We start from the raw sequence: 288358 nt of genomic DNA, 5'->3' as shown, positions 1-288358 counted from the left end.
GTTTACTACTCATAAGTCTCCTCCAAAATAAATATGTCCTCTTCAAAGGTGAAGACCATGGAGATCCAACATGACTGCTCCCATACAACTCCGGGGCTAACCCTGGTACGCCTGGTGATCTTCTTCGGTATGGTCACCGAAGTCTTCAACGTAGCCAGCCTCCGGATAGTAGTATGAGGTATCCGGGTCCGCCTCAGGGAATGTACCATCAGAGTAATCACCTGTAGAGTAGCCTAACAAAATATTGCAACAGAAAATGAATGAGTTCAAAAGAACTCAGCAAGGAAGTTATTCCACCACACATAAATCACAAGATAATCATAACATGATGCAGATGATATGAGGCATATAATGCAATATGATTCTATTCTAAGTATGCTGGTCATCTATGGTAGACATGCTTTAAGTCATAGCACCATACTTCTTTAGGTAGTCTCAGTCACTCATCACCGGGGGGAATTGGGTCCTGCATCCCTCTCGGACAAATCCATGGTTAGGGGTTTCGGTCACCACTCTCTCACATCATCGTTTGGTCTAAGTATTGGCGCATGTCAAGGTATAACCTAGCCCAATGCAAGTCATCTACTTAATCATACCATGTCAGTTCCAGATACGTCCATTCCTCCCCTCTCGGGATCCTTTTCGGTATCCTTCACACTAGAGTCACGGATATTACTCACCGGACTCATCAACCCTATTGGTCATCCACAAATGGTAAACGGGAAGCTCTCATGTCCCTCTCACGGATCATTTCACCGGTCTTGAGTGCCCATGAGCCCAAGTCTAGCCATTTGCAACCCTACCAATAAATGGCCCCTTTCGGGTAACCGTAATGCAATTTATGTCCTCTCACGGAGTGGATACCGGTCTTGAGCGCCCACAAATCCACACTACTACCACGGGTTGTTCGGTCTCAATACCCTTCCGAATCGGGTCTGATATGATAGGGACATCCTAGCCATACATCTAGACAAGTCCTGTATGTCATCCAATAACCCGGGGAAGCGTCGATGGACACCTTCGGAGAACATCCCATACTATTCCCTCCGATGTCCAAGGACAGAAGCACTAGTAGGGTACCCCTCAATCCCAAGTTATACTTAAGCAATCACATGCCCAAGTTCATCATATCAGTTCACAAGATACAACATCATAATAAACATTCAATTCATGACATTGACATAAGTCATCATATATTGAAATTGACAACCGTGACAAGACATTGAAATAACATAATGTAAACACCAAGCTACTGTTAAAAGACATATGTAGCAAGTCTAACATGATAAGAATATGAAATAGAAACTATTTTTACTAGGTTAGGAATATCAAGTCAAGATTCCATATGTCACGCCCTCCCAGCCGGTACCCTATCTGGCATACCCGAGAGTGTGATCCACAGCCCGAAGATCAGGTATCGAGTGATCAACCTCCCACATAAACAATAACATAATCATGAACAACCATAACAAGAGTGCGGAAGATAAATCATAGATCCAATAATGAAAGAATGAATCATAAACGAAACGGAATAATAGATATAATCAGAGTGTCAAACAGATAAGTAAAGTGAAGCAAAAATCCCACTTTACATCCAGCGGAAAAGTAGCTCGAAAGAATAAACTAGATAAAAGCTAATCCCAGTAGCAAGTACATTGGGTAACTAAATTATTCTCCACTTTGTAGACGACATCCTTGTAGGTGTAGATCTCATAAATAGCACAAGGACGCTTCCACTCAATGGTCGGACTAAGCATCGTACGGAGCATAACCACCCGTGGAATCTTCAGAGTAATTGTGGTAACCGCAATCACCTTCCTGGAGATATGCCTCTTCGCCTTGCGCTTCCTCATAGGGACCGTCATAGTATTCCGTACTGCAGGATAGTCTAACAACATTGTACAATAAAGGAATGAGTTTCAAAGAAACTCGGTAAAGCGATTAAAATCCATAATAACATAAATGGCAGAATTCCAGAACAAACATAAATGCAATATGATATGAGACAAACAATGAATGAATGATTCTAACTCTATGTATGCTGGTCTCTATTGGCAGACATGCTTTAAGTCATAGCACCGTACTTCTTTAGGAAAGTCCACTCACATCCTCAACCATTTAAGATATCTTGGATTCCCTCCAACCATTTAAGATATCTCGGGCGACCGATTGGTAATGGGTCCTTCATCCCTCGGGACAAACCTTGGCAGGGGGTTAAGTCAACACACTCTCTCACAACCATTTGGTATAAGTACTGGCGCATGTCAGGGTAATACCTAGCCAAATGCAAGTCTTCTACTTGGTTACATCAAGTCAGATCCAGATACTTCCATTCCTCGTCCCCGACGATCCTTTCCGGTATCCTTCACACTAGAGTCCTCATAGTCCCCGACTACGGACTCACCAACCCTATTGATCATCCACATATGGTAAACGGGAAGCTCTCACGTCCTCTCACGGGTTGGTTACCGGTCTTAAGCGCCCGTGAGCCCAAGTCTAACCATATGCAACCCTACCAATAAATGGCCCCCACAATGTGATTCCTGTCCTCTCACGGGTTGGTTACCGGTCTTGAGCGCCCATGAATCCCCATTGCTACCACGGGTCGTTCGGTCTCAATACCCCTCCGATTAGGGTCCGACATAACAGGACATCCTAGCCAAACACTACTAGACAATCCTATATATGTCATCCAACAGTTTAGGAAGGTGTCCAGAGGGCATCTCCGGAAACATCCCATAATATTCCCGTAGTAGTCCAAGGACAGAAATGTCAAAAGGACACCTCTCCTTTCCAAACCATACGTAAGCATACACATGCATCAATTCATATCATCACATATATGGTAACTCCATATATGGAAAGAAATCAATATTTACAATCATTTGTATAACATTGGTAAGTAAATCATACATGAATCAATTCAATATAAATAAGTAATGCTACTGTAATCAAAGTTATGCAACAGTAGAATATCATTGTAAGAATCTAATTTAGGAAACATATTAATGATATTCAAATATAGAAACTAGATTCATGCTATCTATGTAATTAAGGAAATAACCATCCTTACCTTTTATAACTCGCAAAGAATCCTAAGAAATCAAGTAAGATCTTGGCAAACTTGAGAAGAAGGTCCTAAACAAGTATATACAACATATTAGGAAAGATCCCTAACAGAAAATATAGCAAAACATCCGAAACGGACCAATTCTGGAGTTGCTTTGTACTCATTGGTCGAGTGGATTGGTCGACTGGCCCAATCGACCAATCAATCGACCAATGCAGACGATAGCTTAGAAAATCGAGTTTTGAGATATGAAATCCGAATTTGGTGGTTCAAAAGGGTACTAATCAAGGGGTAGACTACATCAGAAGTATTCTAGCATATAGGGGACCTCAAAACACTAATCAAATCAAGGTATCAAGATCCAAATTAGGAAACAAAAAGTTACCATAAATAAATCAAACATGGATCTTGATGAATTTTGAAATAGAAAACAAGGACAAGAACAATAGGAGGATGGATCATTGCTTTCGGTAATGAAAACATGAAAACATGCATAGGTCTTCATAGAATAAGGCTTAGAAGCATAAATCTAAATAAGGAAATAAAACCTACCATATATGTACTATCATGCATCATGAAGAACACATAGTAAGGTAGAAGAGAACAACTAGAATTCTATGGATTATGGATCATAGAAAGAAAACACAACCATTAACCACTAACATGATCAATGAAAGAAGATCCAAAGAGATCAGAATTCAGATTAGGAAATTAACAGAGATTAAATCATGGTTTGATCATGAATCCTTCAAAAGCTTGCAATGATCATGGTTAAGATCATTGTTCTAGCCTTAAATCCTTAGGATGATCATGAGAACATGTTCAGAGATGTTTGCAACAGAGGATGCAGCATCTCTTCTACTGTCTCAACTCAAAAAGGAAAGAAAAACAAAGATGTAGGAGAAGAAGAGAGAGTAGACATACCTTTTGATGCAAAAAGAAGAGTTCCGACGAAGATCCGCCAAGAAAACTCCAAGGATGCAAGAGAGATGACTTGCAGAGGTCTTTGGTTCGTTCCAGAGGGTTTGGAGGCAGCAAATACGAAGTGGACTCGAGGTTAGACTTAAATAGAGCAAGAATCAACCTAATTGCCAAAGACAGCACCCATTGGTCGAGTGGATTGGTCGACTGGCCCAGTCGACCAATCAGTCGACCAATGCAGAAAGCAAGGCCAAAACAGGGAATTGAAGGCCCAGATCAAATCCAAACCTAAAGGGGTTTTGCACACAAGTCAAGTGACTTACCTAGTAGGTAGAAATGCCTTCAAACCAAGATAGAGAGCACTCCAAGTCCATCAACTAATTAGATCTTCATCAGGATTCTGTTTCCATAAATAGAACCTCATCATCAACCTTCATGGATTCAAAGCCAGACACCAAGTCCTCTACTGGGATGGCCCAAAGCTGACTTCTTACTTTACTTCGGGTCATCGGACCTACAAATAACAAGGTTTCCGGGTCAAGGTTAGGGCTGGGTTTCACACCATATCCTAGGTAATTATATCGATAACTATCCTTACCTTGAATCGGAGAAGAGAATGGTCCAAGATCACAAGCAAGTGGCCCAAATAGCCTTAAAGTCCTAAACAAGCATATATGAAAGGTTAGAGAAGAAATCAGAACAATCGGAGATCAAACGAATCAGAACTAGGCAAAAGTTGCTGACAGCAACTCTATTGGTCGATAGTATCGACCAATAGTATCGACCAAATCAATTCCAGGACAGCAAGCTGGCTTTTTGGATTCTTGCCCAGATTTGGTCTTCCGGGTCTCGGATTGACACGAAACTTGGAGGATAGTCTAAGCACAACATGGGGACACTAATTATCAAGAAACTTTCATAATCCAATGGTCCATTTGGAAATCCCCAAATTGACATATCAAGGTTATTAGTTGTAGATCATGGTATTGGCTACATCTTAAGGCAAATTGGGGGAAAACATGGGGGATTAGGTAGGGAATCATTTAGAAGTAACATGGAACACATATGCAAGGTATAGATTAGGTTAATCATGAGCTTCATCTCAGTTTTGGTAAATAAAGCAAGTTGGTAAGCAATAAATCATGGAAATGTGTAGTCAATGATCATGAGGTGAATCAATCATAGTCATATTGGTGAAAACATCATTGTATGGGGTTTAGAAGGTTCATGGCAAGGTGTATGCAAGGTTGCAACACCTTGGCCATGGTCCCAACAGTAAAATAGAGAAAAGATGAGTGAGAAAGTGATTAGGAGAGAGAGTCATACCTTTAGAGTGGAACAAGAAAGTAGGAATGAGTGGTTGGCAATGATTGATGAAGAAGATGCTTCACCACTACCAAGGAGGAGTTCTTGAGAGGCTCTCCCACGTTCCCAGATGTTAAAAACTCGAGAATAGGGCTCCAGTCTCGAGGAATAAATAAATAGAAAATAATATTCCAAGAATCTTTAAATCTGGGTTCAGTAAACCTGTTGGCCGATACCTTTGGTCGATAGTATCGACCAATAGTATCGACGAAAACATGTTTCTGCAGAATTTTACAGAATAGTTCAGCAACTTTAGGTGTGGACTTGGAGGGCTATACAAGGTCAAATTGCATGGGGTTTTCTCCTATAGTTCCATCAAGAGGTCTACTTTTAGGGAGTACCTTCAGATTATGCACAGGAGTCCGTTTGATATCTCAACTGTCTCACTCTTCATCAGTGCACAGATTCTAACTTAACACTGACAATGTGCTCAAGGAAGGAGCAGCATCGTCAATGTCCATAAACTGGAGTTCCGACATTACGTCATCAACCAGTAGGGCCCATAAGTCCTTTCTACCACCACTTCGGGTCTTCGGACCTACAAACACAACAATGACCGGGTCGGGTCAAGGTTAGGTAAAAGCTGGATTTTACAGTTAGGGGTTTATTTGCTAAGTTTGGAGCCTCTCTCTTTGATCTTTGGATTATCTTCGGCGATAATCAAGGTAAGGACAGTTGTTTCATAATAATATAGATCGCATACTCTCTGGTTTCTACTTTTTGAAACTATGAGTTTGCTTACTGTTCTTGTACTTTATACTTCTGATGTACTACTGTAAGTAAAGTAGCACTTGTTTATGTATTCTTTTCATTATTCAATTATATGAGATGTTATACTGCTTGATCGGATTATGCTTTTACATTCTCCTTTATATGATGAATTGTTGGTTGTGTATGTCATGACTGATCTGAGAATGTGTTTGATTAAGTTTGGTTTGGGATTGGGAAGTGTCCTTTTGCCGCTTCTGTCCTTGGACATCGAAGGGAATAGTATGGGATGTTCTCCGAAGATGCCCATCGACGCTTTCCCGAATCATTGATTGTCATACCTAGGGTTGTCTAGCAGTGTTTGGCTAGGATGTCCCCGTTATATCAGACCCGATTCGGAAGGGCATTGAGACCGAACGACCTGTGGTAGCAATGGGGATTCACGGGCGCTCAAGATCGGTAACCAACCCGTGAGAGGACGAGAATCACATTGTGGGGGCCATTTATTGGAGGGTTGCATATGGCTAGACTTGGGCTCATGGGCGCTCAAGACCGGTGAAATGATCAGTGAGGGGACATGAGAGCTTCCCGTTTACCATATGTGGATAACCAATAGGGTTGATGTGTAACACCCCCCATATTTTTAACCCGAGATCTGTATTTCAGGTCCGAGAACCCGAAGGTCTAGTCAGGTAAACTTGTGGAGTATCCAGATTGAAGCCCATGATCCATACCCAGGACCCATGGATCTGGATCCTTTATCTGAAGAGCCTACCTTGGTTGGATTTTGGAATTCTGGAAGTCAGGTGTTGTTCAGAGAGGTCCGGATTAAAGGTAAGATCTCCCCCATCTCTTATTTAGGGCTAGGTTGGCCTTGGGTATCAACCCCCTAGTAAAAGCACCCTTGTATGGCAAATTACATGGGGGCGGTTACTAGTGGCGGTCGCTCAGCCTAAGCTACCGGCCCAAGCGACCGCCCGGTCTGTTTTCGGGGATTTTGCCCTATTTTGCCCCCTGACTTCTATAAAAGGCAACCTCCGTCTAATTAACGATTACTTTATTCGTGGTTGCTTATTTGGGAGGTTAGATGGTTGCGGGGAAGATCCGAAAGAGTCTCTGGAGTACTGACAGTGACTTGGAATATCAGTTCTTTCCTTCTCTGACTCTCTGGCGTGAGGTATTGAATTAATCCTTCGTTCTTTACATTCTTTGTCCATTAAATTAGTATTAACTGTGAAACCCAGCCCTAACCTTGACCTAGAAAAACCCTGTTGTTTGTAGGACCGACAACTCGAAGTAAAGCAAGAAGTCAGCTTTGGGCCATCCCAGTGGAGGACTTGGTGTCAGGCTTTGAATCCATAAGTGTTAATAACAATGTTCTATTTATGGAAACTGAATCTTGATGAATATCGGATTAGTTGATGGACTTGGAGTGTTCTCTATCATGGTTTGAAGGCATTTCTACCTATTAGGCAAGTCACTTGGTGTGTGTGCAAAACCCCTTTATGTTTGGTTTTGATCTGAGCCTTCAATTCCCTGTTTTGAACTTGCTGAACTAATTGGTCGATTCATTGGTCGACTGGACCAGTCGACCAATCCAATCGACCAATGGATTCTGTCTTTGGTAATTAGGTCTTGCTTGCTCTATTTAAGTCCAATCTCGAGTCTACTTCGGATTTTCTGCCTCCAAACTCTTTGGAACGAACCAAAGACCTCTACAAGTCATCTCCCTTGCACTCTTGGTGTTTATCTTGACGGATCTTCGTCAAAACTCGTGTTCTTATACAAAAAGGTATGTTTACACTCTCTTCTTCTTCTTCATCCTTATTTTCTTTCCTTTTTGAGTTGAGACAGTAGAGGAAATGCTTCATTCTCTGTTGCAAACATCTCTGAACTTATCTCTCATGATCTTCCTAAGGATTAATGGCTAAAGCAATGTCCGTAATCATGATCATTGCAAGCTTTTGAAGGAATCATGATCTAAATCATGATCTTGTCTTCGTTTGTCTTTGATTTAAATTCTGATCTTCTTAGATCTATTTTACTGATCATATTAGTAGTCAATCGCTGTGTTTTCCTTACATGATCCATGATCTATCAATCTCTAGTTGTTTCTCCTCTATCATACCATGCTTTCTTCAAGTATCATGACTGATACATCTATGGTAAGTTTTGTTTCCTTATTTAGATTCAGGTTCTTAGATCTATTTCTTGAAGATCTATGTATGCCTTCTATGATATCTTTATCAAAATCAATGATTCATTCTCCTATTGTTCTTGTCTATGATTTGTATTTTTAATTCTTCAAGAACCATGATTAATCTAATTATGGTAACTTTTATTTCCTAATTTGTGACTCTAAAACTTGATTCGATTGATGTTTTGAAGTCCTCTTTATGTTAGGATACTACCAATGTAGTTTACCCCTTGTTTAGTACCCTTTTGAACCACCAAATTCGGTTCTTTATTCTTAAAACTCTGATTTTGTAGGCCATTGTCTTTGTTGGTCGACTGGGACAGTAGACCAATCCAATTGACCAATGAGTACAGCAACTCCAGATTTGGTCTGTTTTGGATGTTTTGATATCTTTTCTTTTAGGGATCTTTCCTAATATGTTGTATACACTTGTCTAGGACCTTCTTCTCAAGTTTGTCAAGGTCTTACTTGAATTCTTAAGATTCCTTTGCAAGTTATAAAAGGTAAGGATGGTTACTTCCTTAACAACATAAATTGTATATCTTAGTTTCTATATTTGAATCTTGTTAGTTTATTCCCTTAATTAGATTCTTACAATGTTATACTACTGTTGTACTGTTTTGATATCAGTAGCATTACTTGTTTATATTAAATAGACTGATGTATGATTTACTTACCAATTTTATACAAGTTGAATGTTATTGTTGATTTCTTTCCATATATGAAGTTACCATATATGTGAGGTTATGGATTGATGCTTATGTATGCTTAAGTATGGTTTGGAAAGGGGAGGTGTCCTCTTGACACTTCTGTCCTAGGACTACTACGGGAATATTATGGGATGTTTCCGGAGATGCCCTTTGGACACCTTCCTAAACTGTTGGATGACATATTTAGGACTATCTAGTGGTGTTTGGTTAGGATGTCCCGTTATGTCAAACCCTAATCGGAGGGGTATTGAGACCGAACGACCCGTGGTAGCAATGGGGATTCATGGGCGCTCAAGACCGGTAACCAACCCGTGAAAGGACAGGAATCACATTGTGGGGGCCATTTATAGGTAGGATTGCATATGGATAGACTTGGGCTCACGGGCGCTTAAGACCGGTAACCAACCCGTGAGAGGACGTGAGAGCTTCCCTTTTACCATATGTGGATGACCTATAGGGTTGATGAGTCCGTAGTCAGGGATTATGAGGACTCTAGTTTGAAGGATACCAGAAAGGATCGCCAGGGGTGAGGAATGGATGTATGTGGATCTGACTTGATGTAACTGAGTAGGAGACTTGCATTTGGCTAGGCTTGACCCTGACATGCGCTAGTACTTAGACCAATGGTGATGTGAGAGAGCGGTGACTTAACTCCTAGCCATGGAATGTCCCGAGGGATGCTAGATCCACTACCAAAAGGCGTTGTGTGATGAGACCTTCCCAAAGAAGTATGGTGCTATGACTTAAAGCATGTCTGCCAATAGAGACCAGCATACATAGAGTTAGATTCATACATTCATTGTTTGTCTCATACCATATTGCATTTATGTTTGTTTTGAAATCCTGCCATTTATGTTATTACGGTTTAACTGCCTTACTGAGTTTCTTTGAAACTCATTCCTTTTGTACAATGTTTTGTTAGATTACTCTACAGGTTTTGAATATCATGACTGCTCGTATGAAGAAGCACAAGGAGAAGAGGCATATATCCAGGAAGGTGATTGCGGTTACGACAATTACACTGAAGATTCCGCGGGTGCTTATGCTCCGTACGATGCTTAGTCCGACCATAGAGTGGAAGCGCCCTTGTGCCATTTTTGAGATTTATACTTATAGAGACGTTGTCTATAAGATTGAGAACAATTTAGTTACCTATTGTACCTGCTACTGGGATTAGATTTTATCTTGTTCCTTTTCTTTTAGAACTACTTTTCCGCTGGTTGTAGAGTGGGATTCTGCCTCACTTTACTTATTGATTTAGACATTCTGATTATCTTTCGTACTCTGATCATATACATGGTGTATTCTTTCCTTATTTGGATATTTGGTTTATCTGTTGCACATCGATTATTATTTTTCATGATTATGTTATTGTTTATGTGGGAGGTTGATTACTCGATACCTGATCTTCGGGGCTGTGGATCACACTCTCGGGTATGCCAGTTAGGGTACCGGCTGGGAGGATGTGACAGATTGGTATCAGAGCCCAAGGTTCGAGGAAATCCTAACCACAGAAGACAATAACGGAACATTCCTGGGTCATAAATCTGAAATGACTCCTCTACTCTTAGAAGTAAATAATAGGACATTTGGTTTAGAAACTTAACAAATGAAGCATAACAGAACATTTCTGAATAACATACCATAATTATACGTGAACAAATGTCATTAATACAATAAAAGAAAAGTGCATAATATACAATAATTAAGTGAAACAAAATGAACTTCATTAACTTCAAAAGCTTTTACAACGATTACATCTGAAATGCATAAATGAAAATCCTAAGGTACAGTCTATCTAGGTGATCTCCTCTGATCTCTGTATGCTCTGAACTCGCTCCGCTAAGCCGAGTCACCTGATGCTCTATCCTATCCTGTCGTGACTCCATCCTCCCATACATCTGCTCCTGTCTGACCTCCATCCTCTCTAGCATGGAAGTCATCGATCTCATTTGTGCCCCAAGATCTGAAGCCTTTGGAATTGCATGAGAGGGGCCACCTGCCTCGAAGTGCGATGAAGGAAACTCGTGATGCACTGGCTCAGCCTCGTGCATCTCTGTATCGTCTCCGGCCTGATCATCACTATCAGGACTGATATCCTCTCCTCCATCCTCTGACTCCTCATCCTCTGTCTCCTCATCATCCTCACCCTTTGGACCAGGAGATCTCACAGTCTGCTGCAGTCTCATCTGACGAATGGTCCAAGTCCCGATCGTATATCCCTGTGAACCAGTGTCCACTGGTGTATCCTCGAAACTCACCCCGAAATGCCTGAAGATCAAGGTCAGTAGCCTCCCATAGCAAAGGTTATGCATGCTAGGCCGCAGAACCAAGTCCAGCATAACTTGCTGAATGATGTAGGAGAGATCGATCTCGAAGCCCATGTAGATGCGGTAGATGACTAAGGCTTCCATCACTGTGACCCGATGTTGATGTCCAACTTTCGGCATAATGTTTCGGCCGACTATGTGACCGATAATTCGTGATGAATTTGTCATTTGTCCGCTGGTCCACGGAGTGAAGCAGCGGCAACTATCCCATAGTGTGGAGCATATCTAGCGCAGCTCATATGGCATCAGGTAGCTGTCTATATCTGCTCCCGCAGGTATCCATACACACTGCCGTGGGTAATAAGGAACCCGCAAAATCTCAGCTAGTGATCGGGTGGAAAAGCGAATCTGAGTCTGGAAGACCCTGCTCCTGAGGACAAGTCTAAGCGGATGTCCTAGACCTCGAGCCTCCTCAATGTAAGTAAGGTTGCTGAAGAACAACCTCACTAGCTCCGGGTATACCGGCAGATCCTCAGTGAAGAGATGTGTCCACTGCAACGTGTCGAATCTTTGCCAAATCCTAAAGACTCTGAGCTGGCGTAGGTGAAGCAGACGTCCCAGCTCGATGTTGCAGTAACTGAAGTAGGCCTCGTTCAAAAACTCGGCCTGTGGTGTGTCGAACATGTCTGGTCTCCGAACCTCCTATCTAGGCTCTGAAGGAACCTGACCTCTGCCCCTGAGTGCCCCTACAATACGACCATGACCTCTACCTCGTCCTCGCCCTCCCCTCTGCATAGTGTGTGTCTGTGAAAGAGACAAGAGACATTTCCAGTTAGTGCTATTTTATGATTTTAGCCAAAAGGGTAATCTTGTAATTTTTCGGAAAATTTCAAATTTGGGGAAAATTGGATTTGAACATACTAGCATGTGCACAATACTTGGAATTTCATGTCTATGAAGTTTGTTTGAAGAAAATCGATCGAAAACTTGGGTAAAAGTGGAAAATTCAGCAAGAAGGAAAATTTGGGGATTTTGCAATTTAGGTCAAAATGGAATTTTTGAAAAGTTAAAATTGGTTAAATCAAACTATTTGGACATATCTACAATATCATCTTGAGCATGTAGCATTTGATTTCGTGCGAAAACTCCAAGCGGTTTGTGAGAAATCAAAATTTTTCTAAAGTTAACGATTTCCGTACGAAAACGTTGCGAGATGGGCAACAATGTGTTAGAACTTGTTGTCTATGCATGACATTGTGTCTAAAACCTAGGGAATATGTTTCTAAGTATTCCTAAGCATGACTTCTAGCATTGGATACAAGTGAAACATGTTTTTGTTGAAATGCAAGCATGAGAAGATGAAGATGGAAGAAGGAATGAAAGGTTTACCTTGTATGTGATGATTGTGTGTTGGTGTGTTGTTGTTGAAGCACCAAAACACCTAAAGAACACTTGGAAGAACCTTTGGAGACTTTCCCCAGAGCTTTCTCACCTTTGGAAGAGGTTAAAATGAAGTTGGAATGTGGAAATGGGGCTTATAATGCGAATTTTCGTATTCTGTCTTGATTGGTCGACTCATTGGTCGACTGGGCCAGTCGACCAATCAATCGACCAATGGACACAGAGACCTCATTTTCTGCTGAATTTTTGGAAATTGTGATTTTTGTCTTATGAATTATTGTTTGATGGCTACATGGATATATTTATGTATGATTTAAGTTTTCAAATCATTTGGACTTGTGGATTATGTTGAAACTTCGAAATTTGTTATTTTGATGTTCTCAATTTTTGCGGAATGGTTACTCTGAGAAGTGGGCGTGGTGAATCCAGTGGTCATGGAGGTGGTGAAATACCTCATGGAGGTGGTGAGATACCTAATGATGGTCATGATCAGCAGACCAATAATGATGATCAGGGTACCCATGAGATACTCGGTGCCCCGAATGTTGGAAGCTTTCATGATATTGCCAATATTATGGGCAATATGATGCAGCAGCAAGCAGCTCAGTTCAACCAGATGTTGGTGGGTTTCATGACTCTGCATAATGAGACTCGAACTGGTGCTAATGTGAATCCTCATGCCGCAGTCCTGAATGTGGGAGGTTTAGCTGGAACTCCTCATACTCGCCTGATGGAGAGTTTTCTGAAGATGCGAGTGCCCACTTTCACTGGAGTTACCAAGGACCCCTTGTTTCCTAACAAGTCGCTTCGTGAGTTGGAGAAGGCTTTCCGACATCTGCAATGCTCGGAAGCTCAGAAGATTCTGTTTGCTGAACAAAAGTTGCAACAAGAAGCTGATGCATGGTGGACCTCCACTCGGCCTGTTTTGGAAGGTTTGCATGCGGGAGTTGTAACTTGGGAGTTGTTCAAGGAAGCTTTTTGCATGAATTATTTCCCTGAGGCGGTGAAAGATGCGAAGGAAGCTGAGTTTATGGTTCTCGGGCAAGGATCTTTGTCTGTGTTGGAGTACCAACAGAAGTTTGAGGAACTTCATTTCTTTGCTCCTGATTCTCTAAAGGTCGATCTAGCGAAGAAGTTCTTCAAAGGACTGTGCCCTGCCATTAAAGCTTACCTCACAGTCTAGCCTACTGTGAGCTATGCCTAAGTGGTGCAGAACTCGAAGAAGTTGGAAGAAACGGAGAAGGAGAATGCACGTATGCAAAGGCCCTGACAGCCTGGTTTGGTGGAACGTAATGATCGGTGTTTTGTGAGACCTACACCCTACCCCACTCCTACTTTTCAGCCTAGGAGTGTAGGTCAGAACCTTGGTTTCCAGCAGCCCGGCCAGTTTAGACAGTATGGCGGAAACCGACCACCAGTGAGTGCAAGTGCTAGGCCTGTGAATGCGAATCCTAGGCCTTTTGTTCAGAAGCCCCCTGTTGCAGCTACCCCGGCTTGGACCCCAAGCAATCCTGTTTGCTTTTTCTGTAAGCAAACCGGTCATTTCGCTCGTGCCTGTCCGAAGCGGCCTGCCCAGTAGCCTGCTCCAGTGGTGAAGAATACTCCTACTCCTCCCTCTGGTAGAGTGTTCAGTATTTCTAGTGCTGAGCAGGATCCAAGCCATGAAGTGATTATAGGTACATTGTTAGTCGCTTCTATTCCTGCATTTGTCTTATTTGATACGGGTGCATCTCATTCATTCATGTCATCTACATTCATCAAGAAGACTGATCTAATCCCTAAGAAATTGTCTAGTTGTTTGTTGATTAGTACACCTACTGGTCCTGTTGTGAAACTAGATAAGGGTTTAGTTAAATGTCCTGTTTTGATTGGTGAGAAGAACTTGGAAGCCAATTTTGTACTTCTTGATATGAAGGACTTCGATATTATTTTGGGAATTGATTGGTTAACAACCCACAAAGCTGTGTTTCTTTGTTCCTCAAGGAAGATTTAGTTCCATATTTGTGGAAGTCCACTCTTTGAATTTCAAGGTGAGAAAAGAAGGGTTTGTAAGAAGGTGCTGTCTGCACTGATGCAAGTCTATGCCCTAGAGGATGATGCTTCATCTGAAGACAAGGGTAAGGTGGAGAAAAGAGTTGATGAAGTCAGGATTGTCTGTGACTTTGTTGATGTCTTCCCTGACGATCTATCAGGAGTGCCTCTAGATAGGGATGTTGAGTTTTCTATTGATCTCGTCCCTGGTGCCGCTCCGGTATCTAAGGCTCCGTATAGGATGGCTCCTACTGAGTTGAAAGAGTTGCAAAACCAGTTGAACGAGCTCATTGATAGAGGTTTCGTACAACCTAGTGTATCACCTTGGGGAGCTCCGGTCTTGTTTGTCAAGAAGAAAGATGGTAGTATGCGTCTGTGCATCGACTACCATAAGTTGAATAAGCTGACTATCAAGAATAGATACCTGCTGCCCAGAATTGATGATCTCTTCGATCAGTTGAAAGGTGTAGCTGTGTTCTCAAAGATTGACTTGAGATCTGGATATCACCAATTGAAAGTGAAGTCTAGTGATATCTTCAAGACAGCTTTCCGAACACGGTATGGCCACTATGAGTTTAGAGTCATGCCTTTCGGAATGACTAATGCTCCTGCAGTGTTCATGGACCTCATGAACTGAGTTTTTCACGATGTGCTTGATAAGTTTGTGATTGTTTTCATTGACGACATCTTAATCTACTCAAAGAATGAGGAAGAGCATGCGAGCCATCTAAGTTTCACTTTGCAAAGATTGTGAGAAAAGAAGTTGTACGCCAAGTTTAGCAAGTGTGACTTCTGGCTTAAGAGAGTAGAATTCCTCGGCCATGTGGTTTCAGCTGAAGGGATTCGTGTCGATCCTGAAAAAGTCCAAGCTGTGGCTGATTGGAAAAGACCGAAGTCGGTAACGGAAATAAGAAGTTTTCTTGGATTGGCGGGTTACTACAGAAGATTTATTGAGAACTTTTCTCGGTTGGCTGCTCCTATGACTAAGTTGACCAGGAAAGAAGAGAAGTTTGTTTGGTCTGACGCCTGTGAGAAGAATTTCCAAGAGTTGAAAGATAGATTGACAAGCGCCCCGGTTTTGACTATACCTGATAGTTTCGGTGGTATGACAGTTTATACCGATGCGTCAAAGATTGGTTTGGGTTGTGTACTGATGCAACATGGCAAGGTCGTAGCCTATGCTTCTTGGCAATTGAAAGATTATGAGCGGAATTACCCCACTCACGATCTAGAACTTGCCACTGTTGTCTTCGCTTTGAAGATTTGGAGACATTACCTCTACGGTGAGAAGATTTCCATTTTCACGGATCATAAGAGTTTGAAATACTTCTTTACCCAAAAGGAGTTGAATATGAGAAAAAGGAGATGGTTGGAACTAGTCTCTGATTATGATTGTGATATTCAGTATCACCCTGAGAAGGCAAACGTTGTTGCTGATGCTCTTAGTAGGAAGAGCCAGAAGAAGACTTTGGATTTGAATGCTTTGAATCTACCATTGTGGTATTTTATTGAGAGCTTTGATTTGGAAGTTGTCCCAGAGAATTCTGTTTCTGTTCTTTCTGCCATGACGGCAAGATCTGGCCTTAGAGATAAGATTGTTGCTCTGCAAAGTTCTGATCAAGAACTTATGGTCAAAGTTGAGAAGATTTCTTCGAATCCTGAGTCGGACCCCGACTTTGGTATATCCATGGATGGTGCCTTATTGTTTAGAGGTAGACTGTGCGTGCTGGCAAATGAAGAAGTTAAAAAGGAAATATTGAAGGAAGCACACCAGTCAGTCTTTACTATACACCCGGGAAGCACCAAGATGTACAAGGACTTGAAGGAACATTTTTGGTGGATTGGTTTGAAGGCTGATGTTGATAATTTTGTTGCCAAGTGTGAGACTTGCCAACGTGTGAAAGCCGTTCGTCAACCCCCATCTGGATTACTTCAACCCCTTCCTATTCCTAGTTGGAAGTGGGAGGATATCTCTATGGATTTTGTAACTAGCTTGCCTCGGACAAGTAAAGGCAATGACACGGTGTGGGTGATTGTTGATAGGTTGACCAAATCAGCCCACTTCATTCCTATGAAGATCACTCATACTCTGGATAAGTTAGCTAAGCTTTATGTGGACAATGTGGTTCGTCTGCATGGTGTGCCGATGAGTATTGTTTCTGATCGCGATCCTAGGTTCACCTCAAGGTTTTGGAATAGTTTGCAGAAAGCCTTGGGAACCCAATTAAATTTGAGTACAGCTCATCACCCGCAATCGGATGGACAATTTGAGCGAACAATTCAGACGTTGGAAGACATGGTCAGATCTTGTGTAGTGGATATGGGTGGTAATTGGGATGAACACTAGCTTTGGTTGAGTTTGCCTATAACAACAGTTATCAAGCAACAATAGGCATGGCTCCATTTAAGGCTTTGTATGGAAATACTTGTAGGACACCTTTGTACTGGACTGAGACGGGGGAAAGAAAAGTCTTAGGTCCTAAGATGATTGAGGCTACGAGTGCTATGGTTGATTTGATAAGAGAAACGATTAAGTCTGCCCAGTCAAGACAGAATCTTATGCTGACAAGAGAAGGACCGATTTAGAATTTCAAGTGGGAGAGAAAGTTTTCTTGAAGGTTTCACCAATGAAGGGTGTGATGAGATTTAATGTTAAGGGAAAGCTTAGCCCTCGTTTCATTGGACCTTTTGAGATTTTGGAAAAGGTTGGACCTGTTGCGTATCGATTAGCATTACCTCCGCCTCTTGCTGGTGTTCATAATGTGTTTCATATTTCGATGCTTCGGAAATACATAGAGAATCCGGAACACATTTTACAACAAGCGCCTGAAGGACTTAGTGCTGATTTGACCTACGATGAAGAACCGGCCGAAATCCTGGATAAGAAGGACAAGCAGCTGCGGAATCGCACCATCCCTTTGGTGAAGATTCGGTGGAAGAACCATACCCCTGAAAAGCTTTTTGGGAGAAGGAAGAAGATATGAAGGAGAAGTTTCCTCACCTCTTTGGAAGCACAGGTACACTTTCAATTTCGAGGACGAAATTTCTTTAAGGGGGGGGGAGAATGTGAAACCCAGCCTTAACCTTGACCCGGAAAAACCCTGTTGTTTGTAGGACCGACAACTCGAAGTAAAGCAAGAAGTCAGCTTTCGGCCATCCCAGTGGAGGACTTGGTGTCTGGCTTTGAATCCATTAGTGTTGATGACAATGTTCTATTTATGGAAACTGAATCTTGATGAAGATCGGATTAGTTGATGGACTTGGAGTGTTCTCTATCATGGTTTGAAGGCATTTCTACCTATTAGGTAAGTCACTTGGTGTGTGTGCAAAACCCCTTTATGTTTGGTTTTGATCTGAGCCTTCAATTCCCTGTTTTGAACTTGCTGAACTAATTGGTCGACTCATTGGTCGACTGGACCAGTCGACCAATCCAATCGACCAATGGGTTCTGTCTTTGGTAATTAGGTCTTGCTTGCTCTATTTAAGTCCAATCTCGAGTCTACTTCGTATTTTCTGCCTCCAAACTCTTTGGAATGAACCAAAGACCTCTACAAGTCATCTCCCTTGCGCTCTTGCTGTTTATCTTGACGGATCTTCGTCAAAACTCATGTTCTTATACAAAAAGGTATGTTTACACTCTCTTCTTCTTCTTCATCCTTGTTTTCTTTCCTTTTTGACTTGAGACAGTAGAGGAGATGCTGCATTCTCTGTTGCAAACATCTCTGAACTTATCTCTCATGATCATCCTAAGGATTAATGGCTAAAGCAATGTCCGTAATCATGATCATTGCAAGCTTTTGAAGGAATCATGATCTTGTCTTCGTTTGTCTTCGATTTAAATTCTGATCTTCTTAGATCTATTTTACTGATCATATTAGTAGTCAATCGCTATGTTTTCCTTACATGATCCATGATCTATCAATCTATAGTTGTTTCTCCTCTATCATACCATGCTTTCTTCAAGTATCATGACTGATACATCTATGGTAAGTTTTGTTTCCTTATTTAGATTCAGGTTCTTAGATCTATTTCTTGAAGATCTATGTATGCCTTCTATGATATCTTTATCAAAATCAATGATTCATTCTCCTATTGTTCTTGTCTATGATTTGTATTTTTAATTCTTCAAGAACCATGATTAATCTAATTATGGTAACTTTTATTTCCTAATTTATAACTCTAAAACTTGATTCGATTGATGTTTTGAAGTCCTCTTTATGTTAGGATACTACCAATGTAGTTTACCCCATGTTTAGTACCCTTTTGAACCACCAAATTCGGTTCTTTATTCTTAAAACTCTAATTTTGTAGGCCATTATCTCTGTTGGTCGACTGATTGGTTGACTGGGACAGTAGACCAATCCAATCGACCAATGAGTACAGCAACTCCAGATTTGGTCTGTTTTGGATGTTTTGATATCTTTTCTTTTAGGGGTCCTTCCTAATATGTTGTATACACTTGTCTAGGACCTTCTTCTCAAGTTTGTCAAGGTCTTACTTGAATTCTTAAGATTCCTTTGCAAGTTATAAAAGGTAAGGATGGTTACTTCCTTAACAACATAAATTGTATATCTTAGTTTCTATATTTGAATCTTGTTAGTTTATTTCCTTAATTAGATTCTTACAATGTTATACTACTGTTGTACTGTCTTGATATCAGTAGCATTACTTGTTTATATTAAATAGACTGATGTATGATTTACTTACTAGTTTTATACAAGTTGAATGTTATTGTTGATTTCTTTCCATATATGAAGTTACCATATATGTGAGTTTATGGATTGATGCTTGTGTATGCTTAAGTATGGTTTGGAAAGGGGAGGTGTCCTCTTGACACTTCTGTCCTAGGACTACTACGAGAATATTATGGGATGTTTCCGGAGATGCCCTTTGGACACCTTCCTAAACTGTTGGATGACATATTTAGGATTGTCTAGTGGTGTTTGGTTAGGATTTCCCATTATGTCAAACCCTAATCGGAGGGGTATTGAGACCGAACGACCCGTGGCGCTCAAGACCGGTAACCAACCCGTGAGAGGACAGGAATCACATTGTGGAGGCCATTTATAGGTAGGATTGCATATGGATAGACTTGGGCTCACGGGCGCTTAAGACCGGTAACCAACCCGTGAGAGGACGTGAGAGCTTCCCGTTTACCATATGTGGATGACCTATAGGGTTGATGAGGCTGTAGTCAGGGACTATGAGGACTCTAGTGTGAAGGATACCAGAAAGGATCGCCAGGGGCGAGGAATGGACGTATCTGGATCTGACTTGATGTAACTGAGTAGGAGACTTGCATTTGGCTAGGCTTGACCCTGACATGCGCCAGTACTTAGACCAATGGTGATGTGAGAGAGCGGTGACTTAACCCCCAGCCATGGAATGTCCCGAGGGATGCCGGACCCACTACCAAAAGGCGTTGTGTGATGAGACCTTCCCAAAGAAGTATGGTGCTATGACTTAAAGCATGTCTGCCAATAGAGACCAGCATACATAGAGTTAGATTCATACATTCATTGTTTGTCTCATACCATATTGCATTTACGTTTGTTTTGAAATCCTGCCATTTATGTTATTACGGTTTAACTGCCTTACTGAGTTTCTTTGAAACTCATTCCTTTTGTACAATGTTTTGTTAGATTACTCTACAGGTTCTGAATATCTTGACTGCTCGTATGAAGAAGCGCAAGGAGAAGAGGCATATCTCCAGGAAGGTGATTGCGGTTACGACAATTACACTGAAGATTCCGCTGGTGGTTATGCTCCGTACGATGCTTAGTCCGACCATAGAGTGGAAGCGCCCTTGTGCCATTTTTGAGATTTATACTTATAGAGACGTTGTCTATAAGATTGAGAACAATTTAGTTACCTATTGTACCTGCTATTGGGATTATATTTTATCTTGTTCCTTTTCTTTTAGAACTACTTTTCCGCTGGTTGTAGAGTGGGATTCCGCCTCACTTTACTTATTGATTTAGACATTCTGATTATCTTTCGTACTCTGATCATATACATGGTGTATTCTTTCCTTATTTGGATATTTGGTTTATCTGTTGCACATCGATTATTATTGTTCATGATTATGTTATTGTTTATGTGGGAGGTTGATTACTCGATACCTGATCTTCGGGGCTATGGATCACACTCTTGGGTATGCCAGTTAGGGTACCGGCTGGGAGGATGTGACATTAACCCTTTTCCCCTCATCTTTGTGATTACCCCCTTGGATATTTTAACTCTCTTTTTAATCTACTTGAGATGGAATAACCGTAAACGAAACCCTGTTTCCATGAGATGGTTAATCCAGTCAAGGGGAGGGTTATGGGTAATCTATTGATGGTAATGGTTAGTTTTTCCTCACCCTTTTGGCTTAGGGAGTGTTTGATTCGAGACTTAGGTCAAGATTACTCGAAATCCGGATTGAAATTGAGTAATCAGAAGCCTGAGTTTTGGATTGAAACTCGCTGTTTTTGGGGCGGTCACTAGTGGCGGTCGCTCAACCTAAGCGACCGGCCCAAGCGACCGGCTGGTTAACAGTGACCAATTGACATTTGGTTCTGATTCAAATTGATTCATGTGACTTATATATTTTAATAACCCTGTGTTTAGGTGTTTACTGTTTGAAAGAAAAGTCTTCTAATAGTTACTGGATTCCATTTTACGGACATTCTAGTTATATGCAAGTAAGGACAATCTATCTTATCTATCTACATATACTTGAACATGTTAATCTGATAGTTGTTAGTCTTAATTTCTATTATTATATGCTGCTGTAGTTGTATTTAATTTTGATATACTACTGCTGTTTGCCTTGATTTCATAATTACCTGGTGAATTGTGAATGTTATATGATTATGGTAATTGGTATATGGTTATGATAGTTGGGGTATTCCTTTTGGGACATCTTGGCTGGTGATATCAGAAGGTTGTGGAATGGGACACATGCCTGCCGATGCCTTCAACACTATCATGATTAATTGATGACATTATTAGGATGAGTCTAGATTGCATGGCTAGGTACCCCACATGCTACTACCCTTTCGGTAGGGGGATTGAAACCGAGTGACCCGTGATGACAGTGATGTGACTTGGTGGTCCACTGTTAGTCATATAAATGGTAGGGTTGCATATGTTAGGGTTGGGCTCATGGATGTCCAAGGACAGGACCGGGTGTCGTGAGGAATCATGAGAGCATTCGCCCCAATAATATGTGGATGACCATAGGGTTAAAGAGTGGAGTCCAACAGAGGTAGCCAGTCCGTGAGGATTCTTACTCCTAGGTTGCGAAGGATACTGAACCGAGTTGGTTGGTGCCATAGGGGATGTATCTGGACTTCATGTAGACATGTAACCATTATGACCTTGCATCGGATTAGAAACCTCGACATGCGCCAGTAATCATTACCAATGGTCGTGGTGAGAGAATGTTGACTTAACCCCTAACCATGGTTTGTGAGCCAGGTGTGGACTTTCCCTTTTTCCCTGGATCCCTACAGAGGTAACCAGTCCTTGCCAGATCAGAGTGATGAGACTTACCCAGAGGAGGGCTGGTGTTTATCTTAAAGCATGTCAACTGTTAGAGACTTGCATAGTTAGAAATCATAGCATCATTCATATTTTGCATTCATTCATATTACTTTTCTATCATGGCATTATTGGATGATGGATGAGATTTATGATTGTTTCTTACTGAGTTCTTTAGAACTCATTCCTTTATTCTTTGTATGTTTATAGCCTGCACAGAAGAAGGAATTATATCTGAATATGGGTTGGTTTCCTATGAAGGAACCATCCCGTATGAAGAGGATGTGGCACCGCCAGTGGGAGATGGAAATAGCATGTGCGGGAGTTCCTGCGGGTGCATGGAGTGCGCTTATCGCATCTGTTGATGGTCAGAGGCGAAAGGTGGTCAGGCAGTTCGCACAGAGACTGGAGAAGAATTGGAGGACCCCTCACCTTATTAAACTTGAGTCTAAGTTCATTGACTTAGAAAAGTAAACTGGAAAGAAATTGATATAAACACTTTTGAATTATTCCACTGCCCTCATTTTTGTTTTATTCTATATACTTTATTTTTTTCCTTTGATATTGGAGTATTTTGGACTCCTGTGATTCATTTAATTCAGTTATTGAATATTCTTTGCTCTTGATTATCTTTATTTGTCTTAAATATTGTTGATAGACTAAAACCTTGGATCTTGTGACGGATCGCACCCATGGGTTGTCGGGCGGGTAACCAAGACCGACGGGTGGGGTGTGAGAGAGTGGTATCAGAGCTTTGGTTTTACGAAGTCAATAATATTTAATACAAGTGTTAGATGAGCAATCTGAGTCATAGATCCAGAAGTGACTCAAAAGAATTAGAATAAATAATAGAACATCTTCGTTAGAAACAAACTGAGAAAGTAAGTGAATGATCTTTTAAATAACTTACAATAAGTCAAGTGAAATACATTCTCACATTGTAATTATCAAGAAAGTGCATAAGAGACAATAACACAAGTGAAATAAACATAATTGTATTTCATTAATAAGATAAAGCTTTACATAACTTGGAGCGTACTTTACGCTTTACAAAATGTTAGGAAATGAACATGTGCTGAATAAAAACTACAATAAACATATCTAAACCCTAAAGTCAGTACTGAATTAAAGTGAATCAAAACCTAAACCTATCTACTGCATTGGTGGTGGTGGTGGAGCTAGTCTCATCTGGCGGAGTATGTCAAGGCACTCTGCTATCTGGCCCCTCATCTCTACCCCCTGCTCGAACTGGTCCATCCGAGTGAACAGACCTTTAGCCCAAGGTGGTGCGACCTCCGAAGTATCCTGAGTCCCGGATGTACCTCTTGTCTCGAACTGGGAAGGTGGTGGCAAGTCTGCATGATCCCCATCATCAGCCTCTACATCCATGTCCTCCTGCTCGGCTGGCATCTCTGGTGAGTTTGGTCTGCCCAGTAAGTGCATCTGAGCGACCAATCTGTGACCTATTGTACAGCCATGCCCAACTGGGACAGCCTCCTCTCCCTCGAAGTCGACCCCGAAGTGCTCGAAGATCCGCGTCAGAAGTCGCCCGTATCCAAGGTTTGCTCCCCTTGGATGTGTCACTCGATAGATCATGGCATTTTGGATTATGTAAGCTAAGTCTATCTGGTAGCGGGTGTACACTGAGAAGGTCATCATAGCTTGCATGAGTGAAATCTCACTCTGATGACCTGCCTTAGGCAGCAAGTTATGTGCTATGATCCTGGAGATGATCCTGCATGAGGGATACAGCTCGGTCACTGACTCTACCCCACTGCACTCCTGTGGGCAAATGCTCAAGAAGACAAGAGCTCTCTGCTCCCAGTGAATGACATCCTCTGACTCAGGCCCCGGCTCGAACCATCTCCTGTCGCTATGGATGTATGGCACGTCTAGGATGTGAGCCAGCTCCTCTGGGGTGAAGTGTATGTCTGTAGTCTTCACCCGGCTCTCTATCACTAGCCTAGTGTCGTGCTCTCCATCCATCTCTCTGTGAAAGGTCAGGTTGCTGTAGAATAACCTGACTAGCTTGGGATAGGCATCCTCGTTCAAAAACAAGGTACTTCTCCAGCCCACAACCGCAAATCTACTCTCGATCTGGAACTGTGCTACCTCTGAAGTCACTACTAGTTGACCATGCTCGATTGTACAATGAATGAAGTGGCCAAAGTACAGCTCCTGTGCCTCCAGTGATCTAAAGTAGTCTGGATGGACTGGGTCATGTGCGTCACCTCTACCTCGACCACGACCTCGGCAGCGAATGGGTACTCTGCTACCTCCGCGGGCAGCCATCTAGTGAGAAAATCTGTTTTTAGGCGAAAAAGATGCAAAATGAGAAGCCATGAGATGTCTAATAATTACCTATTTGTATAAAAATGCATAGTGAACAGTAGATCTATGCCTAGACATGTTATGTGAAGTAAAAGGAACATTTTTGCACAAAAGAAAACCTAAAATTAGTTACACATTGTATTTATATCATGCAAACCATAGAAATGAAGGGTTTTATGAGAAGATTACCTGTGTAGCGTGTATGCGTCGCGTGGGAAGTAGATCCAAAGCCAACGGAGTCTCCAAAATACCTTCCTAACCCTTTGCACGAAATCCCCAGAGCCCAAAATGTGTTTTGAGAAGTGTAGAAATGAAATGAGACCCAAAAACTGTATTTGAAGCGTTGCTGTCGCGCGAATTCTGGGGCGGTCGCTACTGGCGGTCGATTGATTTGAGCGACCTGCTCAAGTGACCGGTCCAGTTACTGTTGCACAGATTTTTGGATTTTGGCTTTGTTTTGTTGATTTTTGGAATTTGTGCTTGTTGCTACTTTTGTTTGTGAATGTTGGCCATGTTGTGGAATTATTTTGACTTGTGAAATCTTTTCCGGACTTGATCATTGAGTGTTGCTAATCTCTGGAATTCTTTGGCAGAATGGTTCAGTTAAGGAATCGTGTTGTTAATGGTCAAGATGGAGAAGAAGGTGGTGAGAATCAGAACCGTGTTGAGATACCTACAGTAAACACTGGAACTGAGCCTCCCCGAGTTGAAATTCCTACCATTGGTGGAAATCCTCCGCTGGCACCGCAAGTAGTCTCTATTCAGGATGTGATGAACATTCTGGGAAATATGATGCATCTGCAGCAGAATCAATTTACTACTATGATGCAAGGTTTTGCAACTACTCAGCAAAATGCCTAGGCAGCTCTTAATCCTAATGGAGCTGCTACTTCTGCAGTTGGTACTTTTGTGGACGGTTTTGCCCCTAGTCCGCATGCAAGGTTGATGGAGCATTTCTTGAAGCTTAAGATCCCTGCTTTTACAGGTATTTCGTCGAATACATTGTTCCCTAACAAGTGGATCCGAGAGATGGAAAAAGTTTTTCGCAACCTCCGTTGCAATGAAGCTTAGAAGATTCTTTGGGCAGGGCAGAGACTGCAGCATGAAGCAGATGCGTGGTGGAATGCTACCAGACCTATTTTGGAAGCTTCGCACACGGTTCTTACTTGGGAAATTTTCAAGGATGCATTTTGCAAGAATTACTTTCCTGAGTCTGTGAGAGATGCTAAGGAAGTTGAGTTCATGGCACTCATGCAAGGACCTAGTACTATTCTGGAATACCAGAAGAAGTTTGAAGAATTGTTCTACTTTGCCCCTGATGCTTTCAAAGGTGACCGTGAGAAGGCAAAGAAGTTCTTCAAAGGTTTGTGGCCGTCACTGAAGACTTCCCTGGCAATTCATCCTATTGTGGATTATGATAAGCTGGTACATAATGCAAAGAAGGTAGAAGATAATGAGAGAGAGAATTATCTGCTCCAGCGTTCTATTTCGAACAGGAATCATTTGGGTTACCATAATCGGAGATTCTCTAGGCCTGCTCCTTATACTGCCCCTTCGTTTCAACCTAGAGGAGCTAGTTCCAGTTTCAGCTCTGCTTCGAGCTATGGTTCTAGTGGTGCACCGGTGCGTCCTGTTGCAGGTAGTCAGGGTACTGGACCGATCTATGCTAACCCTCGTCCAGTGGTTAATAACCAGAGACCTACATATCCTTCTCTAGCAACTCCTGTGAGTGGTAGGGATTTGATCTGCTTTAACTGTGGGAAGCAGGGTCATTATTCTCGTAACTGCACTCAGAAGCCGAATTCTCAGGTGTCAGCTTTGAAGCCTGTTTCGAGTGTTCCCACTAGTAAAGTGTTCAGTGTTGTTGGTTCAGAATTTGAGACAGATCAAGATGTTGTGACAGGTATCATTTTAGTATCATCTACCTCTCTGCTTTCGTATTATTTGATACTGGTGCATCGCATTCATTCATAGCATCTTCATTTGTGAGTCGTATTCCTGTTACACTTACGAAGTTGGAAAGATGACTAGTAATTAGTTCTCCTACCGGATCTATTGTTAGATTAGATGAAGTGGTTGAATCTTGTCCCGTTGTCATTACTGGTAGAACCCTTGCGTTTGATCAAGTTGGACATGTCTGATTTTGATGTGATATTTGGAATGGATTGGTTATCTAAGTATGGCGCAGTTATCCTTTGCTCTAAAAGGAAGGTACTGTTTCATCCTATGGATGATAATCCGTTTGAGTATCAAAGTAGTCAAGAGAAGTTGAGCAAGAAGATAGTGGCTGCGACTGTGAAAGTCAGGCAGTGGACTAAGAATGTTGGACTTCTTTCCTCTTCTGTGGATGTCTCGGAAGGTGTGAAACGGTTGTCTGATATAGAAGTTGTCAGGGACTTTCCTGATGTTTTCCCTGATGATTTGTTTGGTTTGCCTCCAGAGAGGGAGTTAGAGTTTTCAATTGATCTAATTCCTGGAGCAGCTCCTGTGTCGAAAGCTCCGTATCAGATGGCTCCGACTGAGTTGAAGGAACTTCAGACTCAATTAAATGATTTGTCAAGCAAAGGGTTTATCCAACCCAGTGTTTCGCCGTGGGGAGCCCCGGTGTTGTTTGTGAAGAAGAAGGACAGTAGTATGCGAATGTGCATAGACTATCAGGAATTGAACAAGTTGACGATTAAAAATAAATATCCTCTCCCTAGGATCGACGACTTGTTTGATCAGTTGAAAGGTGCCTCTGTGTTCTCGAAGATCGATCTGAGATATGGGTATCATCAGTTAAGAGTGAAGTCCAGTGATGTCTGCAGGGTTGCATTTAGGACTAGATATGGGCATTATGAATTCCGAGTTATGCCTTTTGGTCTTACTAATGCTCCGGCAGCATTCATGGTTCTGATGAACTGAGTATTTCAGGATGTCTTAGATAAATTTATCATTGTATTTATTGATGACATTCTGATTTATTCAAAGAGCGAAGAAGAACATGTTGGGCATTTGAGTTTTGCCTTGCAGCATTTGAGAGAGAAAAAGTTGTTTGCCAAGTTCAGCAAATGTGACTTTTGGTTACCTAAAGTTATGTTCTTAGGTCACATTGTTTCTGCTGACGGAATTAAAGTTGACCCTGCAAAGGTTCAAGCTGTGGCTGATTGGGACCAACCTATGTCAGTCACTGAGATTCGAAGTTTTCTTGGTATTGCGGGTTATTATAGGCGCTTCATTGAGAATTTCTCCAAAATCTCAGCACCTATGACAAAGCTTACCAGAAAAGGAGTCAAGTTTGAGTGGAAGGAAGCCTGTGAAGAGAGTTTCCAAGAACTCAAGAAAAGGTTAACTAACGCTCCTGTGTTGACTATACCAGATGACTCTGGAGGTTTGACAGTGTATACCGATGCCTCTAAAGTTGGTTTGGGTTGCTTTTTGATGCAGCATGGGAAGGTGGTAGCTTATGCTTCTAGGCAGTTGAAGAACTACGAGCATAATTATCCTACTCATGACTTGGAATTGGCAGCTGTGGTTTTTGCTCTGAAGATTTGGCGTCACTATCTTTATGGTGAAAAGATATCGATTTTCACTGACCACAAGGGTCTCAAGTATTTCTTTACTCAGAAGGAGTTGAATATGAGACAGAGAAGATGGCTAGAACTGGTGAAGGACTATGATTGTGATATTCAGTATCATCCAAGAAAAGCTAATGTGGTTGCTGATGCCTTAAGTAGAAAGAGTAATCGAGGAAGTGAGGTTTTGACGTGTCTCAGTAAGCCCTTATTGTTCTCCGTCGTAAGATTTGGACTTGAGATTTTGTTAGAAAGTTCTGGTGCTATTTTGGCAGCTGTGTCAGTTCGACCAAGTTTGAGGGACCGAATTGTTGCTCTACAGTCGACTGATCCAGAATTGAAGAAGAAGATTGACTTGATCACTTCAAAGACTAAAGACGAGGAAGATTTCTCCCTAGCCTTTGATGGTGCTCTTGTTTTTAGAGGAAGAGTTTGTGTTCCTGCTGTGGAAGACCTCAGAAGCAAAATCTTGATTGATGCTCATCAGTCCATCTTTACTATTCATCCCGGAAACGTGAAGATGTACCATGATATAAAAGGGTATTTTTGGTGGTCTAGCATGAAGAATGATGTGGAAGATTTCATTGCTAAGTGTGGGACTTGTCAATGTGTGAAAGCTGTCCGGCAGCCTTCGTCTAGCCTTCTGCAACCTCTTCCAGTACCTAGTTGGAAGTGGGAAGACATTGCTATGGATTTTGTCACTGTAAAACCCAGCCCTAACCTTGACCCGGAAACCTTGTTATTTGTAGGTCCGATGACCCGAAGTAAAGTAAGAAGTCAGCTTTGGGCCATCCCAGTAGAGGACTTGGTGTCTGGCTTTGAATCCATGAAAGTTGATGATGAGGTTCTATTTATGGAAACTGAATCCTGATGAAGATCTGATTAGTTGATGGACTTGGAGTGCTCTCTATCTCGGTTTGAAGGCATTTCTACCTATTAGGTAAGTCACTTGACTTGTGTGCAAAACCCCTTTAGGATTGGATTTGATCTGGACCTTCAATTCCCTGTTTTGGTCTTGCTGTCAGCATTGGTCGACTGATTGGTCGATCGGGGGCGATCGACCAATCCACTCGACCAATGAGTGTTGTCTTTGGCAATTAGGTTGTTCTTGCTCTATTTAAGTCCAATCTCGAGTCCACTTCGTATTTGCTGCCTCCAAACTCTCTGGAACGAACCAAAGACCTCTGCAAGTCATCTCTCTTGCATCCTTGGTGTTTTCTTGACGGATCTTCGTCGAAACTCTTCTTTTTGCATCAAAAGGTATGTCTACTCTCTCTTCTTCTCCTCCATCTTTGTTTTTCTTTCCTTTTTGAGTTGAGACAGTAGAAGAGATGCTGCATTCTCTGTTGCAAACATCTCTGAACATGTTCTCATGATCATCCTAAGGATTTGAGGCTAGAACAATGATCTTAACCAAGATCATTGCAAGCTTTTGAAGGAATCATGATCAAACCATGATCTAATCTTTGTTAAACTTCTAATCTGAATTCTGATCTCTTTGGATCTTCTTTGATTGATCATGTTAGTAGTTAATTACTGTGTTTTCTTTCCATGATCCATAATCTATCAATTCCTAGTTGTTCTCTTCTACCTTACTATGTGTTCTTCATGATGCATGGTAGATACATATATGGTAGGTTTTATTTCCTTATTTAGATTTATGCTTCTAAGCCTTATTCCATGAAGATCTATCCATGTTTTCATGATACCATTACCTAAAGCAATGATCCATCCTCCTCTTGTTCTTGTCTTTGATTTCTATTTCGAATTCATCAAGATCCATGGTTGATTTAATTATGGTAACTTTTTGTTTCCTAATTTGGATCTTGATATCTTGATTTGATTGGTGTTTTGAGGTCCCCTATATGTTAGAATACTACCGATGTAGTCTACCCCTTGATTAGTACCCTTTTGAACCACCAAATTCGGATTTCATATCTTAAAACTCTGTTTTTTAGGCTACTGTTTGCATTGGTCGATTGATTGGTCGTTGGACCAGATCGACCAATCCACTCGACCAATGAGTACAAGCAACTCCAGAATTGGTCTATGTTGGATGTTTTGGTATCTTTTCTGTTAGGGATCTTTCCTAATATGTTGTATATACTTGTTTAGGACCTTCTTCTCAAGTTTGCCGAGATCTTACTTGATTTCTTAGGATTCCTTTGCGAGTTATAAAAGGTAAGGATGGTTATTTCCTTAATTACATAGATAGCATGAATCTAGTTTCTATATTTGAATATCATAGATATGATTCCTAAATTAGATTCTTATAATGATATACTACTGTTGCATAACTTTGATTACAGTAGCATTACTTATTCATATTAAATTGATTCATGTATGATTTACTTACCAATGTTATACAAGTGATTGTAATTATTGATTTCTTTCCATATATGAAGTTACCATATATGTGATGATATGAATTGATGCATGTGTATGCTTAAGTATGGTTTGGAAAGGAGAGGTGTCCTTTTGACACTTCTGTCCTTGGACTACTACGGGAATATTATGGGATGTTTCCGGAGATGCCCTCTGGACACCTTCCTAAACTGTTGGATGACATATCTAGGATTGTCTAGTAGTGTTTGGCTAGGATGTCCTGTTATGTCGGACCCTAATCGGAGGGGTATTGAGACCGAACGACCCGTGGTAGCAATGGGGATTCATGGGCGCTCAAGACCGGTAACCAACCCGTGAGAGGACAGGAATCACATTGTGAGGGCCATTTATTGGTAGGGTTGCATATGGTTAGACTTGGGCTCACGGGCGCTTAAGACCGGTAACCAACCCGTGAGAGGACGTGAGAGCTTCCCATTTACCATATGTGGATGATCAATAGGGTTGATGAGTCCGTAGTCCGAGTTGGTCGGTGCCATAGGATACGCTGACTTTAGTGTGAAGGATACCGGAAAGGATCGTCAGGGACGAGGAATGGAAGTATCTGGATCTGACTTGATGTAACTAAGTAGAAGACTTGCATTTGGCTAGGTTTTACCCTGACATGCGCCAGTACTTATACCAAATGGTTGTGAGAGAGTGTGTTGACTTAACCCCCTGCCAAGGTTTGTCCTGAGGGATGAAGGACCCATTACCAATCGGCTGCTCAAGACCGGTGAAATGATCCGTGAGAGAATCCAAGATATCTTAAATGGTTGAGGATGTGAGTGGACTTTCCTAAAGAAGTATGGTGCTATGACTTAAAGCATGTCTACCAATAGAGACCAGCATACATAGAGTTAGATTCATTCATTCATTACTTGTCTCATATCATATTGCATTTATGTTTGTTCTGGAATCCTGCCATTTATGTTATTATGGATTTTAATCGCCTTACCGAGTTTCTTTGAAACTCATTCCTTTATTGTACAATGTTGTTAGACTATCCTGCAGTACCGAGTACTATGACGGTCCCTATGAAGAAGCGCAAGGCGAAGAGGCATATCTCCAGGAAGGTGATTGCGGTTACCACAATTACTCTGAAGATCCCGCGAGTGGTTATGCTCCGTACGATGCTTAGTCCGACCATTGAGTGGAAGCGTCCTTGTGCCATTTATGAGATTTACACTTACAAGGATGTTGTCTATAAAGTGGAGAACAATTTAGTTACCCAATGTACTTGCTACTGGGATTAGGTTTTGTCTAGTTTATTCTTTAGAGCTACTTTTCCGTTGGTTGTAAAGTGGGATTTTTGCCTCATTTTACTTATCTGTTTGATACTCTGATTATATCTATTATTCTGATTCATTTATGATTCATTCTTTCTTTATTGGATCTATGATTTATCTTCCGCACTCTTGTTATGATTGTTCATGATTATGTTATTGTTTATGTGGGAGGTTGATCACTCGATACCTGATCTTCGGGCTGTGGATCACACTCTCGGGTATGCCAGATAGGGTACCGGCTGGGAGGGCGTGACAGTCACTGGTCTACCCCGGTCTGGAAAAGGGAATGACTCAGTGTGGGTGGTAGTGGACCGATTAACCAAATCGGCACACTTCATTTCAATGAAATTCTATGGATAAGTTGGCCTGACTCTATGTTGATAATGTGGTGAGACTGCATGGTGTTCCGGTTAGTATTGTGTCAGATAGAGACCCGAGGTTTACATCGCGTTTCTGGAATAGTCTGCAGAAAGCTCTGGGTACTCAGCTGAATTTGAGTACTGCTCATCATCCTCAGACCGATGGCCAATCGGAAAGGACCATACAGATTTTGGAAGATATGCTTAGAGCATGTGTTATAGATATGAGTGGTAACTGGGATGACCACCTAGCCTTGGTGGAGTTTCCTATAATAACAGTTATCAGTCTACTATTGAAATGGCCCCGTTTAAAGCCCTGTATGGAAAGACTTGTAGAACTCCTCTGTATTGGGATGAAGTTGGGGAAAGGCGTGTTCTTGGCCCTGATCTAATCGAAACCACTGGCACCATGGTGGATATGATTAGTGAAAGGATCAAAACTGCTCAGTCTCGACAGAAGTCCTATGCGGATAAAAGAAGGTCTGACCTTGAGTTTCAAGTTGGTGAGCGTGCATTTTTGAAAGTTTCGCTGATGAAAGGAGTCATGCGTTTCAATGTTAAAGGAAAGCTCAGCCCTAGGTATATTGGTCTCTTTGACATTATCGAAAAAGTTGGACCAGTAGCTTATCGGTTGGCTCTACCCCCATCTCTTGCTGATGTGCATGATGTATTCCATGTATCTATGCTAAGGCAATGCTTGGCAAGTGCAGAGCAGTTGCTCCAGCATGAACCGGAAGGTTTGAGTGCGGATTTGACGTATGATGAAGAACCGGCTGAGATTTTGGATCGGAAGGACAAGCAGTTGAGGAATCGGACAATACCTTTGGTGAAGATCAGATGGAAGAATCACTCCTTTGAGGAAGCATCTTGGGAGAAAGAAGATGAGATGCGGTCCAAGTATCCTCACCTTTTTGTTCCTTCAGGTACGTTGTAATTTCGGGGACGAAATTTCTTTTAAGGAGGGAGGAATGTAACACCCCCCATATTTCTAACTCGAGATCCGTATTTCAGGTCCGAGACCCCGAAGGTCTAGTCGGGTAAACTTGTGGAGTATCCAGATTGAAGCCCATGATCCATACCCAGGACCCATGGATCTGGATCCTTTATCTGAAGAGCCTGCCTTGGTTGGATTTTGGAATTCTGGAAGTCAGGTGTTGTTCAGAGAGGTCCGGATTAAAGGTAAGATCTCCCCCCATCTCTTATTTAGGGCTAGGTTGGCCTTGGGTATCAACCCCCTAGTAAAAGCACCCTTGTATGGCAAATTACATGGGGGCGGTTACTAGTGGCGGTCGCTCAACCTAAGCGACCGGCCCAAGTGACCGCCCGGTCTGTTTTCGGGGATTTTGCCCTATTTTGCCCCCTGACTTCTATAAAAGGCAACCTCCGTCTAATTAACGAATACTTTATTCGTAGTTGCTTATTTGGGAGGTTAGACGGCTGCGGGGAAGATCCGAAAGAGTCTCTGGAGTACTGACAGTGACTTGGAAGATCAGTTCTTTCCTTCTCGGACTCTCTGGTGTGAGGTATTGAATTAATCCTTCATTCTTTACTCTCTTTGTCCGTTAAATTAGTATTAACCCTTTTCCCCTTGTCTTTGTGATTACCCCCTTGGATATTTTAACTCTCTTTTTAATCTACTTGAGATGGAATAACCGTAAACGAAACCCTATTTCCGTGAGATGGTTAATCCAGTCAAGGGGAGGGTTATGGGTAATCTATTGATGGTAATGGTTAGTTTTCCCTCACCCTTTTGGCTTAGGGAGTGTTTGATTCGAGACTTAGGTCAAGATTACTCGAAATCCGGATTGAAATTGAGTAATCGAAGCCCTGAGTTTCGGATTGAAACTCACTATTTTTGGGGCGGTCACTAGTGGCGGTCGCTCAACCTAAGCGACCGGCTGGTAAACAGTGACCAATTGACATTTGGTTCTGATTCAAATTGATTCATGTGACTTATATATATTCTAATAACCCTGTGTTTAGGTGTTTACTGTTTGAAAGAAAAGTCTTCTAATAGTTACTGGATTCCATTTTACGGACATTCCAGTTATATGCAAGTAAGGGCAATCTATCTTATCTATCTACATATACTTGAACATGTTAATCTGATAGTTGTTAGTCTTAATTTCTATTATTATATGCTGCTGTAGTTGTATTTAATTCTGATATACTACTGCTGTTTGCCTTGATTTCATAATTACCTGGTGAATTGTGAATGTTATATGATTATGGTAATTGGTATATGGTTATGATAGTTGGGGTGTTCCTTTTGGGACATCTTGGCTGGTGATATCAGAAGGCTGTGGAATGGGACACATGCCTATTGATGCCTTCAGCACTATCATGATTAATTGATGACATTATTAGGATGAGTCTAGATTGCATGGCTAGGTACCCCACATGCTACTACCCTTTCGGTAGGGGGATTGAAACCGAGTGACCCGTGATGACAGTGATGTGACTTGGTGGTCTACTGTTAGTCATATAAATGGTAGGGTTGCATATGTTAGGGTTGGGCTCATGGATGTCCAAGGACCGGACCGGGTGTCGTGAGGAATCATGAGAGCATCCGCCCCAATAATATGTGGATGACCATAGGGTTAAAGAGTGGAGTCCAACAGAGGTAGCCAGTCCGTGAGGATTCTTACTCCTAGGTTGAGAAGGATACTGAACCGTGTTGGTTGGTGCCATAGGGGATGTATCTGGACTTCATGTAGACATGTAACCATTATGACCTTGCATCGGATTAGAAACCCTGACATGCGCCAGTACTCATTACCAATGGTCGTGGTGAGAGAGTGTTGACTTAACCCCTAACCATGGTTTGTGAGCAAGGTGTGGACTTTCCCTTTTTCCCTGGATCCCTATAGAGGTAACCAATCCTTGCCGGATCAGAGTGATGAGACTTACCCAGAGGAGGGCTGGTGTTTATCTTAAAGCATGTCAATTGTTAGAGACTTGCATAGTTAGAAATCAGAGCATCATTCATATTTTGCATTCATTCATATTACTTTTGTATCATGGCATTATTGGATGATGGATGAGATTTATGATTGTTTCTTACTGAGTTCTTTAGAACTAATTCCTTTATTCTTTGTATGTTTATAGCCTGCATAGAAGAAGGAATTATATCTGAAGATGGGCTGGTTTCCTATGAAGGAACCATCCCGTATGAAGAGGATGTGGCACTGCCACTGGGAGATGGAAATAGCATGTGCGGGAGTTCCTGCGGGTGCATGGAGTGCGCTTATCGCACCGTTTGATGGTCAAAGGCGAAAGGTGGTCAGGCAGTTCGCACAGAGACTGGAGAAGAATTGGAGGACCCCTCACCTTAATAAACTTGAGTCTAAGTTCATTGACTTAGAAAAGCAAACTGGAAAGAAACTGATATAAACACTTTTGAATTATTCCGCTCCCCTCATTTTTGTTTTATTCTTTATACTTTATTTCTTTCCTTTGATATTGGAGTATTTCGGACTCCTATAATTCATTTAATTCAGTTATTGAATATTCTTTGCTCTTTATTATATTTATTTGTCTTAAATATTGTTGATAGACTAAATCCTTGGATCTTGTGACGGATCGCACCCACGGGTTGTCTGGCGGGTAACCGAGATCGACGGGTGGGGTGTGACATGATGAGTCCGTAGTCCGGGACTATTAGGACTCTGGTGGAAAGGATACCGGAAAGGATCGCCTGGGGCAAAGAATGGAGGTATCTGGACCTAAGTTTATGTAACTGAGTAGATGACTTGCATTGGACTAGGCTTTACCTTGACATGCGCCGGTACTTATGCCAAATGGTTGTGAGAGAGAGTGTTGACTTAACCCCCTGCCATAGTTTGTCCTGAGGGATGCCAGACCCACTACCAACATGAGCCGTATGCGTGACCTACCCAAAGAAGTACGGTGCTATGACTTAAAGCATGTCTGCCATAGAGACCAGCATACATAGAGTTAGATGCATACATACATTATCTGTTTCATATTGTATTGCATCTTGTTATGTTCTGCCACATGTTATTTATGTTGTTATGAGTTAACTTGCCTTACTGAGTTTCTTTCGAAACTCATTCCTTTTTGTACAATCTGTTGTTAGACTTCTCTACAGGTTCGGATTTCTTTGACGGTCCATATAAGGAAGCGCAAGGTGAAGAAGATGAAGACTGAAGGAGAAGAAGAGCTGACTGAAGATGTGGAATAGTTTTCTCTACATTCTTCTAGACTTATCTTTTACTTTACTTGTATTAGCTTAGAGCTTTATTTAGATTTCGATCTACCTTCCGCATGTGTTTGTAGGGTATATTTCCACTATACTCTACAGTTGTCTTTTGATTTGGTATCTTGTTATTCCGCACTTTGATATTCTATAGTGATCCTTCTGAGATCCTTTCTTGACTTTTATTATAAATTACTTGAGCATTATGATTTGTTCTTGCTTTTGATTATGTTATTGTGCGAAATGGATATGATCGTTCCTAAACTTGATCTTTTGGGCTATGGATCACTCCCTCGGGTATGCCAGTTAGGGTACCGGCTGGGGGGATGTGACAGAATCTGTCAAAATCCTCTATCTAGGTCTTTTGGTGCTCTATATAATAGAAGTACGTGTTTTTTAGCCTCCTTTGTTTCTAAAACCCTTAGAGAACGTGGAGAACCCCTCTCAAAGCCTCTCTTGTGATTGAAGAAGATCTACTTGCATGTTTTTTAAGTTTTCATCGATTGTTCCTCAATCAAGGTTAGTAATCTCTCATACTTGTTGCTGATTTACTCTTGCATGATCTAATCTCTATACTATGATCATGAAGAAGGTATTGCATACTTGCAAACACCTCTTTTTACACTATTCAAGGTTGGGAATGAATCTCCATTCATTCCAATGATCATCATACTTGATCATAGCTAAGATTCTTATGATTTCTTCATAAAGCCATGATCATTCTTTCGATTCGATTTCTCTAGCATGTTAGATCTATTTTCATGTTAATTTCATTTATGATCTACTATTTATGTTCTACTAGAATGAGATCTTATCATCTCTAGTTCCTCTCTTGAGTTCATAGCTTGTTTTCAATGAAAACTATGATTTTTACCGAATTAGAAAGTCATGTTTCCAAATTAGTAAGTATTGTTTTTGACTATTGTTTGTGCCTAATCTATGCTAGGTAGTCTTAGATTACTATTCTTAATGATCCCTTAAAAATTCAGAGTGTTTTGAGTCCCGGAAGATGAGTTTCAGATCAAAATTCTGATTTATGCTGCGTACTATTCAGGTGGTCGATTGCTTGGTTGATTGGACCAAGCTACCACCCAATCAACCAAGGCTGACAATAGTTGTGTTCTTCGTCCGATTTGATTCGTTTAACCTCTGATCTTTTAGGCCTCTGTCTTAATGTTGTATCTATGCTTGTTTAGGGTTTATTTGCTAAGTTTGGAACCATTCTCTTTGATCTTCAGATTTTCATCGAAGCTATTTAAGGTAAGGACAGTTGTTTCCATATTAACATAGATTGTGTGAATCTTAGTTTCTATTTTAGGAATTTCTTAGATTCACTGCCATTCTTATACTTTCATAGTATGATGCTACTGTTGTAAGTACTTCAAGTATAGTAGTACCTTATTCATGTATTTCTTTATTACTTGAATCATATATGATTACTTATCCTTGTCATTTACATATGCAATTGATCATGTTTATACGTATCTTTCTATGTGATGAGATATTAGTTGTGTATGTTATGATTGAATTGGAATGTGATTGATTAGGTATGATTTGGGATTGGGGAATGTCCTTTTGACATTTCTATCCTTCGACATGGTGGGAATAGTATGGGATATTTTCGTTGGTGCCCTTGATGCTTTCTCGGATTATTGGTTGTCATACCTAGGGCTTGTCTAGAAGTGTTTGGCTAGGATGTCCCTATTATATCAAACCCGATTCGGAAGGGTATTGAGACCGAGTAACTTGTGGTAGTAATGGGGATTTATGGGCACTCGAGACCAGTGAGTATATCTATGAGAGGACATAACTCACATTGTGGGGACCATTCATTGGTAGGGTTGCAAATAGTAGACTTAGGCTCATGAGCGCTCGAGACCGGTGAGTATATCCGTGAGAGGACATGAGAGCTTATCGTCTATTATTTGTGGATGACCAATAGGGTTGATGAGTCCGTAGTCCGAGTTGGCTGTAGCCATAGGATACGCTGACTCTAGTGAGAAGGATACCGGAAAGGATCCCGAGAGGAGAGAAATGGAAGTATCTAACTCTTACTTGATATAACCAAGTAGATGACTTGCATTTGGCTAGGCTTTACCTTGACATGCGCCAATACTTAGACCAAACGGTGATATGAGAGAACGGTGACTTAAACCCCAGCCATGGAATGTTTGAGAGGGATCCAGGACCCATTACCAATCGAAAGAGAGTGATTTGGACCAGACCCAAAGAAGTATGGTGCTATGACTTAAAGCATGTCGACCTATAGAGACCAGCATACATAGAGTTAGATTCATACATGCATTGTCTGTCTCATATCATATTGCAACTGCTATGTTTTGCTATCTTGTTATTTATATTGCTATGGATATAACTTGCCTTGCTGGGTTCTTTTAAACTCACTCCTTTTTTTGCAAATATCTTTGTTAGATTATTCTATAGGTACTGACGAGTATGACGGCCAGTTCTATGGAGAGCAAGCCAATGATGCATACTACTCTCAAGGTGCTAGCGGTTACGAAGATTACGGTGAAGATCCCTCATGTGATCATGCTGTGTACCGGGATTAGCCCTACCTTGGAGTGGAAGCGACCGTGTTTAGTTTCTCTAGTTTATGTTTATGAAGATACACTTTATAAGACAGAAGAGACCCTAGTTTAGTTTGATTATTTCTTTTCTTTCTCTCTTTTGAGAATTAGTTGTAACCTTTCCATTTTAGTATCGAGCTACATTTCAGCTGTGATATGTGGAGTGATTTTCCACACACTCTACATTTTGATTATTATATATTGGTATCATTCTTTTCGCACTCTGATTATATTGTCATTCTTTACTTTTTCTCTTGATCTCTTGTTTATATTATTATACATTGATTATATCTTGTTATGATTATGTTATTGTGTATGTGGGAGGATGATTTCCCCGATACTTGTTCTTCGGGGCTGTGGATCACACACTCGGGTATGCCAGGTAGGAGGTACCGGCTGGGAAGATGTGACATGAAGGGTAAGGGCAAGGGGAATGTGTGGAGGGAGGGAAATGTGAACCCAAGACCTCCCTGGTCTTATTATCTTTACATAGTGATGTGTCCAAAATCTGCTCAGCCCTTAGATCTCCTCGTGATGACTTGCAAAATGAAAGCGTCAGATGTGGCCCGACCGCGGGGGTCGGGAGTCCACCTCCGAAGGCTAAGTCAGTTGATGAACTTAATCACAAACGGCTCTGCTAGAAGCACAGAGCTAAGGAATAAAGAACTGGGAAAGGTAATCTAGATCGTAAGCCTCTGATAGTTTACGTCTACCAGTATGTATTTGAATCTGAGTCCCTCACCTCGTATGGCAGTGAGGTTTATATAGAGTGTACCTTCGAATCTCCTTCGTTGGATGCACTTGAGCCTTCTTCGGGTAGTCGTTGGATCTTATCAAGTAGATCCGTTGAGCGATAGACTTTTACTAGTTTGGACTAGTAGAGGACTCCTGAGATAACCTTTAGGTTATGCGATGTTTATCCCTTCGATAATGATTAGCCGCAGCCGTCAATTCGAGTCTGCCATCATTAGGGTAATTAACCTAATCCATAAGTTGAATTAGGGCGTGCTTGTAGCTGAATAAGTTTTCTTCCTCAGCAAGCCACCTTACGGATTCGGTTCGCTTGGGAGCGAGTCGATTCCTTCTGTCTCGACCGGAGTCGAGGATCAAACCAGGTATGAACCCGGTTCGATCATATTTTCTCCATATCACGAGCCCCCCAGACCAAGCGTTCGGTCAATCCCAAGGGCTTGGTTTTTAACTGGGTTCTTCATCAGGCAATAGTCTCTACATGTTCCATTAAATGTCATATCACATTTAATGCGGTGGTCACTTTTCCTCGAGCGTTGTGATGGTAATGCCACGTGTCTTCTTGCAGTCAATCTGTCGTGGCTCACGTAATCCAAGCGACGGTTTCCGAAAGCCTGTTTCGGATTCGTGAGTTCAAACTTTCAAAACGTCTTCTAATCTCGATCGTTGATTTTGAATCAATCTCGATCGTTCAGATTCCCGAACACTCGTGCGGGTGCTTTTAAAAGCGGTTCGTTGTCTTCGTAGGTTTCATTCTTCCTGTCCGGAATTTGAACCTTTGTCGTCTGCTTCGCGCCTTCCTGCTCTCAAGCTTTTGCCTCACTGAATCAGTAAGTTTACTGGTCTTTTTCTTTTTGTACCTGACTGAAACAAGTAATGGCGGATAATAGGGTTTTCTCGGTATCCAGTGTTAGTAATAGTAGTGGTAATGAAGCTTTTGCTTCTCCTCCTTCTGAACAGTCGGATAGTGATAACAAAACCCTAACTGTCCTCTGGCGCGAGTTTGCTGAAGTTTCTCAAAAAGGTTTAGAGAGAAAAACCAAAACTCCTTCTGTCCTTCCTGAGTCTGGATCTTCCAAGACTTCTAGGGTAACTGCCAAGTCTTCTAGGCAGCCTCAAACTTCCAGGTCCGATGGCGGACCTAGCTCTGTTCCCTCCATTTTCAAGGAGGAAACCCTTCTTTCAGCAATCCAAGATTTTGATTTTCCTTCCTCTTATCAGTTAGGGCTCCCCATCCTGATGAGAGGGTTGATTCAACCCTTTCGAGTGAATTTTCTCTGTACATAGATGCACTGGAAAGCGGGGTTCGCTTTCCCTTTTTTAATCCTTTGTTCTCAGCCGTTCTGAATCATTGGGACATTTGTCCTAGAATGCTCCTTCCCAATAGTTGGCGTCTCATCGTCGGCTTCTTGGGTTTGTGTTTTGAACTCGGCATTACGCCATCTCTTTCTCTCTTTGTGCATTTTCATGTTCTTTCTATCTCCCATCCTCCCGGCTGGGTTTTTCTGTCCAAATGCAATAAGGCTGAACTTGATTGGAGGGGCAGCATCCTTGTCAAAGCAACTTGCCCTTCTAACCACAAAAGATGGCGCGAACCATCTCCTTTGTCTCATCTTCACAATCATAATCGGAGACTAGTTCCAACCATCTCCTTTGTCTCATGTTCAACTCCTTTTGGGTGAAGAAGTATTTCAAACTCTTATGATCCGTGAAAATGGCAATCTTCTCACCGTAGAGGTAATGTCTCCAAATCTTCAAAGCAAAGACAACAGCGGCAAGTTCTAGATCGTGAGTGGGGTAATTCCGCTCATAATCTTTCAATTGCCGAGAAGCATAGGCTACGACCTTGCCATGTTGCATCAGTACGCAACCCAATCCAATCTTTGACGCATCGGTATAAACTGTCATACCACTGGAACTATCAGGTATAGTCAAAACCGGGGCACTTGTCAATCTATCTTTCAACTCTTGGAAATTCTTCTCACAGGCGTCAGACCAAACAAACTTTTCTTCTTTCCTGGTCAACTTAGTCATAGGAGCAGCCAACCGAGAAAAGTTCTCAATAAACCTTCTATAGTAACCCGCCAATCCAAGAAAACTTCTTATTTCCGTTACCGACTTCAGTCTTTCCCAATCAGCCACTGCTTGAACTTTTTCAGGATCGACACGAATACCTTCGGCTGAAACCACATGGCCAAGGAATACTACTCTCTTAAGCCAGAAATCACACTTGCTAAACTTAGCGTACAACTTCTTTTCTCGCAACCTTTGCAAAGTGAAACTTAGATGGCTCGCATGCTCTTCTTCGCTCTTCGAATAGATCAAGATGTCGTCGATGAATACAATCACAAACTTATCAAGCACATCGTGAAATACTCGGTTCATGAGGTCCATGAACACCGCAGGAGCATTGGTCAATCCGAAGGGCATGACCCTAAACTCGTAGTGACCATACCGTGTTCGGAAAGCTGTCTTGAAGATATCACTAGACTTCACTTTCAATTGGTGATATCCGGATCTTAAGTCAATCTTTGAGAACACAACTGCACCCTTTAACTGATCGAAGAGATCATCTATTCTGGGCAGCGGGTATCTATTCTTGATAGTCAGCTTATTCAACTCACGGTAGTTGATGCACAGGCGCATACTACCGTCTTTCTTCTTGACAAACAAGACCGGAGCTCCCCAAGGTGATACACTAGGTTGTACGAAACCTCTATCAATGAGCTCATTCAACTGATTTTGCAACTCTTTCAACTCAGTAGGAGCCATCCTATACGGAGCTTTAGCTACCGGAGCGGCACCAGGGATGAGATCAATAGAAAACTCGACATCCCTGTCTGGAGGCACTCCCGATAGATCATCAGGGAAGACATCAACAAAGTCACAGACAACCCTGACTTCATCGACTCTTTTCTCCACTTTACCCTTGCCTTCAGATGAAGCATCATCCACTAGGGCATAGACTTGCATCGGTCTGAGACAACACCTTCTTACAAACCCTTCTCTTTTCACCATGAAATTCTAAGACCGGACTTCCACAAATATGGAACTGAATCTTCTTTGAGGAACAAAGAAACACAGCTTTGTGGGCTGTTAACCAATCAATTCCCAAAATAACATCGAAGTCCTTCATATCAAGAATTACAAAATTGGCTTCCAAGTTCTTCTCACCAATCAACACAGGACATTTAGATAACCCCTTATCTAGTTTCACAACAGGACCAGTAGGTGTACTAATCAATAAACAACTAGACAACTTCTCGGGGATTAGGTCGGTCTTCTTGATGAATGCGAGATGACATGAACGAATGAGATGCACCCGTATCAAATAAGACAAATGCAGAAATAGAAGCAACTAACAATGTACCTGTAATCACTTCATGGCTTGGATCCTGCTCAACACTGGAAATACTGAACACTCTACCAGAGGGAGGAGTAGGAGCACTCTTCACCACCGGAGCGAGGCTCTTGGACGGGCCACTTCGGACGAGCACGAGCGAAATGACCAGCTTGCTTGCGGTAAAAGCAAACAGGATTGCTTTGGGTCCAACTGGGGTAGCTGCAATAGAGGGCTTCTGAACAAAAGGCCTAGCACTTGCACTCACCGATGGTCGGTTTCCGCCATCTTGTCCTAAACTGGCCGGGCTGCTGAAAACCCGAGTTCTGACCTACACTCTTAGGATGAAAGGTAGGAGTGGGGTAGGGTGTAGGTCTCACAAAACGCCGATCATTACGATCCACCAACCCAGGGTTCCTTGGCTGCCAGGGCCTTTGCACACGTGCACTTTCCTTCTCTGTTTCTTCCAATTTCTTCGAGTTCTGCACCACTTGAGCATAGCTCACTATAGGCTGGACTGTGAGATAAGCTTTAATGGCGGGCGCGATCCTTTGAAGAACTTCTTCGCTTTGGCGAGATCGACCTTCGAGAGAATGCGGAGCAAAGAAATGAAGCTCCTCAAACTTCTGTTGGTACTCCAACACATACAAAGATCCTTGTGTGAGAACCATAAACTCAGCTTCCTTCGCATCCTTCACCGCCTCGGGGAAATAATTCATACAAAAAGCCTCTTTGAACAACTCCCAAGTTACAACTCCTGCATGCAAACCTTCCAAAACAGGCCGAGTGGAGGTCCACCATGCATCAGCTTCTTGTTGCAACTTCTGTTCAGCAAACAGAATCTTCTGAGCTTCCGAGCATTGCAGATGTCGGAAAGCCTTCTCCAACTCACGAAGCCACTTGTTAGGAAACAAGGGATCCTTGGTAACTCTAGTGAAAGTGGGTACTTGCATCTTCAGAAAACTCTCCATCAGGCGAGTATGAGGAGTTCCAGCTAAACCTCCCGCATTCAGGACTGCGGCATGAGGATTCACATTAGCACCAGTTCGAGTCTCATTATGCAGAGTCATGAAACCCACCAACATCTGGTTGAACTGAGCTGCTTGCTGATGCATCATATTGCCCATAATATTGGCAATATCATGGAAGCTTCCAACATTCGGGGCACCGGGTATCTCATGGGTACCCTGATCAACATTAGGTATCTCACCACCTCCATGGGGTATTTCACCACCTCCTTGACCACTGGATTCACCACGCCCACTTCAGTAACCATTCTGCAAAACTGAGAACATCAAAATACCGAATTTCGAAATTTCAACATAAACCACAAGTCCAAATGATTTGAAAACTTAAATCATGCTTAAATATATCCATATAGTCATCAAACAATAATCCATAAGGCAAAAATCACATTTTCCAAAAATTCAACAGCAAAAGAGGTCTCTGTGACCATTGGTCGAGTGATTGGTCGACTGACCCAGTCGACCAATGAGTCGACCAATCAAGATAGAATGCAAAAATTCGCATTATAAGCCTCATTTCCACATTCCAACTTCATTTTATCCTCTTTCAAAGGTGAGAGAGCTCTAGGGAAAGTCTCCAAAGGTTCTCACAAGTGTTCTTGAGGTGTTTTGGTGCTTCAACAACAACACATCAACACACAATCATCACAAACAAGGTAATGAGAATCATCACAAACAAGGTAAATCTCTCATTCTTTCTTCCATTTTCATCTTCTCATGCTTGCATTTCAATCAAAACCATGCTTTACTTGTATCCAATGCTAGAAATCATGCTTAGGAATACTTAGAAACATATTCCCTAGGTTTTAAACACAATGCCATGCATAGACAACAAGTTCTAACATATTGGTGTTCATCTCGCAACGTTTTCATACCGAAATCGTTATCTTTAGAAAATTTTCGTTTTCTCTCAAATCGCTAGAAATTTTCGCACGAAATCAAATGCTACATGCTCAAGATGATATTGTAGATAGGTCCATAAAATTTGATTTAACCAATTTCAACTTTTCAAAAATCCAATTTTGACCTAAATTGCAAAATCCCCAAATTTTCCTTCTTGCTGAATTTTTCGCTTTAATTCAAGTTTTCGATCGTTTTTCTTCAAACAAACTTCATAGACATGAAATTTCAAGTATTGCGCACATGCTAGTATGTTCAAACCAAATTTCCCCTAAATTTGAAATTTTCTGAAAAATTACGAAAATACCCTTTTGGCTCAAATCTTAAAGTAGCACTAACTGGGAATGTCTCTTGTCTCTTTCACAGATACACACTATGCAGAGGGGAGGGCGAGGACGAGGTAGAGGTCGTGGTCGCATTGTAGGGGCACTTAGGGGCAGAGGTCGGGTTCCTTCGAGCCTAGACGGGAGGTTCGGAGACCAGACATGTTCGACACACCTCAGGCCGAGTTTTTGTACGAGGCCTACTTCAGTTACTGTAACATCGAGTTGGGACGTTTACTTCACCTACGTCAGCTCAGAGTCTTTAGGATTCAGCAGAGATTCGACACGTTGCAGTGGACTCATCTCTTCACTGAGGATCTGCCTGTATACCCGGAGCTAGTGAGGTTGTTCTTCAGCAACCTTACCTACACGAGAGGAGGCTCGAGGTCAAGGACATCCACTTAGACTTGTCCTAAGGAGCGGGGTCTTCCGGACTCGGATTCGCTTTTCCACCCGAGCAACCGGCTGAGATCTTGCGGGTTCCTTACTATCCACGGCGGGTGCATGTGGATACCTGCAAGAGCAAATTTGGACAGCCATCTGATGCCGTACGAGCTACGCGAGATATGCTCTACGCTATGGGATAGTCATCGATGCTTCACTCCGTGGACCAGCGGACGGATGACGGATTCTGCACGGATTATCGGTCGTATAGTCGGCCGAAACATTATGCCGAAAGCCGGACATCACCATCGGGTCACAGTGATGGAGGCCTTAGTCATCTACCGCATCTACATGGGCTTCGAGATCGATCTCTCCTACATCATCCAGCAGGTCATGCTGGACTTGGTTCTGCGGCCTAGCATGCGGAACCTTTACTATGGGAGGCTACTGACCTTGATCTTCGGGCATTTCGGGGTGAGTTTCGAGGATACACCGGTGGACACCTGGTTCACGGGGATACGTCATCGGGACTCGGACCATTCGTCGGATGAGGCTGCGGCGGTGCGAGAGATCTCCTGGTCTTGAGGGTGAGGATGATGAGGAGTCAGAGGATGAGGATCAGGATTCAGAGGATGGAGGAGAGGATATCGGTCTTGATAGTGATGATCAGGCCGGAGACGATACGGAGATGCACGAGGCTGAGCCAGTGCATCACGAGTTTCCTTCATCACACTTCGAGGCAGGTGGCCCTTCACATGCGGTTCCGGAGACTTCGGATCTTGGGGCACGAGATGAGATCGATGACTTCCATGCTAGAGAGGATGGAGGTCGGACGAAGAGCAGATGTATGAGAGGATGGAGTCACGACGGGATAGGATAGAGCATCAAGTGACTCAGCTAGCGGAGGAGTTCGAGCATACGAGAGATCGGAGAAGATCACCTAGATAGATTTGTACCCTAGGATTTTCATTTATGCATTTCAGATGTAATCGTTGTAAAAGCTTTTGAAATTAATGAAGTTCATTTTGTTTCACTTAATTATTGTATATTATGCACCTTTCTTTTATTTGCATTAGTGACATTTGTTTAAGTATAGTTATGGTATGTTATTCGGAAATGTTCTGTTATGCTTCATAGGTTAAGTTTCTAATCCAAGTGTTCTATTATTCACTTCTAAGAGTAGAGGAGTCATTTCGGATCAATGACTCGGGAATGTTCGATTATTGTCTTTTGTGGTTAGGATTTCCTCGAACCTTGGGCTCGATACCAATCTGTCACATCCTCCCAGCCGGTACCCTATCTGGCATACCCGAGAGTGTGATCCACAGCCCGAAGATCAGGTATCGAGTAATCAACCTCCCACATAAACAATAACATAATCATGAAAAATAATAATAAAAGTGCGAAAGATAAACCATAGATCCAAATAAGGAAAGAATGAATCATATATAAATCAGAGTACTAGATATAATCAGAGTGTCTAAATCAGATAAGTAAAGTGAGGCGAAATCCCACTCTACAACCAGCAGAAAAGTAGTTCTAAAAGAGAATAAGCAAGATAAAATTTAATCCCAATAGCAGGTACAATAGGTAACTAAATTGTTCTCAACTTTATAGACAACATCCCTATAAGTATAAATCTCATAAACGGCACAAGGGCGCTTCCACTCTATAGTCGGACTAAGCATCGTACGGAGCATAACCACTCGCGGGATCTTCAGTGTAATTGTTGTAACCGCAATCACCTTCCTGGAGATATGCCTCTTCTCCTTGCGCTTCTTCATATGGGCCGTCATGATATTCGACACTGTAGAATAGTCTAACAAACATTGTACAATAAAGGAATGAGTTTCAAAGAAACTCAGTAAGGCAGTTAAATCCATAATAACATAAATGGCAGGATTTCAGAGCAAACATAAATGCAATATGGTATGAAACAAACAGTGAATGTATGAATCTAACTCTATGTATGCTGGTCTCTATTGGCAGACATGCTTTAAGTCATAGCACCGTACTTCTTTAGGAAGGTCTCAATCACTCATCATCAGTTGGTAATGGGTCCAGCATCCCTCGGGACATTCCATGGTTGGGGGTATAGGTCACCACTCTCTCACATAACCATTGGTCTAAGTACCGGCGCATGTCAGGGTAAAGCCTAGCCAAATGCAAGTCTTCTACTTAGTTACATCAAGTCAGATCCAGATACGTCCATTCCTCGCCCCTGGCGATCCTTTTCGGTATCCTTCACACTAGAGTCCTCATAGTCCCTGACTACGGACTCATCAACCCTACTGGTCATCCACATATGGTAAACGGGAAGCTCTCACGTCCCCTCACGGGTTGGTTACCGGTCTTGAGCGCTCGTGAGCCCAAGTCTATCCATATGCAACCCTCCAATAAATGGCCCCCACAATGTGATTCCTGTCCTCTCACGGGTTGGTTACCGGTCTTGAGCGCCCATGAATCCCCATTGCTACCACGGGTCGTTCGGTCTCAATACCCCTCCGATTAGGGTCTGACATAACGGGACATCCTAGCCAAGCACTACTAGACAGTCCTAAATATGTCATCCAACAGTTTAGGAAGGTGTCTAGAGGGCATCTCCGGAAACATCCCATAATATTCCCATAGTTGTCCAAGGACAGAAGTGTCAAAAGGACACCTCTCCTTTCCAAACCATACTTAAGCATACACAAGCATCAATTCATAACATCACATATATGGTAACTTCATATATGGAAAGAAATCAATAATTACAATCAATTTGTATATAACTGGTAAGTAAATCATACATGAGTCAATTCAATATAAATAAGTAATGCTACTGATATCAAGACAGTACCACAATAGTATAACATTATAAGAATCTAATTAAAGAAATAACTTAACAAGATTCAGATATAGAAACTAGGATATGCAATTTATGTTGTTAAAGAAGTAACCATCCTTACCTTTTATAACTCGCAAAGGAATCCTAAGAAATCAAGTAAGATCTTGACAAACTTGAGAAGAAGGTCCTAAACAAGTGTATACAACATATTAGGAAAGATCCCTAACAGAAAAAGATACCAAAACATCCAAAACAGACCAATTCTGGAGTTGTTGTACTCATTGGTCAAGTGGATTGGTCGACTGGTCCAGTCGACCAATGCCGACAGTAGCCTATAAAATCAGAGTTTTAAGATATAAAATCCGAATTTGGTGGTTCAAAAGGGTACTAATCAAGGGGTAAACTACATTAGTAGTATCCTAACATATAGGGGATCCCAAAACACTAATCAAATCAAGTCATCAAGATACAAATTAGGAAACAAAAAGTTACCATAATTAGATCAATCATGGATCTTGAAGAATTCAAGATAGAAATCAAAGACAAGAACAATAGGAGAATGGATCATTGATTCAGGTAAAGGTATCATGAAAAACATACTTAGATCTTCAAGAAAATAGACCTAAGAGCATAAATCTAAATAAGGAAACAAAACCTACCATATATGTAACTATCATGATTCATGAAGAAAACATGGTATGGTAGAAGAGAAACAACTAGAGATTGATAGATCATGGATCATGAAAAGAAAACACAGCAATTGACTACTAACATGATCAATATAGTAGATCCAAGGAGATCAGAATTCTAATCAAAAGATAAACAAAGACTAGATCATGATTTGATCATGATTTCTTCAAAAGCTTGCAATGATCATGGTTAAGATCATAGTTTTAGCCATTAATCCTTAGGATGATCATGAGAGACAAGTCCAGAGATGTTTGCAACAGAGAATGCAGCATCTCCTCTACTGTCTCAACTCAAAAAGGAAAGAAAAACAAAGATGGAGGAGAAGAAGAGAGTGTAGACATACCTTTGATGCAAAAGGAAGAGTTTCGATGAAGATCCGTCAAGAAAATCACCAAGGATGCAAGGGAGATGACTTGCAGAGGTCTTTGGTTCGTTCCAAAGAGTTTGGAGGCAGACATTTAAAGGCGGATATTGAAAGATTGATATCTCAAGGGCACTTGTCCAATTTCTTCAGAGGAAGATGAGCGGAACCGTGAGACACAGGTAACAAGAGGGAACGTTCGGTTAGCCCAGAACAACCGAGGGAGGCTCCTAAATCTAAGAAAGGTAAAGAAGTGATCGATGCCACTCGGTCACCCATACTAACGATACTTGGAGGTCCTGAACTTGAGTCGCTCTAGAAGCTGAAAGCTAAATCCAAGTTTGTTGGAACTAGAGAAACACAGAAGCGTAAGAGGCCGAATGGTGAGGGTTCGATCACTTTTGGCGAAGAAGATGAAAGAGGCGTCTATTTACCTCATGATGATGCCATAGTCATCAAGGTAAAAATCGCACGCCGAGAAGTGCATAGGGTGTTAGTTGACACCAGGTCTGCTGCAGACCTTTTATCTTATGCAGCTTATCAAAAGCTTAAAGTGGATGAAGACTTGATGGAGCCTTCATCCATTCATCTATATGGCTTTGTGGGATCGTCTGCAATAGCGGAAGGATCAGTATAGCTAGATTTGTCGATCGGAAGCTTCCCCAAAGAGGCTACCGTTCGGGTAAACTTCTTGGTGGTTCGAGAACTTCCGGCTTATAACGTCATCCTCGGAAGGCCATTCTTATCAAAGTTAGGTGCTATAGTTTCAACAAAGCACCTGAAAATAAAATTCCCGACAGAAATGGGAATTGGTCAGGTCTCATCTGACCAAAGAATCTCTCGACAATGTTACGTAGCATATTTAAAGGATAAGGAGGGCCCCCAGAAAGGTAACTGATTTTACCAATAGAAGAACGAGATGATCGGGACAGGACAGAGATGCAAAGGCCCGAGCCGGTAGAAAAGTTGGAACAAATTCAGCTGTATCCCGATGACGAAAAAAGGATTACTTATATCGGATCTGAGCAGATGGAAGAATTCAAGAAGGAGTTGAAGTCTTTTCTTCAACAAAACAGCGATGTGTTCGCATGGTCTGCAGACGATATGCCAAGAATTGATCGGCAAGTTGCAGAGCACAAACTTTGGATAGATCCGAAGGTGAAACCGGTAATTCAAAAGAGGAGAAATTTCTCCATAGAAAAGTACGAAGCCGTTCGGGGTGAGGTTGAAAATTTGAAGAACTCTAGTTTGATTGAACCCATTGAATGCCCGATCTAGTTGGCCAACGTGGTAATGGTCAAAAAGGCAAATGAAAAGTAGAGAATGTGTACAGATTACACAGATCTCAACAAGGCTTGCCCAAAATACTGTTATCCGTTGCCCAAAATTGATCTGTTGATAGATGCAACAGCAGAATATAAAACATTGAGTTTCATGGATGCATACTCAGGATACAACCAGATCCTCATGAACAAAGAGGATGAAAAGTGTACGGCTTTCATGACTGACCGTGAGAGTTTTTATTACAAAGTCATGCCGTTTGGCCTGAAAAATGCAAGGGCTACTTATCAAAGGGCCGTCAACAAAATTTTTAAATACTTGATCGGGAAGAACGTGGAAGCATATGTTGACGATATGCTAGTAAAGAGCACTGCGAGGACAAAGCACATTGAGGATTTAGCGGAGGTATTTTCGGTACTGCAGAAATATCAAATGAAGCTGAATCCGGAAAAGTGCGCCTTCGAAGTTTCGTCATGCAAGTTCTTGGGCTTTATGGTATCACAAAGAGGTATTGAGGCTAACCCGGCCAAAATACAAGCTTTGATTGATATGGAAGATGTCCCTGAAATATTAATCTCTCAATATCTGCTTTCAGATGACGACAGTCATTTGTATAATGACCATAGTCCTTGTGGAATCGGCAATACTTTTCTCGATCCTGCTGCTCTCCGGGTTTCAAAAGAATTTTAGGCGGCCACTTCAAAATATTTTTTCTTTTGAGGATATTTAAAATATCAGCCCGAGGAACATTCAATGGAGTGTACTCACTTTTACCGGGGGACCTTTGGCGCCAAGCCTGAGATTTTCCAACCCGATCACGAACATTTTTCTTTGGCTTCTGCTTCTGCTCGTCAGAGCCTTCAGTTCCTTATTGGAGACTTTATTATCTCCTTGGCGCTCATCTAGAATCTCCATGACTTCAGCCTGCTTCTGGCATATCTGTACCAACTCAGCATAAGTCGCAGGCATATCCTGTAGTAATAACTCCAGGAGTTTCCGATTAGTGAGTCCTGTGAATAGAGAAGTTTTGGCTACTTGCTCATCCAAATTTTCTATCTCCATCGTTACTTTGTTGAATCTTTTCAGAAACTCTCTGATTGATTCATTCTTTCCTTGTTTGACAGTAAACAAGGTTTCTTCCGTTTTCTTGACCTGTATTCCACTCTGGAATCGCCCTATGAATTGGCGCGCCAATTCGTCAAAGTTTACGATCCTTCCAAAGGGGAGGTTCGAAAACCACTTTTGTGCTGCTCCAGTGAGAGATGAACCAAAAACCCTGCATAAAATTTCATCAGAATTACCTGAAACTGCCATGGTCTATTGGTAATAGCCGATGTGAGCTGTTGGATCTCCGGAGCCATCGAATGTTGAAAAGGTAGGTAAACGGAAGTTACGGGGAAACTGATATCCCGCAATTGGCTCGGCAAAGGGAGTCTTCCGAATGACTGAGTAAATATCCTCAGTTATTATTCCCTTAGCCAACTGCCCTAATTTCTCATTGATGTTGGCCAATTCCTGACCAACTGGGTCGCGGTGATCTTCCACAATATGATCACGACCTTGATTAACACAATCATCCCGTGCTACTCGATCATCACGAATAGCCCGTCCTTCCCGAGCATTCCGCTCGTCGCGAACTGCTCGATCATCACGAACGGTTCTTCTGACAGTGGGTGACTGAGTTCTTACCCCTGTATCCAACCTTGTATTTGAATCAGTTGTACTCTCTTGCCGTCTGTCGAACCGTTCGTCTCGCCTAGGTTGATCATCAATCCTCCTAAGTCCTCGGTCTCCTTCCCGAAAATTCTGACCGATATTCCGGTCTTCAGCCAATCTCTGATCATGTGGCAATGCACGTCTCCCTGAATCGCGCTGATCAGGTTCTTGTGGTAAAACCACTCGTCTGGTGAGCATGCGGAGTGCTTGGCTCACCTCCAAGAGTTGAATCTTTACCTGATCCAATTGATCTTGGAGTGTATCAGGAGGATTACGTCCTCCTTGACCTTCATCTACCTCGATAGGATTTTGGCTTCCCTGAGGAATATCTGGATTATTCGCTCCAGGGATCTGAACACCGGAATTGCGTTGTGCAGCGGCTGCTGCGGCTGCTGATCTAGTCACCATGGCTTTTCAAGTCATTTCCCACAGACGGCGCCAAATGATGCGTCCAAAATCTGCTTAGCCCTTAGATCTCCTCGTGATGACCTGCAAAACGAAAGCGTCAGATGTGGCCCGACCGCTGGGGTCGGGAGTCCACCTCCGAAGGCTAAGTCAGTTGATGAACTTAATCACAAACGGCCCTGCTAGAAGCACAGAGCTAAGGAATGAAGAACTAGGAAAGGTGATCTAGATAGCAGAGCGCTGATAGTTTAAGTCTATCAGTATGTATCTGAACCTGAGTCTCAGATTGTGTGTTTTCGATCCCCTCACCTTGTATGGTAGTGAGGTTTATATAGAGTGTACCTTCGAATCTCCTTCGTTGGATGCACTTGAGCCTTCTTCGGGTAGTCGTTGGATCTTAACAGTTAGATCCGTTGAGCAATAGACTTCTACTAGTTTGGACTAGTAGAGGACTCCTGAGATAACCTTTAGGTTATGTGATGATTATCCCTTCGACAATGACTATCCGCAGCCGTTAATTCGAGTCTGCCATCATTAGGGTAATTACCCTAATCCTACTACGCTTGTAGCCGAATAAGCTTTCTTCTTCAGCAAGCCATCTTCTAGATCCGGTTCGCTCGGGAGCGAGTCGGTTCCCTCCGTCTTGACCGGGGTCGAGGGTCGGACCAGGTGTGAACCTGGTCTGATCATAATTTCTCCGTATCACGATCAAAGGGAATGTAAGGCACAAGGAGAAATCGTGGAGAGAATAGATCAGCTTTGGGGTAAACTTCTACCAAACGAAACTAGGCAATTCGTACAGCAGAGAATAAATCGAACAATGCATATGGTATGTATGCATTTGGTACAATAGCAAGGTTGGGAATAGGTGGGATCTCACAATCTCCCCCCCTTAAAATAATTTCGTCCCTGAAATTGAAAGCATACTTGGACTTCCACTAAGATGAGGAAACTTCTTCAGGGGTGTGATTCTTCCACCAAATTTTACCAGGGAATGGAAGTTACAACGAAAAATAGATATAATAGGTATAGAAAACAGGAGTCTTGGTTGACTCCTTAAACAGCTAAGAGGAATTCAAAACAATATTGACAAGCACTTCTAATCAAGACTAGTCAAACTCACATGGTAAGAATAAATCAAAACAATGCATATGGCCTATATGCAATGCATCAATAAGGAATAAATCAAGCAACGCATATGATATGTATGTAATGCACAAGTAAAGAATAAATCAGGGCAATGTATGTGGTATTCATACAATGCGCAATCAAAGATAAATCAGAGCAGTGCATTTGGTATGTATACAATGCATAAGTAAAGAATAGATCAATAGCAGAAGTTAAAGGATAAGAGCAACGTACCGCTTGCGAGATTTTGGTATGGTTCTAACTCGCTTCCAACTACGCTACACACTTTACAAGCAGAAGGGGCTTGAACTAACCTTGCAGCTAAAGCAGCTCGATGACTTGGTTTATGAGGGCAGAGACAGGCGAAATGTCCTATTTGACGGCAGTAAAAACAAACAAGTTCTTCATGTCCTATAGTTCACACTAGCTCTAGAGATCTTTGATTCACTGGCCTCGGGTCTGCAGCAATTTGATTGAGGTTTGCATTCCCAACACTTTGTCCCACAGTCCGGGGCTGATAAGTTGAGGTGGGGTACGGTGCAGGCATAGTGAACTTTCTACTGGGTCCTTTTAGCATAGTTAGAACTTCTACTGGGTAGGGACTTCTAGTGACAAAACTTCTTTCTTCCAACATCAGGCACAGTAGCGAGATTAGGGTTTGCCTGGGCAGCAACATGGGTCTCATTGTGCATAGCCATAATCCCAGTCAAGATTTGGTTGAACTGTGCACTCTGCTGTTGCAACATATCCCCCATAAGAGTAATGATTTCTTGGTAGTTGACCACTGGAGGAGCACCGGATGGGTTACCGGTCGCTTGACCTGTCAAAGGGTTCTGGGCTTCAACACTGTCAGAGGACACTCCAGCTCTAGGAACATCTCTCTTTCCATTCCGACTAGAGGAAACACCACGGTTCCTTCTTCCGGTCATTCTGACAAACCAATCGAAAGTCAAAAATCTACGAGAATATGTCCAAATTCAAAATCACACTTCCAACATGTCAAACATACTTGATTTCAACTGCACATGCCATTAAAATCCGAAAAATGCATCAAAATCAATATTTTCCAAAAACTGCCAAAACAGCAAAGTCTGCCCTGCTTGAAAAAACAACCTTAAAGGGACCACTTTCTCTATTTCAATTCCATTTCAAACACTTCCAACTTCAAGTTTGGTTCAGGGGAAAAGGTTATCTAGGGCTCCTAAGGTTCCAAGATTCTCAAGAGGCTTCAACGACAACTTACAACCTTCGTCGATCAACAACACAAGTAAGACCTTCTCTTTCTTCTCTTTTCTTTCAAACTTCATTTACCATCGGTATGTTTTTCTTCAAAACTGAGAAATACTTGAGGCTAAAGGTTAGGATGGTGCCTAGGGATGTTTAGAAACATGTTCCATTATTTTCCAAACAAAACCAAGCTTCAACCAAAAGATTTCCCACACTTTGGTTCAAAAACACTATTCACTTTACCAAATCCCAACTTTACAAAAGCTTGTCCCATTTTCAAGCCAAATTGAATTTTAACACCAAACTAATTCCCACAAGACTGATTTACTATGGGGAAGATGCTCCCACTCTTCGTTCGGTCAAAATCCAACTTTCCAAAAATCACAACACCTTGTCCATAAGAGGATTCCTTCTTCCAAAGTTGTTGAATTTTCATGTCCATAAAGCAAAATTGATGGGTTTTCTTCAAACAAACCATCCCAGCATGTTTATTATGAACACACTAGAATGTTCGAATCGAAGTTTTTCAAAAAAATTACGAAAATGCCCTTCTTGCAGAATTTTTCCAAACTCCAGGGGTTTCGATGGATCTTCTCCAAACAAATCTTCTTAGCATGTTAAACCAACTCTTATACACATGCTAACATGCTATCGCAGTTTCCATCAAAAAAAATTTTTCCAAATATTTACCAAAATGCCCCTCTTCACCAAATATTGCATTGCTTAACTTCCTTTACTCATGCAATGCAAAACTCAACTTGACTCTTCAAAGTCCCATCAACCACCACGAAGAAGACACTTAAGGATTAGGGGAGGTAGAGATGAGGATCAGAGTACTATTCCTATGCTATAAGTAAAAATAATACAAGGATAAGGAGGCAACAATCCAAACTTCAGGTGAGGTTCAAGATCAGGATGAAGATGATGATGAGGAGAATCAGGAAGTTCAATTAGACGAGGAGGGAACTATTCCAGCTTGACAATTTTGAGGATGGAGGCACACAAATACACTATAGAAGATCGATTGACTCGACTAAGATGAAAGTCTCAGGCTATGAGAGGTTAGCTCGATTCTCAGGAACAATTTCCTAAACAGATAGCACTAGAATTGTCATCAAGTCAACGGTTGGAGGCAGAGCGATCAGTTTCACTACCAGGGACATCATAGGGGCTTCGCGACATAGCTAGGTTAGAGGATGAGGGTGACATTGTCAAGGCTGATGACACAGAGGATAAGGGTGCCGACGACAGTGATGATGATGATGATGATGGGGATGAGCATAGAGACAATGATGATCATGATGGGGTTCCAATTCAGGATGAGGATGTTATTGATGATCAGGGAGATGAGGATCAAGATCAGGGTGAGATTCCGAGACACAAGGAGATTCCTATACCACACTTCCGTGAGATTGGAGGTCCATCACATACGACTTCTGAGGTTCCAAGTGTGGCTTCTCATTAGTCAACGATTTCTTCCACACATAAGAGGATAAAGGCTTGATAGGAGAGGATAGAGTCCAATATGTATACTTGGGGAGAGAAATTTGCACAACTGGAGAAGGATTTAAGATCTAGAGGGACCAGACAGATCACCGGAGTCGATCACCTAGATAGATAGTACTAGGAGTTTCCTTTTATGCTTTCATAGATGTAATTTCCTTTCAAACTTGTCAACCTAAGTGCTTAATGAAATTCAGTTTGTTTCACTTATGTTATTGTACATTATGCATCTCTTTTGTTGTATTAGTAGTTGTTAATGTTTAGTTATGACTTATAACTCATAACGACTACTCACGACCATCATTCCCAACGACAACTCCCGACTTAGACTCATACGACAATACATGACTACAACATGACGCAGACTCATATGACAACTTATGACGACAACACCTCACAATGACAACTTACTAACCAAAAACAACTCACCACGACAACTTTCAAAGCAAGACACAACTCACAACTCAACACACATACCCAATAACTTAAAACTGACAACTTAACTCTAACCATGACTACAACCCAAGTACAAGTCATAAACTTTAATTATTGTGTATTATTCAAGCTTGGTATATTATGCTTTGATTGTTCAAGTTTCAAATCCAAGTTTTCTATTATTCACTTCTAAGAAAATTTGAGTCACTTCTGAATCTATGACTCAAGGATGCTTTCATTACTGTGTTCTATGGTTATAATTGTCCAAAAACTTAGGCTCTGATACCATTCTGTCACATCCCCCCAGCCGGTACTCTAATTGGCATACCCGAGGGAGTGATCCACAGCCCAAAAGATCAAGTTTAGGAACGATCATATCCATTTTGCACAATAACATAATCAAAAGCAAGAACAAATCATAATGTTCAAGTAATTTATAATAAAAGTCAAGAAAGGATCTCAGAAGGATCACTATAGAATATCAGAGTGCGGAATAACAAGATACCAAATCAAAAGACAATTGTAGAGTATAGCGGAAATATACCCTACAAACACATGCGGAAGGTAGATCGAAATCTAAATAAAACTCTCAGCTAATACAAGTGAAGTAAAAGATAAGTCTAGAAGAATATAGAGAAAACTATTCCACATCTTCAGTCAGCTCTTCTTCTCCTTCAATCTTCATCTTCTTCTCCTTCAATCTTCATCTTCTTCACCTTGCGCTTCCTTTTATGGACCGTCAAAGAAATCCGAACCTGTAGAGAAGTCTAACAACAGATTGTACAAAAAGGAATGAGTTTCAAAAGAAACTCAGTAAGGCAAGTTAACTCATAACAACATAAATAACATGCGGCAGAACATAACAAGATGCAATGCAATATGAAACAGATAATGTATGTATGCATTTAACTCTATGTATGCTGGTCTCTATGGCAGACATGCTTTAAGTCATAGCACCGTACTTCATTGGGTAGGTCACGCATACGGCTCTTGTTGGTAGTGGGTCCGGCATCCCTTAGGACAAACCATGGCAGGGGGTTAAGTCAACACTCTCTCTTACAACCATTTGGCATAAGTACCAGCGCATGTCAGGGTAAAGCCTAGCCCAATGCAAGTCATCTACTCAGTTACATCAACTTAGGTCCAGATACCTCCATTCTTTGCCCTGGGCGATCCTTTCCGGTATCCTTTCCACTAGAGTCCTAATAGTCCTGGACTACGGGCTCATCAACCCTATTGGTTATCCACATATGGTAAACGGGAAGCTCTCATGTCCCCTCACCGATCATTTCACCGGTCTTGAGCGCCCATGAGCCCAAGTCTAGCCATATGCAACCCTCTAATAAATGGCCCCCACAATGTGATTCCCGTCCTCTCACGGGTTGGTTACCGGTCTTGAGCACCCGTGAATCCCCATTGCTGCCACGGGTCATTCGGTCTCAATGCCCTTCCGAATCGGGTCTGATATAATAGGGACATCCTAGCCAAACACTGCTAGACAGCCCTACGTATGACAATCAATGATTCGGGAAAGCGTCGATGGGCATCTTCGGAGAACATCCCATACTATTCCCTCCGATGTCCAAGGACAGAAGCGTCAAAAGAACACTTCCCAATCCCAAACCAAACTTAATCAAACACATTCTCAGATCAGTCATGACATACACAACCAACAATTCATCATATAAAGGAGAATGTAAAAGCATAATCCGATCAAGCAGTAATAACATCTCATATAATTGAATAATGAAAAGAATACATAAACAAGTGCTACTGTACTTACAGTAGTACATCAGAAGTATAAAGTACAAGAACAGTAAGCAAACTCATAGTTTCAAAAAGTAGAAACCAGAGAGTATGCGATCTATGTTATTATGAAACAACTGTCCTTACCTTGATTATCGCCGAAGATAATCCAAAGATCAAAGAGAGAGGCTCCAAACTTAGCAAATAAACCCCTAACAATCATAGATATAACATTAGGAAAGATGCCTAAAAGATTAGAGAGCAAATGAATCAAACTGAGTGAAAATTGAACCTACTGACTTCATTGGTCGATTGCCTTGGTATACTGAACCAGTCGACCAAGCAGTCGACCAATCGAGTCAGTATGGAATAGTGAAAACTGTCTTGGTCATAACTTCTTCGCTTGAAGTCGGATTGATCCGAAATTCGAAGGGGAACTTCCTAGGATGTATTAGAATCATATAGGAAGATAAAATCATCAAGTTATGGTCAAAATATGGGTTCTTGATTTGACCCAAGAAACTAGGGTTTCAACCTTTATGGCTCGCAGGAAAAGGTTATGATCACAGGAAGAAAGGGAATGATTGCAATCAAGAACATAATAAGAAAATCATAGAAAATCTTGTTTAGGTTAACAGAAACATTACCCATGAGGTTTTCCCTCGCATGGGAGGTCACCAAAGTTTTCCAAAAATCATACAAGGGTTAGGGTTTCAAGAAATTTATTTGGCTAGGGTTGAGATCATGATGATGATCATAGATCTCAAAGAATAGAAGGAGATCACGAAGGGATGGTTGCAAGATTGCAGCATCTTCTTCCTGATCTCAATCAAGAACAAGAACGAAGAAAGAATAATTAGAAATTCAGAAGGGATACTAACCTTGAATTGTCAGATCAGAGATGAGAGGCTTTAGATCTACAGAGGAGTCTTCGAAATCACCAGAGAGAGTTTCAAAAAGGTCTTCCCACGTTCAAAAAGTGTTTAGGAGGCTGCTGTGACTAACAAACTCGAAGTAGGGCTTAAATATAAGTGAAAAGCCCTAAAAATTAGTTTTTCTCGGATTTAACAATCCATTGGTTGAGTGCTTGGTCGAGTGGTCCAGTCGACTAAGCAGAACAACAAGGTTCAAACAGGGATTCCGAGGGTTATACAGGGTCAAATTGAGTGAGGTTTTCTTCTACAAGTCAATAAAGAAGTTTAGTTTCCAGAAATACTTTCAGATCAAGCATGTGAGTTCATTAGGTCCACCAACTAAGCTCACCTTCTTCGATGCGCAAGCAGGATTTGCCAGACATAGTTCAGCAACTTCGAACAGGGATTTGGAGGGTTATATGGGGTCAAATTGAGTGGGGTTTTCTCCTACAAGTCCATCAAGAAGTCTAGTTTCGGGAAATATATTTGGATTGAACACAGGAGTTTATTAAGTATTTCAACTAATTCACCCCTCTTCGGTGCGCAGATTCAAAACTAACTCTGACAATGCTCTCAAGTGAGGGGCATCATCGTCAATGTCCATGGGCTTGGGCTCCGACACCAAATCATCAACCAAAAGGGTCTACAAGTCTCTTATTCCCCCACTTTGGGTCTTCGGACCTACAAACATAACAGATTCCGAGCCGGGTCAAGGTTAGGATAAGGCCAGACATTACAGATCTACCCTAAGGGAAAGGTCTGGCATGACTTCCTAAGGCTTTCAAAGATAATAACACTGAAATCAAGGTCCAACTTTAAGGTCAAACATTTAAACTAACCCTTCTTTACCAAAATAGATAGGGTGTCCTGGCTAGGTTTGCGCTGGATTTCACAGATTCTGCCCCTGTTGGTCGATTGGCTGGTTGATTGGCTTAGTCGACCAAGCATGTTAGCAAGGCCTAAATAGGGAAAAGAGGGCCTAAACTTAAACCAAATCCAATGGGCTTCTCCCAACTCAACATATGGCTTACCTAGTATAGAGGGAATGCCTTCAAATCATGTCCAACTATGCTTTAAGTCCATCAACTAAACTCATTTTCATCAAGGTGCAGTTTCATTTCCAAATCTGTCAAAGCTTCCAAGTATGGAACACCATCATCAACTTCCATGGGTTCTGGGTCAAACACCATGTCTTCCACTGAGATGGCCCATTGTTGGCTTCTTCCTTTACTTCGGATCTTCGGACCTACAAACAACAGGGTTTCCGGGTCAAGGTTAGGGCTGGGTTTCACACTTCATGTTCTTTAGGCCTATGGAGTCAGAGATCTAATTAGAAGGTTCTTAATCCTATATCCAAATTAACAAATTAGGGACACATTAAACTCCAATGTAGGTACCAACCTTTTTAAGATACTACATCAAACCATTAACATCTCTTTTTTGATCAAGTATAGCAAAATGCACCAATATTATCTTGCAAGGATAGCCAAATTAAAAGATCTAGAATTACTATTTTTTTCTTGTAAAAAAAAGTAAAGCAAAGACCAGTTTCTAGTCTCCAAGGAGGAGGAATTGACAACTGTTAATCGTAGTGGGTGGGTCCCACTACAATTTGCGCCATAGGTGGCAGCAAGGCGGTTATGTAGTCTAGAATGACTACCCCTCTATTTAGTTAAGTCTAAGCAGGACTCTAATAATAATTTCCCTCACTTCGATGAGTCTAACTAAAACCCTAATTAAGGAATTAGGGTTGAGGGAGAATATTATAAATAGAGGGATGGAATACCAAATAAAGAATCGATAATAAGGTACTTTTCTATGCTTTGCAAATTCTCCAAGCTAATCTTGAACATCCATCACTGTGGTTCATCGATTTGGAAGCTTGGAAATAACCTATAGAGTACACAATCTGAAAGAAGGGAAAGGGAACACAAAGAGGCACCTCCATTGTCTAGATCCATTGCAGTCAAGATCATTAAAGTAAAAGACTTAGAATTCTTCATTTTATGATTTTAATTTACATTGGTATCAGAGCCAGGTTGGGGTTAGGGTCGTCAGCAATGGCTGATACCAAGGAGGAGAGATTGACAAGGAAGTGGAGACACCCACTACACTTTAGATAATTTTTGTTTATAATAATCTGAAGAAAGAAAAATCAACTTGTATTAATGTTTTATGAATCCATTTGAAATTGAAAGAGCCAGAAAAAAAAGTGCAAATTCCGAAAGTCACTATTGACTAGAGTTAATTAGTTCAGGTACGGATACGTAAGACAATTAATAAGTCGTATATCCTTTATACTTTACATGTATAATTGTATTTTAATACGATTGATTTGAATAAGTATAAGAGCAAAATATGGGGGAGGAGGAGGGGTTTTGTCTTTGTAATAGCAAATTGATTTTTTGCAATTAATTCAAATTTTTATGCTTCCATAAACAAAACACCAACATTCTATACACAAAAAAAAAAAAAAAAAAAAACACACATACCTATAACTATAGACAGACCTTATTTGAGAATCTTTTTCATTTTTCTAAATCTTTACATCTAAGATAAACAACGAAAATATATAAAAAACAATGTTGAAACATGAAAGCTAAAAAACATAAAAATAATTTGTCAGATAATTGCATAACCCTTTTTATCCACAAAACATTGTATCAAGAAAAAAAGAAATTTAACTATCTATGTTAGATGGAAAATCATATGTGAAAGGAGTCGGGGATAAAGGATTAGTTGACAAGAGAAAGAAGATAAGATCAAACGTTACACTAATATCAGGTTAAGTTTAGACTTGGCTAAATGTTGGCATGAATATTATCAAGAAAACAATGCATATAAATACAAGAACATGAAATAAACTATTGCTAAAGTAGTAGCTGGGGATGGAGGATTAGTTGCCATGAGAGAGAAGACAATATCGAACTTTAAGCTAATATCATGTTAAGTTTAGACTTGGGTAAATGTTAGCATGAATGTTACAAGAAAATAATGCATATAAATACAAGAACAGGAGATAAACTTTACTCTATAAGAAAAGAGACATACCCAAAATAGAAGATTTCAGTAAGTATTGCCAAATCAGTAAGAAAAGCTTTATCTAAATTGAAAATTTTCCTCTTAGAAATGAATTTCCAGCATGGTGAAATTTTTTCTATAAATAAAATATTCATCCCAAATTTAAATTATTCTTTTGGTGTGTCTTGAATGCAAGGTTACAAGTTAGTGCAATATTATCCTAGTGGACATCCAAACCTACTTGTGTCCTATTTGGTGATTGTGTAGAATCCGTACGGCATATTCTTATTGCTTGTGAATAGAGTAAGATGATATGGGTAGCAAAACCTTTGGGATTTAGAACCGAGTTTGTCACATGCAACTCATTGTTATTGGATTTGCCTGGCAACATGCGGACACAACCCACAATAACAAGATCAGACTACATCCACAATGATAAATATCGCACACAAATTCATAATCATGAGAAAAGATCATGTCTAAATTGAATTAACTAATAAATAAATATGAACTATCAACAAAACTGGAAAGAATAGGAAAAATGCGCGAAAACATTCAAAACTGATACGGATACATCTGTTCCAAATCAATAGCTCAAATATTTAATTATAATGGTAGTTTCTATTTCATAGTCCCATCGACAAACTAACAGAATCCTATCTTGGTTAATTGGCTCCATAAGAGCATTTCAAATAGTCACACGAATTGTCGTGCATTGCATAGTCAACTTCTACATGCGCCTCAAGTATACCATTTGTGGTATATTCCTCTAGGGTTGGTGTACCATCAAAACCTTCAAAGTAATCTAGAGAAAAACAAAGAATCCACAAGGGTGAGTTTCAAAGAACTTCATAAGGTAAACAATTCACATATACTAGGATGATATAGGATGCATAATGCAGTGATGCCCTAATTATGCAAGAGTCATAAAAGTCACATACTATATGTGGTCTAAATACCTTCCCTCATGCTTAGTGTCTTTTTGGTCCAATATCCTTCTCCATCTAGGAATATCAATTTTCGCGGGATCTCTATTGACTGTTGGATTAACACCCCCATAACCCTATGGTCATCTACATTTGATAAGGCGAATGCCTCTTCTGTTTCCTCATGAGATGGTTATTGATTATTGGACGCCCACAAGCCCAACCCTCAACATATGCAACCTTTTCATGAATGATACGACAGTAGGCCTGTGTCTCCTCACGGGATGGTTACCGACTGTTGGACGCCCACTAGTGCCCTGTTGCTATCACGGGTCACTCAGCTTCAATTTCCATGTTGAATGGGTAGTAGCATGTACAAGGGAAACCTAACCATGCATCTAGACCTCCTAATTATGCATAACAACAACTATATGCAATGCTAAAAGCATTAAGGGGAATAGGCTACGCCACAACCCCTGATGTATAGTGATAGGCATACAGGCTTATGCAATCCAAAAACCCAAAATCATGCATTCCATACATACAAAGTATATAAGTAATGGACAAAATTTAGTAATTATTCTTGTTGCTTTCCACATACTAAACACGCCTAAATAGAGTATTACAAAATAATCAAGCATAAGTGCATTGTTCCCTTACCTGATCATTGTTCAAAACCTTCTATAAGACTTGATTTCGCCCAAACCAATACTCTAACAAGTCACAACAGGTACTATTAACATGTTTATAAAGTTACACTTAAGGGCTGGAATCAATTCAGCCATTTGGAACATCAAAACCAAGATAGCGAGGGGGTCGGTTCGTTTCTTCTTTGATTTATTCTTTCTTCTATACTTCTGATTATTTGATTATAAGAAAGGTATTACACTACTGTAATGACCTCTTCTCTGATTCTTTTAGCCATAGAGTGAATCCCCCAATTCACTCTATGTTTTTTATGCCATATGGTGATGTTCTTGGTATATGATCTTACCTGAGATCTTGGTGACTCTTTCCATGATTTTCCTACCTATCTTTATGATTGTGGGGAAGGTCTCATACCATTACCATGACCTTCCCTTGTGTCCCCATGACTGTTATGATGATCCCCTTTTTCCCTTGTCCTCTGTGAACCTACATTGGGTTATTTTTGAGAGTTGATTTTGGGTAACCCTCATGAGAGGTAACAAAATTGGGAAACCCTAATCCTCTTTAATTTTTTGGATCCTTTCCCATACTTTCTGTGAAACCCAGCCCTGACCCTAATCCAGAAACTTTGTTATTTGTAGGTCCAGTGACCCGAAGTAAGGCAAGATGTCATCTTTGGGCCATTTCTGTTGAAGACTTGATGGCTGGATTGGAATCCATGAGTGTTGATGCCAGTGTTCCAATGGTGGAAACTGGACCCTAATGAAGATTGGATTAGTTGATGGTCTTGGAGTGGTCTCTGTATTGATTCAAAGGCATTTCTAACTCCTAGGTATGTCACTCTAGGTGTGTGCAAAACCCCTTGATGTTTGGACCTGATCTGAGCCTTCAAATCCACATTTTGAAGTTGCTGTCTTGATTGGTCGACTCATTTGTCGATTGGACCAATCGACCAATCAATCGACCAATTGGTTCTGAATTTACTAATTTGGTCCTGTCTCTTTTATTTAAGTCTAATCTCGGGAATACTTCGCCTCATCTGCCTCCTAAGCCTCTGGAACGAGTTAGAACCCTAATCTAATCCATTCCCTTGCATTCTTTGGTGATCTCTCACAAAGACTTGAAGAATTATTCATCCTCCTACAGCAATGGTATGATTTCACTCACTCTTTCTTCTATCTCTGATTTTCTTTCTTTAATTATGTTCTTCGTTGAGATCAGGAAGAAGATGATGCACTCTTGCAACCATCTATTCCATGATCTCATCATGTTCTTTAAGATCCATGATCATCATCATGATCTTAACCTCACCTGATGGAATCTTCGAAACCCTAACCCTAATCCTTTGAAACCCTAACCTGTGTGATCATCTGGAAAACTTTTGGTAACCTCCCTTGTGAAGGGAAACCTCTTGGGTGACATTGTGTTAACCTAAACTTAATCATCTATATTTTCCTGTTTTGATAGTTAACAATTTATCTCCTCTCATCCAGAGCTCTCAATTATTTTTCGGGGGAACCAAAAAGGGTGAAACCCTAATTTTCTGGGATCGAACCAAGAACCCCTATTTTGATCATGGTAACCCGATCAATGTGTTTTCCTTACTATATCTGTAATCTTCATATCCTAGTTCTTTTATCTTTGATTATAATATTTTTTCCCTCATAATCTATGTTTAACCTAGTAGGTTAACCTTTTTGTTCCTTGGTTACAACTTGGGGACTTGATTTGATTTATGAATTGATATCCTCTATACCCTAGAATACTACCATGATAATTTCCCTCTGATTTGTACCCTTTTGAACCATCAAATTCGGATTCTTGATTCTCAAAATTCGGATTCTTGTAGGCCACTGTCTCCATTGGTCGACTCATTGGTCGATGGTCCAAAGAGACCAATCAATCGACCAATGAGTACAACAACCTCATTCTTGGTCTGTTTCGATTGATTTATGATCTTTTCCTTTATGCATCTTTCCTAACATGTTGTATGCACTTGTTTAGGACTGTCTTCTCAGGTTTAGTCAAGATCATACTTGATTCTTTAAGTTTCTATCCAAGTTAGAAGGTAAGGACAGTTGATTCCTTAACTGCATTGATTGCTTGTTCTCTGGTTTCTACTTTATGAAACTATGAGATTACCTACTGTTGTTGTACTTTAATTCTGATCTCCTACTGTGGGAACAGTAGCACTTGTTTATATTGTCTTTTTATTATTCATGATATATGAATTACTTATTATTGCCTAATCTGATTTTTGCTTTTACATTCTCTTGTATATGATGAACTACTGGTTTTGTATGTCATGACTGTTCTGAGAATGTGTTTGCTTAAGTTTGGTTTGGGATTGGGGAGTATCCTTTTGATGCTTCTGTCCTTGGACATCGGAGGGAATAGTATGGGATGTTCTCCGAAGATGCCCATCGACGCTTTCCCGAATCATTGGTTGTCATACCTAGGGATGTCTAGCAGTGTTTGGCTAGGATATACCCCTGTTATATTAGACCCGATTCGGAAGGGTATTGAGACCGAACGACCCGTGGTAGCAATGGGGATTCACGGGTGCTCATGACAGGTGAGTTATATCCGTGAGAGGACGGGAATCACATTGTGGGGGCCATTTATTGGAAGGTTGCATATGGCTAGACTTGGGCTCATGGGCGCTCGAGACCGGTGAGTTATATCCGTGAGAGGACATGAGAGCTTCCCGTTTACCATATGTGGTTAACCAATAGGGTTGATGAGTCCGGTGAGTAATATCCGTGACTCTAGTGTGAAGGATACCGGAAAGGATCCTGAGAGGGGAGGAATGGAAGTATCTGGAACTGACTTGATGTAACTAACTAGATGACTTGCATTGGGCTAGGCTTTTCCCTGACATGCGCCGGTACTTATGCCAAATGGTTGTGAGAGAGTGTGTTGACTTAACCCCCTACCATGGTTTGTCCGAGAGGGATGCCCGGACCCACTACCAACCGGAGCCGTATGCGTGACCTACCCAAAGAAGTATGGTGCTATGACTTAAAGCATGTCTACCATAGAGACCAGCATACATAGAGTTTAGATGCATTCATACTTTATCTGTTTCATACTGCATTGCATCATGTTATGTTTTGCCACATGTTATCTATGATGTTATGGATTAACTACCTTACTGAGTTTCTTCGAAACTCATTCCTTTTGTATATTCTTTGTTTATATTATCCTGCAGGTACAGATTACTATGACGAGCAGTACAGTGAAGCGCAAGCCGATGAAGCGTATTACACGCAAGGTGCTGGCGATGATCAAGATTACTCTGATGATCCCCCGGTGGATCAAGCTGCGTACTACGTTTGAAGGCAGCATATAGTTAGAACAGATTCGTTGGATTGACGAAGTCCATACTTATGAAGACGTTATCTATAGACTAGAAGACGCTTGATCTTAGTTTATTTCTTAATACATTTGTTTCAGTTGTATTTCCTTTTAGACTTTCATACTGCATTCTGCTATATTGGTGGAGTGAGTTTCCGCCTCACTTTACTCCTTTTGATATCATTGGATATCTGGTATCTTTTCCGCACTCTGATTATACTGATTATTCATTATTGTTTTGAACCTTTGTTTATAATATTAAACCTTGATTATTTCCTGTTTATGATTATGTTATTGTATATGTGGGAGGATGATTTCCTCGATACTTGATCTTCGGGGCTGTGGATCACACTCTTGGGTATGCCAGTTAGGGTACCGGCTGGGAGGATGTGACATTTTCTTGATTGTAAATTCTTTGCTTCTCTTTGCCTAGGGTGAATCTTTATTCTCCATAGTCTTTCTGTGGGATACACGGATTCTAGTTGGTAAAACTCTAATTGTATGATTAGAATTTGTTTCCTTTGACTTTATGTGAAACCTTGTTTTCTTTCATTGTTAGACCCTACCAAATACCTTTCTTGGTTCTGAAATCCTATTCTTTCTTTCTTAGAGTGAATCCCCCAATTCACTCTATGTTCTTGAAGCCTTATGGCGATGATTCTTGAAATTGACTTCACCTATGATCTGGATCACTCCCTCATTATTTTTACTGATCTTGGTGATTGTGGGAATGGCCTCACAACAGTGTTACAATCTTTCCTTCTATCCTCATGATTGAGGGGTTGATCCCTAATTTTCATTTTACCATGGGAAACCAAAAGTAGGGTGATTTTGGGAGGAAACCTTTGGGTACCCCTCGGTATCCAAATTGGGGAATCCAAATCCACTTTTAATTCATTGGGTCCTCCCCAACACCTTTCTTGATTATGTATTTCTACTCTTCTTTCCCTAGGGTGAATCTTTATTCTCCCTAGCCTTTCCATGAGAGTTATGGACTATATATGATGAAACCCTAATGTTATGGCTCAATCAAGATCCTATCTTTTGACCATGATTTGATATGCTTTGACCTTCTTAGATAGTCTTAATATGTTCTAGGAAGCTCCCTTAGAATTTCGGAGCAATCAAACTTCAAACGAAGAAGTTATGACCAAATTGGGGTTTTATACCCCATTGGTCTATTGGTTGGTCTACTGACCTAATCGACCAACCAAGCTGCCAACCGTAACAGCAGCTTGTTTCTTCATATGATTCGATCTGTTTGACTTATTGTCACACCCCGCCCTAATCCACTCAAGGGGTACCCTATCTGGATTACTCAGGGAAGTGATCCACAGTCTCGTCAATCAAGTTTAGGAATGATCATAGTCACTTAGCACAATAATATAATCAAAAGCAAGAACAATTCTTTGTATTCAAATAATCTAATAATAAAAGTCAATAAAGGATCCAGAAGGATCACAAGAAATATCAGAGTGCGAAAATGATACAAATAGGACAAATAGTCAAAGTGTGAAAAGGAAGGGGGAAACCCATCCTATAATAATAGCGGAAAGTAGATCGACTAAAAATAAGGGTTACAACCGGTTCCCAAAATGACAAGGGAACAAACTAAACTATGGTCTTGACGAATCAAGTAAAAAAAGTTAAAAAGGGAATGAGACACTATCCCATCCCTAGCACTCAAGTGCAAAACTGGACTACTCCAGATAAGTCTCAGTCTAGGACTACTAGTCTTTATCAGCCTGTACACCGTGACTCGTGGGGTACAAGTCATCAACTTGGTCTTTAGAGTGTTGATTGTCAAAGTCGACAGTAGTAGTACCTGCAATAGAGTCTAACAAAAGATGTTGGAAAAAGGAGTGAGTTCAAAATAACTCAGCAAGGCAGTTATTCCATACAACATAAGCCATATGATACAAGCCAAAACATGATGCAATATGATATGAAACACATGATGCAAGTATGATTCTAACTCTATGAATGCTAGTCTCTAAGGTAGACATGCTTTAAGTCATAGCACCATACTTCTTTAGATAAGTCCCAGTCACTCAATCACCGGGGGGAATTGGGTCCTGCATCCTTCTCGGACAATCCATGGCTGGGGTTTCGGTCATTGCTCTCTCACATCACCATTTGGTCTAAGTATTGGCGCATGTCAAGGTAAAGCCTAGCCCAATGCAAGTCATCTACTTAGTCATATCATGTCAGATCCAGATACATCCATTCCTCCCATCCCGGGATCCTTTCCGGTATCCTTCACACTAGAGTCACGGATATTACCCACTGGACTCACCAACCCTATTGGTCATCCACAAATAGTAGACGGGAAGCTCTCACGGATATGACCCACCGATCCTCGAGCATCGGTGAGCCCAAGTTTATCCATTTGCAACCCTACCAATAAATGGCTCCCACAATGTGATTCATGACCTCTCACGGATCATCTCACCGGTCTTGAGTGCCCACAAATCCCCACTGCTACCATGGGTGGTTCGGTCTCAATGTCCTTCTGATTCGGGTCTGATACGACAGGGACATCCTAGCCAAACAACTAGACAATCCTATGTGTGTCATCCAATAACCCGGGAAAGTGTCGATAGGCATCTTCGGAGAACATCCCATACTATTCCCTCTGACGCCCAAGGACAGAAGCGTCAATAGGACACTCCCCAATCCCAAGTTATACTTAAGCAATCACATACTCAAGTCCATCATATCGCATACATTTGATACATCATCATGATAGAAGTTAAATTATAACATCGAATTGATCCATCATATATACAAGTAGCAAGAATAATAAATCATTATAACAAGAGTATATGAAATCACAATACTATTGTTCTAAAACATGTATAGCAGTCCTATGATATTCAAAAGCAAATAAGAGACTATATTCACTAGGTTAAGATCATCAAGACATAAGCACATAGCCTATGTATTTATGGCGATAACCATCCTTACCTTAATTTGAGTTGATGACGATCCAAGAGTCACAAAGGAATGATCCAATAATAGTGTTAAGACCCTAAACAAACATAAATAAGAAATTAGAGAAGAAATCGGGAAGATCGGAGGTCGAACGGTCAAAACGGAGCAAGGTTGTTGTCACCAGCATGTTTGGTCGATGCCCTTTGGTCGATGGGATCGACCAAGAAGGATCAACCAAAAGTGGTTTCGGACAGCAAGTTGGATTTTGGTGATTTGGTCTGAAATCAGTCTTCCGGGGCTCGGATCGATCCAAAACTTGGAGGGATGATTAATTACAATGTAAGAACACTACCTAGTAAGTATTATCACAATCCAATGGCCCAAATGAAAACCCCCAATTTGAGATCCTATGTTCTAAAGACAAGAATCCTAGCATTCATGAGAATTCTATGTAATTGAAAGGGAAGCTAGAGAATTAATTGGGGAATGGGTTAGGAACAAGGTTACAATCATTTGCAAGCCAGAAATTAGACTAATCATACTCCACATTTCAGTTTTGGTTAAGAAGTCAAGTTGATAGGCAATGAATCATGGCAATGCATAGGTGATGACCAAGATGCAAGTAAGGCATTGCAAGAATGAGGAAAAGAAAGTATAAATGGGAAGAGACATTCATGGCAAGGTGTTTCATGTTTGCAGCACCTTGGCCATGGTCTCATCAGTAAAAAGAAGAAAGGATGTGAGTAGGATATAGAGCAAGAGAGAGAATCATACCTTAGAAGATGATAATTAGAGAAGAGAGACAATGATTGGGGGCAAGAATCCTTCACAAATACCAAGAGAGTGCCTTGGGAAGCTCCACTCTCGTTCTCAGTGGTCTAAATGAGTGTAATAGGGCTCAAAACATGAGGCTAGTATATAGATGAGAGAATATTCCAAAAAGCATCTTTTATTCGAATCTGGGAAGCTTTGGTCGATGCTCCTTGGTCGATGGCATCGACCAAAGAGGATCGACCAAAGCCATCGACCAAGGAGCATCGACCAAACAAGTTTCAGCAGAAAAGTCAGCAATAGTTCAGCAACTTCGGACAGGGATTCAGAGGGCTATACGGGGTCAAATTGAGTGGGGTTTTCTCCTACAAGTCCATCAAGAAGTCTAGTTTCAGGAAATATCTTTGGATTGTGCATAGGAGTCCATTAGGTACCTCAAATAGTTCACCCTTCTTTGATGCGCAGGTTTTCACTAAACACTGACAATGTACTCAAGTAAGGGGTATCATCGTCAATGTCCATGGGTTTCGGGTCAAACTGTCACGTCCTCCCAGCCGGTACCCTATCTGGCATACCCGAGAGTGTGATCCACAGCCCGAAGATCAGGTATCGAGTGATCAACCTCCCACATAAACAATAACATAATCATGAACAATCATAATAAAAGTGCGGAAGATAAACCATAGATCCAATAAGGAAAGAATGAATCATAAATAACTTAGAATAATAGATATAATCAGAGTGTCAAACAGATAAGTAAAGTGAGGCAAAAATCCCACTCTACAACCAGCAGAAATGTAGCTCTAAAGAGAATAAACTAGACAAAAGCTAATCCCAGTAGCAAGTACAATGGGTAACTAAATTGTTCTCCACTTTATAGACAACATCCTTATAAGTGTAAATCTCATAAATGGCACAAGGACGCTTCCACTCAATGGTCGGACTAAGCATCGTACGAAGCATAACCACTCGCGGGATCTTCAGTGTAAACGTGGTAACCGCAATCACCTTCCTGGAGATATGCCTCTTCGCCTTGCGCTTCTTCATAGGGACCGTCATAGTATTCAGTACCTGCAGGATAGTCTAACAAACATTGTACAATAAAGGAATGAGTTTCAAAGAAACTCAGTAAGGCAGTTAAAATCCATAATAACATAAATGGCAGAATTTCAGAACAAACATAAATGCAATATGACATGAGACAAGCAATGAATGAATGAATCTAACTCTATGTATGCTGGTCTCTATTGGCAGACATGCTTTAAGTCATAGCACCGTACTTCTTTAGGAAAGTCCACTCACATCCTCAACCATTTAAGATATCTTGGATTCTCTCACGGATCATTTCACCGGTCTTGAGCAGCCGATTGGTAATGGGTCCTTCATCCCTCGGGACTAACCATGGCAGGGGGGTTAAGTCAACACACTCTCTCACAACCATTTGGCATAAGTACCGGCGCATGTCGGGGGTAAAACCTAGCCAAATGCAAGTCTTCTACTTAGTTACATCAAGTCGGATCCAGATACGTCCATTCCTCGTCCCTGACGATCCTTTCCGGTATCCTTCACACTAGAGTCCTCATAGTCCCTGACTACGGACTCATCAACCCTATCGATCATCCACATATGGTAAACGGGAAGCTCTCACGTCCTCTCACGGGTTGGTTACCGGTCTTAAGCGCCCGTGAGCCCAAGTCTAACCATATGCAACCCTACCAATAAATGGCCCCCACAATGTGATTCCTGTCCTCTCACGGGTTGGTTACCGGTCTTGAGCGCCCATGAATCCCCATTGCTACCACGGGTCGTTCGGTCTCAATACCCCTCCGATTAGGGTCTGACATAACAGGACATCCTAGCCAAACACTACTAGACAATCCTAGATATGTCATCCAACAGTTTAGGAAGGTGTCCAGAGGGCATCTCCGGAAACATCTCATAATATTCCCGTAGTAGTCCAAGGACAGAAGTGTCAAAAGGACACCTCTCCTTTCCAAACCATACTTAAGCATACACAAGCATCAATTCATATCATCACATATATGGTAACTTCATATATGGGAAGAAATCAATAATTACAATCACTTGTATACAATTGGTAAGTAAATCATACATGAATCAATTTAATATGATTAAGCAATGCTACTGTAATCAAAGTTATGCAACAGTAGTATATCATTGTAAGAATCTAATTTAGGAAACATATCAATGATATTCAAATATAGAAACTAGATTCATGCTATCTATGTAATTAAGGAAATAACCATCCTTACCTTTTATAACTCGCAAAGGAATCCTAAGAAATCAAGTAAGATCTTGGCAAACTTGAGAAGAAGGTCCTAAACAAGTGTATACAACATATTAGGAAAGATCCCTAACAGAAAAGATACCAAAACATCCAACACAGACCAATTCTGGAGTTGCTGTACTCGTTGGTCGAGTGGTCCAGTCGACCAATCAGTCGACCAATGCAGACAGTAGCCTAAAAAAACAGAGTTTTAAGATATGAAATCCGAATTTGGTGGTTCAAAAGGGTACTAATCAAGGGGTAAACTACATCAGTAGTATTCTAACATATAGGGGACCTCAAAACACTAATCCAAACAAGACATCAAGATCCAAATTAGGAAACAAAAAGTTACCATAATTAGATCAACCATGGATCTTGATGAATTCGAAATAGAAATCAAAGACAAGAACAATAGGAGGATGGATCATTGCTTCAGGTAAAGGTATCATGAAAACATACTTAGATCTTCAAGGAAATAGGCTTAAAAGCATAAATCTAAATAAGGAAATAAAACCTACCATATATGTAACTACCATGATTCATGAAGAACACATAGTATGGTAGAAGAGAACAACTAGAGATTGATAGATCATGGATCATGGAAAGAAAACACAGTAATTAACTACTAACATGATCAATAATGAAGATCCAAGGAGATCAGAATTCAAATCAGAAGTTTAACAAGATTAGATCATGGTTTGATCATGATTCCTTCAAAAGCTTGCAATGATCTTGGTTAAGATCATTGTTCTAGCCTCTAATCCTTAGGATGATCATGAGAACAAGTCCAGAGATGTTTGCAACAGAGAATGCAGCATCTCCTCTACTGTCTCAACTCAAAAAGGAAAGAAAATAAGAGATAGAGGAGAAGAAGAGAGTGTAGACATACCTTTTGATGCAAAAGGAAGAGTTTCGACGAAGATCCGTCAAGAAAATCACCAAGGATGCAAGGGAGATGACTTGCAGAGGTCTTTGGTTCGTTCCAAAGAGTTTGGAGGCAGCAAATACGAAGTGGACTCGAGATTGGACTTAAATAGAGCAAGAAAAACCTAATTGCCAAAGACAGCACTCATTGGTCGAGTGGATTGGTCGACTGGCCCGATCGACCAATCAGTCGACCAATGCTGACAGCAAATCCAAAACAGGGAATTGAAGACCCAGATCAAATCCAATCCTAAAGGGGTTTTGCACACATGTCAAATGACTTACCTAATAGGTAGAAATGCCTTCAAATTAAGATAGAGAGCATTCCAAGTCCATCAACTAATCCAATCTTCATCAAGATTCAGTTTCCATAAATAGAACTTCATCATCAACTTTCATGGATCCAAAGCCAGACACCAAGTCCTCTATTGGAATGGCCCAAAGCTGACTTCTTACTTTACTTTGGGTCATCGGACCTACAAATAACAAGGTTCCCGGGTCAAGGTTAGGGCTGGGTTTTACACAAACACCATGTCTTCCATAAAGAGGGACCACAAGGACTTCTTCCTTCACTTCGGGACATTGGGTCCACTCTAAGGAAAAGGTCGGACATAACCTCCTAAGGCTTTCAAAGATAAAAACACTAAAATCACAGTCTAACATCAAGGTCTAACATTGAACAAGCCTTTCTTTAACCCAAGACAAATAGGATGATTCCTGTTCGCAACAGAACACTGGAGCAGATAATTCTCTCTCTCATTATGTTCTACCTTCTTTGCATTCGTACCATCTCCAGCATAATCCACAATTGGATGAATCGCTAGGTAAGTCTTCAGTGACGGCCTCAAACCTTTGAAGAACTTCTTTGCCTTCTCACGATCACCTTTGAAAGCAGCAGGGGCAAAGTAGAACAATTCTTCAAACCTCTTCGGTACTCCAAAACCAGTACTAGGTCCTTGCGTGAGTGCCATAAACTCAGCTTCTTTAGCATCTCTCACAGACTCAAGAAAATAATTCTTGCAAAATGCATCCTTGAAAATTTCCCAAGTAAGAACTGGGTGCAAAGCTTCCAAGATAGGTCTGGTAGTATTCCACCACACATCAGCTTCATGCTGCAGTCTCTGTTTCGCACATAGAATCTTCTGAGCTTCACTGCAATGGAGGTTGTGAAAAGCTTTTTCCATCTCTCAAATCCACTTGTTAGGGAACAATGCATCCGACGAAATACCAGTAAAAGCAGGAATCTGAAGCTTCAAGAAATGCTCCATCAACCTTGCATGCGAACCAGGGGCAAAACCGTCCACAAAAGTACCAGTTGCTGAAGTACCAGCTCCATTAGGGTTAAGAGCTGCCTGGGTATTCTATTGAGTAGTCGTGAAACCTTGCATCATAGTAGTAAACTGATTCTGCTGCTGATGCATCATGTTTCCCAGAATGTTCATCACATCCTGTATAGAGACTACTTGCGGTGCATGCGGAGGATTTTCGCCAATGGGAGGATTTTCAACACGGCGAGGCTCAGTTCCAATGTTTACGACAGGTATCTCAACACAGTTCTGATCTTCTCCACCTTCTTCACCATTAACAGCACGATTTCTTAATTGAACCATTCTGCGAAAAGAATTCCAGAAATTAGCAACACTAAATGATCAAGTCTAGAAAAAGATTCCTCAAGTCAAAGTAACTCCACAACATGGTCAACATTCACAAACAGAAGCAACAACAAGCACAAAGTCCAAAAAGAATCAAAACAAAGCCAAAATCCAAAAATCTGTGCAACAGTAACTGGGCCGGTCACTTGAGCCGATTGCTTAAGTTAATCGACCGCCAGTAGCGATCGCCCCAAAATACGCGCAACAACAACTCTTCAAATACGGTTTTTGGGTCTCATTTCACTTCTACACTGTTCCAAACACATTTTGGGCTCTAGGGATTTCATGCTAAGGGTTAGGAAAGCATTTTGGAGACTCCGTTGGCTTCGGATCTACTTCCCACGCTACGCTTACACACTACACAGGTAATCTTCTCACAAAACCCTTCATTTCCATGGTTTGCATGTAAGAAACTACAATGTGTAACTATTTCTAGGTTTTCTTTGGTGCAAAATGTTTCTTTTACTTCCCATAACATGTCTAGGCATAGATCTAGTGTTACTATGCATTTTTACGCTAACAGGTAATTACTGGACATCTCATGGCTCTCATTTTACATCTTTTTCGCCTAAAAACAAATTTTCTCACTAGATGGCTGCACGCGGAGGTAGGAGAGTACCGATTCGCGGCCGAGGTCGTGGTCCAAGTAGAGGTGACGCACATGACCCATCTATCCAGACTACTTTAGGTCACCGGAGGCACAGGAGCTGTACTTTGGCCACTTCAGTCAGCGCCAGATCGAGTATGGTCGACCGGTAGTGACTTCAGAGGTCAAGCAGTTCCAGGTTGAGAGTAGATTCGCGGCAGTGGGCTGGAGAGGTACCTTGTTCTTGAGCGAGGATGCCTAGCCAAAGCTAGTCAGGTTATTCTATAGCAACCTGACCTTCCACAGAGAGAGAGTGGGAGAGCATGACACTAGGCTGGTGATAGAGAGTCGGGTGAAGACTACAGACATACGCTTCACTATAGAGGAGCTAGCTCACATCCTAGACGTGCCATACGTCCACAGCGACAGGAGATGGTTCAAGCCGAGGGCTAAGTCAAATGATGTCATCCACTGGGAGGAGAGAGCTCTCGTCTACTCGAGCATCTGCATACAGGAGTGCAGCAGGGTAGAGTCAGTGACCAAGCTGCTTCCTTCATGCAGGATCATCTCCCGGATCATAGCACGGAACCTGCTGCCTAAGGCAGGTCATCAGAGTGAGATTTCACTCATGCAGGCTATGATGACCTTCTCAGTGTACACTCGCTACCAGATAGACTTGGCTTACATAATCCAAAATGCCATGAACTATCGAGTGGCTTATCCGAGGGGAGCAAACCTTGGATAAGGGCGACTTCTGACACGGATCTTCGAGCACTTCGGGGTTGAACTAGAGGGAGAGGAGGCTATTCCGGTTGGGCATGGCTGCACGATAGGTCACAGATTGGTCGCTCAGATGCACTTATTGGGCGGACCAAACTCACCAGAGATGCCAACCGAGCCGGAAGACATGGATGTAGAGGCTGATGATGAGGATCATGCAGACTCGCCACCACCTTCTCAGTTCGAGACAGGGGGCACATCCGGGACTCAGGATACTTTGGAGATCGCACCACCTTGGGCTACACGTCTGTTCACTCGGATGGACCAGTTCAAGCAGGGGCAGGTAGAGATGAGGGGCCAGATAGCAGAGTGCCTTGACATACTCCGCCAGATGAGACTAGCACCACCCCTCTACCACAGCAGTAGATAGACTTAGACCTTGATCCATTTGATTTAGTACTGACTTTAGGGTTTAAATATGTTTATTGTAGTTTTTATTCAGCACATGTTCATTTCCTATCGTTTTGTAAAGCGTAGAGTACGCTCCAAATTATGTAAAGCTTTATCTTATTAATGAAGTACAATTATGTTTGTTGCATTTGTATTATTGTCTCTTATGCACTTTCTTGATAATTAAGATGTGAGAATATATTTCACTTGACTTATAGTAAATTATGCAAAAGAAAGGTTCACTTAATTTCTTAGTTTGTTTCTAACGAAAGATGTTCTATTATTCACTCTAGTTCTTTTGAGTCACTTCTGGATCTATGACTCAGATTGCTCATCTAACACTTGTATCAAATATTATTGACTTCGTAAAACCATGGCTCTGATACCACTCTGTCACACCCCACCCACCGGTCTCGGTTACCCGCCCGACAACTCGTGGGAGTGATCTGTCACAGGATCCACAATTTTAGTCTATCAACAATATTAAATACAAATAAAGATAATCAAGAGCAAAAATGTTCAATAATTGAATTAAAGAATTACAGGAGTCCAAATACTCCATAACAATAATAAATGAGAAAATAATGAATAAAACGAATACAAGTTCAGCGGAAGCAATCAAAAGAATTATATCAATTTCTTTCCAGTTTCCTTTTCTAAGGCTATAAATTTAGACTCAAGTTTAACAAGATGAGGAGTCCTCCAGTTCATCTCCATTCGTTGATAGAACTTTCTAACCACTTTCCGTCTCTGACCATCAATAGGTGCGATAAGCACACTCCATGCACCCGCAGGAGCTCCCGCACAGGCTATCTCCATTTCCCACTGACGGTGCCACATCCTCTTCATACGGGATGGTTCCTTCATAGGAAACCAGTCCATCTGCCTGTACAATTCCTTCTTCTGTGCAGGCTAATAAACATATACAAAATAAAGGAGTGAGTTCTAGAGAACTCAGTAAGAAACAATCAAAAATCCCATCAATTATCCAACAAAGCATAAATGCATAAATGATATGAATGAGTACAAAGTATGAATGATACTATGATTTCTAACTATGCAAGTCTCTAACAGCTGACATGCTTTAAGATATACACCAGCTCTCCTCCGGGGAAGTCTAGTCACACTGATCCGGCAAGGACTGGTTAACTCTGTAGGGATCCTGGGCAAAAAGGGAAAGTCCACACCTGGCTCTCAAACCATGGCTGGGGTTAAGTCAACACTCTCTCACCACGACCATTGGTAATGAGTATTGGCGCATGTCGGGGTTTCTAATCCAATGCAAGGTCATACTGGTAACATGTCTACATGAAGTCCAGATACATCCCCTATGGCACCAACCAACTCAATTTTGTATCCATCGCAACCTAGGAATGAAAATCCTCACAGACTGGCTATCGCTATTGGACTCCACTCCTTAACCCTATGGTCATCCACATATTATTGGGGCGGATGCTCTCATGACTCCTCACGACACTCGGTCCGTTCCTTGGACGTCCATGAGCCCAACCCTAACATATGCAACCCTACCATTTATATGACTAACAGTGGACCAATGTCACATCACTGTCATCACGGGTCACTCGGTTTCAATTCCCCTACCGAAAGGGTAGTAGCATGTGGGTACCTAACCATGCAATTCTAGACTCTACCTAATAATGTCATCAAACAGTCATGACAGTGCTGGAGACATCAGCAGGCATGTGTCCCATTCCACAGCCTTTTGATATCCCAAGCTAAGATATCCCAAAAGAATACCTCAACCATCAGAACCATATACTAACCATCATCAGTACATAACATTCAAAATCAACAAAGTATATATGTAAACAAGACAAACAGCAATAATATAACAAGATTAATATATAAGACATGACTACAGCAGCATATATAAAGAAATACTAATTCTAACAGACACTGGACTAGCATGTTCAAGTCTATTCAAAAGATAGGATTGAATGTCCTTACCTGCATATAAGTAAATTGTCCGTAAAAAGAGATCCGTTAACTATTACAAGACTTTCTTTTCAAACAGAGAATACCTAAACACAGTGTTACAATAATATATAAGTTAATTGAATTAAGGTGGATCAAAACCAAAAGTCACTTGGTCATTGTTTACCAGCCGGTTGCTCGGGCCGGTCGCTTAGGTTGAGCGACCGCCACTAGTGACCGCCCCAAAAACAAAGAGTTTCAATCCGAAACTTAGGCTTCTGATTACCCGTTTTCAAATCCGGATTTTGAGTGATCATGACCTAAATCTCGAATCTAACACTCCTATAGCCAAAGGGTGAAGGAATCCTAACAATTACCATCATTGGATTACCCAGAACTCTCCCCTTGATTGGATTATCCTTTTCAAGAAAGCAGGGTTTCGTTTTCGGATGAATCACCTCAAGTAGATTGGAAAGAGAGTCATAATTGAATCAAAAGGGTAACCACAATGATGAGGGGATGGGTTAACACGAAATTGAAAGACAAAGAAGATAAAGGATGAAGGGTGAATCCATTACCTCACTTTAAAACACCAGAAAAAGGGAAGGACTGATCTCCAGATCACTACCAGCACTTCAGATCCACTTTCGGCACTTCTCCGCAGCCGTCTAACCTCCAAAAAGGGTAACCACGAATAAAATATTCGTAACTTGGACGAGGGTTACCTTTTATAGAAGTCAGGGGGCAAAATAGGGCAAAACCCCGAAAACAGACCGGGCGGTCGCTCCAGGCAGTCACTTGGTTTGATCGACCGCCACTAGCAACCGCCCCCATGTAATTTGCCATACAAGGGTGCTTTTGCTAGGGGGTTGATATCCAAGTACAACCTAGCCCTAAAGAAGAGATGGGGGAGATCTTACCTTCATTCCAGACATCTCCGAACAACACTTGTCTTCCAGAAGACCAACTATCAAGCAAGGCAAGCTCTTTAGACAGGGGATCCAGATCCATGGGTTGAGGGTATGGATCATGGACTTCTATCTGGACACTCCACAACTTTACCCAACTAGACCTTCGGGTTCTCGGACCTGCGATCGGATCTCGAGTTAGAAATACGGGGGTTGTTACAATAACAACCCCCGTATTTCTAACCTGGGATCCGTATTGCAGGTCCGAGAACCCAAAGGTCTAGCCGGGTAAATATGTGGAGTGTCCGGATAGAAGTCCATGATCCATACCCTAAACCCATTGATTTGGATTCTCTTGATTGGAAGAGCCTGCCTTGCATGGTAATTGGACTTCTAAAAGGCAAGTGATGTCTAGAGATGTCTGGAATGTAGGTAAGACCTCCCCCATGTGTCCATTAGGGTTAGGTTGTACTTGGACATAAACCCCCTGAGCAAAGCACTTGTATAGCAATATACTTGGGGGCGGTTGCTAATGGCGGTTGATTAGACCAAGTGACTGCCTGGTTCTGGTTGCGGGGTTTTGCCCTATTTTGCCCCTAGACTCCTATAAATAGTAACCCTTGCCTATTTTATGAATATTATATTTGGGATTACTATTTTTGGAGGTTAGACGGCTGTGGAGACGTGCTAGAAGGTGATCTGAAGTACTGTCAGTGTTCCAAAAGGTTCTAGTGTCCTTCATAGCTGATCTGGTTGAGGTAAGTGATTCCCTGTTCACTCACACTTCACTTTAAGCTATGATAAAAGTAGATTAGTGTTCCTCTTTGGTTGTTCTTGATCCTTCTATCGCATTGTCTACCTTTTTGATGATCTCGATGAGATCAGACCCGAAAACGAAACCCTGCTTTCGTGAAAAGGGCTGATCTAATCAAGAGGGAGGATTCTGAATAACCAAATTGATGTCATTGGTTAGGTTTAGCATCACCCGTGGTTATGGGAGTGATAGATTTGAAATTCGGACTATGATCATTCAAAATTCGGATTGAAATCCGATGATCAGAAGCCTGAGTTTCGGATTGAAACTCTCTGTTTTTGGGGTGGTCACTAGTGGCAGTCGCTCAGTCCACAAGATCCAGTATCGAGAAAATCAACCTCCCACATTCACAATAATATAATCAAGAACAAGACTAAATCAAGGTTAACAATATTATTCAAATGAATCAAAGTAAAGTAACAAAATAATCATCAGAGTGCGGAAATGATACCAATAGATATATATATATATATATATATATATATATATATATATATATATATATATATATATATATATAATCAAAATGTAGAGTGAGGTGGAATCTCACTCCACGAGTACAGCGGAATGTAGATCGAAAGTCAAAGGAGATTACAACTGGTTCTAAAGACAAGAAAGAAAGATATAATAAAACTAAGCTAAAGTCTATTCTACTTTATAAAGAACGTCTTCATAAACATAGACTTCATCAATCACGCTCAGACGCTCCCACTCCATAGTAGGGCTAATCTTGGTAACAAGTAAGACCACTCGAGGAATCCTCAATGTAATCTTCATAGTTGCCAACACCTTGTGTGTTGTACGCTTCTTCATCTTGCGCTTCTTCATATTGGCCTTCATAGTCATCAATGCCTGCACAATAGTTTAACAAAAGATGTTGTACAAAAGGAGTGAGTTTCAAAAGAAACCCAGTAAGGCAAGTTATTCCATAATAGCATAAATAACATAGCATCACAAACAAAGCATAAGATGGTATGATATGAGGCAACAATGTATGTATGAGTCTAACTCTATGTATGTTGGTCTCTATAGGCAGACATGCTTTAAGTCATAGCACCATACTTCTTTAGGAAGGTCAATCACTCCCCCTCAGCCATCTTGGCATCTCGGGTCTGCCGGTGGTAGTTGGGTCTTGCATCCCTCTTGGACATTCCTTGGTTAGGGGTTTAGGTCACCTCTCTCTCACATCACCATTGGTCTAAGTATTGGCGATGTCAAGGTAAAGCCTAGCCCAATGCAAGTCTTCTACTTAGTCATATCAACTCAGATCCAGATACGTCCATTCCTCACCCCTGGCGATCCTTTCCGGTATGTCACATCCTCCCAGCCGGTACCCTAACTGGCATACCCGAGAGTGTGATCCACAACCCCGAAGATCAAGTATCGAGGAAATCATCCTCCCACATATACAATAACATAATCATAAACAGAAAATAATCAAGGTTTAATATTATAAATAAGGTTCAAAACAAGAAATGAATAAACAATATAATTAGAGTACGGAAAATGATACCAGATATCTGTAGATATCAAAAGAAGTAAAGTGAAGTGGAAACTCACTCCACAAAATACAACGGAACGCAGTATGTAAGTCTAAAAGAAATAACAACTAAATCAAAGGAAACTAAGAAAGATAACTAAACATCAGAGTTTTCTATTCTATAGATAACGTCTTCAAAATAGTAGACTTCATCAATCCATTTGAGACGTTCCACCTCCACGTTGTCTTTAATCATAGTACGCAACTTGATCAACTGAGGGATCATCATAGTAATCTTGATTGTTGCCAACACCTTGCGTGAAGTACGCTTCATCGGCTTGCGCTTCATCGTACTGTTCGCCATAGTAATCAATACCTGTAGAATAGTCTAACAAAAACAATGTACAAAAGGAATGAGTTTCGAAGAAACTCAGTAAGGTAGTTAATCCATAACAACATAAATAACATGGAATCAAACCATAATAAGATGCAATGCAATATGAAACAAATAATGTATGTATGCATCTATACTCTATGTATGTTGGTCTCTATGGCAGACATGCTTTAAGTCATAGCACCATACTTCCTTGGGTAGGTCACGCATACGGCTCTTGTTGGTAGTGGGTCCAGCATCCCTCAGGACAAACCATGGCAAGGGGTTAATTCAACACTCTCTCTCACAACCATTTGGCATAAGTACCGGCGCATGTCAGGGTAAAACCTAGCCCAATGCAAGTCATCTACTCAGTTACATCAAGTCAGGTCCAGATACTTCCATTCCTCCCCTCTCGGGATCCTTTCCGGTATCCTTTCCACTAGAGTCAGCGTATCCGACTCTCTCAAATACGGACTCATCAACCCTATTGGTTATCTACATATGGTAAACGGGAAGCTCTCATGTCCTCTCACGGATATAACTCACCGGTCTCGAGCACCCATGAGCCCAAGTCTAGCCATATGCAACCCTCCAATAAATGGCCCCACAATGTGATTCCCGTCCTCTGACGGATATAACTCACCGGTCTAGAGCGCCCGTGAATCCCCATTGCTGCCACGGGTCGTTCGGTCTCAATACCCTTCCGAATTGGGTCTGATATAATGGGGACATCCTAGCCAAACACTGCTAGACAACCCTAGGTATGACAATCAATAACTCGGGAAAGCGTCGATGGACAACCCCGGAAACATCCCATACTATTTCCGATAATGTCCAAGGACAGAATTGTCAAAAGGACACCTCTCAATCCCAAATCATACCTAATCAGATACAATCTCAGATCAATCATGACATACATAGTCAACAGTTCATCATATACCAAAGAGAATATAAAATCATGATCTAATCATTAACAAGATGATAATAACCAATTCATATAAGTATGAATAATGAAAAGATAACCTAAACAAGTGCTACTGTTCTCACAGTAATATATCAAAAGTAAAAGTATACAAACAGTAGTTAATCTCATAGTTTCATAAAGATAAAAACTAGAGAATATGTGATCTATGTAGTTAAGGAATTAACTGTCCTTACCTTCTAATTCGTAAAGGAACTTAGAGAATCAAGTTAAACCTTGACTAAACCTGAGAAAAGAGTCTTAAACAAGTGTATACAATAAGTTAGGAAAGATACATAGAAGGAAAGATCACAATTCAATCAAAACAGACCAAGAAAGGGGTTGCATTGGTCGACTGATTGGTCTACTGCCCCAGTCGACCAATGAGTCGACCAACAGAGACAGTTGCCTTCAAAAATCAGAATTTTTAGAATATGAATCCGAATTTGGTGGTTCAAAAGGGTACAAAATAAGGGGGAAACTCTAATGGAAGCATCTAAGTCTATAGAGGACATCAAACCATTAGTCAAATCAAGTTTCCAGGTTACAACTTAGGAACCAGAAAGTTAACCTAATTAGGTTAAACATAGATCATGAAGGGAAAAATATAGTATGATCAAGGGTAAGGAATTAAAGATTGATAGGCTACAATTCTAGTAAAGAAAATAAAGTGAGTGTCTTCTAACATGATCAAAATAGGGGTTCTTGATTTTACTCAAGAAACTAGGGTTCACCCTTTTTGGCTCCCATGAAAAAAGGTTGAGATCACAGTAGGGAGGGAATTAATGATAGGCCAATTACAACAAGAAGAATTAAAGATTATTGAATTTAGATCAACCTCCACATTACCCATGAGGTTTCCCTCACATGGAGGGTTTACCAAAAGGTTCTCCTGATGACCACACAAGGTTAGGGTTTCCAGGATTCAACTGGCAAGGGTTGAGATCATGATGATGATCATAGATCTCAAGAACATGATGAGATCATGGAATAGATGGTTGCAAGAATGCAGCATCATCTTCCTGATCTCAATCAAGAACAAAGAAAAGAAAAGAAAAATCAGAGATAGAGAGGAAAGAGATCATAAACATACCTTTGATGCAGGAGGATGAAGATTACTTGAGTTCTTGCGAGATATCAAACAATAATGCAAGGGAAACGATTAGAATAGGGTTCTAACTCGTTCCAGAGGCTTAGGAGGCAGATGAGGTGGAGTATTCCCGAGACTAGACTTAAATAGAGTAGCCACGACCTAACTTTCAAAAACAGAATCAATTGGTCGATTGATTGGTCGACTAGTCCAGTCGACCAATGAGTCGACCAATCGAACCAGCAACTTCAAAACAGGGAATTGAAGGCTTAGATCAAGTCCAAACATCAAGGGGTTTTGCACACACCTAAAGTGACATACCTAGTAGGTAGAAATGCCTTCGAATCAATACATAGGGCACTCCAAGTCCATCAACTAATCCAATCTTCATCAGTGTGCAGTTTCCATAGAAGGGACACTGACATCCACACTCAAGGATTCCACTCCAGCCATCAAGTCTTCTACTGAAATGGCCCAAAGCTGACTTCTTGTCTTACTTCGAGTTACTGGACCTACAAACAACAGGGTTTCCGGGTCAGGGTTGGGCTGGGTTTCACACGGTATCCTTCACACTAGAGTCAGCATAGTCCCAGACTACGGACTCATCAACCCTATAGGTCATCCACATATAGTAAACGGGAAGCTCTCATGTCCTCTCACGGGTTGGTTACCGGTGTTGAACGCCCATGAGCCCAAGTCTATCCATATGCAACTCTACCCATTAATGGCTCCCACAATGTGATTCATGTCCCCTCACGGGTTGGTTACCGGTCTTGAGCGCCCATGAATCCCCATTGTTACCACGGGTCGTTCGGTCTCAATACCCTTCCAGATCGAGTTTGATATAACAGGGAATATCCTAGCCAAACACCGCTAGACAAGTCCTAGGTATGACAACCAATAATCCGGGAAGGTGTCAAAGGGCAACATTGGAAATATCCCATACTATCCCCAATGATGTCCAAGGACAGAATGTCAAAAGGACATTCCCCAATCCCAAATCATACCTAAACAATCACAATCATAATTCAGTCATATCATCCACGACAGATATCTCATCATATGAAAGAGTATAATAAGACAATATCGAAATAATGAGCAACATACATGAATAAGTATTCATACATGATCCAAGTACATAAAGTAAATAAGGAAATAAGATCCTATTGTATTTATAGCATTCATATCATAATAGAAACTAACATAATAGTAGCAAATCTAAGTAGTTCCCAAATTAGAAACTAAATCTATGCAATCTATGTTAATATGGTAACAATTGTTCTTACCTTAAATAGATTCGAATATATTCCGGACAAACAAGAGGATGAATCCAAAGTTAGCAAACAAACCCTAGAATAACATCATACAGTCATTAGGAAGTAGTCCTAAAAGAATGAGCATCAATCGAATCGAAACGGACGAAGAAATCCAATTCTATCACTGCGGGTTGATTGGATGGGTTGATTGATTCAGTCGACCCAGTCAATCTGCCCAGGAGTAAATCCGAGTTCAAAAATAGAATCTTGATCCGAAACCTATGCTATACAATCTGGAATGCTACGAAACTTGGAGAGAATGTCTAACAGAGTAGTCTAAGACTAAAAAGCATAATTTAGACATCAAACAACGATTAAAACCATTACTTACTAATTTGAAATCATACCTTCTATTTTGGTAAAAATCATGGTTTTCACTGGAAACATGCTATGAATGAAAGAGATGAACTAGAGATGATGAGATCTCATTCTAGTACAAGAACACAGTAAATCAGAGGTATGAATAATCATGGAGAGGCATCTACAATGCTGGAATAAATCAAAATAAGAATATGATCATAGTTTAAGAAGAAATCATAAAAATCATATTAAGAATGAATAAGATGATCATGGCATAAGAGAATGAAAAGAGATTGTAAAGATATGACTACAAGGTTGCAGCATCTTCATCGTAATCTTAGTTCAGAGATGAGAGTGATCATGGAAAGAATGAATCAATAACACAAAAGATTGAATACTAACCTTTGATTGAAGAACAAGAGAGAGAACTTGCAAGTTTGCAAGGTTTGGTCTTCTTCAACAACTTTGGAGGCTTGGCGATGAGTTCCCTTCGTTCTCTAAGTGTTTTGGAGGCTAGGGATACCAAAATCACGAAGTCATGAGGTATATATAGCAATATAACCTAAACAAAATATTCTGCTCGAGTTCAGCATCTTTGGGTCGATTGGCTAGGTAGCCTGGCCCAGTCGACCCAAGCAGTCGACCCAGGCAAACAGCAAAGCCAAAGTCAGGGATTTGAGGCCTTCCACTACTCGGAATCAAACGAAACTTTAAACACATATACTATAACTTACCTAGCATGGAAAAATGGCTTTAAATCATATCCCACCAAGTTCTAAGGTCATCAACCAATCTTCTCTTCATCAAGGCGTAATCTCTTTTCTATATCCAACACTGTCTTCAAGTATGGGGCATCATCTTCAATCTCCATGGGTTCGGAGTCGAACACTATATCTTCTACTAATATGGCCCATACTTGACTTTCACTTCTACTTCGGGTCTTCGGACCTACAAACAAAAGAGTATCCAAGTCAAGGTTAGGGCCATGTTTCACATTCCCCCCTCCTTAAAAGAAATTTCATCCTCGAAATTGAAAGCATACCTGAACTTCCAAAAAGATGAGGAAACTTCTCCTTCATGTCTTCTTCCTTCTCCCAAGATGATTCTTCAGGGGTATGGTTCTTCCACTGAATCTTCACCAAAGGGATAGTTCGATTCCTTAACTGCTTGTCCTTTCTATCCAGGATTTTGGTCGGTTCTTCCTTATAAGATAGATCAGCACAAAGTCCTTCAGGTTCTTGCTGTAGTATGTGATCCGGGTTCTCAACATACTTCTGAAGCATCGAATCATGAAATACATTATGAGTTTCAACGAGTGACGGAGGTAAGGCCAAACGGTAAGCAACAGATCCAATCCTTTCAAGAATCTCATAAGGTCCAATGTAACGAGACCTTCCTCATAATCACAAAGATAGGTAGAAATAAAGGAGAGAGTAGATCTAGAGAGAGTGAGAGAGATTACTAACCTTGAAGAAGAAGATTTGACTGAAGAACTTTAGTGAATGCTTGAGGATCTTCCAAATCTTCGAAGAGAGTGCTAAGAGGTGCTTCCCACATTCTCTGATAGCTTTAGAACATTATGGGATGAATTAGAATAAAAAATATATTAAATAGAGCTTCGAAGTCCCAAAAATCCAAGTAGTGACCAAACTACCCCTGTCACCTTTGGTCGCTTGGTGGTTGGTCGCTTTAAGCGACCAAGGCTAAGTGACCAAAGTGGTCAGCAAGGCCAAAAAACAAGTTTTTGATCTCCGAAAGCCACAAGCTCCATTGGGTCTTTTTCCAACTTAACAAAGGGTCTTACCTAGCATTGTAGGACCTTCCAAAGAGTGTCAGACTAGGACTCAAATCCATCATACAAGCTCAACACCAACAAGCTGCAACTTCTTCTCAAAGTATGATAGGGTTTCCAAGAAGAAACTGCATCATCAGTCTTTATTAGTTCTAGGTGAGACTCAATGGGTTCAATTGAGATGTCCCACAACTGTCTTCTACCTTCACTTTGGATCTTCGGACCTACAATAAAGATTTTTGGATCAGTCTGAGCTGGATCTCACACGATGACCTCTCCTATGTCCCAATGAAGCACCTCTGTATCCTCAAGACTGACATAGAAGTGCTAGAAGATGAGTGTCAGTAGTCGACCAAATGCAAAGTTCCTAACCCCAGGACACTCAACTCGATTGATCATGACGTGATACATGATATAGGCTAGGTGTATGCGATGCCTCGTGTAGCTATTGTAGATGACGAGCGCCTCCATCACAGTGACCATACTATGATGACCACCCTTCAAAATGATATTTTGCCCGATGATGCGAGAAATGACTTAAGCCAAAGGAACCATCTCGACACCGCTCCTCAGAGTGTAGTAGTGATCATTGTCCCAAAGTGTGGCACAAATATCGTATAGCTCGTGTGAAACTTGTGTCTTCATGATGTCGATGCCTACTGGGATCCACTAGCAAGAACCAGGGAAGTGTGGTAGTCCAAGGATATGAGCTAGAACTCTTGTGGAAAATCTAATCTCTATCTCTTGGACCCGTGAATGGATGACAATCTCGTACCTCTGTGTGATAGGTCAGGTTACTGTAGAAATACCTAACAAGCTTTGGGTAGACTGGGTAGTCGGTAGTGTAGAGGTGTAACCAGTCCATCGCCTCTAACCTCTACTGTATACGGAATGTATGTAGATTGTCTATGATGACCAGCCGCCCGTACTCAATGGGAAGATCCTAGAAGTAATACTCGTAGAGGAACATTGCCTCTGGTGTGTCAAACAGATCCCCTCTGATGACCACTAGCTGAGAAGCATGTCCCCGACCTCTGTCTGCATGTATCCCACATTGTAGCATGGTGAATCTGTTAAGACAAGGCAAAGATTGCAATGGGTTAGTACAACAGGCTTGTTTTCGCTAAAGAATGGTATTTTGGTAATTTTTTATTTCGGTGAAAACAGCGAATCGGACATGTTAGAATGTGCATAATAGTTGGTTTAGCATGCTAAGAGAGTTTGTTTGGAGAAAATCCCTCAAAACCCTTGAATTAAAAAAAAAATCAGCAAGGGGAAAGAGTGAAAACCCGCATTTGGGTGAAGTTTTAAGATTTTTGAATTTTTGGAATTTGGTTGAAAGTGTGTGTACACCTCACCCATATTGAATCAGGTGTGTGGGAAGCGGTTTAACTTAAAAATTCCATTACATTTGAAAATGAGACAAAAATTTCAACAGAGGGCATATTATGTGATGAATAGTGAAAATGCAAGTGTTGTGTGTGAGATGTTGTTGTTAGTGCATGGTATTGAGTTTCTAACACTTGGAATACAAAGAAGGGAATTCTTAGACATGTTTGTAACCTAGAACAGCAAGTATTTCATGGATTGAGAAAAATCAAGAAGAGGGTTAAGCCATTTGAGAGTTTGAACATCACTTACTTTGTGTTGATGATCAAAGTGTTGAAGGATGTTGTTGTTGATGCCTCTTGAGAGCCTAGAAACCCTTGAATGACCCTAAGAACCTTTTCTCCAAAGTCCTAGCTTGAAGTTGGAAGAGTTGGAAATGAGTTTGAATGAGCCAAGTGGGCCTATTAAAATGAATTTTTCGCACGGAAGTCCTTTGGTCGATCACTTTGGTCGCTCCAATCGACCAAAGAGAGTCTGATTCCATTTTGAGTGAAATTTGTTTTTGATGATTATGTTTGGATTTTTAATGGCCTATACTGCTGAGACAAGCATGATTTGCATGTTTGGAACATGAGTTTGATTTTTGATAAATTTTCTTGGATTTTTGAATTCTTGTTGGATTAACAGAATGGTTAGTATAAGGAATCACAGTGCCTTTGCAAGTCGGAATGGAAATAGGACTATCCCTAACAGTGGTGCACTACTGATGGTGTTGATGGCCAGGTACCCCTAAATGGTCAAACTGTTGGAAATCTACTGGTGCTCCCACGATCTCAAACCTACAAGATATTGCTAATATCATGGGGAACATCATGCAACAACAGAGCATACAGTTCAATCAAATGTTGATAGGAATCATGGCTACGCACAATGAGACCGGGTGCTACGGCCCAATGAACCCTAACCCGGCTGCTGTGTCTAATGTTGAAAGGAATGCGGGTGCTCCTCATTCCAAGCTAATGGAAAGTTTTCTGAAACTTCAAGTGCTGAATTTCACCAATGTGACAAAGGATACTCTATTCCCTAACAAATGGCTGAGGGAATTAGAGAAAGCTTTGAAATCTGCGGTGTGCTCTGAGGTACAAAAGATCTTGTTCGCTGAGCAAAATCTTCATCATAAGGCAAATGCATGGTGGAATGCGACCCCGTCCTATTTTGGAAGCTTTGCATGTTGATTGGCATTTCTTGGGAAATTTACAAAGAAACTTTTTGTAAGAATTATTTCCCTGAGTCTATAAATGATGCAAAAGAGTCAGAGTTCATGGCTCTTGTGCAAGGACCATTTTTTGTGCTGGAGTATCAACAAAAGTTCAAGGAACTATTTTTCTTCGCTCTTGAGTCATTGAAAGCAGATTGAGGAAAGGCGAAGAAGTTCTTCAAAGGACTTAGACCCTCAATCAAGACTTATCTTACTATTTTGCCAATTGAAAGTTATGCGCGAATTGTTCAGAATTCGAAGAAGGTTGAAGAGTCTGAGAAGGAGCATTTTTGTCTCCAGAGATCCCTGGAGTGTAGGAATCCTAGCTTTGGGGAAAGGACTAACAGGAAGTTTGCTAGACTACCCCATATCCTACCAGAATATTTTAGCTTAGGAATGTGGCACAAAGTTTTGGGAATACTCAGATTGGACAGCAGAGTCAGAACAATGGCAACAGGCCAGCTGGGAATGTTCAAGTCTCCAGGCCAGTCTATGCTAATCCTAGGCCTGTGAATCAGAGACCATCGATGGCAGTGCCTACTACTTTTACTACACCAAGAGATCCTATCTATTTCTTCTGCAAGCAGACTAGACATTTTGCCCGCACTTTCCCTCGAAGAAATGCTCAGTCGGCCGCAACTATGGCTAAGACTACACCAACCCCTCCTGTAGGAAAAGTGTTAAGCATTACTTGATCGGAGCAGGATATGAGTCATGATGTTGTGGCAGATACGCTACTTGTTGCTTCAGTACCTGCTTTTGTACTATTTGATACTAGTGCATCTCATTCTTCCATATCATCTGCATTTGTAAGAGATACTTCTGTGACACCAAAGAACTTATCTAGATGCTTGATGATTAGTACACCTACTAGATCAATAGTATAGTTAGATCAAGTAGTTGAAGTTTGCCCTGTCATTGTTTGTGGAAGAAATTTGGAAGCTAATTTGATAGTCTTAGATATGAAGGATTTCGATGTGATTCTAGGAATGGATTGGTTGACTGCTCACAAAGCAGTTATCCTTTGTTCTTTAAGAAGAGTACAATTTCTTGTTGATGGAAATTCAGCCTTTGAATTTCAAGGTGATCAAGGAAGGTAAAGCAAAAAGTGAAATACAGCCCAAACCTAGCCAGGACACCCTATCTGTTTTGGGTGAAGAAAGGTTTGTTTAATGTTTGACCTTGAATTTGGACCTTGATAACAGTGTTGCTATCCTTAAAAGTCTTAGGAAGTCATGTCAGACCTTTCCCTTAGGGTTGATCCAATGTCCTGAAGTGAAGGAAGTGGTCTCTGTGGGCCCTCTCAGTGGAAAACATGGTATTTGACCCAAAACCCAAGGAGTTTGATGATGGTGCTCCATACTTGGAAGCATTGTCAGTGTTTGATAAGAAACTGCACCTTGATGATTAGGAGCTTAGTTGATGGACCTAAAACCATTTGGACATGGTTTGAAGGTGCCCCTATGTACTAGGTAAGCCATATGTTGAGTTGGGAGAAGCCCATTGGATTTTGATGAACTTTGGGCCTTGAAGTCCCTGACTAAGCCTTACTATCAGGCTTGGTCGACTGGGTGGTCGACTGCCAACCAATCGACCCAACGGACAACAAGATTTGGTAATATCTTCTTTTAGGGTTTTTAATGCTCTATATAATAAGACTTCATGTTTCTTAGCCTCCATTGTTTCTAAAACCCCTAGAGAATGTGGGAAGCTCCTCTCATAGCCTCTCTTGGTGTTGTGGAAGATCCTCAAGCATTCCTCCTAGTTTCTAATTTGGTTCTTCTTCAACAAGGTTGGTATTCTACCTCTTTCTTCTCTAATCTCTTCTCTCTACTATTCTAGTTCATTGTTTTGATTGTGGAGAAGGTGTTACACTACTATAACTACCTATTCTCTAATCTCCTTGTGTCTTAGAGTGAACCCCCAATCACTCTATGCATTCCTTGAAGCCATATGGTGAATCTCCTTGATTTTCCTTGTTTCTAAATTGGTTTTGATAGCATGATTCTTTCTTACTATAGTTTTTCCTTCTAATCTGTATTAGACATTCTTATTCTTAGTTTTCATTGCTGATCTACTGTATTCAATGTCTTTGAATGAATCTCCATTCATTCCATTGATGCTATGATCTTCATGCTCGAGTTCTTAGCCATGATTATATGATATCTACATGATCATTCCTTTAATCTGATTTCTCAATCATATTAGATCTGAATTCATGTTAGTATTCATCTCTAATCTATTGCTAATGATCCTCTTGAGTGAATCCTTAATCCTCCTTTGCAGCCAGGGTTGTTTTCATTGAAAACCATGTTTGTGATCAAAATAGAAACTCATGTTTTCAAAATAGAAAGTCATGTTTCCAAATTAGAAAGTCATTGATTTTGACCATGGATGCTGTCTAATCCAAGCTAGATAGTCTTAGTATGTTTATGTGGAGTTCCCCTTTGAATTTCGGATCAATCGGACTTCAAACGAAGAAGTTATGACCGATTTAGTGTTTGTTGTTGAACACTGTTTCAGGTGGTCAATTGGACCAAGCTACCACCCAATCGACCAAGGTAGTCAGCAACTCCAATTTTGCTCTATTTCGACTCCTATCTCTTGGATTTGCTTCTTATGACTTCTATATGTTTTGTCAAGCTTGTTTAGGTGATTTTGGACCTGTTCTCTGATCTCTTACTTGAAGATTATAAGTTCGGATTACGAGGTGAGTGTTCCAACTCACAATATGCCTATTTACATGTCTTATTGTAATATGACATGAGTGATTGACCTAGCTACTAATGTTTTATTTGCTTTACATTATGATATTTCTGCAACTACAATAGCGTATTCATATTGTTATTTACATATTGGAATTGATGATATAGTATTGTGAATGTGATTTGGACTATGATATGAATATGAATGTGAATGTGAATTGTATGGAATCATGATGTGATGTGAATGCCAAGGTTGTGGTTGGGGAATAGGGAATGCCCTATTGGCGTTTCTGTCTTTGGACATCAGTGGAAGTGGTATGGGATGCTTTCCTATGGTGCCCCTTGACTCTTTCCCTAACTATTGGTTGACATACCTAAGATTGGTCTAGCAATGTTTGGCTAGGAATACCCCCATTATATCATACCCGATTCGGAAGGGTATTGAGACTGAATGTGTCACATCCACCCAGCCGATACCCCATTTGGAATACCCGGGATGTGATCCATAGTACAAGGATCAATGATCTGAGGTCCATGCCTCCCACATACACGGTAACTTAATCATGAACAATGATAATCAAGGGTAAAAACAGTTAATACTAAGTATCATGAATAAGATAAGATTAAATAAATCAGAGTGCGGAAGACAATAACATTAAAGTATAAGCATAATCATAAGGGTGAGAGAAGGTATGATAACCACTCTCTCAGAACAGCGGAAAAGAAGTGTAATAACGTCAATTACATGTCTAAGTGTCAAAAGATAATCTCAAAGATAATTTAGTTACAAGACCAAAGGTTCCATAAATACACCAGGGGAATGGGGCACTATGCTAGGGTTTCTTCTATACTAATGGTAGTCTCCTCAACAGTATGGATGAAGTAAACCCAACGCTGCCGCTCCCACACAACTGTGGGGCTAACCCTGGTGCGGATAGTAATCCTCCTCGGCTCCAATATACGGATCCTCACCGACGCCACTACCCGGAGGGTAGTATGTGGAATCATAGTCCGCCTCAAAGGAGGTGCCATCGTAGTCTTTGGTACCTGAAATATAATCTAAAACATTTGCACAAAAAGGAATGAGTTCGAAGAACTCAGCAAGGAATTTATTCCATAATTAGAAATCATACACATTCAGAACATATAATAATGCAATGCGATATGGAACATATGATGCAAATATGAGTCTAACTCTATGAATGCTAGTCTCTAGGGTAGACATGCTTTAAGTCATAGCACCGTACTTCTCTGGGTCGTCAGTCACTCTCCCATTTCCATATCTTGGGAATGCCCAGGGAAGATCGGTAAAGTCATCAAAAAGCCGTGGTAAGGGGATCGATCACCGCTCTCTCACATCACCATTTGGTCAGAAATCTTGGCGCATGTCACAGTAAAGCCTAGCCCAATGCAAGTCATCTACTCAGTCGGTCAAGTCAGATTCAGATACGTCCATTCCTCGCCCCCGACGATCCTTTCCGGTATCCTTCACACTAGAGTCAGCAAAATCCCGGATTTCGGACTCATCAACCTTATTGGTCATCCACATATAGTAACGGGAAGCTCTCACGTCCTCTCACGGATTGGTTACCGTTCTTGAGCGCCCGTGAGCCCAAGTCTATCCATATGCAACTCTACCAATAAATGGCCCCTTTCAGGTATCCGTAGCATGGTTTATGTCCCCTACCGGATTTGTTACCGGCCTAGAGCGCCCATCCAACCATACACTACCACAGGTTGTTCGGTCTCAATGCCCTTCCGATTCGGGTCTGACATGACAAGGATAAACCTAGCCACCCAACTAGACAGTCTTATGTATGTCATCCAATAACCCGGGAGAGTGTTGATAGGCACCATCGGAGAACATCTCATACTATTCCCTCCGATGCCCAAGGACAAGAGTGTCAGTAGGACACCGCCCAATCCCAAGTCATACGTAAGCAATCACATATCCAATCTCATCATTTCTCATGCATCCAATGCATATCCATAATAATAATCAAATCATGATATTGAAACGAATCATTATAAACATAAGCAAATCAAAATGATAAAGTAACACAACAAGAGTATAAAGATTTAAATGCTACTGTTCTAACACATATGTAACAGTCTTATAATGATTGAAAGAAAATTAAGAGATTTCATTCTTTAAATAAAACACAATTCAATATTTGATGACTTATATGTTTATAGAGATAACCATCCTTACCTTGGATGAATTGATGATGAATTGAGAATACCAAGAATTGAATTGGATCAAAATTGGCCAAGGTTGTTGTCTACCAACATTTTGGTCGATGGTCTTTGGTCGATGGTATCGACCAAAAGGATCGACCAAAATTTCCTTCGAGACAGAAATATGGATTTTGGGGGTTTTCATCCGAAATGAGTCTTCCGGTGTTCGGATCAATCTGGAACTTGGAGGCATACTTAACAATAGTAGTAGGACACTATAAATCAAGAAATTTACCCAATCCAATGGTCTAAACAAAAAGCCCCAATTTGAGCTATCAAGTTAAAGTGATAAACATCATGGCATGAGTTGGAATTGATTGCATTGATGAGGAATGGCAGGTAATAGTTAGAGGAACTAATAGAAATTCGATTGGAATCATATGGCAATGTTAAACATGAACATAATACATCCTATAACTCAGTTCAATACCAAATGGCATGATGCTAGTAGATAAATCATAGAATACATATGCTAGGCATGAGGTAGAAGCATAGCATCAATGAATAGTTAAGGAAATCATGGATTGAACATGTGTAGACACTTGGAGAGGTGGTTGCAAGGTTGCAACACCATTCCCAATGTCTCATCAGCAAGGTGGCAATAGAAAAGAGTAGAAAATGGTAAGGTAGAGAGTGGAATGATGATTCATACCTAAGTGTGGAAGATGAAGACAAGAATCAATGATAAACAAAGAGTTTTTGATGAGGTGCCATTCACACTAGCCAAGGAGCTACTTTGGGAAGCTCTCCCCACGTTTCCAGGTGAGAAAATGATTGTAAAAGGGCTCAAGGCTCGAGGTTATAATAAATAGAAAAGGAATATTCTATGAAATCATTAACTTGGCAGACTGGGATATTTTGGTCGATGGTATCGACCAAAAGGATCGACCAAAATATTTCCAGTAGAAAACTAAGGTTTAGAACAGCAACTTCAAGTAGGGATTTGAAAGGCTATACAAGGTCAAATTGAGTGAGGTTTTCTTCCACAATTCAATCAAGGAGTCTAGTTTCGGGGAATACTTTCGAATTGTGCACAGGAGGTCATTTGGTACATCAACTATATTAATCTTCTCCGATGCGCAGACTTTCCTTAAACACTGACAATGCATTTAAGCAAGGGGTATCATTGTCAATGTCCATGGGCTCAGTCTCCGAATCATGATCATCAATCAGAATGGTCCATAAATCTCTTCTTCCACCACTTCAGGTCTTCGAACCTGAATACAACAGTGGATCCGGGTCAGAGTCAAGGTTAGAATAGCGCTGGATATTACAGAATGACCCGTGGTAGTAATGGGGATTTGTGGGCGCTCAAAAGTAGTAACCAACCCGTGAGAGGACATGAATCACATTGTGGTTACTCGTGAGAGGCCATTTATTGGTAGGGTTGCAAATAGTAGACTTGGGCTCATGGGCGCTCGAGATCGGTGAGTTATATCTGTGAGGGGACATGAGAGCTTCCCATCTATTATTTGTGGATGACCAATAGGGTTGATGAGTCCGTAGTCTGGGACTATGCTGACTCTAGTGGAAAGGATACCGGAAAAGATAGCCCGGGGCAAGGAATGGACGTATCTGGACCTGAATTGATATAACTAAGTAGAAGACTTGTATTTGTCTAGGCTTTACCTTGACATGCACCAATACTTAGACCAAACAGTGATGTGAGAGAGCGGTGACCTATACCCCAGCCATGGAATGTGCTAAGGGATGAAGTACCCATTACCAACCGAGGATGAGTGATTTGAGACCTTCTCAAAGAAGTATGGTGCTATGACTTAAAGCATGTCTGCCATTAGAGACCAGCATACATACATAAAGTTAGAAGCATATTGCATTTATTGTTTCATATCATTGCATATATGTTTGTTTGTGAATGCATGTGAAGATGCTTATTGTGTTTGGATTACTTGCTAAGTTCTTTTGAGCTTACCCTTCGGGGGACATGTTTTAGATGACATTGCAAGACCGAAAGAGAACGTGTGCCCCAGCACGGAGGACCTTTCCATTTTTGGTACAGCTCTGGATGTCCTTGGACAAGGTAATGAACAGCGAGGCAGCCAACACTTAGATTTGGACTGCATTGACGGCTCCCATTGACGGCAGTTGGCATCATCTTATTTGCTGATGGGATCGTGCACTAGATGTTGATCTGAAGCTTCAAGAACATAACCCAAAGGTGAAGAAGAAGAAGAGCCAACTGAAGATGTTGATTAGACTTCTCCTGTTTCTTCTAGACTTTCACTTTATTTGTATTAGTTTAGAGCTTAACCTTAGATTTCAATCTACCTTTCATATATGTTTGTGGAGTATATTTCTGCTATACTCTACAATTGTCTTTTGATTTGGTATCATGTTATTTCACACTCTGATATTCTTTAGTGATCCTTCTGAGATCCTTTCTTGAAATTTGTTAGTAAATTACTTGAATACAATGATTTGTTCTTGCTTTTGATTATGTTATTGTGCTAAATGGATATGATCGTTCCTAAACTTGATCTTCAGGGCTGTGGATCACACACTTGGGTATTCCAAATAGGGTACCGGCTGGGTGGATCTTGCAAGATGTGACAGAAAGACTTTGACTGCGGTGATGCAAGTGAATGCAATGTTTTAGAGTGAGTCACTTAATGCTTCATCTGGAAGTGAGATCAAGAAGGAAAAGAAGCTTGAAGAAGTCACGGTAGTGAATGACTTTGTGGATGTTTTTCCGGAAGACTTGTCAGATTTGCCTTCAGAAAAAGAGCTTGAGTTTACCATAGAATTGATTCCAGGAGCCGCCCGGTATCAAAATCTCTGTATAGAATGGCTCCTACCGAATTGAAGGAACTACAGAATCAACTGAATGAGCTCTTAGATGAAGGTTTTATACAGCCAAGTGTATCACCTTAGGGAGCTCCGGTTCTGTTCGTGAAGAAGAAAGATAGTAGCATCCATTTATACATTGACTATTGGGAGTTGAACAAGTTGACCATCAAGAACAAGTATCCGCTGCCGGGAATTGATGATCTCTTCGATCAGTTGAAAGGTGCAGCAATGTTCTTGAAGATAGATTTGATGTCTGGATATCATCAACTTAGAGTGAAGTCTAGTGATATTTTCAAGACAACTTTCATAACATGGTACAATCATTATGAATTTAAGGTCATGCCTTTTGGTTTGACAAACGCCACTGCAGTTTTTATGGACTTGATGAACTGAGTGTTTCACGGTATCTTGGATAAATTTGTAATTGTTTCATCGATGATGTTTTGATTTACTCGAAGAATGAAGAGGAACATGTGAAGCATCTTCATTTCACCTTGCGAAGATTACGAGAAAAGCAACTTTTTGCTAAGTTTAGCAAGTGTGATTTTTGGTTGTCGAAGGTAGTTTCATTGGCCATGTAGTTTCAGCTGAAGGAATACGAGTTGATCCTGATAAAGTTAAAGCAGTTGTAGATTGGGATAGACCAAAGACTATGACCAAGATAAGAAGTTTCCTTGGATTGGCAGGTTACTACAAAAGGTTTATTGAGAACTTTTCTAGGTTGGCTGCCCCTATGACTAAGCTAACTAGAAAAGGAGAGGAGTTTGTTTGGACTGATACTTGCGAGAAGAATTTTCAAGAGCTGAAAGATAAATTGGCAAGTTCTCAGTGTTGACTATACCAGATGACACTGGCGGTTTGACAGTCTGATAAACCAGAGTTTGAGAAAGAGACAAACTCTTTAGTTTAAAGTTTAAATTATATTTCACTTGGTTACTTAATAGTTGGTATTCTGTTTAAGTTAGTTTTCCTGTATATCTCAACTTCCTATTCATGTAATTGATTACACTATAAATACAGTACTCAAGCTAATGTGTAGTCTTGAGCATTCAAAACCAAATATCAGAATTCTTTCATGGTATCACAGCCAATGATCCTAAAACCCTAAAAAGAAATTTCTTCCCTTTCAGACTTCTCAATGGTAGTAGTTTCCTCATGGAAACCATAATGACGTCGTATGAACAAAGCTAGACAATCTACTGGAGATGCCAATTATGGTTTCCACGGGCATCCACAACTTCAGCAGCCTCAACAGTAGGCATGCTTCCCCACAACAACAGATCCAACCAGCTGCAATGCAGCCTCAGATCATTATAAATCAAGGTTATGCACATCAGCCGCAGTCTGGGCCCAATTCTTAAGTTCTGCATAGTAATCAATCACAAAATCAATATGAACCACCTGGTTTAATTCTTCTTCTCGTTTATGCAATTTTAATTCTTCTTCTCGTTTAAGCTTTACAATACTATGACAACCACAACCGATTCGGCAACCAAAACCACAGCACCACTGGCTACAACAACAACAACAACCGCAATCTTCTCTACAGCAGCAGCACTACCAACAACAACGTGGGCGTATCACATTTTTATTTTATTTATTTTTTTATTTTTACCAAAGGTCTACCTACAACAACTTTTCTCTGGCTACGCTCCAAATTGTTGTGGCTACCACCCCATAGTTTGTGGGGGGGGGGGGGATGATAAACCAGAGTTTGAGTGAGAGACAAACTCTTTAGTTTAAAGTTTGAATTATATTTCACTTGGTTACTTAAGAGTTGGTATTATGTTTAAGTTAGTTTCCCTGTATATCTCAACTTCCTATTCATGTAATTGATTACACTATAAATACAATACTCAAGCTAATGTGAAGTCTTGAGCATTCAAAACCAAATATCAGAATTCTTTCACAGTCTACACTAATGCATCAAAGATTGGTTTAGGTAGCATTCTTATGCAACATGGGAAAGTAGGGGCATATGCCTTAAGGCAATTGAAGGACTATGAGCAAAACTACCATACTCATGATTTGTAGTTAGCAGTTGTAGTGTTTGCTTTAAATATTTGGCGTCATTATTTTTTTGGAGAAAAAATTGCCATCTACATTGATTACAAGAGTTTGAAGTACTATTTCACTCAGAAGGAGTTGAACTGCGCCAAAGAAGATGGCTGGAGTTGGTGAAGGATTATGATTGTGATACCCAATATCACCCTGGGAAAGCCAGCATGGTTGCTGACGCTCTAAGCAGGAAAAGTAAGCGAGAAGAACTTGATTTGAATGCTTTGATTAAACCACTATTGTGTTTTATCTTAGAACTTGGTTTGGAAATTATTCTTGAAGGATCCGAAGTGATACTTGCAGCCATGACAATAAGATCCACACTAAGAGACAGGATAATTGCATTACAAGGTTCAGATATGGAATTGAAGGAGAAGATTAAAAAGATTTCTTCTAATCTTGATGTGGACCCGATTTCTATATGTCTACTGACGGTACAATGACTTTTAGAGGGAGATTGTGTGTGCCAACAGTCGAAGAAATTAAGAAAGAGATTCTGAAAGAAGCACATCATTATATTTTCACAATGCATCCAGGAAGTACAAAGATGTATAGAAATTTAAGAGAACGTTTTTTGTGGATTGTTTTGAAGATTGATGTAGAAGATTTTGTGGCGAAGTGTGACACTTGTCAACGTGTGAAAGCAATTTGACAACCGCCATCTAGACTACTGCAGCCTCTTCCTGTTCCTAGTTGGAAGTGGGAAGATATCACTATGGATATTGTGACTAGTTTGCCTCGGACTAGCAAACGGAATGATACGGTAAGAGTGATCGTTGATAGATTGACTAAATCAGCCCATTTCATTCTTATGAAGATTACTCACACTATGGATAAGCTAGCGAGACTTTATGTGGACAATGTAGTGTGACTACATGGTGTTCTAATGAGTATTTTGTCTGACAGAGATCCTAGGTTCACCTCAAGATTTTGGGATAGTTTACAAAAAGCTTTAGGAACCCAATTGAACTTGAGTACAGCTCATCATCCACAAGCAGACGGACAATCTGAGCGGACAATTCAAATTTTGGAAGATATGCTCAGATCTTGTATGGTGTATATGGGAGGAAATTGGGATGAACACCTTGCTTTGGTTGAGTTTGCCTATAACAATAGTGTTGCTAACCAATCAAAAATAAAATCCTATACTAATCTAGCTAGCAGAAAGTACGGGGTCAAACTATGGGGAACTAAAAGGCTAAGTTACTAAGATTGAATTTAACAAAACTAAATTTAAACTAAATATATTAATTAATGCAAAAACTTTAACTATGAATACGTGAAGATCTTTGGGATTTCGAATCCACAATGCTTTTCCCTAACCGATATAACTCTACACTTCAAAGAAAATTAAGGATGGTTTTCCTAGATATGCCCTATCTTCGCAAGACTATCGTCCTTCGCCGAAGCTTGGCACGCTTAGTTTGCTGAGCTATAGAACATCTTTGGCCAAACTCAAACACAATCAACTAGAAGATATAGAAGAATCAAATTAATGAAATAAGCATGGTTCATCTACATCACAAAGAAAATGAACTAGCTACTCATTATCACAAAGTTCATAAGAAAAATAAAGATGAAACATAGAGAGAGAGATGTAGTCTTCTTCTTAAGCAATGAGAGAGATGAGAGCCAAGATCCATCTTCGCCATCTCCCCTTTTCTCTGTGGTTGGCTTCTCTTTTATGTCTCCCGCACATAACTAATCCTCCCTATTTACCCATCGATTCAACCTTTATTCTTTCGGATTTTGGAAAAACTCAAAGCTAAAAAGTTGTAGATATTTTCGATATCGTTCCATAGTATCTTGAATCACCGCAATATGAGCTCATACGAGAGAGATATGCCCAAAATACTGAAGGTAGGTCAGTTTACTCGATTTTCAGATTTATTACCAATTTTGTTCCTTAGACCTCCACCTGTTTCCAATTTGGCTAAGATATCACTTTTCATGATTTCTTGGGCAGCAAGATTGAATGCCATGATTTAAAATCCACCAATATCTAATATATTTGCCAACTTTACTCAAAAATAACCAAAATCACCTTATTCTTGAAAAATACACAAAAATACTCAATTAGCTCTCTTTAATTAAATAAGTATGGGGAATTAAATCAAATAAATAATGATAAATGCATGCTTATCAAATAGTTATCAATCAACTAAAGGCATGGCTCCGTTCAAAGTGCTTTATGGAAAGACTTGTAGGACACCACTGTATTGAACTGAGACCGGTGAAAGAAAGAATTCTAGGTCTGGAAATGATAAAAGCTACAGGTGCGATGGTGGACATGATTAAGGAAAGAATTAAGTCGGCCCATTCACAACAGAAATCTTATGCGAATAGAGAAGGACTGAACTGGAATTTTAGGTGGGGAAGAAAACTTTTCTGAAGGTATCACCTATGAAGGGGGTGATAAGATTTAATGTAAAGGGAAAGCTTAGTCCTCATTATATTGGACCATATGAGATTCTTGAGAAGGTTAGACTAGTTGCTTATCGTTTGGCTTTACCGCCGTCTTTGGCTGGAGTTCATGATGTGTTCCATATATCGATGCTTTGGTAGTATGTAGAGAATCCGAAACATCTACTTCAGCGAGAGCTTGAAGGTTTAAGTGTCGAACTTTCCTACAATAAAGAGCCAGCCGAAATCTTGGACAAGAAGGACAAACAGTTGTGGAATTGGACCATTTCTTTGGTAAAGATCCTGTGGAAGAATCACACCCCTGAAGAAGCTTCTTGGGAGAAGGAAGAAGAGATGAAAGAGAATCCCCATCTCTTTGGAAATCCATGTACGCTCTTATTTTCGAGGACGAAATTTCTTTTTAAGGGGGGCAGGATGTGAAATCCCGCACAAACCCTAACTCAAAAATATATGTTGTAGGTCCGAAGACCCGAAGTCAAGGTAGAAGACAGTTGTGGACCCTCTCTGTTGAACCCATTGGCTCTGACTTAGAACCAATGGAGATTGATAGTAAAGATCCCATTATGGAAACCCTATTTAACTTTGAGAGAAGATGTAGCCGCTTGAATGATGATGGACTTGGGAAGTGGATTTTGAGTATGGTGTTGACACCTTCGGAAGGTCCTATTAAATTAGGTAAGACCCTTCCTTAAGTTGGTTGAAGACCCAAGTGGTGGATTTGGCTTCTAGGAACCAAAATTCAGCAATTTGACATAAGGCATTGCCTTGGTCGATTGCTTTGGTCATTCCAACCGACCAAGGCCACCGACCAAAGCAAGCTAGGGACAAAATTGTCTATTTTGGAGAAATTAGGTTTTCGGAAACCTATATATTCAAACTTCGATCTAATTCGTACCACTTTGCCTTTTAGCCTCTGGAGAATGTGAGAAGAACTCTAGAGCTTCCTCCTAAAGCCTAAGGTTGATTCCAAGCATCCAAGCGAAGTTCCTCCGTTGAATCTTCTTCTACAAGGTTAGTATTCGATTCTATTCTCGATTGATCTACTCTCTCTACTATTTCTACTCTTTGTTGTGATTGTGAGGAAGGTCTTGCACTATTGTAATGGTCTAATATCTGATCCTCATTGTCTTAGAGTGAATTCCAATTCACTCTGTTCTTTCCGTAGACAATATGGTGTGTTTTCGGTGTTTAACCTAGCATGAAGACCATGATCTATTCTTACTAGAGTTATTTGATTCTAATCAATGTTAGATATATTCCTAGGTAGTTTTCTATGTATTATCTACTATTTTCTTATATCTAGAATGAATCCCCATTCATTCTAGTCTTTCTGTGAGGATCCACGGATCAAGTCTATTAGGTGATTTATTAGATTTATTTTCCAATGACCTTGTTTGGTGTTTAGATCATCATAGATAGTCTTCATATGTTATTTTAGAATTTTCCTATTAATTTTGGAGTGTTCAGATGTCGTTCGATGAGTTTCTGACCAAATTTAGAAGTTACTATCCGTACACAATAGCTTTGGTTGATCGCTTTGATCCATCCAACCTTCCGAAGGCCAATCGACCAAAGGGAGCCCAGATAGCAAGTTTTGTCTGTTTTGCCTCTGTTTCATCTCCAATCATTAGGGTTTGTTCCTTATACTTTCTACATGATTGTTTAGGGTTGTTTTCGTGATTTTGGACTTTCCCTTTGATCTCTTTCTCGAAGATTACAAAGTCGAATATAAGGTGAGTACATTCACTCACAATTTGTACAAATACATGCTTTGATATGTTAGAACTTATATGCATGTGTTAGCTACTGTAGTTATACATTTCTATATTATTATACTTATGTAATTACAGTAGGCTATTCATGATATGATTTACATACTTGTATTGAATATGAATGATGTGATTGTGAGTTGGACTCTATTGTGATATTTATGGAAATCATGATGTGTTGTGATTGCCTAAGTGTGGTTGTGGATTGGGGAATGCTCTTTTGGTATTTCTATCATTTGACATCAGTGGAGGTGGTATGGGACATTTTCCTATGGTGCCCTTTGACACTTTCCCCAACTACTGGATGACATACCTAAGATTTGGTCTAGATGAGTTTGGCTAGGGAAAACTCTGTCATATCTGACCCTATCAGGAGGGGTATGAGTGACCCATGGCAGTAGTGGGGATTTCTCAAAACTGGTAACCAACCTGTGAGAGGACGTAAATCACATTGTAGGGGCCATTCATTGGTAGGGTCTCACATAATAAGCCTTGGCTCATGGGCGCTCAAGACCGGTAACCAACCCATGAGAGGACATGAGAGCTTCCCGTTTATTATATGTGGATGACCAATAGGGTTGAGAGTTCGTAGTTTGAGTTGGTTGGAGCCATAGGATACAATAACTCTAGGGAGGGAGGTACCGGAACAGACTGCCTAGGCATGGAAGGGAGGCTATCATACCAGAACGGACTTTCTAAGTGCGCGAAAGGGAGGTATCCGACTCCGAGTAGATGTGACTCAGTAGATGACTTGCATTGGGCTAGATATAACCCTGACATGCGCCAATACTCATGGCAATAGTGGTGAGCGATAGTATTGACTAAAACGGGCTAAACCCCAGCCATGGCATGTTCGAGATGGATGCAGGACCTAATTAAGGCGAAGAACCCAAAAGACGTGCTTCAGAGCCATGAGGGAAGAGTGAATGAGACCTACCCAGAGGAGTATGGTGTTTTGTCTTAATGCTTTTCTGCCACTAGAGACTAGCATATATAGAATTAGAAGCATACTTGCATTCATTGTTTCATATCATTGCATCATGCTTGTTCTAAACTACTTGTAGTTGTTTATTGTGATTGAACTCTGTTGAGCTAACCTTTCAAGGGATATGTTTTTAGACTCTGTTACAAGTACTTATGACTGCGAGAGCCAGGACTATGAGACCACGGAGAGTGACTCATATTACATATAAGATACCAATTGTGACGAATACTACGGTGAAGATTTCCCATGTGACCATGGAGCATATCAGGATTAGCCCTATCTTGGAGCTAGTGTGTCCGTACTTGGATACAGAAGTCTTTGAATTTAGAGATACTTTATTGAGTTTACAGCATTGTATGAATAAGATAGTTTATTCTTTATTCTTCTAGACTTTTATTTCATTTATAATAACTTTAGAATTACTTTATTTTTTTATCTACTCTTCTGCATTTGACCTATAGAGTTATTTTCTGCTATACTCTATAATTACTTTCTCTGATTGGTATCATTTTTTTCCGCACTCTGATTTTACTTTAAGATTTATTCTTTTAGTAGTTTCTTAATATAATTGAACATTGATTATTCTTTGCTCGTGATTGTGTTATTGTGCTATGAGGGAATATGATCGCCGAAAACTTGACCATGGGACTTGTGGATCACACCTCCGGGTATTTCAGATAGGATCTGATGTGACAATTTCAATTTCCATTGTGGTTGAAGAAAATTTTGTTAAACCCATTTATTTGCTAATCCATGGAGTTTGATATCTCCTGGAGAATTTAATCATTAAAGGCAAATTTAATAATAAACTTTTTCAGATCACCATCATCGTGGTGAGAACTAGACCCTTAAACAGAACTGAGTTCAGTTTTACTGCCAAGAAAGGATTTTGAGGATATCTTATCAAGCTTTGATTGCTATAGTTGGAGTGGACTGAGTTGATTCAAGTTCCTTATGGTTTGATTACCTAATCTTAGATGTTCAATTCGATTGATCTTCACTGGGGAGAGTTCTCTCATTGAATCAGATCTTGGATATCCGACACTAGTTCTACCGTAGGAAGTTGGAGAAAACGTAGACTTCATAACTTCAGCTTTTAATGTCAATTTCCATAATGAACGAAGATCCCTGGTTTAAGTTTATATTTGAAACTAGTGCCATTGAGTTACTAGAGAGCCAACATTTGGACACTAAACCATGCAAAAGGTTGCTTGTAAAATAAAACCCCATCTCAAATTTGCGGAATAGAACAAAGAAACAAACCACACAATGAACACAGATTTTTACTTGGTTAGGATCGCATAGGTAGAACATTTAGTCTTCCACTATAAATCTAATGAAGTACACCCTCAAATCTCTCTTTGAAGACCTCTCTTTACAAGGATTATAATGCATAAACCTAGAGAGATACGAGAATCACAAAAGCTCCAAAATAGAAGAGCAAAATAGCAAGAAAATCACAGCACTTCACAAGAGAGAGAGGAAGATGATGATTGCACAACACATAATGACGGCAACATCTAAAGCAAAGAGGTAAAAACCTAAAACCAAATACTTGGTAAATGACAATTATGCCCCTAAATTTAATGCACTACAGAATATGAAGAATGCCCTCAACGTAATGCATGAATGTAAAGTATGCCCCTATAATGATGTGTGGATTTAAGCACATTACAATAGAGCCTCTCGAAATTTCTAGTCGACTGGGCCAATCGACTCAGCAAGCTGCCCAAGTTGACTGTAGTTGGTTTCTTCATTCGATTTGAACCGTTTGACTTCTAATCTTATGAGGCTTTCCTAATGATTGATCTATGCTTGTTTAGGGTTTGTGTTGCTAGCCTTGGACCTCTCCTCTTTATTCTCCGGAATTTTTCGAAGATTGTTTAAGGTAAGGATTGTTGCTCCCTAATAACCTAATATACATGTCTACTTCTAATTGAATTGGATTACATGATAATACTATTGTTGTATTAGTTTTCTTATAATTATATTGCTGTTGTAGTTTCTTTAAACTACAGTAGTACTTGTTCATGTGATTCAATTATTATTTCAATCATGTATGAATAATTATTTACTTATGCATTGTGTTATCAGTTGTGCTTGTGATGACTGATTTGGGAATGTGATTGCTTAAGTATAATTGGGGAATGGAGAATGTCTTTTTGACGTTTCTGTCTTTGGACACCAGTGGAGGTGGTATGGGACGCTTTCCTATGGTGCCCTTTGACTCTTTCCCTAGTTATTGGTTGACATACCTATGGCTTGCCTAGCAGTGTTGGGCTAGGATGACCCTATTATTTCAGACCTGATCGGAAGGGTATTGAGACCGAGCAACCCGTGGCAGCAATGGGGGTTTGTGAGCGCTCAAGATTGGTAACCAAACCGTGAGAGGACATGAATCACATTGTGAGGGGCCATTCATTGGTAGGTTTGCAATAGTAGGCTTGGGCTCATGGGTGCTCAAGACCGGTATCCAACCCGTGAGAGGACATGAGGGCTTCTCATTCACTATTTGTGGATGACCAATAGGGTTGATGAGTCCGTAGTCCAAGTTGGTTATACCCATAGGATACGTTGACTCTAGTGAGAAGGATATTGGAAAGGATCGTGAGAGGTGAGGAATGGAAGTAGTATTTGAATCTAAGTTGATATAACTAAGTAAAAGACTTGCATTGGGCTAGGTTTAACCTTGACATGCGCCAATACTCAGACCAAATGGTGGCGTGAGAGAGCGGTGACCCAAACCCCAGCCATGAAATGTCCGAGAGGGATGTAGGACCCATTACCAACCGGAGAACCCAAGATACCGAGATGGTTGAGGGAGAGTGATTTGAGACCTACCCAGAGGAGTATGGTGCTATGGCTTAAGGCATGTCTGCCAATGGAGACCAACATATTTAGAGTTAGAATCATATCTGCATTGTTTGTTTCATATCATATTGCATTCTATATGACTTGCTATCATGTGTTATTATGTTATTCTGGGATAAACTGCCTTGCTGAGTTCTTTTGAACTCACTCCTTTTTGCAACAACTTTGTTAGACTTACCTACAAGTACATATGAGTATGATGGTCAATACTATGAAGACCAAGCTGATGACTCATACGGTACCCAAGGTACTGACTATGGTGACTACGACGGTGAAGACTACCAGTAAGAGACTGGAGCTTATCAGGATTAGTCCGACTCTAGCGCTTGTGTGCCAGCGATGGGATATCATCTCTTTTACTTATGGATACGTTATTTATAGATTCGAAGAAACATTAGTTTAGATTTTGTTTACTTCTTTTCATTCCCTTTCATTTTTGGGAACCGATTGTAATCTTTCTTTTACTTTTGATCTCCTTTTCTGCTACTACTGTAGAGTAATTTTCCGCTACACTCTACATTTGATTTATTCTATTGGTATCATTTTCCGTACTCTGATTATATTGTATATTCTCTTGAATCTTATCTTGATCTTTCAATTAATATAGTTTAACATTGATTTAGTCTTGTTCTTGAGTATATTATTGTAAATGTGGGAGGTTGATTTCCTCGATACTGATCTTCGAGGCTGTGGATCACACACTCGGGTATGCTAGATAGGATACCGGCTAGGTGGATGTGACACAAAGTTTCAAACCCAAGATCTCCTTGGTCTTACTGCCTCTATTAACAACAACAAGAAACCTTGTCCTAACTAAATGGGGTCGACTACATAGACTCTTGCCTTCCAATCAGCTCTATTTGAGGCCATGCTAGATACAAGGCCTAAGCTATGCATATCATTTCTCACCATTTCTCTTAAGGGCATCTTAAGTCTACCCCTAGCTCTTCTAATTCCTTCAATCAAGATTATATTACTTCTCCAAACAGGGGCATTTATAGGCCTCTATTGAACATGATTGTGCCACCTCAAACAACTTTTTCGTAGCTTATCACATATCGAAGGAGCTAGTCCCAAACTAACTTTAATATGATCATCCTTATCTTATCCTTCCCAGTATAGCCACTCATTCATCTTAGCATCCTCATTTCAACTACACTGAATTTATCTACATGATTCTTTTTGACAACCCAACACTTTACTCCATACATTATAACTAGTCGAACGATGGTCCTATAGAATTTTCTTTTAAGCTGTAAAGGAATACTTCGTTTCACAAAAGATCCCAAATGCACCTCTCCACTTCACCCACCCTAGTTTAATTCTTTGCTAAACATCACCCTCTATATCACCTTTTTCTTTTTTTTTCTTTTTTTAATATGATTGAACCAATGTACCAAAAAGAATAACTTTGAGGAATCTTCTTATCATCAAATTTCACAACCTCGTTGTCTGCTCGATCATGACAAAAGTTACAAACTAAATATTATGCTTCGTTCTACTTAGTTTAAAGACTTTTGATTTCAAACCTGCTACTCTATGATTCTAACTTGATAATAATCCCTAATTGAGTCTCATATATCAACACAATATCATTAGCAGAAAGCATACACTAAGAAATCGTCTTGAATGTCCTTGGTTAATTCATCCATTATAAGTGCAAATAAATATGGGTTCAAAGCTTATCCTTGATATAGCCCAACTATAATTGGAAATCCATTACTTTGTCTTCCCACTGTTTTTTCCCTTGTCACTAAACCATCATACATATCCTTAATTATGTCCAAATATATACTTGCAACACCTTTTTTCTCTAGTACTTGCCAAATTAATAGTCTACGAACCCTATCATAAGCTTTTTCTAGGTCAATAAATACTATATAACGATCTTTCCTACACTCTCTATACATTTCCATAAGTCTCTTAATTAGGTAAATAGCCTCTGTTGTAAATCTTTTTTATACAAACCCAATTGGTTCTCCATAATTGTGGCTAAGTGTCTCAAACGGGTTTCATTTACTTTTTTCCATAATTTCATAATATAATTCATCAATTTAATACCTTTATAGTTATTATAGCTTTGAACATTTTCTTTACTTTTATAAATGGGAACCACGGTGCTTCTACTCCATTCATCTGACATTTTCCCTATGCTCATAATCTTATTAAACAACTTAGTCAACCTAGTTATCTTGTAGATTTCAAAGCTCTTCTATAATGCCTTGCCTACTTTTTTTCTTCCTCTTTAGTGCTTTTATTTCAACATCAAAATTCTCCATATATATTCAAATATTGATGCCTTGGTGAATGGTGTAATCGTCCAAATCACAGATGTTTGAAGTATTTTTGTCTAGTAGACTAGAGAAATAGATTTTCCATCTCTTCTTAATGTCCTCATTATGTACAGTAATTTACCATCTTCACTTTTATTACAACTAACCTAGTCAAGATCTCTACTCTTCCTATCCCTTATTTTAGCTATCTTATAAATAGATTTTTCCCCTTCCTTCATGCACAATTTATTATATAACTCTTCATTTTTCTCTCCTACTTTTCCCACAATTTTTTAGCTTTATTTATAGCCAACTTATATTTTTGAAGATCCTCAATATCGTTAGTCCTTGCCTTGTCTTAAAACTAGTTCTTTTTATTCTCAATGACTGCTTGAACCTCACAATCCCACCTCCAAATCTCTCTATAAGAATGAAGCTTTTCTTTGATTCATTTATGACATCTTTAGCGACCTTCCTGATACACATATGCATCCCATTCCATATCTCCCCCCCCCCCCCAAAAAAAAAATACAACTTTCCTTGTTTAACTACTTCATTAGGGAAGTATTTCAAGCACTCTCCTTTAAAATTACACCATCTTATCCTAGGATAGTAAACTTTGCTCCTCTTATAAGTTTTTGGAGTTAGGAACAAATCCAATACCACTTTTCTACGTTGTGCTAAGCTTTCCCTAATTTCACTTTGCAATTCTTGCGCAACAATCTACTAATCCTTCTAGTTAGGAATAAATCTATTTGGCTTCTATGATATTCACTTTTGAAGGCAATTAAATATTTCTCTCTATTTATTAAATAGATATTTACAATAGATAGATCAAAAGCAAGAACAAAATCTAAAAATTTAGATCTATTCCTCATTCCTCTCTTCAAAACCATAGTCTCTATGTACAACACTCTTATAACCTCTTTGATCTTTCCCATTACGTCCATTTAAATTACCCCCAATGATAATTTTTCTCCTTGATGAATTCTTTGCATTAATCCATCCATATTTTCCCCAAAATTCTAACTTTAGACTTTCATCTAATCTATTTGATATGCTATGCACTAATTATATTTAAGATATATTTCTCCATAACAACCTTGATAGCAACAATCCCCTCACCTACTATTTTAAGATCCACCACATCGTTCATAAAATATTTATCTACTATTATACCTACATCATTTTTGTTAGTTTTATCCCCAGTATACCAAAATTTAAAGTCATCCAACTCTTTAACTTTTTTACTCTTCTATCTAGTCTCTTGAATGCAAAATATATTAATCATTCTTTTCCTCATAACATCTATCAATTCTAAGCATTTACTTGTTAAAGATCATATGTTTCATTTCAAGATGTCAATCTAATCCTATGTTTCTAGACTAGTTTATTTACCCACACTCATCCAAATGCAGGAACCCTCGCCTACTTATCACCGCATCCCAGCGCCGATACAACACGTTCTTAGGAGGAACACCCTCTAACTCTTGCCCACTTATCGCTACGCCTGGGACATAGTGTAACATGTCACTTCTTTTGCCCGCAAAGCCCTAGCATAGTGTTTACCATACAAAGTTGAATTCATGAAAAAGATTTGGCTAGATTTTTCTCTAGTGCTAGCTGTCGACCTGATGCACTATCCCTCCTCCTTTACCAGGCTCGGGACCGACAGCAAACACTAGCGGGATTGATCTTACTACCTTTATCTAAGAGGCTATTACCACTATCAGAAGCATAACCACAAACGACTAATAAACAACAAACCATGTGATAAAGTCACCAAAATTCAAGGTCCTGAGGACTCTAATGGTTGGTTTGCCAATTTGTTAGCTCATAAAGCTAGAAATGATAGATGCAAGCAACATTCCTGACCCGGCATGCAGGAGATATTTCAACGGTGTTATAAACCTATATTTGGGTCCATAGACTAATAACGAAATCAGTTACGCAGTAATGAGACATTGTTTATATACGTGTTTCAAATATACATTAAAACTGACCATACTTGGTATCATAGCTTGCTGACGGCAACGTTTCAAAATTTAAAGAACCAGGGAAGAAGTACAATAATAATACATAAAATACAAAGAATCAGAGAAAAACAATGAGCTACCGTGGTGTACAAAAATCAGAAGGGTCACCAATGATGCCTTTCTTGTAGTGCTTGCAATATAGCTACAGACGTACATACACCTAATCTATTTTTTGGGGTAGAACTAATATACACCCACCACAATTTCAAAATTGCAAAGGTGAACTTGATCTGCAATAGTTACAAGGTGAACGACAGTTGTACGTCACCAGTCCAAGGTGATATTCCTTGAGATGTAAAGCCTATCGATGTATGCTATTACTGGAAGGGAGGCATTAATGTATCTTCTCATATACTTTTCTACCGAATGGTCTGCATTAAAAGAACAATAACAATAATAAATAAATAAATAAAATAAAAAGGGTATATAAGAGGTCAAAAATGAATAATGTCCGAGTCCCTCCAAATTGCTGGGGGAAATTGAAAATGAACGGAGTAGAAAGAGAGGTCAGCCATCTCACAAAGCAATATTAAATGCATTTATTAGTGAAATCTTAAAGCTCCCCTCCCCACCTACCCAAATAATTTGTGGTAAATTGTGGAATAAGTACCAAGTCTCCCACCCCTAGTATAACTTTTCCACTAAATCCGTCAAACAAATACGCCTCTGTGAAAATTGTTTAGCACAAGAGTTGGACTGGCTCTGATTCTGAGCTGGGTTTCCAGTCAAAGGTTGGTGCACTTGAGTCAAAAGCTTGATCCACAGCACAAGGACATATAGAACATACATAAAAGGTAAGGTTAACACAGATTCACGTCTTCATAACTAGCCAATTTTATCTAGTTACTTTGGAACTCAAGTCACAACATACAGATAGTAATTTTGGGCAAAATAAAAGACCCCCTAGCAGGCGAAGTAGCTTTAGCTTGGGATGACCCACACCCCCACCAGAAACTGGGATTAAATTCTAGTTGAGGAGAAATAAAGTAAACATTTTCGGTAATGTTGTCCAGAAATTTCAAAAGATAGGTTTTCCATCCTTTTTACTCATGGAGTGGTAGTACAAAAATATCCTCATCCCTAAGCGGGCACAGTCCATTCACTATCATCCCAATCTCAAATTCATTCTCAGGCCAGACCTCAAACAAATATGCATTTAGGTGAAGTCGACATTTTTTGAGGTGTTGTTCCTTGAAATTTTGTAACTGAATTAAAAACAACACACAGGGAAATGGAGTTGTCTTGCTCCCTTTCTGGTGATAAAAAGTGAAATTTAGTCCGAAGCGGGTATATCATGTGAGGTGATTACCTGCACCTTCACCCACTCAATTTGAGAATCCAAAAGAGAAGACTGCTCACACTGAAGCCAAGATTATCCCTCCTATATCTCATCCTGTATAAGCTGCAAATCTACTGGCTGCACAATCATCCCTTCAACCATGGGTAGGAGTAACATAAAATAAACCTGACCCATGTGTGTGGGAAAACCTAAAAGAAAGAAGGCAACTACGTTGCATTTATCCCAACAAGCTGACCAAAGGGATATTTTGTAAAAATTCTAGGTCAGCCCTCAGTTTCCTTTGGATAGTATTCTGGATACACCAATCAATTATCAAAGGCAGTAAGAGTAAACAGGTAAAACAACAATGTGAGTAAAGCTTCAATATATATTGTGATCTAGCTTCATGTTCCTTCCAAATGCGCACCTTGATTAGATTGCTCTCCAAAAGTAACTTTTATAAGCAAACTAGGGATGAGACAGGGTTGGGTTGGTCTGGGCTTTTCAAAACTGACCTTGACCTAAATACCCTAGCCCATCCCTAACCCTGATCCTGACCCTATAGGACTGGGCTGGGCAGGTCCAGGTTAAAAACCTAACCCTAACCTCGACCACGAAAGAATACAACAATGCATAATTCCATATTATTGCCCTACTTTTACCAAGAATAACCTACAAGGTGGTAGGATTGGACAGGGATGAGCAGGGCAAAACCTAATCAAACACTCAACCCTGATCCAATCAGGGCCACCCTGGCCAGCCCTAACCTGCCCTCAGGACCAGAATGTTGAGCCTAAACCCTGCTTGGACTTGTGGTGGGCCAGGTCAGGTTTGCACCATTAGGGTCAAATTTGCTCCAGTGAAGCACATGGTTAAATATCGGATGACAGACCAAAAGCTCACCAGTTTCATTTAGCTGCTCAAGAAGTTGTTGCCTTCTTGGAAGTCCAAACATTCCAGCAAAAACTGCTGTCCTGACAACCCAAGTGTGGTATGGAGCACAGACCTGTTCATATGCTGTTGAAGCTGCTTCCCTCAAAGAACAATCACTGTAAGAGGCAGAAAATGTAAAATACAAACCATTGATGTCAAATTATAATGAAATAATTGACTCTAGCAAAAACCATATGCAAGAATCATATTGATATTTCAATTTTCCACTGATTTGATAATCCCATAAGGGGCGGACAACAAAAACTTCAAATTTCACAAGAATTCAAAGTTGACAAATAATATCAAGTCACATTTCCAATTTTTGGACGGATTGACACAGCATAGTATTCATTTGGACACCTTGCTTGCCTAATTCAGATAACTTGCTTTTTGACCCTCTCAATTGCTTTAGATCACCCAGGCACTGTGACAACACAGTTGAGTGCAATGCACATGGTCACCAATAGGAACAGCAGAAAAATGAAAGAAATCCACAGCCATTCTGTGGCCTAAATTTCATTTATAAATATAGCATTCAAACCAATAGGCAATGTGATGTAACCAGCCCCAGAAGGGTCAAAAGAGGGCCCAAGATCATGTGAAAGCAGGAGCGAAACCAGGGGGGCCCGAATCAGCCGAGGGGCAAATTGGTCATTTCTACCCCTGGTTCGAGCCTTAGTTGGACCAAGTCCAACTAATATATATATATATATACACTTTTTTTATATATATTTTACTTGAGTCCTAGTTTGGCAAGTAATTCAGTTGTTTGTTTGTTAGTTGTTGGTTATGATAAGATTGTTAGCTGGTTAGGGTAGGGTTCCTTATCTTAAGAGACTTTATCTTAGGGTCAGTTTTATTCTGAGATTAGTAGTTTGAGTCCTAATTTAATAAGTATTTGTTGGATCCTATTATTTAGGGAGTCCTTGGTGAAGTCAAATTGGGTTTTGAAGGCTATAAATAGCCAAGTCATTGGGTGTAATAGGCAGTTTTGATCACTGAATAAAAATTGATTTAAGTATTGGCTTGTGAAAGTCGTGGGAGCCCTTGGATGACCTGCGGCTGGTTTTGTGCTATTGTTTCTTCTATTCGAGATCTTCATCTTCTTCTTCTAGCATTCAACTGCAAGTTCCAGCAAGTTTGGTGTGTTACAAGTAAGTACAAAGTCCCCTAATCCTTCCCTTGCAATCTCAGCCCAAACTCTAACCCTTCTCTAACCACCATAGCCCTTCCCCTTCTCTTCTTCCAGCAATACAGCATACCCCCTCCCCTCCCCTACCTTATTTTTCAGCCCTTTAGACCCCCATTCAACCCTCCCTAGGTAGGCCTAAGCTACTGAACCTATTCCGATCACTTTTTGGCCAATCAATCCTATTTAGACCCATCTGAAAATTTCTGCAACTCAATTTTCTTTCTTTGAATTTGGATACCTTAACCCCAAGTCCAGCCATCGTTTGAGCCCTAGAACAACCACAAAATCTTTGGTTTCAGCAATTCCCCTTTGCTGAAATTTCCTAAGCTAACCCTAAGTCTAGGGAACTTACCTAATTACCCCTAACCCTAGACCCAGGTTACATTAGTAGTATCAGAGCTGCTGGTTCCAGCAACTCCTTGAGCTTACAATCAATATGGATAATCTAGAACTAAGACAACAGTTGGAGTAACTACTGGAGGGTCAACTAGAATTGCTCATGCAGATGATTGACGTGAATACAAGTGACACGACACTTGAAGCAGCCAAAACCGCAGAACCAGCAAGAACTCCACCTACCCCACCCCCTAGATTCAATTCTATATTCCCCATGATGAAGGAGCAAGTGGAGCCAAAAGATATAGGGAAGATGAACAAGAGCACTATCATCCCAAGCGATCTAGCAACAGAAACGACTAAACCAGAGAGTCCTGCTATGACAATCAATAGTCTGAGAAGTATGAGCCAGATGGTGGTCAACCATGAAGGCAACCAATAACCCAGCAATCCTTTGAAGATTATACGAGGTCCTACTTCAATGGAGGCCAGGAGCAAACAGGGGAGCAGACCATCACAAAGTAAAGCTAGAACTGAAGGAAATCAATGGGGGGTTTTTATGATTGGAGGTAAGCCCTCGACGATTACTTCGAATGGTATGACCTATCAGAGGAGCGAATGATGCAGCTGGCCAAAACCAAACTAATCAGCGCAGCCAAGGAGTAGAGGTGCACCAGGGCTAGAGAGCTCACCTAGAAGACAGAAAAACCCTTACTTGGAACCAAATGAGAAGAGACTTGACAGACAAGTATCTCCCAAGACATTACAAGGCTAGACTCCAAGAACAGTTCCACACCCTGAAGCAAGGTAACTTGTCCATTTCAGAGTACATCCAACAATTTGACATCTTGGTTTTTGGGGACAGGGGTACTAGAGAGAGGCCACTCCAGTCCATGAAAAGGTTTTAAGTTGGGGCTAAACCAAACATCCAACTAGCTTTAGGAGTTACTGATATCACTAACCTGGAGGACATATTTGACAAAGCCCTTCGGACTAAAACCTTGCAATCCCAAAGAAAAAACCCGATCATAATGCCAGGAGAGACCCAACACCACTATGCCTCCTCCATCAACCACCACCAACCTTAATTGATGTGAACCAAGGAACAAATTTTGGTTGAAACCAAAATTTCGACCCAAGAAAAGGCCAAAATTTTGGTCGAAACATATGATTTTTTTTTTAAATTTCAACCCTGGGTTTTGGACCTTATATGATGTCCATGTTATCTGATTTCTTGCCTCCTACCTATTTAAAGCATAATAAACACAAGGGAACTAACCACCGAAATATTATCATTATACTAACAAATAAATGGTTCCAACAAGTACAAATTGTATTGCATACAGGCATAGAATCACCGCATACATGAATTGTTTGATAGAATGGTTACATATTCAACAAAATAAAATGACCAACTAAATCAAGTGATGGTGTCTCACATATATTAAATTGAAGCTAGAATATCATATATACATATGTATTTTGAAATTTAGAAAATAATTATTAAATTAGAAAATGGAAAAAATGGTAGCAAATAATAAAAAAAACAAGTTTAACAAAAAAAAAATCATAGATCATAGTCCCAGGCAAAACATATATTAATTTCAAGGCAATACAAGATCATTTAAGGCATGAACAAAACAATAATAAAACAAAAGAAAAAAAAAAGTTTGGAACTGTTGGGTTATGGCTCATGCATCACAATCTATTGTTGTCAGAGTTTCCTTTGTAGTTGTTGTGGCTTACAAGGTGTTAGGAGGCAAAAGATGAGCAAAAGAGGTGCTTGAAGGAAAAGGAGTCACGGAAATTAGGTGAAAATGGGATAGAAATCAACAAAAACTGAGGAAAAACATATTGGAATGTTGAAATGGCCGAAATTTCGGTCGAAGCCTCCGAAATGATCAAAATCTCCGAAATTTCAATCGAAGCCTATAACTTTTTTGAAATAATTGGAATTTCATTTCGGTTTTCAAAAATGCAAGCATTTCACCGAAATTTCTTCTATGATGTGAACACAGACTCCCTTGCCGAAACACCAGGTGGGCCCCCCCTGGATGGATCCAAGAAACCTACACAGTGAATGAACCTTACAGAAGGGGTATTTTAGGCATTTTAGCCCTCAATTTACTCCTAAAAATAAATTAGGAATTATTTCGTATTTTATTGAAGTCAATTTGAGTCCAATTTGAAGTAGTTTGGAGTTTTCTAGTATAAGTCAAAGTTATGTTATGAAAGTCAAAAGTCATGTTTGAGTTAGGATAAGTTTCCCTATCTTATTTAGGCAAGAGTTATTTCCTTTTAGGAGAGTCCAATTAGTTTTGTAAAGGAATCCTTAGCTGATAAGGAAGTCCTGAGTTGAGTCAGAGTCAGTTATTTAGGCTTTAAATCCTGTTTGTAAGTTATTTTTGAGTTTTGATGATTAATTGAATTGATTAAGGACTAGGGTCTCCTTCATTGGGTGGGCCTTGGTTGAGAGTTTGAGTTCAAAATTTTCTGTTTCTTCTTCAACTACAGCAGCTTCAAGAGATCATCAAGGCATTCTTGCACATCATCCACCCTTCCAGCGTCTTCCCCAATTAAGTACAACACCCCCTCCCTAACCCAGCCCCTTCTCCTTTGTCCACCACTTCTCCCCTCCCCTCCCCTTCACTTCCGCAACCCTTAAACCCCCCTCCCACTCTTATCTGGCCTGGAATTCACCCTCAAATCCATCGCAACTGTCCCCTTCCCGCCCTTGTCTCCCTTTTTGTTACAGCCCATCCTCTCCCTAGTATTCAAAACCTTCCCCACACCTCTTTTTTTCCCATGACCTGCAGATCGTACCCCAGAGGATTCCCCTATCCCCTGGTCAGTTCAAGCCCTTTCTACCCTTGTTAGAGTCGCCCTAGCCTGCTGAGTCAAGTCCTAACCCTTTGTTTCCCCTAAAAAGCCCTAGATCTGGACTTTTAGAAAACCTGCACTTCATCTTCACCATGTAGAGGCTGCAGAATTTTTGAAGATTTCAAGAAATTTGCGAAACATCTCAAAACCTATTCCTATCTTTCTAAATCAGTTCTGTACCACAGAATACCACTCACAGTGCCTTTAGCTAGCTGAACCAGCAACCCTAATTCCTCCATTAATCCTAGCCAAAACCTCCAAAGCCCTAGGTTTGCCTTTGACTTTGGATTTCAGATCTGAGAATTCAATCCTAACAAAATTTCAGATTTAGAACTGAATTCCAGAAGGCTTAGAACCCCTGCTTGAGGCCCAAAACAAACTACTGCCGGAATTCCTGGGCAGCCACCTAATCTAGGGATTTGCTTCAAAAAACCCTAACCCTAGATTGTGGTTTACATCAATTGTTAACAAAACAAAGGTTCCAGCAAGCTTTAGAAGTCTGAAACAACATGGATGATCCAGATACAAGGCAACAATTGGAACAGTTACTGAAAATCCAGCAAGATATGCTTGCATAGCTGACAAAGATGAAAACAAGGACTGCAGACAGAGTACAGACTCCTCCACTACCACTTCCACCCCCCCCCCCCTCAGATCTCAAGTCTATGTACCACGTGGAGAAGGAACAAGTGGCCCAAGGAGATACAGAAAAGATGAGCCAGAACCACACCACCCAAGAGGTTCAAGAGACAGAAACAGCTACACCAGGGAGTCCAGGTATGAAAACATTGCACAAGAAAGGTATGACCAAGATGGTGGGCAATAGAGAAGGCAGCCAGCAACACAGTAGACATCTGAGGAATACATGAGAGCCTATTTTGCTGGAGGCCAGGAACAAAGAAGAGGTACAGACTATCATAAAAGGTAAAATTGGAGCTAAAAGAGTTTAATGGGTCCCTTGATCCTCAAGTCTTCTATGACTAGAGGGCAGCCCCAGATGATTATTTTGACTGGAATGACCTAACAGAGGAAAGAAAGATGCAACTAGCCAAGACTAAACTGATTGAGGCAGCCAGAGAGTGGTGGAATACAATGTCCAGAAAGCTCTACATGAAGGAAGAGAACCACTATTTGGGACCAGATGAGAAGAGAGCTTACAGAGAGGTACCTCCCAAAGCACTACAAAACCAGACTCCAGGAGTGGTTCTATAGATTAAAGCAAGGTAATTCCTCAGTGGGCAATTAAATTCAGCAGTTTGATTCTTTGGCATCTAGAACTAGTACAAGGGAGAGCAAGCTCCAAATTATGACTAGGTTCAGACTTGGTTTAAAGCCAGATATCCAGCTGGCACTAGGGCGACTGACATTATTGATTGAGAAACTTATTTAATAAACCCTTAAGAGCCGAATCACTATTGGCTCAAAAGAAGCAGCCCAGTCAAGATTACAGGAAAGATCCTCCTACTAGCCCTACAATAACTACTACAACTACAAAGGCAACTACTCCTACCAGAGCATCACCGAATCTCGGCAATCACCCAGGCATGTGCTTCTTCTGCAATGAAAGAGGACAGTTCGCTAGAGATTGTCCTAAGAGGAGAAACCTGGCAACCCTGGAGATAGCCTCCAGACAACCACTGAAGAGACTTGTGAGTCCCACCTTTAGAGCTAGAAGATGATGAATACAGTGAAGACAACATAGATCCAGCAGCCCATCTCAATCTGGTCTCTAGAATTCTAATGTCCACCACTGCTGTTGAGGAAGAAGACTGGAAGAGAAACACCCATCTTCCACACCAAACTTAGAGCAGGAGGACTCAAAGCCCTAGCTATTGTGGACAGTGCCAGCAGCATAAACGCAATAGCAGAAAACTTCCTACAAAAGATAGGACTCACACTAGAAAAGCGTCCAAAACCCTATAAGGTAGCACTCCTGAATGATTCCAGATTGGAGGGGACTGATAGATGCCTAATCCCAGTCAATCTACACTCCTACTCTGATGTTTTATGGTGCGATGTGATCCCATGTAAGGAAAATAAGTGCATCTTTAAACATGAGGCATAAGATTGTACTACTTCCACTAAACATAACTGAAGATGCTAAGAAAAGGCAAGCCATGTAGAGTCCTACTCAAATCTAGCCAATGACGATGAACCAGCCTAGTAAGACTCCATCAAGGGCCAGTGAGAAGAAAGAAGCATTCAGAGGCCCAATCAAAGACAACCATTCATCGGGGATGATTGTTTTCAAGAAGGGGGAAATTGATGTGAACACAAAGACCCCCTAGCTGAAACACTAAGTGGGGCCCGCTGGATGGATCCAATAAGCCTCCATAAACTGGCCAAACCATATAGGAGGGGTACTTTAAGCATTTTAGCCCTCAACTTACTCCTGAAAATAAATTAGGAATTATTCAGATTTTATTTTGAGTCAGTTTGAGTCCCATTTGAAGTCATTTGGAGTCGTCATTTGGAGTTTTCTAGTTCTATTATGAGTTAAAAGTTATGTTTTGAAGAATCAAAAGCCATGTTTGAGTTAGGCTAGGATTCCCTATCTTATCTGGGCAAGAGTTATTTCCTTTTAAGAGAGTCCAACTAGTTTCATAAAGGAATCCTTATCTGATATGGAAGTCCCAAGTTGAGTCAAAGTCAATTGTTTAGGCTATAAATAGCGTGCTATTATAAGTTATCTTCGAGTTTTGATGTTTAATTGAATTGATCGAGTCAAGGACCAGGGTCTCCTTCATTGGGTGAGCCTTAGTTGAGAGTTTGAGTTCGAAATTTTCTGTTTCTTCTTCAACTACAGCAGCTTCAAGAGATCATCAAGGCATTCCTGCGCATCATCCACCCTTCCAGCACATTCCCCAAGTAAGTACAGCACCCCCTCCCTAACCCAGCCCCCTTCTCCTTTGTCCGCCAACTCTCCCCTCCCCTCCCTTCACTACCACAACCCCTAAACCCCCTCCCCTCTCTTACCTGGCCTAGAATTCACCCTCAAACCCATCGCAACTGTCCACTTCCCCTTCTCCTTGTCTCTCATGCAGTTACAGAGCCCTTTCCCTAGTACACAAAAACTTCCCCACCCTTCTTTCTTCTCACAACCTGCAGATATTACCTCATTTAGGATTACCCTATCCCTGGTTAGTTCAACCCCTTTCTACCCATGTTAGAGTTGCCCTAGCCTGCTGAGTCAAATCCTAATCTTTGTTTCCCCTAAACAGCCCTAGATCTGGACTTTTAGAAAACCTGCACTTCATCTTCTTCACGGAGAGGTTGCATAATTTTTTAAGATTTCCAGAAATTTGCAGAACATTCAAAAGCCACTAAATATCACTCACAGTGTCTTTAGCTAGCTGAACCAGGAACCCTAAGTCCTGCAACTCCAAAGCCCTAGGTTTGACTTTGACTTCGAATTTCAGATCTGAGAATTCAATACTAACATAATTTCCAATCTGTAATTGAATTCCAAAAGGCTTAGAACCCCTGTTTGAGGCCCTAGACCCTACAAACTACTGCCAGAATTCCTGGGCAGCCACCTAATCTAGGGATTTGCTTCAAAAAACCCAAACCCTAGATCATGGGTTACATCACTAATGCTCCACCACCTAGGACAGATGTTAGGTGTCACACCCCGCCCGTCGGGCCAGGTTAACCGCCCGACAACCCGCGGATGTGAACCGTCACAGGATCCATGGTTTTAGTCTATTAACAATAATAAATACAAATACAGATAATCAAGAGCAAGAAAAGTGCAATAATTAATAAAAAGGTTACAGGAGTCCAAATACTCCAATAAATATCCAAGAAATAATCAAAGGAAAGAATCAAGAATCATATGTAATATCGAGTTCAGCGGAAGCAAAAAGAATAACTAAATAATCTTCATCTTCAGGAGGCTTCATGCTCTGCAAGTTCATGTATCACTGCTGTGCCACATCAGCTTTAAACAAGAAGGCTCTTTCATACGAATCATCTCCAACTTCCGACGTTGTGCAACCATCTGTACAGTTTATATAATACATACAATGAAAGGAATGAGTTCCAACGAACTCAGTAAGGAACAAGCAATTCTCATATATATGTCAATACAATCCACGAATGCACAGATGAAATGATATGGATGATATGCAGAAATATGAATGCTACTAAGATCTAACTATGCAAGTCTCTAACAGCTGACATGCTTTAAGATATACACCAGCCCTCCTTTGGGTAAGTCTCATCACTCTGATCCGGCAAGGACTGGTTACCTCTGTAGGGATCCTGGGCAAAGGGGTAAGTCCACACCTGGCTCTCAAAACCATGGCTAGGGGTTAAGTCAACACTCTCTCACCACGACCATTGGCAATGAGTACTGGCGCATGTCGGGGTTTCTAATCCAATGCAAGGTCATAATGGTAACATACTATATGGAGTCCAGATACTTCCCCTATGGCACCAACCAACTCGGTTCAGTATCCTTCACAACCTAGGAGTAAGAATCCTCACGGACTGGCTACCTCTGTTGGACTCCACTCCTTAACCCTATGGTCATCCACATATTATTGGGGCGGATGCTCTCATGACTCCTCGCGACACCCGGTCCTCTCCTTGGACGTCCATGAGCCCAACCCTAACATATGCAACCCTACCATTACATGACCAATAGTGGACCACTGAGTCTCCGCACGGATTGGTTACCGCTGTTGGATGAAACATAGTCACGTCACCATTGTCACGGGTCACCCGGCTTCAATTCCCCTGCCGAAAGGGTAATAGCATGTGGGGTACCTAGCTATGCAATTCTAGACTCCCTAAGTATGTCATCAAGTAATCATGATAGTGCTGGAGACATCAGCAGGCATGTGTCCCATTCCACAGCCTTCTGATATCCCAAGCCAAGATATCCCAATGGAATACCCCTTCCATCACAATCACACTACATCACTCTTTATCATATCATGAACAGTTGTGCAATATCATAAAAGATGAAGTACATCAAGGAATACCACAAACAGCAAGTGTACAATAAGATTCACATACTTTATACAATTACAGCAAGTTACATGATCAAAGAATAGTAAATAGAACAACAGAATCATCATATATATGTAATTGCATATAAATAAGAATGCATGTCCTTACCTGTAATTATGTAAAATTCCTCTAACTTGAATTCCAGAAACTATTATAAGACTTTTACTTGAAACAGAGAACACCTAGGCATAGGGTTACAAGAATATAAAAGAGTCAAGAGTCAAAACAAATCCAAAATCAAACTTACACAGACACTGGAAACCGGCCGGTCGCTTGAGCCGGTCGCTTAAGTTGAGCGACCGCCACTAGTGACCGCCCCAAAAACAGAGAGTTTCAAATCCGAAACTCAGGCTTCTGATCATCCGTTTTCAATCCGGTTTTCGAGTGATCATGGCCTAAGTCTCGAATCTAACACTCCAAGAGACACTAGGTGATAAGAAACCTAACAATTATCATAAATGGATTACCCAGAAACTCTCCCCTTGACTGGATTTATCCATTAACAAATGCAGGGATTCGTTTCTGGACAGGATCTCATCAAGAACATTGAAAAGGGAGTACAACAAATCAATTGGGTAACCACTAACAAAAAGAGGATGGGTTCATATCAATTAGAGGTTAAAAGAAGAGAATTGCAGATGGAGATTCATTACCTTAATCAGAATCACCAAGAATAGAAGAGAAAAGGTTTCATATCATTAACAGCACTTCAGACCTGAATCTCGTACGTTTCCACAGCCGCCTAATCGCCCAAAATAGTAATCCCGAACATAATAATGCGTTAATAGGGCGAGGGATGCTATTTATAACGGATAGGGGGCAAAATAGGGCAAAACCCCGAAAACAGAACAGGGCGGTCGCTTCAGGCGTCGCTTGGTTCAATCGATCGCCACTAGCAACCGCCCCCATGTATATTGCTATACAAGGGTGCTTTGCTCATGGGGTTGAAGACCAAGTACAACCTAACCCAAATGAAGACATGGGGGAGATCATAGTCCGAAAAATCAATCTCAATAGGTCAATAATAAAGGGGTTAGGGTTTCATCATAACATACGGCTCATGAAAAGGTTATGATCACGGAAAGAGAGGGAATGATTGTTATCAAGAAAATAACAAGAAATCATAGGAAATCTAGTTTAGGTTAACAGAAACATTACCCATGAGGTTTCCCTCACATGGAATGTTACAAAAGGTTTCCAGAAAGATCATAAAAGGATTAGGGTTTCAAGGAATTTATTTGGCTAGGGTTAAGATCATGATGATGATCATAGATCTCAAAGAATAGGATGAGATCATGGAATAGATGGTTGCAAGAATGCATCATCTTCTTCCTGATCTCAATCAAGAACAAGAACGAAGAAAGAATAATTAGAAATCCTAATTAGGTTAAACATGGATCATGAAGAAAGTATAGTGATCAAGTTTAGGTTAACACAAATATCACCCAAGGGAAAGAGAAACAACGAATCAAGATTCACCCATGGGAAAGAGAAACAAAGAATGCACAATCTGAAAAAGGTGTTGGGAAGTTTCCAACAGATAAAAGAACAATAGGGTTTCATATATGGTTACCTCTCATAAGAGTTGGTTACCTCTCATGAGAGTTACCCATAATTAATTCTCACAAAAACAACCCAAGATAGATAAGGGAAAATCTCATTAGTATTTCAAATAAAGAATGGAATTAGGAAGGGTCTACCAATGAGAGAAAATAAGGTTCTCAATTAAAGTGAAAGGAAAGAAATTCAAATCATATAATTAGGGATTTACTAACAAGAATCCGTGTATCCCACGAAAAGACTAAGGAGAATAAAGATTCACCCTTAGGGCAAAGAATTTATAATCAAGAAAGGTTTTGGGGAGAGTCCAATGAATTAATAGAAAATAAAAGGGTTGCCAATTGGTTACCCTCTCATGAGAGTTACCCAAGAATTTCCCCTCAAAATCTCTCCCTTCTGGTTTTCAATGGTCCAAGGAATATCAGGGATCAACTCCTCAATCATGAGGACACAAGGGAAGGTCATGGTAATAATATGAGACCTTCCCCACAATAATAAAGATAGGTAGAAAATTAGGGAAAGTATCATTAAGAGCTTTGGTGGAATCAAATTCAAGAATCATCGCCATATGGCTTCAAGATCATAGAGTGAATTGGGGGATTCACTCTAGGGCTAAAAGAATTAAAGAAGAGGTCATTACAGTAGTGTAATACCCTTCTCATGATCAGAAAATCAGAAGTAGAGAAGAAAGAATGAATTAAAGAGAAGCGAATTGAATACCAACCTTTTAGAAGAGAAACCGATGAAGAAATCTGAACAGATACTTGAGGATCTTCCTTGGCTTCGAAGGAGAGGTTCTAGGGATCTTCCCACGTTCTCCCAAGGCTTAGAAACAGATTGAGAGTGAAACACTTGGAGTTCCCCCTTTTAAATAGCACAAAGAGTTCAAGAGTTACTAGGGTTTCACCAAACTGACCCTGTTGGTTGATTGGTTGCCAAAAAGGAAGTTCAAAGGTCGATCCCACACTATCAAGAGGTTTAGAAACATGGTGGGAATAGTTTACCACGAAATTAAAAGAAATAAAGCTTTTGAAAATCTTCAAAACAGATATTTACCAAAATGCCACTGCCTGGACAGCTTGTTCAAAACAAAGGATTTAATGGGCCTAACTTCAATATTTTTGGATGGGCTTCTTTCAACACATCATACTACTTACCTAGTATGGAGGGATGTCTTCAAACCAGATCCAACTAAGCTTTAGGTCCATCAATCAAGTTCTTCTTCACAAATAAATAGTTCAACACCAAATCAAGTAAGGTTTCCATAAGGAAACACCATCATCAATATCCATGGATTTTGGGTCAAACACCATATCTTCTACTGAGATGGCCCACAAAGACATCTTCCTCATTTTGGGACTCTAAGGGAAAGGTCTGACATGGCTTCCTAAGATTTTAAAAGATAGTAAAATTGAAATCACGGTCAAACTTCAAAGTCAACATTAAACAAAACCCGACTTCACCCAAAACAGATCGGGTCTTCGGGCTAGATTTGGGCTGGGTGTCACATTAGGAGAAGTTTCCCCACCACCTTCAACTCTGAGGGATGTCACTACTGCCATGAGAAGGGTCACTATGCCAAAGAATGTCCACAAAAGAGAGGAGTCGCAGAATTTGACTCCAAGTGTCAGGGATGGAACCAGAAGACTGGAAGAGAAATAGCATATTCTACACCAACGTCAAGGTTGGTAGACTCCTAGCCCAGTTAATTGCCGACAGCAGCAGCCGTGTTAACACGGTTTCAGCAGACTTTGTTAAAAAGGCAGGACTCAAGACTGATAAGCACCCTCAACCGTACAAAGTGGCCCTCCTAAACAGTGCAAGAGTGAAGGTCCATACCAGCTGTTTAGTTCCAGTACATCTTTACTCATATTCAGAAGAAATCTGGTGTGATGTTAGTCCCATGAAGCTGTCAGATATCATCTTAGGTAGGCCTTAGCTCTATGATAACAACGTCGCCATCTCCAGCTGAGAGAACAGATGTACCTTCCAACACAAAGGAAAGAAAATTACACTACTACCTAGCCAGGGGGAGCAAAGATCAGTCCTTCCCCACCCACCAGCACTGTCAAGAAGATTGAGCCAATATAGGCCTAAATCACCAACTCATCGGAGATGAATGAATTCAAGAAGAGGAGAGCAGAAGTAACCAGCACTAGAAGGGTCAAAAGAGGGCCCAAGCCCATGTGGCAGTAGGAGCCAAAGTAGGGGCAAACCAACCCAGGGGAAAGGGGCAAATTGGTCATTTTCCACCCCGGTTCAAGCCTTACTTAGTTGGACCAAGTCCAGCTAATATTTTGAATTTAATTCTTTTTTTCTTTTTTTCTTTTTTTTTTTAATTTCATTTGGAGTCCTAGTTTGGCAAGCAATTCAGTTGTTTGTTTGTTAGTTGTAGGTTATGATAAGGTTGTTAGTTGGTTAGGATAGGGTTCCTCATCTTAAGGGACTTTATCATGGAGTTGGTTTTATTCTGAGATTAGTAGTTGCGTCCTAGTTTCATAAGTATTTGTTGGATTCCGATTAGTTAGGGAGTCCTTAGTGAAGTCAAATTAGGTCTTGATGGCTATAAATAGCCTAGTCATTGGGTGTAATAGGCAGTTTTGATTACTGAATAAAAATTGATTTGAGTATTGGCAGCCCTTGGGTAACATGTGGCTGGTTTTGTGCTCTTGTTTCCTCTATTCGAGATCTTCATCTTCTCCTTCTAGCATTCAACTGCAAGTTCCAGCAAGTTTGGTTTACAAGTAAGCACAGAAGTCCCCTAACCCTTCTCATGCAATCTCAGCCCAAACCCTACCCCCTTCTCTAACCACCATAGCCCTTCCCCTTCTCTTCTTCCAGCAATACAACATACTGTCTCCCTACCTTGATTCCCCGCCCTTTAGACCCCCATTCAACCCTCCCTAGAGTCGCCCTAAGCTACTGAACCTATTCCTATCAGTATTTGGCCAATAATCCTATTTTATATCCATCTGAAAAGTTCTGAACTCATCTTCTTCCTTGGGACTTTCTACAGAATTTTCAAACCTTAAGATTATCCAAATTCAGTCCTTAACCCCAAGTCCAGCCATCGTTTGAGCCATAGAAAAACCCAAAACCTTCAGTTTCAGCCATTCCCCTTAGCTGGAATTTCCTGGGCTAACCCTAAGTCTAGGGAATTTACCTAATTACCCCTAACCCTAGACCCAGGTTACATTACAATGGACCATAAATTGCAAAAGTTTTAGGTCCAAATAAATTTGTGAATGTGTATAATAAACATATGAAATATATTCGTTGCTCACGGTTATTAAAAACAACACTAAGAAGTGGATGCTTTTCAACTGCATAGAGATGAAAGCACTAGGAAGCACAACCGGGATTTTATTCCAGTGGGAGCAATCTTTCATTCTGTGACAGAAACTTACTTTTAGTGTTTCTTTTCCCCTTAACAAATCAAAATCAACATAACAATTATTTATATCTTGAATATCCATTTAGCTATTATTTTCTTATTTTCTTTTCTTTTCTTTCTTACTTTCTTTCTTTCTTTTTTTCTTTTTTTTTTTTTTGGGTGGGGGGATGGAGTGGTCTGGGGTGAGGGGTTGGGATTGGCAAGAGGATGGTGTGATTTGAACCACACGTATGACTGATATCACCAATGTGATTGATTAAGAGATCATTTTTCTTCTTTTTTCCTTTTTTTTGGGGTAAAATGATTAAGAGATTATTGAGTGTCTCAATTATGTCATCTGGTCCATGTTTTGGTTCTTCTCCATTGTGAATCTGCTCAACTAGTTACCTTCAAAATGTGGAGTTTGCATAAGTGGGAACAAGCATCTTTTCACACAGTGATAGAAACATGTTTTTTTTTTATTGTGAGCAGTTAACGAATCACGGTCAAGATAATTATTATATAAATTTTGATATTTTCAGCGACTTGAGAGATTAATAAGTAGCAAAAAAATTTCCTTGTTTTGATTTACCAAGAGGATTGTCTGATTTGTGTTGAGCCACACAAGCAGGTGGTGTTGTCATTGTTCTCAAAACACCATGTCAATACTCAGACAGGGCAAGAGAACAGAACAGTTAGGGTGAATGCTATGGAGATGTGCAATTCATTTAGGCAGTTTGCTAAGGAAGTGATGTGTCACTGTCACTGAAATGGATGGGTTAGTTGGAATAGAAGACAGATAGCATTACTGATAACAAAATGTATCTCCTAATCCACATTAATTTTTTTATTTGAAACTTTTTGCATAACTAGAGACTCCATCATACCAAATTTAAGACCATTCTAATCTTGTTTGACAAGGTATAAAATACAAGAATCTTAGTAGGCTAAATATGATTCCTTAACCCTAATTTTGTAAAAATCATATATGGTGTTCTATAACGAATTTTGATATTAAGTTTTTGGGTCATTCCTAATTTTGATATATCTCGGTTCACTGATCAAAATTGTGGAGCAAGGGGACCTTCAAATTTGACTAGTTGGCTGATTTGAACTCGCATCCAATGGTGAAGTCCTGCATCAATTCTCCCTCTCTTAAAAATAAAAAATAAAAATTCATCCTTGAGTTCTAGTGAAATAACAACTAATGTTGTCACGGAAGCACTTCTTCAAGAAGGAAGTATGTTGTTTTCTTTTCTTCTTCCCCCCCCCCCCAAAAAAAAAAGCTATGCGGAATGAAAAGAGGTAAGGTTTGTAAAAGTGATATTAATCACAGTGGTAGTGAATAGCTGGAGAACAGAATGGGGAAGATCAAAAAAAGAAGAAGAAATAGAGAAGACAAATCAAAGAGAACTAGTAGGGAAGACATTATAAGAAAAAGGAAATTACCTAAAAGACAAATTGAGAGCAAGATCGAAAGAGTGAAGAATCTAATAGACATAAAGAGTTACCCAGGTCGTCAGCTCTGATACGAAATTAATGGGTGACGGAAATAGAGGAAAAAAGTGGATGAGGAAGATAAGGGAAGAACAGGAAATCTCTAAAGAATTAGACTTGAAGAAGGAGAAGAACTGATGAGGACATCAGTGAGCAGTTCCGAGTTTACCGGCGACGCCGACATAGAGATCATCCCACGACAGCATCTATGTGGATAGATGATGAGTTCGGAGGTTATCGGATTGCTAGGATCCTATGGTTCGATGAGAAACACTGCTCATAGGCAGTTTGTCATGTTATTTTCCTTAATCTTAGTGGATTGGGTAGTAGTTTACTATTGAAATATTTTAATTTCATGTTTGAGTCTTTATGGGCTGGGCCTGGAGTCTATTTGGGCCCAATTTTGAATTATTTTGAGTTTGGGATATGTTTATAACTTAAGTTGGGTTTATTTTGGGAATTAAACATGTAGGGTTGTGAGGGACCAATTTTTTTTATTTAAACCTTGTATCAAATTCGTTTTTGGCAATCAATGAATGAAAAAAAGAATTAGAGAAGAAGCTCACGTTGTTCTTCCCCCTCTCCCTCCCTCCTGGCGGTACTAGTTCTTCCCCCTCTCTCCAGGTAAGCTCTCTCTCCTCCTTAGTCCTTTCACCCTTGTTTCCCACTAGAAATTTTTCCCTTGCTCTCCTCTACAAAGATCTACTCTTTTTATTCTCAAAAAAGACCTAGTTTCTTTCTTGGAAATCTTCTTCTTCTTCCCAAAACCCACGGTTCTGTTTTTCTTGCAGGAAAAAAAAAAAAAAAACCTTCTTTTTTTTTTCTTCCCTCTTTCCCTTATACCAAGGTTATTAAAGCGGCAAAGCGATTGCGGCTTCATCTTGGCGATTAGGCGACTAAGCGGCGCTTAGGCGGCAATAAAGCGCCCAAAGCGGTTTAGTCAATATTTTTAATATAACTACTTTTTAATACAAATATTTTTTATAATAAACTAAAGTACTAAACAAACATTCAACAATCACATTCATAAAAATAAAAATAAAAAATTCAAGAATCACAATTTTGAAAAATTATCCAAAAGAAGATTAAAAACATAACTTCATCTCATCAAGCATCATAAGATTCATAACAATAATTATGTAGTATGTACTATAGCAGTAATCAATGTGAAAAATGAAAATGAAATTATGAAAGTAGTAATTTTACATTTTTACTTACCTCTATGATAGTGTGACGCCAAATAAGTGTCTTGTACTCTTGTGCATAGATCAGTAATCAGAATTGATGTATCCGTTTTCCCCTTTTTTTAACCAAACAGTGCCGACATGATAAATTATTAGATCTCATTATTCCGATTTCCAAGTCATTGTTTATTTAATGAATCATTGATTATCAATGTTGAATATGGTTCATGCTTCACATTCTGTTGCCGACAGGCACTTTGGGCCTCGGAGTTCATTTGCAAATTGGGCCTCGATTCCGAAATGGCTCACATATTTAAATTTATATACGGCATTGTAGAATAAATTATGATTAAAAAAAGAAAAGAAAAAATAATATGCACAAATTACAAAATGTAAAAAAAGCGGTTACTTTAGCATCTAGGCGGCAATACGGCGCAAAAGGCGGCAAAGCGGTAGTGCCTAAGCAAAAAAGCGGCAAGAAATCAGACCGTTAGTTAAGCGGCAACAATTTAAGCGGTTTAAAAAAGCGTTTTAGGACGCTTTGATAACCATGCCTTATACAGCAGTCTAGTTGTCTTTTGTTAGTCTCCCTTCCCTTCTCTTTGTTTCTTTTCTTTCTCTCCCTCCCTCTTATCACCTACTCTCTTTCCAAGGATACACCATTACTTCAAAATATTATTTTCTCCTTTCCTAGGATTCCCCACTACTTCAAAATATTTTTTTCTTTCTCTTATTTCTGTTCCTAGATGCTTTCTAACCCCTGTTTTGCAGCCAGGATCAGCAGGTAACATTTCTCTCCCAAAATATTTCTCATTTATTCTTTGGCAGTAGTTTTGTTTAAAACAAAAACTTCCCAAGACTCCCTTTACATTGTTAGTTGTTGAATTCCTTGTTAGAAATCTGATATTGACTAGGACAACTCTATTTTTTTTTTAAGTTTCTTAATACCCTTGCATTCAATTTAGTGTTATGGTGCCAAGATCCCCATCCCCTTGTTTCCCTATTGATTCTTGTTTAGTTGTGCTTGCCAGTAAGACCTATTGTGTTTATTTCTCTACTTTAGCTGTCTTACATGCATGATTAATCAGATTTCAAGTGCTGCAAATTCCTTTCTTTACTATCTGTCAAGAATAAGTGTTTAATTCTAAGAGTCTAGTAGCCCACTTTGTAGGTCCCCTAGTTTCTAGAGTTTCTCCTACATCAAGAACACTCATAAAGAGAAGAGAAGGGGAGAGAGAGAGAGAGAGACTGGGGGCGTGGGTTGCTAAAAACACCCAATGCCAAAGCTTCAATTCATCTTCTTTTCTATTCCATAAGCCTTTCTCTTATTGCAATGTGAGGTCCTATTTATAGCTTCGATAAAGCTTTACAGAAGATAGGAACTTAGCAGACTGAGAATAGAAACTAATAGCCTAGTAAACAGTGACAATAAAATCTCATGAAAATGAAAACTAATTAAAATTAGAAACTATTAGGCTTTATATTTCAGCCACATGCGTAAGTAATTAATGTAGAAACTACTGAAATAGAAACTAAACTAAGGTGCTAAATCTCCCAAGAATAAAATCTTCATGCAATTTGATCTTGGGGCCGCATGAATCTTTTATAAAGCATTCCCAATATACCAAATAAAGGGTTGTGACCCTATTCACAAGAACAGTGTTTTGGCCTTCTTTCTTCATGTTTTCTCCTATTGTGGCACTCCCCATTGACTGGTCAGAACTGTGGTGCAACGGGACCTTCTAATTTGACTCTAGTTGGGTGATTTTAACTCACGTCCAATGCTGGTTTGAATTGATCCTAGCTATGTTGTCTTGCATCAACTAAGGTAGTTATTGGATGGATGGGGAAGTTTAGGATCTCAACAAGACAAGATAGGATTGGGGAGTCAGGGTTTTAATTATACCAAAATGGTCTTGGTGAAGAAAATGGGGAAGATATAGGATAATAAAGATCCTTAGGTGATTTGGGTCTATTTGGAAAATTGTACCTTGTGTATGGAAAGAATTAGAGAACGTTAGGGTTTTAACAAATTCCAAAGTGGGATGGAGGATTGGGGAAGAGGGAAGATATGGTTTGGGATACCCAAAGACACTCTAGATAGGATGGGATGGGAAAACAATCAGATAGATAGGATGGAATTAGGGTTTAACAATTTAGGCAAAGGGCAGGGAAGGGTTTAAGAGACTTACAGTTAGGGGGAAAGGGAGAGGTAAGCTTGCGGTTGGGACTTTGGTTAATCTTGATTGATTCTTGAATCTTCTTCTCTCTTTCTTGATCTCTTTTTTTCCTTTTCCTTCTTTCTTTCTTTCTTTTCTTTTTTCTTTTCGTTTATTTCTCATTTCTTTATCTTTTTCCCAAGCTGCCATAGGCCCATAAGATCAAGAAAGGGAAAACAAAGAAGGGAGGAAGAGGGGAAGGGCTAGAATTGGGTTGCCGGTGGAAGAGAAGATGGGGAAGGGGTGAGGGGCTGCTGCCTCAAGGGAGAAGGAGAGGGAGGAGTAGGGGTGGTTGCACAAGGGTTAAGGAGGGAATGAGAGTATGGAAAGGGACTGGGGTTCACTTGCTGTTGGAGTGGATTGGTACACTCTTAGGTTGACATAGATGGTTGCTAGTGGATTGGTACACTCTTAGGTTGCCATAGATGGTTGCTAGGATGTCGCAAGATGAGATCTTGAAGAAGAAGATGACACTTGCTGAAATTAACTCAAACTAAGCCGTGGGAATCCTCTTTGGCACCAACAACTCCAATTCCTTCAATGATCAAGTTATATCAATCCAGTCTAAATTGTAATGCTGGGGATGGGAACTTTAGGGGGCGTTTGGTTCCACAATTTCCTGGAATCAGATTCCAGGGAATCATGACTTCAATAAAATAAATCGTTTGGTTCAGACATTGAGTCGGAATCCAGATTCTTCAAAAATCACCAAGAATCCACAATTTACACTAAAAACTGAATCCACTGGAAACCACCTCTTGAGGTGGTTTCCAAACACACTCACCTAATTCAACCCCAAATATAAATATGGATGATTCTCATAGAATCACAATTATCGTGAAAATTTCTCTACTCATCTTCTCAACAGAGCGTGAAATTTCCTCTAGGGCTCTTCTTCTCTGTTTTCTCTAGGGCTCATCTTCTCCGTAGAGCGTGAAAATTTTCTCTAGGGTTCATCTTCTCCGCAGAGCAAGTCTTCCGTTCAGTTTGGGAACGAGCATAGCAATCGTTTGTTGAGTTCCATCGTTGTTTTCTGATGTTGGATTTAGCTTCACAAGAGCAGAACGTCGTTGTCGAGCACCATTTCTGGTTCGTTGAGCTCCATTGTTGTTTTATGACCTTCGATTTGGCTTCAGAAGAGCATATCGTCGTCCCAGTGCACCATTGCTGGTTTGTTGAGCTCCATTCTTGTTTTCTGACCTTCGATTTGGCTTCAAAAGAGCAGACCGTCGTCGTCAGTTTGGGAACGAGCATATTGTTTCTATGTTTCTATGTTGATGTCTATATACCCATTGGTGTGTCCATGAAATAGGTCATATGCATCTCCTGTAACTTTTTGGGTTATGTATTTTAGTTTATATGTGGTCTTAATCTTAACTGCTTAACTGCTTTAAAGTGTTCCACGGTTCATCTCATCTCTCTCCCTAAGGACTTCACCAGGTTCAAATCCATACACATGTATGACATCATTGTCAAGAACCGTAACTGTTTTGAAGTTAGAGACATGTAATAGCTCATCTTCAACATCAAATTGCAACTGGGTTTTCTTCTTGATCTTCTTCTTCTATTTGGATAGTCTATCTAACCTGGGTCGGTAACTTCTATAGCTTCTTCATGATCTCTTCTTCTCCTTTCTGAGTCTAGACTTGTTGTGTTGGTTTCATGAATTCCTCATATATATGTGTAGATCAGTTCTGTAAATTCTTGAAGTAGTAGTAGTTCGGCAATGAAATATGGGTTTGTGTTGAATTTCCATGTAAAAATTTACTTTTCATAGTTCCATTATTAGTCATTCTTCTGCTGGTTCCCTGGTTCAAGGTAGATTTTGCATTAGGTGCGTTGGCTTCACAAACCTGTTCGCATTGGTTCCTGATTTTCTGTTTTCAATTTAATTATGCTAAATTGTACTGGTTGAAACTGAGGACAGCAGTACCTGTCAAGATGTGAGACCATGCCGAGAATCTTTGGATGCTGCTGCACCTATCTTTGGAAATCACATCCGGCTTAGGAATGCACTACTTTCAGAGAAAGAGGAGGATAGGGCAACCGTCATCAAGTTCTTCTTAGATAAATATGGCTGACGTTTAGTGCTGTTGAATCACCCAAACAATTATGATGTTTAGATAACATGACTTTTTTGTTGTTTTGTTTTTGGTACAAATCATCTAGTACATGATTCACATTCATAAATTCTTGAATATATAACAGAAGATCCATGCCATACAATACATTATTCCTTTTGTTGAGGGTGGTTCTTGTTTGCTTGAAAGTTATGACCAATTTTGAAATTGAGTTTGATGCATTGATGTAAAGCCTTAGATGGGCTATGGAGATCGGTGTCAAGAAATTGTAGGTTGAATTCATGCAACAGCAAGTTATTTGGCAATCTCAATTATAAGTTATAATGCAACATGGCCTACTATGACTCGAGTTAAAAAGAGATGCAGTGGATCATCCCAAGTTTAGGTTTTATAGTTGTTTGTGCAGAGCTGATTGCTCTGCTTCTTGACTTTTTATGTTGTTGTTGAAGACTTCTCCACATTCCATATTGACTTCTTATGCTTCCTCTGCATATTTTAATAGAATGACCTTGTTTGACAATCTACCTTATTAATGGTAGAAAACAGAGCTACAACCATATATGCCCTGTAGTAGGTGCATATATTTTCTAACTTAGCATATATTTAGAAAAACAGAGCTACACTTAATTCAGATTTGACCAAGACCACTTGTTTTGGTCAATGGTTGATCGACTCGAAATCTAATAAGGATGTCAAATGTCCCATGGCACATATATCATGAAGGCATCATCTACCACGTACGATTGCATCAAAATGGATGGCTGAGGTGAAAACCCCTTCCTCTATGGACCATATATATGAAATCATAATTAGATGATAAGATTGTGATAGATATGGAGCTCCAACAACGCTCTCTGTTTTTGTCTCATAGGTCTCATCTTGCCCTCTTTTGCTTTTTCTCTCTGTCCACCTTGTTCTATGTATGTCTAATGGTCTCATCTACCACTTATGCATTCTCAGTAAATATGAAAATGAAATGAAGGATTTAAAATAATAATAAACTTCGATTTGAGAAACATATGCTGAAATAGTTGAAATTTGACTCTAATCAATAGTATATTGTATTGTCTTATCATGTTTTGACTTTGGAAACTTTAGAAGACATGGGTACATATCGCATTGGATCCTGCTATGATCTTTTCTGATTGTTAATTGTTAGTGCTTTCCTGTTTGTAAGTTTCTTTCGATCCTTAGTGGGTCTTTTTGTACTCACCTTTAATTCTCTTCTTGGACCTTTTACATGCTTTACAATTAGTGGGTCTGTTTGACATTGTATCTGATTGATTCGTGTAAAATTCAACTCCTTAAATAGATTGACATTACTATTTTGTGCTAAGATAATTGGGTCCTAATCCCTATTAGAATTAGGTTTTAAAGAAGAAAGAAGAAAATGATTTATTCTGATCTATTTGTTTTTTATTCCCTCACTAGTATGGAGGGTGCAGAAGCAATTTCAGAGCTTAGTGGGACAAATGGCTCTGCCATTGATGAGAAACAAAATGAAGACTGCTTACAGTTCTTGCAATTCTTGAGATTGCCCAGTGGTGGACTGGAAATTAATCGTGGTCGCACCGAGTGGAAAAGAAAATCAAAAAGATAGGTTGATAAGTTAGTTCTGCTTCACCCATTTTGTAACTGTACGAGGAAGCAAATGAAATAGACAGAAGAAGGGGAAATTGTTCATTGTACTCTCCATATTCTTTGCTCAGGCTTGGGGTGATCTAGGACTTCCTTCTGTTAGCATGTAAAAATATGTATTTTCTAACGTTTTGTTCAATAAAACATTAGTTGTGGTTGGTAGTTCTTTCATCTTTGTATTGAACTCCCCACTTTCATTGTATCCCACACCCTAATCTCAATAAAATCATATTCATCTATTGTTTTCCATGTCTATGGGTGGTTGCTTCTGTGTTGATGTTAATGTCACTCTTGTTATTAATCTATTACCTTCCAATTTCTTTACTGTACTAACTATGCATGATCCTTCTGCTGGTACTAGTTGGTGTTTACTTTGTTTATATCTTTCCCTTCCACCTGCATCACCTTTGTTTTGCTAGATTGCTCTTTTTGAGGGTTTTCTCAAATCCTTCCCCCTCATGAACATGCATATATGAGAAAATATAGATTCAAATGATAGTTGCAGCAAGATTGAAGAAAACCCAGGCCAACCCAATAGCTCTTAACTTTTGATTGGAAGGACTCCCAAAATTATTTGGTGATGGTGACAAAATAAAGATTGCCAAATGAAGTGATTAAAGCTTATTTTGTCATCATCACCTAATAACGGTCAACATTCTCTGGTTAGCTCTTTTGATTTATATTACTCCATGTGAACTGCAAAAAAGAAGCCCTTGATAGACATTATCAGGTGATGAGATTTATCAGAATCAATATCTCCCAATGACATTTAACCATCTAGTCCCTCAGGTGGCTAAATGTCATTGTAGAGGATCTGAACTCAATTCTATTCTACAAATATCATAATATTATTTGGTAACATCGTATTATTTCATAAGTGGATGTGCCATTCTTTTTTCCTATAAAAGATAAAATATATTGATTAAAAGCTACAATTACATAGATTAGTAATGTCTGCCTCTTTACTACTATCTGTGGAGGATACAAAAGCAAGTTGAGTAAACCAATTTCCAAGTGTGGAGGATTGAAAACAACAATGACTTATGTTCTTAACACATTTAATATCTACCAAATAGGGGATTAAATTTAAAGGCCATATTCTTCTTCTTGGTTTTGGGAGTGGATGTGCAATTCTGGCCTCTTATATAGAGACAACAAATTTTTAAGGATGTACTTGAGTTTCACTTCCTTCACTTCTCTGCACACTTGTTGCGATGCCAATAACAAAGCATGGACTCTAGATTTATAGCCAATGGCAGGTTGGCCATAAATGGAAAGAGATCCAAGAGGTTGACATTAGCTAGGTGCATGAAGGGGATCCTAATTAAACTGGGTATTCGTCAGACCTCTTATCTTCAATTATAGGACCATGCAACATTGGACCCAGTACGTCAAGTTGTTGCTGGTGGTGGTTTGTTTAATTTGGTACTCTCATAAAGTTTTGGTCTTGCCATTTTTATATTATGTAGTTACACTTATATAAAATTATATATTACCCTTAACAGGGGGGAAAAATTAATCCAAATTAAAGAAAAAAAAATGGTCATCTCAGTAGCCCTCAACCCAGTAATAAATGGTTGTTCAAAGTGATTCAGGTTGAATCTACTTACAGAATTAGGGTAACCAAACAGTTTTTCAAACAAATTCACTTTCAGAATCAGGGTAACCAAACAGTTTTTCAGACAGATTCACTTTCAGAATCAGGGTAACCAAATGATTTTTCAAACAGATTCACTTTCCAGAATCAGGGTAACCCAACAGTTTTTTTTACGAATATGATTCTACAGAACCTAATTCCACAGACTCATGATTCCGTCATAATCTGATTCCAGGGAATTGCGGAACCAAACGCCCCCTTAAATAGTCAATTACAAATAAGGAAAGACACTTGGACTCAAACTAATTAACTAACAAACCTAGACTCTACTTGAGAATCCAATCTAGATTGGGAATCCCCCAACAACTAACAACTCAGCGACTACTACTCAACAAGTAACAACTGAAAAGGGGACCTCTTAAGAACCTCAAAAATTAATAAATAGAAAAAAAACATCAAGAAGGAAAATAACTTCCAACTAGGACTCCCACTTGGACTAAAACTCTAATAACTTCACCATGACACAATCAAGTAAAAAAAGAAAAGTAGATCTCAACTCCTGAAGAGACATAGAATTTAACTGGGCTCCTGAGACCCCTAGGACGGGTGTGAAAATGACCAACATAACCCTAGTCAAATTCGGCCAATGCTATGTGCCGCATGGTTTGGGGGCTGTTTTGGCCTCAAAATATGAAGTGCCCTATGCTTGCTGATCCTAGTTACTGCTTTTAAAAGGCCTAAATGAGGATCAATACCAATTTCCAGCCCAAACTCCTAAAACCCACCGAGAGTGTTCTGAGTTGGCTCGAGTTGAGCTAGCAAAAAATACACCAACTTGGCCAAGATCTCGATCTCGGTTTTCTAAGATCCCCCATCCAGATCACATCACAAAAACATGCAAGTTAGATTTCCTTCCACTGCTAATGACTATGGGTTTTTTTTTTTTTTTATGCCATTGATTTTGAAATTTATTATGTGGACTGTGGATGTGATTTTGGCCTAAAACTATGCAATCTTGGATTAGATGGTGCGCTAGCGTAACATAACAGTTATGCCTTGAACAGATATATTTCAAGTGAGGTATGAAAACCTTGGCCGGTATATATGTTGTCATCGAAAAGATAGAGAATATGGTAAGTGTTACTCCTCTAGATGGAGAATATGGTAAGTGTTACTCCTCTTGAATATGCAGAGGCTTACATAAGATCATTGTTGAGAGATGGGAGGCCCACTTAAGTCATCCTCTGTACAATGCTGGTGAGTTCAACTTGTTTAACTTACCTTATGCTTAATGCTTTACAATTTTTATTATATTTACACATCTTAAAAAACTAATCAACCAAGTCATATTTGTCATCATTAACTTACCACCTGAATCGCAAATATCAATACAAGTGTAATCATAGACTTGTTGAGGATCTAATGGATGCGGTTTAAGAAGTACTTGTGAGGTTAAGCAAAATTCTAAACTTCAATTAGTTGCTAATGCTAAGGTGAGATTTACCATTTTCAATAGGATCAGTTATTTTCTTACTTTTTACATATCGATTACACCTTCAAACCTACACTAAATTAAAAAATTGGTCTATGGATCAAGAAGTTCAGCAATGCATCTAAGACTTCTAGTAAAGCAGTAGCAATTTCAGCTACGCAAAGGGGAGACCTTACTAAGTGTCACTAGCTAAATACAAATATAAAAGCAACTACTTGACTAGTCAAATGCACAAGTCATGGACTTTGAGATCCTAAAATCATTTTACATTTTTTTATATAGTTGATTAATAGGCATTGTATGGCACAAGAGCACCAATTTGAGAAAGATAACTACTCAGATTTTATCAAAGACAGGCCTGGATGATGCAATGCACAGCCTAGGTTGTTGTTCTTTCAATATGCAAGTGATATACATATATGAGAAAGATAAACACATACAATAAGTTCTACAGTAACATGATTACAAGGAAACCTATTTGCTTCAACACAGAACCAGATATTCCAAAATGCCAACTGTCCGGCGTGGTGGAATCATGAAAAGGCTCAGGAGACAGGCTCATGAAAAAGTGTCTAAAGCTACATTATCATCACCAATCTAGGAACTGACAAGATTCAATTCCTCCCAAAGCCTCTAATAGATCCCATAACTTTGTGAGTTTCTCTGAAGTAAGATGTAACCCAGGTGTTTGGCCAGTCTTTAGGATCTTCTCAAATTGAAATTTGAACCAGCCAACAAGTAAGCAAACCTCGGTACTCTATTTCAGATTTTGATAACCCATGGGGAAGAAATTGGGACATGATAGCTGTGCGATGGAAGAGGGAAGTATAAGGTCTAATAAGATGGGATAGATAGGGTTTTAATTATACCCAAGATGGCATGGTTTTGGTGAAGAAAATAGAAGGTTTTAAGTCAACAAGGATCTAGATGGTTGTGGATGGGTTTAGGGTTTTAACAAAATGGGGTAGGGTTGGGAAAACTAAGGTTTCAATCAGAGAGATGGGATGCATTTTTGGATGGGTTAGGGTTTAACAATTTAGAGAAAGGGTGGGAAGGTTAGTGTTTTAACAAGCCTAAATGGCAAGGACTTGTGGGGCTTGCGGTTAAAGAAAAGGGATAGGGAAGCTTGCGGCTAGTCTGGGAGGCTTTCTTGATTGATATTTGAATGCTTCTTTCTTCTTCTTGATCTTTCTTTCTTTATTTCTTTCTTTCTTCTTTATTCCTTTCTTTCTTCTTTCTTCTTTCTTCTTTCTTCCTTTCTTTCTTTTTTCTTTCTTTATTTTCTTTACACTCTTTCTTTCTTCTCTTCTCTTCTTTTCTTTCCTTTCTTTTTCTCTTTATTTTTCCTAAGCTTTGGCAAGAGCAAGAAAGGGGAGGGAGGAAGGAAAGAAGAGGGAGATGGGCTGGGAAAGGGCTGCAGGTGGGAGGGAACAAGAGGGAGGGATGTGGGCTTGCTGCCACAAGGGGAAAAGAGGGGTGGGTGTCCGTTGCATAGAGTTTAGGGGAGGGAACATGAGTAGGCAGGGGCTGGGGTTTCACTTAAATTGTTGATTGAGTGGACTGGTACACTCAAGGTGGCTGAAGTTGCTGTCACAAGGCTGCCGCAAGGGAGAGGTTGAAGAAGATGATGACAATTGCAGAAAATAACTCACACTCAGCCGCAGGGATCCTCCTTGGAACCCACGACTCCAATTCCTTCAATGCTCAATTTTATTAATACAATCTAAATTGTAATGCTGGGTATGGGGCCTATAAATAGCCAATTACAAAGAAAGAAAGACAGTTGGACTCAAACTAATTAACTAATAGACTTGGACCCTAATTAGGGAATTCAATTTGGATTGGGATTCCCTTTACAAACTCAATAACTAATTAAGGACTCATAACCAACAACTTGGAAAAGGATTTCCTAAGCACCACAAAAAATAATCAACTAACATGACAACTATCTAGAAGGGATCTTGTAAAAATAGATCAGGACTCCCACATGGACTAAGACTCTTCATTAACTTGACCATGACATAATCAACTAGAGAAATAAAAGTATATCCTGACTCCTGACGCTGACAGGACAAGAAATCTAGTTGGAACTTAGGGCATTTGGCCAGCCCGAGCTGCCGCATGGTCAGGGGGCTGTTTTGGGCCCAAATCTTGGGCCTCCTTTGGCCTGATGACCGTGGTTACATCATTCTCTTGCTGGTTCTGCATCTATTTCACATCAACAGTTACTGGAGGAAAGGAATTCAGCTCCTCATACATCCTTCTGAAATTAGAAAAGTATTGGATCAAGGGGCGAGACTCTTTCCATTAGTTCTACACTTCTATAAAACTCTAGGGAAATGCATTTATAGGAGACAAGCTGTTCTACCCAGATTATTGAGTGTTTAGATAATGCCACAGCTCCTTGAACATATCAATGTAAACCACCAAATCAACAATTTTGGTCTCATAGAGTCTAATAGCTGCCCAAGAATACATGCACCAAGGTCATCAACAGGCGTAGTCTTGGTCAAGTGATCATGTTGATCACAACCCATAAGCACAAACTTAACAATCTTGTTCCATTGTTGGTATTTGGTGATCCCTTCAAGCTTCTTCTAAGTGATGTGATTAGGTGAAGAGGATATAAACTTACTCATAACAGCCATGGGTGGATCAATTAAATAACAAATACTATGGAGAAATGTACCAACGATTCCAAGAGAGAGGAAAAACCTTGAAAAAGTTGATCTCTCCCAACACCCACACACCAAAAAAAAAATTGCTTTCAAAGCTTCAAGCTTGATTTTAAAGCTTTGAGATGCTTGATTTCAGTATTAAAACATTGAAGCAACCTTGATGTCAAGCCTCCAACTCAATTATAATTAGTCTTCAAAAGAATCAGATCTAAAATTGAAAGAAAAAATCTATCTTTTCTACAAAAATCTATCTCAATTAAAATTGAAAGAAGTCTTTTCTACAAAAATCTATCTCAAACCCTGACAGAAGGCCCTATATATCTCTATTTTTTGCCCCAAAAGCTGGACCGAAACTACAAAAACTTTTTCAACTCTCGAAATCCTCTTCATTCCATAAACATTCCCTATCAACAAAAGGAGACCTAGTTCTCAATCTTAAATAAAAAAGTTGACTCAAATCATCAAATAATACAGTAGAGGGAGCTGCGCCAAACAACAAAAGCAGCTCTGATGTAACCAGGATTGGGCCCCCTAAAATTGGGCCCCAAAAATCAGACCCAAAAGGGGCACATAGCCGAATACCCCACTCCCCAGGGGTATTTTAGTCATTTTTCCAGCCCCCCTTTAGGGCTGGAGATGAGTATTGATAGAATCCCCTCGATCCAAGGATCAAGTATCTACTTTTATTTTTTGTTTGAGTAAGTGGTTTGAGAGTTATAGTCCTCTAAAAATTATGATAAGTTAGTTAATTGTGGATAAAATTCCTTATCTAGAAAGGGGATCTTAACTTAGAGGCTGTTCTATTTGGAGATAGTCTCTCATCTCCAAACATTGGGTTCTAGCAAGTCCTAATTTATTAAGTATTTGGATCCCAATTAGTAGGGATTCATTAGTTGAGTCTAGTATGGTTTGTGGAGGCTATAAATAGTGTAGTCCTTAATGTAAGCTTTCAGTTTTGATTATTGAATAAAGAGAAAATTGAGAATTTGGCCTTGGTAAAGTCGTGGGACCTCTTGGGTACCCAGCGGCTGGTTTGTGTGCCTTTGTTCTCCAAGTTTGAGGTCTCCATTGTAATCTTCAACCTTCCTTCTGCAAATCCCAGAAAGTTCTCTGACACTCAAATAAGTTAATAAGCTTTCTTACCCCTCCCCTGCAGTTCCAGCCCATCCCCTTCCAAACCCTAGCCACCGCAGCCTTTCCCCTTCCGTTCCCCGCGTCACAGCCAGCACCCCTCCCCCTTTCTACCTTAGTTCTGAGCCCCTCTAGAACCTATTTACCCATCCCTCGCATCGCCCCTAAGCCTAGAACCCATTCCCACCACCCATTGGCCAATAAGCCCTAGCTATAGAGTTCTGGAAAATTTCTTCAGCTCTTCTTCTTCAATCAGATTTGCAGAATTTTCTCAGAACTCTAATTAGCCTAAACCACCCCTAGAACCCCAACTCCAGCCCTTGTTTGGACCTTAGAACCCTTCCTAAACCCTGTGGCTTGATCAAATTTCCATGCTGGACTTTCCTGAGCTATCCCTAGTTTAGGGGGATTACCTAGAAATAACCCTAAACCTCGGGTTTTATCAAGCTCTCAAAAATTCAATTGAGATTAGTTAATCAATGATGATTGAAGCCTTGAAGGAGAAGAAATATAACAGTAGGAAGCTGGTAACAGTCTGAAGAAATCGAGCCCTGATGCCATGTAAGCAATAGAGAACAGAAAAAGAAACAATGGGAGTCTGTGGAAGCGTGTATTGGGAGTACCACTTAGTTTTGGAGCTCCCACTTCATTTTATATATACATGTGTGTATATATAATATGACGTAAGAACCAAACTAGGGAATACAAAGTAAGGAATTACCTACACCTTACCATAAGAGTTAATTACTGAAACTAACTGCATTTAAATAATACCAATAATTTCTGAGTTTAATCAATCTGTTCTACTGTTTGCCTTTTTACCCTGCTGGTCGATGCTCCAATTATGCATTAGCTTCAAATTTCCTAGTAGTAGCCATAGGATTTCTTAGAATATTTATGATTTGATATCAGTTTCTGTTTAGACTTCTGAAGACCCATGCTATTAAATAATTAACCCATCAACTGAGGTTACTTACCAATCTGATCTCGTACCTGAACTTAAATGGAATTTTATTTATGATTCTGTTCTGTATTCCTACAGCCTACTATCCTATTAATTCTAGCTTTCAGACAGAATTATATTCTGCTAAAAGTCTAAAACCTATTAACCAGAACATTGGTGGTACTCATTTATCCTGTTATCAGAATCTTACCAAATTCTACAGATCTTTGCCTCCACAGCTCCACTAGGAAAAACCTAAGTTGACTAGACCTTTGAACTTCAGTCTTGATCTACAATCTTTAAACAGGTTTAATTTTCTCTAATTTCAATCCTCTTTAAATTAATCCTGCTGGATTTCACCGGTTAAGTTTGTCTTCTCAAGCACAACTGGTGTGGTGTTCCAGTTTCTCAAACCTAAGGCTCCCTTGTATTCTTCCAAGTTTTCAATTTGTATTCTTCATCAGTATTGCTTCAACTGTTGGCCTATTTTGCCAAAAAACAAATAAAATATTTCCTAGTAATATTCTCTTCGAGAATTACTGGTTGATACAGCTGTTTGAGTAACCATTTCTTAAAGCTCCTACTAGCACTAGGTAGTCTCAGCAAAATTCTAATTTTCTGATATCAAAGAAAATTAGAAGGATGGTAACACTGGATCTGATAAACAGTTGAACTGAATATGGGGCAGTTCTGATATCTCTCCGCTTAGTGTTATAACTTCACTCCTTAAAGTGTTCAGTTTACTCTGTTTTTGGTTGATCCTGGTTCTGCTGGTCAACTCTTCAAGAGAACTACAGATTTATCACCATCAATGTGTAAACGAACTTGAGAATGGAACCTTTTTTTTTATGGGTGAAAACTTGAGATAGCAGGATGTTGGTACTGGATCTGATAAACAGTTGAACTGAATATGAGGCTGTTATGATATCTCTCCGCTTAGTGTTATAACTTCACTCCGTAAAGTGTTCATTTTACTCTGTTTTTGGTTGATCCTGGTTCTGCTAGTCAAATCTTCCAGAGAACTACAGATTTATCACCATCAATGTGTAAATGAACTTGAGAATGGAACCTTCTTTTTTTTAATGGGTGAAAACTTGAGGATGGAATCCGTGATTTGTTCTTCCATACTACTACCCAAATAATAATAAAACATTGCATGCATAAAATGAAAGAAGACAATACATACAAAACAATTAAAACATACTCAGATGAAAGGAATTGTTCAAATAAAGCTCTGATGAGGTCAAGACCCTGTCTAACTCTACATAAATTGCGTGAATGGCTCCCTGGTGTTCTCACCGAGTCATTTTCAATATCATGGTCAAGAATACTTATTAGGGTGTCATGTATCTTGGATGCTTCTGCAAGATCACGGACCTGAATGGATCAAAACAGCATTAGATTCAATGAAGAAACTTGGACTCAAAATACATTAACAAGCACAAAATTTAAAAAATAAAAAATAAATAAGGGGGGGGGGGGAATGGCAGCACTTACAGTGTAAATGAGGAAATGTTTGATTACCACACAAAAATTCACCCCCTCCCCCTTTTTTATCCTATTTATTTCTTTTTGTCTCTCTTTTCCATGGCTGATCAAGTGGGAAGACAGGTGGGAGGGGTGGACAACAAAATAAAATCAGGCAAATAAAATACATGAAACTTCGGGCTATATTTACTGCCACTGCAAACCAAATTCCTCTTTCATAAATATCTTTGGAAACCAGGTGAAGTAGGATTACATCATCAAAACCCTAAAACCCTACGAGGAAAATCTCATTGTTTGAGATCTACACACTTCATGTTCTATAAAACTTAACCGGTTAAAAAATTAAAAAATTATAATAAACGTGTAATATATATGAAAAAGGAAAAAGCAACATGAATAGTTCAGAATCATGTGATTTGTTGATGTAATCTCAATAGGATTGAGGGCCAATCGCCAAGACCTTTAACCAGAACCAACTCAAATTGGGTGGCGTAGTGAAGGCGTTGATTTATGGGGGACTTGAATTAGCGTCTCTCTCTCATGTGGGGTTTCTATTTTGGGTGGGTTTTGGTTTGCTCCAAGATTTAAGGAGAATGTCACGGTCAGGGTAAGAGAGAGAACTTCAGATTTGAAACTGAAGATGGTTTCTTGATAGTTGAAATTAATTAGGGTTTTAGGGTATTAAGGAATTGACAAGGCAACCATGAAACATGACTCCTATCCTCTGATTGACATAAAACTTGGACAGAACCATTGTGAGATCCCACCTAACCCTAACCTTGCTGTTGTACTAAATGCACACATACCATATGCATTATTCGATTTATTCTTTGTCGTATGAGTTGCCTAGTTTCGTTTGGTAGAAGTTTACCCCGAAGCTGATCTATTCTCTCTACGATTTCTTCTTGGCTTTCCTTTCCTTATGATAGGAGAGCGATCTTAAATCATTCCCATGACTAATCCTTCTATCCCTGTTGTTCTAGAGTGGATCTTCATACACTTTATAACCTTGTGAATTCTCCACATGATGATTTCGGAGAGAAATCAAGTGTGATCTTCATGATTTGTTAACCCTTCTAATTGTTTCTAATTTCAAATCATGTAAGATTTACTCCTTTGTTTTTATCACAAAAGACTTATTGTTTTTGTTTTCCGAAGGTTTTGGGAGAAGAAAGTCAAGATAAAAGCGATATATCTCCATCTCTTTGGAAGCCAAGTACTCTCCCAATTTCGAGGACGAAATTATTTTAAAGGGGGGAGAATGTAAAACCCAGCCCAAACCTAGCTAGACACCCTATTTGTTTTAGGTGAAGAAAGGCTTGTTTGTGTTTGACCTTGAAGTGGGACCAAAAGTTCAGTTTAGATATGTTTAGAATACCCTAGGAAGTCAAGCCAAGCCTCTCCCTTAGTGTTGATCCGGGTGTTTGACCCAAAACCCTTGGATATTGTTGATGGTGCTCCACACTTGGAAACATTGTCAGTGTTAGTTTTGAATCTGCAGCCTGATGAAGGAGAGCTTAGTTGGTGGACCTAATGAACTCCCGAGCTCGATCCGAAGGTAATTTCCTGACCTAGACTTGTTGATTGACTTGTAGGAGAAAATCCAACTCAATTTGACCCCTTCTAGCCCTCCAAATCCCTGTCCAAAGTTGTTGAACTGCATTGGTCAACTGCCTTGGTCGACTGGGCCAGTCAACCTATGCCAGTCGACCAAAGAAATTATAAGCCCGAGAAAATCTGGTTTTTTGGTCATTTTGGGTTCTATTTATGTGGAACTTCGTGGTTTTCACCCCATTTTACTGCTGGGACTCTTCCTTGGCTTTGGTGAACGAGAGAAGGCTCCTCTTAGCCTCCTCCTTGGCTTTGGTGAAGGTTTCTTCAAGAAATCTTGGTCTCTCTTCTCAAAATTCATCTACAAGGTATGTGTTATCTCACTTTCTCTCTATTCTACTCCTATCTACTATTGTTCTTGCTACTGAGTTCGTGAAGAAGGTGTTGCAACCTTGCAACCACCTCTTCTACAAGCTCTTTTGCTTTGATTAAACCTCTCTTCATCCTTTCCATGCTATGATTCTCATATATGATGTTCTTGCTTTCTTATTTTGATTTTTCTCTTCTTTACAACATGAATTCATCTCTTAATCTGATTTTCTCTTTCAATTAGGTCTGATTATATGTTAGTAATTGTCTATATTCTGTTGTTCATCATTCTATTGATTAAATTCCTAAGTTCTCTTGAAGTTGCAATGATTTTCATTGAAGACTATGGTTCTTGCATATAGAACCTAGGGTTTTCAATTGGGGGTTTTCAATTTGACCATTGGATCATGTTAATTCTTGCTACGTAGTCTCCTGCTACTGTTCCTAGCATCCCCTCCAAATTTCGGAGTGATCCGAGCCCCGGAAGATCGATTTCGGGCCAAAAATCACTATTCAGCTTCGGGCACTATTCACTTGGTCGACTGATTGGTCGACTGAGTCAGTCGACCAAGCCAATCAACCAATCAGTTGCTGAATTGTGTACTTCGCCGATTTGATCCGTTCGACCTCCGATTTTCCCGATTTCTTTTCTAATCTTTCATTTATGTTTGTCTAGGGTTTTAATACCATACTTGGATCATTCTTTTGTGACCTTTGGATTATCATCATCACGGCTTAAGGTAAGGATAGTTATACCCATATGACATAGACTATGTGAATATTACACTGATGTTAGCAACTTAGTAGGCGTAGCTTATTAGTTGCATTTAGACATCATATGACTACTGTAAATAGCTTGTAACAGTAGCACCATGTTTATTTACTTAGTTTATTATGTCTATTCATTTTTGTTATTTACTTATACACTTAAGCATGTAATGTTATGACGTATCTTTCAATATGATGATGTATCATGTATGTATGATATGACGAATCTGAGAAAGTGTTTGGATAAGTATGATTTGGGATTGGGGAATGTCCTTTTGACATTTCTGTCCTTGGACATCGGAGGGAATAGTATGGGATGTTTTCCGAAGATGCCCATTGACGCTTTCCCGGATCATTGGATGAGATACATATGACTTGTCTAGTTGTATGGCTAGGATGTCCCTGTCGTTTCAAACCCAAATCGGAAGGGCATTGAGACCGAACGACCCGTGGTAGGGTATGGTTTGATGGGCGCTCAAGACTGGTAACCAACCCGTGAGAGGACGTGAGAGCTTCCCGTTTACTATTTGTGGATGACCAATAGGGTTAATGAGTCCGTAGTCCGGGACTATAAGGACTCTAGTGTGAAGGATACCGGAAAGGATTGCCGGGGGCGAGGAATGGACGTATCTGGATCTGACTTGATACGACTGAGTAGATGATTTGCATTAGGCTAGGCTTTACCGTGACATGCATCAATACTTATACCAATGGTGATGTGAGAGAGTGGTGACCTAAACCCCAGCCAAGGTTGTCCGGAAGGTTTCAAGACCCACTTCCCACCAGCCTAAGTGATTGAGACCTACCCAAAGAAGTATGGTGCTATGACTTAAAGCATGTCTACCTTAGAGACTAGCATACATAGAGTTAGTATCATACTTGCATCGTGTGTTTCATATCATCTTGCATCATGCTATGCCTTGTATCATGTATCTGTGTTATTGTGGAATAACCTGCCTTGCTGAGTTCTTTTGAACTCACTCCTTTTTGCAACATCTTTTGTTAGACTCTATTGCAGGTATTACTACTGTTGACTATGATGGTCAACACTTTGAAGACCAAGTTTGTGATTCTTACACTACTGGTTATGGCGACTACATCGGTGAAGACTATCAGTACGAGACTGATACTTATTAGGAGCAGTTCGGCATTTGCACTTATGGGCCAGCGATGGGATATTATCCCATTCTCTTTTTGACCTTTTATTTGATTCGTCGAGACCGTACTTTAGTTTGTTCCCCTTCATTTGGGAACCGGTTGTAACCTTTATTTCTATTCGATCTACCTTCTGTTGTTGTTGTAGAATGGTTTTCCCCCCTTTCATTTCACACTTTGACTATTTATTTTATTAGTATCATTTTTGCACTCTGATGTTTTTTTATGATCCTTCTGTGATCCTTTTTGAACTTTTATTATTAAATTACTTGAATACAAAGATTTGTTCTTGCTTTTGATTATATTATTGTGCTAAATGGATATGATCGTTCCTAAACTTGATCTTTTGGGCTGTGGATCACTCCCCTGAGAAATCCAGATAGGATATATCCTGGGTAGATTTAGCGGGATGTGACAACAGATCTCACATAGATCTCGCTTTTTTCAGAGGTCACAACAAGATCAGGCACAAATTAAGAAACCATGCTATTTCATGAGATATCTTGGTTGAGTCAAGATCTCAGTTCAACCAGATATTGAACCAATTCGAACCATAAACAGGTCCAGAACTCTGATCAAATTGAGATATGTCAACTTGTTTTAATTGAGTTCCAACATTATCTCTTTTGAAAGCTTTGCTCTTTGCTATTTGAATTGATTTTCGCCAAAACCTTCATAGTCCATATAGATGATTTCCTCTACATCAGACCTACATATACCACCAATCTAGCCTATTATCAAGCACATCGCCATAGAAGGTAACCATTTTCCCCCAAATTGATTTTTCTCAAACCCCAAAAGAAATGTTCAAATCATGTTGGATTCATGTAATTTCCATATATTCAATGCAACTTTGCCAGTTTTACGAGTTTACGGTTTTGATATTTTTTCTAATAAAAATATTATTTTCTAATTAACCACAAGAAAAATGATTCTCCTAAAATAAAATTTAAAAAGCAGGACCAACAACCATTGTTTCGAAATCATTTTGAGGTATGTTGGACAGAACTGGATGGTATACGACCTGATGGAATCTTTTTCTTTAGGCATTGATTTGATAATTTCAATTTCCAAATTCATTAAAATATTTTAAATTTGCAAAAATGATAAATTTCAAGGAAAAATGACTACAACAGCAAATAAAAAGGAAATCTAAGTGTCATAATTGAGGGGAATTGCTAATTCTCGAGGGCAGCTAGGTTTAGGGCTGCAACTGGGCCGGGCTTTTGCAATCCCAAGCCCAGCGCTATATATTCTAATCTGAGCCCATTCCCGCCCTAATTGACCTTAATTGGGCCAGGTCGGGATGGGTTAGCCCTGATTGGCCTTGATTGGCCCTAATTGACCCTGATTAGCCTTGTCTCTGACCCTGATTGACCCTATCTTGACTCTAGCCTTAATTGGTCCTAACCTTGGACCTAAATATCAAATGTAAATTCATAAAAAAAATTAATAATAATAAAAATAAAAGTATCATAAGTAAACTAAAAGTAAAATTCATAGAAATATAAGATGATTCAAGCTCATACAAAATGATAGAATAGTCAATAAGTTGATAGTGTTGCTTTAAACATAAATAAATTCATGCTCCATAATTCTATATTGATCTCTGAAAGTCTCTCATTGCTTATATATATATATATATATATATATATATATATATATATATATATATATATAAATTTGTTAACAAGTAAATCAACGATAATTTAGTATTGATATTTTTTTTCATAGTTAAAGAAAATTATATTTTAGTTACAAACATAGCTATATATCGTTCATAAGTTTTTTTTTTTCCCTGAAATATCATATTGGAGGCAAAAAAAAAGATGTTAATATTCATGAAGAGAAGTTGGGGTGTAAATTTGTTAGATATTAATTCTCTATATAGATTTTATTATTTATAATATATTGTTTTGCCTTGGTCCAAAAAAATCAATGATTTTTTGGAACTAAAATGACTTAGTTCGAAAAATAAAAATTATCTTAAAAATAATATAAAAAGTGAACTCATAGTCTAATATGATCAAAATGACTGGAGGTCAAAGTCGAGACTTATAGTTATATCAATGTTAATGTGAAGATTAGGGTAAAAATCTAATACATGATCAGGGTCAAATTAACATTAAGACTAGAGCCAAAATTAGGGTCAAGATTCGGCCAAAATCAGGTGGATGCTCACCACATTGGTAATGAAGATAATATTTATTTTTATTAATTTTTTACAAAACATGATCATGTTTTTAAAATTTGACACGTGTCAAATATTCACCCATGTGGATTATAATTAATTCCTCTCCATATGGGTGGAGGGTCCAGACTCAAATCAGGGCCAAAATCATGGTCCTAGATCAAGGCCAAGATTAAGGCAAAGATTAAGGCCAATATCAGGGCCAAGATCAGGGTCAAGATCAGGGTCAAGATCAGGGTCAAAATCAGGGCCGAAATCAGGGCCAAAATCAGGGCCAAAATCAGGGACTGGCTGGGTGAGCCAGAGAGTAATCCCAAGCCCGCCCTTGGCCCTAGTTCAAGGCCATAATATTTTGGCCCTAACCCGCCCTTAGGGCCAAAATCAGCCCAAGCCCTATTCGGGCCCAGGGCGGGTCAGGGCCGCTAGGGCCAAACTTGCACCCCTAGCTAGGTTAGAGCAACATTTGGCTAGTGGGTATCCTAATGTACTCAAATGCCCCAAAGTTCCTAATCAAGTGCAACAAGCTATAGCAAAATACATGAAATTAGGGAGATTGAAGAAGAGAGGGAGAAGCAGCAAAGGGAGTTTGATGAGGTAGTGTTAGGCAGGGTACCAATTGATACGGAGGAAATATGATTGAACCAGGTTCATACTCGGTTTGACCCTCGACCCCGGTAGAGACGAAGGGAACCGACTCACTTCCGAGTGAACCGGATCCAGAAGATAGCTTGCTGAGGAAGAAAACTAAATCAGCTACAAGCACGCCCTAATCCGACTTATGGATTAGGTTAATTACCCTAATGACGGCAGGTACAAATTGGCAGCTGTCACTTATCATCATTGAAGGGATAATCATCAGATAACCTGGAGGTTATCTCAGGAGTCCTCTACTAGTTCAAACTAGTAGAAGTCTATCGCTCAACGGATCTAACTGATAAGATCCAACGACTACCCGAAGAAGGCTCAAGTGCATCCAACGAAGGAGATTCGAAGGTACACTCTATATAAACCTTACTTGCCTACGAGGTGACGGGGACTCAGATTCACATACACACTGGTAGACGTAAACTATCAGAGGCTTACGATCTAGATCACTTTCCCCGTTCTTCATTCCTTAGCTCTGTGCTTCTAGCAGAGCCGTTTGTGATTAAGTTCATCAACTGACTTAGCCTTCGGAGGTGGACTCCCGACCCCCGCGGTCGGGCCACGTCTGACGCTTTCGTTTTGCAGGTCATCACAAGGAGATCTAAGGGCTAAGCAGATTTTGGACGCATCACCAATAAATGTGGGAAAAGCAAGTCATGATTTCCAATCAGAGGCTAAGTAAGAAAATATTAGGCAACTTTAGCTGCAAATCAACAGTCTTCCCACTTCGACTGCATAAAGAAATATGAGCAAAGCTATAAGAGTTGGTATATCTGACTCAGCTGCACATACACCTACACCTGCACCTGACCAAGGAAGCAAGGGGTGGAGAAAGGTTAGACACTGAGAGGAGCAAAATCTCCCTTTGCATACAAGAGTCATCCTAGAATTGGTACTTTAACAAGGTTCCATGACACTCAGACAACAAGATTATTACTAGCCAACCATCCTCAAATGTTTGACAATAAAGAAGATCAATGGACATTGTAGGAAACATTGACGAGTCAATCTTCGGTGTTTCAAATACTGAGGGTTGCAATGAAGAATTTAAAACCAACAAAGTTGCAACTAGAGGCAATATAGTTGAGTAAGTAGTTGAAGAGACCATACATGTCAACGAAGAACTTAATGAACTTTTGAGACTGAAGGGGTTGAAGGCTCAATGTACACAATTGATGACATGGAAGTTTAGCATGTGGAAGTTTTTATTCCACCAATGTACTTTGAAGAACGAACTCACATATCCTGGATTATATTCATATTCTCAAGGAGCTTCAAGAATTTTTTTGGACATAAATTTTGACATCCATCACATGAAGATCAACTATATACTTGCCAAACTCAAGGTTAAATTTTTCTAAGCAGAGAAGAATTTATGTAGAACTTGGGCTAGACAAAACCAGCTTCAACCGGATCAACTGGACCAGGTCAAATCAGTCCAATTGGTATTCTAAAAGGACCAAAAAGAGGCCAAAATACTGTTCACATGAACAATAATGTGAAGTGTCACTGCCCTTTTTGGCCTTGAAGGAACATTATTTAAAGATTTTATGGGGTCTATAAGGACCAAAAAGAGGCCAAAATACTGTTCACATGAACAATAATGTGAAGAGTGTCACAGCCCTTTCTGGCCTTGAAGGAACATTATTTAAAGATTTTATGGGGCCCAAGAGTAGATCATGTGAAGATCTTTTATGAAAACAGAAGTTTGAAGATGAAAGACCTTTTCAGAAGTTGCTAACTATTTATCTCCTAAGTTTCTAATTCTCTTAGGGCCTGTTTGGTTATCTGAATCCAGGGATTTCATGAAATCCCTGGATTCATGAATCAGAGATTTATACTTATTTGGTTTTAAAACATCCCTGGATTCATGAAACCCAGGAATTTCACTGTTTGCCTAAAAACATGAATTAAGCCATTCTTGGGTATTGGGTGAAATCCATGGATTCCACCCGAAGTATAAAATGGATGAAATTTGTGGATTAGAGTAACCCGACGGAACTCTACAAACTTCGATAGATTTGAGGCTAACCAAACAGTTAATTTTTTGAACCATGAATCCATGGATTTGAAATCCCATTTCATTTTAAATCCCTAGATTCATGTAACCAAACAGGCCCTTAGTTCCTACAATCAGAATAGGAAGTTTCTAACTGTTCTGTTCTGATAACCTTAGCTAAGGAAGTCTTTGATATAGTTTTCCTTTCTATTTTTACCCAAGTAAATATTTTTGGTAGTGTTTAGTCCACTTTCTACTACCTATTTCTATTTACAAAGGGTTGAAAAAATACAACTGAAAACAGGTTGAGACCTGTTTTTAATATTTCCTTGAAAATCTATTTCAGTTGTTTTTGCAGTGGGTTTTAACAAACATATGGTTCTTACCTGCATGATTGAGGTTACAAGGATAAATTCACTTCTCACCATTCGCCATCATCATCAATGCATCACCAGTCACTTATGTGTACAATTTTGTGAAAGAAAGACAAAACCTTCTTTTCCAGAACTTGAAAAAGTTCCCATCACTCCAATCTCAAGAAATACTCGTGATCTCCTATTTGAAAGGGGTTTCAACTTTGCTGTCGATTTCATTTAGTGGAGAAGATGCACTGGTTCAATTACAGGATTTTGGTTTTTCTTTTCTCTTCACACGCGGATTAAAATCTGATTCTACTAACTTAAAGTTCAGTTTTCTTACAGAAACTCCGACTCTGTGAAAATCAAAGATCGTTAAATCTGCATTTTTTTTGAGATTGCCAAAGACGATGCTGAGAGGAAAAAGATATGCCAGAGGAAGATGAGTACGAGGTGGAAGAGATTAAAGATGAGATGGAACAGTGGAATCAAAGGCTTAGTCAAAGTCCTGATTTCATCATCTCCCAAACATTTCAACTGCTTCCTTCAACCTCCCGCCCATTGTGTATAAACCAGTTGCATTATTATAACTCAGCAGTTCAGTTCCCAGATCACACATCTTTGTGCGATCCTAACTGCTTCTTCAAACCTTTCAACTCCTCTGTACATACACAACATCATCGCCAAAGAGAATGATTTCCACCTCCTCTCTGTTTCAGTTACTCAAAATTTTCTTCTGCATACTATTCTACAATCACTGTAGAGATGGATCATACAATTTGATGGGTACATGTCTGGACCTTCCCCAGACGATCAAAGCAGCTTCTATATTTCTTGTGCTTGTTGAAAAGTATCCTACTTTGGTGGACAACTTGATCAAAGAATATATAACTCAATCCCCATGGAAAACTGCACTTGTCATTGCATAAACATATCTCGTAGCATCTTTAATGCTTCCAACATTAGCAAAATCATTTATAAAGACACCAAATGCAACATCAGGCTTCATTCCAAAACTGTCCTAGCTTTGCAAAGCTTGAGATCATCATACAATAAGGGATACAGTCAGTTACCAAACCTGCTTCCTGCATCTTCCTAACATAGAGTACTGCCTTTTGTGGCAGATCAGCATGGATAAAACCTGTAAGAGAACTATAACTGCATGCATTGGGAAATACCCTGTCATTCTCCATATTTTCAAGCAATTAACATGATCTATCACATCATCCTGCTCTTCCATATGCTTTGATCATCACATTGAACTGAGAACACTTAGGCTGATCCTTTATTGGCAACAAATGAGAACTTTCTCAGCTTCCAAATTGTAGCTCCGCTCTCCATATGCATCAATGTTGGCAGAGTAGCACTCAGAAGTCATCTTACCCCTCAGATGAAACCTCTCAAACCAAGACCATAACTGCTTGAGCATACCTGCATCAATTTACATTCTAAGAAGAGCTGACTGGGTGAACTCATCAATCTGGAGATATCTGGTTTGTGTACATTACTCCCCTCAATATTCAATAAGACATTCAGTAACACGAGTGATTGGAATCTAGATCAAGGAAGCCTATGAGGATTGATGACAATTGATATATTTTGGGTTATGTAGTAATCGTTTTCTTATTATTACTAGCTATGGCATATGATTAGTGGACTTGTAAGTTTAGTATTTTATGCGTTGTTTGGTATTTATGAAAGACAATTATGAATAACCTATCATTCATGGTAGGAGAGGATCTATATACATTTTTTCAATATAAGTTTTTTTTGTACAAATATAAGTTTCGAAACCAATAAAAAATCATTTTGCATAAAGATATGCCAAATGTATTTTTAAATACAAAATCTATTTTACCTTATGGCTACCAAATGATTTTTGCACCAAAATGGTTTTCAGTACTGATTTTTGAAAAATAGTTAAAAATTATACCAAAGAGAGCCTCAATAACTCAGCAAAGTAGTTTATATTTTCTAAATTAGCTCTATATATTTGTAATTGGTTGTTCTCAATCACACAGGTTTTATGAAATTGATTAATGAAGCTTCGCTTAGCATTACTCTGTTGTTTTTTGTTTGTGTGAGAAGGGTGAGGACCTTGCTGTTGAGAGCTAAACACCTAGGGCTGAAGGAGCCTTTACGTCAAGAGCTAAATCCACCTATCCTCCTGTGTTTCCTTGTTAGAAGTTTGTTGCTGCTCCTTCAAATCAAAGTAGGAGTGTAACTGAGGATTTAGTAGATTGAATCGTCCATCTAGAAGCCTGTGCTGCTCCTTCAATCAAACCAGGTGTGTAACTGAAAATTTAGTAGATTGAATCCTCCATCACACATTCACCATCACTCAGATCATCACTCTATCCATCCTTCCCCTTATTTCACCAATCAACTTCGAGTTTCTATGTTCAGTTCACCTCTGTATCAATCAATCTAAATTGGAATCAAATGACAATTACAACAGTTGTTTACTACTAACTAGCTTCACTTTTTGCTTGGGTAAGTCCTACTAGCTTCACTTAAACCCTGACTGATCATATTTCTGAGAATTGGTTGAGTACAAACCCTAAACTGATTATATCTCTTTTATGCTATTTTCCTGTTTTTGGGTTATTTGGGGCTAAGTCATCCTTAATCTTAGCTTTATATTACTTGCACTTGATATAGATCTTAAATCAGCTGTTAAAGTTCTAGTTGAAAACCGGAATCAGATTCATATCTTCAAGTTATTGCAAATGGAGAGGTGAGAACATAATAGTTCATGTTACATTTTAACTTGACATGGATCCATAGCCAAAGAATTCGGAAAGACTGAGCTAAGTCTCAGTAGACTAGCTGCAACCCTGCTACCTCGGGTAGAAAAAGGGAGACCTTGGTACCTTCAATACAGCCTACTTCTGGGCGTACAGTCACCCAACAAAAAAAAAACAATTTTTCATATAGCAAACCATGAGTCAAGATTCAAATACTATATATTTTGTACCTCAACTGACTGGTGGATGTAGCACAAGTGCACTTTCTGATTCAACGCAGAGGCCCGGAGGAGAGTAAATCCACTACGATTGTGACTGTGGGATGCTTGTTATGGTTCTAGATCAGGGTTGAAGAAGAAGATGAGGCAGAAGATAAGAAACAGAGAAAGCCGAGACAGAGGAGAAAAGTATAAGGGAGGTGAGAGATTGATTTTCTGCATACCATTGCCTTACATGTGTAGCCTTATATAATGATCCACCCATTAAAATGAAATGCTAACAAATAAACCGTCTAGCACTACTGCCATCTGTAAAGGCCTGCTTTCTAACCGACTTACAATTGCCTACATCACATAATCACGAAAATGCCCTAGTTTGCGTATATCTCGTCCAGATCGTCTAGCCAACACCTCATGTGGTTGTTGTTCATGAGCTGGCATCATAACATTGCCGGGTGGAGGAAGACTAAGCTTGTCCTTGAGCTCAAGGGATGGAAACTGCTGATATAAAGAGTTGACGTCTTCCCAGGTAGCATCTTCATGAGGAAGATTGCGCCACTGAACTAAAGCCTGAAGAATAGGGACGTCGTGACGGAGGATAGTGCGCTGCTGAAGCACGGCGGTAGGCTCAAGAATCGGAGTTGGAGCCGTAGGCAGTGGAGCAATATTAATAGAGTTTCCAAAACAGGGGCGGAGGGTGGAGACATGGAACACAGGGTGAACCAGAGAGCCGTCGGGCAACTGTAACTCATAGGCTACCGACCCAATCCCTCGAAGAATTTTGAAGGGGCCATAGAAACGTTTGGCAAGCTTCTGGTTGACTCTCAGAACAACAGTGGATTGTTTGTAAGGCTGCAAGCGAACATAAACCCAGTCGCCAACAGAGTATTCCTTCTCTCGACGGTGGCAATCAGCTTGTATCTTCATACGTTGCTGGGCTTGCAGGATGTGTTGTTTGAGGAGGCGCAAGATGTGGTCGCAGGAGTGGAGTTCCTCGTCGACAGCTGCATTGGAAGTGGTGCCGGAGACATAGCGTAACAGAGGAGGTGGGTGACGTCCATAGACAGCAAAAAATGGAGTCATCTGAATGGTGGTGTGGCAGGAAGTATTGTATGAGTATTCTGCCCAAGATAAATAGCGTACCCAGTGCTTAGGTTCATCGCTCACAAAGCACCGGAGATACTGTTCCAAGCAGCGATTCATAATCTCAGTTTGCCCATCACTTTGGGGGTGGTAGGCAGAACTCATAGCCAGAGAAGAACCTTGAAGCCGAAACAAGTCTTGCCAGAAGTGACTGAGAAATAACGTGTCACGATCACTAACGATCGATTTAGGCACTCCATGTAACCGGACAACATCGTTCATGAAGATGGTGGCCACTTTACTGCTTGTATAATGTGGGGAAAGAGCAGAGAAGTGGGCATATTTGGAGAGACGGTCAACGACCACCAAAATAGCAGATTTCCCATCGGAGAGAGGGAGTCTGGTGATGAAGTCCATAGAGAAATCGTCCCAAATCAACTCAGGGATGGGTAAGGGTTGTGAAAGCCCTGCTGGTGAGAGGTGCAGTGTCTTGGATTGTTGGCAAACTGAGCATTGAGAAACGAATTCCTTTACCTAGCGATGCATCCCTTTCAAATAGACCTCAGCAGTTAAGCGTTTATAGGTACGGAGATGTTCGGCATGGCCCCCGGTGGGTGTGGAATGATACTCAACCAGCAATCGCCGCCGCAAGCTTGGATCATTAGGTATAACCAAACGCTGCTGGAAATAAAGGAGTTCATTATGCAACGCATACCCAGGGAACTCATGTGGTTGTTGTCGAAGACCTTGGCAAAATCGTTGCAGTTGGTATCGGCAGCAAGCGTAGTGCGCAGTAGGTCAAGGAAGGCTGGTGATTCAGCAACAGTCACCAAAGTGAGTAAGGTAGGAACTCGAGACAACACATCAGCAGCGTTGTTCTCCCTTCCCGGCCGATATAAAATTTCAAAAATCAGCTTGGAGAGCCACTGCTATTGCTCCGGGGTTTGGATAGTCTGAGATGTGAGCTCTTTTAAACTCTTCTGATCCGTCTGAATAATAAATTTACTGCCCAACAGATATTGACGCCACTTACTGACAGTGAGAAGGATGGCTTGCATCTCCCTAACATATGTAGATGCAGCTTGCAGCGTAGGTGAAAGTTTCTTGCTAAAGAAAGCAAGAGGGTGACCTTCCTGGGAGAGGACAGCGCCAAAGCCGATCCCAGATGCATCTGTTTCCACTGTAAACAATTTGGAGAAATCAGGAAGGGCTAAAACAGGAGCGCTAGAAAGGAGATGCTTGAGTCGATTGAAGGCGATTTCTGCTTCAGGTCCCCATCTGTAACCTCCCTTTTTGGTTAATTCGGTGAGGGGGTGGGCCACTGTTGCATAACCTTGTATAAACTTTCGATAATACCCTGCTAACCCCGGGAAAGATCGAACGTCTTTTAAACAACATGGTATGGGCCAACGCTGAATAGCTTCAATTTTGGTACAGTCCACCTCGAGCCCTTGGGCTGACACGACATGGCCCAGATATTCCATGGAAGGTTGACCAAACAAACATTTTACCCATTTAGCAAATAATTGATGGGCTTGCAAAAGCATCAAGACTTCTCGTACATGGGACAAGTGATCTGTCCATGAAACATTATAAATCAGCAGATCATCAAAAAATATTAAAATGAACTTATGCAAAAAGGGCTTGAAGATGTGATTCATTATGGCCTGGAAAGTGGATGGAGCATTTGTGAGACCGAAGGGCATCACCAGGAATTCAAAGTGCCCATCGTGTGTTCGGAATGCAGTCTTGGGAATATCTTCAGCCCACACCCGTATCTGATGGTATCCTGAGCGTAAATCCAATTTGGAGAAGAATCAAGACCCATGTAACAAATCAAATAATTCATCAATGGTGGGTATCGGGAACCAATCCAAAATTGTGACAGCATTGAGGGCTCTATAATCGACGCAAAACAGCCATGTTCCATCTCGCTTCTTGACTAACAATACCGGTGAGGATTAAGGACTAATGCTGGGTCGGATTACCCCTGTTGCTAACATGTCAGATACCTTCCGTTCGATCTCATCTTTTTGGATGTGTGGCTACCGATAAGGACGAACATTGACTGGCGACGTTCCAGATTGTAGATGGATGGGGTGGTCATGGGCCCATTGTGGAGGTAATGAATTGGGCTCTACAAAAATGCTGGTAAACTCATCCAACAATTCACACATTTGGGGCTCCAATGATTCCCTGTCAACTCCAGATTCATTGGGTACTGCTAGCTCTAGTTTAAAGAGTTCAACACAATGCTAGGCTAGTAAGGTTTTCTTAAGCCCATGATAAAAAAGTTGCTTGGGCCCTTTCTTGGGCTCTTTTTGCAATCGTACGGGTTGGCCTTGGTATTGAAACTCCAAAGTAAGATGATCATAATCAAACAAGGTTGACCCAGCTAAGCCAACCATTGCACCCCTAGGATTAAGTCAGATCCATACATGGGTAAAAGATAAGCTGTGAGTTTACCCTCATACCCTTGAATTCAGATAGGCAGATCACGAACCATTCCTGCGCAGTGAAGCTTCTCACCGTTTCCGACAACGACCGCCATGTGTGGTGCCGCCTCAATCGTGCAGCCCAAACATTTAGCTACACTCGATTAAAGAAAATTATGAGTGCTTCCGCTATCAATGAGGATTTGCAGGGGTTGGCCTTGTGCATATCCAGTGAGTCGGAACGTTGTTGGAGAGGGTCATCCTATCATAGAATGGTATGATAGTTCAGTGGTCAAAGCCAGAGCAGTCTCTCCCGCTGTATCGTCAGGTTCAGCGTCGTCCTCTTCGTTATATTCAAGTAATAGGAGGTGGTGTGTTTTGCAAAGATGGACAGGAAGATAGCGTTCATCGCAATTGTAACAGAGGCCTTTCTCGCGCCTCTGTTGCATTTCAGTGGGAGTCAACTATTTGATGGGGATTGAACCGTCCTTCGAGTTTCCTACGATTCTCGCTACTGGTAATTAAGGTGGTGTCAGAAGTAACGGAGGACGAATGGTAGGTACCGATGAACGGAGGAACCCCCTTTTACTGTCTGCGATTTTAGATTCCAATAGGCGAGCCAACCCAATGACATCTGACATCATCGTTGGTCGTAGGGCAAGTACTTCGTTCCGGATATCCTGGCGCAACCCATAGATAAAACAACTTATTAGGAAATCTGCCGGCAATCCGGTGACTCTATTCGACAAATCCTCAAATTGGGACTGATAGTTGTCCACGGTCGTCACTTGCGTTAACTTAGCGAGCATTCCTCGGTGATCCTCATATACACTTGGACCAAATCGATTTTGCAATGCCATGGTAAACTCATGCCAAGGTGGAAAAAGTTTTCCCTTATACATCCATTGAAACCAACGCAAGGCAATTCCGTCCATATAGAACGATGATACCTGCAAATGAGATTCCATAGTAATTGAATGATAGTCAAAAAATTGTTCGGCCTGATAGATCCATCCCATTGGATCGCTTCCACTAAACCGTGGAAAATCCAGTTTCACCGATTTGGCTTGCAAGGAAGCTGGTAGAAGTGAACCATTGTGCCGTGATTGTCCGGATGTCGGGGTTTGCTCTACCGGCATTGGTATTGTCGATTGGCGAGCGATTTGCTCCATTCTTCCATCCATAGATGTAATTTTTGTTACCAATTCAGTTATTGTCGTCTGTAGAACTGCCAGAGTTTCCTTGTGCTCCATTGTCGTTGTCGCAAGTTGCTTCATGTATTCATCCATTTGACGCAATTTCATTCCATCCGCCATATCCGGCAGGTCGGACCACTGTTATGGTTCTAGATCGGGGTTGAAGAAGAAGACGAGGCAGATGATAAGAAACAGAGAAAGCCGAGACAGAGGAGAAAAGTATAAGGGAGGTGAGAGATTGATTTTCTGCATACCATTGCCTTACATGTGTAGCCTTATATAATGATCCACCCATTAAAATGAAATGCTAACAAATTAACCGTCTAGCACTACTGCCATCTGTAAAGGCCTGCTTTCTAACCGACTTACAATTGCCTACATCACATAATCACGAAAATACCCTAGTTATATCTCGTCCAGATCGTCTAGCCAACACCTCATGTGGTTGTTGTTCATGAGCTGGCATCATAACAATGTTACTCCCAGTTCTCTAATCAGCTTTACAGTAATAACTCTCTGTACTGTGGGTTTAGAGGATTTCAGTCATTTAGTTTGATCTTTCAAGCTAAAACAACCAACATAGATAACGGTATTGCACATTCCAAATGCATCGCGTGATTATTCCATTTACTAAAAAGGTGCAACGAATAGAAAAAACTTAGGATACGAAAGATATACCAATGCACCCACTGAACGAAGCAAAAACACAATCCTTTTCCATCATCCGCAAAATCAAAATCAAAGAAACAAAGAGAAAATAACCTAGGTAACATACTTTGGCAACGTACTCCAATTCAGCAAATTTGAAAGCGAAGCCGAGGTACCCAAAGAGAATGGAGACAAGGGAACAGGCTTCGGAAAGAGGAACCAAGCGAAGGTCCTTGGAGCAGTTGGAGACAGTCTCCGCGAGCTCCTCGAATGCATCTGCTATGACGGAGAGGGGCGTTCCAGGATCCTCGAACGACTCTTCTTCATCCATTGCAGTACTGATGCTCACATGGTCTTCCTCCTCCATCACTCATCCACCAACCGATCATTCTCTACTCCCAACCATGCATGAATTACTGACAGTTAATGACAGAATTTGAATAGATTTGGTGTCTTTTAAAATTCTACAATTCTTCTCTCGGACTCTGACCCTGTTAGTCCATCTGGTTTTCATCATCTTCTTCTTCTCTTTGATTGGAAGTGATGGTGAGAAAGGAAAGGCCATTGTTGAACTGGATCGCTACAGATGCGCTCCTTCAGACGAAAGCACGTTGAAGAAGGTTGCGGCTTTAAATATCCAACATCAGTGCTAGGCTTTACAAATATGGTTCATTCCCGCAGCGGCGTTGGCGCGCGGGGTCATTCATAATTTGGATTTCCAGCTACGATTTTGCCTTGTTCCCCCCCCCCCCACACAAAATAATAATAATAAATAAATACAGTTTTACAGTTTTTGGCATGAACCCTCTCCGTTTTCATTAAAAACAGACGCATCCCCCTCAAAACCGAAATTTTACAATGGTGCGAAGTTTTGATGAATTTCGCCAGCACCTTGGCTGACCCGGAAATTCGTGGAGATTTGATCGACACAAAAACCAAATTTTGCTGATCAATTTGCTGAGGTCCTACGCATTCAAGCCAGCAAAGGGAATGACTCAGTGTGGGTGGTAGTGGACCGATTGACCAAATCGGCACACTTCATTTCGATGAAGATCACCTATACTATGGATAAGTTAGCCCGACTTTATGTTGATAATGTGGTAAGACTGCATGGTGTTCCTGTTAGCATTGTGTCAGATAGAGACCCGAGGTTTACTTCGTGTTTCTGGAATAGTCTGCAGAAAGCTCTGGATACTCAGCTGAATTTGAGTATTGCTCATCATCCTCAGACTGATGGACAATCGGAAAGGACCATATAGATTTTGGAAGATATGCTTAGAGCATGTGTTATAGATATGAGTGGTAACTGGGATGACCACCTAGCCTTGGTGGAGTTTGCTTATAATAACAGTCAGTCTACCATTGGAATGGCCCCGTTTAAAGCTCTGTATGGAAAGACTTGTAGAACTCCTCTGTATTGGGATGAAGTTGGGGAAAGGCGTGTTCTTAGCCCTGATTTAATCGAAACTACCGGTACCATGGTGAATATGATTAGAGAAAGGATCAAAACTGCTTAGTTTCGACAGAAGTCTTATGCGGATAAAAGAATGTCTGACCTTGAGTTTCAAGTTGGAGAGCGTGCGTTTTTGAAAGTTTCGCTGATGAAAGGAGTCATGCGTTTTAATATCAAAGGAAAGCTCAGCCCTAGGTATATTGGTCCCTTTGACATTATTGAAAAAAGTTGAACCAGTAGCTTATTGGTTGGCTCTGCCTCCGTCTCTTGCTGGTGTGCATGATGTTTTCCATGTGTCTATGCTAAGGCAATGCTTGGCAAACGCAGAGCAGTTGCTCCAGCATGAACCGGTAGGTTTGAGTGCGGATTTGACGTATGATGAAGAACTGGCTGAGATTTTGGATCGGAAGGATAAGCAGTTGAAAAACCGGACTATACCTTTGGTGAAGATCAGATGGAAGAATCATTCATTGAAGGAAGCATCTTGGGAGAAAGAAGATGAGATGCGGTCCAAGTATCCTCACCTTTTTGGACCCTCAAGTATGTTGTAATTTCGGGGACAAAATTTCTTTTAAGGAGGGAGGGATGTAACAACTCCCGTATTTCTAACCCGAGATCCGTATTGCAGGTCCGAGAACCCAAAGGTCTAGTCGGGTAAGTTTTTGGAGTGTTCGGATAGAAGTCCATGATCCATACCCTGAACCCATAGATCTGGATCCTCTGTCTGAAGAGCCTACCTTGCTTGGTAGTTGGTCTTCTGGAAGTCAAGTGTTGTCGGAAGATGTCTGGAATGAAGGTAAGATCTCCCCCATCTCTTCTTTAGGGCTTGGTTTTACTTGGATATCAACCCCCTAGCGAAAGCACCCTTGTATGACAAATTACATGGGGGCGGTTGCTAGTGGCGGTCGATCAAACCAAGCGACCGCCTTGAGCGACTGCCTGGAGCGACCGCCCGGTCTGTTTTCGAGGTTTTGCCCTATTTTTCCCCCTAACTTCTATAAAAGGTAACCCTCGCCCAACTTACGAATATTTTATTTGTGGTTACCATTTTAAAGGTCAGACGGCTGCGGAGAAGTGCCGAAAGCGGATCTGAAGTGCTGGCAGTGATCTGGAGATCAGTCCTTCCCTTTTTCTGGTGTTCTGAAGTGAGGTAATGGATTCATCCTTCATTCTTTACCTCCTTTGTCTTTAATTTCGTATTAAACCATCCCCTCATCATTGTGGTTACCCTTTTGATTCAATTGTGACTCTCTTTCCAATCTTCTTGAGGTGATTCATCCAAAAATGAAACCCTGTTTTCGTGAAAAGGATAATCCAGTCAAGGGGAGAGTTCTGGGTAATCCAATGATGGTAATTGTTAGGATTCCTTCACCCATTGGCTATAGGAGTGTTAGATTCGAGATTTAGGTCATGATCACTCGAAATCCGGATTGAAAACGGGTGATCAGAAGCCTGAGTTTCTGATTGAAACTCTCTGTTTTTTGGGCGGTCACTCAACCTAAGCGACCGGCACGAGCGACCGGCTGGTAAACAGTGACCAAATGACTTTTAGTTTTGATTCACCTTGATTCAATTAACTTATATATTATTGTAACCCTATATTTAGGTATACTCTGTTTGAAAAGAAAGTCTTGTAATAGTTTAAGGATCTCTTTTTACGGACAGTTTACTTGTATGCAGGTAAGGACATTCAATCCTATCTTATGAATAGACTTGAACATGCTAGTCCAGTGTCTGTTACTGTCACGCCCTCCCAGCCGGTACCCTATCTGGCATACCCGAGAGTGTGATCCACAGCCCGAAGATCAGGTATCGAGTGATCAACCTCCCACATAAACAATAACATAATCATGAACAATCATAATAAAAGTGCGGAAGATAAACCATAGATCCAATAAAGAAAGAATGAATCATAAATGAATCAGAATAATAGATATAATCAGAGTGTCAAACAGATAAGTAAAGTGAGGCAAAAATCCCACTTTACAACCAGCGAAAAAGTAGCTCTAAAAGAATAAACTAGACAAAATCTAATCCCAGTAGCAAGTACATTGGGTAACTAAATTGTTCTCCACTTTATAGACAACATCCTTATAAGTGTAAATTTCATAAATGGCACAAGGACGCTTCCACTCAATGGTCGGACTAAGCATCGTACGGAGCATAACCACTCGCGGAATCTTCAGAGTAATTGTGGTAACCGCAATCACCTTCCCGGAGATATGCCCTCTTCGCCTTGCGCTTCTTCTTAGGGACCGTCATAATACTCAAGTACTGCAGGATAGTCTAACAAACATTGTACAATAAAGGAATGAGTTTCAAAGAAACTCGGTAAGGCGATTAAAACCCATAATAACATAAATGGCAGGATTCCGAACAATCATAAATGCAATATGATATGAGACAAGCAATGAATGAATGAATCTAACTCTATGTATGCTGGTCTCTATTGGCAGACATGCTTTAAGTCATAGCACCATACTTCTTTAGGAAAGTCCACTCACATCCTCAACCATTTAAGATATCTTGGATTCTCTCACGGATCATTTCACCGGTCTTGAGCAGCCGATTGGTAATGGGTCCTTCATCCCTCGGGACAAACCTAGGCAGGGGGTTAAGTCAACACACTCTCTCACAACCATTTGGTGTAAATCTTGGCGCATGTCGGGGTAAAACCTAGCCAAATGCAAGTCTTCTACTTAGTTACATCAAGTCAGATCCAGATACTTCCATTCCTCGTCCCGACGATCCTTTCCGGTATCCTTCACACTAGAGTCCTCATAGTCCCCGACTACGGACTCATCAACCCTATTGGTTATCCACATATGGTAAACGGGAAGCTCTCACGTCCTCTCACGGGTTGGTTACCGGTCTTAAGCGCCCGTGAGCCCAAGTCTAACCATATGCAACCCTACCAATAAATGGCCCCCACAATGTGATTCCTGTCCTCTCACGGGTTGGTTACCGGTCTTGAGCGCCCATGAATCCCCATTGCTACCACGGGTCGTTCGGTCTCAATACCCCTCCGATTAGGGTCCGACATAACAGGACATCCTAGCCAAACACTACTAGACAATCCTAGATATGTCATCCAACAGTTTAGGAAGGTGTCCAGAGGGCATCTCCGGAAACATCCCATAATATTCCCGTAGTAGTCCAAGGACAGAAGTGTCAAAAGAACACCTCTCCTTTCCAAACCATACTTAAGCATACACATGCATCAATTCATATCATCACATATATGGTAACTTCATATATGGAAAGAAATCAATAATTACAATCACTTGTATAACATTGGTAAGTAAATCATACATGAATCAATTCAATATGAATAAGTAATGCTACTGTAATCAAAGTTATGCAACAGTAGTATATCATTGTAAGAATCTAATTTAGGAATCATATCTATGATATTCAAATATAGAAACTAGATTCATGCTATCTATGTAATTAAGGAAATAACCATCCTTACCTTTTATAACTCGCAAAGGAATCCTAAGAAATCAAGTAAGATCTTGGCAAACTTGAGAAGAAGGTCCTAAACAAGTATATACAACATATTAGGAAAGATCCCTAACAGAAAAGATACCAAAACATCCAACACAGACCAATTCTGGAATTGTTTGTACTCATTGGTCGAGTGGATTGGTCGATCGCCGATCGACCAATCAGATCGACCAATGCGAGAAAGATAGCCTAAAAAAAAACAGAGTTTTAAGATATGAAATCCGAATTTGGTGGTTCAAAAGGGTACTAATCAAGGGGTAAACTACATCAGCAGTATTCTAACATATAGGGGACCTCAAAACACCAATCAAATCAAGATATCAAGATCCAAATTAGGAAACAAAAAGTTACCATAATTAGATCAACCATGGATCTTGATGAATTCGAAATAGAAATCAAAGTCAAGAACAATAGGAGGATGGATCATTGCTTCAGGTAATGGTATCATGAAAACATACTTAGATCTTCAAGGAACAAGGCTTAGAAGCATAAATCTAAATAAGGAAATAAAACCTACCATATATGTAACTATCATGCTTCATGAAGAACACATAGTATGGTAGAAGAGAACAACTAGAAATTGATAGATCATGGATCATGGAAGGAAAACATAGTAATTAACTACTAACATGATCAACATAGAAGATCCAAAGAGATCAGAATTCAAATCAGATGTTTAACAAGATTAGATCATGGTTTGATCATGATTCCTTCAAAAGCTTGCAATGATCATGGTTAAGATCATTGTTCTAGCCTCAAATCCTTAGGATGATCATGAGAACATGTTCAGAGATGTTTGCAACAGAGAATGCAGCATCTCTTCTACTGTCTCAACTCAAAAAGGAAAGAAAAACAAAGATGGAGGAGAAGAAGAGAGAGTAGACATACCTTTTGATGCAAAAAGAAGAGTTTCGACGAAGATCCGTCAAGAAAACACCAAGGATGCAAGGGAGATGACTTGCAGAGGTCTTTGGTTCGTTCCAGAGAGTTTGGAGGCAGCAAATACGAAGTGGACTCGAGATTGGACTTAAATAGAGCAAGAACAACCTAATTGCCAAAGACAGCACTCATTGGTCGAGTGGATTGGTCGACTGGCCCAGTCGACCAATCAGTCTACCAATGTCGATAAAGAAGACCAAAACAGGTAATTGAAGGCCCAGATCAAATCCAATCCTAAAGGGGTTTTGCACACAAGTCAAGTGACTTACCTAATAGGTAGAAATGCCTTCAAACCAAGATAGAGAGCACTCCAAGTCCATCAACTAATCAGATCTTCATCAAGATTCAGTTTCCATAAATAGAACTTCATCATCAACTTTCATGGATTCAAAGCCAGACACCAAGTCCTCTACTGGGATGGCCCAAAGCTGACTTCTTACTTTACTCCGGGTCATCGGACCTACAAATAACAAGGTTCCCGGGTCAAGGTTAGGGCTGGGTTTTACAGTTAGCATTAGCCTTTTTTTATATATGCTGCTATAGTCATGTCTTATATATTAATCTTGTTATATTATTGCTGTTTGTCTTGTTTACATATATACTTTGTTGGTTATGATTGTAATATACTGATGATGCACAGTGTGAGGTTCTGATGGATGAGGTATTCCTTTGGGATATCTTAGCTTGGGATATCAGAAGGCTGTGGAATGGGACACATGCCTGCTGATGTCTCCAGCACTGTCATGACTATTGGATGACATTCTTAGGTAGAGTCTAGAATTGCATGGTTAGGTACCCCACATGCTACTACCCTTTCGGTGGGGGGATTGAAACCGAATGACCAATGATGACAGTGATGTGACGTTGGTCCACTGTTAGTCATATAAATGGTATGGTTGCATATGTTAGGGTTGGGCTCATGGACGTCCAAGGAATTGACCGGGTGTCGTGAGGAGTCATGAGAGCTTCCGCCCCAATAATATGTGGATGACCATAGGGTTAAGGAGTGGAGTCCAACAACGGTAGCCAGTCCGTGAGGATTCTCATTCCTAGGTTACGAAGGATACTGAACCGAGTTGGTTGGTGCCATAGGGGATGTATCTGGACTTCATGTAGACATGTTACCAGTATGACCTTGCATTGGATTAGAAACCCCGAGATGCGCCAGTACTCATTACCAATGGTCGTGGTGAGAGAGTGTTGACTTAACCCCAGCCATGGTTTGAGAGCCAGGTGTGGACTTTCCCTTTTTGCCCAGGATCCCTACAGAGGTAACTAGTCCTTGCCGGATTAGTGTGACTAGACTTCCCCAGAGGAGAGCTGGTGTATATCTTAAAGCATGTCAGTTGTTAGAGACCTACATAGTTAGAAATCATAGTATCATTCATACTTTGCACTCATTCATATCATTTATGCATTTATGCTTTGTTGGATAATTGATGGGAATTGTAATTGTTTTTACTGAGTTCTTTAGAACTCACTCCTTTATTTTGTATATGTTTATTAGCTTGTACAGAATAAGGAATTGTACCGGAAGATGGACTGGTTTCCTATGAAGGAGCTATCCCGTATGAAGAGGATGTGGCACCAACAGTGGGAAATGGAGATAGCCTGTGCGGGAGCTCTTGCGGGTGCATGGAGTGCGCTTATCACACCTATTGATGGTCAGAGACGAAAAGTGGTTAGAGAGTTCGCTCAACAAATGGATAAGAATTGGAGGACACCCTATCTTGAAATTCATGAAAAACATTATTTAGCCTTAGAAATGGAAATTGGAAAGAAACTGATATAATTCTTTTGATTGCTTCCGCTGAATTCGTATTCGTTTTATTCGTTATTCTTTCATTTATTATTGTTATTGGAGTATTTGGACTCCTATAATTCTTTAATTCATTTATTGAACATTTATTGCTCTTGATTGTCTATGTTTGTATTTATTATTGTTGATAAACTAAAACCGTGGATCCTATGACGGATCACTCCCACGGGTTGTCGGGCGGGTAACAGAGACCGGCGGGTGGGGTGTGACAGAGTGGTATCAGAGCCGATTAGATCGGACGGCTGGATTCATTATTCCATTAAAAATTTAAAAACCCACCTGTTATACTTGGTTTATGCTGACGGTTCGGTCTAGATGCTACCAGGCGGTCCAAGTTGGGCGGTTCAAGTGATATATGTAAGTGAAGTATTGGTATTCCATACCAATTGGTTAATACGTTTTAAAAACATAACATACATACAATTGTTTTGAAAATGACAAATACTTTATCAAAATTTCATCAAAAGCGGGACAGAGAACTCGTGTTGCATTTCAAAATGAAAAGCCCCAACTTCCTATATATGAACTTGTAGAGGAGAAGACGAAGATGAATGCGAATGCAAGCAGCAGCTTGACGAGTTGAAAGCTTCCCAGTTTTGATCGAAGCAGAAGAGTTATAGCTTGAAGCAGGAAGCAGCAGATTCAGTTGCAGGTTTTCAACCCAGATTTCAATCGAAGGAGAAGAAGAATCTTGAAGCAGAAGAAAGAAGAAACCCTCAAAACCCTCTTCGATTCTTCCATCTTTCGTTGCAGTTCTTACTTCATGCTTCTTCTCTGTCTCTCTGGTGTTAACAGGTAACATTTCGTCTCAGCCTTATGGATGCTTGTTTGTTATTGGAATGTTACCATATATTCTTTTGGGTGTTCTTGAGTAGATGGAAACCGATGTTTGTGATTATGAAAATAAGCTTGTTTTATTAGGTATTCTATACTTGTTGGGCATTTGATCCTAAATCTCCTATATAATAGGTCATTTTTATGAACCTTGAGTATAGTGTTGCAGACGAGATTAGCTGTTTTTGTTCCACTACTACTTTTATTTTGGTGTTTTTTTTTTTAAAATTGAACTGGTTCAAGTTGTGGTTCAAGCTGTGGTTCAGTTTAAATGATTTTTTTTGTTGAGATTCAGTGCTTTAGATATGATTCTTAGGACTTTGTGCACTATCTTCTATGCTTATCTTTGAACAAAGGTTTTTTTCCCCTTTATAACTTGGACTATCTCTTGTAATCCAGGTTTCCATAACTTGAACCTAGGTGTCATTTAATCTTCGTTTTTTAAAGCATTACAATATCTGTAGTTGCAGTTTTATTATTAGTTTTATAGTGTGAGACTATCTTTTCATGTTTGCTTCCTGCATAAGCATTTTGGTAGCATTACAACATCTGTGGTTGTTGTGAATTTTAATATTGATTATGATCCTCTGGACAAGATGATCTGATTGTAGTTGAAATCCTTATTAGCATTTTGGTTTGATGCCTTCATTTTGTTTCTACATATACCATGGTTGTAGTGATTGAAACTAGAATTTCCAACCCACTGTTTGAACTAGAGCACTTCTAGCTAGTAAGATCCTTGAAAGCATGATATGAACCTTGTGAAGAGAGAGTTAACTGTTGATGTACATAGGATCATTTATTTTACTGATCCTTGGAAGAAGCCTCTTATTTTTGAGTTCGTTACAAATAAAATATGATATCTGTGTTTCGATTATAAACCGATTGATTGGTAAAACTCTTTTCAACTGATTGAATTTTCTTTTAACATCTGAGACGAAATAGATGTTGAATATGGTGAAATAAAGTAAATAAAACCTTAGTGTTTTGTAGGTTAAATGTGTTATGTAGTCTATGAATGAAGGAAGACGGGAGGGGAACCTGTATGATGGAAAATATCTTTCTTTACTATATTGAATACCTAGTATTATGAATGCAGGGAATTTAAGTGTTGAAGCAAAGTAACTAAATTTAAGAGTTTTAGTTCGAGTTGTAGATTATGGCTCTTCCGATCATATCTTGGGTTTGTCCTTTTTCTACAACTCACATATTTCATTTATTTATTCTCTTAACCATGTGGTTGGAGCTAGGCAAGACTGATTTAGGAATAGTAACTTTGATGGCTGGAAATCCATATTCGGTCAGGGGTGGCTTGTAGAGGATTTAAATCCATATGGAAAATCCAATTTGTAAAGGAGACTGCTATTTTCATACTCTATTTTCTTTCTGATTCAACATCCTATTATACAAAAGGCCTTAGTAGCCAAAGATTCTTTTACCCAATTGATTGATTGGATTAAGGGCTAACAGCCATGCTTATGAGAGCCAAAATTCCTCATCCCCCTCGTCTACTTTCTTTTGCTTCTTCTTCTTCTTTTCTTGCTATACTTGAACTATTTTTGGGGTGGTGCTGCTGCTAATGGACTGTGTTGTTATTGAAAAGCGAAACATTAAGAGCTCCCATTGGGATCGCTTCTGCTTAAGCTTGGAAGCCTTGGGAATTGAAGAGGAATTTTTTTTATGGCAGAATAACTTCATCAAGACAAGCCAGGATGAGATTGGCATCTGTTGCCGCTTGAGTATTCTTGACCACTCCCTCTTGGAAACCTTACATCTTTTTGGTGTCTTTTTAAGCTCCAAGGGCTCGAGTTGAGAAACAATAGCAATCTCTTGTTCAATACCTTTTGTTTTCTTTGATGCTATGAATCTTGTAAAGTTGCAACTCCATACCAACCAAGGTTGACTTGGATCCTGGTGGAGCTTGAGTTTGATATTATGAAGGTTGAATACCTTGAGTTTTGGCTCAAGTTTTCCACCAATATTTATATGGCTTCAGTTCACTCTGACCATTTATGTATAAGCTAGTCATATGAATCAAAAGTTGAAATTAGCTAATTAGCTATATACCACAGGAACTGACCTGTTACATATTGTAAAATCCAGCTTTTACCTAACCTTGACCGACCCGGTCATTGTTGTGTTTGTAGGTCCGAAGACCCGAAGTGGTGGTAGGAGGGACTTGTGGGCCCTACTGGTTGAGGACGTGGTGTCGGAACTCCAGTACATGGACATTGATGATGCTGCTCCTTCCTTGAGCACATTATCAGTGTTAAGTTAGAATCTGCGCACTGATGAAGAGTGAGACAGTTGAGATATCAAATGGATTCCTGTGCATAATCCGAAGGTACTCCCTAAAACTAGACCTCTTGAGTGAACTGTAGGAGAAAACCCCATGCAATTTGACCTTGTATAGCCCTCCAAGTCCACACCTAAAGTTGCTGAACTATTCTGTAAAATTCTGCAGAAACATGTTTTGGTCGATACTATTGACCAAATGTATCGACCAACAGGTTTCTTGAACCCAGATTTAAAGATTCTTTGGAATATTCTTTTCTATTTATTATTCCTCGAGACTGGAGCCCTATTCTAGCGTTTTCAACATCTGGGAAAGTGGGAGAGCCTCTCAAGGACTTCTCCTCGGTAGTGGTGAAGCATCTTCTTCATCAATCATTGCCAACCACTCATTCCTACCTTCTTGTTCCACTCTCAAGGTATGACTCTCTCTCCTAATCACTTTCTCACTCATCTTTTCTCTATTTTACTGTTTGGACCATGGCCAAGGTGCTGCAACCTTGCAAACACCTTGCCATGAACCTTCTAAACCCCATACAATGATGTTTTCACCGATATGATTATGATGGATTCACCTCATGATCACTAACTACACATTTCCATGATTTATTGCTCACCAACTTGCTTTATTTACCAAAACTGAGATGAAGCTTATGATTAACCTAATCTATATCTTGCATATGAGTTCAATGTTACTTCTAAATGATTCCCTACCTAATCCCCCATGTTTTTCCCCCAATTTGCATTAAGATGTAGCCAATGCCATGATCTACAACTCTTAACCTTGATATGTCAATTTGGGGATTTCTAAATGGACCATTGGATTATGTTAAATTCCTGATAATTAGTGCCCCTATGTTGTGCTTAGACTATCCTCCAAGTTTCGTGTCGATCCGAGACCCGGAAGACCAAATCTGGGCAAGAATCCAAAAAGCCAGCTTGCTGTCCGAAAATTTATTTGGTCGATACTATTGGTCGATACTATCGACCAAATGTATCGACCAATAGAGTTGTTGTCAGCAACTTTTGCCTAGTTCTGATTCGTTTGATCTCCAATTGTTCTGATTTCTTCTCTAACCTTTCATATATGCTTGTTTAGGACTTTAAGACTATTTGGGCTACTTGCTTGTAATCTTGGACCATTCTCTTCTCCGATTCAAGGTAAGGATAGTTATCGATATAATTACTTAGGATATGGGATTTTGACTGGGTGTTCCTAACCTAGTAAATATAGTTTCTATTTCATATTCTTATCATGTTAGACTTGCTACATATGTCTTTCAACAGTAGCTTTGTGTTTACATTATGTTATTTCAATGTCTTATCATGTTAATCAATTTCAATATATGATGACTTATGTCAATGTCATGAATTGAATGTTTATTATGATATTGTATCTTGTGGACTGATATGATGAACTTGGGCATGTGATTGCTTAAGTATAACTTGGGATTGAGGGGTACCCTAATGGTGCTTCTGTCCTTGGACATCGGAGGGAATAGTATGGGATGTTCTCTGAAGGTGTCCATCGACGCTTTCCCGGGTTATTGGATGACATACATAGGACTTGTCTAGGTGTATGGCTAGGGTGTCCCTATCATATCAGACCCGATTCGGAAGGGCATTGAGATCGAACAACCCGTGGTAGTAGTGTGGATTTGTGGGCGCTCAAGACCGGTATCCACTCCTTGAGAGGACATAAATTGCATTACGGTTACCCGAAAGGGGCCATTTATTGGTAGGGTTGCAAATGGCTAGACTTGGGCTCACGACCACTCAAGACGGTTGAAATGATCCGTGAGAGGGACGTGAGAGCTTCCCGTTTACCATTTGTGGATGACCAATAGGGTTGATGAGTCCGGTGGGTAATATCTGTGACTCTAGTGTGAAGGATACCGGAAAGGATCCCGAGAGGGGAGGAATGGACGTATCTGGAACTGACATGATATGATTAAGTAGTTGACTTGCATTGGGCTAGGCTTTACCTTGACATGCACCAATACTTATACCAAATGGTGATGTGAGAGAGTGGTTACCGAAACCCCCAACCATGAATTTGTCCGAGAGGGATGCAGGACCCAATTCCCCCCGGTGATGAGCGACTGAGACTACCTAAAGAAGTATGGTGCTATGACTTAAAGCATGTCTACCATAGATGACCAGCATACTTAGAATAGAATCATATTGCATTATATGCTTCATATCATCTGCATTATGTTATGATTTTCTTGTGGCTTATGTGTCGTGGAATAACTTCCTTGCTGAGTTCTTTTGAACTCATTCCTTTTCTGTTGCAATATTTTGTTAGGCTACTCTACAGGTGATTACTCTGATGGTACACTCCCTGAGGCTGACCCGGATACCTCATACTACTATCCGGAGGCTAGCTACAATGAAGACTTCGGTGACGGTACCGAAGCAGATCCTTCGACGAATCAGGGTTAGCCCTGAGATAGTATGGGAGCAGTCATGCTGGGTCTCCATGGTCTTCACCTTTGAAGAGGACATATTTATTTTGGAGGAGACTTATGAGTAGTTACCCACCCCCCTTTTTGTGACATTTAAACTTGGAAGAATTGTAATAACCTTAAATTAAATTTCATAACTTGAGACTTGTATTTACTTAAATTCTGACCTCACTTCTGCTTATCTGAAGGAGTGGATTCGCCCCACTGCCTTCTTAATTTATCTGATATGATATTTCTTACGTACTCTGATTATCCTTGGTATCTCATTTTCTGAATTCTATTGTTATCAATTGTTAGTTTAAATATTGATTGTTCATAATTGTGTTATCGTTGATGTGGATGATGTGGTCCCTGAACTATGGATCTTCGGGGCTGTGGATCACATCCCAGGTATGCCAGATAGGGTACCGGCTGGGTGGATGTGACACATATGATGGTAGTAGAGTGTAATAAAGTGTAATAAAGTGAAACAAATGGGGCTTTGCCACTGAAGCTGCTGTGTGGTTATTATTTTTATATGATACTTTGCTGCTCCAGGCCGAGAGTTGGATGATTTTTTGTTGCATTTTTGTGGTGATTATTTTCATGTTGTGATGCATGAGTGACACCACGATGACATGAGTCAGTGGTAATCGTTTTCTTCGTTTGTGATATTGAGGAGCAAGCATTCCATTAAAAGAATTGTTCTCACTGGTGACTTCACATGGATTGTTGCACTCTAGTCTCTGAAATAGACCATTCCTTCTAGGGTTTTCAAGGTTATTAAATTTTGTATGCAAGCAAAATTGAATATTTGAGCCTGCTTCACTTTTTATATCTTGTTCCATTGAATCAGTTTTCCTCAGTTCCTCCAAGTCTTCATCCAATTTAAAGCCCTTATTTGTTCTAGTGGATGAGAAAAATGTAGAGATTGGCACGAAGTTGGAGTTATAGGGGATTTGGAACAAATATGCTTTTTATGAGAAGTTTAGAGGTGTTTCAGATATGCTATAATCGGCTCAAAACATTTCTGGTTGTACATATATTTGATTGCATTTTGTTATTTATTTATTTGTTATAGATGGGTTTTGTTCTATTGTATTGAACCATTAATTTAAATTGCTCTTAGGTTACAGTAGTGGATTATGGGATTTTCTATTTATCATACATTAAAGACAAGTGATTTAGTATCTTGGTACCCTTCAGCCATACATACTCCACTTGTATTACTTGTAAATGTTTATGTATGAAAATGATGTTTTCTACCCTAAAAATCCTAAATCTTTTGTCCTATCATAAACTAAAAAGTTGTGTGATGTCCTCTACTTTTGACAAACAAATGTGCTTTGTTACTTTTACTCTGTGAGAAGGACATATGTATGGGTCAAAATGGGATTTACGAACTTAAAACAAGTTGGATTTACTCCAAACTTTGGTCGACTTTGGTTTGATAGCCACCAATGATCAGATCTATATCTAAAGATGGTACAAATAAGGTTGAAGGTTTATATGCTTATTCATTGGAATTGGAGCTATTTCTGATCTTTGTTGATCCATAATTGTGAACCACCTTTGTATCTCTCTTTGTAAATCCGTATGTTTGAACATGAATTGGAGATTTAAGCAACACCTGTACTTTTCCTTTTCATTCGATCTGGTTATTCTTGTTAATTGGTTGTATTTGGATTTCAGTTGTCACATCCAGCCAGCCGGTACCCTATTTGGAATACCCGGAGGAGTGATCCACAGCCCCAAAGATCAAGTTTAGGAACGATCATATCCACTTAGCACAATAATATAATCAAAAGCAAGAATAAATCGAATGTTTAACTTTATTAATCAAAATATCAAGATACACGGTTCAAGAATACAATCAGAGTGCGGAAATAACAAGATACCAATCAAAGGAATTGTAGAGTATAGCGGAATTATACCCCACAAACAAAGCAGAAGGTAGATCAAAAGCAGAAGAAGATTACAAATGGTTCCCAAAAGAAAAAGGAGAATGGACAACTAAAGTTTCAGCGAAGCTAATAAACATCAAAAGAAGGATGGAACGATATCCCATCGCTAGCACTCAAGCACTAAAGCCGTACTACTCCTGATAAGTATCAGTCTCGTACTAATAGTCTTCACCAATGTAGTCACCATAGTCAGAATAGTATGAGTCATCAACTTAGTCTTCAAAGTACTGACCATCATAGTCAACAATAGTAGTATTACCTGCAGGAAAGTCTAACAAAAGATGTTGCAAAAAGGAGTGAGTTCAAAAGAACTTAGCAAGGCAGTTCAATCCATAATAACATAATAATACATGAAAGCAAACCATACAAAATGCAACATGATATGAAACGGACAATGCAGATATGCTTCTAACTCTATGTATGTTGGTCTCTATTGGCAGACATGCTTTAAGTCATAGCACCATACTCCCATGGGTAGGGTCCAAAATTACTCTCCCTCAACCATCTTGGTATCTTGGGTTCTCCTGTTGGCAATGGGTAAGGCATCCCTCATGGACATTCCATGGCTGGGGTTTAGGTCAACACTCTCTCACATCACCGTTTGGTCTGAGTACTAGCACATGTCAGGGTTAAGCCTAGCCAAATGCAAGTCTTCTACTTAGTTATGTCAACTTAGTTCCAGATACTTCCATTCCTCCCATCCCGGGATCCTTCCCGGTATCCTTCACCCTAGAGTCATCGTATCTTTCTTCATGGTAAAAACCACCATCTCGGACTACGGACTCATCAACCCTATTGGCCAGTTACATCACGCTAATAGGAAGTTCCTGTTTCCTCTCACAGATCATTTCACCGGTCTTGATTTCAGGGGCCCATGTTCCACATCTGCAACTGTACCAATGAATGGCCTCTCACGGATATTACGCACCGGTATTGATTGTCCACAATGGGATTCATGTCCTCCTCACGGATATTACGCACCGCTATTAAGTATCCACAAATCCACATTGTAACCACGGGTTGCTCGGACTCAATTCCCTTCCGATCGGGTCTGATATAATAGGGACATCTTAGCCAAACACTTCTAGACATGCCCTAGGTATGTCAACCAGTAATCAAGGAAAGTGTCCCATACCACCTCCACTGGTGTCCAATGATAGAAATGCCTAAAGAGCATTCCCCATTCCCCAATCACAACCTAGGCAATCACATTCCCAATTAGTTGTTCACAAGCACAATAGATAATACAAAACATAAGTAACCAATCATTCATAATTGAAATAACAATTGAATTATATGAACAAGTACTACTGTAGTTGAGAAACTACAGCACCAATAAACTTATAAGAAACTAACTATAGCAGTAATATGATCATGTATTCTAATTCAAATACAAGTAAACATGCATATTAGGTTATTAGGGATCAACCGTCCTTACCTTAAACTAACGTCGAAGAAATTCTGAAGAATAATGAGGAAGAGGTCCAAGACTAGCAATTAAACCCTAAACAAGCATATAACAATCATTAGGAATAAGACCTAGAAGATTAGGAGTCAAATGGGGACAAAATAGGGCAACTTTGCTGTCAGCAGCCCTTTGGTCGATGCCTTGGTTGATGGGATTAACCAAGAGGATCAACCAAGTAGATTCAGTAAACGGACAGAATATACTAATTTGGTCATAACTTCTTCGTTTGAAGTCCTATTGGTCCGAAATTCGAAAGGGAGCTTCCTAGAACATATTAGGACTATCTAAGAAGGTCAAAGCATAAAGTAAAGGTAAAAAGATAGGTTTTTGATTGAGTCCTAAGGATTAGGGTTTCAACATATAGTCCATGACTCTCAGGAAAGGCTAGGGTGAATAAAAATTCACCCTAGGGAATAAAAGAGTACTAACCATGTCAAGAAAAGCTTTGGGGATGACCCAATAATTAATAAAGGAAGTTAGGATTTTCAAATAAATATCCTCTCATGAAGGTTCCCTTAGATTGGTTCTCAAGATAACCCAAGGTAGGTTCATAGAGTGAAGGGGAAACATAAAATTAGTAATTCAAAACAAACAATGCAATTGGGGAGGATTAGAAATAATAGGGTTCCCAATTGGATACTCTCTTATGAGGGTTATCCAATTTGGATATTCTCTCATGAGGGTTACCCAAGGGTTTTCCCCCCAAAATCTCTTTATATAATGGTTTTCAATTGTCCAAGGAACATTAGGGATCAACTCCTCAATCATGAGGACACAAGGGAAGGTCATGGTAATGGTATGAGACCTTCCCCACCATCATAAAGATAGGTAGGAAAATCATGGAAAGAGTCATCAAGATCTCAGGTAAGATCAAGAATCAATAACATCAAGAAACAAGAACATCACCATATGGTTTCAAGAACTTCAAGAACATAGAGTGAATTGAGGAATTCACTCTAAGAAAGAAAGAATAGTCAAGAATCAAGAAACAAGAATATGACCATATGGTTTCAAGAATATAGAGTGAATGGGGGATTCACTCTAAGAAATAAAGAATAATATTTTAAAATCAAGAAGGTATTGGAAAGGTCTAACAATGAGAGGAAACAATGTAAATAAAGTCAAAGGAAATAAATTCTAATATCCCACGGGAAGACTAGGGAGAATAAAGACTCACCCTAGGGAATAAATATAAATAAATCATAATAAAGAAAGTCTTGGGGAGGATCCAATAATTTAGAGGAGGATTAGGTTTTCCCTATTTGGTTACTGCTCATGAGAGTACCCAATTTGGACTCTCACAAATCACCCAAGATAGATAAGGGAAACATCTCATTAGTATTTCAAAATCAAGAATGGCTTTGGAAAGGATCTACCAATTAATAAATGATTAGGGTTTCCTAATTTGGTTACCTCTCATGAGAGTTACCCAAAATCAGCTCTCATAGAATAACCCTTACTTTTGTTTGGCAAGGATGGGGGAAAGAGGGAATCAACCTAACAATCATGGGCATAGAAGGAAAGGTTGTAGCACTTATGTGAGACCTTTCCCACAATCACCAAAATCAATAGAATAATAATGGGGGAGTGATCAAGATCATGGGTAAAGTCAATTTCAAGAATCATCGCCATATGGCTTCAAGAACATAGAGTGAATTGGGGGATTCACTATAGGGCTAATAGAATTAGAGAAGAGGCCATTACAGTAGTGTAATACCTTTCTCATAGTTAGGATATCAGAAGCATAGAAGAAAGAACAAATCAAAGAAGAAACGAATCGATACTAACCTTTTAGAAGAAGAACCGATGAAGAAACTTGAATGGATGCTTGAGGATCATCCTTGGCTTTGGAGGAGAGGTTCTAGGGCTCCTCCCATGTTCTCCAAAGGCTTAGAACAGATTGCGAGTGAAAAACATGGAGTCCCCCCCCCCTTTAAATAGCATAAGAAGTACCTAAATTAATAGGATTTCATCAAATTGACCAAACTGCCCCTGTTGGTTGATTGGTTGCCAAGGAAGAGGTTCTAAGGTCCTTTCCACATTCTCTAGAGACTTATAAACCTAGTGGGATTGTTTACCACGAAATCCCAAAAAATAAAGCTTTTAAAAACATTAAAAATAGAATTACCAAATTGCCCTTGCTTGGACAGCTTGCCCAAAAATAGGGATTTAATGGGCTTAACTTCAATATTTTTGGATGGGCTTCTTTCAACACATCATACTACTTACCTAGTATGGAGGGATGTCTTCAAACCAGGTCCAACTAGGCTTTAGGCCCATCAACCAAGTTCTTCTACATCAATGGGCACTTTAACTCCAAATCAAGTAAGGTTTCCATAAGGAAACACTATCATCAATATCCAAGTGTTTCGGGATCAAACTCTGTCACATCCCACCCTAAAATCCACCAAGGGGGTACCCTATCTGGATTACCCGGGGGAGTGAATCACGGTCCCGCCAATCAAGTTTAGGAACGATCATAGTCACTTAGCACAATAATATAATCAAAAGCAAAAACAATTCTTTGTATTCAAATAATTTAATAACAAAAGTCAATAAAGGATCTCAGTAGGATCACAAAGGACATCAGAGTTTGGAAAAATACCAATAAAATAAATGATCAACATGCGGAAATGAGGTGGAAATTCCCTCTACAACATTAGCGGAAGGTAGATCGAATAAAATTAAGGGTTACAACCGGTTCCCAAAATGACAAGGGAACAAACTAAACTACGGTCTCGACAAATCAAATAAAAAGGTTAAAAAGGGAATGAGGCGATATCCCATCCCTAACACATAAGTGCAAAACTGAACTGCTCCAGATAACTCCCAATCTCGGACTACTAGTCTTTATCAACTTGTACACTGTGACCAGTGGGGTACGGGTCACCAACTTGGTCTTCAGAGTGTTGACTGTCATAGTCAACAGTAGTAGTACCTGCAATAGAGTCTAACAAAAGATGTTGCAAAAAGGAGTGAGTTCAAAAGAACTCAGCAAGGCAGTTATTCCATAAAACATAAACCATATGATACAAACCACAACATGATGCAATATATTATGAAACACATGATGCAAGTATGATTCTAACTCTATGAATGCTAGTCTCTGAGGTATACATGCTTTAAGCCATAGCACCATACTTCTTTGGGTCGTCAGTTACTCCTCCTCAACCAATTCCGTATCTTGAGACTGCTGTGGTAGTTGGGTAAAGTCCTCTCAAACCATGGTGGGGGATTCGGTCACCACTCTTTCACATCACCATTTGGTATAAGTATTGGCGCATGTCAGAGTAAAGGCTAGCCCAATGCAAGTCATCTACTCAGTCATATCAACTCAGATCCAGATACGTCCATTCCTCGCCCCGGGCGATCCTTTCTGGTATCCTTCACACTAGAGTCAGCGTAATCTTGGATTACGGACTCATCAACCCTATTGGTCATCCACAAATAGTAAACGGGAAGCTCTCAAGTCCTCTCACAGGTTGGTTACCGGTCTTGAGCGCCCGTGAGCCCAAGTCTAGCTATTTGCAGCCCTACCAATAAATGGCCCCTTTTGGGTATCAGTAGTATGGTTTATGTCCTCTCACGGGTTGGTTACCAGTCTTGAGCGCCCATCAAACCATACCCTACCACGGGTCGTTCAGTCTCAATGCCCTTCCGATTCGAGCTTATACGACAGGGACATCCTATCCAAACAACTAGACAATCCTATGTATGTCATCCAATAACCTGGGAAAGTGTCAATAGGCATCTTCGGAGAACATCCCATACTATTCCCTCCGATGCCCAAGGACAGAAATGTCAATAGGACATTCCCCAATCCCAAATCATACCTACTCAATAACATTCTCAATTCCATCACATCATACATAAATGATATTTCATCATATGAAACGAGATATAATATAGCATGATCAATCACATATGTAATTAACAAGAATACATAATCATGATAACCAAAATGATATATAACATGGTACTACTGTCTTGAAGTATATACAGCAGTCATATGATGTTAGAAATACAACAATTAATGTGAATCTATCAAGTTTCCAACATAGAAGCATAATTCACATAATCCATGTAATTATGGTAATAACCGTCCTTACCTTAAGTCGCGATGATGATAATCCAATAATCTCAAAATAATGATCCAAAGATGGTATTAAGACCCTAGACAAACATAAATGAAAGATTAGAAAAGAAATCGAGAAAATCGGAGGTTGAACGTGTCAAAACGGAGCAAAGTTGCTGTCAGCAACATGTTTGGTTGACGCTCTTTGGTTGATTGCATCGACCAAAGAGGATCGACCAAAAGTGGTTTCGGGCAGCAAGTTGGATTTTGGTGATTTGGTCCAAAATCGATCTTCCGGGGCTTGGATCGATCCAAAACTTGGAGGGATGATTAATAACAATGTAAGAACACTACCTGGCAAGTATTATCACAATCCAATGGTCCAAATGAAAACCCCCAAATTGAGGTCCTATGTTCTAAAGACAAGAATCCTAGCATTCATGAGAAATCGATGTAATTGAAAGGGAAGCTAGAGAATTAGTTGTGGGAATGGGTTAGGAACAAGATTACAATCATTTGCAAGCCAGAGATTTGACTAATCATACTCCACATTTTAGTCTAATATAAGAAATCAAGTTGCTAAGCAAGGAATCATGGTAATGCATATGCAAGGATCAAGATATAAGTGAGGCATAGCAAGAATGAAGGAAAAGCAAGTATAAATGGGAAGAGACATTCACGGCAAGGTGTTTGCAAGGTTGCAGCACCTTGGCCATGGTCTCATCAGTAAAAGAAGACCGGGAGTTAGTAGAATAGAGAGCAAGAGAGAGAATCATACCTTAGAAGATGATAATTAGAGAAGAGAGACAATGATTGCAATGATTGGGGGCAAGAATCCTTCACAAATACCAAGAGAGTGCCTTGGGAAGCTCCACTCTTGTTCTCAGTGGTCTAAGTGAGTGTAATAGGGTTTAAAACACGAGGCTAGCATATATAGACGAGAGAATATTCCAACAGCATCTTTTACTCGAATCTGGGAAACTTTGGTCGATGCTCTTTGTGAAATCCAGCCCAAACCTAGCCAGGACACCCTATCTATTTTGGGTGAAGAAAGGTTAGTTTAATGTTACATCTTGAAGTTGGACCCTGATTTCAGTGTTCTATCTCCTTCTTCTCTCTTTTCTTCTTCTTACTGTTCTATCTTGATGTTTTGATTGTGAGAAGGTGTTACACTACTGTAACTACCTATTCTCTAATCTCCTTATCTCTTAGAGTGAACTCCCAATCACTCTATGCATTCCTTGAAACCACATGGTGAATCTCCTCAATTCTTCACTGATTTTGGTTGAGTTTTGGACAACATGATCATTCTACTGTAGCTTCTTTTCTAATTAATGTTTAACATGTTTGATCTTAGCCTTACTGCTGTTCTAATGTATTTCATCTCTTTGAATCAATTCCCCTTTCTTTCTAGCCATTTTAGCCTTCTATGTTGACCATTGATATAAGCATTCTAGTAAGTTTCTATTTTTGATTCCTCTCATTCTAGGATTAGTATTCTTTTGATTTTCTATTTAGTTATTCTTGCCTCTGATATGTTCTTGATATTCCATTAGAGAGAAGCCTTGTTCTCTCTAATTCTTCCCTTGAATCCATGGTGAGTTTGCTATGAGAACCATGTTGTTTCCAATTTAGAAACTCATGTTCCCAATTTATAAAGTACTGATTTTTGGACCATGGATGATGTTAAATTCATGCTAGATAGTCTTAGTATGTTTGTGTGAAGTTCCCTTTATAATTTCGGATCAATTGGACTTCAAATGAAGAAGTTATGACCAAAACAGTGCAATCTGTACCTTGCTGTCTCCATTGGTCGATCGATTGGTCGATGGGCCGATAGACCAATCCAATCGACCAATGAGATCTGTTTTCCAGATTTAGGTCTTTGTTGCTCTATTTAAGTCCAATCTCGGGATTAGTTCGTCTCCTCTGCCTCCTAAGCCTCTGGAACGAGTTAGAACTCCATTCTAATCAATTTCCTTGCATCCTTGGTTGATCCCTCGCAAGAACTCAAGTAATCTTCTTCCTCTTGCATCAAAGGTATGTCTACACTCTCTTCTTCTTCTCCATCTCTGTTTTTCTTTCCTTTTTGGGCTGACATAGTAGAGAAGATGCTGCATTCTCTGTTGCAAACATCTCTCTACTCATCCCTCATGATCTTCCTAAGGATTAATGGCTAATGCGATGATCTTAACCATGATCATTGCAAGCTTTTGAAGGAATCATGATCTAAATCATGATCTTGTCTTTGTTAATCTTTTGATTCAAATTCTGATCTTCTTAGATCTGTTTTATTGATCATATTAGTAGTCAATCGCTGTGTTTTCTTTACAAGAGTTGTAACCTATCAATCTCTAGTTCTTTCTTCTTGATCATACCATGCTTTCTCCAAGAACCATGACTAATACATTTATGGTAAGTTTTGTTTCCTTATTTAGATTCATGTTCTTCAGTCTTAGATCTATTTTTCTTGAAGATCTATGCATGCTTTTCATGATTTCTTTATCACAATCAATGATCCATCATCCTATTGTTCTTGTCTATGATTTCTATCTTGAATTCTTCAAGAACCATGATTGATCTAATTATGGTAACTTTTGTTTCCTAATTTGTAACTTGAAGACTTGATTTGATTAGTGTTTTGAAGTCCTCTATATACTAGGATACTTTCATAGTAGTTTCCCCCTTGTTTGGTACCCTTTTGAACCACCAAATTTGGTTCTATATTCTAAAAACTCTGATTTTGAAGGCCACTGTCTCTATTGGTCGACTCATTGGTCGACTGAGACAGTAGACCAATCCAATCGACCAATGAGTACAGCAACTCCAGATTTGGTCTGTTTTGGATGTTTTGATATCTTTCCTTCTAGGTTTCTTTCCTAATATGATATATATACTTGTTTAGGACCTTCTTGCCAAGTTTGAGAAGATTCTCCTTGATCCTTGGAGATTCTCTTCAAGTTATATAAGGTAAGGATGGTTACTTCTATAATAGCATAGATTGTGTGATTTTAGTTTCTATATTAGAATCTTTCGGATTTGTTAACATAATTAGATTCTTTTATGAATATATTACTGTTGTATTTAGTTCAATTACAGTAGCATTATTTACTTACTTTCTTTAGTTTATGAAAGTCTTTATTTGTCAACTGTATATGAGATGAATCTTATTATGGTATATTTTCTATATACTTTAAATGTGTATGATATGATTGATTTGTGATTGTGATTGATTAAGTATGGTTCGGGAAGGAGAGGTGTCCTTTTGACACTTCTGTCCTTGGACAACTACGGGAATATTATGGGATGTTTCCGGAGATGCCCTCTGGACACCTTCCTAAACTATTGGATGACATATTTAGGACTGTCTAGTAGTGTTTGGCTAGGATGTCCCGTTATGTCAGACCCTAATCGGAGGGGTATTGAGACCGAACGACCCGTGGTAGCAATGGGGATTCATGGGCGCTCAAGACCGGTAACCAACCCGTGAGAGGACATGAATCACATTGTGGGGGCCATTTATTGGTAGGGTTGCATATGGTTAGACTTGGGCTCACGGGCGCTTAAGACCGGTAACCAACCCGTGAGAGGACGTGAGAGCTTCCCGTTTACCATATGTGGATGACCAATAGGGTTGATGAGTCCGTAGTCAGGGACTATGAGGACTCTAGTGTGAAGGATACCGGAAAGGATCGTCAGGGACGAGGAATGGACGTATCTGGATTTGACTTGATGTAACTAAGTAGAAGACTTGCATTTGGCTAGGCTTAACCCTGACATGCGCCGGTACTTAGACCAATGGTGATGTGAGAGAGTGGTGACCTATACCCCCAACCATGGAATGTCCCGAGGGATGCCGGACCCATTACCAACTGATGATGAGTGAATGAGACTTTCCTAAAGAAGTACGGTGCTATGACTTAAAGCATGTCTGCCAATAGAGACCAGCATACATAGAGTTAGATTCATACATTCATTGTTTGTCTCATACCATATTGCATTTATGTTTGTTTTGAAATCCTGCCATTTATGTTATTATGGATTTAACTGCCTTACTGGGTTTCTTTCGAAACTCACTCCTTTTGTACCATATCTTTTGTTAGACTTCTCTGCAGGTTTGAAATATGATGACGGTCCATATAAGGAAGGGCAAGGTGAAGAAGATGAAGACTGAAGATGAAGAAGAGCAGACTGAAGATGTGGATTAGATTTCTCTTGTTTCTTCTAGACTTATCTTTTACTTTACTTGTATTAGCTTAGAGGTTTACTTAGATTTCGATCTACCTTCCGCATATGTTGTGGAGTATATTTCCGCTATACTCTACAGTTGTCTTTTGATTTGGTATCATGTTTTCGCACTCTGATATTCTTAGTGATTCTTTTGAGATCTTTTCTTGAATTTTATTATTAACTTATTAGAATACAATGATTTGTTCTTGCTTTTGATTTGTTATTGTGCTAAATGGATATGATTGTTCCTAAACTTGATCTTTTGGGCTGTGGATCACACTCTTGGGTATGCCAGTTAGGGTACCGGCTGGGAGGATGTGACACTCTTTGGTTGATGGCATCGACCAAAGAGGATCGACCAAAACAGGTTTCAACAGAAAATCCAGAAATAGTTCAGCTACTTCGGACAGGGATTCGGAGGGCTATACGGGGTCAAATTGAGTGGATCTTTCTCCTACAAGTTCATCAAGAAGTATAGTTTCGGGAAATATCTTCAGATTGTCTACAGGAATTCATTACGTACTTCAAATAGTTCACCTCTCTTCGGTGCGCAGATTCTCACTAAACACCGACAATGTACCCAAGTAAGGGGTATCATTGTCAATGTCCATGGGTTTCGGGTAAAACACCATGTCTTCCACAAAGAGGGCCCACAAGGACTTCTTCCTTCACTTCGGGACATTGGATCTACTCTAAGGAAAAAGGTCGGACATAACCTCCTAAGGCTTTCAAAGATAAAAACACTGAAATCAAGGTCTAATATTAAGGTCTAACATCAAACAAGTCTTTCTTTATCTCAAAGCAATTAGGGTGTCCTGGTTAGGTTTGGGCTGGATTTCACAAACACCATGTCTTCTACTGAGATTGCCCACAAAGACTTCTTAGGACCTTCCAAGGATAACAACATGGTACTTAAGGTCCAACTCTAGGTCAAACATTAAATAAGCCCTTCCTCACCCAAAACAGATAGGGTGTCTTGGTTAGGTTTGGGCTGGATTTTACATTCTCCCCCCCCTTAAAATAATTTCGTCCTCGAAATTGGGGAAGTACTTGGCTTAGAGATGGAGATACTTTGCTTTTATCTTGACTTCCTTCTCCCAAACTTTACGGGAAACAACTAACAATAAAACAAAGGAGTAAATCTAACATGCTTTGAAATCAGAAACAATTAGAAGGGTTAACAAATCATGAAGATCACACTTGGTTTCCCTTCAAAATCATCATGTGGAGAATTTACAAGGTTATAGAGTGTATGGAGATCCACTCTAGAACAATAGGGATAGAAGGATTAGTTATGGGAATGACTTAAGATCAACCTCCTATCAAAGGGAATAGAAGGCACTAGAAGAAATAAAAGAGAGAATAGATCAGCTACGGGGGTAAACTTCTACCAAATGAAATTAGGCAGCTCACATGACAGAGAATAAATCAAACAATGCATATGGTATGTATGCATTTGGCATAGCAGAAATGTCAGGGTTAGGTGGGATTTTACATCAGTCATTTCCAGTGTAACACATTGTTTATAGCTATGAAAGATTGATGTATTCGTAACAAGTTTCTTTGACTTCCCCTCTTATATAGTCTTGAGATATCTGACATTATTATTTTGTTGCACTCAATTGTCTAAAATTTGGATTCAAATTTGTATATGTGGGACTTCAACGGATAAAAACCCCCTTGCTTTGTTTAATCTGTAATTAGATATTGAAATTTCCAATTCTGCTTTTCTTCTTTCAAGTTTCACATTTTCTTTTGGTTTTCTGGTTGAAATTGATTTGAGACCCAATCCTATGGATGCATTGCTTTATATTTTAGTAGAGAGTACATTAGGCATGAGTCGTTTGATTTAGTGACTTTAAAAAATCATTTCTGTTTGGGTCTTAAAGATGTTTGTTCCCCAGTTTTGCCTATTTGATTTCTTCCTTCTATTTTTCCTATAATTTGTTTGCCATAGTGGGTCGTTCTATTTTTTGACCTTAGGAAGATGGCAATCCTTTCATGCTTAGAATGCTTGTCTTCTCTCTTTAATGTTGTCTCATCCTTAGAATTATTATTTGTTTTGTTATACTTTATTTTCATTGTCATAATATGTTGTTTAGCTAATATGTTTTTTGATCTATGCAACAAATACCCTTTATCTACTCAAATGGCTCCTAAGGCTGCAAAGGGAAGGGCAAAGGGGAAGGGAAAGGTGAAGGATAAGGGAAAGAGAAAAGAAGTTGTAGAAGATGAGGCCCCTTGGTTTGATGTTCATCATCCCTAATGCGATCCTAAAAGGTCAAAGAAGCAAGCTATAGAAGAAGGAAGGGATGTAGACATTCCTTCCTTCGAGGGTGTAGGTGTATCAACAAGATTTAGACAGATTGGGTGGGAAAGAATACTTGAGGTAAATACAGATTTAGTGAAAAATTTTTATTCAAATTTGTTGTTCGAAGATCAGGGGGAAACCATTGCAGCCATCTCCAGAGTTAAAGGGGTGGAAATTGGGTTAGATATTCCTACCCTAGGTCGGATTCTTCAACTCTCAACTGCAGGACATTGTTTTTTCTGGGAGCCTAGGAAGAAGTTCAAGTAGCTGATTGATGTGGATGCGACATATAGGGATATAATGGTGAAATATACGAGTGTCACCAGCCACGTCAAGGTCAAGCAGCTGAAACCTGTTCCCCGTGCCATTGCATACATTGTGCAACACAATGTTGTTTCTCGTAGTGGTCACCGTGAAAGCCAAGTTTCATTTGAAGCTTACGTGACCTATTGTGTTCATACAACCATGCCTTTGAACCTACCCTACATCATTCTTAGAATGATGCAGTATGCGAGAATGGCACCTAATCGTGCTCTCCCGTACGGTAAACTCCTAAGACACATTTTTACTTATTATGGAGTTGATCTGACAGGGGAGGATTGTGAAGCCGGGAAGAAGAAGAAGAAGAATGATGCTAAAATATATGGCACTAATTTTCATTTTGGAGAACAAATGGAAGATGTAGGAGTAGAGGGTGTAGATGTAGGAGCACAGGGTGCTGAGGGTTTCCAACAGCAGGAGAATGATAGATTGTCAAAAGTTGAGGAAGAAATTGCGCTAATCAGGGGTGATGTACGGTATATGTGTCAGCGCTTAGAACAAATTGCAGAAAAGTTGCAGCTTCCAGAGCTTTCGAAGCACTCAAAGTCTTCATTAGAATTTGAGTAGCTTGAGTTGCTAATTTGTTAAATGTTTTGTGAATGTTATTTGGAGGGGCTTGGAACAATTGGGTGAAGAATGTGTAATTAAGGGATTTTGAACAATTTTTGTGAACAATTTCTATGTTTTCTTATCTTTTGTTATTTGACTATGGATGTGTTAAATAGATTTACAATATCAGTGATTGGTTTTATTTGGTAAACAATTTCTATGTGATTTAATTCTTATCTTTTGTTATTTGACTATGTGTTAATGACTATGAATAGAATCGAGTGGAGAAAAAGGATCCTTCTAGCTGATCCCATTTGTTTGGGATGATGCTGAGTTTTATGAACTTTTTCTATTCATATTGCCCTTGAACTAACTAATGTCTCCTTTTGTCTTTATATGATATCGAAATCACGGTTCAGGAAAATAGGTTGTGGATGTTGCGATGCCGATCTGGAAAGAGGACTGGGAAAGGGGCTGTAAGAATAGCTATTGACTTGGTTAATGAAGGGCTTATTGATTCTCATTCAGCTGTCAAGATGGTGGAACCACAACATCTCGATCAACTTCTCCTTGCACAGGTACATCATTAATATTAATTGTAATTTTGCTCAATATCCAAATAGCAAAAATACCTTCCTCAAACTACACATGCAAGAAGTAAATTTAACAAGAGTGCTACAAGTTTTCTGTTAGGTATGATATATATATATATATATATATATATATATATATATATATATATATATATATATATATGAATGCTTTAATTTGTATGCTTTTAATTTCCCATCCAACCAAATATAGTAAATGGAAAGTGACTATAGTTTTTGGAAAATAAGAAACTATGTCAAACATACAAAAATTTTGAAGGTACACAAACACTGCAACTAAGGAGCTCTTATGTTGCCAAAGAAAGCTGATGTCGAAGCAGTAGTGGTGCTTGGGTGAACCTTCTTCCTCCCACCAAGGAAACTGCATAGATGGAATTTCTTCTCCAGCTTGTCTCCACAACCACAGTAATCCCTTCCTTGGGCTGTCTTCATCTTCTCGTTGTGGAGCTTACGCATCACATGTACCTCAGCCATATGAACTCCAACACAGGACATTCTCGGAGCCTTGTAGTGGGAGGGTTTCACTTGGAACTCTACTGTGAGGAGCTGAGGATTGAGGATGATCTAATTTATATCCATCTTCTTACAAAGGCCCTTTTCAATAACCTGAGTTTTTTCTTGTATGGTTATATTTGAATTGAGTCTATATATTGGATTGGAAATTAAAGCTACTTCTAATGTCTATTTCTCAAGTCTAGTGTCTCTTACTAGAAGTTGCTGGATTTTAGGTTGCCACATTACTAGAAGTTTATAGTTTGATAGCTGATGTACTAGAGCAACTTCGTCTCAGTAAACAAACCTTGGTATGATATATTTATTCTTTTTGAAAGACATATTTGCTTTTGAAATTCTTAGTTTTGAGTAGATTGGATCTTGTTTCTTTTTTTCCCAAGGTTGAATTGGGTTCACGGGCTGGAGCTCTGAGACAAATGTTGCTTTATCTTCTACAAGATTCGGACGAAATACGGTGTATCTGTATAATGGGAAGAAACTGCTTTCTTAGGAAAGGAAATGGTGATATTGAGTGGTTTGTTCCTGTAGACAAGGAAATTGCTGAAGGTATGTCAAAAACTTATGGTTTCCCTGTTATTTGTTTGTGATTGTTATGATCAATTGGTTAAATAAATCCCTACTAAAATGGTATACTTCTTTTCCCCGCTTGATTCGAAGAATAAGAGGAAGATATTGAAATGCTTTTGGAAAATTATCTTCAAAGGTTATGTGTAGAACCATTTAAAATTTGTACTTCCAAATATTGTAAGGAATGGGTGGTTGCTTCCATGATCTGTGAGTTTCACTTTCATTGTATTTCCTAAACAATACTGTTATATGTAGGTCATACATTGGCTGTAAGTGGGATCCCCATTCCCTTCATGTAACAACAAGCCCCTCCACTTTGTGGTCTCATCTTTTGAAATGGAAATCTAATGTGATTTCGAAGTAGGTCCTTATATTGCAATGGGTCACAGTGCCCGCCTCTGTGTGTCCCCTCCCTTTGTTCATATGTAGAGTGCTTACAACCCCTCTGCATGTGAGGGGGCGTGTTAGTTCCTACTTCCCATTCACATACCTGGTAGTACACCCGCTTGACAGGCGTTATGAACTTTTGGCAGCCATTCTTTGCATTTGTTTTGCTTGGTGCTCAGAAGTGAATGTTTTTGGTTCACATGAATTGTTTGTTTTGTAAGTTGGTATTTTTGTGGTTGAGAAAGGTGATGTTGTCAACCAAGTACAATTGTATGCGCGTCACACCGTTCTCTTGTACAGCATGAGTGGATATAATTTCCAATCGTAACTGTCCTTTCTTTTTCCTGGTGCAGGCATTGTCAAGATTGGGTCATATGTCGTACGGTGTTGTTGGAGCTCAAATTCTTGAATTTGGAATGCCAACTTCCAAGGCAAACCTAATTGCAATGACAAACATTTCAGTGGCAAGCCTTGCAGAGTTTGTAATGTTGGGAGTAGCTATTATTGCAAATGATGTTTCACATTTTGGTTTTCTAGCGATGCTCTCCTTACTTATCATCAGTGGTTGGGGCAGCATGGTTGTTGATGGCTATTGAATCCAACAGATGAACAGAGAAGGTTGTTGTCTTTTGATCCTCAAATTTGATCTTTGTGTAACTACACTTGATCTTGTAAGATGCTTAATGTGTAAGACTAGAAGGGGTTGGACTGTAGGTTGTGACTCCCCATGTACTAGTAGGTATAATGGGTGTAACAGATGAAGAACTCATTACTCTTGTGCTGATTGGGTGGCTTCTGGAGAAGCATGTCATAGGGGAAAATTCGATTTGGATCGTAGTTGTCAGCTGAGAATAATCTAAACATTTGTTTGACTCAATCTTCATACTTTTTTTCTTTTTTCTATTTCTGAATCTTGTATTTTCAGTGAGACAAAGGGGTTTAAATAGGAAAAGGGACTTAGTTGGCTTTTATTGTAACTTAACACTCCTCCCATCAACGAAACTTGTGAATTGTTGCACATCTTCATTACAAGTTTAATCATAGTTTCATTAAATAAAGGCTTAGATAACTGCAATGCAACTTTGTTGGTTTTAACTGTAACTTAATCACACCTCCCATGAAGGAAGTAAATGGTCACATATTTTCATTAAAAATTTAATTAAATACAGGATTAGATAACTTGAACACAAGTTTAATTGTGACAGTAAGATTACAAGTTATATGCGATATGACAAACGCATGCCCACATCAACTAATGTACTTTTGTTTGATATTGATTTCAGTTACTACTACACATCATTGGAAGTTAAAAGTAGTTTCTTGCATGGTGATCTCCATGATGGGTTCATATGAATGAAAATCCGTGTTCCCCACTGTGAAACCCAACCCTAACCTTGACCCAGAAACCCTGTTGTTTGTAGGTCCGACAACCCGAAGTAAGGCAAGAAGTCAGCTTGACTTGGTGGTTGGATTGAAATCCATGAGTGTTGATGTCAGTGTTCCATTTATGGAAACTGCATCCTGTTGAAGATCAGATTAGTTGATGGACTTAGAGTGCTCTCTGTATTGGTTCGAAGGCATTTCTACCTACTAGGTAAGTCACTTTAGGTGTGTGAAAAACCCAATTATGTTTGGACTTAATCTGAGCCTTCAAATCCACTTTTTGATCTTGCTGTCCTGATTGATCGACTCATTGGTCGACTGGACCAGTCGACCAATCCAATCGACCAATTGGTTATGTTTGCTAATTAGGTTGTGGCTACTATATTTAAGTCTAAATCTCGGGAATACTCCGCCTCCTCTGCCTCCTAAGCCTTTGGAAAGAGTTAGAGCTCCATTCAAAGCAATTTCCTTGCATCCTTGGTTGATATCTCGCAAGAACTCAAGTAATCTCCTTCCTCCTGCATCAAAGGTATGTCTACGCTCTCTGTTTCTTCTCTATCTCTGAATTTCTTTTCTTTAATCTTGTTCTTGATTGAGATCAGGAAGTAGATGCTGCATTCTTGCAACCATCTATTCCATGATCTCATTCTATTCTTTGAGATCTATGATCATCGTCATGATCTTAACCCTAGCCAAATATTTTCTTGAAACCCTAACCCTTGTATGATCTTTCTGGAAACTCTTGGTAACCTCCCATGCGAGGGAAACCTCATGGGAAATATTTATGTTAATCTAAACTTTATTATTGAATGACTTTCTTGTTGTTTTTGACCAAACAATTTATTCGCTTTCATCCTGTGATCACAACCTTTTCATGAAAGCCATAAAGGTTGAAACCCTAGTTTCTTGGGTCAAATCAAGAACCCATATTTTGATCATGTTACTAGCCAATCAATGTGTTTTTTTACAAGATTTGTAACCTATCATCCTCTAGTTCTTTATCCTTGATCATACCATGCTTTCTTCATAATCCATGGTTAACCTAATTAGGGCAACTTTTTGGTTCCTTATTTGTAACTTGAAAACTTGATTCGATTAGTGTTTTGATGTCCTCTATATACTAGTATGCTGCCATTGTAGTTTTCCCTTGATTTTGTACCCTTTTGAACCACCAAATTCGGTTCTATTTTCCCAAAATTCTGATTCTTGAAGGCCACTGTCTCGGTTGGTCGACTCATTGGTCGACTGGGGCAGTAGACCAATCCAATCGACCCATGAGTACAGTAACCTCATTTTTGGTCTATTTTGATTGTTTTGATATCTTTCCTTCTAGGTATCTTTCCTAATATGTTGTATACACTTGTTTAGGACTTTCTTCTCAGGTTTAGTCAAAGTCTTACTTGATTCCCTAAGATTCCTTTGCGAGTTATATAAGGTAAGGACGGTTATTTCATAATAACATAGATCGTGTTGGTAATACTCCATATATCAATATTGTTTAATTGACGGGGGAAAGATTCCTTACCTGGATTCGCTTTCCCTTACTTGAAGTATTCGCAGCGTAAGTCTAGATCCACGTTCTCGTTCAACCACCAAAGCTCTACCGGGGTGATTCCACAATCACTAGGAAAGGGAATGATATTCACAACCCAAATGTCGTGGATTAATGGAATGAAGATCAAAAGCGAGGAAAGGAAAAAAGCTTCCTTGACCTGCGATTCTAGGAGAGAGGGAGAGAGAGATGGAGCTGTCGTTTCTCTGAGATTCGCTCGTACAAATGAATCACACACTTACTCACTAATGCGGTGGTTACCAAAATATATAACCCTATTTTGTAACCGCCCTAATAGTGAGTTTCCAATATTGCCCTTGGGCATTTAATTTATTAATTATATTAATAAATTCCAACAGCTCCCACTTGCACAAGGGCAAGTGTTAATCTTTCAATGTGTCCCAGACACACATGTATATCCCAGATATACACATTCAATCTCTCTGCTATGTATCCCAGATACATAGACCTCTTGTGTCCCAGACACACATGTATATCCTAGATATACATATTCAATCTCTCTGTTATGTATCCCAGATACATAGACCTCTTGTGTCCCAGACACACATGTATATCCCAGATATACATATATATTGATCTCTTCACTATGTATCCCAGATACATAGACCACCTGTGTCTCAGACACTAATATCCACAAGTCATACTGGCAAAATGGGTTGTGCGATAGGTGATATACCTGCACGCGTGAGCCCCAAACTAGAAACCTTCCCAGAAGGCCAGAATGGCACATCATTCATAGAAACAAATCAAATAAGCATTAGTATAACACAGTGTCCTAGGTTTATTCAAACTCACCAGACTAAAGGTATCTCGATCCCTCTAAGAGATCACCTTCTTGTCCTTAAAATGTTCACTACTGTAACACATACAGTTGGCGCCAGCAAACACTTTTAGGGTGCAGTTGAATCAAACCTTTCCTTTCGCCCCAGACCATCAGTACACTTAGGATTGAATCCTTTCCTGGTAGTGCCCCTTTAGGTCGAATCTATCATGACCATAGGTAACACCCTAAAGTAGCCACATCAACCCTTCGTTTCATGATGTCGTCGAAAGTCACTAAGAACACTAATGGACCATAAGGTCCAGGACTCACACAATGAGAGGAGCAGGGATCCATCCTCTCATTTCCAATGATCGCTAAGCACACATAGTATGATATATGTGCTATGGTGGAGCATTCTATATACAATAGAACGTATGTCCATCTCAGCACCATACAGGTCTTAGTCTAGTCGCAACCTCTTGTGCCTAACCCGAGTTTCTTTATTGTTGCCACCCTAGCGCCACATAAAGTACTCGCACCTGGCTCCTATAGGCAACATGAATAGTGGGAACATTCATGTCGATTCTCTTTACAATAGAGAAACTCATCTTGATTCCAAATCAAGGCGACATCATGATTATGAATTGACCTACACAAAGTCATTCACAATCTGTCTCATCTCTGCTCGCCTCCAAGGCGCCAGAGGCGAATGCTCGTGTGAGTGAGCCATTCTCTTGCCTATTGACATATCTTGTTTTATGCTAGCAAAACACAATCACACAGAAAGTGAATAAAAAAAATGCTGGAATGAACTCATATTACTCATTAATAAGAAAGTCTCAGTACAAAAATAAGTCACAATCTACGCAAGCCCAAGGATTTTACATGAGAAATAAAAACATCCTTGGCTATAGGTTTGGTAAGAGGGTCAGCTACCATCAAACTAGTAGATATGTGCTTAAGTACAACTTTCTTCCTTGATGTAATGTCTCTAACAAAGTGATATCTCAACTGTATATGTTTGGTCTTCCCATGATACTTGGGGTCCTTGACATAGCTAAGAGCTGCCGTACTATCACAGTAGACAAGGGCAACCTCTTTGGATGTCATCACAATCCCAGTATGTCGAAGGAATCTCCTCAACCAAACAACCTCTTGAACTGCAGCTGAGCATGCCACATACTCTGCTTCCATGGTCGAGAGGGATATACAAGCCTGCTTCTTGCTACACCACGAAATGGCCCCGCCATTCAGCAAGAAAGCATATCCAGAGGTTGATTTGCGCTCATCGATGTCTCCAGCCCAGTCGGCATCACTATAGCCAACTAACAGCAAATCCGATCCTTGGTAACACAACATGTAGTTACTCGTTCCTCTGAGATATCTCAATATCCTCTTGACTGCTTTCCAGTGCTCTATGCTTGGGTTTGATTGGTACCGACTAACCAAACCCACTGCATAACAAATATCCGGCCTAGTACACATCATAGCGTACATAAGGCTACCCACTGCACTGGAATATGGAATTCTTTCCATCTTGGTTTTCTCCTCTGGAGTCTTAGGACCCATATCAAGGCTTAAATGCAAACCCTTCTCCACTGGAGTATCAATTGGTTTGCAGTTGTGCATCTGGTATCTTGTCAAGACATTGTCAATATAGGTCTCTTGAGATAAACCCAGTAATCTCTTTTGCCTATTTTTGACAATCTTGACACCAAGCACGTAGCTTGCTTCACCCATGTCCTTCATATCAAATACGGAGGACAACCATTTCTTAATGGTTTCCAATAGCTCCTTGCTATTGCTAGCCATAAGTATGTCATCTACATACAGTGTCAGAATGACATAATTATTATCAGATCTCTTGGTGTAAACACAGTGGTCTTCCATAAGCATGGAAAAACCATTTTCCATCATAGCTTGGTGGAAGCGCACATTCCACTGTCTAGATGCTTGCTTTAAGCCATATATGGACTTCTTAAGCTTGCACACTTTGCGCTCAAGTCCATTTGCTTCAAAGCCTTGAGGTTGATCCATATAGATCTCTTCCTCAAGTTCTCCATTGAGAAAAGCAGTTTTTACATCCATCTGATAAAGCTCCAAGTCCAACTGAGCAACAATGGCTAGTATGAGGTGAATTGAGGCAAACCTAACCACAGGGGAAAAAGTTTCCTTGTAATCAACGCCCTCTCGTTGGGTGTAGCCCTTAGCCACTAAACGAGCCTTGAATCTCTCAATAGATCCATCTGCCTTTCTTTTGATCTTGAGAACCCACTTGTTCCCAATTGCCTTTCGGCCTGGCGGCAAGTCAACCAAGTCCCAGACATGATTAACTTTCATCGACTCCAACTCTTCCTTTATTGCTTTCAACCATTCATTTGAGCTTGACCCCGCAAGAGCTTCCTTCATGCTCTTTGGTTCATGCTCGTCGACTGAAGTCATCTCACAGTCGATCTCTTCAGGAGTTACCATGTAGGCTTCATCCTCTATGTCGAAACGTCGACGAGGAACTAGCTCGCGCCCACTACGGCGCAAGTGCATGTCAGATTGCTCACCGTCTAAGGTAGCTATCACATCTGCACTCCCACTCCCACTAGGATCTTCTGGATGAACCCCATGTTCATTATCCAGAATCTGAATCCCTGGAGTGACAAGACCACTACTTGTATCTCAAAGAATTCCGATGATTCTTTGTTAACTCCTGAAAGAGATGGAAAATCATTCTCCAAGAATGTTGCATCCCTAGACTCAAGTTCCGTTCTCCTCTCACTCTCATCTAGTCCAATGAAGACATGGCCCTTTGAGGGTTCAGAATATCTCACAAAGATACACTTTCTTCCTCTGGGTCCAAGCTTTCTATATTGGTGAGAAGTAGAGTGAACATATGCTGCACATCCCCATGCATGCAAGTAACTCAAATCTGGCTTCCTTCCGGTCCACAACTCATATGGTGTGGAAGGAACTGATTTGGTTGGAACTTTGTTGAGGATATAGGCCGTAGTCAGCAAAGCATCTCCCCAATAAGAGACGGGTAGATTTGCCTGCGCCATCATGGATCTCACCATGTCTAGCAAGGTTCTATTCCTCCTCTCAGCAACCCCATTTTCTTTGTGGAGTCCCTGGAATAGTAAGTTGTCTAGATATCCCCTTTTCATCACATAACTCTTTGAACATATCGGAGAGATACTCTCTACCTCTATCCGTTCTAAGAGTTTTAATCCTTTTATCTAACTGATTCTCAACTAAGCTCATGAATTTCTTAAAACATTCCAGAGCTTTTGACTTATGAGAAATTAGATAAATGTGACCATACCTTGTATAGTCATCTATGAATGTGATGAAATAAGATTGTCCTTTTCTAGTATGCACATTCATGGGTCCACACACATCTGAATGGATAAGTTCTAAAGGAAGAGAGGCTCTCAAAGCCTTTTTAAATGGTTTTCTAGTTGCTTTTCCTGCTAGACATGACTCACAGGTTGGCAAATCAGATAGTGAACCTTGGCCTAAGAGACCTTCTCTTGCCAACCTGTTCATCCTATCTAAGCCAATATGTCCTAGTCTAGCAGGCCACAAATTAGAATCAATACACACAGTATTTTGGTAAACAAAAACACTACTATAATTAAATGAATAATCAATTATATCCAATACAATGAAACCATTATTAAGAAAACCATAACCATAAACTGTATCACCCAGATACAAAACCAAAGAATTGTTTTCAAATACAACTCTAAAACCATGTCTTAAAAGATAAATAACAGAAACAAGATTTCGCCGAATGTCTGGAGCATACAACACATCATGGAGTAACAGCGTCTGGCCACCTCGCAAAACTAATTTGCATGTGCCTATGCCATGAACCTCCACGCTTGAGCTGTTCCCCATCGTTATTCTTTTGCTTCCTCTTGGAATACGACGGTATTCCACGAAGCTCGAGCGTTCCCTTGTTATGTGTTCTGTCGCATCTGAATCAACAATCCATAAAGGATTTAGTTCAGCAAACTTGTTACATAACAAGATGAGGTATAACACATAGTACATACCTCTTGCTCAGTGCAATCACGAGCAAAATGACCAGGCTTTCGGCACTTGAAGCAAATCAAAGCTGATTTCTTCTTGCCAGCTCTAGTCCCCCTTGAACGCTTGGGGCCACTCTTGTTTTTGTTCCCACCCTGGTTACTTTGCTTGGACCGCTGAGGTTGAGCTTTCTCTCTCTTGCGCTTGAAGCCTGCACCCTTACTAGTGCTAGCTTCAGCAACAAATACATCAATTTGAGGGGCATCGGCCAACATCCGATCCTCATCAAGCTCAAGGTGCTTGGCAGCTTGATCGAAAGTCTTGACCTCATCAGCATGAGTCAAGAAGATCTTCATATGCTCCCAAGTCTTTGGCAATGACCTGATGACTGCGGAGACTTGCTCCTCATCAGTCTTCTAGCGCCCACATGTGCTCAACTCACTAATCATGTTAGACATGATGGTTATATGCTACCTCATGGTGTGACCCTGGCGCATCTTATAACCGTCAAAGGTGAGTCCGAGCTGGCGGCCTCTTGTGGTGGAAGTCCCTCCATACTAGAACTTCACAGCCTCCCACAAGGACTTTGCAGTCCTATGCTTCTCATAACGAAGCATCAGGTCATCCCTCATGGAGCTCAGGATTGTAATCCTGGCTACCCGGTCTTTCCTCTTCCAAGCATTGTATGTATCAAGGTCCCTGCGATGCTGTGCAGTGGTACCTTCCTCAGGTGGGTTCATGGTCTGGTTTATGGTCTCCAGCATATCCTGCTCTTCCAGGAGATATTGCACCTTTCGGTGCCAGAGGTCATAATTCCTCTCATTCAGCTTATCTCCTTTAGTGAGGTCAGCGACTATGCTCTTTGTAGCAGCCATTTATTCTAGAGATATTACATACAAGAATGAGTTCAATAAATCTAGCATAAAACACAACTCATGCAACAACAAATCACACTAGCATAGTCAACCTATGGGATAAGCACTTAAACCAAAAGAGATGCTAAAAAACATTCAATCAAATTCTCATGCAAACCCACATAGACTTATACACTAGCTTCATTCTGTGCAAGAAACATGATTGATAGACCCATAAATAAAAAATAGTTTTATTAAAATAAAACATGCAATCATGTTCAAGCTATGAGGTGGTTCACACAGAACACTTCTACCTCATTAGCTCCCACTAGGCCCCATTAGGCCCTTAATACTCAAACATCACATAGATTTTGAGCCATAGATGTCCAATAAATAGAAACACATTCAAAATTGGACAAAAAACTCAGACGGATTCTGAGACGGATCACCGCCTGACAATCCGTCTGAGACAGATTCTGAGACGGCTCTCCGTTTGGGAGTCCATCTGCCCAGACGGACTGTCCGTCTGGTCGTCTGGCATTATGTGACCAGACGGATTCTAAGACGGTGCACCGTCTAAGAGTCCGTCTGGCTTCTGTGACCAGACAGATTCTGAGATGGCGCACCATCTAAGAGTCCGTCTGGCTTCTGTGACCAAACGGATTCTGAGACGGCTCACCGTCTCAACATCCGTCTGGTACACAGACGTCAATTCCCCATTTAACGATTTTTTTTCAAAGAAAAAACATCCACGAACACATGAAAAAAAATCCAGCATTAAATCTTAACAAAAATTATCATCATGGATTATCAATTCATGCAAATCTTCATTAGGGAAATTCACAAGATCCTCCCACTCGGATCCGAATCAAAATTAAGGGTTTCCATAAACCCTATCACTTCTCCCATGGGTTTCGTATTAAACCCTGGATTCTCCGTACACCCTTGATCCTCCCATTGGATCCATACAATAAAATTAAACAATGGGGAGGAACAAAAAAACGTGGTAACCAATGGCTCTGATGCCAATGTTGGTAATACTCCATATATCAATATTGTTTAATTGATGGGGGAAAGATTCCTTACTTGGATTCACTTTCCCTTACTTGAAGTATTCGCAGCGGAAGTCTAGATCCACGTTCTCGTTCAACCACCAAAGCTCTACCGGGGTGATTCCACAATCACTAAGAAAGGGAATGATATTCACAACCCAAATGTCACGCCCTCCCAGCCGGTACCCTATCTGGCATACCCGAGAGTGTGATCCACAGCCCGAAGATCAGGTATCGAGTGATCAACCTCCCACATAAACAATAACATAATCATGAACAATCATAATAAAAGTGCGGAAGATAAACTATAGATCCAATAAAGAAAGAATGAATCATAATTGAATCAGAATAATAGATATAATCAGAGTATCAAACAGATAAGTAAAGTGAAGCAAAAATCCCACTTTACAACCAGCGGAAAAGTAGCTCTAAAGGGAATAAACTAAATAAAATCTAATCCCAGTAGCAAGTACATTGGGTAACTAAATTGTTCTCCACTTTATAGACAACATCCTTATAAGTGTAAATCTCATAAACAGCACAAGGACGCTTCCACTCAATGGTCGGACTAAGCATCGTACGGAGCATAACCACTTCCGGGATCTTCAGAGTAATTGTGGTAACCGCAATCACCTTCCTGGAGATATGCCTCTTCGCCTTGCGCTTCTTCATAGGGACTGTCATAGTACTCAGTACCTGCAGGATAGTCTAACAACATTGTACAATAAAGGAATGAGTTTCAAAGAAACTCGGTAAAGGGCGATTAAAATCCATAACAACATAAATGGCGGGATTCCGGAACAAACATAAATGCAATATGATATGAGACAAACAATGAATGAATGAATCTAACTCTATGTATGCTGGTCTCTATTGGCAGACATGCTTTAAGTCATAGCACCGTACTTCCTTCGGAAAGTCCACTCACATCCTCAACCATTTAAGATATCTTCGATTCTCTCACGGATCATTTCACCGGTCTTGAGCAACCGATTGGTAATGGGTCCTTCATCCCTCAGGACAAACCATGGCAGGGGGTTAAGTCAACACACTCTCTCACAACCATTTGGTATAAGTCTTGGCGCATGTCAGGGTAAAACCTAGCCAAATGCAAGTCTTCTACTTAGTTACATCAAGTCAGATCCAGATACGTCCATTCCTCGTCCCTGACGATCCTTTCCGGTATCCTTCACACTAGAGTCCTCATAGTCCCTGACTACGGACTCATCAACCCTATTGGTTATCCACATATGGTAAACGGGAAGCTCTCACGTCCTCTCACGGGTTGGTTACCGGTCTTAAGCGCCCGTGAGCCCAAGTCTAACTATATGCAACCCTACCAATAAATGGCCCCCACAATGTGATTCCTGTCCTCTCACGGGTTGGTTACCGGTCTTGAGCGCCCATGAATCCCCATTGCTACCACGGGTCGTTCGGTCTCAATACCCCTCCGATTAGGGTCTGACATAACGGGACATCCTAGCCAAACACTACTAGACAATCCTAGATATGTCATCCAACAGTTTAGGAAGGTGTCCAGAGGGCATCTCCTGAAACATCCCATAATATTCCCGTAGTAGTCCAAGGACAGAAGTGTCAAAAGGACACCTCTCCTTTCCAAACCATACTTAAGCATACACATGCATCAATTCATATCATCACATATATGGTAACTTCATATATGGAAAGAAATCAATAATTACAATCACTTGTATAACATTGGTAAGTAAATCATAAATGAATCAATTCAATATGAATAAGTAATGCTACTGTAATCAAAGTTATGCAACAGTAGTATATCATTGTAAGAATCTAATTTAGGAATCATATCAATGATATTCAAATATAGAAACTAGATTCATGCTATCTATGTAATTTAGGAAATAACCATCCTTACCTTTTATAACTCGCAAAGGAATCCTAAGAAATCAAGTAAGATCTTGGCAAACTTGAGAGGAAGGTCCTAAACAAGTATATACAACATATTAGGAAAGATCCCTAACAGAAAAGATACCAAAACATCCAACACAGACCAATTCTGGAGTTGCTGTACTCATTGGTCGAGTGGATTGGTCGACTGGTCCAGTCGACCAATCAGTCGACCAATGCAGACAGTAGCCTAAAAAAACAGAGTTTTAAGATATGAAATCCGAATTTGGTGGTTCAAAAGGGTACTAATCAAGGGGTAAACTACATCAGTAGTATTCTAACATGTAGGGGACCTCAAAACACCAATCAAATCAAGATATCAAGATCCAAATTAGGAAACAAAAAGTTACCATAATTAGATCAACCATGGATCTTGATGAATTTGAAATAGAAAACAAAGACAAGAACAATAGGAGGATGGATCATTGCTTCAGGTAATGGTATCATGAAAACATACTTAGATCTTCAAGGAACAAGGCTTAGAAGCATAAATCTAAATAAGGAAATAAAACCTACCATATATGTAACTACCATGCATCATGAAGAACACATAGTATGGTAGAAGAGAACAACTAGAAATTTATAGATTATGGATCATGGAAGGAAAACTCAGTAATTAACTACTAACATGATCAATATAGAAGATCCAAAGAGATCAGAATTCAAATCAGAAGTTTAACAAGATTAGATCATGGTTTGATCATGATTCCTTCAAAAGCTTGCAATGATCATGGTTAAGATCATTGTTCTAGCCTCAAATCCTTAGGATGATCATGAGAACATGTTCAGAGATGTTTGCAAGAGAGAATGCAGCATCTCCTCTACTGTCTCAACTCAAAAAGGAAAGAAAAACAAAGATGGAGGAGAAGAAGAGAGAGTAGACATACCTTTTGATGCAAAAAGAAGAGTTTCGACGAAGATCCGTCAAGAAAGCACCAAGGATGCAAGGGAGATGACTTGCAGAGGTCTTTGGTTCGTTCCAGAGAGTTTGGAGGCAGCAAACACGAAGTGGACTCGAGATTGGACTTAAATAGAGCAAGAACAACCTAATTGCCAAAGAAAGCACTCATTGGTCGAGTGGATTGGTCGACTGGCCCAGTCGACCAATCAGTCGACCAATGCTGACAGCAAGACCAAAACAGGGAATTGAAGGCCCAGATCAAATCCAAACCTAAAGGGGTTTTGCACACGAGTCAAGTGACTTACCTAATAGGTAGAAATGCCTTCAAACCAAGATAGAGAGCACTCCAAGTCCATCAACTAACCAGATCTTCATCAGGATTCAGTTTCCACAAATAGAACTCCATCATCAACTTTCATGGATTCAAAGCCAGACACCAAGTCCTCTACTGGGATGGCCCAAAGCTGACTTCTTACTTTACTTCGGGTCACTGGACCTACAAATAACAAGGTTTCCGGGTCAAGGTTAGGGCTGGGTTTTACACCAAATGCAGTGGATTAATGGAATGAAGATTAAAAGCGAGGAAAGGAAAAAAGCTTCCTTGACCTGCGATTCTAGGAGAGAGGGAGAGAGAGATGGAGCCGTCGTTTCTCTGAGATTCGCTCGTACGAATGAATCACACACTTACTCACTAATGCGGTGGTTACCAAAATATATAACCCTATTTTGTAACCGCCCTAATAGTGAGTTTCCAATATTGCCCTTGGGCATTTAATTTATTAATTATATTAATAAATTCCAACAGATCGCATACTCTCTGGTTTCTACTTTATGAAACTATGAGTTTGTTTACTGTTATTGTACTTTATACTTCTGATATACTACTGTAAGCACTGTAGCACTTGTTTATGCATTCATTTTCATTATTCATGCTTATATGAATTGTTTATTTTTGCTTGATCGGATTATGCTTTTACATTCTCTTTTATATGATGAATTGTTGGTTGTGTATGTCATGACAGATCTGAGAATGTGTTTGATTATGTATGGTTTGGGATTGGGAGGTGTCCTTTTGACGCTTCTGTCGTTGGACATCGGAGGGAATTGTAAAATCCGGCCTTATCCTAACCCTGATCAGGCCCGGATTTTATACTGTTGCAGGTCCGAAGACCCGAAGTGGTGGTAGAAGAGACCTGTGGGCCCTCTTAGTGGATGATTCGATGCTTGATACAGAGCCTATGGACATTGACAATGATGCCCCTTACTTGAGCAATTTGTCAGTGTTGAGTGAAAATCTGCGCATCGATGAAGATTGAATTAGTTGAAGCACTTCTTGGAACCCCGTGATCAATCCGAAGGTATTTCCTGAAACTAGACTTGTTGATTGACTTGTAGGAGAAAACCCCGCTCGATTTGACCCTGTATAGCCTCCCGAATCCACTCCTGAAGTTGCTGTCATGGCTTGGTCTACTGACAGTCGACCAGCCATCGACCAAGAATAATGGAATTCGATTATTCACTAAATCACTTCCCATTTCGCCCCTACCTTTTTGGAACTCGTGAATGAGGACCTAAACTAATCATTGGCACTCCAGAGCTCATGGTTGGACACTCTCTTGGGCTATTCCTTGATGTTTGGGAAGATCTTTGACTCGAATCATTAGTGTATACATTAATCATCAACTCAAGGTATGATTTCTTCTATTCTTCTTCTAATCTATTCATTTTTCTATCAATTGATGATCTTGAAACCATGGCTGAAGTGCTGCAACCTTGCAAACACTTAACCATGAGTTTCCCCCTTTCAATTCCTTAATCCTTCCCCACTCATGCTATGTTATGATTTAATTGAGATTAATTGCACTCCATCACTTTGATTCTCTTCAATTTAACCTATTTTGATTCAAATCTGATATGGAGATGCATGTTAAGCTTAGACTATAATGAAATTATGATTCTAACTTGATTCTTAACATTCATTTGATTGATTCCCATCATCCTTTACAATTTCTATCAATTCCAATTTAATTCTGGTTATGTATCATATAGAACCTAAGATTTCGATTTGGGCATTTTTGATTGAACCGTTGGATCATCATGAAAATTAGTGTGTAGTATCCTCTTACTGTTATAAACATGCCCTCCAAATTTCGTGACGATCGGAGCACCTGAAGGGCAGTTTCGGATCAAGTTTCCATTGCTGCTCTGTAGTTAACAAGTCTTGGTCGACTGACAGTCGACCAAGCCAGTCAACCAAGAGCTGTTAATACCCCTGTACTCAGCCGAATTGATCCGTTCAAACCCCGATTCGATTGTTTTCTTCTCTGATGTTACTTGTATGTTATCTAGGGTATCAACACTGATTTTGGGACCATACTTGGTGATCATTGAATCTATTTACAACTTGATTAAGGTAAGGACAGTCGTTAACTCAAGTATGTTAATTATACCAACATGTTTACATTATGGGAACTTAATGGTTATGTTCATATGAGTATTCTTTACCATACATGACTGTTATATGTTTTCTTATCAGTAATAGAATGTTATATTTCATTTAGAATATCATGTTCAATTTTACTTTATGATTTTACATATGACCAATCATGCTATGATATGTATCGTTTATATGATGAATCATTGATTTAGTATGATGTGATGAGATTGAGCTTGTGATTGACTAGGTATGACTTGGGATTGGGAAGTGTCCTTTCGACACTTTTGTCCTTGGACATCGGAGGGAGTAGTATGGGATATTCCCCGAAGGTGTCCATCGACGCTTTCCCGGGTTGTTGGATGACATGCATAGGATTGAATAGGTGTATGGCTAGGATTATCCTTGTTGTATCAGACCCGAATCAGAAGGGTATTGAGACCGAACGACCCGTGGTAGAGTATGGTTGATGGGCGCTCAAGACCGGTATCCACTCCGTGAGAGGACTTAAACCATACTGCGGATACCCGAAAGGGGCCATTTATTGGTAGGGTTGCAAATGGATAGACCTGGGCTCACGGGCACTCAAGACTGGTAACCAACCCGTGAGAGGGCGTGAGAGCTTCCCGTTTACCATTTGTGGATGACCAATAGGGTTGATGAGTCCGTAGTCCGAGTTGGTCGGTGCCATAGGATACGTTGACTCTAGTGTGAAGGATACAGAACCGAGTTGCTCGGTGCCATAGGGAAAGTATCCGGATCTGACATGATACGAATGAGTAGATGACTTGCATTGGGCTAGGCTTCGCCGCGACATGCGTCAATACTTATACCAATGGTGATGTGAGAGAGTGGTGACTAAATCCCCAACCATGGCTTGATGAGGACCTTACCCAATTACCATGGCAGACCCAAGATATCTTATGATTGAGGGGGAGTGACTGATGACCCAAAGAAGTATGGTGCTGTGGCTTAAAGCATGTCTACCTTAGAGACTAGCATACTTAAGATTAGAATCATATTTCATCATTGTCTCATATCATATTGCATCATATTATGACTTGTATCGAATGAACTGTGTATTATGAAACAACTTGCCTTGCTGAGTTCTTTTGAACTCATTCCTTTTGTGCAATTTGTTAGATTATCCTGCAGTACCAGAAGACCTTGATGGCATGTCCTATGACCCGAGCTATGATCCCGCATACTACCCTTCGGGTGATGGCTACACGGAGAGTCAGGATTGCTATACCGATGAGGATTATGGTTCGTACCAGGGTTAGCCACACCTTAGTGAGGGAGCGGCCATGTTGGGTTTACTTCATCCACACTTATAAAAAAGAAATCATTAGGATAGAAGAAACCTATGTTTAGGCCCCATTTCCCTGGATGACTGTAATCGTTTGGATATTCTCTCTCTAGTTCTTATGGATTCACTCGTTACACTGTTTGTATTTCGGGATGTAATAACCACTTTTCCGCTATTGTGAAGGAGTGACTTCTGATCACTCTTTCTCTTTGAGATTTGGTCATTTAGAAGTTGATACTTAATATTTCTGCACTCTGATTTATTATCTTTTCTTATTCATTTGATCTATTTATTGCTCGCTTTATATATTGATTATATTGTTCATGATTATGTTATCGTGTATGTGGGAGGCATGGCCGCTCGATCTGGATCTTCGGGCTATGGATCACATCCCGGGTATGCCAGATAGGATACCGGCTGGGTGGATGTGACAGGAATAGTATGGGATGTTCTCCGAAGATGCCCATCGATGCTTTCCCGAATCGTTGGTTGTCATACCTGGCTGTCTAGCAATGTTTGGCTAGGATGTCCTCGTTATATCAAACCCAAATCGGAAGGGTATTGAGATCGAACGTGTCACATCCACCCAGCTAGTACCCTATCTGGCATACCCGGGATGTAATCCACAGCCCTGAAGATCAATAGTTCAGGCACCACATCATCCACATCGATGATAACACAATCATGAACAATCAATATTAAACTAACAATTGATAAACATAGAATTCAGAAATGAGATACCAAGGATAATCAGAGTACGGAAGTAAATATCATATCAGATAAATTAAGAAGGCAGTGGGTGGAATCCACTCCTTCAAATAAGCGGAAGTGAGGTCAAAATTAAATTAAGTACAAGTCTCAAGTTATGAAATTTAATTTAAGGGTATTACAATTCCTCTAAGTTTAATTGTCACAAAAAAGGGGGTGGGCAGCTACACATAAGTCTCCTCCACAATAAATACGTTCTCTTTGATAGTGAAGACCACAGAGACCCAATATGGCTGCTCCCATACTATTCCAGGGCTAACCCTGATACGCCGGAGGATCTACTTCGGTACCGTCACCGAAGTCTTCATTGTAGCTAGCCTCCGGATAGTAGTATGAGGTATCCGGGTTCGCCTCAGGGAATGTGCCATCAGAGAAATCACCTGTAGAGTAGCCTAGCAAAATATTGCAACAGAAAAGGAATGAGTTCAAAAGAACTCAGCAAGGAAGTTATTCCACCACACATAAACCACAAGATAATCATAAAATGATGCAAATGATATGAGACATATAATGCAATATGATTCTACTCTAAGTATGCTGGTCATCTATGGTAGACATGCTTTAAGTCATAGCACCATACTTCTTTAGGTAGTCTCAGTCACTCATCACCGGGGGGAATTGGGTCCTGCATCCCTCTCGGACAAATCCATGGTTGGGGTTTCAGTCACCACTCTCTCACATCACCATTTGGTCTAAGTATTGGCGCATGTCAAGGTAAAACCTAGCCCAATGCAAGTCATCTACTTAATCATATCATGTCAGTTCCAGATACGTCCATTCCTCCCCTCTCGGGATCCTTTCCGGTATCCTTCACACTAGAGTCACGGATATTACTCACCGGACTCATCAACCCTATTGGTCATCCACAAATGGTAGATGGGAAGCTCTCACGTCCCCCTCACGGATCATTTCACCGGTCTTGAGTGCCCGTGAGCCCAAGTCTAGCCATTTGCAACCCTACCAATAAATGGCCCCTTCTGGGTATCCGCAATGCAATTTATGTCCTCTCACGGAGTGGTTACCGGTCTTGAGCGTCCACAAATCCACACTACTACCACGGGTCGTTCAGTCTCAATGCCCTTCCGAATCGGGTCTGATATGATAGGGACATCCTAGCCATACATCTAGACAAGTCCTATGTATGTCATCCAATAACCCGGGAAAGCGTCGATGGACACCTTCGGAGAACATCCCATACTATTCCCTCCGATGTCCAAGGACAGAAGCACCAGTAGGGTACTCCTCAATCCCAAGTTATACTTAAGCAATCACATGCCCAAGTTCATCATATCAATTCAAAAAATACAACATCATAATAAACATTCGATTCATGACATTGACATAAGTCATCATGTATTGAAATTGATAAACATGATAAGACATTGAAAAAAAATAACGTAAACACAAAGCTACTGTTGAAAGACATATGTAGCAAGTCTAACATGATAGGAATATGAAGTAGAAACTATGCTCACTAGGTTAGGAACACCAAGTCAAAATTTCATGTCCTATGTAATTATATCGATAACTATCCTTACCTTGAATTGGAGAAGAGAATGGTCCAAGATCACAAGCAAGTGGCCCAAAATAGTCTTAAAACCCTAAACAAGCATTTATGAAAGGTTAGAGAAGAAATCAGAACAATCGGAGATCGAACGAATCAAAACTAGGCAAAAGTTGCTGACAGCAACTCTGTTTGTCGATACATTTGGTCGATATCATCAACCAACAAGCATTGACCAAAAGGATTTCGGACAGCAAGCTGGCTTTTTGAGTTTTTGCCTAGATTTGGTCTTCCGGGTCTCGGATCAATACGAAACTTGGGGAATAGTCTAAGCACAACATAGGGACACTAATTATCACGAATTTAACGTAATCCAATGGTCCATTTAGAAATCCCCAAATTGATTTATCAAGGTCAAGAGTTGTTAAACATAACATTGGCTATATCTTAATGCAAATTGGGGGAAAACATAGGGGATTAGGTAGGGAATCACTTAGAAGCAACATTGAACTCATATGCAAGGTGTAGATTAGGTTAATCATAGGCTTCATCTCAGTTTTGGTAAATAAAGCAAGTTGGTGAGCAATAAATCATGGAAATGTGTAGTTAATGATCATGAGGTGAATAAATCATAGTCATATCGGTGAAAACATCAATGCATGAGTATAGAAGGCTCATGGCAAGGTGTTTGCAAGGTTGCAGCACCTTGGCCATGGTCCCAACAGTAAAATAGAGAAAAGATGAGTGAGAAAGTGATTAGGAGAGAGAGTCATACCTTGAGAGTGGAACAAGAAGTGGAAATGAGTGGTTGGCAATGATTAATGGAGTAGATGCTTCACCATTACCAAGGAGAAGTTCTTGAGAGGCTTTCCCACGTTCTCAGATGTTGAAAATGCTAGAATAGGGCACCAGTCTCGAGGAATAAATAAATAGAAAAGAATATTCAAGAGAATCTTTGAACCTGGGTTCAGCAAACCTGTTGGTCAATACATTTGGTCGATAGTATCGACCAAAACATGTTTCTGTAGAATTTAACAGAAAAGTTTAGCAACTTTAGGTGTGGACTTGGAGGGCTATACAAGGTCAAATTGCATGGGGTTTTCTCCTACAGTTCACTCATGAGGTCTAGTTTTAGGGAGTACCTTCAGATTATGCACAGGAGTCCGTTTGATATCTCAAATGTCTCACTCTTCATCAGTGCGCAGATTCTAACTTAACACTGATAATGTGCTCAAGGAAGGAGCAGCATCATCAATGTCCATATACTGGAGTTCCGACACCACGTCATCAACTAGCAGGGCCCATAAGTCCCTTCTACCACCACTTCGGGTCTTCAGACCTACAAACACAACAATGTCCGGGTCGGGTCAAGGTTAGGTAAAAGCTGGATGTTACAGAACGACCTGTGGTAGTAGTGTGATTCACGGGCGCTCAAGACCGGTAACCAACCCGTGAGAGGACGGGAATCATATCGTGGGGGCCATTTATTAGAGGGTTGCATATGGCTAGACTTGGGCTCATGGGCGCTTAAGACCGGTAACCAACCCGTGCGAGGACATGAGAGCTTCCCGTTTACCATATGTGGATAACCAATAGGGTTGATGAGTTCGTAGTCCAAGACTATTAGGATTCTAGTGGAAAGGATACCGGAAAGGATTGCTCGGGGCGAGGAATGGAAGTATCTGGACCTGAGTTGATGTTGTCACATCCTCCCAGCCGGTACCCTAACTGGCATACCCGAGAGTGTGATCCACAGCCCTAAAGATCAAGTTTAGGAACGATCATATCCATTTAGCACAATAACATAATCAAAAGCAAGAACAAATCATTGTATTCTAATAAGTTAATAATAAAATTCAAGAAAAGATCTCAAAAGAATCACTAAGAATATCAGAGTGCGAAAACATGATACCAAATCAAAAGACAACTGTAGAGTATAGCGGAAATATACTCCACAACATATGCGGAAGGTAGATCGAAATCTAAGTAAAGCTCTAAGCTAATACAAGTAAAGTAAAAGATAAGTCTAGAAGAAACAAGAGAAATCTAATCCACATCTTCAGTCGGCTCTTCTTCATCTTCAATCTTCATCTTCTTCACCTTGCCCTTCCTTATATGGACCGTCATCATATTTCAAACCTGCAGAGAAGTCTAACAAAAGATATGGTACAAAAAGAGTGAGTTTCGAAAGAAACCCAGTAAGGCAGTTAAATCCATAATAACATAAATGGCAGGATTACAAAGCAAACATAAATGCAATATGGTATGAGACAAACAATGAATGTATGAATCTAACTCTATATATGCTGGTCTCTATTGGTAGACATGCTTTAAGTCATAGCACCGTACTTCTTTAGGAAAGTCTCATTTACTTATCATCAGTTGGTAATGGGTCCGGCATCCCTCGGGACACTCCATGGCTGGGGGTATAGGTCACCACTCTCTCACATCACCATTGGTCTAAGTACCGGCGCATGTCAGGGTAAAGCCTAGCCAAATGCAAGTCTTCTACTTAGTTACATCAAGTCAGATCCAGATACGTCCATTCCTCGTCCCTGACGATCCTTTCCGGTATCCTTCACACTAGAGTCCTCATAGTCCCTAACTACGGACTCATCAACTCTATTGGTTATCCACATATGGTAAACGGGAAGCTCTCACGTCCTCTCACGGGTTGGTTACCGGTCTTGAGCGCCCGTGAGCCCAAGTCTATCCATATGCAACCCTCCAATAAATGGCCCCCACAATGTGATTCCTGTCCTCTCACGGGTTGGTTACCGGTCTTGAGCGCCCATGAATCCCCATTGCTACCACGGGTCGTTCGGTCTCAATACCCCTCCGATTAGGGTCTGACATAACGGGACATCCTAGCCAAACACTACTAGACAGTCCTAAATATGTCATCCAACAGTTTAGGAAGGTGTCCAGAGGGCATCTCCGAAAACATCCCATAATATTCCCGTAGTAGTCCAAGGACAGAAGTGTCAAAAGGACACCTCTCCTTTCCAAACCATACTTAAGCATACACAAGCATCAATTCATAACATCACATATATGGTAACTTCATATATGGAAAGAAATCAATAATTACAATCAACTTGTATATAACTGGTAAGTAAATCATACATGAGTCAATTCAATATAAATAAATAATGCTACTGATATCAAGACAGTACCACAGTAGTATAACATTATAAGAATCTAATTAAAGAAATAAATTAACAAGATTCAAATATAGAAACTAAGATATGCAATTTATGTTGTTAAAGAAGTAACCATCCTTACCTTATATAACTTGAAGAGAATCTCCAAGGATCAAGGAGAATCTTCCCAAACTTGGCAAGAAGGTCCTAAACAAGTATATATATCATATTAGGAAAGAAACCTAGAAGGTAAGAGATCAAAACATCCAAAACAGACCAAATCTGGAGTTGCTGTACTCATTGGTCGATTGGATTGGTCTACTGTCTCAGTCGACCAATCAGTCGACCAACAGAGACAGTGGCCTACAAAATCAGAGTTTTAAGAATAAAGAACCGAATTTGGGGGTTCAAAAGGGTACCAAACAAGGGGGAAACTACTATGAAAGTATCCTAGTATATAGAGGACTTCAAAACACTAATCAAATCAAGTCTTCAAGTTACAAATTAGGAAACAAAAGTTACCATAATTAGATCAATCATGGTTCTTGAAGAATTCATAGTAACAATCATGGACAAGAACGATAGGATGATGGATCATTGATTGTGGTAAAGAAATCATGAAAAGCATGCATAGATCTTCAAGAAAAATAGATCTAAGACTGAAGAACATGAATCTAAATAAGGAAACAAAACTTACCATAAATGTATCAGTTATGGTTTTCGAAGAAAGCATGGTATGATCAAGAAGAAAGAACTAAAGATTGACAGGTTACAACTCTTGTAAAGAAAACACAGCGATTTACTACTAATATGATCAATAAAACAGATCTAAGAAGATCAAAATTTGAATCAAAAGATGAACAAAGACAAGATCATGATTTAGATCATGATTCCTTCAAAAGCTTGCAATGATCATGATTAAGAACATTGCATTAGCCATTAATCCTTAGGAAGATCATGAGGGATAGGTAGAGAGATGTTTGCAACAGAGAATGCAGCATCTTCTCTACTGTCTCAGCCAAAAAAGGAAAGAAAAACAGAGATGGAGAAGAAGAAGAGAGTGTAGACATACCTTTGATGCAAGAGGAAGAAGATTACTTGAGTTCTTGCGAGGGATCAACCAAGGATGCAAGGAAATTGATTAGAATGGAGTTCTAACTCGTTCCAGAGGCTTAGGAGGCAGAGGAGACGAACTAATCCTGAGATTGGACTTAAATAGAGCAACAAAGACCTAAATCTGGAAAACATATCTCATTGGTCGATTGGATTGGTCTATCGGCCGGATCGACCAATCGATCGACCAATGGAGACAAAGCAAGGTGCAGATTGCACTTTGTTTTGGTCATAACTTCTTCGTTTGAAGTCCGATTGATCCGAAATTCGAAAGGGAACTTCACACAAACATACTAAGACTATCTAGCATGAATTGGGCATCATCCATGGTCCAAAAATCAGTACTTTATAAATTGGGAACATGAGTTTCTAAATTGGAAACAACATGGTTCTCATAGCAAACTCACCATGGATTCAAGGGAAGAATTAGAGAGAACAAGGCTTCTCTCTAATGGAATATCAAGAACATATCAGAGGCAAGAATAACTAAATAGAAAATCAAAAGAATACTAATCCTAGAATGAGAGGAATCAAAAATAGAAACTTACTAGAATGCTTATATCAATGGTCAACATAGAAGGCTAAAATGGCTAGAAAGAAAGGGGAATTGATTCAAAGAGATGAAATACATTAGAACAGCAGTAAAGGCTAAGATCAAACATGTTAAACATTAATGAGAAAAGAAGCTACAGTAGAATGATCATGCTGTCCAAAACTCAATCAAAATCAATGAAGAATTGAGGAGATTCACCATGTGGTTTCAAGGAATGCATAGAGTGATTGGGAGTTCACTCTAAGACATAAGGAGATTAGAGAATAGGTAGTTATAGTAGTGTAACACCTTCTCCACAATCAAAACATCAAGATAGAACAGTAAGAAGAAGAAAAGAGAGAAGAAGGAGACAAAACACTGAAATCAAGGTCCAACTTCAAGATGTAACATTAAAATAACCTTTCTTCATCCAAAATAGATAGGGTGTCCTGGCTAGGTTTGGGCTGGATTTCACATTCTCCCCCCCTTAAAATAATTTCGTCCTCGAAATTGGAAGAGTTCCTGGATTCCGAAAGACAGGGGTACTTTCCTATTATCTTGGCTTCCTTCTCTCAAAGTCCACGGAAAACAAATAACAATAAGTCTTATGTAAGCAAACAAGGAATATATCTGACATGCTTTGAAATCAAATCGAAAGTATGATCATGGCTTCATGAAGATTTCACAAGGATCATGGCGAAGATGAATATGAAGATCATAAAACCTTAAGAATTAAAGGAGATTCTAGAAGAGATGGTTGCAAGGATCAATATGTTACAAGGATGCAGCATCCTCTTCATAATCTCAATCTCAAAGAATAATCATAGCAAGAGTAGATCAATACAACACAAGAGATATTACAAATCTTTGATTGAAGAATAGGAGATGAAAAGCTTGAAGTCTTGAAACAATTAGAAGGAATAATAAATCATGAAGATCACACTTGATTTCTCTTCGAAATCATCATGTGGAGAATTTACAAGGTTATAGAGTGTATGGAGATCCACTCTAGAACAGAAGGGATAGAAGGATTAGTCATGGGAATGATTTAAGATCATCCTCCTATCAAAGGGAATGTAAGGCACAAGAAGAAATTGGGGAGAGAATAGATCAGCTTTGGGGTAAACTTCTATCAAACGAAACTAGGCAATTCGTACAACAGAGAATAAATCGAACAATGCATATGGTATGCATATGGTATGTATGCATTTGGTACAACAACAAAGTTAGGGTTAGGTGGGATCCCACAATCTCACCCCCTTAAAAAATTTCGTCCTCGAAATTGAAAGCATACTTGGGCTTCCACTAAGATGAGGAAAGTTCTTCAGGGGTGTGATTCTTCCACCGAAACTTTACCAGGGGATGGAAGGTACAATGAAAAACAGATCTAATAGGTAAAGAATATGGGAGTCTTGGCTGATTCTCAGACAGCTATGAGGAATTCAAAACAATACTGACAAGAATTTCATACAGACTAGGCAAACTCACATGGTAAGAATAAATCAAAACAATGCATATGGCCTATATGCAATGCATCAGGAAGGATTAAATCAAGCAACACATATGATATGTATGTAATGCATAAATAAAGAATAAATCAAGGCAATGCATGTGGTATTCATACAATGCGCAAGCAAAGATAAATCAAGGCAGTGCATATGGTATTTATACAATGCATAAGTAAAGAATAGATCAATAGCAAAAGTTAAAGGATAAGAGCAACGTACCGGTTACGAGATCTTGGTTTGGTTCTATCTCGCTTCCAACTACACTACACACTTTACCGGCAAAAGGGGCTTGAACTAACCTTGTAGCTAAAGCAGCTCGACGACTTAGCTTATGAGGGCAGAGACGGGCAAAATGTCCTATTTGACAACAGTAAAAACAGGTAATCTCTTCATGTCCTACAAGTTGCACTGGCTCTAGAGGTCTTTGATTCATTGGCCTTGGGTCTGCAGCAATTTGATTGAGGTTTGCATTCCCAACACCTTGTCCCACAGTCCGGGGCTAATAAGTCGAGGTGGAATACGGTGCAGGCCTAGTGAACTTTCTGTCGGTCCTTTTAACATGGCTAGAACTTCTACTGGGTAGGGACTTCTGGTGACCAAACCTCTTTCTTCCAACATCAGGCACAGTAGCGAGATTAGGGTTTGTCTGGGCAGCAGCACGGGTCTCATTGTGCATGGCCAAAATCCCAATGAAGATTCGGTTGAACTGTGCACTCTGTTGTTGCAACATATCCCCCATAAGATTAATGATTTCTTGGTAGTTAACCACTGGAGGAGCACCGGATGGGTTACCGGTCACTTGACCTGTCGGAGGGTTCTGGGCTTCAACACTGCCAGAGGACACTCCAGCTCTAGGAACAACTCTCTTTCCATTCCAACTTGAGGAAGCACTACAGTTCCTTCTTCCGGTCATTCTGACAAACCAATCGAAAGTCAAAAATCTACGAGAATATGTCCAAATTCAAAATCACACTCCCAACATGTCAAACATACTTGATTTCAACTGCACATGCCATTAAAAATCCAAACAATGCATCAAAATCAATATTTTCCCAAAATCGCCAAAACAATAAATCGTCTCCGCTTGAAAAACAACCTTAAAGGGACAACTTTCTCTATTTCAATCCCATTTGAAACGCTTCCAACTTCAAGTTTGGCTCAGGGGAAAAGGTTATCTATGGCTCCTAAAGGTTCCAAGATTCTCAAGAGGCTTCAATGGCAACTTACAACCCTCATTGATCAACAACACAAGTAAGACCTTCTCTTTCTTCTCTTTTCTTTCAAACTTCATTTACCATTGGTATGTTTTTCTTCAAAACTGAGAAATACTTGAGGCTGAAGGTTAGGATAGTGCCTAGGGATGTTTGGAAACATGTTCCCATCATTTTCCAAACAAAACCAAACTTCAACCAAAAAGATTTCCCACACTTTGGTTCAAAAACACTATTCACTTTACCAAATCCCTACTTTACAAACACTTGTCCCATTTTTCAAACCAAATTGAATTTTAACACCAAATCAATTCCCACAAGACTGATTTACTACGGGGAAGATGCTTCCACTCTCCGTTCGGTCAAAATCCAACTTTCCAAAAATCACAATACCTTGTCCATAAGAGGATTCCTTCTTCCAAAGTTGCTGAATTTTCATGTCCATAAAGCAAAATTGATGGGTTTTCTTCAAACAAATCATCCCAGCATGTTTATCCAAGTCTTATAAACACACTAGAATGTTCAAATCGAAATTTTGACAAAATCGAAATTTTTCAAAAAAATTACGAAAATGCCCTTGCAGAATTTTTCCAAACTCCAGGGGTTTCGATGGGTCTTCTCCAAACAAACCTTCTTAGCATGTTAAACCAACTCTTATACACATGCTAACATGTCCAAATCGTAGTTTCCATCGAAAACAAACTTTTCCAAAAATTTACCAAAATGCCCCTCTTCACCAAATATTGCATTGCTTAACATACTTTACTCATATAATGCAAAACTCAACTTGACTCTTCAAATTCCCTTCAACCACCACGAAGAATATGCTTTAGGGTTAGGAGAGGTAGAAATGAGGATCAAAGTACTATTCCTACGTCACAAGCAGAGAGAATACAAGGATAAGGAGACAACAATCCAAACTTCAGGTGAGGTTCAAGATCAGGATGAAGATGATGATGAGGAGAATCAGGAAGTTCAGTTAGACGAGGAGGGAACTATTCCAGCTCGACGGTTTTAAGGATGGAGGCACACAAATATACTATAGAAGATCGATTAACACGACTAAGATGAAAGTCTCGGGCTATGAGAGGTCAGCTCGATTCTCAGGAACAATTTCCTAAACAAATAGCACTAAAATTGTCATTGAGTCTACGGTTGGAGGTAGAGCGATCAGTTTCACTACTAGGGACACCATAGGGGCTTCGCGACATAGCTAGGTCAGAGGATGAGGGTGACATTGTCAAGGCTGATGACACAGAGGACGAGGATGCCGGCGACAGTGATGATGATGATGATGATGATGATGATGATGGGGATGAGCATGTAGACAATAATGATCATGATGGGGTTCCAGTTCAAGATGAGGATGTTATTGATGATCAAGGAGGTGAGGATCAGGGTCAGGGTGAGATTCCGAGACACGAGGAGATTCCTATACCACGCTTCCGTGAGATTGGAGGTCCATCACATACAACTTCTGGGGTTCCAGGTGTGGCTTCTCATTAGTCATCGATTTCTTCCACACTTAAAAGGATAAAGGCTCGACAGGAGAGGATAGAGTCCTATATGTATACCTTGGGAGAGAAATTTGCACAACTGGAAAAGAAGTTCAGATCTAGGAGGGACCAGATAGATCATCGGAGTCGATCACCTAGATAGATAGTACTAGGAGTTTCCTTTTATGCTTTCTTAAATGTATTTCCTTTCAGACTTGTAAGAATATCCTATGTGATTAATGAGATTCAGTTTGTTCACTGTGTTATTGTACATTATGCGTCTCTTTTGTTGCATTAGTAGTTGTTAATGTTTAGTTATGACTTATAACTCATAACGACCACTCATGACCATTACTCCCAGCGACAACTCGACTCAAACTCATACGACAACACATGACTGCAACATGACTTAAACCCATATGAGAACTCATGACAACAACACCTCACAATAAGGACTCACTCGCAAAGACGACTCACCACGACAACTTTCAACAGAAGACTCAACTCAAAACTCATACACATACCCAATAACTTAAAACCGACAACATAACTCTAACCATGACTACAACCCAAGTACAAGTCATAAACTTTAATTATTGTGCATTATTCAAACATGGTACATTATGCTTTGTTTGTTCAAATTTCTAATCCAAGTTTTCTATTATTCAGTTCTAAGAAAGTTTGAGTCACTTCTGGATCTATGACTCAAGGATGCTTCCATTACTGTGTTCTATGATTATGATTGTCTGAAAACTTAAGGCTCTGATACCATTCTGTCACATCCTCCTAGCCGGTACCCTAACTGGCATACCCGAGAGTGTGATCCACAGCCCTAAAGATCAAGTTTAGGAACGATCATATCCATTTAGCACAATAACATAATCAAAAGCAAGAACAAATCATTGTATTCTAATAAGTTAATAATAAAATTCAAGAAAAGATCTCAAAAGAATCACTAAGAATATCAGAGTGCGAAAACATGATACCAAATCAAAAGACAACTGTAGAGTATAGCGGAAATATACTCCACAACATATGCGGAAGGTAGATCAAAATCTAAGTAAAGCTCTAAGCTAATACAAGTAAAGTAAAAGATAAGTCTAGAAGAAACAAGAGAAATCTAATCCACATCTTCAGTCGGCTCTTCTTCATCTTCAATCTTCATCTTCTTCACCTTGCCCTTCCTTATATGGGCCATCATCATATTTCAAACCTGCAGAGAAGTCTAACAAAAGATATGGTACAAAAGGAGTGAGTTTCAAAAGAAACCCAGTAAGGCAGTTAAATCCATAATAACATAAATGGCAGGATTACAAAGCAAACATAAATGCAATATGGTATGAGACAAACAATGAATGTATGAATCTAACTCTATATATGCTGGTCTCTATTGGCAGACATGCTTTAAGTCATAGCACCGTACTTCTTTAGGAAAGTCTCATTCACTCATCATCAGTTGGTAATGGGTGCGGCATCCCTCGGGACATTCCATGGCTAGGGGTATAGGTCACCATTCTCTCACATCACCATTGGTTTAAGTACCGGCGCATGTCAGGGTAAAGCCTAGCCAAATGCAAGTCTTCTACTTAGTTACATCAAGTCAGATCCAGATACGTCCATTCCTCGTCCCTGACGATCCTTTCCAGTATCCTTCACACTAGAGTCCTCATAGTCCCTGACTACGGACTCATCAACCCTATTGGTTATCCACATATAGTAAACGGGAAGCTCTCACGTCCTCTCACGGGTTGGTTACCGGTCTTGAGCGCCCGTGAGCCCAAGTCTATCCATATGCAACCCTCCAATAAATGGCCCCCACAATGTGATTCCTGTCCTCTCACGGGTTGGTTACCGGTCTTGAGCGCCCGTGAGCCCATTGCTACCACGGGTCGTTCGGTCTCAATACCCCTCCGATTAGGGTCTGACATAACGGGACATCCTAGCCAAACACTACTAGACAGTCCTAAATATGTCATCCAACAGTTTAGGAAGGTGTCCAGAGGGCATCTTCGGAAACATCCCATAATATTCCCGTAGTAGTCCAAGGACAGAAGTGTCAAAAGGACACCTCTCCTTTCCAAACCATACTTAAGCATACACAAGCATCAATTCATAACATCACATATATGGTAACTTCATATATGGAAAGAAATCAATAATTACAATCAACTTGTATATAACTGGTAAGTAAATCATACATGAGTCAATTCAATATAAATAAATAATGCTACTGATATCAAGACAGTACCACAGTAGTATAACATTATAAGAATCTAATTAAAGAAATAAATTAACAAGATTCAAATATAGAAACTAAGATATGCAATTTATGTTGTTAAAGAAGTAACCATCCTTACCTTATATAACTTGAAGAGAATCTCCAAGGATCAAGGAGAATCTTCCCAAACTTGGCAAGAAGGTCCTAAACAAGTATATATATCATATTAGGAAAGAAACCTAGAAGGTAAGAGATCAAAACATCCAAAACAGACCAAATCTGGAGTTGCTGTACTCATTGGTCGATTGGATTGGTCTACTGTCTCAGTCGACCAATCAGTCGACCAACAGAGACAGTGGCCTACAAAATCAGAGTTTTAAGAATAAAGAACCGAATTTGGGGGTTCAAAAGGGTACCAAACAAGGGGGAAACTACTATGAAAGTATCCTAGTATATAGAGGACTTCAAAACACTAATCAAATCAAGTCTTCAAGTTACAAATTAGGAAACAAAAGTTACCATAATTAGATCAATCATGGTTCTTGAAGAATTCATAGTAACAATCATGGACAAGAACGATAGGATGATGGATCATTGATTGTGATAAAGAAATCATGAAAAGCATGCATAGATCTTCAAGAAAAATAGATCTAAGACTGAAGAACATGAATCTAAATAAGGAAACAAAACTTACCATAAATGTATCAGTTATGGTTTTCGAAGAAAGCATGGTATGATCAAGAAGAAAGAACTAAAGATTGACAAAGTTACAACTCTTGTAAAGAAAACACAGCGATTTACTACTAATATGATCAATAAAACAGATCTAAGAAGATCAGAATTTGAATCAAAAGATGAACAAAGACAAGATCATGATTTAGATCATGATTCCTTCAAAAGCTTGCAATGATCATGATTAAGAACATTGCATTAGCCATTAATCCTTAGGAAGATCATGAGGGATAGGTAGAGAGATGTTTGCAACAGAGAATGCAACATCTTCTCTACTGTCTCAGCCCAAAAAGGAAAGAAAAACAGAGATGGAGAAGAAGAAGAGAGTGTAGACATACCTTTGATGCAAGAGGAAGAAGATTACTTGAGTTCTTGCGAGGGATCAACCAAGGATGCAAGGAAATTGATTAGAATGGAGTTCTAACTCGTTCCAGAGGCTTAGGAGGCAGAGGAGACGAACTAATCCTGAGATTGGACTTAAATAGAGCAACAAAGACCTAAATCTGGAAAACATATCTCATTGGTCGATTGGATTGGTCTACTGGCCCAGTCGACCAATCAGTCGACCAATAGAGACAGCAAGGTACAGATTGCACTGTTTTGGTCATAACTTCTTCGTTTGAAGTCCGATTGATCCGAAATTCGAAAGGGAACTTCACACAAACATACTAAGACTATCTAGCATGAATTGGGCATCATCCATGGTCCAAAAATCAGTACTTTATAAATTGGGAACATGAGTTTCTAAATTGGAAACAACATGGTTCTCATAGCAAACTCACCATGGATTCAAGGGAAGAATTAGAGAGAACAAGGCTTCTCTCTAATGGAATATCAAGAACATATCAGAGGCAAGAATAACTAAATAGAAAATCAAAAGAATACTAATCCTAGAATGAGAGGAATCAAAAATAGAAACTTACTAGAATGCTTATATCAATGGTCAACATAGAAGGCTAAAATGGCTAGAAAGAAAGGGGAATTGATTCAAAGAGATGAAATACATTAGAACAGCAGTAAAGGCTAAGATCAAACATGTTAAACATTAATGAGAAAAGAAGCTACAGTAGAATGATCATGCTGTCCAAAACTCAATCAAAATCAATGAAGAATTGAGGAGATTCACCATGTGGTTTCAAGGAATGCATAGAGTGATTGGGAGTTCACTCTAAGACATAAGGAGATTAGAGAATAGGTAGTTATAGTAGTGTAACACCTTCTCCACAATCAAAACATCAAGATAGAACAGTAAGAAGAAGAAAAGAGAGAAGAAGGAGACAAAACACTGAAATCAAGGTCCAACTTCAAGATGTAACATTAAAATAACCTTTCTTCATCCAAAATAGATAGGGTGTCCTGGCTAGGTTTGGGCTGGATTTCACAGATGTAACTGAGTAGAAGACTTGTATTGGGCTAGGCTTTACCCTTACATGCACCAGTACTTACACCAAATGGTGATGTGAGAGAGCGGTGACTTAACCCCCAGCCATGGATTGTCCCGAGGGATGAAAGATCCACTACCAACCGGAGCCGTACGTGTGACCTACCCAAAGAAGTATGGTGTTACGACTTAAAGCATGTCTGCCAATAGAGACCAGCATACATAGAGCTGTTTCATATTGCATTGCATCTAGTTATGTTCTGCCACATGTTATTTATGTTGTTATGGATTAACTACCTTACTGAGTTTCTTCGAAACTCATTCCTTTTTGTACAATCTTTTGTTAGACTATTCTACAGGTACTGACTACTATGATGGACAGTACGATGAAGTGCAAGCCGATGAAGTGTACTACACGCAAGGTGTTGGCAACAATCAAGATTTCTCTGATGATCCCTCAGGCGATCAAGATGCGTTCTACGATTAAAGGCAATGTGGTGTTGGAGCATCTCCGTTGGATTGATGAAGTCCACTATTTTGAAGATGTCATCTATAGGATAGAAGACTCTTAAGTTTAGTTTATCTTTCTTAGTTCCTTTGATTTTAGTTGTAATTCCTTTTAGACTTACATACTACGTTCCGCTGTATTTGTGGAGCGAGTTTCCGCCTCTCTCTCTCTCTACTTTATTTTGATATCTTCGGATATCTGGTATCATTTTCCACACTCTGATTATATTGTTTATTCATTTATTGATTTGAATCTTTGGTTATAATATTTAAACCTTGATTATTTCCTGTTTATGATTATGTTATTGTATATGTGGGAGGATGATTTCCTCGATACTTGATCTTCGGGGCTGTGAATCACACTCCCGGGTATGCCAGTTAGGGTACCGGCTGGGGGGATGTGACACCCACAGCAGAATGGTTTATATGGTTGGGTTATGAACGCCCATGTTGTATGGTGGCAGTTAAGGCACCAATCTTGTGAATCAAACGTAAATATTTGAACATTTTAAAGACCATTTTGAAATACAGTTTAAATTTAACTTGTCTTTTAACCAAGTTAGTAAAGCCGTCGATGGGCGTACACTCAGGGAATTCATGAATGCGATGTGTTATTGTTTCAGATGCATATGTCCTGGTAATGGAAATATTTTGAAACTTGGTAAAACGGAATGGTTCCGTTCTGAAGCTACTTGAAACAGAACCATTCTATTTCATGAGCCTGATCACAGTGATGAAATGGAGTAGTGCCGTTTAAAAAGAAACCATTCCGTTTCATCTCTGTGATTAGTTTGATGAAACAGAGTAGTTCCGTTTACAAAGGAACCATTCTGTTTCGTCTCTGTGATTAGTCTAATGAAATGGAGTGGTTCCGTTTAAAAAGGAACCATTCCGTTTTGTCTCTGTGATAAGTCTGATGAAACGGAGTGGTTCCATTTAAAAAGGAACCATTCCGTTTCGTCTCTGTGATAAGTCTGATGAAACGGAGTGGTTCCGTTTAAAAAGGAACCATTTCGAGGAGTAGTTCCGTTTAAAAAGGAACCATTCCATTTTCGTCTCGTGATAGTCTGATGAAACAGAGTGGTTCCATTTAAAAAGGAACCATTCCATTTCTTCTCTGTGATCAGTCTAATGAAACGGAGTGGTTCCGTTTAAAAAGGAACCATTCTGTTTCGTCTCTATGATCAGTCTGATGAAACGGAGTGGTTCCGTTTAAAAAGGAACCATTCCGTTTTGTCTGTGTGATCAGTCTGATGAAACGGAGTAGTGCCATTTAAAAAGGAACCATTCCGTTTCGTCTCTATGATCAGTCTGATGAAACGGAATAGTTCCGTTTAAAAATGAACCATTCCATTTCCGTTTAAAAAGGAACCACTCCGTTTTACAAGTTTGCATAAATGTTTGTGCATTCATACATACCAAATCTTCATATTTTCATAATTTTTTGGTAAATTGGAATAACCATTGTACATACCAACTCTTTGTTTCATTAAACTGTTATGGTCATTGAAATTTTAAAATGAAGAGTTACAATAATGTGTATGGTACATATGTCTCTCATTGTTTTATAAAAATTAGTATCACTATCCATATACAAATTAAGGGAATAAAATATGTTTCAATATGAAACTCATGTTTCAATTATTTGTTTCATCGGACTGTAATTGTCATATGGAAAATTGATATGACAAATTATATAATTGAATGTCTAGAATATCATATATTAGAGGTATAATTGTTTTGACAAATACTTACAACCCTTGAAATACAATGTGATCAGTCTTTGACATAAATATGTAATACCCAACCACTTTACTCTTGTCCTCTTGTCTCAGTTATAGTACTGACTTTGAACGTAGGGCCTTTACATGTTTCTTGAATAAAGTACATAACAAGAAAGTAAAAAAACCCAAACACATAAGGAAATAAATGGTCACATATTTTCTCTCCCAACATTTAATCCAAATTTAATTAAATACAGGTTCAGTTAACTTCACAAACGCATGCCCACATCAGCTAATGAATTTTCGTTCGATATTCATATCAGTTACTACTACACATCATTGGCAGCTCTATGACATGGAAGTTAAAAGTAGTTTGTTGCATGGTGATCTCCATGAGGAGTTTATACGGATGAAAAGTCGGGGTTCCCCACAACAGAATGGTTTATATGCTTGGGTTTAGTTTACATAACGAATTATGAAATCACACAAAATTAACATTTTAGATGTTTGGGGTCAATTGTACATGACAAAGGTGATGTAGAGGAAGATGAAGATGTTGTGTAGAGGATGAAAATTGGATGAGCCAACTGATAGATGCCTCCTATAAGTGATATGAAGCTCCGCATATCCTATAATGATTAAAATGAATGCGATGCCTTTTTCTTTCAAACGCACTTTGGTTCAACAAACTCAGTCTCAAACTCGTCGTCGGGAGTTTTAACCATGGAAGTCTCCCTTTTAGAGCTATCTACAGTACCCTCTTCTTCAACTCCATCAACATAGAGGAGGGGATCGGGAGGGCTCAACGGTTCCTTGCACTGAACCTCCTCGGGCAAAGCTTTCTCAAGCTTCTCATATATCCTCCCGTCCAACATCCCAGATAACTCTCTTGGGTTAGGAATATCAACTTGTTGAAGAACTGCAATAAAAACATCGTCAAGACCCAGACGATATGAAGTGACGGAGAGATTAGTCTAAAGGCTCTTGAATTGGGGAGTGCCAAAGTAGGAAGTGATAATCTCCTTTTGGACTAATTCGGGAACTTCGTCAGCACTGACGGGAAGCTTCCCAGCATTCACTTCAGAACAAAGCTGGTGAAGGAGGGACACCATATCATCTTTCCCGCTCGCAAACTCCTCCTTCTCATTAAGAGCCTCCTCCAGCTCATTTTTGGCTTGGGAAAGCCTTTCTGCAAGGGCTGAGATTCTTTTTGACATCTCTCGAAGTCTCAAGCTCTTCTCCTCATCTTGCTTCTTCAAGGACTCAACGTTCTTCTTCATGTCACAAAGCTCAACATTGACTCATCCATGGGCTTTCTCAGCTGCTCGAAGTTGATAAGTGAGATGCTCAGAGCGAATCATACACTCTCCCATGTAATGCGCTCCCCCCAAGAAGTACTTGAAGCAAGCTTGAAATATTAAGTTAGAAAATTTACCTTAAGAGCTACATAACCGGATATAGGAAGAGGGAATTACCTATAAGCGTTGGCATAAAATTTGTCGTCCGGAGGGGTTCTCAGACGCTGACGATCTGACGGGACCATTCCTTCAAGAAGCCAAGATCGGGCAGCGTTGGAGTCCCCGAGAACAGTATCACTAGAAGTTAAGCTCCATCCGGGAACAAAGATTGCAAAGGCCCGGGCAGACTCCTCAGCAGTGCCCTCGGGATCCCGAGGCCTCTTTGAAGGCTTGCCTGAACTATTGGAAGGGGATAGTTGAGGAACGCCAATGACGGGAGGACCCCCTACGGGACCTGCAGTAGCGCTTTTGTTGGAGCTTAATGCCTGAATAACAGGACTAGCTTCTTCGGTGGTGGTCTTCTTAGCTGGCTTGCGGGCGAAGGCTTATTTTGTAGAACCACTAGCAGCAGCCCGAAGAGCATTGATATCTAGTTTGCTGGCCACTACAAGAACAAAAAAAGAAGATTAGAAGAAACATAGCAAAAGAATCAAAGAACTTAAGAATAACGAAAGAATAAGGGGCTCACCCGGAGAGAGACCCCACAACTGTAATATAGGCGGATACTCAAAAGAGTACCCATGAACTGCTGCCGAATCCCCCTCAACCCGAGTTATCCTCTCTAAGGCCGCTCCTTCAACGGCGGATAACTCAACAGGCTTATTAGGTTCTTCAAGCTCCACATTCATTTTCTTCACAAAGGTAGTCGGGAAGGACGGCTGGACTAGGGGCTTGCAGAAAAAGAAATGATGTCTCCACCCCTTGGTGGACGTCGGCATAGTACTCGGGAGGATTATATGGCCCGAAAAGTCAACCGTGTCAATTGCCCGACGGTTAAGAGAGAGCCAACCCCGCTGAGATTGACTCTTCACTTCAAAGAATTGATGAAGAAGAGGAAAAGTTGGCTTAACTCCAACATTGTAGCAAAAACCAACGAAGCCAATTACGTTTCTCCAACTATTCGGGATTAAGTTAGAAGGAGATATCTCATAATGCTTGAGTAAGTCTTCAATAATCCGTTGTACCGGAAGACAAATACCTGCCAAGAAGGCATCAAAGTAAAGGGAGAATGACCCCTCAGGGGGCTCTCCAACCTGACTAGACTCAGACGGGAGGAGGAAGGAATAATCACTAGGAATTTCACAGAAGTCCTTCAAGCATTTAAGATGAATTTGCTTGAGGTTGAGGTCACAAGGGTAAAACTCCGGACACAAGGTTAATCAAGTCAAGTCCTAAGTCACAACACAAGGGTTCTTGACTAATCGGGTCATCCCTAGCTAAGTCAGCCGCTGCTCTCACAACTTCTTGAGAATCAGCATAGTTGGCAAAGTCTTCTTCACTAGAATAATTAATAGAATAGGATCGATAAGAGGCTCTGGGACCCGAAGCCTCACTAACTGGAACCTCCTGAGGGGAGGACGGTTGGGCTAATTCTTTGCCTTTTCTCAACTTATCCATAATTGCAGAAATGGTAAAGAAAAAGAAATCAAGAAGGGATAGAAGAGACTTACTGGTTGGAGAGTTGAAGAGCAAAATGAAGAAAGCAAAGGCTAGCGACGCAGTGGAGGAGACTTGAGAGACAAAACGATTGCAAACAAAAAAAATGAAAATGAGGTTGCTCCTCTATTTATAGTGAGAGTGAGGAAATGAAAAGGCACAATCTAACGGTCAAAAATCAATCGAGCCAACGGTTGAGATCAAGAATCCAAAAGGTCGCGATCCAATGGTTGGCGATCAAATGACACAATGGTTGAGATTGAGAATACTAAAGGTCATGATCTGATGGCTGAAAATCAATAATTTCAACAGTTGGGATTCTGCCACCGTTGGCATATCAAGAGTTGCAATGAAGAAACGATTAAGACAAATCAATGCGATAGTTGGAAGTTAAGAATAGCAACGTTTTGAGAAGACGTTTGAAGAAATGACTTTCGTCATTTAAGATGACATATACCTAGGAGTCTATAAATGAGAACTTTGACGAGAAGAGATGCGAGAAAAGCATTCCATACGTTCGAGAAACCAATCGCAAGGAATGGGGGGCTCTGTTTTGGAGAGCATATAGCCCGAGAGGTCCCCCTACTGGATACTCAGTGTGAAATCCAGCCCAAACCTAGCTAGGACACCCTATCTGTTTTGGGTAAAGAAGGGTTAATTTAAATGTTACACCTTAAAGTTGGACCTTGATTTGATCTTAGCTTGTTGCTTATATACCCTTTTGGTTGATGATTTGGTGTCGGAACCCAAGCCCATGGACATTGACGATGATGCCCCTCACTTGAGAGCATTGTCAGTGTTAGTTTTGAATCTGCGCACCGAAGAGGGGTGAATTAGTTGAAATACCTAATGAACTCCTGTGCCCAATATGAATATATTTCCCAAAACTAGACTTCTTTATGGACTTGTAGGAGAAAACCCCACTCAATTTGACCCCATATAGCCCTCCAAATCCCTGTCCGAAGTTGCTGAACTATGTCTGGAAAATCCTGCTTGCGCATCGAAGAAGGTGAGCTTAGTTGGTGGACCTAATTAACTCCCATGCTTTATCTGAAGGTATTTCTGGAAACTATACTTCTTGATTGACTCGTAGAAGAAAACCTCACTCAATTTGACCCTGTATAGCCCTCCGAATCCTTTTTTGAACCTTGCTGTCCTGATTGGTCGACTCATTGGTCTACTGGACCAGTAGACCAATCCAATCGACCAATGAGTTCTGTTTTTGCTAATTAGGTCTTGGCTGCTCTATTTAAGTCCAAATCTCGGGATTACTTCGCCTCCTATGCCTCCTAATCCTCTGGAATGAGTTAGAACCCTAATCTAATCAATTCCCTTGCATTCCTTGGTGATCTCTCACAAGACTTGAAGAAATCTTCATCCTCCTGTAGCAAAGGTATGTGTATACTCACTCTTTCTTCTATCTCTGATTTTCTTTCTTTAATTCTGTTCTTAGATGAGATCAAGAAGAAGATGATGCACTCTTGCAACCATCCATTCCATGATCTCATCTTGTTCTTTGAGATCTATGATCATCATCATGATCTTAATCCTAGCCAAATAAATTCCTTGAAACCCTAACCCTTGTATGATCTTTCTAGAAACATTTTGTAAACTCCCATGTGAGGGAAACCTCATGGGTCATATTTATGTTAATCTAAATTTGACCTTCTATGATTTTCTTGTTTTAATTGGCCAATCATTAATTCCCTTACATTCTGTGATCTCAACCTTTTCCTGCGAGCCAAAAAGGGTGAAACCCTAACTTCTTGGATATATGTTATTGACCCTGTTAATAGCCAATCAATGTGTTTTCTTTACTAAATTGTAACCTATCATCATCTAAATTCCTTATCCTTGATCATCTATATTTTCTTGTTTTATTGGCTAGCAATTTACTTCCCTTCATCCAGTGCTCTCAACCTTTTTCATGGGAGCCAAAAAAGGTGACCCTAACTTCTTGGATCAAACCAAGAACCCTTAGTTTGATCTTGTTAACCTCCAATCAATGTGTTTCCCTTACTAGAATTGTAACCTATCAATCTTTAATTCTTTATCCTTGATCATACTATATTTTCTTCATGATCCATGTTTAACCTAATTAGGATTTCTAAATTATTCTTTCTTCGTTCTTGTTCTTGATTGAGATCAAGAAGAAGATGCTGCAATCTTGCAACCATCTATTCCATGATCTCATTCCATCCTTTGATATCTATGATCATCGTCATGATCTCAACCCTAGCCAAAAGGGAGAGATTTTGAGGGGAAATTCTTGGGTAACCCTCATGAGAGGTTAACCAATTGGGGAACCCTTTTATTTCTGTTAATTCATTGGACCCTCCCCAAAACCTTTCTTGATTGTAAATTCTTTGCCCTAGGGTGAATCTTTATTCTCCCTAGTCTTTCCGTGGGATACACGGATCCTTGTTAGTAAATCCCTAATCGTATGATTAGAATTTCTTTCCTTTCACTTTAATTGAGAACCTTATTTTCTCTCATTGGTAGACCCTTCCTAATTCCATTCTTGATTTTGAAATACTAATGAGATATTCCTTTATCTATCTTGGGTTGTTTTTGTGAGAGTTAATTATGGGTAACTCTCATGGGAGGTAACCAACTCTTATGAGAAGTAACCATATCTAAGACCCTAATGTTCTTTTATCTGTTGGAAACTTCTCAACACCTTTTCTGATTGTGCATTCTTTGTTTCTCTTTCCCTAGGGTGAATCTTGATTACCCTAGCCTTTCCATGAGAGCCATTGGTTATGTATGATGAAACTCTAACCCCTTTGTTATAGACCTTGTGAGATTGATTTTCGGACTAAGATCTCCCCCATGTCTTCATTAGGGTTAGGTTGTACTTGGTCATCAACCTCATGGGCAATGTTTTAATTAACCTAAACTAGATTTCCTATGATTTCTTGTTATTTTCTTGATAACAATCATTCCCTCCCTTTCCGTGATCATAACCTTTTTATGGGAACCATTAGGTTGAAACCCTAATTTCTTGGGTTAAATCAAGAACCCATATTTTGACCATGACTTGATGATTTTATCTTCCTATATGATTCTAATACATCCTAGGGAGTTCCCCTTTGAATTTCGGATCAATTTGACTTCAAACGAAGAAGTTATGGCCAAAACAGTTTTCACTATTCCGTACTGACTCGATTGGTCGACTGCTTGGTCGACTGGGTCAGTAGACCAAGGCACTCGACCAATGAAGTCAGTAGCTTCAATTTCACTCAGTTTGATTTGTTTGCTCTCTGATCTTTTAGGCATCTTTCCTAATGTTATATCTATGACTGTTAGGGGTTTATTTGCTAAGTTTGGAGCCTCTCGCTTTGATCTTTGGATTATCTTCGGTGATAATCAAGGTAAGGACAATTATTTCCTTAACTACATAGATTACTTGTTCTCTGGTTTCTACTTTGTGAAACTATGAGATTACCTACTATTGTTGTACTTTAATTCTGATCTCCTACTGTGAGAACAGTAGCACTTCTTTATATCATCTTTTTCATTATTTATGTAATATGAATTACTTATTACTGCTTAATCTGATTTTTCTTTTACATTCTCTTTTATATGATGAACTACTGGTTGTGTATGTCATGACTGATCTGAGAATGTGTTTGATTAAGTTTGGTTTGGGATTGGGAGGTGTCCTTTTGACACTTCTGTCCTTGGACATTATCGGAAATAGTATGGGATGTTTCCGGGGTTGCCCATCGATGCTTTCCCGAATCATTGGTTGTCATACCTAGGGATGTCTAGTAGTGTTTGGCTAGGTTATACCCCTGTTATATCAGACCCGATTCGGAAGGGTATTGAGACCGAACGACCCGTGGCAGCAATGGGGATTCACGGGCACTAAAGATCGGTGAGTTATATCCGTGAGAGGACGGGAATCACATTGTTGGGGCCATTTATTGGAGGGTTGCATATGGCTGGACTTGGGCTCATGGGCGCTTGAGACCGGTGAGTTATATCCATGAGAGGACATGAGAGCTTCCCGTTTACCATATGTGGATAACCAATAGGGTTGATGAGTCCGTATTTGAGAGAGTCGGATACGCTGACTCTAGTGGAAAGGATACCGGAAAGGATCCCGAGAGGGGAGGAATGGAAGTATCTGGACCTTACTTGATTTAACTGACTAGATGACTTGCATTGGGCTAGGCTTTTCCCTGACATGCGCCAGTACTTATGCCAAATGGTTGTGAGAGAGTGTGTTGACTTAACCCCCTGCCATGGTTTGTCCAATAGGGATTCCCGGACCCACTACCAACAGGAGCCATATGCGTGACCTACCCAAAGAAGTACGGTGCTATGACTTAAAGCATGTCTGCCATAGAGACCAGCATACCTAGAGTTTAGTTGCATACATACATTATCTGTTTCATATTGCATTGCATCTTGTTATGTTCTGCCACATGTTATTTATGTTGTTATGGATTAACTTGCCTTACTGAGTTTCTTTCGAAACTCATTCCTTTTTTGTACAATCTATTGTTAGACTTCTCTACAAGTTCGGATTTCTTTGACGGTATGTATGAGGAAGCACAAGGTGAAGAAGATGAAGACTGAAGAGCAAGAAGAGCTGACTGAAGATGTGGATTAGATTTCTTTTGTTTCTTCTAGACTTATCTTTTACTTTACTTGTATTAGCTTAGAGCTTTATTTAGATTTCGATCTACCTTCCGCATGTGTTTGTAGGGTATATTTCCGCTATACTCTACAGTTGTCTTTTGATTTGGTATCTTGTTATTCCGCACTCTAATATTCTATAGTGATCCTTCTGAGATCCTTTCTTGACTTTTATTATAAATTACTTGAACATTATGATTTGTTCTTGCTTTTGATTATGTTATTGTGTGAAATGGATATGATCGTTCCTAAACTTGATCTTTAGGGCTGTGGATCACACTCTCGGGTATGCCAGTTAGGGTACCGGCTGGGAGGATGTGACACTCAGAGAGCCCCCTCGGGAGGGATACACCCACCCACTTGGGTAGGTGTGGTCCCCTCCCTCAGGAGGTTTAGAGAGCCCCCTCGGGAGGAACACACACACCCACTTGGGTAAGTGTGTTCCCTTCCCTCGGGAGACTCAGAGAGCCGTTTTGAGGAGAGAGCACAGACCCACTCGAGCAAGTGCGTATTATCCCCTCGGGAGCCATGTTTGAGATGAGTACGAAAGGTAAGAAGACCTTCAATACTAAGTCCAAGAGTGACGTTGAAGATGACCAAGTCAAAAGGGTCAGTTACAGATAACTACTCAACATATCCGTTCCGAGACTTGGGGAGATGAATAAGCGAATAACGGCTCTATTAGGCCCACCAAAGAAGGGAGTGTGCTTCCTTAGATCTCTCGCCCACTCTTCAACAGAATAGGTGAAATACAAGGAGACGCCGCCTCCAGGTAGCCTCTATATACACCTTCATCCTACAAGGAGAAAGGTATGAGACTCATCTTACCATTATTCACTACGCCTTGAGAACTCTCTCAAGGTCTTCTATTGTTGCCTAGACTAACTTGGGCGTCGGAGGCGGTTCCCCGGCCAATACTAGGCCGGTCCGTTATAGTTTTCTTTGTGAGTGCAGGCATCTCAGCTATTCCCATTCGGCTATAGAGGTCTTAAGGTGGTCATCCAAGTATCCGGCTCTCGAAGAAGTTCTAGACGCAACACTAGTAACCAAGGTTCGTTGTCTTGGAGGTCTCAGATTCGATTTTTGAAGACATCTTCTATTCTACTTGTACAATGGAAATACTTCAAAGAAATCTTCTTCTGATTTATGTTTTGGTTGTTTAAGAATATCATAGAAATCCAAGTGAGACCAGAAGTCTGATAGATGAAATCAAAATGGGCTATGCCATAGAATTTGAGCAACAAACAGAATTCTGATAAGGCAAGCAGGGTTTTTTATTTTTAAAGAATCAAGGAGATCATGAAATGCAAATAAGATGCAAAGAACAAGGAAGAAAAAGGCTAATTAGTTTTAAGCAACAATGAAGTTTGTCTTTGAAGATGCATAGGTTTAGGAAAAAGGCAAACGTCATTAATTTCCAAACATATGAAACAGGGTATTCTCTATTAGTAAAATAAAAAGCCAGAGTGAAGCTATTGTGTTCAACAAAACCAACTTGTACACCAGACTTTGGGAACAAATCACTCCGGAAAAGATCTCTACCCAATCTAATCAGAAATCGAATGGAAAGCTATAAATTCAGTAATAGAAGAGAGACATTGCTACACATGAATTTCGTACCAAAACACTTAAGAAAATAAAAAAATAATTATTTCAACAGAAATATTAAAAGTTACTTTCACAGACTCCAAAAGCAGAAGCTCCCCACTCAGTGAGAACTCAACCGTGTACGGCTCGATTCCAAGCTTACTCCAATCGTTGTCTTCCTCTTCTTCTTCAAGATCAGTGCGTCTTCTGAAATTAGGGTAAATGACAAAATGAGCAAGAAGTGATGTGAATAATGTAAACCAGTAGAGTTTGACATCAAAGTCACAATAGGACTTTAATAAATCAAAACAATAACCAAATACTGAAACCACACAAAGGTTCAAAACAGAAACTAGGCATTTAGCACTGAAGCAGATTTCAAATCGAACAGTTAGTTTTAAAGCTTCAGTAAATCCCTAGTCGAAAAATATAAGATTTTATGCCAGGAAAGGAATCAGAAGTAAGAACTGATATGATGAGAAGGGAACTGCAGATACTAACTTCATAATCAATAGACAAAAGAGAAAAGAAGATCTATGGAGACCGATCCTATATGCCAAGCCATTTATCCCCACCCCCCAAAAAAATTAATATAAAAACCCTATTTGCCAAGCATAACTGCTACAAAATACTTAAAAATAACTGATAATAGAACATGTTGATACGGAATCTCGCTCGTCCTTCCCTGTCACAAACCTGCAAGATACGAGCTCGACCTTGGTGGGTCGAGGTACGTCTCCGACGAACAAGTCAGTACCAATAATATGATCTCAACTACTCAATAGAGAATTCAAGTAATTGATCACACGAAATATGAATACCTACCTCCTAATGTTTACCAGAGGTCTTTATATAGTGTATGGTCATGGAGTTATATTCGGAATAACCCTGATATGAGTTGTCATAGGAGAGTAACTCTTTAGAAGAGTCCTTTTACCTAACTGACTCTCTTCTCCAGTTGTTGGGTGGTAGGACTCTATCTTCGTGAGGCCATCTCATCCTGTTATTTGGATGGGCTTATTAGTGTGGTCGGTCCTACCATGAATCGCTTGGCCAGACCTTGTTAGGTAGTGAACCTGGTCGGATCGTGCAACTTCCGGTTCAGACCGGGAGATATAGAATGACCATTTTAGTCATTAACATAAGCCCCCCAGTCCCTTGTGGTCGAGAACTTTGTGCTCGATTCGAGGGAGTATTTTTCAATTTTAAAAGATGCATGGTCGAACCGATCAACATACTCTTTATCGAAAACTGTAAGGTCCCACTCATGAGTAGCTGTCATTTTTGCGCAGAAGTCGAAGCACGTTCTTCAAAAAGTGTGCGCGTTTTGACACGTGTCATGGCTGTCGCGTCGTATTAAATGCTCGCAGGACAATGAAGAGACTGTTGATCTCTTACCGTCCACGTGATGCTCTTCTCGTTCGTTGGATGGGGATATTTAGATGTTTTAATCCTCGTCGTTCTTTTAAGGGATTCAGAAGGCCTTTGGATTGGAATCTTTTTCCAATATATAAAGGTGATCGTCTTCCTCATTTCTTCCTCTGTGTTTTTGCAAATTTTTCCTCTTGCAAGTTTTTCAAACTGACAAACGAAGTCTTCCTCTTGCGATTGTTTGAGAACGAAGTCTGTTTGTCCCCCTGTGGAGGAGTTTACACTTTCGTTTCTTCTTCTTTTCTTCAAAAAAGCTTCAAACGAGTAAGTCTTCTGCATCTCTCTGCTGGTTTTTCTTTTTTTCTTTTCTGTTGACAGTAGTTGTAATGGCAATCCTCTGTTCATCTCTTACATATCTCCTTTTGTTTTTCTGTCTTTGTGTACGTTTTTCTTCCCCTTTTTTCTGTATATTCCCATTTTAAAGAGTAATGGTAATAGTGAAGAGGGGTTCTGCAACTTTAATACATAGGAGAGACTTAGATGAGGGTCCTTCTTCTTCTGCAATCCCCGAACAATTGGTAGATCCCGAACATAGTCTTGGTGATAGGTTCGAAGAGGTGCCTGAGGAATCTCTTGGTCGAGAAAAACTTAGCCGGGATGGTGAAGAGGCAATAGAGTCCCGTCCTTCTGTAGTTGGTAAAAGTGCTCGAGCCCGTTTTAAGGCTGAGCGTCAACGGTGGAAAGATAGTCTAACCCTCGAAGAGTATAAGTTAGAACAAATCAAGGAGTTGACTCCCGACCACATAGATTATGACCCTTATTCGTCTGGTCCCGACTTCATACCCTCCCAAATGACAGAAGAGCGACTAGAGTTTCTTCGAGTAAAATATGAAATTCCTTCAGATCATAGGATTCGTGTTGTCACATCCTCCCAGCCGGTACCCTAACTGGCATACCCGAGAGTGTGATCCACAGCCCGAAGATCAGGTATCGAGTAATCAACCTCCCACATAAACAATAACATAATCATGAACAATAATAATCGATGTGCGAAAGATAAACCATAGATCCAAATAAGGAAAGAATGAATCATATATAAATCAGAGTACTAAATATAATCAGAGTGTCTAAATCAAATAAGTGAGGCGAAATCCCACTCTACAACCAGCGGAAATGTATTTCTAAAAGATAAGAAACAGAATGAAATCTAATCCCAATAGCAGGTACAATAGGTAACTAAATTATTCTCAATCTTATAGACAATATCCCTATAAGTATAAATCTCATAAATGGCACAAGGGCGCTTCCACTCTATGGTCGGACTAAGCATCGTACGGAGCATAACCATTTGCGGAATCTTCAATGTAATTGTCGTAACCGCAATCACTTTCCTGGAGATATGCCTCTTCTCCTTGCGCTTCTTCATACGAGCAGTCATGATACTCAGAACCTGTAGAGTAGTCTAACAAACATTGTACAAAAGGAATGAGTTTCAAAGAAACTCAGTAAAGCAGTTAAATCCATAATAACATAAATGGCAGGATTACAAAACAAACATAAATGCAATATGGTATGAAACAAACAATGAATGTATGAATCTAACTCTATGTATGCTGGTCTTTAATGGCAGACATGCTTTAAGTCATAGCACCGTACTTCTTTAGGAAAGTCTCATTCACTCATCATCAGTTGGTAATGGGTCCTTCATCCCTCAGGATATTCCATGGCTGGGGTATAGGTCACCACTCTCTCACATCACCATTGGTCTAAGTACCGGCGCATGTCAGGGTTAAAGCCTAGCCAAATGCAAGTCTTCTACTCAGCTACATCAAGTCAGATCCAGATACATCCATTCCTCGCCCCTGGCGATCCTTTCCGGTATCCTTCACACTAGAGTCCTCATAGTCCCTGACTACGGACTCATCAACCCTATTGGTTATCCACATATGGTAAACGGGAAGCTCTCACGTCCTCTCACGGGTTGGTTACCGGTCTTAAGCGCCCGTGAACCCAAGTCTAACCATATGCAACCCTACCAATAAATGGTCCCCACAATGTGATTCCTGTCCTCTCACAGGTTGGTTACCGGTCTTGAGCGCCCATGAATCCCCATTGCTACCACGGGTCTTTCGGTCTCAATACCCCTCCGATTAGGGTCTGACATAACAAGACATCCTAGCCAAACACTACTAGACAATCCTAAATATGTCATCCAACAGTTTAGGAAGGTGTCCAAAGGGCATCTCCGGAAACATCCCATAATATTCCCGTAGTAGTCCTAGGACAGAAGTGTCAAAAGGAACACCTCTCCTTTCCAAACCATACTTAAGCATACACAAGCATCAATCCATAACATCACATATATGGTAACTTCATATATGGAAAGAAATCAATAATTACAATCAACTTGTGTATAACTGGTAAGTAAATCATACATGAGTCAATTTAATATAAACAAGTAATGCTACTGATATCAAGACAGTACCACAGTAGTATAACATTATAAGAATCTAATTAAAGAAATAAATTAACAAGATTCAAATATAGAAACTAAGATATGCAATTTATGTTGTTAAGGAAGTAACCATCCTTACCTTATATAACTTGAAGAGAATCTCCAAGGATCAAGGAGAATCTTCCCAAACTTGGCAAGAAGGTCCTAAACAAGTATATATATCATATTAAGAAAGAAACCTAGAAGGAAAGATATCAAAACATCCAAAACAGACCAAATATGAGGTTACTGTCCTCATTGGTCGATTGACTTGGTCTACTGCCTCAGTCGACCAATGAGTCGACCAATAGAGACAGTGGCCTTCAAAATCAGAGTTTGTAGAATATAGAACCGAATTTGGTGGCTCAAAAGGGTACCAAACAAGGGGAAAACTACTATGAAAGTATCCTCGTATATAGAGGACTTTAAAACACTAATCAAATCAAGTCTTCAAGTTACAAATTAGGAAACAAAAGTTACCATAATTAGATTAATCATGGTTCTTGAAGAATGCATGGTATGATAGAAGAGAAACAACTAGGGATTGATAGATCACGGATTATGTAAAGAAAACACAGCGATTGACTACTAATATGATCAATATAATAGATCTAAGAACATCAGAATTTAAATCAAAGATAAACGAAGATGAGATCATGATTTAGATCATGATTTCTTCAAAAGCTTGCAATGATCATGATTACGGACATTGCTTTAGCCTTTAATCCTTAGGAAGATCATGAGAGATAAGTTCTGAGATGTTTGCAACAGAGAATGCAGCACCTCCTCTACTGTCTCAACTCAAAAAGGAAAGAAAACAAGGATGAAGAAGAAGAAGAGAGTGTAAACATACCTTTTTGTGTAAGAACACGAGTTTTGACGAAGATCCGTCAAGATAAACACCAAGGACGCAAGGGAGATGACTTGCAGAGGTCTTTGGTTTGTTCCAAAGAGTTTGGAGGCAGAAAATACGAAGTAGACTCGAGATTGGACTTAAATAGAGCAAGCAAGACCTAATTACCAAAGACAGAACCCATTGGTCGATTGGATTGGTCGACTGGTCCAGTCGACCAATGAGTCGACCAATCAGTTCAGCAACTTCGAAACAGGGAATTGAAGGCCCATATCAAATCCAAACCTAAAGGGGTTTTGCACACACACCAAGTGACTTACCTAATAGGTAGAAATGCCTTCAAACCATGATAGAGAGCACTCCAAGTCCATCAACTAATCCGATCTTCATCAAGATTTAGTTTCCATAAATAGAACCTCGTCATCAACACTCATGGATTCAAAGCCAAACACCAAGTCCTCCATTGGGATGGCCCAAAACTGACTTCTTGCTTTACTTCGGGTCACTGGACCTACAAATAACAAAGTTTCCGGGTCAAGGTTAGGGCTGGGTTTCACATTCTCCCCCCCTTAAAGAAATTTCGTCCTCGAAATTGAAAGCGTACCTGTGCTTCCAAAAAGGTGAGGAAACTTCTCCTTCATATCTTCTTCTTTCTCCCAAGAAGCTTCTTCAGGGGTATGGTTCTTCCACCGAATCTTCACCAAAGGGATGGTGCGATTCCGCAGCTGCTTGTCCTTCTTATCTAGGATTTCGGCCGGTTCTTCATCGTAGGTCAAATCAGCACTAAGTCCTTCAGGTGCTTGTTGCAAAACGTGTTCTGGATTCTCTATGTATTTCCGAAGCATCGAAATATGAAACACATTGTGAACACCAGCAAGAGGCGGAGGTAATGCTAATCGATACGCAACAGGTCCAACCTTTTCCAAAATCTCGAAAGGTCTAATGAAACGAGGGCTAAGCTTTCCCTTAATATTGAATCTCATCACACCCTTCATTGGTGAAACCTTCAGGAAAACTTTCTCTCCAACTTGAAATTCCAAATCGGTCCTCCTCTTATCAGCATAAGATTTCTGTCTTGACTGGGCAGACTTAACCCTTTCTCTTATCATATCAACCATAGCACTCGTAGCTTCAATCATCTCAGGACCTAAGACTTTTCTTTCACCTGTCTCAGTCTAGTACAAAGGTGTCCTACAAGTACTTCCATACAAAGCCTTGAATGGAGCCATGCCTATTGTTGCTTGATAACTGTTGTTATAGGCAAACTGAACCAAAGCTAGGTGTTCATCCCAATTACCACCCATATCCACCACACAAGATCTGAGCATGTCTTCCAATGTCCGAATTGTCCGCTCGGATTGTTCATCGACCGTGGATGATGAGCTGTACTCAAGTTCAATTGGGTTCCCAAGGCCTTCTGCAAACTATTCCAAAACCTTGAGGTGAACCTAGGATCACGATCAGAAACAATACTCATTGGCACACCATGCAGGCGAACCACATTATCCACATAAAGCCTTGCTAACTTATCCAGAGTATGAGTGATCTTCATAGGAATGAAGTGGGCTGATTTGGTCAACCTATCAACAATCACCCACACGGTGTCATTGCCTTTACTTGTCTGAGGCAAGCTAGTCACAAAGTCCATAGAGATATCCTCCCACTTCCAACTAGGAATAGAAAGGGGTTGAAGTAATCCAGATGGGGGTTGACGAACGGCTTTCACATGTTGGCAAGTCTCACACTTGGCAACAAAATTATCAACATCAGCCTTCAAACCAATCCACCAAAAATGTTCCTTCAAGTCCTTGTACATCTTGGTGCTTCCGGGTGTATAGTAAAGACCGATTGGTGTGCTTCCTTCGATATTTCCTTTTTAATTTCTTCGTTTTGCGAGGCACGCACAGTCTTCCTCTAAAAAATAAAGCACCATCCATGGATATACCAAAGTCGGGGTCCGACTCAGGATTCGAAGAAATCTTCTCAACTTTGATCAAAAGTTCTTGATCAGAACTCTGCAGGGCAACAATCTTATCTCTAAGGCCAGATCTTGCCGTCATGGCAGAAAGAATAAAATCAGAATTCTCAGGGACAATTTCCAAATCAAAGCTCTCAATAGAAGACCACAATGGTAGACTCAAAGCATTCAAATCCAAAGCCTTCTTCTGGTTCTTCCTACTAAGAGCATCAGCAACAACGTTTGCCTTCCCAGGGTGATACTGAATATCACAATCATAATCAGAGACTAGTTCCAACCATCTCCTTTGTCTCATATTCAACTCCTTTTGGGTAAAGAAGTATTTCAAACTCTTATGATCCGTGAAAATGGTAATCTTCTCACCGTAGAGGTAATGTCTCCAAATCTTCAAAGCAAAGACAACAGCGGCAAGTTCTAGATCGTGAGTGGGGTAATTCCGCTCATAATCTTTCAATTGCCGAGAAGCATAGGCTACGACCTTGCCATGTTGCATCAGTACACAACCCAATCCAATCTTTGACGCATCGGTATAAACTGTCATACCACCGGAACTATCAGGTATAGTCAAAACCAGGGCACTTGCCAATCTATCTTTCAACTCTTGGAAATTTTTCTCACAGGCGTCAGACCAAACAAACTTCTCTTCTTTCCTGGTCAACTTAGTCATAGGAGCAGCCAACCGAGAAAAGTTCTCAATAAACCTCCTGTAGTAATCCGCCAATCCAAGAAAACTTCCTATTTCCGTTACCGACTTCGGTCTTTCCCAATCAGCCACAGCTTGGACTTTTTCAGGATCGACACGAATACCTTCAGCTGAAACCACATGGCCAAGGAATACTACTCTCTTAAGCCAGAAATCACACTTGCAAAACTTGGCGTACAACTTCTTTTCTCGCAATCTTTGCAAAGTGAAACTTAGATGGCTCGCATGCTCTTCTTCGCTCTTCGAATAGATCAAGATGTCGTCGATGAAAACAATCACAAACTTATCAAGCACATCTTGAAATACTCGGTTCATGAGGTCCATGAACACCGCAGGAGCATTGGTCAATCCAAAAGGCATGACTCTAAACTCGTAGTGGCCATACCGTGTTCGGAAAGCTGTCTTGAAGATATCACTATACTTCACTTTCAATTGGTGATATCTGGATCTCAAGTCAATCTTTGAGAACACAACTGCACCTTTCAACTGATCGAAGAGATCATCAATTCTAGGCAGCAGGTATCTATTCTTGATAGTCAACTTATTCAACTCACGGTAGTCGATGCACAGGCGCATACTACCATCTTTCTTCTTGACAAACAAGACCGGAGCTCCCCAAGGTGATACACTAGGTTGTACGAAACCTCTATCAATGAGCTCATTCAACTGGTTTTGCAACTCTTTCAACTCAGTAGGAGCCATCCTATACGGAGCTTTAGATACCGGAGCGGCACCAGGGACGAGATCAATAGAAAACTCAACATCCCTGTCTGGAGGCACTTCCGATAGATCATCAGGGAAGACATCAACAAAGTCACAGACAACCCTGACTTCATCGACTCTTTTCTCCACTTTACCCTTGCCTTCAGATGAAGCATCATCCACTAGGGCATAGACTTGCATCAGTGCAGACAGCACCTTCTTACAAACCCTTCTTTTCTCACCAAGAAATTCGAAGACCGGACTTCCACAAATATGGAACTGAATCTTCTTTGAGGAACAAAGAAACACAGCTTTGTGGGCTGTTAACCAATCAATTCCCAAAATAACATCGAAGTCCTTCATATCAAGAAGTACAAAATTGGCTTCCAAGTTCTTCTCACCAATCAACACAGGACATTTAACTAACCCTTTATCTAGTTTCACAACAGGACCAGTAGGTGTACTAATCAATAAACAACTAGACAACTTCTCAGGGATTAGGTCAGTCTTCTTGATGAATGCAGATGACATGAATGAATGAGATGCACCCGTATCAAATAAGACAAATGCAGAAATAGAAGCGACTAACAATGTACCTGTAATTACTTCATGGCTTGGATCCTGCTCAACATTGGAAATATTGAACACTCTACCAGAGGGAGGAGTAGGAGCACTCTTCACCACTGGAGCAGGCTGCTGGACAGGCCGCTTCGGACAGGCACGAGCGAAATGACCAGCTTGCTTGCAGTAAAAGCAAACAGGATTGCTGGATCCAACTGGGGTAGCTGCAACAGGGGGCTTCTAAACAAAAGGCCTAGGATTCGCATTCACAAGCCTAGCACTTGCACTCACTGGTGGTCGGTTCCCGCCATACTGTCTAAACTGGCCGGGCTGCTGAAAACCCGAGTTCTGACCTACACTCCTAGGCTGAAAAGCAAGAGTGTGGTAGGGTGTAGGTCTCACAAAACGCCGATCATTACGATCCACCAACCCAGGGTTCCTTGGCTGCCAGGGCCTTTGCATACGTGCATTCTCCTTCTCTGTTTCTTCCAACTTCTTCGAGTTCTGCACCACTTGGGCATAGCTCACAATAGGCTGGACTGTGAGGTAAGCTTTAATGGCAGGGCGCAGTCCTTTGAAGAACTTCTTCGCTTTGGCAAGATCGACCTTCAGAGAATCTGGAGCAAAGAAATGAAGCTCCTCAAATTTCTGTTGGTACTCCAACACAGACAAAGATCCTTGTGTGAGAACCATAAACTCGGCTTCCTTCGCATCTTTCACCGCCTCGGGGAAATAATTCAAGCAAAAAGCTTCTTTGAACAACTCCCAAGTTACAACTCCTGCATGCAAACCTTCCAAAACAGGCCGAGTGGAGGTCCACCATGCATCGGCTTCCTGTTGCAACTTCGTGTCAAAAAAGAATCTTCGAGCTTCCGAGCATTGCGGATGTCGGAAAGCCTTCTCCAACTCACGGAGCCACTTGTTAGGAAACAAGGGATCCTTGGTAACTCCAGTGAAAGTGGGCACTTGCATCTTCGTAAAACTCTCCATCAAAGTAGTATGAGGAGTTCCAGCTAAACCTCCCACATTCGGGATCGCGGCATGAGGATTCACATTAGCACCAGTTCGAGTCTCATTATGCGAGTCATGAAACCCGCCAACATCCGGTTGAACTGAGCTGCTTGCTGCTGCATCATATTGCCCATAATATTGGCAATATCACGAAAGCTTCCAACATTCGGGGCACCGGGTATCTCATGGGTACCCTGATCATCATTAGGTATCTCCCCACCTCCATGAGGTATTTCACCACCTCCATGAGGTATTTCACCATCTCCCTGACCACTGGATTCACCACGCCCACTTCTCAGAGTAACCATTCTGCAAAAACTGAGAACATCAGAATACCGAATTTCAGAGTTTCAACATAAACCACAAGTCCAAATGATTTGAAAACTTAAATCATGCTTAAATATATCCATATAGTCATCAAACAATAATCCATAAGGCAAAAATCACATTTTCCAAAAATTCAGCAGAAAATGAGGTCTCTGTGTCCATTGGTCGAGTGATTGGTCGACTGAACCAGTCGACCAATGAGTCAACCAATCAAGACAGAATACGAAAATTCGCATTATAAGCCTCATTCTCACATTCCAACTTCATTTTATCCTCTTTCAAAGGTGAGAGAGCTCTAGGGAAAGTCTCCAAGGGTTCTTCCAAGTGTTCTTGAGGTGGTTTGGTGCTTCAACAACAACACTTCAACACACAACCATCACAAACAAGGTAAATCTTTCATTCTTTCTTCCATTTTCATCTTCTCATGCTTGCATTTCAACAAAACCATGTTTTGATTGTATCCAATGCTAGAAATCATGCTTAGGAATACGTAGAAACATATTCCCTAGGTTTTAAACACAATGCTATGCATAGACAACAAGTTCTAACATATTGGTGTTCATCTCGCAACGTTTTTGTACCGAAATTGTTAACTTTAGAAAATTTTCGTTTTCTCACAAACCGCTTGAAATTTTCGCACGAAATCAAATGCTACATGCTCAAGATGATATTGTAGATAGGTCCATAAAATTTGATTTAACCAATTTCAACTTTTCGAAAATCCGATTTTGACCTAAATTGCAAAATCCCCAAATTTTCCTTCTTGCTGAATTTTTCGCTTTAATTCAAGTTTTCGATCGATTTTCTTCAAACAAACTTCATAGACATGAAATTCCAAGTATTGCGCACATGCTAGTATGTTCAAATCAAAATTTCCCCAAATTTGAAATTTTTCGAAAAATTACGAAAATACCCTTTTTGCTGAAATCATAAAGTAGCACTAACTGGAAATGCCTCTTGTCTATTTCACAGATACACACTATGCAGAGGGGAGGGCAAGGACGAGGTAGAGGTCGTGGTCGTATTGTAGGGGCACTCAAGGGCAGAGGTCAGGTTCCTTCAGAGCCTAGACAAGAGGTTCGGAGACCAGACATGTTCGACACACCTCAGGCCGAGTTTTTGTACGAGTCCTACTTCAGTTACTGCAACATCGAGCTGGGACGTCTGCTTCACCTACGCCAGCTCAGAGTCTTTAGGATTTGGCAGAGATTCGACACGTTGCAGTGGACACATCTCTTCACTGAGGATCTGCCGGTATACCCGGAGCTAGTGAGGTTGTTCTTCAGCAACCTTACTTACACTGAGGAGGCTCGAGGTCAAGGACATCCACTTAGACTTGTCCTCAGGAGCAGGGTCTTCCAGACTCAGATTCGTTTTTCCACCCGATCACTGGCTGAGATCTTGCGGGTTCCTTACTATCCACAGCAGTGTGTGTGGATACCTACGGGAGCAGATTTGGACAGCTATCTGATGCCGTATGAGCTACACGAGATATGCTCCACACTATGGGATAGTCGCCGATGCTTCACTCCGTGGACCAGCGGACGGATGACAGATTCTGCACGGATTATCGGTCGCATAGTCGGCCGGAACATTATGCCGAAGGCCGGACATCACCATCGGGTCACAGTGATGGAGGCCTTAGTCATTTACGGCATCTACATGGGCTTCGAGATCGATCTCTCCTACATCATTCAGCAGGTCATGCTGGACTTGGTTCTGTGGCCTAGCATGCGGAACCTTTGCTATGGGAGGCTACCGACCTTGATCTTCGGGCATTTCGAGGTGAGTTTCGAGGATACACCAGTGGACACTGGTTCACAGGGATATGTTATCGGGACTCGGACCATTCGTCAGATGAGACTGCAGCAGACTGTGAGATCTCCTGGTCCGGAGGGTGAGGATGATGAGGAGACAGAGGATGAGGATCAGGTGTCAGAGGATGGAGGAGAGGATATCGGTCCTGATAGTGATGATCAGGCCGGAGACGATACAGAGATGCACGAGGCTGGGCCAGTGCATCACGAGTTTCCTTCATCGCACTTCGAGGCAGGTGGCCCCTCTCATGCTGTTCCAGAGACTTCAGATCTTGGGGCACAGATGAGATCGATGACTTCCATGAGAGAGGATGGAGGTCAGACAAGAGCAGATGTATGAGAGGATGGAGTCACGACGGGATAGGATAGAGCATCAGGTGACTCAGCTAGCGGAGGAGTTCAGAGCATACAGAGATCAGAGGAGATCACCTAGATAGACTGTACCTTAGGGTTTTCATTTATGCATTTCAAATGTAATCGTTGTAAAGGCTTTTTGAAATTAATGAAGTTCATTTTGTTTCACTTAATTATTGTATATTATGCACCTTTCTTTCATTTGCATTAGTGACATTTGTTTAAGTATAATTATGGTATGTTATTCGGAAATGTTCTGTTATGCTTCATTGGTTAAGTTTCTAATCCAAGTGTTCTATTATTCACTTCTAAGAGTAGAGGAGTCATTTCAGATCTATGACTCAGGAATGTTCCGTTATTGTCTTTTGTGGTTAGGATTTCCTCGAACCTTGGGCTCTGATACCAATCTGTCACATCCTCCCAGCCGGTACCCTAACTGGCATACCCGAGAGTGTGATCCACAGCCCGAAGATCAGGTATCGAGTAATCAACCTCCCACATAAACAATAACATAATCATGAACAATAATAATCGATGTGCGAAAGATAAACCATAGAACCAAATAAGGAAAGAATGAATCATATATAAATCAGAGTACTAAATATAATCAGAGTGTCTAAATCAAATAAGTAAAGTGAGGCGAAATCCCACTCTACAACCAGCGGAAGTGTAGTTCTAAAAGATAAGAAACAAAATGAAATCTAATCCCAATAGCAGGTACAATAGGTAACTAAATTATTCTCAATCTTATAGACAATATCCCTATAAGTATAAATCTCATAAATGGCACAAGGGCGCTTCCACTCTATGGTCGGACTAAGCATCGTACGGAGCATAACCATTCGCGGAATCTTCAATGTAATTGTCGTAACCGCAATCACTTTCCTGGAGATATGCATCTTCTCCTTGCGCTTCTTCATACGAGCAGTCATGATACTCAGAACCTGTAGAGTAGTCTAACAAACATTGTACAAAAGGAATGAGTTTCAAAGAAACTCAGTAAAGCAGTTAAATCCATAATAACATAAATGGCAGGATTACAAAACAAACATAAATGCAATATGGTATGAAACAAACAATGAATGTATGAATCTAACTCTATGTATGCTGGTCTCTAATGGCAGACATGCTTTAAGTCATAGCACCGTACTTCTTTAGGAAAGTCTCATTCACTCATCATCAGTTGGTAATGGGTCCTTCATCCCTCAGGATATTCCATGGCTGGGGTATAGGTCACCACTCTCTCACATCACCACTGGTCTAAGTACCGGCGCATGTCAGGGTTAAAGCCTAGCCAAATGCAAGTCTTCTACTCGGCTACATCAAGTCAGATCCAGATACATCCATTCCTCACCCCTGGCGATCCTTTCCGGTATCCTTCACACTAGAGTCCTAAGAGTCCCTAACTACGGACTTATCAACCCTATTGGTTATCCACATATGGTAAACGGGAAGCTCTCACGTCCTCTCACGGGTTGGTTACCGGTCTTAAGCGCCCGTGAGCCCAAGTCTAACCATATGCAACCCTACCAATAAATGGTCCCCACAATGTGATTCCTGTCCTCTCACGGGTTGGTTACCGGTCTTGAGCGCCCATGAATCCCCATTGCTACCACGGGTCGTTCGGTCTCAATACCCCTCCGATTAGGGTCTGAGATAACAGGACATCCTAGCCAAACACTACTAGACAATCCTAAATATGTCATCCAACAGTTTAGGAAGGTGTCCAAAGGGCATCTCCGAAAACATCCCATAATATTCCCGTAGTAGTCCTAGGACAGAAGTTTCAAAAGGAACACCTCTCCTTTCCAAACCATACTTAAGCATACACAAGCATCAATCCATAACATCACATATATGGTAACTTCATATATGGAAAGAAATCAATAATTACAATCAAGTTGTGTATAACTGGTAAGTAAATCATACATGAGTCAATTTAATAAACAAGTAATGCTACTGATATCAAGACAGTACCACAGTAGTATAACATTATAAGAATCTAATTAAAAAAATAAATTAAGAAGATTCAAATATAGAAACTAAGATATGCAGTTTATGTTGTTAAGGAAGTAACCATCCTTACCTTATATAACTTGAAGAGAATCTCCAAGGATCAAGGAGAATCTTCCCAAACTTGGCAAGAAGGTCCTAAACAAGTATATATATCATATTAGGAAAGAAACCTAGAAGGAAAGATATCAAAACATCCAAAACAGACCAAATATGAGGTTACTGTCCTCATTGGTCGATTGACTTGGTCTACTGCCTCAGTCGACCAATGAGTCGACCAATAGAGACAGTGGCCTTCAAAATCAGAGTTTGTAGAATATAGAACCGAATTTGGTGGCTCAAAAGGGTACCAAACAAGGGGAAAACTACTATGAAAGTATCCTCATATATAGAGGACTTCAAAACACTAATCAAATCAAGTCTTCAAGTTACAAATTAGGAAACAAAAGTTACCATAATTAGATTAATCATGGTTCTTGAAGAATGCATGGTATGATAGAAGAGAAACAACTAGAGATTGATAGATCACGGATTATGTATAGAAAACACAACGATTGACTACTAATATGATCAATATAATAGATCTAAGAACATCAGAATTTAAATCAAAGATAAACTAAGACGAGATCATGATTTAGATCATGATTCCTTCAAAAGCTTGCAATGATCATGATTACGGACATTGCTTTAGCCTTTAATCCTTAGGAAGATCATGAGAGATAAGTTCAGAGATGTTTGCAACAGAGAATGTAGCATCTCCTCTACTGTCTCAACTCAAAAAGGAAAGAAAACAAGGATGAAGAAGAAGAAGAGAGTGTAAACATACCTTTTTGTGTAAGAACACGAGTTTTGACGAAGATCCGTCAAGATAAACACCAAGGACGCAAGGGAGATGACTTGAAGAGGTCTTTGGTTCGTTCCAAAGAGTTTGGAGGCAGAAAATACGAAGTAGACTCGAGATTGGACTTAAATAGAGCAAGCAAGACCTAATTACCAAAGACATAACCCATTGGTCGATTGGATTGGTCGACTGGTCCAGTCGACCAATGAGTCGACCAATCAGTTCAGCAACTTCGAAACAGGGAATTGAAGGCCCAGATCAAATCCAAACCTAAAGGGGTTTTGCACACACACCAAGTGACTTACCTAATAGGTAGAAATGCCTTCAAACCATGATAGAGAGCACTCCAAGTCCATCAACTAATCCGATCTTCATCAAGATTCAGTTTCTATAAATAGAATCTCATCATCAACACTCATGGATTCAAAGCCAAACACCAAGTCCTCCACTGGGATGGCCCAAAGCTGACTTCTTGCTTTACTTCGGGTCACTGGACCTACAAATAACAAAGTTTCCGGGTCAAGGTTAGGGCTGGGTTTCACACGTGTCCCTCCCAAAGATGAACGTGCCAACTCCCCTTTCCCGGGCGAGTTTGCCCTTTATGAGGACGCTTTGAAGAGCGGTTTATGTCTTCCCGTACACCCCTTGTTTATAGGTGTAATGGTACATTTTAAAATGTGTCCGGGTATGTTTGTGCCGAACAGTTGGTGCAATTTCATTTGCTTTTGGGGTTTTTGCCAAAAGGTAGGTGTTCGACCATCCCTAGCTTTATTTCTTCATTTCTTCGTGGCAAAGAAGTAGGAGCAAGATGGTCGGTTTTACCTTTCCAAGCGTACCTTCTCCTAGTGTGGTTGGGAAGGTAACTTCGTCGGGACGGGGACTCTGCCTTCCAACACGAAAGGTTGGCGTCCCAAATTCTTTTTTGTTCGGCCACCCGCAAAACCTTCCTTTCCCATTTTCTGGGTTCGTGGACCGACTACAGGTTCCAATGACATCCCTACCCTTTCTGGAGCCGAGCAAAGTGCCAGGGAGAAGATTCTTCGGCTTCCTACCGAGGATAAGAACATGTTTGCCATTCATGGTCATTGTCCGGAATACCCCAATGTATTACGTTATTGGGGATTCCTTCCTGGTATGTATCCTTTTTTTGTAGATATTCAATTTATATCTATCTTATTCTGATCGAGAATAACTTTTTTATGTCTCCCCAGTGATGCTTAATCGGGCAAACTGTTCTCGGGCAGCTGATGAATATATGGAGGAGGCGGAAGCACGGATCCCTACCAAGTCTGATCGGGTCTGCTTTGAAAGAAGGAAACAAGTTGTGTTGGCCCAAAAAGATCTACTGATGTTTCTGACGAGCTTACTCGGCCGAACAAGAAGAAAACTCCATCTTCATTTGTGGCTGGTTCATCTGGGGATGCCTCTCCTTCCGCCCCTCCCGAAGATATTCCAAGCACCCAAGCCACTGGTGCCCCTTCTTCCGGACCACTCAAGGCGGGATCTTATGTTTTAAATAACAAAGATGATGGGACTGAGGTTGCCAAAGCTTGGTTGTCGTCAGTTTTGCTTCCAACCGATCAACAATTTCTTCAGAAAATTGGACCCACCCGAACTCAGGACATAATGACCAGGTATGTGTTTATCGTATGAGATAGAGTTTCCCGCACAGTCCTCCTTTATCATTTTATGATTTTTTGTTCTCTTTGGGTAGGTTATTTTGCGCCTTGACCCAAGCTTGGGGAGGAAATCTGGAGACTGCTCGGAGAGATGAGTCCACCATATACAAGCTCAATGATAAAGTCAAGGACTTGAGTGGTCGGATGGAGACGGTGATCGGTGAAAATCTCGTCTTGAAAGATGAGAAGGCAACCTCAGATGCTCGGGCATTGTCTGCCGAGGAACGTATTTTAGCTCTTGAGCGTGAGGTTGCAAGTTTGCAGAAGTGTTTAGAGGACAAAGATGTTGCCTTTACAAAGGCCGAGCAAGAGAATGATCAATATATACGGGATTTGACCGATCAACTTGCTCGAGCATGCCCAGTCTCCTACGAGAATCTTTCCGAGGAATTACGTCGGGAAGTGATTCAGAGGTGGGTCCGTACTAAAGGTTGCATAGGGTTTGTCTCCAAAGTTCCTGCCTGTAAAACCCAGCCCTAACCTTGACCCGAAAGCCTTGTTATTCGTAGGTCCAGTGACCCGAAGTAAAGTAAGAAGTCAGCTTTGGGCCATCCCAGTGAAGGACTTGGTGTCTGGCTTTGAATCCATGAGAGTTGATGATGAAGTTCTATTTATGGAAACTGAATCTTGATGAAGATCGGATTAGTTGATGGACTTGGAGTGCTCTCTATCTTGGTTTGAAGGCATTTCTACCTATTAGGTAAGTCACTTGATATGTGTGCAAAACCCCTTTAGGATTGGATTTGATCTGGGTCTTCAATTCCCTGTTTTGGAATTGCTATCTGCATTGGTCGACTGATTGGTCGATTGGACCAGTCGACCAATCCACTCGACCAATGGGTGCTGTCTTTGGCAATTAGGTCTTGCTTGCTCTATTTAAGTCCAATCTCGAGTCTACTTCGTATTTGCTGCCTCCAAAATCTTTGGAACGAACCAAAGACCTCTGCAAGTCATCTCCCTTGCATCCTTGGTGATTTTCTTGACGGATCTTCGTCAAAACTCTTCCTTTTGCATCAAAGGTATGTCTACACTCTCTTCTTCTCCTCCATCTCTGTTTTTCTTTCCTTTTTGAGTTGAGACAGTAGAGGAGATGTTGTATTCTCTGTTGCAAACATCTCTGGACTTGTCTCTCATGATCATCCTAAGGATTAATGGCTAAAACAATGATCTTAACCATGATCATTGCAAGCTTTTGAAGGAATCATGATCAAACCATGATCTAGTCTTTGTTTAACTTCTGATTTGAATTCTGATCTCCTTGGATCTTCTATATTGATCATGTTAGTAGTCAATTGCTGTGTTTTCTTTTCATGATCCATGATCTATCAATCTCTAGTTGTTTCTCTTCTACCATACCATGTTTTCTTCATGAATCATGATAGTTACATTGTTTCCTTATTTAGATTTATGCTTTTAAGCCTATTTCCTTGAAGATCTAAGTATGCTTTTCATGATACCTTTACCTGAAGCAATGATCCATTCTCCTATTGTTCTTGTCTTTGATTTCTATCTTGAATTCTTCAAGATCCATGGTTGATCTAATTATGGTAACTTTTTGTTTCCTAATGTGGATCTTGATGGCTTGATTCGATTAGTGTTTTGAGGTCCCCTATATGTTAGGATACTACTGATGTAGTTTACCCCTTGATTAGTACCCTTTTGAACCACCAAATTCGGATTTTATATCTTAAAACTCTGTTTTTTTTAGGCTACTGTCTGCATTGGTCGATTGATTGGTCGACTGGACCAGTCGACCAATCCACTCGACCAATGAGTACAAAGCAACTCTGAATTGGTCTGTGTTGGATGTTTTGGTATCTTTTCTGTTAGGGATCTTTCCTAATATGTTGTATACACTTGTTTAGGACCTTCTTCTCAAGTTTGCCAAGATCTTACTTGATTTCTTAGGATTCCTTTGCGAGTTATAAAAGGTAAGGATGGTTACTTCTTTAACAACATAAATTGCATATCTTAGTTTCTATATTTGAATCTTGTTAATTTATTTCTTTAATTAGATTCTTATAATGTTATACTACTGTGGTACTATCTTGATATCAGTAGCATTACTTATTCATATTGAATTGACTCATGTATGATTTACTTATCAATTATATACAAAGTGATTGTAATTATTGATTTCTCTCCATATATGAAGTTACCATATATGTGATGATATGAATTGATGCATGTGTATGCTTAAGTATGGTTTGGAAAGGAGAGGTGTCCTTTTGACACTTCTGTCCTTGGACTACTACGGGAATATTATGGGATGTTTCCGGAGATGCCCTCTGGACACCTTCCTAAACTGTTGGATGACATATCTAGGACTGTCTAGTAGTGTTTGGCTAGGATGTCCCGTTATGTCAGACCCTAATTGGAGGGGTATTGAGACCGAACGACCCGTGGTAGCAATGGGGATTCATGGGCGCTCAAGACCGGTAACCAACCCGTGAGAGGACAGGAATCACATTGTGGGGGCCATTTATTGGTAGGGTTGCATATGGTTAGACTTGGGCTCACGGACGCTCAAGACCGGTAACCAACCCATGAGAGGACGTGAGAGCTTCCCGTTTACCATATGTGGATGATCAATAGGGTTGATGAGTCCGTAGTCAGGGACTATGAGGACTCTAGTGTGAAGGATACCGGAAAGGATCGTCGGGGACGAGGAATGGACGTATCCGGATCGACTTGATGTAACTAAGTAGAAGACTTGCATTTGGCTAGGCTTTACCCTGACATGCGCCGGTACTTAGACCAATGGTGATGTGAGAGAGTGGTGACCTATACCCCCAGCCATGGAATGTCCCGAGGGATGCTGGACCCATTACCAACTGATGATGAGTTATTGAGACCTTCCTAAAGAAGTACGGTGCTATGACTTAAAGCATGTCTGCCAATAGAGACCAGCATATATAGAGTTAGATTCATTCATTCATTGCTTGTCTCATACCATATTGCATTTATGTTTGTTACGGAAATCCCGCCATTTATGTTATTATGGATTTAACTGCCTTACTGAGTTTCTTTGAAACTCATTCCTTTATTGTACAATGTTTGTTAGACTATTCTACAGGTACTGAATATTATGACGGCCCCTATGAAGAAGCGCAAGGAGAAGAGGCATATCTCCAGGAAGGTGATTGCGGTTACAACAATTACACTGAAGATCCCGTGAGTGGTTATGCTCCGTACGATGCTTAGTCTTACCATTGAGTGGAAGCGCCCTTGTGTTGTTTATGAGATTTATACTTATAGGGATGTTGTCTATAAAGTGGAGAACAATTTAGTTACCCATTGTACTTGCTACTGGGATTAGATTTTGTCTTGCTTATTCTCTTTTAGAACTACTTTTCCGCTGGTTGTAGAGTGGGATTTTGCCTCACTTTACTTATCTGTTTTAGACACTCTGTTTATATCTAGTACTCTGATTTATATATGATTCATTCTTTCCTTATTTGGATCTATGGTTTATCTTCCGCACTTTTATTATTGTTGTTCATGATTATGTTATTGTTTATGTGGGAGGTTGATTACTCGATACCTGATCTTCGGGCTGTGGATCACACTCTCGGGTATGCCAGATAGGGTACCGGCTGGGAGGATGTGACACTGCCCCAGGATTTAAATATGGTCGGAAGGATGCTTTTACCAGGCTCGTTGAGAATTATCCAGAGGTCGAACTTGGACTTTTACAGAAGTATGTCGACCTGAGCATCTTTGATGAGCTTAAACTTCCTCGACCATCTTGGGCTGTTGGTAAGAAAGCTTTCCCCTTGCCGTAGAAGGTGAGCGTACAGGATTTTTTGGACTCCGACTGGGAACCGGCCCCTGAGGAGGAGGATAAAGCCAGCCCCTCGACGACCACTAATCCTGTCGAGCCCTCGAAGACCTCTGTTCCGACCGAACCTACTAACCTCACAGCTTTCGATGATGTAGTGGCCGAGTAACAAATCTTTTTGTTGTTGTTGTTCACAACTTTTAAACAATGATAAGTTTGTAATAGATAATTTATCATAGGTTATTTCGCCTATGTAAATTTTTTTTCTTGGCAATGGTATTTTCCTTTTTTGTACCAAGTACACTTGTTCGGTATGATACCATTCTTGGCATATTCCCCTCCTTTGTACAAAGTTTACTTGGTCGTAGGAATACATTTGTTCGGTATATATGTGCTCGTTCTTGTCATGTGCTTGTATCATTCCAAGCCATGCTGTTCGGTATAGTAAGGTTTGTTCGGTCATGGACAAAATAGGTGTTCGTCAACAACTGTTCGTCCATAACCCCTACCTCTCGGGCATGATAACCTGGTATGTCTTTCGAAATATTCATGCCTAAGGAATGTTAGGTCTTTATTGCCTATTGAGTGGAGGTCTTTTTCTGCCTAAGTAATATCTTAGGTCTTTTATGCCTCAAGATTCGTAGGGCCTTCCTAGGAATCTTAGGTCTTTTTTGCCTAGGTCTTTTTCTGTCTGAGATTTTCAGGTCTTTTTTCTGCCTGAGATTTTCAGGTCTTTTTTCTGCCTGAGATTTTCAGGTCTTTTTTCTGCCTTAGATTTTCAGGTCTTTTTTTAGCGTCTTGTTGAAGTTTGAATAGTAATTTGTACGAAATGTCTTTATTTATATATAAAAACTAATCTGACTTCTTGGGATTATGATTCTCCCATGTTGTCTACATACTGAAATAAATAGGAAAACTGGAATAAAACGCTCAAAATTTTGTCATGTTCACGACTTTCTCAGATACTATTTTTATTGATAGGATTTCCTGAGATTGTTTGAATTCCATGATTGAGGGATCCTGTCGCTCGTTTCCGGATCTTGTAAATAATATGCTCCGGGAGCGACTTGTCGTATGACTATGTATGGTCCTTCCCAATTTGGGGATAGCTTTCCTTGATTGGTTGGATCTGAAGTACCAGTTCGCCTGGCAAGTATTGTTCATTTCGAACCTTGGCATTATAATATGTCGCTATTCTTCTTTGATATTCTTCAAGGTGGAACTGGGCTTTGTCCCTTACTTCGTCAATCAAATCTAGATTGGTTCGCATTCCTTCGATGTTTGCCTCTTCTTCGAATTCTATTTCTCGAAGTGATCCAATTTGGATTTCAACTGGGACTCTGGCCTCTGCTCCATATGCTAGTCGGAATGGAGATTCTCCTGTGGTCATCCTTGGAGCTGTTCGGTACGACCACAGTACACTAGGTAGTTCATCTATCCATCTCCCTTTCAGCTGGTCGAGCCTCTTCTTGAGCCCATCGAGCATAGTTCTATTAGTAACCTCAACCTGGCCGTTACTCTGGGGATAAGCTACTGAAGAAAATCTATGCTCGATCCCTTGTTCTTTGCAGAATGTTGAGAATGCTGCATTCTCGAATTGCTTTCCATGGTTGGTACTAATATTTTTGGAACTCCGTATCTGTACGATATGTTATGCTTGACAAAACGCTTCATCTGGTCAGTACTGATAGTTGCAAGGGGTTCAGCTTCTACCCACTTTGTAAAGTAGTCTATTGCCACTACCAAGTATTCTCTTCCTCCCGATGCTTTAGGTAACTTCCCTACCAGGTCTATCCCCCATCTTGCAAAAGGTATTGGGGATAGAGTTGATGTTAAAGGAACTGCGGGGGTATGGGAGATCTTTGAGTGTGCCTGACACTTGTCACACTTCTTGACGAAGTCTTTGGCATCTTCTTCTAAGGTCGGCTAATAGAATCCTTGGCGTATAATTGTATTAGAGAGTGTTCGGGATCCTACATGAGATCCGAAGGTTCCTTCATGAACTTCTCTTAATACATTTGTAGCTTCTACTGGTCCCAAACATCTTAGAAGTGGTCGAGTGAATGATCTTTTGTATAATAGTCCGTCCCTGATGGTGAACCTGGCTGCTCTTTGTCTTATTGCCCGAGCAATTTTTTGGTCTTCTGGGAGCTGGTCGTTGTCAAGATAATGTATGATCGGCTCCATCCACCCCAGCTCGGTTGAAATTTGCATGTGGTCGACCTTGTTTATGCTAGGGCTATCAAGCTCTTCAAGGTAGATCACTGGTGCTTGGACATCCATTCCTTCCGTAGCCAAGCGAGATAATGAATCAGCCTGGTCGTTTTCAACCCTTGGTACTTGAGTTATTTGTAGCTCTTTAAAGTACTATTTGTAATTGTTGACCAGGTTCAGGTATTTCTCCATCCTTCTTTCTTTGGCTCCATAAACTCCCTTCACCTGATTTACAATCAGCTGTGAATCACTTTTGATTTCTAGATGTTGAATGCTTAGACCTTTGGCCATCCTGAGTCTTGCTAACATAGCTTCATATTTAGCCTCATTGTTGGATGCTTTAAACTTGAAGCGAAGGGCATATTTTATTTCAAATCCCCCAGGACTCTTCATTAATAGGCCTGCTCCACTTCCTTGCGAGTTACTCGATCCGTCCACGAACAGAGTCCATCTTTTGATCGATTATACCCCTTGCTCGTCCTCCTCTTGACTTGTTTCTTGTTTTTCAACAATGAAGTCTGCCAGGGATTGAGCTTTGATGCTTGGTCGGGGTTTGAATTCTATTTGATGTTCGCTCAATTCCACTGCCCATGTCACCATCCTTCCGCCCAGGTCTGGTCGGTGAAGGATTTTTTTTAGTGGTAAATTCGTCACCACTGTAATGGGATGAGATTGGAAATATGGACGGAGTTTTCTGGCCGCTATAACCAGTGCCAGTGCTTGTTTGTCCACTTCTGGGTAGCGAGTCTCGGCATCATTCAGGACATGACTGACATAGTAGACATGTTGTTGTATGTTACCATCTTCTTGCACGAGAACTGCACTAACTGCCACCAACGAAGCGGCTAAATATAGTTGTAGCTCCTTCTTGCTGGTCGGCATAACGAGCAAAGGTGGTCGGGATAGTTTGTCTTTTAGGTCTTCAAATGCTCCCTGGCATTCATCATTCCAGATGTTTCCTTTCTGCCTTGCTACCTGCTTTAAAATTTTGAAGAATGGCAGGCATTTCTCCCCTGATCTAGAAATAAATCTATTCAAGGTCTGCCACCGGACAGCTTAGGCATTGGACTTCTCTGATGGTTTTGGGTGCTTTCATATCCAAAATTGCCTTGATTTTCTCAGGATTGGCTTCGATTCCTCTTTGGGATACCATGAACCCGAGGAATTTACCCGAAGATACCCCGAAAGCACACTTTTCAGGATTGAGCTTCATCTTGTATTTTCGGAGTACTTTGAATACTTCTGCCAGGTCAATTAGATGATTTTCTTTTGAGATGCTTTTCACCAGCATGTCGTCCACATATACTTCCATATTTCGACCAATTTGATGTTTGAAGATTTTATTTACCGCTCTTTGGTATGTTGCTCCCGCATTTTTTAGACTGAAAGGCATTACTTTATAGTAATAGCTGTCCCTATCAGTCATGAATGTTGTATGCTTTTCGTCCTCAGGATGCATAAGGATCTGATTGTATCCTGAATATGCATCCATGAAACTGAGCATTTCGTGTCCTGCTGTTGCATCTATAAGAAGATCGATTCTTGGTAGTGGATAGTGATCCTTTGGGCAGGCTTTGTTGAGATCTGTGTAATTAGTACACATCCGCCATTTCCCGTTTGCTTTTTTGACCATTACCACATTAGCTAGCCATTGCGGGTGGTCTGTGCGTTTTATAAAGCCAGATTGTTTTAGCTTTTGCACTTCAGTTCGAATGGCTTCATGTTTTTCAATGGCGAAGTTTCTTCTTTTCTGAACAACCGGAATTGCCTGTGGATCAATACAGAGTTTATGCTCAGCCACCTCCCTGTCGATTCCTGGCATGTCTTCAGCCGACCAAGCAAAAACATCAGAATTCTTCTTTAGAAACTCAGTGAGCTCTGATTTGAAATCTGCTTCTTGCTCAGAACTGATCATGGTACCTTGCTCCTTCTGGTCGGGATTGAAGTGGATTCTTTCTAGCTTTTCCACTGGTTCAGCTCTTTGCAAGGTTTCTTCATCATGGTCGTCCCTGACTTCAATAGTCATGGTCGAGTTCGTCCTTTTCTTTTTCCGCATGTAGTCGTTGTAACTTTGCCGGCTACTTTTCTGGTCGGCTACACATTCTCCAATTCCCTCTGTGGTCGGGAATTTCATCTTCATGTGTAGCGAGGAGACCACTGCTTCAAGTGCGCAGAGGGTTGGTCGTCCTATGATTGTATTGTATGCTGATAAATCTCGTACGACCATAAAATTGGTCTGTACGATTCTATCTCGTGGGTGCTCTCCAATCCGTAGCTCTAATCGGATTGTTCCTTCTGCTCGGGTTGATGATCTTGTGAAACCATAAAGCTGGGTTTCGCATGGGATGAGCATATTTTCTTTTAACTTCATCTTTTTGAACGCGTCTAAAGATAATATGTCTCTGCGACGATCCAGTATCCACTAGGACTCTATGGATCTCAGTTCCTTCCAGGAGAATTTTGACTACCAAGGCATCATCATGAGGGATTGTGATATCCTGTAGATCCTTGGAAGAGAAAATTATTGGTTCAGTAGATATATTTTTATGGGTTTCAGTATTCCCAATATATCGTGCTTTTCTTTTTGCTTGTCAATTTGATTCTTCTGTCGGACCACCAAATACAGTATAGACTGGAGATCTTTTTCTTTGTTTTTCATCCGCCTCAGGTCGGCGTTTGGCCGGACTTCTTCTTTCTTCCCTGTGGCTCGACCTTTCTCTCTTCGGGGCAGGGTTGTCCTGTGGTCGGCCATCTTCTTTAGGTTGGATATACTTCTTTAAGTGTCCTCGAGAGATTAAGTTTTCTATCTCCATCTTTAGATTTTTGCAATCGTCCGTCCAATGGCCGTGATCCTTGTGATATTCACAATACTTTCGTTTATCACATTTTCCTGGCGGTGCTCAGATTTTATCCGACCACTTCATTTGTCCTTGATTTTTGATTTGCATCAAGATTTCGGATATTTTTGTATTCAGTGGTGGAAGATTACTAATCTCTTGCTTTTTTGGGGATTCTGCTCGAGCTTATCCCTAACATCCTGGTCGGTTGTGCCCTTTCTCGATTGCTTCTTCTTTCGGCCCTTGGTTCTCTTTTTCGAGATTCTATGGTTTCCGAAATTTCTGCTTGTTTATGACATCTTTCATTCAGTTCCGCATATGTTTTTGGCATATCTTGGAGTACTCGCTCTAGCAATCCTTCATGAGTAATTCCTTGGTATAACACATGAAAGGCAATTTTATCGTCCATGCTTTCAATTTTCATGGTAAGATTATTGAATCTTTGAAGGAAACTTCAGATAGATTCCATTCTACCTTGTTTTATAGCAAACAAAGTGTCTTCTCTTTTCTTCAATCCGAGTCCTCCCTGGAAGCGCAGCACAAACACTCGCCCTAGTTGGTCGAAACTCATAATCGAACCGCTTGGCAACGCCAAGAACCAGTCCAATGCGGAACTGGTTAAAGAGGCTGCAAAACTTTGGCACATGGCGGCCTCATTATGCTTATAGATTGACATGGTCGACCTGTAGCGAGTGATGTGATGTTTTGGACATTGTGATCCGTCGAACAATATGAAAGTTGGGCATTTGAAGCTTTTCGGTATTTCTGCCTCAAAGATAGCTTGAATGAAAGGATCCTCTTTCAGAAAAGCATATAGCTCATCTTTTTTTGGATCGTTTAACTTGTTTACCTTCTCGTCTAACTCTTTGATTTGTTTGCTCAAACGCTCTTCCCTTTTGCTCGGTCCGGACTCAACTCTTTGATTTTTTGGTTCTTTGAGAGGATCATTGCTACTTCCTCGATCATTATCTTCGTTGATCAGAGGATCTTTATTTGGAATTTCTTTCTCAGATGCCCGGGACTTTTCGCCTACCTTCTCTTTTAACTTTTGTCCGTCTTCCAAAGATGGTCGAGGCGTTCGATCAGGAATGACTAGGTGGTTATTCTTGCTTCCCTCAAATACTTTTTGAGTATTTTTAGGGTCTACATTAGGGGCAATTATATGACCCACGGCCATCCTGACTAGTTCATTCAAGGAGGATATTTCCTCCCGAAGCTTTGTTTGTTCCTTCTGGAGTGTCTCAACTTGATTTGCTAATGCTCCATGATTCGGGTGTTCGGGGTTTTTCTCCCCATGATCAGTATTTTTCTCCATCTGGTCGGTATTAATCTCCACCTGATCGGGAACTACCGATTTTTCAGGTAGAGGAATTCCCTTTGAAGCATCATCCTCTACCTCCTTCTGATTTACGACCTTCACCTTCGATCGCACCATGACTTTTTGATGCGGTTCCCATAGACGGCGCCAATTCTTGATACGGAATCTCGCTCGTCCTTCCCTGTCATGAACCTGCAAGATACGAGCTCGACCTTGGTGGGTCAAGGTACGTCTCCGACAAACAAGTCAGTACCAATAATATGATCTCAACTACTCAATAGAGAATTCAAGTAATTGATCACACGAAATATGAATACCTACCTCCTAACGTTTACCAGAGGTCTTTATATAGTGTATGGTCATGGAGTTATATTGGGAATAACCCTGATATGAGTTGTCATAGGAGAGTAACTCTTTAGAAGAGTCCTTTTACCTAACTGACTCTCTTCTCCAGTTGTTGGGTGGTAGGACTCTATCTTCATGAGGCCATCTCATCCTGTTATTTGGATGGGCTTATTAGTGTGGTCGGTCCTACCATGAACCGCCTGGCCGGACCTTGTTAGGTAGCGAACCTGGTCGGATCGTGCAACTGCCGGTTCAGACTGGGAGATATAGAATGACCATTTTAGTCATTAACAGAACAAAACAAGACCAAAGGCTATAGAATCTATCCACATGCCAAAATAAAATCTTCCAAATACCAATTAGGTTGATTAGACAACCGTAATGCATCAGTTCCATTACACCAAACTTCATCATAGAAGGAGTGCAGGATAAAGTCCTAACTATTTGTGGCTTTGTGGGAGTGAAATGGAAAATTTCAGACTAATTCAAGCGCAAGTCATAGTCAATTAGCAGATCTTAAAAACCACAAACAAAATTTAAGAAAAACAACACTGTAATTGACTCAACAAAAGACACTGACAACTGCTTAAACTTAGGTAAAAAACTCAAATCTAGAACCGTGACTCCACTTAAAATTTCAGTTGAAGAAGAGAATCAACTGGACAAATAAGAAAAAAGAATAGATAGGCACAACCAAGACCTCGAATAACTGATTAAGTCCTCCCAGTCAAATTCAGAACCTAGGAAAAACCAAAAGATTAGAAGACAGATCACAGATAACAAAAGCCAACGCTCACCATCTCCATTTGAATCGGTAAAATGTTAATGAAGTTGTTCTGTCAAATATACTAGTAAGAACTCAAAACAAAGAAACCCCATATCAAAAAGATAACTCCATGACTAACTTCACCAGTGCAAAGAAGCTTAGAAACCCAAACTTCCAAAAATAGAACAAGGTGGAAAAAACCAATTTTGCTTCTGTAGTGCGTAATTAATGCGCACTACGGTGGAGCGAGCCGTCCGATCTAATCGGACGGCTCGGATGATCCTTCTCATAAAAAAATGAAAAAAACCCTTTAGCTATATACGTTTACCGTGTGAACAGAGTTCCATCTGTTCGGTTCGGTCTGATGCAAACCAACCGGTCCATCTGGGTGGTTCGACTGGGTATAGTATATGTTATTAATGGTGTATTCCATACTACCAGCCTATATGTATATACGGTTGTACAGTGACCGTATATACAACCAGTTCAAAATCGTAACAAATATACGAAGCTAAAAACCAACCCGCCCATTTCATTTTCATTTCTATTTTCGTTGTTGGCTGATCTGAAGTTACAGAGAAATCGCAGGAGAGAAGAAGAAGAAGACCTGTTAGGGTGTTTTCGTTTTTTGCTACTCTGAAGCTTCCGTAAGAAGCATCGTTAGTTGAGATCGAAGAGGAAGAAGAAGCAGCGGAGAAGAAGAAGAAGCAGCGGAGAAGTAGAAGAAGCAGCGGAGAAGAAGAAGAAGCAGCGGAGAAGAAGAAGAAGCAGCGGAGAAGCTCCATCTGCGATTTAGAGAAATCGATTTCAGATTCTGGTATTGTCTCGTTTCGTCTCGTCTCGTCTCGTCTCTGCGATTCTTCTTTCAAAAAGGTAATAACCAACTCATAAAACCCTTACCATGGAAATTCCTGATGATGTGGTCGAAACCCTGATTTGGTCGTTGATTAAAGATGAAAAATGCTCTGTAATAACTTGATTTGGTCGGTTTCTTTTAGTATTTGTTGTTTTACCTTTTTGTGGGGTTGTGGAGGGGTTTAATGTTGTTGTTCTTTTAGCCTTCAACTGTAAGTATAGACTTAATGTTTTTCTTGATCAAACAAGGATTCCTAATCAATGCAAGGTAACTGTAAGTTTGTAAGTCAAATAATGACACTAATGTGTGGAATGGATATTGGAACTCCAAATATAGACAACAAATACTAGTCATAATACCAATGATTCAATATTCTCAAGCAGTAGGTGCAGACAATTAGTAGACTGTACAATGAAAAAGAAACATATAAAACCACCTGGAAATAAGGAAGCAATGTCTCTTCTACGATATCACTCCCACCAAACAGACTTGTCTTCTCTGGAGGCATTTTTGACTCATCAAAATCCTGAGCCACATTTGGAGACTGGTCTATTGATGATCCTTTACCCCCAAAGAAGTTGATGATCCTTTACCCCCAAAGAAGTTGATTAGAAAATCAAGTTGATCTTCATGAAGATGCACTAGCATAGGAAGGAATGCAATGGTTAACCTGGATCGAAAAACCAAAACATAGCCATGCTTCAGAAACTTATAATCAGTTCCATCTCTTTGGACAACGAGGTTGGAATCTATATTGTACATCCAAAACTATTGTCATGGTTTTCACTAGGTCATATGGTACTCTATTATTGTTGTAAATGGAATCTGAAATCCAATTACACTAGCACCTTTCTGTGTACTGCATAAAATTGATGCATTTGGGTAAACTTTTAGAGTGTCTTAATGGTTCTCATTTCAATTGGTAAATCCTGTAGAGAGAATGGTTAGTTTAAATTTTTCGAGCTGCTATTTTGAACGGTGACCTTGTATAATGAAGGGTCACTGGGTGTATCTGGGTTGTCATTTGTCTCCTTGTTCAAGTGGGTTTAATTGGTGCAATTTGTTTATCTATTTATTGTAAGTCTTGTCTTGAACAAGTTTACCCCTGGGTCAGTTGTTTGATAGGTGTGGTTAGTGGCACATTTCCTTTCTAAAAGTATGTCAATAACACTTGTGCATGACTAGCATAACAGTCTTTTCCTTAGAGACAGCATCTATTGCAGCTTGATGAAGTTTTATGCTGCCAATTAGTTTGAGTTGGTATTATTGATGAAGTTTTATGCTGCCAATTAGTTTGGATTTGCATGTTGAATGTGATTAGCCACAGCATCTGTTCGAAAGTACAGATTACCTTTTTGGGGATAATTTTCTGCATCATCTTTAATGGAGCATCATTGTGGTCCCTTCCGAAAGAAGCCTGATCGGCTTATACTGAGATACCTGAGAGATTTGCTGCCAATTCTATTATGTATGGTTGATGCACATGGTTAGGTTGTTTCTATGAATAAAATTTTATGGTGCCAGCCTTTGAATGACAGCCCTTTCCTACCACTCTTCAGATTGCCATCGTTCTACTGAGATGTTTAAATATGAGTTGATAGTGATCAAACCTGTTTTGTCAAGTAGTAGTTGTTATATATTGTATTCCAAGATCTCTTACTTTTGTGATATTTTTCTTATTCTTCTTTAATGTGGTGTCTTGTTTAACCATGTTGTTGAAGGAATGTGGTTCACTTGTCTTTGCAATCTTTAGGATTTGTTTTCACCTTTGTATTGCTCCCTGCCCTTCCACCAAAGAATAGAAAACTTATCAGGCTTCAGAAGTCAGTAGAATGTTTGAGTGGAATAGAGCTGTATCATCCTGGGTACTGTATCAGTTGCGAATTTATCCCTAACAAGTTGTATCCTTTGCTTTGCTATTTCAGTGCGAATTTATCCCTAACAAGTTGTATTTCCTTTGCTTTGCTGTTTCAGTGCGAATTTTGCTTCTTCTTAATTTTTTTTTGTTCATTTGAAATTGTTCACTTCCGGCTGCTTTGGTTTCTCAAAATATAGAAGTGGTTACTTTTGTGTCTATGTTAGTTTGTTAAGTTGTAGAGGTTATTCTACTTTTCTTGAGTGTGATTCGAGATACGTGTGTTAATGATTTTCTGCTGTGTTTTCTTTTATGTGGATTTCATTTTTTGACCTAAGTTTAAGCAGTTGACAGTGTATTTTGTTGAGTCGATTACAATGTTCACAAATATAATTTGTTTGTGGTTTTTAGACCTCCTAAATGAGTACGACTTGTGGTTGAATTAGTCTAAAATTTTATATTTCACTCGCACAAAGCCACAATTAGCTCCACCAAAGTTGTTGTATGTGAGAATTAGTATGGAAGCCTTTGCCGCCTCACTTTTGCCTCCCTCTATTCTTATTTAGGAAAAAGAAGGTTGGAGCTTCAACCCGCATCTGTTTTTGAAAACCTTCCTCCCCATTGTCGTTACTATGAAGTCTTTGATCCACCCCGCTTTTGCTTGCTCTAGTAAAGGCTGGCAATTAACTGTTCCTCCCTAGTCCCTTGGCCCCTGATGCCACTACAAACCATTCCTCCCGTAAAATCCATTAATCCCTCCCTGTACCTCCCTGAACCACTCCCTTCACTGCTGTAGACCCACTCGAAATCTCCCGCCTACTTGTCACCCCTTCCCTATCGGAGAGTCGAGTAGGGGAAGCCACTGACACCGTTAATGCCAGCAGTGTAAAACCCAGCCCTAACCTTGACCCGGAAACCTTGTTATTTGTAGGTCCGATGACCCGAAGTAAAGTAAGAAGTCAGCTTTGGGCCATCCCAGTAGAGGACTTGGTGTCTGGCTTTGAATCCATGAAAGTTGATGATGAGGTTCTATTTATGGAAACTGAATCCTGATGAAGATCTGATTAGTTGATGGACTTGGAGTGCTCTCTATCTTGGTTTGAAGGCATTTCTACCTATTAGGTAAGTCACTTGACTTGTGTGCAAAACCCCTTTAGGATTGGATTTGATCTGGACCTTCAATTCCCTGTTTTGGTCTTGCTGTCAGCATTGGTCGACTGATTGGTCGACTGGACCAGTCGACCAATCCACTCGACCAATGAGTGCTGTCTTTGGCAATTAGGTTGTTCTTGCTCTATTTAAGTCCAATCTCGAGTCCACTTCGTATTTGCTGCCTCCAAACTCTCCGGAACGAACCAAAGACCTCTCGCAAGTCATCTCTCTTGCATCCTTGGTGTTTTCTTGACGGATCTTCGTCGAAACTCTTCTTTTTGCATCAAAAGGTATGTCTACTCTCTCTTCTTCTCCTCCATCTTTGTTTTTCTTTCCTTTTTGAGTTGAGACAGTAGAAGAGATGCTGCATTCTCTGTTGCAAACATCTCTCGAACATGTTCTCATGATCATCCTAAGGATTTGAGGCTAGAACAATGATCTTAACCATGATCATTGCAAGCTTTTGAAGGAATCATGATCAAACCATGATCTAATCTTTGTTAAACTTCTAATCTGAATTCTGATCTCTTTGGATCTTCTATGTTGATCATGTTAGTAGTTAATTACTGTGTTTTCTTTCCATGATCCATAATCTATAGATTTCTAGTTGTTCTCTTCTACCATACTATGTGTTCTTCATGATGCATGGTAGTTACATATATGGTAGGTTTTATTTCCTTATTTAGATTTATGCTTCTAAGCCTTATTCCATGAAGATCTATGTATGTTTTCATGATACCTTTACCTGAAGCAATGATCCATCCTCCTATTGTTCTTGTCTTTGTTTTCTATTTCAAATTCATCAAGATCCATGGTTGATTTAATTATGGTAACTTTTTGTTTCCTAATTTGGATCTTGATATCTTGATTGGATTAGTGTTTTGAGGTCCCCTATATGTTAGAATACTACTGATGTAGTCTACCCCTTGATTAGTACCCTTTTGAACCACCAAATTCGGATTTCATATCTTAAAACTCTGATTTTATAGGCTATCGTCGGCATTGGTCGACTCGATTGGTCGATTGGACCAATCGACCAATCCACTCGACCAATGAGTACAACAACTCCAGAATTGGTCTATGTTGGATGTTTTGGTATCTTTTCTGTTAGGGATCTTTCCTAATATGTTGTATATACTTGTTTAGGACCTTCTTCTCAAGTTTGCCGAGATCTTACTTGATTTCTTAGGATTCCTTTGCGAGTTATAAAAGGTAAGGATGGTTATTTCCTTAATTACATAGATAGCATGAATCTAGTTTCTATATTTGAATATCATAGATATGATTCCTAAATTAGATTCTTACAATGATATACTACTGTTGCATAACTTTGATTACAGTAGCATTACTTATTCATATTAAATTGATTCATGTATGATTTACTTACCAATGTTATAAAAGTGATTGTAATTATTGATTTCTTTCCATATATGAAGTTACCATATATGTGATGATATGAATTGATGCATGTGTATGCTTAAGTATGGTTTGGAAAGGAGAGGTGTCCTTTTGACACTTCGTTCTTGGACTACTACGGGAATATTATGGGATGTTTCCGGAGATGCCCTCTGGACACCTTCCTAAACTGTTGGATGACATATCTAGGATTGTCTAGTAGTGTTTGGCTAGGATGTCTTGTTATGTCGGACCCTAATCGGAGGGGGTATTGAGACCGAACGACCCGTGGTAGCAATGGGGATTCATGGGCGCTCAAGACCGGTAACCAACCCGTGAGAGGACAGGAATCACATTGTGGGGGCCATTTATTGGTAGGGTTGCATATGGTTAGACTTGGGCTCATGGGCGCTTAAGACCGGTAACCAACCCATGAGAGGACGTGAGAGCTTCCCGTTTACCATATGTGGATGATCAATAGGGTTGGTGAGTCCGTAGTCAGGGACTATGATGACTCTAGTGTGAAGGATACCGGAAAGGATCGTCAGGGACGAGGAATGGACGTATCTGGATCTGACTTGATGTAACTAAGTAGAAGACTTGCATTTGGCTAGGTTTTACCCCCGACATGCGCCAGTACTTATACCAAATGGTTGTGAGAGAGTGTGTTGACTTAACCCCCTGCCAAGGTTTGTCCCGAGGGATGAAGGACCCATTACCAATCGGCTGCTCAAGACCGGTGAAATGATCCGTGAGAGAATCCAAGATATCTTAAATGGTTGAGGATGTGAGTGGACTTTCCTAAAGAAGTACGGTGCTATGACTTAAAGCATGTCTGCCAATAGAGACCAGCATACATAGAGTTGGATTCATTCATTCATTGCTTGTCTCATATCATATTGCATTTATGTTTGTTCTGGAATCCTGCCATTTATGTTATTATGGATTTTTAATCGCCTTACCGAGTTTCTTTGAAACTCATTCCTTTATTGTACAATGTTGTTAGACTATCCTGCAGGTACTGAGTACTATGACGGTCCCTATGAAGAAGCACGAGGCGAGGAGGCATATCTCCAGGAAGGTGATTGCAGTTACCACAATTACTCTGAAGATCCCGCGAGTGGTTATGCTCCGTACGATGCTTAGTCCGACCATCGAGTGGAAGCGTCCTTGTGCCATTTATGAGATTTACACTTACAAGGATGTTGTCTATAAAGTGGAGAACAATTTAGTTACCCAATGTACTAGCTACTGGGATTAGGTTTTGTCTAGTTTATTCTTTAGAGATACTTTTTCGCTGGTTGTAAAGTGGGATTTTTGCCTCACTTTACTTATCTGTTTGATACTCTGATTATATCTATTATTCTGATTCATTTATGATTCATTCTTTCTTTAATGGATCTATGATTTATCTTCCGCACTCTTGTTATGATTGTTCATGATTATGTTATTGTTTATGTGGGAGGTTGATCACTCGATACCTGATCTTCGGGCTGTGGATCACACTCTCGGGTATGCCAGATAGGGTACCGGCTGGGAGGGCGTGACAAGCAGAGTCATTGTCCATGGCTAGAAACAATGCATGGCCACTCTACCATTGCTTATGATTAGCTGCTACCCCCTGACATTGCTCCATAGGGCCTTATCTCTTCAGCTGACTCCCTACGTATCCCTAAAAACAACCCTCTAGCGTACTGTATAGAAGGTTGGACTGCAACTGTTTATTGCAAAGTGCTGAGGTCAATCAGATTCCGGATTGCACCGCCCCTGCTGCCAGATTCCCCCGATACAAGTATTTTTATCTCTTTGTAGGTTGTGACACCACTGAGTCACCGGCCTTTACTCTCCTTCAGGAAGACCATATTGCTATTAATTATCTCGTAGGATCTATTGCAATTTCAATTTTCAGCTCTCCCTCTGAAGAAATCAGTTCTACCTTATGAGACATCGTTGTGTCTTTAACCGAAGCACTAGTTATAGATGCTCCATTGGCATCTGTACCCTTGTCATCCACCTCAAAGAAGAATATCATGTTGGCCTTGTCGCCCCTGCAATCCTCAGTCCAAAGACAAGGTTCGTGCAAGATTATTGTTGCTCCCCCCATCCCTCCTTTCTCTCTCTCTCTCAAACACCCTATCTAACTTCTCGGGCTTCTTCCGTGTTGCGTACTGTCAATGGGCGTAACCCACAACCCCGCCTCCTCCTCCCAACCCACGCATATTCATTTACAAAAAGTGTGTTCGAGTAGGTTTGGTTTCAAAGACACTTCGTTGGATTCATAAACAGTTTCTTGTTCTATTTGGAGTTTATACACGCTTTAATAGACCATATTTATAACATATATATTGGTATGTTCTACTTAAAATCACTATACTATACATGGTTTGGTTAGGAAATAAGTAATTTAGTACTTTACGGTTTGGCTTTTGCCTTAGATACTGAATCTATAATGAATTGTATTTGGTTTGGTTTTTGTTGGTTTTTGTTTTAAAAAGTCAATTATGGTTCCAAATTTACTCCCATTGAATTACCTAATAAGAAGAGGTAGGCATCATTGTGAACAATGGAATATGTCATTTTCATGGAAACCGAGGTTGTCAAAATCGTTAGCATACTTCTGAGCAAGGGTGGGCAGATATACATACTTTTGTGGGATCCAATTGTATGCAGTGGGCAGTGTCTTTGTTTTTCTCATTCTGGTATTATGTAAATTCATGGCCTCCTTATGTGGTCTATTTAACTGCATTTCATGTATTCATGTATAGGTTGACATCTTTGCTTTTTCGGCCCTTGTCCATTCATCTCTATCGAAAAAGAAGAAACCCCTTTGTGGGGCTGTATCCATTCTTTTGTTGTTTGTTGGTTGTATTTGGCATTTCTCGAATAGAATCAAAAAAAGTGTGTGTTGTTTAATAGGGAATACTTTTATCTCAGCCTACTGAATGTGTAGTTGAACTGTTGTATTGCACAAAGCAAGAAGCTGTTGAGATTGTTGGATGCAAAACCTTGACTTATTTATTGTGATTAGGCACTTGGAAATCTTTCCATCAATTTCTCGCAAATTGGAAAAATTTTACAGCTTATTTAAGTTATTTAAGTCTTGATGTAAATGTCTCAACTTCTAGGGATTAGCTCATCTAGCAAGGACATACCTCATAATTAAAGAGGTCAAGAGAGAGAGGGGAAAAAAGATGTAGGCTTTTGATGTGTGCTACTAACAAGGTTCGAAATTTCGGTTTATCCCGCCATCTTGCCCTTCAAATAAATGACCGAACCTTTTGATGATGCAACTTCGTAGGACAATATTGAGATATATGTGGTTTTCATTCCCAGGGACCTTGGTCATCACCCATGCACTCATATTCTGGAAATTTTTATTTGGATGAAGTCCTTTCATGTCGATGGCTATAGTATAATTGATTTCGTTAATGCATACCTTCGTATAAGATCCTATCTTTAGCATATTCATTGTTCAAACCAATGCATTTTATTATTTTGGATATACAACTATTTAGTGGAGTGTCGTAATTCTCAATGGAGTCATTTACAATGACGAGGTTATGAATAAATTTTGAAAACAGAATATTTGAAACAATGATAACATCCATTATTGGGCAAACATAAGTTGGTTTCCCAGCAGGGGAGCAATAAAAATGGTGGTGACGAGCAATGTTGATGATATTGTGGCATTTAATAATTTGGTTGTTTGTTGTCATACCGATTTTGTGATTTGGACTTCCTTTATTATTTGCTTTTGATAGGTGATGATGCCGTGGATGTACTTTGGCCTAGGTTAAGATTATTATAAGTGCGAATAAATGTTTTATGACCTACAAATTATAGTGATGTACCTTTAGTATCATGTGGAATGTCAAGAAGTGGGGCCTCACCTAAGATACTCAAATGCTGATGTTGTTATGCAACTGTGGATATTTTATCACTTCATTGGTTAATGTTTAGAACTTAAAGTACTTCACTTTGATAATTTTGTGATCAAACCCGTTTTTGTGTTAATGGGTTTTATTTTAACTTGGTAGGGTTTGTACATTTGAAGCATTTTTGGTGTTAACATTAGAGGGTTATTTCCCCGTGTTTGTGATGTGTTGAGTGTGGGTGGACGCTTGGCACATGGGCGTGGAAATGTTTGTCTATAATATGACTTGTTCGGGCTAGGTTTCAATCCAGGCCAATGGTTGGCATCCAATTTTGAATAACTAATGTCTAGACTGAATGTTTTTCATGCTTAGATTGTTTGTGTTCTCTCTTTAATGTTGTCTCATGACTCTCATCTGTATAATTGGTATTTGTTTTGTTATACTTTAGTTTCATCTTAATAATATGTTGTTTAGCTAATATGTTTTGTTGCATCTATGCAGGCAAAAGCACCATAAGTCTCACTTGGAAATGGCTCCTAAGGCAACCACTCAACAGAAGGCCAAAGGGGCTAAAAAAGGGAAACAAAAGCAACAGCAAGGCGAGGCTTCATATTTGGTGGATGACGAAGCAAAAGCGTCATTTATTCTGATTAATAAGCTAAGTATAGAAGAAGGAAGGGATGAAGACATCCCTTCTTTTCAGAGAGCAGGTGTAGCAGATAGGTTTAAGCAGATTGGGTGGGATAACATCCTAAAGTTACCTCCTAAGTGTTATTACCAGTTGGTTAAAGTGTTTTATTCAAATTTGAGATTCAAGGAGGAGGAGGGAAACTTATATGCCCTGTCCAATGTTAAAGGGGTGGAGATTGCCTTGAATATTCATGAGCTGGGTGAAAGGCTAGGAGTCTCAAGTGAAGGACAATTATATTTTTGGGAGCCTAGGAAGAAGTTTGATCACCTCATTGATGTTGGTCGGACTTATAGTGATATAATGGTTCACTACACGGGTAACACCAGCATGAAGTTGAAGGACCTGAAACCAATTCCTCATGCAATTGCTTACATAGTGCAACACAACATTATCCCACGAAGAGGTCACCGTGAACGGCTGAGTTCTTTTGAAGCCTATGTCACCCATTGCATTCATTCAGGGAGGCAGCTCAACATGCCGTACATTATTCTCAGAATGATGAAGTATGCAAAAGATGCCCACAATCGTGCTCTCCCATATGGTCGGCCGCTTACCCAAATCTTTACTACCTATGGGATTGATCTTGAGGGGGAGGATTGTGAAAGTGGGAAGAATAAGAAGAAGAACAATGAAGTTAAAATCCATGGAAAAAAATTCCATCTTGAGATGGCGGATGTAGGAGTGCAACCTCCAGGTGTAGGAGCACATCCCCGCCGTTGATCCATACATGACCGGAGATGATTTTGAGCGTGTTGAGAACAAATTTTCAAATATCTCAAGACATGTGCGGAAGATTCTTCGGCGCGTGGATCAAGTCGCCAATAAGCCGGGCATCCCGTATATTCCGGACTCCTCACCACCTTCTCGCTGAAGCCGAAGGATTCGGATCTGAATCGAATAGGTTGACTATTCAGATTAAATCTAATTTGGATGTTTTGCTGAATGGGATTCTTTGTTTCAATCCTTAGAACAATGCTTATTTAATAGACAGATAACAAGTTGTAGTAAGGTTCCCAGTTGCTGTTTCTTTATATTCCTTATATTTTGATATTTGAGTATACTATGTGTGATATTTCTTATATTTTGATATTTGAATATACTATGTGTGGAATTCATGGATTACATCCATATACACACCCAAAATTCCTGTTAAGCTAAGATTAAATGTAATGAGATAGGTTGATTGAGTTTATCTCCCCATACGGAATGTATGAAGTAATTTTAGGCAGGTTGGGGTTTGTTACAGGTTCAAGTGGTGTTTGGTAATTCGTATGGTTGGCAGTGATGAAACTGTGCATTAACATGAGACTTTGACTACCTTGTCTGATTTCAGAGCAGATTGTCTGATTTTTTCAAATTTATTTGCAATAAAATTCTGTTCTCCATAGAATTGTATGTTTTGCTTATAGTGATAGACGCGTCAACGCGGAAATGGAATTTTTTTCCTCCTCTTAAATGCGTTGTGTTATTTCTTCATACGCATGAACTCGGAAATGGAATTTATTTTAAACTTGTGTAGTTAACACTAACATTGCTCCGTTCTTAAACGAACTAACCCCTCCAGTCTCTGTGATCCGTTAAATTAATATGGTTGTTTCCGTTGAAAAGGGAATCAATAAGATACTCCCTCTTTCCATCAAAACTCCTGGGGTTGAAACAAGACTTCAAACATAATCACTCCATTTTCCACTTCTGTGTTGAGAGTTATAAATACGTTGAGGAACTTTAAAAGGGAACCACCCCCTTTCATCTGATGAACACAGAGAGCAAATGGGCCAGTTCCCTTTTAAAGGGAACCAGCCCCTTTCATCTGATGAACACAGAGGCGAACGGGCCAGCTCCCCTTTAAAGGGAACCAGACCTCGTAATATGATGAACACAGAGGCGAACGGGCCGTTCCCTTTTAAAGGGAACCAGCCCTTCGCGAGAACACGGGTAGGGCGAGCAACACGGGGCGGGGCTTTAAGGGAACCAGTCCGATGAACACAGAGAGCAATGGGCCGATTCCCTTTAAAGGGAACCAGCCCCCGTAATCCGATGAACACAGAGGCGAACGGGTCGTTCCCTTTAAAGGGAACCAGCCCTTTTAAACTGATGAACACAGAGAGCAATGGGCCGATTCCCTTTTAAAGGGAACCAGACCGTAATAATCCGATGAACACAGAGGCGAAACGGGCCGGCTCCCTTTTAAAGGGAACCAGCCCCTTTTAAAATGATGAACACAGAGAGCAAATGGGCCAGTTCCCTTTTAAAGGGAACCAGACCCTGTAATCTGATGAACACAGAGGCGAAACGGGCCAGTTCCCTTTTAAAGGGAACCAGCCCCTGTAATCTGATGAACACAGAGGCGAAACGGGCCAGTTCCCTTTTAAAGGGAACCAGCCCCTTTTAAAATGATGAACACAGAGAGAAATGGGCCGCTTCCCTTTAAAGGGAACCAGCCCCGTAATCCGATGAACACAGAGGCGAAACGGGCAGCTCCCTTTTAAAGGGAACCAGCCCCTTTTAAAATGATGAACACAGAGAGCAATGGGCGCTCCCTTTAAAGGGAACCAGACCCGTAACTCGATGAACACAGAGGCGAAACGGGCCAGATCCCTTTTAAAGGGAACCAGCCCCTTTTAAAATGATGAACACAGAGAGCAATGGGCCAGTTCCCTTTAAAGGGAACCAGCACCCGTAATCCGATGAACTCGTAGGCGAAACGGGCCGGTTCCCTTTTAAAGGGAACCAGCCATTTCATCTGTGAACACAGAGACCAAATGAGCTGATTCCCTTATAAAGGGAACCAACCCCTTTATTCAATGAAGAGACATGGTACAATATGACATGATGTCTCCTCCACTCTACTTATCTTTTATGGATCAAGAATCTTAAAATCAATATGAGTGCTTCCTTTAGCTTGTTGGATATCAAATTTATTTTGCTGACATTGCTAAGCTGGATAAGATGTAACCAAAATTCCAGTGCCGAAAGATCATCGGAATGCTTTAACAAAGGTGTTTGAATGATACTGATACACATCGTCCCTCATCCTTAGATACAAAGTACTACCACTATGCATATACAAAAAAAATTGTGAACCAGCCCCAATATAGTTGAATGATACAGATACTGTCCCTCATCCTTTGATACAAAGTACTACCACTATGCATATTAAAAAAAAAGTGGTGTTGTAACCAATATAGTTGAATGATACAGATAATGTCCGTCATTGTTTGATACAAAGTACTACCACTATCCATATACAAAATAAAGGGGAATACAAAATGTTTGAATATGATAAACCCATGTATGTCCCTCATTGTCCGAAAATGAGACACTCGCTTCGCATCCTCAAATGTCACCAACGCAAAGATTGAATTTTGGGACGATGGTACGTGCTGTATAATCCAACGACAAAATAGAAGCAAATAATAAGTTTGAAATTAAGATAAAAGAGCAATACAAACGACAGATTATCAGCTAATGCATTTACCTTATATGAAGAATTATCAGTACTTACACCAAGTTGAACTGAATTTTGGGAGGAAGGTACGTGTCAGATAATCCAACGACAAAATAGAAGCAAATAATAAGTTTGAAATTATTTGCATAAATGAGCAATAGAAACGAGAGATTATCACTTAATGCATTTACCTTAGATGAAGAATTATCAGTACTCACACCAAGTTGAACTGAATTTTGGGAGGAAGGTACGTGTCAGTATAATCCAACGACAAAATAGAAGCAAATAATAAGTTTGAAATTATTTACATAAATGAGCAATAGAAAGGAGAGATTATCACTTAATGCAGCTTACCTTAGATGAAGAATTATCAAGATTTACACCAAGTTGAACTCAATATTGGGAGGAAGGTAAGTGTCAGATAATCCAACAACACAAATAGTTAAGAGTAATTGTGCAACATCAAGAAATTATATGAACAATGTCAATGTTTGGCTGAAAAATAAAATAAATTTACCCGAGTTGAGCATGTGTTATAGCCGTCAAACATTGACAAATAATCGACTCGCAATGATACTTGTATGGAGCCCCGTCCTTCAACTAGGTTGACAAAGCCCTCTTCTTTTTACTTTTTTCATGCCAGGGCTTGATTCTTTTTCCGGATCCCCTTTTCTCGAGACCTGTTTTGGTTTTAACCGTAAAATTCTCGTACGCTTCACCATTTACTTCGGAGGGTTGGTCAAGATGTGAAGGAACGTCTACATGTTCTAGATCGTTGACAATCCCATTCAGATGCTTACATAGTATGTTATAACCAAAACTTGTTTCACATGCTTGGTTAATGACTTTCAAAAATGACGGAGTAATTAGCCTAGTTCGTCGTAAGCAACTTACTTCTCCATCAGCCTCAAACCTTGCATCCCCTTCTCTTCGTGTCCCGTCAAGTATGTGCACATCTCGGGCTGATTTTCTCCATCTCATTAAAAAATATTTTATCGGAATGCACATGAGTTGGAGATAATGGAAAACTCTTAACATATGGGCACAACAGCATCCCAACAGTCTCAAATTTCTTACAACTACATGTTACGCTTTCGGTCTCTCAGTATTACGCAATACTCGTATGCTTTCCCCGTAAAGGAACCAGTTGCATCCGCCTTCAAAATCACATATTCAACATACATATTTGCGACATTCTCGCTGTTGATAGCGTGACTATCCACCAACTCAAACTCCTTCAAAAACTCTTTGAATATAGTTGGAGTATATAATCGGTAAGCTTGATTCAACATAGGTTTCAACGAATGTGCACCCCCAAGAACTTCGTTACGTGCATCAAATTCCTTTTTCAATTCATTTGCACGTTTTGCGTCCACAACATCCCGGAAATGTCTCATAAACCTTAGAAGATCAAGTTTGCGGCCAAGACATTGTTTCAAATCAGCATTAAAACTTTCAGCCAATCGTGTGCTCCTCACACCTAGTGTGAAACAGCTTCTTCATGTAACAACATGCCCATTTCTCCCTTATTTCATATGTTCTATCTAGCCAACTAGTGTTTAGAACCCCTTGATTTTCTCTTAAATTGGTCCATGCATATTCAAATTCATCAACTTCGTATAATGGTATATGCATTTGTTCAAAATTTTGAAGAACCGTGACTTGTCACTCATCAAATATCCATGGTGTTTCTTTGCATTTTGCAATAGATGCCAAGTGCACAATGCATGGCGTGTATTAGGTGCAACCTCAGCCTAGTGCCCTCGCCATTGCAAAGATCCCGATCGCTGAAGATTGTAATTGCCTTCTTATCACCGTTAACTCCAAAAAAGTTCGAAATAACCATACAAATGACTCAAAGTGGTCTCATCATATAGCAAGGCAGCTCCAAATACGACGCAGAGTCCTATGATGATTAAATCCCACAAACACACCCAATGGTCTATTTTCTTTGTTTGTGCAGAAGGTAGTATCAAACACAACCACATCACCAAATAGTTGATAATCACATTGCATCCGTGGATCAGCCCAAAATATATTAGTCAATTTGTCCTCACCGTCCATCCGTACGTAATAAACAAATGCAGTGGTTTAAGTTTCGTTGATTGTCTAAGTATAGCATCAAGCTCCCGGCATCCCCATATGCCAAATCACGCTGCCGTTTGTTATTCAAATAGTTTTGCAAATCTTTCTTTGTGAAGCCAAGATTTTCATTGCCCCCTGCTTGCAAACCCATCAAATTAAATGTCATTCTTGTTCCCATTCCACTGTCACACCCATTGCTATTTCCGTGGCTTGGGTACTTGATATTGCACGGCGGGAGCGCATCAAATGTGCAGCTTCTTCAACATGAAGAACATGGTTGTGTTCATCCACAAATTTGTCAACTACTAATCGTCCTTCATGATCTCTTTTACAATCATCCTTGCTAAACAGCCTGTTCTAGTTTCAGGACGATGTTGTTTCCCTTTCCCTCTCTTTCTATTCGGTATCCTTCTTTACTACACAAGAAACAGCGTTGCACGATGACACTCTTATCCGTCGTGCTCCCGTGTAAATAACTCTTCCGAACACCGAACCCACTCATGCGCCCATACTTATTATAACAGTCATACGCTTCATCAAATGATTTAAATTCCATGCCTAATCGAGGTGTCACATTGTCATCCATTGTTTGATGAAACTTTCATAGTAAACCACAAGTACACATTAATAAAAGTTAGGAATGGCCCGAAGATTTAAGATTCATAAACAACAAAGATGAAGCCTTAAGGTACAATATGACATGACAACATCCGGGAACACAAATTTCTCGATGCATAAAACCGATAAGTAATTAAGTCGATGAGACAACGGTGCAATTTAAAATCGTATCACAAATTGATTTAATAAACTGAATAACAACGACTTACACAAGACATATGGACCCAAAACCAGGAAAATATAGAAGTCATTCGCTTTCATATGTAATGTGCACAATAAATATGGAAATGCATGAGAATTATAAATATCAAATTATCTAATATGAGAAATTTCCTTTATAATGGTAGCTCACCTACAATATAACCATTTAACCATGATATAGTAGTAGACAAAATTGGGTTGTAGAAAGAGTAAAAGTAGAATAACCAAGAGAGATATGTTGAACACAAAATCCAAATAGATGTATAAACAATCCTACCGATACAATTTACGGTCATACAAAGAATTAAAACATCAGACAAAATGGTCATACAAACAATTCCCACGTAACATATATATAAATTGTTGGTCATGACGAGATTTGCAGGGAAGTATAACATACCAATAATGGTCGTAATAAGATCCGGACGGAAATACAACTAGGTGCAAACGTATATGTGTATTCAACATCAATAAAATAGGATACACATATATAAAATTCAATCAAATAACAAACCATATCATTTTGTTCAATGTTAACTAAACGAAGTGATGTTTAAACTAATACATGCAACATCAACTTGGTCTACTCTCGCTATCTACGAAAATAAATTAATCTTCTTAATCCTTAAACCAAGCTATATATATATATATATATATATATATATATATATATATATAGTAGAGTATCGTAAATCACATCATATATTATTGTCCAAAGAAAATCATTTCATGTGAATAGACGAAGTGAAAAAGTTGGGCATGTTGTGGACCAACGAATCAATGGATATTTGAAGTTTCATGGGTCACATTTCATAATATGTGGATTAAAGACAAATATAAATATGAGCAGCATAAATAGTGGCGTTTGTTATTCAAATATCACAACGAAGCCACTCTCTATACCAAATAACAGTAAACAAAATGATCGGACTCACCAACCGCAATTTGAATGAGGTAAACGCCACCACCGAGTTGTTACAGCCTTGTTTCGCTTCAAAACAGAGGCTCAAATGGAGTTCGTTAAGATTTTAGTGGTACTTGAATAATATTGTGGGAGAAACGTGAGAGCAACTGATACTATCTACGATTTTGTTGTGTAAAACTTTCTTCCAAATCCAGAGTGACACCCGAATAACCACCCATTGCATTCACTTCTTTTTTGCTTCAACGAATACAAGTTTACCCGCATAACCAAAACCAAGTGCTTCAATCGATTCCAGAGAGCAAATGGAAAATCACTAATGTGCTTATACAGACAGAGAAGAAAATTTTCATTATACGTAAAACCAAGACCAAAAATTGCAATTTTGCTTCCGAGGTGACAATCGACAAGTAATGGCTCCCGCATTGGCGCCATTTTTTTGTTCACATCATTGTAATAGTGGCTTACCATGGTTAGTGAAACCCAATCAAATTGATCGAATCACCGTCGGCCAGTCTGATGAGGGTAAAAGAGAGCAGGGCTGGACTAAATTTGGGCTCAATAGAGTTCACAATATGTGGACACATGAACAATTTGATTCAGGATTCATATGGGCCTGGGCCTAGCCCATATTTACAACAAATAAATAGCTCATTTAATGTTTCCTTCTCCATTTGAATTATCAAGTTCAATCGTATCCTCTCTCTCACCAAAGTTGCAGATTTCAGCCCTAGAAGCAAGAACGAGGAGGCTAAGAGAAATATTCCTGCTACCATATACAAGGAGAAGAAGAATGGTGTTAAGGTTATGAAGAAGGGGTCGGAACGTTTTAGAGCAAACGTTCTGTATCTCGGTGTTAAGGTTATGAAGAAGAATAAACACTCTCCACAGCTTTCCAGATTCGACTCTTCCATCTTTCCTTGCGCTTCTTACTTCCGCTTTCTTCGTGTCTCACTTGTTAAGAATATTTTGTTCAGACTAATGTGTAAGATTTACCTTATCAATCCACATGTTTATCCGAGAATTTCTGGAATGTTAACCTAAATTATTTTGGGTGTTGTTCAAGAAATGGAATCTCGTGTATGGGAATTGCCGTAAAATAGCATGTTTTATTAAGTACCACCAAAGATAGCTTGTACATAGCATTCTTTAATTCCCATTACTTTTTAATTGATTAGAAAGTTAATCAGTATGAACCAAAGTCAGGTACGTTTAAAATTTGTAAAAAAACTGTTTTTGTTCTCGATGAATTTTATAGTAATAATAATAATAATAAAATTACTAATAATTATAAACCAGTTCACTCATGCCTGTCATGGTTGTTCTTAAACTTCCCCTTGTTGGTTTAGTATTTATGTTCTTCGTACATAGTTGAAGTGGATTTCGGGGTAAATGAGGGCAGGACCAAAAATTAAATGCTTCAATAGAGGCCAATCTAGCATATCACATTCAATGAGGGTTCAAGTTGTTGTGTAATTTATCTCAAACAATTACTTGGAATTCACTTCTCCTGATACCTGTGATTATGAGTCTACCAATATCAGAGCCAATCACATCCACTTTTGGTACAAACAATCTTCCCTTACTTTCCGTTGTGAATCAGATGCTTTTTGAATAATGTAAACCAACTCCCGTTGCATTTGGTTTCAGCTTCTTACTATCCTGTAACAATTCACACTGGGTTTACTCGCAATATCTACGTATATGTGTACTTGAAAGTCTGCGTTTAAAATAATACATTGTCTTCGCAAAGGGGCAACATTTGTATAGGTCTATATAAAACTCAATAACTAATGTGTTTTCAAATATTCATTTTGTCTGCAGCTCAGTTGATACGAAACAATGGAATGGGTGGATGCTATTGTGAAGATGGGTCATCTACAAGTATGGAGCAACCCACTCCATTATGCTATTGCGGGCAAGGGAGGATGTTGCTCCTCACTTCAAATACAAAAAAAAATCCAGGTCGGAGATTTTATAGGTGCCCAAATGGTGTAAAGCATCCATTTTCTTTTATTTGGGTAGATCGATGTGTGTGGCAAGTTGAAGCAAAGAACGTATGTACATTCTACAGCCTTCAACGTCTTACGAAAGTGTGAATAGTCGAGGACATGAGGTGAGATTGCCACCAAAATTTGACGACCGACGTCGCAATCCGATGAATTTGGATGCCGCAAGGCGAACCCTTAATCATCAACGGCAAAATCAAAGATCGTTGGACAAAATTACATTGGAACATCTTGTAATTTTGTTCTTATGTGTTTGGCTATTCTTACTTTCTTGTTATGTACTTTATTCAAGAAACATTTAACCCCCCCGTACGCTCAATGTCACTACCGTAACATATACGGTAGGACAATAGTAAACTGGATGGGTAGTTCAAGATTTTATTTCAAAAAAATGTACTCTATCTATGTCAAACACTTATCACAATGTATTTGAAGGGTTGGAAGTAGTTGTCAAAACAAGTTCACCTCTAATGTATGATATTGTACCGAATCAATTATATAATACGTTGATATATATTGTCCATATGAGAGTTAAGCGGTGATGAAACACATAATTCAACCCATATATGGTTTAATTTTTTAAATTATTGATTCCCTTTTATTAGTGTTACATCTCGTGGCTTTAAACATTACCGTAAGTCTTCAATTTATAATTTCAAAGTGACTATAACAAGGGTGATGGAACATATTAATTTGACTACGAACCCAAATCAATTCACCGCCGTTTTGTTATGTGAACACATACCAAAGGGAATGATTCTCTTTTAAACGGCAAGCAACCCGTTTTGTCCTGGGAACACAGAGCAAATGGGCCGATTCCCTTTTAAGGGGAACCAGCCCGCTTCGAATGTGAACACAGAGAGCAATGGGGAGTTCCCTTTAAAGGGAACCAGCCCGCTGTCCGGAACACAGAGGCAAACGGGCCGTCCCTTTAAAGGGAACCAGCCCGCTTCGTCTGGGAACACAGAGAGCAAATGGGCCGATTCCCTTTTAAGGGGAACCAGCCCGCTTCGTATGTGAACACAGAGAGCAAATGGGGCAGCTCCCTTTAAAGGGAACCAGCCCCGTAACCGATGAACACAGAGGCGAACGGGCCGCCTCCCTTTTAAAGGGAACCAGCCCGCTTCGCCTCGTGAACACAGAGAGCAAATGGGCCGATTCCCTTTAAGGGGAACCAGCCCGTCGTATGTGAACACAGAGAGCAAAGGGGGCCCCAAAGGAACCAGCCCTCTTAGGAACCACCTGATGAACACAGAGCAAATGGGCCGATTCCCTTTAAAGGGAACCAGCCCGCTTCGTATCGATGAACACAGAGAGCAAATGGGCCGATTCCCTTTTAAAGGGAACCAGCCCGCTTCGTCCGATGAACACAGAGAGCAAACGGGCCGATTCCCTTTTAAAGGGAACCAGCCCGTTTTCGTCGATGAACACAGAGAGCAAATGGGCCGATTCCCTTTAAAGGGAACCAGCCCGTTTCGTATGATGAACACAGAGAGCAAACGGGCCGCCTCCCTTTAAAGGGAACCAGCCCGCTTCGTCTCGATGAACACAGAGAGCAAATGGGCCGATTCCCCTTTAAAGGGAACCAGCCCGCTTCGTATGTGAACACAGAGAGAGCAAACGGGCCGATTCCCTTTTAAAGGGAACCAGCCCGCTTCGCCCGATGAACACAGAGAGCAAATGGGCCGATTCCCTTTTAAAGGGAACCAGCCCGTTTCTCCGATGAACACAGAGAGACAAATGGGCCGATTCCCTTTTAAAGGGAACCAGCCCTTCGCTGATGAACACAGAGCAAATGGGCCGATTCCCTTTAAAGGGAACCAGCCCCTTCGCCCGATGAACACACAGAGCAAATGGGCCGACTCCCTTTAAAGGGAACCAGCCCGCTTGCCTCGTGAACACAGAGAGCAAATGGGCCGATTCCCTTTTAAAGGGAACCAGCCCGCTTCGTCCGTGAACACAGAGAGCAAATGGGCCGATTCCCTTTTAA

This window comes from Hakea prostrata, chromosome 4, assembly GCF_041222555.1.
Source record: "Hakea prostrata isolate BN-2017 chromosome 4, UWA_Hpros_2, whole genome shotgun sequence".
In the NCBI taxonomy this organism is placed as follows: Eukaryota; Viridiplantae; Streptophyta; class Magnoliopsida; order Proteales; family Proteaceae; genus Hakea; species Hakea prostrata.
The sequence above is the reverse complement of the archived record's forward strand: the minus strand, read 5'-3'. Positions refer to the sequence as shown.